This window comes from Mobula hypostoma, chromosome 13, assembly GCF_963921235.1.
Source record: "Mobula hypostoma chromosome 13, sMobHyp1.1, whole genome shotgun sequence".
In the NCBI taxonomy this organism is placed as follows: Eukaryota; Metazoa; Chordata; class Chondrichthyes; order Myliobatiformes; family Myliobatidae; genus Mobula; species Mobula hypostoma.
In genome coordinates, this window is record NC_086109.1 from 62,096,319 (window position 1) to 62,384,676 (window position 288,358).

Below are 288,358 nucleotides of genomic sequence, written 5' to 3' on the forward strand. Positions count from 1 at the left end.
AGCTGTTCAGTAATCATCAACATTCATGATTATTGCAGATAGAATGAGAAAAACAGATTTGATAAAGGGAGAGAGAAACTCTGTCAACACAAAATACTCTGCAGATGCTGGGGTCAAAGCAACACTCACAACATGCTGGAGGAACTCAGCAGGTCGGGCAGCAACGTTTTGGGCTGGAACCCTTCGTCAGGACTCAGCACCACTCACTACACACTGGAGGAACTTAGCAGATCGGGCAGTATCCGTGGAAACAATCAGTCAACGTTTCGAGCTGGAATCCTTCTCAGGACTGGATGAAGGGTTCCGGCCCGAAACGTTGACTGATCGTTTCCACGGATGCTGCCCGATCTGCTGAGTTCCTCCAGTGTGTTGTGAGTGTTGCTTTGACCCCAGCATCTGCAGAGTATTTTGTGTTTGAGAGAAACACTATGATTGGATGTCTGCATGAAGAATAAATGTCTAGTTTCTTGCAACATTGTGTATTTCCTTGCAAAACAGAAAGACACTACAACATCAAAGGTAATGAGAAACAGCTGGAGACATACAAACTGCTGTAACAGTACACAATTAGTGCTAGCAAGTCACCTCAACCTTCCTGACCCAAAATATTAAAAAAGGTCTTAATAACATGTTAAAGAATAACCCAGTAGGATTCATCACAAAATGACTGAGGTTTCTTCCCTCAAATTTGATGTTGGCGCAACTTTTTTTTGTGTGATGATATTTAGTTGATTGTAAAATAACTCTGTGAAATGAACCTGGCCATGAAGATCAAGTAGAATCATCGAGACTTACAGAACAGAAACAGGTCGTTCAATCCACACTGACCATCAGGTACCCATTTCTGCGAAACCGAAACTTGGTCTGTAACCTTCAACGCCTAGGAATTTCAAGTGCTCATCCAGCTACTTATTAAAACTTGTTAGAGTACCTGCCTCCACTACTCACTCAGACTGTGTGTCCCTAACCCTGTGTGAAAAATTCCTTCTCAGAGCCCCTCCAAGTACCTTACTTCTTATCCTGGCACTGCAGACTTCTAGTTCTAGATACCTCTGCAGTGGGGAAGTTTCCTAATACCTACCTATTATAATTTAGTATACTTCTATCAGGTTTATTTAGTTATCTCCAATCCAAGGAAAGCATACCCTGCCTATTCACAGTCTCCTCATAACTGAAATGCTCCAACATCCTGGTGAATCTCCTCTGTACCGTCTGCAGTGCAAACATGTCCTTTCAGTAATATGGTCACTGGAACCGTGCACAGTACTTGAGCAGAGGCCAAACCAATGTTCTGTAAACTTCTTGCTCTTACATTCTTTGCTCCATGTGCCTTTTTCACCATGTTAACCACCTGCGCCTTCACCTTCATGGGTTCTTGGACATGTACACTGTGGTTCCTCAGATCTTCAGGACTCCATATAACTCTCCCATTCATTGTTTATGTCCTATCCTTATTAATCCTCTCAAAGTGCATCACCTCACACTTATCAGAATCAATTCCATCTGTCCACCTTACCAATCTATGCCATCATTTAGCATGAGGCTCTCCTCATTACAAGCCATCCTCAGGTAATGAACAGTTTCTGTCTTTACTAACATCATTTAAATCAATTCTGTCTTTAAGTCGGAAAATACTCACAAAACACTCACATGGTAACTACACCTCCACAGTCCACAGTGGAGAGTGAGAGAAAGTTGGGGGGGGGGGGGGAACTAGCTCTGTCATTTGTAGGAATGAACTTATGTCGGTACGTCAGACCTTTGGATTCAATAACATTACAGGAGTTAATTTGTATGTAGGGTGGTCCATAACTTGGGTGTTCATAACTCAGGGACACTTGTGCCATTTGAAACTTACTAAGAATACTTCCTCTGTTTATACCCAAACTTTAGAGTATATAACAGGCAGTAAAGAGTCCACTGGACACAGGTTTCCAGTCACAGAAACAACACTCCCATCTATCTATATACTAGCTGAAGAAATTCTCCTAGATGCACTTTAAAAAATCCACCCCTTCTATGCCTTTCAGACTCTAAGTTCTGAGCTCTACCCATGTGGTCTCATTTGAAAAACCTTATAGGGCACCTTCCCTCACTACTGCCATTGTGGACTCCTTATCAGTATTGCAATGCCAGGAGTTGTGTCTTCCCCCTGCTGGGACTAAAGATTCTATATCCTGAAATGTTGAGTTGCCAATTCTGTTCTTCTTTCAACCATGTCTCAGTAACAGCAGCGGATGAGCGAATATACAGAAAACAGCAGATTAGAATAACAACAGAAAAGGATGTAGACACTTAAAGATAAAAATGATCAATTCAGGAAGGGCCAATAACAACGGAATAGGAATAGATCTGAAGCAACGCATGAAAAACGCTGGAGGAACTCAGCATCTATGAAAAAGAGTAAACAGTCGACGTTTCGGGCCGATGCCCTCCACTGTTTATTCTTTTCCATAGATGCTCCCTGGTCTGCTGAGCTCCTCCAGCATTTTGTGTGTTGCTTTGGATTTCCAGTATCTGCAAACTTTCTCGTGTTTATGAACAAACTTGGCCTGGATAATTGGAATTGAAACTTGGCAGGAAAAACTGCTTTTAAGTTCAAGACGTTTTAGCTGCAGTCTGGGTATGTTTCCAAGGGGTGGAAGAGAAATGAAATAAATTCAAAGGTCTCAGGATGACCAAGAAGATAGAGAGTAAAACAGAGAAGGGGAAAAAAAACAACTATGTGACAATTGAAAATAGGGCTGAGTAAGGAAAGTTCAGAGAGCAAATGATAAAGGACTGAGATTAAAAAGTGTTCACAAGAAGAAGATTAGCAACAAAAATAAATATTCTATAGGTATGTGAACAGGAAAAAGGTTTAGAGGGGAGAGATGGGGCCAACTAAAGGCCAAAAAGGATATAATTGAAGAAAGGGACTTAGCTGAGGGACTAAATAGGCCCTTGAATCTAGAGTATATTTAGGGCTTCTGTAATTTCCTCCTTTTACTCTGCATTTCATCTGGCTGGGGTGACTTATCCACTTTAGGTTTAGCTAGCCATTCTAATACCTTCTCTTTCTCATTAATTCATCTGTCCAGAATTTCAGCCACACCTTCCTTTGCTGAGATTTCATTACCTTCTTCAAAAATGAAAGAGCCTATTTAATGTTGCCCAGGGACTGGAAATGTTGTAGGATAAAAATGTTGAAAAAGGATAAACACATTAAATATAGAATCATGCATTTAGCTTCATATTGGTGAAAGTTCAAGAGACAATAATCAGGGAGAGTCTTGTTATTAACAAATGATGTCTAATGTGTCTAACAATCCTCTGATGAAGTAACAGGGAAAGCTGTTGATGGAATTGCAATATATAGACTTCCAAAAGCATTCGGCAAGACTTGTCATCAAAGTGGAATAAGAGTTATTGTAGCGGCATGGACAGAAGTTTAACAAAGGAACAGAGAACACAACAGTATTAAACATAGAAACGTAGAAAATAGGTGCAGGAGTAGGCCATTCGGCCCTTCGAGCCTGCACCGCCATTTATTATGATCATGGCTGATCATCCAACTCAGAACCCTGCCCCAGCCTTCCCTCCATACCCCCTGATCCCCATAGCCACAAGGGCCATATCTAACTCCCTCTTAAATATAGCCAATGAACTGGCCTCAACTGTTTCCTGTGGCAGAGAATTCCACAGATTCACCACTCTCTGTGTGAAGAAGTTTTTCCTAATCTCGGTCCTAAAAGGCTTCCCCTCTATTCTCAAACTGTGACCCCTCGTTCTGGACTCCCCCAACATCGGGAATAATTTTCCTGCATCTAGCCTGTCCAATCCCTTTAGGATTTTATACGTTTCAATCAGATCCCCCCTCAATCTTCTAAATTCCAACGAGTACAAGCCCAGTTCATCCAGTCTTTCTTCATATGAAAGTCCTGCCATCCCAGGAATCAATCTGGTGAACCTTCTTTGTACTCCCTCTATGGCAAGGATGTCTTTCCTCAGTTCAGGGGACCAAAACTGCACACAATACTCCAGGTGTGGTCTCACCAAGGCCTTGTACAACTGCAGTAGTACCTCCCTGCTCCTGTACTCGAATCCTCTTGCTATAAATGCCAGCATACCATTTGCCTTTTTCACCACCTGCTGTACCTGCATGCCCACTTTCAATAACTGGTGTATAATGACACCCAGGTCTCGTTGCACCTCCCCTTTTCCTAATCGGCCACCATTCAGATAATAATCTGTTTTCCTATTTTTGCCACCAAAGTGGATAACTTCACATTTATCCACATTAAATTGCATCTGCCATGAATTTGCCCACTCACCCAACCTATCCAAGTCACTCTGCATCCTCTTAGCATCCTCCTCACAGCTAACACTGCCACCCAGCTTCGTGTCATCCGCAAACTTGGAGATGCTGCATTTAATTCCCTCATCCAAGTCATTAATATATATTGTAAACAACTGGGGTCCCAGCACTGAGCCTTGCGGTACCCCACTAGTCACCGCCTGCCATTCTGAAAAGGTCCCATTTATTCCCACTCTTTGCTTCCTGTCTGCTAACCAATTCTCTATCCACATCAATACCTTACCCCCAATACCGTGTGCTTTAAGTTTGCACACTAATCTCCTGTGTAGGACCTTGTCAAAAGCATTTTGAAAATCCAAATATACCACATCCACTGGTTCTCCCCTATCCACTCTACTAGTTACATCTCAAAAAATTCTATGAGATTCGTCAGACATGATTTTCCTTTCACAAATCCATGTTCACTTTGTCCGATGATTTCACCGCTTTCCAAATGTGCTGTTATCACATCTTTGATAACTGACTCCAGCAGTTTCCCCACCACCAACGTTAGGCTAACCGGTCTATAATTCCCTGGTTTCTCTCTCCCCCCTTTTTTAAAAAGTGGGGTTACATTAGCCACCCTCCAATCCTCAGGAACTAGTCCAGAATCTAACGAGTTTTGAAAAATTATCACTAATGCATCCACTATTTCTTGGGCTACTTCCTTAAGCACTCTGGGATGCAGACCATCTGGCCCTGGGGATTTATCTGCCTTCAATCCCTTCAATTTACCTAACACCACTTCCCTACTAACATGTATTTCGCTCAGTTCCTCCATCTCACTGGACCCTCTGTCCCCTACTATTTCTGGAAGATTATTTATGTCCTCCTTAGTGAAGATAGAACCAAAGTAATTATTCAATTGGTCTGCTATGTCCTTGCTCCCCATAATCAATTCACCTGTTTCTGTCTGTAGGGGACCTACATTTGTCTTTACCAGTCTTTTCCTTTTTACATATCTATAAAAGCTTTTACAGTCATTTTTTATGTTCCCTGCCAGTTTTCTCTCATAATCTTTTTTCCCCTTCCTAATTAAGCCCTTTGTCCTCCTCTGCTGAACTCTGAATTTCTCCCAGTCCTCAGGTGAGCCAATTTTTCTGGCTAATTTGTATGCTTCTTCTTTGGAATTGATACTATCCCTAATTTCTCTTGTCAGCCACGGGTGCACCACCTTCTTTGATTTATTCTTTTGCCAAACTGGGATGAACAATTGTTGTAGTTCATCCATGCAACCTTTAAATGCTTGCCATTTCATATCCACCGTCAATCCTTTAAGTGTCATTTGCCAGTCTATCTTAGCTAATTCACGTCTCATACCTTCAAAGTTACCCCTCTTTAAGTTCAGAACCTTTGTTTCTGAATTAACTATGTCACTCTCCATGTTAATGAAGAATTCCACCATATTATGGTCACTCTTACCCAAGGGGCCTCTCACGACAAGATTGCTAATTAACCCTTCCTCATTGCTCAAAACCCAGTCCAGAATAGCCTGCTCTCTAGTTGGTTCCTCGACATGTTGGTTCAAAAAACCATCCCGCATACATTCCAAGAAATCCTCTTCCTCAGCACCTTTACCAATTTGGTTTACCCAATCCACATGTAGATTGAAGTCACCCATTATAACTGCTGTTCCTTTATTGCACACATTTCTAATTTCCTGTTTAATACCATCTCCGACCTCACTACTACTGTTAGGTGGCCTGTACACAACTCCCACCAGCGTTTTCTGCCCCTTAGTGTTACGCAGCTCTACCCATATCGATTCCACATCTTCCCGGCTTATGTCCTTCCTTACTATTGCGTTAATCTCCTCTTTAACCAGCAACACCACCCCACCTCCTTTTCTTTCATGTCTATCCCTCCTGAATATTGAATATCCCTGAACGTTGAGCTCCCATCCTTGGTCACCCTGGAGCCATGTCACTGTGATCCCAACTATATCATAATCATTAATAACAATCTGCACTTTCAATTCATCCACCTTATTACGAATGCTCCTTGCATTGACACACAAAGCTTTCAGGTGCTCTTTTACAACTCTCTTAGCCCTTATACAATTATGTTGAAAAGTGCCCTTTTTAATGCTTGCCCTGGATTTGTCGGCCTGCCACTTTTACTTTTCTCCTTAGTACTAAAGAGTCTTTAAAGAGAGTGAACACTTGCAAGGCAGAAAGTCCTGATGGAATACCTGGTAATGCTCTGAAAACCTGTGCCAACCAACTGGCGGGGGTATTCAAGGGAAGGACATTTTCAACCTCTCACTGCTACGGGTGGAAGTTCCCACTAGCTTCAAAAAGGCAACAATTATGCCAGTGCCTAAGAAGAATAATGTGAGCTGCCTTAATGACTATCGCCCGGTAACATTCACATCTACAGTGATGAAATGCTTTGAGAGGTTGATTATGACTAGACTGAACTCCTGCCTCAGCAAGGACCTGGACCCGTTGCAATTTGCCTATCACCACAATAGGTCAACGGCAGATGCAATCTCCATGGCTCTCCATGTGGCTTTAGACCACTTGGACAACACAAACACCTATGTCAGGATGCTGTTCGTTGACTATAGTTCAGCATTTAATACCATCATTCCCACAATCCTGATTGAGAAGTTGCAGAACCTGGGCCTCTGTACCTTCCTCTGCAATTGGATCCTCTGCTTCCTAACCAGAAGACCATAATCTGTGCAGATTGGTGATAACATCTCCTCCGTGCTGACGATCAATACTGTTGCACCTCAGGGGTGTGGTGCTTAGCCCACTACTCTACTCTCTATATACCCATGACTGTGTGGCTAGGCATAGATCAGGTACCATCTATAAATTTGCTGATGATACAACCATTGTTGGTAGAATATCAGGTGGTGATGTGACGGCATACAGGAGTGAGATATGCCAGCTAGTGGAGTGGTGCCACAGCAACAACCTGGCGCTCAAAATCAGTAAGACGAAAGAGTTGATTGTGGACTTCCAGAAGGGTAAAATAAAGGAACACATACCAATCCTCATAGAGGGGTCAGAAGTAGAGAGAGTGAGCAGTTTCAAGTGCCTGGGTGTCAAGATCTCTGAGGATCTAACTTGGTCCCAACGTATCGATGCAGTTATAAAGAAGGCAAGACAGCAGCTATACTAGGAGTTTGAAGAGATTTGGTATGTCAACAGATACACCCAAAAACCTCTATAGATGTACCGTGGAGAGCATTCTGACAGGCTGCATCACAGTTTGGTATGGGGGCGGGGGGGCTACTGCACAGGACTGAGAGAAGCTTCAGAGGGTTGTAAATTTAGTCAGCTCCATCGTGGGTACGAGCCTACAAAGCACCCAGGACATCTTCAAGGAGTGGTGTCTCAGAAAGGCAGTATCCATTATTAAGGACCTCCAGCACCCAGGACATGTCCTTTTCTCACTGTTACTATCAGGTAGGAGGTACAGAAGCCTGAAGACACCCACTCAGCAATTCAGGAACAGCTTCTTCCCCTCTGCCATCGAATTCCTAAATGGACATTGAACCCTTGGACACTACCTCACTCTTTTTTAATATATATCATTTCTGTTTTTTGCATGATATTTAATCTATTCAATATACACTGTATAAAGTATACTGAATAAGATTTACTTATTTTTACCATATTATGTATTGCATTGAACTGCTGTTGTTAACAAATTTCATGTCACATGCCAGCGATAATAAACCTGATTCTGATTAAGTTTGCTTCTCATACTGTAATAAAGTGTACAATGGTAATCTTTATTTAAAATATTATTAAAACACTCAGTGACCACTTCAATAGGTACCTTATCCACATAAGAAAGTGGCCACTGAGTATGCTCGTGGTTTTCTGCTGCTGTAACCCATCCGTTTCAAGATTTGACGTATTGTGTGTTCAGAGATACTCTTCTGCACACCACTGTTGTAACACGTGGTTATTTGAGTTACTGTTGTTTTCCTGTCAACTTGAACCAGTCTGGCTATTCTCCTCTGACCTCTCTCATTGGCAAAGCACTTTCACCCACAGAACTACTGCTCACTGATTGTTTTTTTTTGTTTCTCGCACCATTTTCAGTAAACTCTTGAGACTGCTGTGCGTAAAATTCCCAGGCCATCAGCAGTTTCTGAGGTACTCAAACCACCCCATCTGGCACCAGCAATCATTCCACGGTCACTTAGATCACAATTTTTTCCCCGTGGTGACATTTGTCTGAACAACAATTAAACCCCGTGACTATGTCTGTATGCTTTTATGCCTTGAGCTGCTGCCAGATGATTAGATATTTGCATTAACGAGCAGGTGCACCTAATAAAGTGGCTGCTGAATGTATATAATGACTTGGATTTAGTGCACAGGGCAAAATTTCAAAATCTAAGACAACACAATACTGCAAGGAAGAAAACAATAGGAAACAGGGACAGGTGCACTGGTCAGGTAGGTGGCAAATGAACGCAAGTGCTAAGATATGCATAATGTTGCATTTTGGCAGAAAAGGTGACACATAAACCAAGGCTACAATTCTAAAACACCAGAAGTCCTGATGAAGGGTTTTGCGCCGAGACCCTCAACTGTTTACTCTTTTCCATAGATGCTGCCTGGCCTGCTGAGTTTCTCCAGCATTTTGTTTGTGCTGCTACAATTCTAAACCTGCCGAAAGGAGATAGAAGTCTGGAACTTTGTGTGTGTGGTTGTTGGAAGTAACAGGGCAGGTTGACAAAGTATGAAACTTTGTACAACTGAGATTTATCAGTTGAGTACAAGAGCAAGGAAGTCATGATTAATCATTATAAGGACCTGTTAGGCTGTAACTTTACTTTGTATTGCCCTTACTAGAAAACACATGGTGGAAAGGTGGGAGAATAACTGGCAACCCAAGTGTCTATTGGAACTAATGCCATATGCTTTGAAATACATTTGAGATACCACTGCAGAATAAATTTAGGGAGATGGCATTAAATCCAAAAATAATTAATCAGGAAAGATAAATGCGGAAGTGGTGTGTAAAGGAAATGTTCGCAATTTTAGTGTTTAAGTAGAATTGTACAGTCATCCAGCAGAAAAACGGACCCTTCTGACATCAAGTATGCATCAACCATCAAATACCCATATACATTAATCCTACACAAATCTGGTTTTATTCTCCCCTCAAACTCTCCCCCCCCCCCCACAGACTTTACCAGTTCCTTTTGAGGTCTGAGCAATCTATAGAAGAAGAAGAAGGATGCCGTCATGATGGCGTTTTTTTTTTTGCAGGCTTTCTTATTTTTATGAGGCCGAGTTGCTAACTCGATGCTTAACCCAGCAGGGATGGAAAGTGTGCAAGGGAGCTGGCTGGATTCACTCCGAAGTCCGGTGCTGATGCCACCATGCCACCAGCCGGCAGTGGGCAATCTATAGTTGGCAATTAATCAACCGAAGTATGCCTTGAGAATGTGGGAGGTAATCAGAGCACCGGAGGAAATCCACACAGTCACAGGGAGAACATACAAAACTTCATACAGACAGTGCACTGGCCAGAATTGAACATGGGTTGCAGATGCTGCGAGTCAGCAGTTCTACTAGCTGTGCTACTGTGCCTTGTAAGAGAAATTTCTGCAAGGAAAGATTATACCCAAATTTCAGCCATTTCCTGGCCCTTAATGGAAAGCATATAAATGGTAACAACAATACTAATATGCAAAGATGTTGGTGAAGTTACGGTTTGAAACGCAATGGAGTTAATGAATCTATCAAATCAAATTAGCTAAAATGATTGAGAAAATCTTGAGGAGAAAAGGAATAAAATGAAATAAAATATCAGGGGTGGTAGTTTTGTAGCATTTAGAGGCAAAGTATATCAGTGAAACTATGGAAAATGAGTAGGGTTTGGTGTTCCAGAAACTAGAATCTGCAATGTTTCAAAACTTTCAAGACAAAACTAGAGTTTGTACCATTAATAACTAGAAGGCGGTGATAATGATGCTGGAAGGGTAATGCTTCTTGTTTTAATAGTTTTAATGGGGGATGTTTTGGACAAAAGCAGTGGAATTAATGGAAGGAATTTCATGAAACCATTTGGGGAGAGTTAAGAAATAATAATGGCATACTGCCATGTCTACATTAAGTGGAGATGTGCTGGGGTGTATATTGCAGAATGCTCAGAGAGATTTAACTAAACACAACTAATCGTGGGTGACTTTAAATACCCTACAACAGTTTAGAATAAATACATTGCATAATGCCAAAGAGAGAACATGGTTTCGAATGCTTCCAGAACTCTTTCAGGGATTCGTGTGCTTTTAGTCAAAAAGAGAACGAGGCATTGCTTAATTTTACATGTCAGGCCATATAATTGTGAAAGTAGAATAGTTGGGAAATAGTAAGGTAAGGTTCAACCTAACACTGATAACTAAGTTAAACATAAGCAAAATACAGTGGGTACTGGAAATCAAGGCTTAAAAAAAATAACCAGAAGTGGAAGTGCTAAACCAGATCTATCAGCATTTTCTGTTTTGATATGAATATAAGCAAGATTGATGTAAGTGCATTCTGCCTCGTGCTTTTACGCTCAGCCCAGGAATCACTGTGTTGCCTGTTTCAGGCCTGGAAACATCCTTGTACCTAAATTCCATCCCAGAATTTTAGACTCAACTCCACAAAGTGCCTGTGCCAGACTTGGGATTTTTTGTGTTCCCAATGTCTGTCGCAGGAATCTGTGTTCCCAGTGCCAGCTACAGAAGTTCAGTCTCGGCCCTGGAATGGCAGTGTGCCTTCATTCAGTCTCTGGAATGTCTGTGTTTTCGAGCCTCAATCTTCAGAATGTCTGTGCTCCCAGCCTGAACCTTGGTAATGTCTGTGTTCCCATTTTTTAGTTCCAGAAGCGTAGGCATTCGTAGTCTCAATAAATGAAATCCCATAATTCCAGCTTCAGCTCCAGGAATGGTACCTCCTTAGCTGGAAGGTTAGGAAGGTCTACTTCACCATCTCTGTCCCTGCCCAGTCCAAGGCTAAACTATCCTTGTTGTTCCACAAATTCTGTTGTCCAAGTGATCCAGTTGTGCCTAATATCCATAATAACCTCCAACACTAAATACTGTACAGTTTGTATAATAAAAAAGTAGAGGTTGAGATACCTGTAAACCATCTCCTATCAAAAGCAACCAACGCTGGCTGATAAAGCAGTGTATAGAAAGCCAAACCACATAGTACTCACGGTTTTCAAGGGTGCACTAACCTTTAAATGAACTACTGATACCAAGAAAACCACACAATGTTATAGTTCCTCCACTTACACTGGCTGTCTTGTTTCTGATTCTACTGCTGAATGACACTGCCTGGATGAGATGAAGTGGAACAATGGGTGGTGTGAAGGTTTAATGTGTCACACAACAGTGGAACAGGCCTTCAGCCCACCAAGTCCATACTGACTATCAGTCACCCATTTACGCTAATCCAATGTTCACTTTATTTTTCTGTCTGCTCCCCACTCTCCATCAACTCCGTACATCTTGGGTGCAATTTGCTTTGGCCAATTATCCTGTCAAGCCACACCACTCTGGGTTGTGGGAGAAAACTGGAGCACCTGGAGGAAACTCATAGGAAGAGTATGTAAACTCCACACAGATAGCTCCTGAGGTTCGGATTGAACCCAAGTCTCTGATCCAACTGTGCTGCCTGTGTTTGGCACAGGGAAGACAGGAAAGCATCAGTTTATTAAGGAAGTTGACTCTACCTGACACACTTGGCTGTTACCTGGGCTGGTGAAAAGTTGACAAGAAGTGGTGGTATTTTGGCTGTGTGAAGATGCACTGCCTTACCTTTCTCCAAAACACTCCTCACAGTGCAGTCAGCTTGCCTTAAATGTCCCTGGGACCTATCAAAGTCATTTGCTTAGGCAACCCCTCAGAATAGGTATGACTTGCCTCAACTCCAGCGGATGTGGGAATTTGAGAATGCTTAGGGTTGGAGAAAGCGCAATCCATCACAGGCAAAACCCTTCCCACCACTGAGTACGTTTACATGGAGTGCTGCCACAGGAAAGCTGCATTCATCACCAAGGACCCCCACCATCCAGGTCATGTCCTCTTCCCATTGGGCAGGAGTAACAGAAACCTTAGGTCCCACACCACCAATTTCAGGAATAGGTATTACTCTACAACTATCAGGCTCCCAAACCGGTATGGATAACTTCAATAACCATTACTTTGAACTGATCCTATGAGCTACAGAGCTGGTTCTATGAGCTATAGACTTGCTTTCAAGGACACTTTACAACTCATACTCTCAGTATATTTTTTTTAAATTTGCAGTTGTTTGTCAGTCTTAGTTTACATATACAGAAGCTTATCATAAATTCTGTTGTATTCCTTTTTCATCCTGCAAATGCCTGCAAGAAAATGAATCTCAAGGTCGTATATGGTAACACATACATATGTACTTTCATAATAACTTTTCTTTGAAATTTGCCTGATGTTTGTGTGGTGATGCACATTGAAACTTCACAGCTCCCAAATAATTTTGAAATCTTTTCAGTGGTTTTGTGTGCCTTTCCTTTCCAACTGTACTGCATCTGACTAACCAGTACCTCCATTGGGGTAGACTTACTTTACAGATTGTTTCATTAATTATTTGGTGCCAAAATGCTTGCTTTAAAAATTACATCAACTTTTCCCCAGGGTTGGAGAGTCCAAAATTGGAGGGCACAAGATGAGTGGGGAGACCCGAGATGTAACGTCTTCACACAGTGGCTGGTGAAGTACCAGCATTAAGCTGCCAGAGGAAGTGATCAAGGTGGGTAAAACTGTAACTCTTAAGAGGCATGTGGAGGGGAGAGTCTTGGAGGGTTGTGGATTGGAAACGGTCAAGTGGGGCTAGCAGGGAGAAAGCTGTGATTGCCATGGACCAGTTTGGCCAAAGGATCTTTTTCCATGTTGTATGACGGTATGACGGGGCGGTGGGTGGGTGTGTGGGCGGGGGGCGGTGGCTGGCACATTCCAAGCTGCAGGTGGGGACATACTGGATCTCGGTGTAACCAACACAAAAGCCTTGTGGAGAAGGACTGCAGTGTCAGGCTCTGCTGCCGGTAGACTCTGTTCTGTCCCGTGTAACAGCCTCTCAAACACTTGTTGGGCGACTGTTATAAGGGGCCACTGGAGTTCAATCGAAGAGGGCATAGGTTTAAAGTGAGGGGAAAGTTTAACAGAAATTTCAAAGCGAGTTGTTTTACACAACAGAGAGTGGTGAGTGTCTGTAACACAATGTAAGGGGACGTGTTGGAACCAGATAGGATGGTAACACTTATGAAGCATTTAGACAGACAAGTCAAATCAAATTGTCATATACTGTACATTTTTGATGAAGTGCAGATACAATGAAATACTTGCATCACGGCCACATAAGATTCAGACAATAGAACACAGAACACAAGTTATACATGTTATACACGACACACTAACAAGCAGGGAATGGAAAAATATAGAGAGCATGTGCAGGTATTTGGGATTAGTTAAAATTAGCATCGTGGCCAGCACAGACACTGTGGGCCGAAGGGTCTGTTGCTATTCTGTACTGTTCTGTGATCTATGAGTGGTATTGGTGCTTTGTATATAGAATATATATCAACATGACAGCATTATGAATGTATAAACTGGATGAGATCACGAATGCGGAGCAAATCGCCTATTGCTTTGTATTTTCTGCACATAGTTTATGTGAATGAAGTTTAGAATAGGGTTTAAAGTTAAAGGCAGGGTGCCTTTAAGGTATTGCGAACTGCACGCATCAGATTTGGAGCAATAGTTGTAGAAGGCGTGAACGCGAACTTCTAAGCAACCCGCCTGTTTGCTGGGCAGGACATGTGCGCAGGAGGTTCTACAAGTCCGAAGCTCCTCAGTTAAAGTCTTGTGGAAGTGAAGTCTTGATAGGTGAGCCGTGGTTTTGTTTCTGTTTTTCGCCCAGAACCGTGTCTTTATATTCAAATGTCAGTTGCAGGCTGGGTTAATGTTTGGTACTGTACGTTGCGGTAGGGTTGGGGGTGGGGTGGGGGAGGAAGCAAGGTGATCGTGGGGGTTCAGAGCTCCAGGTACAGTTCGGTCACTGGCCAAGTGTGGCGAGCGCTGGGCGTCAGGGTCAGTATCGGTATCAGGAATTGCTGATCGCCGCTGGAGGGTTTACCATCGTCCCCTGATTTCTACACCGAAGGTGAAGTCGTTTCAAGGTGCCTTTAAAGTCAGGGCGTGTGTAGGTTCTGGTCTTGCGATGTCGTAATGCTGGAGGTAGTTGGAAGTTTTCTTCCCACCCCCCACCCCGTCCGCTGAGTGCCGAGGAGCTTGCGGCTTCTGTAGCCCAGGAATGTGGCGGCAACCCGCCGAACTAGTAACGAAGCAGGGAGCGCGGCGCCGCCTTTCGGCTCGCCGGGTTTCCGTGCTCTCGGGTCGGTCAGCTGTTCCGAGATAAGCCCGGACGGCAGCGGGACCGCGGGTTTGGCAGAACACACGCCGCTCTCCTGCCCCGATCCCGATCTGCAGCGTGGGTCACTTAACAATTGGCGATCCCGGGTCGCCCCCCCCTCCTTTCTGCTCCTGTTTATTGTTGGGATCTAGCACAGCATTCGACACGACCTTCTCCCCAGGTCCTGCGGTTCTCGATCACCCTGTGCAGTCCAAGGAGTCCCCAGAGTTTGCGAAGGTGACCCCGGCAGCCCTGGCTGCTGGGACGTTTCTCACCTTTCGGTCTCTGCTTCCCATGCACGCTTGGAGAGGCCATTCTGCCCTTCGAGCCCAGACTACTAGTTGTTGGAAAACATGGTTGATCTTTGTGACTTCATGGTGTCACAAACCCTTCAGATTGTTGACGTAAGTCTAGAAAATGAGATTTTTAGTATTTCCATTATCTTCCCAGCCCCTCAGCTGTGTGGATAGAGAAATGCTTCTAGCCGTTGTCCTGGAAGGGCCTTGTTCTGAGGAAATAGTGCACCAACATTTGATTCATTTACATCTTAATTTCCTCATCTTTTATATTTTCTATATTTGCATTTGGGAGAATAAAAAATGAAATCTGACTTCATTGAACCCTTTAACCCCTGTATCATCCACTGTGTTTCGAAAGTGTGTTCCCCTGAGTGGTCTTGTTTAAATGGCAGCTTGTATATGCCCCTATTCTGATACCAGCACACTTAAAATCTGCAGGTGTTAGAATTCTGAAATTAAAAAAAAGAAAATAGCAAAACGATTATTGTTTTCGATCAATGATCTTTCATTTGACTTGATTTTTTTCCAGCAACCTTACAATTGATTCCCTTTTTACAGTTGTGGCAGGGCCTCAGACCACACTAGTTTTTTTTCTTATTTCTGGCAGGTCACTCCTTGTTTTACAATTGACTTAAAAATATTCCTCATTAGACTTCCTGCAGTCTGAGTTTTTTGTTTCATTTTTACTACCATTCATCCTTCGATTTTAAAGTCCATTCTGAATGAGCTCTATCGATAGTGTCCCCTTCATCCCCTTTCCTCATTCTCTAAATGCTCTCTTTTTCCAGTTCCAATAAACGATCCTTCATTTGAAACCTTCACTTTCTCTGATTCTGGCCAGCCTGCTGAGCATTTTACACACTTCTGGTTTGTAGCACCTCCATTATTTTGCTTGTGTTCAGCATTAAATTGCAGTTTGTTGAAGTATTTGTATATATTTGAGTTTAGGAGCTGAGAGGTAATGTTGCAGCCATACAGGACCCTGGTCAGACCCCACTTGGAGTACTGTGCTCAGTTCTGGTCGCCTCACTGCAGGAAGTATGTGGAAACTATAGAAAGGGTACAGAGGAGATTTACAAGGATGTTGCCTGGATTGGGGAGCATGCCTTATGAGAATAGGTTGAGTGAACTTGGCCTTTTATCCTTGGAGCGACGGAGGATGAGAGGTGACCTGATGGAGGTGTATAAGATGATGAGAGGCATTGATCGTGTGGATAGTCAGAGGCTTTTTCCCAGGGCTGAAATGGCTAGCACGAGAGGGCACAGTTTTAAGGTGCTTGGACGTAGGTACAGAGGAGATGTCAGGGGTAAGTTTTTTATGCAGAGAGTGGTGAGTGTGTGAATGGGCTGCCAGTGATGGTGGTGGAGGTGGATATGATAGGGTCTTTTAAGAGACTCTTGGACAGGTACATGGAGCTCAAAAAAAATAGAGGGCTATGGGTGACCCTAGGTAATTTCTAAGGTAAGAACATGTTTGGCACAGCTTTGTGGGCTGAAGGGCCTGTATTGTGCTGTAGGTTTTCTATGTTCCTGTATCCTTTCAGAATGATGTCCTGCAAACCAGGTTCTGAAGGTGGTGAGGCACTAGGGAGTATTTTTATCGAGGGTGGACAGAATGATGTCATGAGTCCTATGTTTTCTTTTATTGAGTTGAACGAGACTTCTGGGCTTTATCCAACTTCATTCTCTGATATCTGTGTGTGATGACTAATGTGTGTTACGTGGACCTTCCCTGTGGCAGAGTGTTCTTCGTTGTAGGTCCTCTTGGATTTCAGACCATCTCTGATGCTGCCTGCTGTTCCTGTTCCAGTAATGAGTAATATGGGACATAGATCAGTAAAGACCCTTTGTCCCACAATGCTGTGCCATCCTTTTAACCCACTCCAGCATCAATCCACCCCCGAACAACACACAAAATGTTGGAGGATTTCAGCAGGTCAACCAGCATCTATGGAAATGAATAAACAGTCAATGTTTTGGGTTGAGAATCGGGTCCTTTAGAGCTGGAAAGGAAGGGGGAAGATGCTAGAATAAAAAGGTAGGAGGAGAGGAAGGAGGACAAGCCACATGGTGAGAGGTGACGCCAGGTGGGTGGGAAAGGTAAAGGGCTGGAGATGAAGGATCCCCATCACCCAAGAACACATTTCTCTTATTGCTACCATCAGAGAGGAGATACAGGAGCCTCAAGACATGTTGATCTGTCATCAGATTTCTGAAGTAACAATGAAGCAACCTATGAACACTACCTCAATATTTTTGCTCTCTTTCTGCCCTACTTATTTAATGTTTATATATACTGCATATTTCTTGAGCTAATTTAGTTCTTTGTTACAGCTGCTGTAAAACAACAAATTTCACAACATAAGGAACATCAGTGATATTACACCTGATTCTGAGACTCCGAGATAGGAATATAGATGAAAGAAAAATGGAGAGCATAGTGAGTGGAAAGGGTTAGATTGAACTCTAAGCTCTAGGGCTAGGGTTCCCAACCTTTTTATGCCATGGACCCCGACCATTAAACAAAGGGTCTGTGAACCCCAGGTTGGGAACCCCTGGACTGCAGGACCTCAGAGGGCCAGGTAGCCATGGACAACTGCATGGGCCCCAGCAATGCCCACTGTTTCATTGGTGATGCGAAACAGTCCATGTTCCAAGCCTTTCCCGGTAATATTTCCCCGAATCTTTCTGTGTTGCATTGTTGACTGCACTGGTGCTGCTTCATGCACTCATGCTGAGCTCATCAATTTCTTCAACCTTCCCTCCAAATACCACACTGCTTTTAAATTCACATGGTCCATTCTGCACACAAGTTCTCCACCAACATCATGCCTTCTTTGTCCTTGCATCATTATGTTGGGCCCAAGATAGATCTTCAGAGATATTGACACCTAGGAACGTGAAACTGCTCACTCTTTCCACTGCTGATCCCTCTGAGGACTGGTGTATGTTGCCTCAACTTCCCCACCTTGAAGTCCACGATCTTACATGGGTCCTACTGATGTTGAGTGCAAGGTGGTTGTGACACCACTCAACCAACCAATCTATCTCACCGTTAGTAGGCAAATTGCAGTGGACCCATGTCCTTGTTAGGCAGGAGTTAATTCAGGCCATGACCAACCTCTCAAATCACTTCAGCTCTTCAGTGTCTCAATATATCTGCCTCTACCAGCTCCATTCCATGCATACAAACCTACTCCTAACATTCCCCCCCATACTTTCCTTCAATCACCGTAAAATTTTGCCCTCTTGTATTAGCCATTTCTGCCCTGGGAAAAAGGCGCTGGTTGTTACTATCAATGCTCCCTGTTATCTTGTACTCCTCTGTCAAGTCACCTCTCCCCCTCCTCCTTCACTTCAATGAGAAACGTTCAGCCTATTCTCATAAGATGTGCTCTCTGATCCGGGCAGCATCCCTGGTAAATTTCCTTTTCACCCTCTCTGAAGCTTCCACATCCGACAATGGGATTACCAGAATAGAACATATTACTCGACAAGTGTGATCTGACCAGAGTTTACAGAGCTGAACTCTACCTTGTGGCTCTTGAACTCTGTCCCCTGACTAATGAAGGCTAAACCATCATACACTTTAACTAGTCAATTTGCACTATAACCTTGAGGGATTTATGGATATGAACCAAGATCCCTCTGTTCCTTCACACTGCTAAGAATTCTGCCATTAACCCTGTACTCTGCTTTAAGTTTGAACTTCCAAAGTGAAGCACTTCACATCTTTTTGGATGGAACTTCATCTGCTACTTCTCAGTCCAGCTTTCCATCCTATCAGTGTCCTGTTGTAATGTGCAGAAACCTTCTACACTATCTACAACGACACCAACCTTGACGACATCTGCAAACTTGCTAACCCACCCTTCCATTTCCTCATCGACTGATTTCAGAGGACAGAATCATTTGGATGAAATGTTAAACTGAGTCTGTGCCTGCTTTTGAAAGGCATGACACTATTTAAGTAAGAGAAAGGGTGGTCTGACCAATATTTATCCTCCAAATGACTCCAGAAGAGGAAATCCATCTTGTGGGATCTTGCTCTGTGCATATTGGCTGCCACATTTTTCACATAATGAGTCCACTTCAAAAGTAGTCCAAAGATGGCTTGGAACTCGGGTAGTGATTTTATATTCACGTTAGGCCTTATATTCCATTTGTCCTCTTCTTTCCGTTCTGAAGGGAACAGCTGTCTCCCGATAAAGCAGCAGGGATTGAGATTGCTGAGCACAAAGATATGGGCACCGGAGGGGACTGGAACAGCCTCATCTTTAGATTGTTTCGTGAAGGTCAGGGAAAGAGGGAAAGGCAAGACCAGGCTCCCATTTGTTTGGATAAAGGCAGCGGACTTTAATGATGTGCAAAAGAGGTGGGTCATTCGATGCCCAAAGTGAATTGGAGGTCAGCGTCTTGGAGAAATGTGGTATTGTTCTAGCGCTTGCCCCAGATTTTTCTATACTGATCCCTCACTGGTTTCATGGAGAACCTTAGAGTAAACCCATTCTGATTGAAGATTATGAAATGACAGATTTGTATGCGCTAGACACAGACATGTTGGCTGGTGATTCAGTGTATAATGGGTTACAGAATATTAACTGGAATTCCCAACCGTTCCCTGTAAAGATCCCTTCTGGTCCAAATCCCACTAACTAGAAACTATCCTTTAGCAAGTTCCATTCATCTCTTGCCAACAACATTGAAATTTGAGTCACAACCTATTACATTCCAAGCCCTCTTTGTCACGTGAGGATGTCTCAGAGCCACACCACACAGCCTCTGAGACACCCTCACAGCCCTGTTTCCCAATTCAGGTACTTTGCCTTCCTCTTGTCTCCTCGGCACCTTGTCCCCTCCCTTTTGTCATTGGTAACACATGATTCGACATGCCTCACTCCCTGGAAGTCCTCGAATTCTTCCATTTTCACACCTTCAAGAATCTTTAGTGCAGTGTTGCTATTGGTAATTTTGCTACCACACCTGTTTTTGATTTCCTTCTGCCAAGGTGATTGTAAATTGTCCTCCAAGCACGATGGAAAGTACTTGTGTATTCAGTCACCAAACCAAAGCTGTGTCTTGGTTTGGTCATCTGATCCACCCGTTTTTGTAATATTCCCACGTATTGGAAAGTGTGATTACAAGAGGTTTTACAAATGCTAGAAATCTTGAACAACACCCACAACATGCGGAAGGAATTCGGCATTTATGGAGCACAATAAAGTCTAATTTTTAGGCCTGATGCGAAATGTTGGCTGTTTATTTTGCTCCATAGATGTTGCCTGACCTGCTGAGTTCTTTCTGGATGTTGTGTCTGATTAAGTATGTGGCTCACCACCTCCTTCACCTCCATTCAGTTTCCCTAACGGCCATTCCAGGTGAGGCAACACTTCACCTGTGAATCTGCTGGGGTCGTCTATTGTTTCCAGCGCTCCAGCTGTGGTCTCCTTGACATTGGTGGGACCCAGTCATAAATTGGGGGACCGCTTCATCAAGCATTTGGGCTTCATTCATCTAAATCGAAGCTTCCAGCTGGCCAAACATTTTAATTCAGTCCCATGTCGGTCCACGGCCTCCTCTTGTGCCACAATGAGGCCAACCTCAGGGTGGAGGAGCAACACCTTATATTCTGTTAGGGTAGCCTCCAACCTGATGGCATGAATATCAATTTCTCCTTCCAGTTTAAAAATATCCCTCTCCCTCCTTTCTTCTATTCCCCAGTCTGGCCTCTTACCTATTTTCATCTGCCTATCACTTCCTCCTGGTGCCCCTCCTCCTTTTCTTTCCCCCATGGTCCACTCTCCTCTTCTATCAGATTACTTGCTCTCCAGCCCTTTATATTTCCTACCCACCTGGCTTCACCTTCACCTTCTAGCTATCCTCCTTTCCCTCACCCCCTCCCCACCTCTTTATTCTAGCATTTACTCCCTTCCTTTTCAGTCCTGATAAGTCATAGTCATACTTTATTGATTCTGGGGGAAATTGGTTTTTGTTACAGTTGCACCATAAATAATAAATAATCATAGAACCATAAATAGTTAAATAGTAATATGTAAATTATGCCAGTAAATTATGAAATAATTCCAGGACCAGCCTATTTGCTCAAGGTGTCTGACCCTCCAAGGGAGGAGTTGTAAAGTTTGATGGCCACAGGCAGGAATGACTTCCTCTGACGCTCTGTACTGCATCTGGGTGGAATGAGTCTCTGGCTGAATGTACTCCTGTGCCCAACCAGTACATTATGTAGTGGATGGGAGACATTGTCCAAGATGGCATGCAACTTAGACAGCATCCTCTTTTCAGACACCACCGTCAGAGAGTCCAGTTCCATCCCCACAACATCACTGGCCTTACGAATGAGTTTGTTGATTCTGTTGGTGTCTGCCACCCTCAGCCTGCTGCCCCAGCACACAACAGCAAACATGATAGCACTGGCCACCACAGACTCGTAGAACATCCTCAGCATCGTTCGGCAGATGTTAAAGGACCTCAGTCTCCTCAGGAAGTAGAGACGGCTCTGACCCTTCTTGTAGACAGCCTCAGTGTTCTTTGACCAGTCCAGTTTATTGTCAATTCGTATCCCCAGGTATTTGTAATCCTCCACCATGTCCACACTGACCCCCTGGATGGAAAGGGTCTCGGCCCGACATATTGAGCGTTCATTCATTTCCCTTGATGCCTGCTGATTTCCTCCTGCATTTTGTGTGCGTGTGTTGTTTTGGATTTCTAGCATCTACACAATTTCTCATTTTCATGGTGTCCATTTGTTGGCTGCGCCATTGTGCTGTTTAGCTGTTATTTTGTGTAGTTAGCACATTACTTGCATATGCCATGGTCACAAAGGTGTGAATTCAGTGCTGACACCTAATTGTCCCAGAATCACCAACAGTGACTTCTTTTTCCATTGTTCATTCTCATGCCTTCCAAGGGTCCATCCTAGTTCTCATCTATACCCTGCCCCTTCGACATTATCATCCAAAAATCTAGTCTTAATTTGTGGTTGCTTCAGTTAGCTAGACACAGAATATAAGGGCAGGGAGATCAGGGTGCAATGTTAGAAAACATTGGCTGTATACATTTCAGGTTACCACAATATCAGAAGAATAGAGTTTGACTGGAGAGAATGCACAGGAGATTGGCTGGGATAAAGTGTTCCAGTTAAGAGAAATAATTGTGCTTGTTTTCTTTGAACTGAGAAGGTCAAAAGCTGGCCTGATTGAGCTACATAAACATGATGAATAGTAAGAAACTTTGCCTATAGCCTTTGTGTCTAAACAGAGGGTATATGTTTTGAGGTATAGGAAAAGAGAGTTAGAGAGCATCTGAGGAAGAACTTTTTTTTAATCTGGAGCTGGCTGGTACAGTATCTGGAATGAACTGTCCATGTTTCATTATGGTAGAGACTCCCCCAGTAAGAAGCATCTGGATAAGTACACGAATCACCAAGACAAAAGAGGCTGTCGACCAAATAGTGGTAGAATAGGACTGGAGTTGTGGGCAAAGCATCTGTTTCTTTTCCCTCCCCCGCACTGGTCTGAGATGTAGTGGTGTTCACAGGAATGAAACAGTCTCAACCATAATGTGTGTTGGGATCTGGTTAGCCTCCAGGAGAACAAACACAAACAGCAGTTGGGAGGACGTTGTAAGATGAGACGTGTTTGGGAACCCCAGGCACACCTGCAGGTTAGGACTGGGTTTGTTGTGCAGCTGGTTTACAATTCAGGCAGTGCTTTAGTGAGATGACTGAGGCTGTTCCCATTCATTTGTTGTCTCTTAAAGAGGCTATAGATCAGCGTTCCACCAACAACTTGAGCATAAAATCCATCAGGAATTATTGTGCTTGATTGGGATCTTGCAGTGTTAGTTATTAAAGCATCTCAGAGCATCCTTTCCTTGTAAAATTGTTATAGATGTCCTGTTCTTGTGTCCCTAAATGTACTTTGAAGAGAATTCATTGGTGGCTGATGTTCCTGCACTGAGATCAAGGATGAACTTCCCTTTGTTGTGGGGGGGTGGGGAATGGGAAGAATTCAGTATTACTATTGTTTCTCATTTGATACACAATTGTGGAGGGATTTTATGCCATTACAGGCGCACATACATATCCTCCACCATGTAAATGATCCCTATCCCTGCCAGGTACAGTGACTAGTCCAGGATCTCCCACAGTCTTCCCATCTCCCAGAATCAGCACAGGTCGGCAGTAGGTGTGCTGAATCTGACTTCAAGGAACCGCTCCTCTTTCTTGGCGGTATAGGAAGGCAGATGGCCGTGGCACGTTGATACATTCTATAAGACGTTGGTGATGCAGCAGTTGGGTCACTCTGCTCTTAGAAAAGATGTGGTTCCATTGGGAAGAGTACAGAAAAGATTTGAGGATGTTGCTATGACAAGAGGGCCTAAGTTATAGGGAGAGTTTGGGTGGAGTTCCTTGGAGCTAATGAGAATAAGGGGTGACCTCATAAGAGTGTTTAAAATTATGATGGGGTTAGATAAAGTGGATGGACCATAAATTCTTCCACAAAACAAGGCTTGGGGTGAGAGGGAAAAGATTTAAAAGTGACCTAAGAGGTAATGTTTTTTACTCAGAGACTGTGAGCTACAAAAAGAAGTGACTGAGGCAGATGTAATAGTATCATTTAAGAAACACTTGGATAGGTTACATGAAGGGGCATGATTTATGTCAGTGGCAGTAAACCTGGCAGGATTACACTACTTATACTCTTGTGACTGCCCTGTCCTTCAGTAAGATCATGGCTGCTCAAAGGGATATGCGTTTAAAGAGCTATGGGATGATTGCAGGGAATTGGGACTAACGAGGCGGGTACAATGGTCAGCATGGACTTGTTGGGCCAAAGGGCCTGTGTTCATGCTATAGTGCTGTTGAATCAAATTCCAAGCAATTGGGTTCAATTCCAACCTCCAGTGCTGCCCGTGTTGAGTTTGCACATTCTCCCTGTGACTACCTGAGGTTCCTTCCTGGGGTGGGGGCAGGGCAATGGCTTCTGTTTCTTCCCACATCCCAAGGATGAGTGGGTTGGCCACTACTGGTTATCCTCAGGCTGTGGGTAGAATCTGGTGGGAACTGATGGGATTGTGGGTGGAATGAAAGGGTATGACGGGGAGTCAGTAGATAAGGGCTGGCTGCTGTGTTCCTTGACTTTGTGCCTTCACAAAGCACCTTTCAACAAGTACAGCATGCTGTTGTGTTTAATTGTGGGGTGTGTCCTGTTATAAAATTTCCCACGTCAGGTTAACGAAAGCAAACCCTGAGCAACTCTGATAATCAGGTTGTGATCTTTGCCCAGTGATGAATAAACTTGTGGAAGTCTAGTGTCATGTGCAAATAAAAATGGTTTGTTTAGTTCCTTTACATTCCAGAAGTGCTGCACAATTGGCGCTAGTCACTAACGTCTCTGGAATGACAAAGGGTTTGGGTCAAAGACCCCTTTTTCAGAAGGGCTTAGATGCTGCCTTACATGTGGAATATTTCTGGCGCTGAACAACGTGTACGAAGTGCAGAGACCCTGTAACAAGTGAAAGCTCGGATGACTGAATTAAAAATTTAAAAAAAACTAAAGATGCTGGAAATTTGAAACAAAATGGAAAATGCTGGAACAGACGCAAGAGGTTCGGCAGATGCTGGAGGTCTTGAGCTGCAAAGACAAAATGCTGGAGGAACTCAGCAGAATCAGGAGGCGTCTATGGAAGAGAATAAACAGTGTTTCGGATAGCAATAAGGGGAGAAGATGTAATTTAAGTGTAAGCTAGCCATTAATATAAAAGAGGATGCCAACATTTTTCTCATATATAAAGAGGCAAAAAGTACATTGAACTGTTGGAAAATGATCCTGGAGAGATAGTAATGGAGAACAAAAAAATGGCAAATGAACTAAATAGTTATTTTGTATCAGTCTTCAATGAGGAAGACACCAGCAGCATGCCAGATATTCGAGAGAGTTGGGACAGAGTGAGGGTAGTTGCTATTACTAAGGAGATGGTGCTTGGGAAGATGAAAGGCCTGAAGGTCAGTCACCTGGACGAGGTGGACTATGCCCCAGTATTCTGAAACAGATAGCTGAAGAGATTGTATGGCATGAGTAATGATCTTTCTTCAATGGTTCTGGATGACAGAAAAGTTACAAATGTAACTTGACTCTTTAAGAAGGGAAGGAGACAAACGATGTGAAATTATAAGTCAATCAGCATGACTATGGTGGTTTGCGAGGTGTTACAGACGATTATTAAGGATGTGGTTTCGGGGTGCTTGGGCACACTATAAAATGGGCAGAAGTCAGTATGATTTCCTTAAAGGGAAATTCTACCGGACACATCTGTTGAAATTCTTTGAGGAAACTAAAAGGCACGATAGACAAAGGAGAGTCAGTGGATGTTGTTCACTTTGATTTTCAGAAGGTCTTTGACAAGGTGCCACACATGCGGATGCTAGACAAGATGAGAGCGCATGGTATTACAGAAAAGGTACCCACATGGGTAGCTGATTGGCTAACTGGCAGAAGGCAAAGAGTGGGAATAAAGCAGTTCTTTGGTTGACTGCCAGCGATTTGTGCCGTTCTGCAGAAGTCAATGTTGGGTCTGTTACATTAAAAATCATGTTAATAATCTGGATGACAGAATTGATGTTTTTGAGGCCAAGTTTTGGATGATATAAAGATAGGTGGAGGGGCAGGTAGTACTGAGGAATCTGCAAACAGTCTTGGATAGATTAGGATAATGGCCAAGGAAGAGGCAGATGGGATACAATAATAGTTCAATAGTTCTATTTATTATCAGAGAAATGTATGCAATATACATCGTGATATTCTTGTTCTTCACAGACATCTGCAAAAACAGAAGAGTGCCCCAAAGAATGAATGAGATTTAAAATGTCAGAACCACGAAGACCCTCGCACCCCTTCTCCCCCACACGAACAGCAGCAAAGACCCCCTACTCCTCCTCTCCCCCGCACAAACAGCAGCAAAGACCCCCAACTCCCCCTCTCCCCCGCACACAGCAGCAAAGACCCTCACTCCCCCTCTCCCCCACACAAACAGCAGCAAAGACCCCCTACTCCCCCTCTGTCCTGCACAAACAGCAGTAAAGACCCTCTACTCCCCCTCTCCCTGTACAAACAGCAGCAAAGACCCTCTACTCCCCCTCTCCCCCGCACAAACAGCAAAGACCCTCTACTCCCCCTCTGTCCCACATAAACAGCAGCAAAGACCCCCTACTCCCTCTCTCCCCACACAAACAGCAACAAAGACCCTCTACTCCCCCTCTCCCTCGCACAGACAGCAGAAAAGACCCCCACACCCCCTCTCCCCCTCACAACCAGCAGCAAATACCCCCTACTCCCCCTCTCCCCATACAAACAGCAGCAAAGACCCCCTCCTCCCCCTCTCCCCCTCACAAACAGCAAAGACCCCCTCCTCCCCCTCTCCCCCTCACAAACAGCAAAGACCCTCTACTCCCCCTCTCCCTCACACAAACAGCAGTGAAGAATCCCTACTCCCCCCTCCCCCGTACAAACAGCAGCAAAGACCCCCTCCTCCCCCTCTCCCCCAATGAACAGCAGCAAAGACCCCCTACTCCCCCTTTCCCTCGCACAAACAGCAGCAAAGACCCCCAACTCCCCCTCTCCCCCGCACACAGCAGCAAAGACCCTCACTCCCCCTCTCCCCCACACAAACAGCAGCACAGACCCCCTCCTCCCCCTCTCCCCCAATGAACAGCAGCAAAGACCCCCTACTCCCCCTTTCCCTCACACAAACAGCAGCAAAGACCCCCACCCCCCTCCCCCGCACAAACAGCAGGAAAGACCCCCTACTCCCCCTCTCCCTGCACAAACAGCAAAGCAATGACCCTCCCCCTCCTCATCTCACTTACTTCTGCAAAACAACATCAGCACCCACTACCCACCAAGCAGGCAATGGCAAAGCCCCCAAGAAAGCCCATGATCTGCAGTACAACAAAAAGTAATCCGTCACCTGACAATTTGACATACTGCAGGCTCTCTCTCCCGAGTAAAGGGGCAGAGAGGTGTTCCCTTTCACCCAGTGAGAGGGGTGACACAACAAAACTAGCTGATTTGAAAAGATAAAGTCTGTCAAGTTGCTTTTTTCCACGTTTTCCAACTCGAGAATGAGCAACAAACTCTTCCACCAACAAGAGAAAGAGAGAGTGAGATTTGCCAAGTACAGAACCTCTGATAGCTGATCTGCTGCTCCCTGTGTTCTGTTGTCCCCTGTGACATGCGAGTCGGTGGCACTGGCGCAGAATCGGCCCATCCACCGGGCCGCGAAGCTGCAGAACTCCAAATGCACGCTAATCTTCTGGGCCTTGTCTTTGGGGATTCAAAAAGTGACCGGTCGTGAGTGTGTCCCATCACCACAAAGAACAGATGTTTGAGTGTAGCTCTAGATCAGGGTCTACGACAGAACCCCATCCACCCTGAAAAAGAAAAAGAAAGACATCAAAGGTAGATTAAGCTGTTTCCGCATACGAGCTGGAAGGATTTGCTGTTAAGTGTCTTTGTAGCTCTGCCGTTCAGTGTAGGCAAGTGTATGGTCATGCACTTTGGTAGAAGAAATAAAGCATATTTCATGGAGCAAATACATAATTTGGAGATGCAAAGGGTCTTTGGAGTCCTAGTGCAAGTTTCCTAACTTAAAGCTTAACTTTCTGATTGAGTTGATGGGAAGGAAGGCAGAGTAACACATGCAAAATGCAAGAGGAACTCAGCAGGTCAAGCAGCATCTATGGAGAGGTGTGTGGGAGGAGGGGATGAAGCCTCACCTGGTTTCACATATCACCTTATAGGAGCTTATGCGTTTCTTCTCATGTCACCATATTCTGTTTTCCGCCTCCAGCTTTTCCAGTTCTGATGAAAGGTCTAAGCCCAAAACGTCAACTGTTTATTCTTCTCCATAAATGCTGCTTAGACCATAAGACATAGTAGCAGAATTAGGCCATTCAGCCCATCATGGCTGATCCCAGATCCCATTCAACTCCATACATCTGCCCTCTCACTATATCCCTTGATGTCCCAGCCAATCAGGAATCTGTCAACTTCAGCTTCGAATATACCCACAGACTTGGCCTCCACCGCAGTCTGACAGAGCATTGCACAGATTCACAGTCTGGCTAAAAAAAAAAATCCTTCTTACCTCCTAAAAGGTTGCTCCTCAATTTTGGGGCTGTGCCTTCTAGTTCTGGATACCTCCACCATAGGAAACATGCTCTCCTCATCCACCTTATCTAGTCTTTTCAGTATTCTATAGGTCTTAATGAAATCCCCACACATTCTTCTAAATTTCAGTGAGTACAGGCCCAAAGCTGCCAAATGCTCCTCATATGTTAACCCTTTCATTCCTGGGATCATCCTCCTGAACCTCCTCTGGACTCTCTCCAATGACAGTACATCCTTTCTGAGATAAGGGGTCCAAAACTGATGAAAGTACTTCAAATGCAGCCGGACTAGTGTCTTATAAAGCTCCAGCATTATTTCCTTGTTTTTATATTGTATTCCCCTTAAAATAAATGGCAACATTGCATTTGTTGTCTTTACCACAGACTCGAGCTGTGAATTAAACTTCTGGGAGTCTTGCATGAGAACTCCTAAGTCCCTTTGCACCTCTGATGTTTGAATTTTCTCCCCAGTTAGATAATAGTCTGCACTATTATTGCTTTTACCAAAATGCAATATCATACTTTTCCCAGCACTGTATTCCATCGGCCACTTTTTTGCCCATTCTTCCAACTTGTCTAAGTCCTGCTGCAATCACATTGTTTCCTCAGCACTGCCTACCCCTCCACCTATCTTTGTATCATCTGCAAACTTTGCCACAATGCAGTCAATTCCATCATCTAAATCATTGACAAACAATGTGAAAAGTAGCTGTCCCAATACTGACCCTTGAGGAACACCACTAGTCCCTGCAACCAACCTGAAAAGGCCCCCTGTATTCCCACTCACTGATTCCTGCCTGTCAGCCATTCCTCTATCCATGCCAGTATCTTTCCTGTAACACCATAGGATCTTATCTTGTTAAGCAGCCTCATGTGGGGCACCTTGTCAAATCCCTTCTGAAAATCTAAGTAAATGACATCCTCTCCTTTGTCCATCCTGCTTGTTACTTCCTTGAAGAATTCTAACAGATTTATCAGACAAGATTTCCCTTTACAGAAACCATGTGCAGTTTGACTTATTTTATCATTAGTCTCCGAGTACCCTGAAACCTCGTCCTTAATAATGGACTCCAACACTTTCCCAACCACTGAGGTTAGGCTATCTGGCTTCTAATTTCCTCTCTTTTGTCTTCACCCTTAAAGAGTGGAGTGACATTCGCAATCTTCCAGTCCTCCGTGACCATGCCAGAATCAAGTGATTCTTGAGAAATCCTGACCAATGCATCCATTATCTCTTCAGTAACCTCTTTCAGGACTCTGGAACATAGTCCATCTGGTCCAGTAACTTATCCACCTTAAGACCTTTGAGTTTGCTGAGCACTTTTTCCTTTGTAATAGCAATGACACTCACTCCTGCTCCCTGACACTCATGGACCTCTGGCACACAGCTAGTGTCTTCCACAGTAAAGACTGAAGCAAAGTACTTATTAAGTTCATCTACCATTTCTTTGTCTCCCATTACTAACTCACCAGCATCATTTTCCAGTGGTCCAATATCAACTCTCACCTCCCTTTTATTCTTTATATAACTGAAAAACTTCTGGTATCCTGCTTTATATTATTACTAGTTTGTCTTCATATTTAATCTTTTCCCTTCTTTATAGCTTTTTTAAGTGCCTTTCGTTGGATTTTAAAAACTTTCCAATCCTCCAACTTCCCACACCTTATATCCCTTTCCTTGGCCTTTATGCATTCCCTAACTTTCCTTGTCAGTCACAGTTGCCTAGCTTTGCCATTTGAGAACTACTTCTGTGGAACTATTCCCAGAAGCTGTTCTGCTGTCAACCCTGCCAGTATCCCCATCCAATCCACCTGGGCAAGCTCCTCTCTCATGCCTCTGTAATTTCCTTTATTCCATTGTGATACTGATACATGTAACTTGTGCTTCTCCCTCTCAAATTGCAGTATGAATTCAGTCATATTATGATCACTGCCTCCTAAGGGTTATAGAAACATAGAAAATAGGTGCAGGAGTAGGCCATTTGGCCCTTTGAGCCTGCACTACCATTCAGTATGATCATGGCTGATCATCCAACTTAGGACCCTGTACCTGCCCTCTCTCCATACCCCCTGATCCCTTTAGCCACAAGGGCCATACCTAACTCCCTCATAAATATAGCCAATGAACTGGCCTCAACTGTTTCCTGTGGCAGAGAATTCCACAGATTTACCATTCTCTGTGTGAAGAAGTTTTTCCTCATCTCGGTCCTAAAAGGCTTCCCCTCTATCCTCAAACTGTGACCCCTTGTTCTGGACTTCCCCAATATTGGGAACAATCTTCCTACATCTAGCCTGTCCAATCCCTTTAGAATTTTATATGTTTCAATCAGATCCCCCCTCAAGCTTCTAAATTCCAGAGAGTATAAGCCTAGTCGATCCAGTCTTTCTTCATATGAAAGTCCTGCCATCCCAGGAATCAATCTGGTGAACCTTCTTTGTACTCCCTCTATGGCAAGAATGTCTTTCCTCAGATTAGGGGTCCAAAACTGCACACAATACTCCAGGTGTGGTCTCACTAAGGCCTTGTACAACTGCAGTAGTACCTGCCTGCTCCTATACTCGAATCCTCTTGCTATGAATGTTGGCATACCATTCGCCTTTTTCACCTCTTGCTGTACCAGCATGCCCACTTTCAATGACTGGTGTACATTGACACCCAGGTCTCGTTGTACCTCCCCTTTTCCTAATCGGCCACCAGTCAGATAATAATCTGTTTTCCTGTTCTTGCCACCAAAGTGGATAACCTCACATTTATCCACATTAAATTGTATCTGCCATGAATTTGGCCACTCATCTAACTTATCCAAGTCACCCTGCATCCTCTTAGCATCCTCCTCACAGCCAACACTGCCGCCCAGCTTCGTGTCACCCGCAAACTTGGAGATGCTGCATTTAATTCCCTCGTCTAAGTCATTAATATATATTGTAAACAACTGGGGTCCCAGCACTGAGCCTTGCGGTACCCCACTGGTCACTGCCTGCCATCCTGAAAAGGTCCCGTTTATTCCCACTCTTTGCTTCCTGTCTGCCAGCCAATTCTCTATCCACATCAATACCATACCCCCAATACCGTGTGCTTTAAGTTTGCACACCAATCTCCTGTGTGGGACCTTGTCAAAAGCCTTTTGAAAATCCAAATATACCACATCCACTCGTTCTCCCCTATCCACTCTGCTAGTTACATCCTCAAAAAATTCTATGAGATTCGTCAGGCATGATTTTCCTTTCACAAATCCATGCTGACTTTGTCCGATGATTTCACAGCTTTCCAAATGTGCTGTTAACACATCTTTGATAACTGACTCTAGCATTTTCCCCACCACTGATGTCAGGCTAACCGGTCTATAATTCCCTGCTTTTTCTCTCCCTCCTTTTTTAAAAAGCGGGGTTACATTAGCCACCCTCCAATCCTCAGGAACTAATCCAGAATCTGAAGAGTTTTGAAAAATTTATCACTAAAGCATCTACTATTTCTTGGGCTACTTCCTTAAGCACTCTGGGATGCAGACCATCTGGCCCTGGGTATTTATCTGCCTTTAATCCCTTCAATTTACCTAACACCACTTCCCTACTAACATGTATTTCCTTCAGTTCCTCCATCCCACTAGACCCTTGGTCCCCTACTATTTCCGGAAGATTATTTATGTCCTCCTTCGTGAAGACAGAACCAAAGTAATTATTCAATTGGTCTGCCATGTCCTTGTTCCCCATGATCAATTCACCTGTTTCTGACTGTAAGGGACCTACATTTGTCTTAACCAATCTTTTTCTTTTCACATATCTATAAAAGCTTTTACAGTCAGTTTTTATGTTCCCTACCAGCTTTCTCTCATAATCATTTTTCCCTTTCCTAATTAAGCCCTTTGTCCTCCTCTGCTGGACTCTGAATTTCTCCCAGTCCTCAGGTGTGCCGCTTTTTCTGGCTAATTTGTATGTTTCTTCTTTGGAATGGATACTATCCCTAATTTCCCTTGTCATCCTCGGGTGCACTATCTTCCCTGGTTTAGTCTTTTGCCAAACTGGGATGAACAATTGTTGTAGTTCATCCATGCGATCTTTAAATGCTTGCCATTGCGTATCCACCGTCAACCTTTTAAGTGTCATTTGCCAGTCTATCTTAGCTAATTCACGTCTCATACCTTCAAAGTTACCCCTCTTTAAGTTCAGAACCTTTGTTACTGAATTAACTATGTCACTCTCCATCTTAAGGAAGAATTCCACCATATTATGGTCACTCTTACCCAAGGGGCCTCGCATGACAAGATTGCTAATTAACCCTTCCTCATTGCTCAAAACCCCGTCTGAAATGACCTGCTGTCTGGTTGGTTCCTCGACATGTTGGTTCAGAAAACCATCCCGCATACATTCCAAGAAATCCTCTTCCTCAGCACCTTTACCAATTTGGTTCACCCAATCTATATGTAGATTGAAGTCACCCATTATAACTGCTGTTCCTTTATTGCATGCGTTTCTAATTTCTTATTTAATGCCATCCCCAACCTCACTACTACTGTTAGGTGGCCTGTACACAACTCCCACTAACATTTTCTGCCCCTTAGTGTTGTGCAGCTCTACCCATATTGATTCCACATCCTCCCGGCTAACGTCCTTCCTTTCTATTGCGTTAATCTCCTCTCTAACCAGCAATGTCACCTCACCTCCTTTTCTTTCATGTCTATCCCTCCTGAATATTGAATATCCCTGAATGTTGAGCTCCCATCCTTGGTCACCCTGGAGCCATGTCTCTGTGATCCCAACTATATCATATTCATTAATAACTATCTGCACATTCAATTCATCCACCTTGTTCTGAATGCTCCTTGCATTGACACACAAAGCCTTCAGGCTTGCTTTTACAACACTCTTAGCCCTTATACAATTATGTTGAAAAGTGGCCCTTTTTGATTTTTGCCCTGGATTTGCCGGCCTGCCACTTTTACTTTTCACCTTACTACTTTTTGCTTCTACCCTCATTTTACACCCCTCTGTCTCTCTGTACTTGTTCCCATCCCCCTGCCACATTAGCTTAAATCCTCCTTAACAACAGTAGCAAATGCTTCCCCTAGGACATTGGTTCCAGTCCAGCCCAGGTGCAGACCGTCCTGTTTGTACCGGTCCCAGCTCCTCCAGAACTGGTTCCAATGCCCCAGAAATTTGAATCCCTCCCCCTTGCACCATTTTTCAAGCCACATATTCATCTGAAATATCCTTCTATTTCTACTCTGACTAGCACGTGGCACTGGTAGTAATCCAGAGATTATTACCTTTGTGGTCCTACTTTTTAGTTTATCTCCTAACTCCCTAAATTCACCTTGTAGGACTGCATCCCGTTTTTACCTATATCGTTGGTACCTATGTGCTCCTTTATGTTAAGCTGACTAATAAAATCTGGGTTATCACTCAACACCCAATCAGCATCTCCAAGTTTGCGGATGACACGAAGCTGGGTGGCAGTGTTAGCTGTGAGGAGGATGCTAAGAGGATGCAGGGTGACTTGGATAGGTTAGGTGAGTGGGCAAATTCATGGCAGATGCAATTTAATGTGGATAAATGTGAGGTTAACCACTTTGGTGGCAAGAACAGGAAAACAGATTATTATCTGAATGGTGGCCAATTAGAAAAAGGGGAGGTACAACGAGACCTGGGTGTCATTATACACCAGTCATTGAAAGTGGGCATGCAGGTACAGCAGGTGGTGAAAAAGGTGAATGGTATGCTGGCATTCATAGCAAGAGGATTCGAGTACAGGAACAGGGAGGTACTACTGCAGTTGTACAAGGCCTTGGTGAGACCACACCTAGAGTATTGTGTGCAGTTTTGGTCCCCTAATCTGAGGAAAGACATTCTTGCCATAGAGGGAGTACAAAGAAGGTTCACCAGATTGATTCCTGGGATGGCAGGACTTTCATATGAAGAAAGACTGGATCGACTAGCCTTATACTCTCTGGAATTTAGAAGATTGAGGGGGGATCTGATTGAAACGTATAAAATTCTAAAGGGATTGGACAGGCTAGATACAGGAAGATTGTTCCCAATGTTGGGGAAGTCCAGAACGAGGGGTCGCAGTTTGAGGATAAAGGGGAAGCCTTTTAGGACTGAGATTAGGAAAAACTTCTTCACACAGAGAGTGGTGAATCTGTGGAATTCTCTGCCACAGGAAACAGTTGAAGCCAGTTCATTGGCTAAATTTAAGAGGGAGTTAGATATGGCCCTTGTGGCTAAAGGGATCAGGGGGTACACAGTGAAGGCAGGTACACGGTTCTGAGTTGGATGATCAGCCATGATCGTTCTGAATGGCTCGAAGGGCCGAATGGCCTACTCCTGCACCCATTTTCTATGTTTCTCTGTTCTATGACCTTTCCCCGAGTAGGCTTGAGCACAAGCTGCTCTAAAAAACCATCTTGTAGCCATTCAACAAATTCCCTCTCTTGCGATCAGGCACCAACCAGATTTTCCCAATCTCCTTGCATATTGAAGTCCCCCATTACAATTGTGATATTATCCTTATTACATCCCTTTTCCAGTCCCCTTTACAATCTCAACCATACAGGCTACTATGTGGTGGCCTAAACATGATTCCCATAATGATTTTTTTTACCCTTGCTGTTACTTAACTACACCCACAAAGATTTGACATTCTCTGACCCAATATCACCTCTTTCTAAAGATGTAATTCCATCTCTTTCCAACAGAGCCACGCCACCGCCTATGCCTTCCTGCCTGTCCTTTAGATACAAAGTATATCCTTTGGTGTTAATTTCCTAACTATGACCTTCTTTCAGCCACGACTCAATGATGTCCACATCGTCATACCGACCAATATCTAATTACACCATGAGTTCATCCACCCTATTCTGAATGCTACATGCATTTACGTTTGTAAATACAGCACCTTCAGTCCTGCGTTCTTGTCCCTTGTGAATTTTGCCTCTGTGGTACAACTTTGCTCTGTCTGCATTTGTACCCAGTCATTGGCTTGTCCTTCCTTACATTCATATTACATATTATGTCATCTACTTGTAAGCCTGCTGGCTCACCCTCAGCTCGATCATACTGATTCCCATCCCCCTGTCATATTAGTTTAAGCCACTCCTTGACCTGATTTCCTCCAGCATTCTGTTTGTGTTGCTCTGGATTTCCAGCAACTGTAGATTTTCTTGTGTTTATTAGTAAGGAAGGGAAATGTAATATTATCAGAGGACTAGAATATAAAAACAAGGATATAATCCTGAGACTTTATAAGACATTGGTCAGACCACATTTGGAGTATTGTGAGCAGCTTTGGTCCCATACCTAAGAAGGGATGTGTTGCCATTGGAGAAGGTACCGGGATTTATGAGAATTATCCCAGAAGTGAAAGGGCTAACATATTGTGTTTGATGGCTGTGGGACTGTGCTCACTGCATGCTTAGGAGAATGAAGGGGGATCTGGTTAAAATCTACTGAATATTGAAAGGCCTGGATAGACTGGACGTGGAGAGGATGTTTCCAATGGTGGGAGAATCTAGAGCGAGAGAGCACAGATTCAGAATAGAAGGGTGCCCATTTAGAAACATAGAAACATAGAAACATAGAAAATAGGTGCAGGAGTAGGCCATTCGGCCCTTCGAGCCTGCACCGCCATTTATTATGATCATGGCTGATCATCCAACTCAGAACCCAGCCTTCCCTCCATACCCCCTGACCCCTGTAGCCACAAGGGCCATATCTAACTTCCTTTTAAACATAGCTAATGAACTGGCCTCAACAGTTTGCTGTGGCAGAGAATTCCACAGATTCACCACTCTCTGTGTGAAGAAGTTTTTCCTAACCTCGGTCCTAAAAGGCTTCCCCTCTATCCTCAAACTGTGACCCCTCGTTCTAGACCTCCCCAACATCGGGAACAATCTTCCTGCATCTAGCCTGTCCAATCCCTTTAGGATCTTATACGTTTCAATCAGATCCCCCCTCAATCTTCTAAATTCCAACGAGTACAAGCCCAGTTCATCCAGTCTTTCTTCATATGAAAGACCTGCCATCCCAGGAATCAATCTGGTGAACCTTCTTTGTACTCCCTCTATGGCAAAGATGTCTTTCCTCAGATTAGGGGACCAAAACTGCACACAATACTCCAGGTGTGGTCTCACCAAGGCCTTGTACAACTGCAGTAGTACCTCCCTGCTCCTGTACTCGAATCCTCTCGCTATAAATGCCAGCATACCGTTCGCCTTTTTCACCGCCTGCTGTACCTGCATGCCCACTTTCAATGACTGGTGTATAATGACACCCAGGTCTCGTTGCACCTCCCCTTTTCCTAATCGGCCACCATTCAGATAATAATCTGTTTTCCTATTTTTGCCACCAAAGTGGATAACTTCACATTTATCCACATTAAATTGCATCTGCCATGAGTTTGCCCACTCACCCAACCTATCCAAGTCACCCTGCATCCTCTTAGCATCCTCCTCACTGCTAACACTGCCACCCAGCTTCGTGTCATCCGCAAACTTGGAGATGCTGCATTTAATTCCCTCATCCAAGTCATTAATATATATTGTAAACAACTGGGGTCCCAGCACTGAGCCTTGCGGTACCCCACTAGTCACCGCCTGCCATTCTGAAAAGGTCCCGTTTATTCCCACTCTTTGCTTCCTGTCTGCTAACCAATTCTCCACCCACACCAATACCTTACCCCCAATACCGTGTGCTTTAAGTTTGCACACTAATCTCCTATGTGGGACCTTGTCAAAAGCCTTTTGAAAATCCAAATATACCACATCCACTGGTTCTCCCCTATCCACTCTACTAGTTACATCCTCAAAAAATTCTATGAGATTCGTCAGACATGATTTTCCTTTCACAAATCCATGCTGACTTTGTCCGATCATTTCACCGCTTTCCAAATGTGCTGTTATCACATCCTTGATAACTGACTCCAGCAGTTTCCCCACCACCGACGTTAGGCTAACCGGCCTATAATTCCCCGGTTTCTCTCTCCCTCCTTTTTTAAAAAGTGGGGTTACATTAGCCACCCTCCAATCCTCAGGAACTAGTCCAGAATCTAACGAGTTTTGAAAAATTATCACTAATGCATCCACTATTTCTTGGGCCACTTCCTTAAGCACTCTGGGATGCAGACCATCTGGCCCTGGGGATTTATCTGCCTTCAATCCCTTCAATTTACCTAACACCACTTCCCTACTAACATGTATTTCGCTCAGTTCCTCCATCTCACTGGACCCTCTGTCCCTTACTATTTCTGGAAGATTATTTATGTCCTCCTTAGTGAAGACAGAACCAAAGTAATTATTCAATTGGTCTGCCATGTCCTTGCTCCCCATAATCAATTCACCTGTTTCTGTTTGCAGGGGACCTACATTTGTCTTTATCAGTCTTTTCCTTTTTACATATCTATAAAAGCTTTTACAGTCCGTTTTTATGTTCTCTGCCAGTTTTCTCTCATAATCTTTTTTCCCCTTCCTAATTAAGCCCTTTGTCCTCCTCTGCTGAACTCTGAATTTCTCCCAGTCCTCAGGTGAGCCACTTTCTCTGGCTAATTTGTATGCTACTTCTTTGGAATTGATACTATCCCTAATTTCTCTTGTCAGCCACGGGTGCACTACCTTCCTTGATTTATTCTTTTGCCAAACTGGGATGAACAATTGTTGTAGTTCATCCATGCAACCTTTAAATGCCTGCCATTGCATATCCACCGTCAATCCTTGAAGTGTCATTTGCCAGTCTATCTTAGCTAATTCATGTCTCATACCTTCAAAGTTACCCCTCTTTAAGTTCAGAACCTTTGTTTCTGAATTAACTACGTCACTCTCCATGTTAATGAAGAATTCCACCATATTATGGTCACTCTTACCCAAGGGGCCTCTCACGACAAGATCGCTAATTAACCCTTCCTCATTGCTCAAAACCCAGTCCAGAATAGCCTGCTCTCTAGTCGGTTCCTCGACATGTTGGTTCAAAAAACCATCCCGCATACATTCCAAGAAATCCTCTTCCTCAGCACCTTTACCAATTTGGTTCACCCAGTCTACATGTAGATTGAAGTCACCCATTATAACTGCTGTTCCTTTATTGCACACATTTCTAATTTCCTGTTTAATACCATCTCCGACCTCACTACTACTGTTAGGTGGCCTGTACACAACTCCCACCAGCGTCTTCTGCCCCTTAGTGTTACGCAGCTCTACCCATATCGATTCCACATCTTCCCGGCTTATGTCCTTCCTTTCTATTGCGTTAATCTCTTTTTTAACCAGCAACGCCACCCCACCTCCCCTTCCTTCGTGTCTATCCCTCCTGAATATTGAATATCCCTGAACGTTGAGCTCCCATCCCTGGTCACCCTGGAGCCATGTCTCTGTGATCCCAACTATATCATAATCATTAATAACAATCTGCACTTTCAATTCATCCACCTTATTACGAATGCTCCTTGCATTGACACATAAAGCCTTCAGGCACTCTTTTACAACTCTCTTAGCCCTTTAGAAGGAAGATGAAGAATTTCTGGAGCCAGAGGGTGGTGAATCTGTGGAATTCATTGCCACAGGTGACTGTGAAGACCAAGTTATTGGGTATATTTAAAGCAGAGATTAAAGTGTACTTGATTAGTAAGGGTGTCAAAGGTGACAGGTGGATGGCAGGAGAAGGGGGTTAAGAATGGTGGAGAAGCTCGCTGCACCGAGTGGCCTGTAATTCTGCTCCTCTGTCCCACGGTCTTCACACTAAATAATAGAACCTAGGGGTCGTTGATTGGAATGTGGGTCATAGAATGGGATTAGTGTAAATTGGTGCTTGTTGGTGTGGACCAAAAGGCCAATTTCCATGCTGTATGACTGAGTTCGGCACCTCATTGGCGGCCTGGGAATGTCACAGCTAGCATAACGCTTTACAGTGACAGCAACTCGGGTTCAGTCTTGCTGTTATCCATGAGGAGTTCGTACATTCTCCCTGTGACCGCATGGGTTTCTCCCCATGCTACGGTTTCCTCCCACGTTCCAAAGACGCATGGGTTCGGAAAGGGTTAGTAAGTTGTGTGCATGCTAGGTTGGTGACACTGTGTACACCCAGCACATCCTCAGACTGTGAAGGACATTGATCCAAAAAACACATTTCACTATGTTTCAATGTACATGTTACAAGTAAAGCTAATTTTCTATCTTTGATATAACCAGATATTCAGATTTTTTTTAATAGCACATGAACAGGCCCTCCGGCCCACAATGTTGTGCTGAACCAATTAAACTAGGTAATCAGATGGCCAACTAAACTAATCCCCTATACCTACACAATGTCCATATCCTTTCATTTGTGTGCTTATCTGAACATACCTTACAAGTCTCTAATGTATCTGCTTTGACCACCACCCCAGGCAGCACATTCTAGGCATCCACCACTCTCTGTTTTTATATAAAAAAAACAAGCAAGCAAACTTGCCCCTCATATTTCCTTTGAAATTACCTCTCTCACCTTAATGCATGCCCTCTGGTATTGGACATTTCGATCCTGGGAAGAGGTACTGTCTATCTATCCCTCTCAGATCTCCCCTCAGCCTCTGCCGTCTCTGAGAAAACAACCCAAGTTTGTCAACCTCTCATTACTGCACATGAGCTCCAATCCAGGCAACATCCCGGAAAACCTCTTCCGCACCCTCTCCAAAACCTTGTCATCCTTCCTATAATGGGCAACTAGAACTACATGTAATACTCTAGATGCGGCCTAACTGGAGTTTTGTAAAGCTGCAGCATAACTTCTTTTTAACTAAGTGCCTCGACTAATAAATGCCATATGCATTCTCAACCACCCTATCAACCTGCGTATCCAATTTCAGGGAGCTATGAGCTTGGACCCCAAGGTCCCTTTGCTCATCAAAGGGTCCTGCCTTATAACAGTGTACTGTCTCCTTACGTTCGACACTATCCATAACACCACCAATCTTCGTATCGTCTGCACACTTACTAAATCACCCATCTACATTTTCATCCAGATTATTTATATGTATAAAAAACAGCAGAGGTCCCGGTATGGATCCCTGTGAAATACCACAAATAATAGACCTCCAGCGGTCACCACCCCCTATCTCCTATGGAAAAACTAGTTATGAATCCAAATGGCAAATTCACCATGGATCCCATAAATATTAATCTTCTCGATGAGGGACGTTGTCAAGTGCCACATAGACAACATCCACAGCTCTACCTTCATCAATCACCTTTGCCCCTTGTCAAAAAACTCAATCAAGTTAATAAGACATGACTTTCCCCGGCCAAAGCCTTGCTGGTGCTCCCTAATTAAGCCATGGTCTTCTAAATGCTCATAAATACTATCTCTAAGAATACTGTCCAGTAACTTCCCTACACTGATGTGAGACTCACTGGTCTATAGTTTTCAGGGTTATCCGTGGTTCACTTCCTGAATAATGGAACAAGGTTAGCTACACACCAATCCAATGTGACCTTGTCTGTGGCTAGAGAGGATGTAAAGATATTGGTCAATTCCCCAGCAATCTCTTGTCTTGCCTCTCTCAATAACCTGGAGTAAATCCCATCTGGCTCTGGAGACTTATCGACTTGAATGCTCTTTAAGTGGCCCCATACTGCGTCCATCTTTAATTCAATATGCCCTAGCATCTTCATAAGATCAACACTGATCTCCCTATCCTCCATGTCCTAGATGAATACTGGTGGAAAGTACTTACTAAAGACCTCACCTACATCCTCTGCATCCAAGCACATGTTCTCCCCTTATCCTTCTTGCTTTTGATCTGTGGATAGAAAGGTGCCTTCATGAACAAGTCCCATTTGCCTGCATTTGGCCCATATCCCTCTGAACCTTTCCTATCCATGGACCTGTCCAGATCCCATAAATGTGGTAATAGTACTCTTGACCACTTCCTCTGGCAGCCCATTCTAAATACTCTGCACCCTGTGAGGGGGGAGAAAACTGGTCCTGGAAATCCCTTTAAATCCACCTCCTCTCAACTTAAACGTATGTATCCTACTTTTAGACTCTATTTCCCTGGGGGAAAAGACTGATCGTCCACCTACATGCTTTTATAAACTTTTATCTGGTCACCCCTTGGCTCCTTAACCCCAGGGGAAACAGTTCCAGCCTCCCCTCAAGCCCTCCAGTCCTGGCAACGTCCACGTGATCCTTTTCTGCATCATCTAGCTTGATCACCTCCTTCCTGTGGCGTGGCAATTAGAACGATACAGAATGTTCCAGGAGCTGTAGCTTGTTCTGTCCAATGAAGGCAAGTATGCCATTCGCCTTCTTCAGCACCTTGCCTACCTGTCAGGGAATTCTGTGCATCTAGATCTGTTGTACAGCACTCCTAGGGCCTTGTAATTGCCTGTATTCTGTCCTTGTTCAATAATCCAAAATGCATAACTTAACGTTGTCTGCATTAAATTCTATCTGCCGTTCCATTGCCTCCTTTCCCAGTTTATTTAATTATCTATTGAGATACAGCACGGAAGAGGCCCTTCCTACTCTTTGAACCACACTGCCCACCAACTCCCGATTGATATTTTTTTTTAACCCTAGCCTAATCATGGGACAGTTTGGGTTGCCAACTTTCTCACTCCCAAATAAGAGACAAAAGTAGCAGTCTTGTGTTTACCCCAGGAAAGACTGTCATGACCATGAAGCCTTGCGTGGGCACCTGTGTGCGCATGCGTGTACGTGCCGATTTTTTTTTCTACAAATCGGTTTTGTCTTAATCTTCCCGATTGTTTTAAGTGAAACTACACTGTACATACATTATTTCTACTTTATGTAGGTTGTGTATTTATCATATCGTTCCTGCTTTTACTATATGTTAGTGTTATTTTAGGTTTTATGTGTTATTTGGTATGATTTGGTAGATTTTTTTTGGGTCTGAAAACATTCAAAAATTTTTTCCATATAAGTTAATGGTAATTGCTTCTTCAGTTTACACCATTACGGCTTACAAATGGTTTCATAGGAACGCTCTACCTTAGTGGGGGAAATACGGAACAAGGGCGGTCCCACATGAGACAAACCAATTTAGCCCAATATACGGGATGTCCTGGCAAATACGGGACAGTTGGCAACCCTAGTTTATAATGACCAATTAACCTACCAACCGGTACATCCTTGGGCTTTGGGAGTGCACCCAGAGGAAATGCTGGCGGTCACGGGGAGAACGTACAAGCTCCTCGCAGGCAGTAGCGGGAAATGAACCGGGATCACCTGTACTGTCAAGTGTTGTTATGTAATTCATATTTTGTACTGCTAAGTGTTGGAATTAATGTTTCAATAATATTTGAGTAATCTTGTATAGATATATATATTATAATCTGATTAACATTTAAGAGGTGCTTCGATAGATACATGGAAGGGTGGGGTTTGGAGTGACATGGGGTGAACACAGCCAACTGGGACTAGCAGGGAAGATGCTTTGGCCTAGATAATTTGGGCCAAAGGGCTGCTTCCATCCTCTATAAATGTATAACTCTGTTAATTGTTGCTTTGTTGCCAGCAGGATGTTGCAGACTCTGAGTGACTGGTTTTGGTGGGATGACCTGTGGCTTCCCCGAAATCTGACCTGGGATGATCTCCAGGATAGAGATGGCTTTGTTTATGCAAAGGTCTCTCATTTGTACGTCACCATCCTCTATGCTGTACTACTTATGATGGTTCGGCACTTCTTTGAAAGGTAACGTCTTTTCTTGTCTAAAGTTGTAGAGTTTGTGCAACAAGAATATCGTGAGACAAAGGGAAGTGTTATGCAGAGACATTAGAGACTTCAGATGCTGGAATCCGCAGCAAGGAACAATCTGCTAGAAGAACCTAGTGGCTCGAGGCAGCATCTGTAGGCGTAGAGTGGGATGGAATTATTGATGTTCTGGACAGACCTTTCTCATGTAGGGTTTCAAGCCAAAATGTCAACAATTCTTCCTTCCCTCCCACAGATGCCATTTGATCCACTGAGTTCCTGTTGCTGGAAATGACAGATCACTGGACAGAAGCAGTCACTACTGGGTGGTAGAGGGCAGCGGTGAGGGGACCCCTTGATTAGCAAATTTAAATTAATCTGCCCTTTGCTTGGTTTCTTTTTTAAAGCCAAATGTTAACCCAGACTGATTAAATGTGTGAGCAACATGTATAAAGACAACAGTTAATTCCTGCAAACACAGGAAGCTCATTAAATGAGCTATAAAGTGTGAAAGGAAAATTTACGAGAAGCTTGGATTGTCTAGAGCGGGGAGCTTCCACACTGCCGGCCAGCCTTGCTGCTGTTCACAAAATGAAGGCTGGGTCGGAAAAAATGGGGACGCAAGTGAGTAATGGGCCATAAGGGAGGAAGCAGAGTAGTTCGGTCACATCTGAGAAGGAGAAATACCCAGTGAATTCTGGTTAATTGGGGCACATCAGGACCAGTCCATTTTGGCCCAATTAAGTAGCTGCCTGAATTAGCCATAGTTTCATGGAAATAATTAAAAAGGTATAAAAAGAAAAATACTGTTTAACTGAGTCATAAATTATGTATTTATTTAAGTGAAAAACAGAACAAATTAGAATACCATCAATACTACTACAATACTATAAAACTGTATATTAGTTCCTAACAGTTATTGAGGGAGGATTTCATTCAGTGTATGCTACATTGTTCTTTTGACTATAAATGAGCAAAATCATTGTGGACACCATGCAGAAAATGGACTGGCTTCATACAACGCTGTTGACGATTGCTTCTTCCAAGTCGTCATTTTCACTGTAACCTTCAAATTCTTCGTTGTTCCTAACCGTTTCTGGCACCTCCAAGACTGAATACTTGAAACTGCAGTGAACAAAGCAGTTCTGAATTGCCTTGCTGCTTACTTCTTGCCAACTATCAGTGATAAGTTATCACTGCCCATCAGACCAAGAACGTGTGGACAAGGGAGGCACAGGAGTGCTACAGGACTGCTTTGGTGGACTGGACTGTATTCAGGGAATCATCTTCAAGTCTGAATGAGTGTCACAACTGCCACTGACTTCACTAAAACCCGTCTGGTTGTGTGTGTGCCTACGAGAACTTACTGTATTTACCTAAATCAAAAGTCGTGGTTGAACCAGGAGGTTCGTAGTCTGCTGGCGTTCAAGTCTGGCGACCCAGGTCCACACAAGAAAAGCAGGTACAACTTGCAGAGGGCTATCTCAAGAGCAAAGGAACAATTCTGAACGGGGTTGGAGGTGGAATCTGAACAAGGTTGGAGGTGGAATCAGATGTGTGTCAGCTCTGGCAGGGTTTGCAGGCCTTTACTTCCTACAAAGCAAAACCTAACATCATGACTGGCAGTGATGTTTCACTCCCAGATGAGCTCATTGCCTTTTGTGCACACTTTGAAAGGGAGATTAAAACTATAGCTATGAGAATCCCTGCAGCACACGGTGACCCTGTGATCTCTGTCTCAGAGACTGACGCCAGGCTGTCTTCCAAGAGGGTGGACCCTCGCAAAGCGACATGCCTGGTAAGGCTCTGAAAACCTATGCCAGCCAACTTTCAGTCTCTCATTGCTACGGTCGGAAGTTCCCACTTGCTTCAAAAGGGCAACAACTATATCAGTGCCCAAGAGCAGGGTGAGTTGCTTTAATGACAATTGTCCAGTAGCGCTCACATCTATAGTGACAAAGTGCTTTGAGAGGTAGGTTATGGCTAGAATTAACTCCTTTCTCAGCAAGAACCAGGACCTACTGCAATTTGCCTATCACCACAATAGGTCTACGGCCTTGGATCACCTGGACAATACAAATATCCATGTCAGGATGCATCTTACTGACTACAGCTCAGTATTTAACACAATCATTCCTTACAGTTCTGATCGATAAGCTACAGAACCTGGGCCTCTGTACCTCCCTCTGCAACCAGATCCTCAACTTCATAATTGGAAGACTGCAGATTGTGGGGAATGGAAATAACATCTCCACCAATCTGACTATCAACACTGGTGCACCTCAGGGGTGTGTGCTTAGCCCACTGCTTGACTCTCTCTATACCCATGACTGTGTGGCTAAGCACAGCTCAAATGGCACCGATAAATTTACTGGCAATACAACCATTGTTGGCAGAATTTCAGACTGAAATGAGAGAGCATACAGGAGCGAGATGTATCAGCTAGTCGAGTGGTGTCGCAGCAGCTACCTTGCAGTCAACGTCAGTAAGACGAAAAAGCTGGTTGTGGACTTCAGGAAGGGTAAGACGAAGGAACATACACCAATCCTCATAGAGGGATCATAAATAGAAAGAGCGAGCAATTTCAATCTTCTGTATGTCAATATCTCTGTGGACCTAACGTGGTCCCAACATATCGATGCATCTACAAAGAAGGCATGACAGTGGCTGTATTTCATTAGGAGTTTGGGAAGATTTGGTACATCACCAAAGATGTTCACAAATTTCTACAGATATACTGTGGGGAGCATTCTAACTGGTTGCATCACCGTCTGGTATTGGGGCGGGAGGTGTTCCTGCACAGGAAATGAAACCAAGCTGCAGAGAGTTGTAAAGTTAGTCAGTTCCATCATGGGCACTAACGTCTGTGGCATCCAGAACATCTTCAAAGAACAATGCCTCAAAAAGGTGGCATCCGTCATTAAGGACACCGATCACCCAAGTCATGCCTTGTTCTCATTGCTACCATCTTGAAGGAGGCATGGAAGCCTGAAGAGAGACACAACGATTCAGGAGCGGCGGCTTCCCCTGTGCCATCCAGTTTCTGAATGGACATTGAACCCATGAACACTCCCTCACAACATATGCTGGTGATATTACACCTGTTTTTGATTCTGCCTTTTGAACACAAGCACGTGCAATTAACACAATGTGAAAACTGTTTGCTCTAAGCACAGTATAATGTCTAATGACCACACAATTTACATGTGTCTGATGCTAGTTAGGACCTGTACGGCAGCAGTCTACTGCCCCAGTTAAGTGGCACAGTGTCCCAAATAAACAATGGGAATCCCAGCTATTTTCTGGATTAGTTTTTGTTCTTTAAGAGTTGTCCTAAATAAGAGACTGTTCCAATTAACCGATAGCCTAATTAACCGGCATCTACTGTGCTTTCAAAAATGCAAGATGGTGAAGAGGAAAAGAAATTTCTGATGAACTATTTCTCCTGGAAATAAGAATGAGATCATCAGAACAGATGTGGAGACAGTTACAATAGGAGTATGACTACTAAGCAGAAAGACCACTAGTTCTGCATTTTATTCCAGACCTTGTGAAATACTGTTCACTCCCAGAGCGCAGGCTTTATTTTTAATAGGAAATTTTTTATCTTTGATTTCTCAATCCCAAAGAGATGTGAAGGCCAGATAGTTGGGGTATTTAAAGAGGAAGTAGATAAATATTTGAAAGACCGAGGAATTGAGGACTGTGGCAAAGAAGAAATGATACATGGGCAGATCGGCCATGGTCATATTGTCTAGTGGGTCAGGCTTGGGCTGAGCGGTCAGCTCGCTTTCCTATTTTATTGTGGTGTTATCTGTAGATTCCACTACAATATCACATGTATTTCAGTTCCAATTTATTAATATTGAAGAGTTCTTCAAAATGGTTCCATTGTAATATCCACACAGTACTATGGCAGTAAAACTAATTTTTTCACTTCTGTCCACAAACTAGTGGTCATGCAACTTGGGCTGCTAGCATCTTTCCTTCTCTCTGACCCAAACTATGTACCCCTCCTGCACATAAAACCTAGAACTACAGCCCATATGACCTTGGCCACTCTAATTGAAGTTCCATTGTCAAACGGAAACATTCAGCCTGGTTCCAGGGAGTTTTGTCACTTTACATTTTCCTTTCTCATTGGACTCCACAGGGACTGATGTTGCTTCAGTGTACACTGTGGCTCCATCTCCATACCCTGCCCCCCCCCCGACAGTTAAATCTGTGATCAGTCCGCTGACACAAAGTTTGTTTGTCTTTAGAAGGGGTCAGTGGTGCTAACTGGTCAGAGGTGACTGCAAGTTAATTGTTTACCAGGCGCTCTCTTCAAAACAAGTCCACCAGCGCTGTGTGTGTGTGTGTGTGTGTGTGTGTGTGTGTGTGTGTGTGTGTGTGTGTGTATTACTTGCATATGGCCATTAAGCAGAGCACATGATCAAGGTCTGAAACAGGCACCTCGCATTTTCAGTGGAACTTTAACTTTTAGATAACTTCAGCACTGACCCCAAGGGTTATGTTGACTTGACTGGCTTTGGTCTTGCAGTAAGTCAGTTCGAGTTGACATACTGTTTTAAACAACCTCACTAATCTCGTGCGGCCTTTTCTCTGATGTCACATGAATGTCGAGTGTTAAATCTCAGTTATCCTCATCCTCATCAGACTTGATAGCCAAGAGGGTATCTTATTTCTCAGAGGTTTCTCACAGAAAACTCTTTGTTGGCGATTAGTATCTCGAGTGGATGATTAACTGCGAGTTTGACATATTGTACTTGGCTGCGGTAGACAGCTGGGAAATCCCCCAAATAATGTTAGAGGCTAAAGTTTTTTAAATTGAAATTTTAAACCATTCCATACCAAAGTGCTGAAAGCCCTAATACATGGCAGTGGTTTTAGGAAGTAGCCCTCTAAACCACTTTTTTTAACTGAAGACAAGTCCGTTTTGAATGCGAGCAATCTTCACACCTGTGTTCTGAATGGAAGTATAGGGGAGAAATTGCTAAGACGTCATGTACAACTCTTGTGACAAGGTCATCGGATGAGATCTCATGTGAAGTGGTGCATTTTTGTTACTAGATTGAGGGAAAAGTAGTGCGTAAGGGACTGATTTCACTGGATGTATAGGCAGTAACGGTGCAGATCTGAGTTGTTTTCACATATACATTTGTCTGAATTTGGAGTGTTATGACGCTGATGGCTTTCTCTTTTGGGTATTTAGTAGCAGATTTGAAAACAGAGTGCCTTGCTGTATCTTCCCTGTTGGAAAAGGGGATGAACTGTTTTGACAAGGCTGTTCAAATTCACATTTTGCAAAGAAGTGTAAGGGACTGATATAAAATTTTGATAAGTTGCTGGCTTCATTCTCATTGGGAGTAACGTGATTATTTCTGGGCACCAAGCTTTTGGAAGCTTTTCCTAATTCAAGAGAAGATGCGGTAATATTACCAAGGGGTGTAACGCATTGGAAGGATGTCAGTGCATTGGAAGAAAAGACTTGCCAATCTAATACCAGGACCAGCCAGATTGTTTTATGGGGGAAAGTTAGGCTGGCTCAGCTTGTACATGGTGGAGTTCAGGAGAGTGAGAAGGGGCTATTGAAACAAATTAAGATTTCAGTCAGCATTGACAGAATAGATGTGGAGAGGGTGTTTCTTGTGGGGGAATCCAGAAATAAGAGACATTGTTTAAAAATGTGAAGTTGCCCATTGAAGAGAAAGATGAGGCAAATATTTTATCAGTTGCATTGAGTCTTTGGGGCTCTTATGTTTTTAAGGTGGGGGTAAATGAATTCTTAACTTCAGAGCAATGAGATCAACCCAAGTACAGTGTCCACAATGAGGTGAAGCTGTACCGGAGTTGTGTTCTGTCCACACAGTTTTACGGGTCAGATCGCTGGTGCATGGCAGAGAGCAGCCTTGCCAAGCTGTCACCATTCTACACCATGAGCCTCCAGAAGACCTTCTGTAATCTCTGTCCAAGAAAGATCTCCAGCTCTGCCCTACTCCTTTGTTGTTATCAAGAGGACATGGCTGCAATGGTGGGAAGATGGTGGCACGACGCAGCTCGCAGCAGCCACTCCGGTGGTGATGTCTCTTATTTGTCAAGTAGGGTGCCGTGCACAATCCTGATTTGATGGAGATTGACGTGAGAGCATAGAGGAACATCTGGTGAAACTTCTGAAATGCCTGCTTCGCTGCTGCTGCTACTGTGTGGTCCAGAATCTCTGGAGGAGAAGGCCCCGAGTCCTCGGCTTTGCTTGTTGCTCGGCGGCCGGGGTGGGGTCGAAGCGCTCGGCAGAGGGTGGTGCTCGAAGAGGCCGTGTCGGAGGGACTGGTCGGAGGCTCGAAGTTTTCGGACAGACTCAGAGTCTGCTGCGGTCGGGTGCTTCCAATGGTGCTGCATCGGCGAGTTGGCGGCGCTTGGAGGTTCATGGCGGGGAGAGTTCCTCCCTTCTGCCGCCTGCGTGGGATGATGAGTCTATCAGGACTTTGAGACTTTTTTTTTTACCATGTCCATGGTCTGCTCTTTATCAAATTACGGTATTGCTTTGCACTGTTGTAACTATATGTTATAATTATGTGGTTTTGTTAGTTTTAGTCTTGGTTTGTCCTATGTTTTTCTTGTGCTATCATTCTGGAGGAATGTTGTATCATTTTTTTAATGCATGCATTTCTAAATGACAATAAACGAAGAGTGAATGTCCTCATAATCTTAAAAAAATCATCATGAGGAAGTGTTGGAGGTGGACTGGGCACGTGATGAGAAGAGAGCCCAACTTTGTCATCAAGACAGCCCTTCATTGGACCCATGAAGGGTGGACGAACTGCAGGAGGCAATTTGGCAGCGTTCCATAGAGGCAGAAATGATAATTCTAAACCATGCCTGGGGCACAATAGAAAAGATGGCCAAGGACAGAGATTGAGGACCGTCACTGCTGCCCTAAATGCTAGCGGTGTAGCGGGCAACAAGTAAATAAATGCTTAAGCAAAGGAGTGAAAGCTGGGTAGATAGAAATGTACCGTTGAGATTGCAGCCAGATCAGACACAATAGAATTTGTGGAGCAGAGATGAAGGGCTAAGATTCTCCTCCTGATTCATGTTTGATTGGAGGACATGGAGATGTGGAGAAAATGGTATTGTTCTGTAAAGCTGAGAGATGTCGTAAATTGTGAAAGTTTTTTCAGGGAGTAAGCCTGAAGGAGTTCTCTGGCAAAAGAGTCTGTGACTGGGAGGTTCACGTTAGAGCTCGTTCCAGTGGTGATTGATTTGCTATAAGCTAGAATGCACTGTCTGCAAGTGGAAGACAACTAGTGAAACGTTCAAAGGGAAACTTAACCAAGGAAGGCTTTGGGAAAAGAGACTGGGTAATTGGGTAGCTCATTCAAAATGCTGGAGCAGGTAGAGGAGGATGAAGCGTTTTTGTCTCCACCAGGACGGATTTCCAGCATCTGCAGCTTTTGTCATGTTTGGGATTGTAACCGAGTCTGAAGGTAGCTCAGTACTTTACTGTAGTGTATGTTTACACCCACAGGCTCATAGCCACGCCACTTGGAAAATTTATGGGGATTAAAGACCACGTCCGGTTAAAGGCCACCTATAATCCTGTTTTAGAACACTTTTTTGTCTCGATTTCAAAGCATCCAAATAAGGTAAGCTGCTTTATTTGAATTTCACAACAGTTTTTATTCCAAAAACAGGCCAACTGAGCTAAAGAGGATATCTCATTGCATTTATTCAGCATGTTTTCAGACAAATTAATAGTGAAGGTGAGTTGGTAATCGCTTAATATTACTTCTGAACCATGTTGCCATAGGTGTGTTGGAGACTACCTGTGCAGAACAGGAGATTTCAATATGTGTGTTGCAGTCTGGGTGTGAACCATGGAGCAATAGATGGAATGAAGAGTTGGTGTACAATATATATATATTGGGATGGTTCAAGGAGATGCTTATTGAAAACACCAAGGGATTACTATTGTGTCAGGTTATATTCTTACATTATGCAGACAAAACCAGATCATTTTAGCATTTTTGGGAGTGATAATGGGGATTTTAAGTCTGGACTTGGGGCTGGGTGAAAAATGTGGCAGAATAGAGGTCCTCCCCAGGAGACCTCGGGGTTCCATTCCTGTGAACTGTTGCCACCTGAACAGTTCCATAGTCGGGAATGAGGTCCAACATGCCAGTAGCAACCAGCAACTTCAACCTACTGATCTCCCAAATGTACGCAAGTTAGGCTTTCATAAGCTGGGGAAGACCTGAACCTCACACGCTTGCCCCAAGCAGTAGAGTGACCGACAGGTCAGATGCAAGAAGTCTATTGCAACGTAAGGAATGAGATTGAGCTTCATTGAGCTGACAGGATTGATGGTTTCCCAGACATGTTGATTTGTGTATCAACCACTGTGATGAAAGTGGGTCTTTGTATGGAAAAAGTGGGGCATCTTCATCCAGATAGTCAAATCAGTAAGTCAGATTTTCAGTTTATCCTGTCTTGCAGTTCCACCCAGCAAGTAACAATCTTTGCACATCCATATTGTTGTCTCCATGATTAACCTCATCACCAATCTGTGATTGGGCTTGTGGTGACGCTGCTCTTTTGAGAAAGGGTGCAAGTTCTGATGTTCCACGGCTCACCTTGGTTCTTCTGTAGGGTAAAGAGCTGCTTGTGCCTGACCTGGCCAGGAATGGAGCCCAGAGGTCACCTAGGGAGGACCTCTACTCTGTTATATATTTCACCCAGCCTCAAGTCCAGGTTTAATGCTTAACAGTTATCAGAGTAAAGTGATTTTCCCCTCTTCCAATACCACCACCAGCCCCCCCCCCAACAATCCCGTTGCCAGCTGGACCTTTTATAGAGGGTCATGGTCCATCTACACCTGTAGTATCAGATTTCACTTTGGCAGCAACACCGACTGACACCCAGTGAAACCAGGAGCAGTGGGTTCGAGCAGCTGACTTGAACTTATTGATTTGGTTCACAACAAGTAAAGCGAAAGAAATCTCCATAATTGCCTTGATTTGGCACAGGTTCGGGAGTCTAGTATTGAAACTTAAAGGTAAGCTTTCCCTCAGCGTGCAACCTTTGACTTCGATCCTGTCGAAGTGTCCGCTGATAATTCCTCTTGGTGAAGTTTTCGTTTGATGTGTACAGTGCCGTTTAGAAGTCTGAGGCAGATCGATGTACAGCTCGAGTGCCTAAGGCTGTTGTACGTTACTGCATTTGTCACCGTGAAGCAGAGGGCGAGTCTGACAGGTGCGAAGGATGTTAGGAGTGGTGAGGGTGGGTGCTGTTGGAGGGGTGTGGGAGAGGTGGCAGAGAAAGTGTGCCAGGGGCAGGAGGCGATGTGGGTACCAACACACCCAGCCCTGAGACACCAGGCAAGGTCATTTGATTCCAGACAGTTGGTTTATTGCTCATTACAGGATGTCTCTCTGCTTCCTGCTCCCTCCCCTTTTCCCAACTATGATTCCCCTCTCCCTGCCCCCTTCCCACTCTTAGTCCGCACAGACACCCATATCAGAATCGGGTTTATCATTACTCATGTATGTCATGAAATTTCTGTTTTTTGAAGAGCAGTACAGTGCATTATAAAATTACTATAGTACTGTGCAAAAGTTTCAGGCACACTAGCTGTAAGTAAGTGAATTCTATTATCAGAGTACATACACGTCACCACATACAACCCTGAGATTCATTTTCCTTTGGGCATACTCAGCAAATCTATAGAATAGAAACTATAACAGGATCAATGAAAGATCAACCAGAGTGCAGAAGAAAACTAACTACAAATGCAAATATAAATAAGTAGCAATAAATAACAAGAACATGAAATAACAAGATAGAGTTCTTTAAGTGAGATTATTGGTTGTGGGGTCATCTCAATGGATGGGCAAGTAGCAGTGAGAAGAGAGCGTGGCCTGGGTGGTGATGACCTCCCTGATGATAGATGCTGCTTTCCTACAACAACATTTTATATTGATGTGCTCAATGATTGGAAGGACATTAACATGGTATACTGAGCTGAATTCACTACCTTTTGTAGGATTTTCTGTTTAAAGGCATTGGTGTTTCCAAACCAGGCCACAATACCACCGGTTAATACACATTCCACTACACTTCTCTTGAAGTTTGTCAAAGTTCTGATGTCATGCCGAATCTCCACAGACTCCTAAGGAAGTAGAGGCGCTGTTGTGCTTCCTTTGCAATTGCATTTACGTGCTGGGTCCAGGACAGGTCCTCTGAAATAGGAACACCCAGGAATTTAAAGTTGCTACCCCTCTGATCTTCCGATGAGGACTGGCTCATGGACCTCTGGTTTCCCTCTTCTGAAGTCTACCATCAGTTCCTTGGTGTTGCTGACGTCGGGTGAGAAGTTGTTGTTATTAAACCACTCAGCCAAATTTTCAGTCTCCCTTCTATATGCTGTTTCATCACCACCTTTGATAGGCCCCACAACTATGTGGCTGAGACTTGTGCACCGTACTGTAAGTGTGACCATTTTAAATGTGACACATGTTAAGTGTACCTGGTTGTGCATGGTTAAAATAAAACTCATGAATGGCCCTCAGTAGGTCAGGTTACACATCTCCCTGCAAAACTAAACCAGAACTGCCTTGGAATTGAGGGATAAAGGTGAGGGGCACCATGAGAAGTAGTGGCTAGACTGCTAGAGAGATGGATAAACACTGGGGCAGGGTTTTACGCTGCAGGACCAGGTCAGTCAATGCAGCCATTCCACAGGAAGTATCTCTCATCCCTTCCTATTCTGTCTAATCAATGCTTATCCAACTTTCCTTTAACTGCTCACCTCAGCCACTCCCCGTGAGAGCATATTCTATAACCCATCAGCAGGGTTTTCCTCAATTCCTGTTGGACTTGCTGAGTTGTCAAAAGATTCCTCTCCCCCCCCCCCCCACCTGAAGTACAAACCAGCATCTTAAACCAGGTGCATGTGTGACAGGGCTAGGTCTTAACCAGTGATTTGTAAATTCTCGTTCTTCTTCATGTGGCCTCTGCGCTTGACTCAAAATCCTCCCTATTCTCACTTGCCTTTCAGTTTGCCACTAGGGGTGCAGGTGCCACAGGGTGTTTTGAAGTGACCTTTTAATGCTGCATATTGTGCTTGCATCGTGAATGAAACGAACAGAAGACCAAAAGACAACATGTACAAGGATATTTAGCAATATTCTTTTCATTTAGTAGAATGATTTTGTTCTCAAATGCTTCCATGGTCTAATCTCCACTCCTGTGCCAGAAATTCTGTTCCACCTACTCTTATTGAATCATTGAAGTATGTAGCAGGAAAGCAGGCCATTTGGCCCAACTAATCCATGCTGACCAGTAGCCACCATTTCTTGTTAGTCCCACCTCCCTGCAATAGGTCCATAGGCCTCTGGGGCCCAAGCGATGCAAGCTGTTTCTGGACACTTCTTAAATGCTGGCAGCAACCCGGCTTCCAGCACTCTCCCTAGCAATGTGTACCAGGAAATCACCACTCTTCAGGTGAAAAAGGTGGTTTCCCCATCTCTTCTGAATCTTTTCCTCCTTGCCCTAAACCTAAGTCTTATCTACCTCTTACCTACATCTGGTATGGGGAAAGATTTCCTGATGCCCATTCAGCAGTGGTGAGACACCAAAGGTGATCTCAAGGACTATTTGAAAAGAGCCACAGAGACAGAAACATCCTTTATTGCAGTTGCCATCAGGGTAAATCTGTTGGGAGTCATTTTCAGGAAGGAGATTTAACCTCTTTAGTGAAGTAGAAATGCTGGAGCCAGGAGCACATTCGAGAAGAGCAACCCTGAACTCTTGTCAAACAGCACACTCCACATTCTCATTTCTCTCTGTGACTTTTCTTGCCAGATGTTCCTCCTCATTCCTCCTCTCTAACTTCTCAGGCAATGTTATCGAGTGCACTTTATCTTCTTCCAGTCTGGACACTTCAGGGGGATTTGCTCTTGAGGAATATTTCCTCAGTCGAACGTACGTCATGCAGCTTTGGTTCCTCTGTCCTTTGCTATCTTCTCTCTGTCTGAGGAGCAGTGACCTTTGCTGTTTCTCACTCATCCTGAAGTCAGAAGGTTGTGCATTCAAAAAGATCAATCTCTAAGGCGGTTTGGTGACATTGGTGGAAGAGAAACTGAATTAGCATCTCAAGTCAAAGATCTGCCTTCAGAGCGTGGGTTCACGCCCTCTTCCCCCCCCCCCCCCAAACACTGAGGCAGGGCATAGAGTTCAGAATGTAAATTATATGACTAAAACCTTACCCCAAACTGACTACAAGTGATTTGAACCCAACCCGAGCCTGGATTTGCAGCCCAGATCTGAGCTGATGTTTAGGAGTAGTAATCTCCAACATGCTGTAACACTAATGGAATCACAGTGACCGGGGATTAAGTACTAAATCAGGTTAGCACAGTTAGACCCTGCTCATGGCGTAGCAGTATATACTCTCAAACCTGACATATGATGGGCTAGAGTCCGGTAACCAGTCTTCATTCAAGGGAATACTACAGCTGCACTGCAAGCTGATAATCATGTAGAACTGCATAATACTGTGTTAGTGTAGTCAAGACAAGTCACTTTTTATTGTCATTTCAATCATAACTGCTGGTACAGAACATAGTAAAAATGAGACAAATGTTTTGCAGGACCATGGTGCTACATGAAACAATACAAAAACTACACTGAACTACATAAGAAAAAAACACAAAAACTACACTAGACTACAGACCTATCCAGGACTGCATAAAGTGCACAAAACAGTGCCGGCACTACAATAAATAATAATAAATAATAAACAAGACAGTAGGCACAGTAGAGGGCAGTAGGTTGGTGTCAAGCCAGGCTCAGGGTATTGAGGAGTCTGATGGCTTGGGGGAAGAAACTGTTGCGTAGTCTGGCTGTGAGAGCCCGAGTGCTTCGGTGCCTTTTTCCAGATGGCAGGAGGCATCAGGAGTAGGAGCCAGAGTATGTCAGTAGGCCCCTGGAGCCTGCTTTGCCATTCAGTAAAGATGAGGCTGATAAGATCCTTGCCTCCATTCCATTTTACTGCCAGTTTGCTGTAGCACTTGATTCACAGAACACTGCTTATTGGAGGCCTGAATGTCCTCAGCCTCCACATCTACTGTGGGTGGAAAATTTCAGAATCGGGTTTAATATACTGTTTAATAGACAGGTATATGGAGGAATTTAAGGTGGGGGGTTATATGGGAGGCAGGGCTTAAGGGTCAGCACAACATTGTGGGCTGAAGGGCCTGTACTGTGCTCTACTATTCTATGTTCTAATATCACGGGCATATGTCATGAAATGTGTTGTTTTGCGACTGCGGTATATCACAGTTCATAATTGTTAGAACTATGAATTACGATAAGAAATGTGTATATAACATCTGATAGTGGAGGGGAAGAAGCTGGTCCTAAAATGTTATATGTCTTCTGGCCCCTGTACCTCCCCCCTGAAGAGAAGACGGCAAGTCCCGGACCGTGAGGATCCTCAATGATGGGTGCTTTCTCCTTGAGGTACTGCCTCGATGGTGCGGAGAGTTGTGCCTGCGATGGAGCTGTCTGCGTCGACAACCCTGTGCGGCCTCTTTTGATCGTCTGCATTAGAGGCTCTTTGCCAGGCAGTGATGCAGCCAGTCAGAATACTCTTCACCGTACATCTGTAGAAATGTGCCAGTCACACCAGTTCTCTGATGGAGTAAAGCCTCTGATGTGCCTTCTTCACGATTACCTGAATAGGCCCAGGACAGATCCTCTGTGATGTTGATGGCCCAGGAACCTGAAGCTGCTCACTCTCCCATTAGATTTTAGACCAGTTCATGAACACTACCACACTATTCCTGCTTCGCGCTGTTTATTTATTTTGATGGCTTACACAGACATCCCACCTCTCCCAGAAGTTCCGGGAAGCTCCGGCATATTAATAATGGCTCCCTGATGCCCGCAAATTATATGCAATGTCCTGGAAATAAATTTTTTTGAGAGCGAGCGAGAGAGCGCACACGAGAGAGACCACGAGAGAGAGCGTGAGAGAGAGAGCACGCGCCATGGCAGAGTGTTCCAAAAAAAAAAAATAAAACGTACGTCACCCCTGACTACTCTAAAGTGTACCCCTGCCTAATAGGGGTCAAAAATAATGACAGTGTTGCTCGCTGCACTGTTTGCAACAGTGACTTTTCTATTGCCCATGGTGGGTTAAGACTGTAAAAGACATGGTGAGGTGAGTTTAACAGGTGTCATTCGTTCATTAGCATAGCTAACATTATTTAAACTAGCTGACTAGCTGCTAAGGAGCTACTCTATTGCAGACATCCCATCTCTCCCGGAAGTTCCGGGAGTCTCCCACAAATTGATGGTGCTACCTCCCTGAAATGAGTTTTTGCAGGGTGGGATGTCTGCTTACAGCTGCCACAATCAGCATATTTCACGACAAATGTTGGTAATAATAGACCTGATTCTGATTCAGAGTCAAAGAGTGAGAAGGTGCTGCTGAGGTCAAGGTTGGATCAGTATCGATGTCACTGAATTGAGAAGCGGGCACAGGAGGCTGCCACAACACAGAACAGTAGTGTACAGGAATGGGCCCTACAGCCCACAAAGCTCTGCCAAACTAGTTAAACTAGTCATTTATATCCAATTAAACTAACCCCTTCTGCCTACATAATGTCCATATCCTTCGACACTCTGGATATCCATGTGCCTATCTAATAGTTGTATAAATACCTCTGTCACATTTGCTCACACTTGAGTGTGTTCTCCTGACTTCCCTTTCCTGAGGTTCCCAGTCAGTTTCTCAGTCTTGCCGATGTTGAGCGCAAGGCTGTTCATTGCAACATCAGTTAACCAGTCAATCTTTCTCACTCCTGTACACCTCGTCGTCGGCATCTGAGATTCTGACAACAACAGTGGCATCACCGTCGAATTTATAAATGGTGTTTGAGCTGTGGCTATCCCCACAGTAATGAGTGTAGGGAGAATGGAGAAATGCAGCCTTGAAGTGCACCTGTGTTAAATGTTAGCAAAGAGGATGTTATTTCTCAAAGTTCAAAGTAAATTTATTATCAAAGTACATGTATGCTCCATATACAGCCCTGAGATTTGTTTTCTTGTGGGCATACTCAGTCAATCCAAGAACCATGGTAGGATCAATGGAAGACGCACCCAACAGAGCAAACAACCAGTAAGCAAAAGGTAGCAAACTGCAAATACAAAAGAGAATGAATAAATACCGAGAACATGAGATGAAGAGTCCTTAAGTTCTGGGAACAGTTCAGTGATGGGCCAAGTTAAGTTGAATGAGATTCAAGAGCCTGATGGCTGAAGGGTAATAGCTGTTCCTGAACTTTGTGGTGAGCGTCCTGAGGCTCCTGTAGCTCCTTCCTGATGGCAACAGTTAGAAGAGAGCAAGACCTGGGCGATGGGGTCCCTGATCATGGATGCTGCACTCCTGCAACAATGCTTCATGTAGATGTGCTCAATGCAGGGGAGGGCTCTATGCATGATGGACTGGGCTGTATCCACTATTTTTTTTGGGATTTTTCATTCAGTGGCATTGGTGTTATGATGTAACCAGACAATATACGCTCCACCACACATCTACAGAAGTTTGTCACGGTATTAAATGTCATGCCAAACCTTCGCTAACTTGTAAGGAAGTAGAGGCACTGCTGTGCCTTTTGGAATTTAAAGTTGTTGACCAGTGTTCCCTCTCAGGCATACAAGTGTGCATACACACACATCTTTTGCCACTAGCGCACAGAGGATTTTAAGCGGCGCACAATGGGTTGTCACCCTCCACCTCATTGGCATGTTAAGTATATTTCATGATTGTACACAATCACAAACACGAGGAAATCTGCAGATGCTGGAAATTCAAGCCACACACATCAAAGTTGCTGGTGAACGCAGCAGGCCAGGCAGCATCTCTAGGAAGAGGTACAGTCGACGTTTCAGGCCGAGACCCATCGTCAGGACTAACTAAAAGAAGACCTAGTAAGAGGTTTGAGAGGGGGAGGGGGAGGGGGAAGATCCAAAATGATAGGAGAAGACAGGAGGGGGAGGGATGGGGCCAAGAGCTGGACAGTTGATTGGCAAAAGGGTTATGAGAGGATCATGGGACGGGAGGCCCAGGAAGGAAAAGGGGGAGGGGGGGGAAAACCCAGAGGATGGGCAAGGGGTATAGTGAAAGGGACAGAGGGAGAAAAAGGAGAGAGAGAAAAAGAATGTGTGTATATAAATAAATAACGGGTGGGGTATGAGGGGGAGGTGGGGCATCTGTTATTTATTTATATACACGTTCTTTTTCTCTCTCTGTCCCTCTCACTATACCCCTGTACCCCTTGCCCATCCTCTGGGTTCCCCCCCTCCCCCTTGTCTTTCTTCCCGGACCTCCTGTCCCATGATCCTCTCATATCCCTTTTGCCTATCACCTGTCCAGCTCTTGGCTCCATCCCTCCCCCTCCTGTCTTCTCCTATCTTTTTGAATCTCCCCCTCCCCCTCCCACTTTCAAATCTCTTGCTAGCTCTTCTTTCAGTTAGTCCTGACGAAGGGTCTCAGCCTGAAACGTCGACTGTACCTCTTCCTAGAGACGCTGCCTGGCCTGCTGCGTTCACCAGCAACTTTGATGTGTGTGGCTTGTACACAATCACGTTTCCTTTTCCGGTTTCTAATGTGGATGGTGTTGACAACATGGAGTTTGTGATGATTTGCCTCCAGATTTTCGAACCAATTTATTTATATTTTATTAAAGTGTGCACACGTTGTTGTCACTGGACAATAACAAAAGGAATTGCACAGCATAAGATTTTTCTGCACACTGGTCATTACAAATTAAAGGGAACATTATTGCTGACCCTCTCCACCTTTGATCCCCCAATGAGGACTGCCTCATGGGCCTTCAGTTTCCTCCTCCTGAAGTCAGTAACCAGCTCCTTGGTCTTGCTGACATTGAGTGAGAGGGTGCTGTTGTGGCACCACTCAGGCAGATTTTCAATCTCCCTCCTTTATGTTGATTAGTTACTTCCTTTAATTCGGTCAGTGACAGTGGTGTCATCAGCAAACTTAAATATGGCATTGAAGCTGTGCTTTGCCACACAGTCATAAGTGCAAAGCAAGAAGAACCGGAGGCTAAGCACACAGCCTTGCGGTGCACCTGCGCTGATGCTAATCCGAACTGACGGATGGGCTGCAAGTGAGGAAATTGAGGATCCAATTGCACAAGTAGTTACTGAGGCCAAGGTCTTGAAGTTTATTGATTAGTTTTGAGGGGATGATGAGCTGTAGTCTATAAAGAGCATCCTGATGCATGCATCTTTGCTGTCCAGATGTTCCAGGGTTGAGTGAAGAGCCGATGAATTAGTATCTGCTGTGGACCTGTTGTGCCAGTAGGCAAATTGGACCGGATCTAAGTTGCTTCTCATGCAGGAGTTGACGTGTTTCATCACCAACCTCTCAAAGCATTTCATAGCGTCGTGAAATGCTACTTAGACGATAGTCATTGAGACGCTATGGTCTCAGTGAAGTTAATCCAGTTGCAGAGGGAGGTACTAAGGCCCAGGTTTTAAAGCTTGTCGATTAATACTGCAGGAATGATTCTGTTGAACATCAAGCTGTATTTGACAACCAGCAGCCTGACATAGGCATTGCTATTGTTCAGGTGGTCAGAGTTCAACTGGAGAATCAGTAAGATTGTGTCCACTGTGGACCAGTTGTGGCGATAGGCAAATTACAACAGGTCCGTACCCTTGCTTAGGTAAGAGTTAAGTCTAGGCATGACCAACCTCTCAAAGCACTTCATCACGGTAGATGTGGGTGCTACCAGATGGTAGTCATTGAGGCAGCTTGCCCAGCTCTTCCTGGGCACTGGCAGGATTGCTGCCCTTTTGAAGCAGGTGGCGATCTCTGACTGCAGCAGGAAGAAGGTGACGATGACCTTGAACACTTGGGTAGCATTGCAGCCAGTGCCTCCACTGTCTCTGTGGTCACTTCCTTTAAAACTCTAGAATGTAGGCCATCAGCTCAGCACACTTCAGCACCATTGGATGGCCTGGTTCTTTTACTCTGCTGATAAAGACGTTATCCCTGCCTATCTGTTATACACTTTTTGGTGTCTTCTCCACAAAAACCGATCCAACATAATTATTTTGAATCTCTGCCATTTTTATTTCATATTATTGGCTCAAATGGTTCAAAAAGTACCTGACTCTGGGAATTGCTGCAACATAGAATGCTGGACTGGAGGATTTCAACCTGGATTTACTAGTTTTTCCTTATCTCCTCCCTCAGTGATTTTTTTCTTGGTCATCTTTTAATAGCTCCTTTAAAAATAAAATTCTCAAACCAATACACGGCCATTAATCTTTGTAACATTGTATTATAGCCTTTCCTTCAAATTGATGACATCCTTAATTTCTGAGTTGGCCACTCAAGTTCCAATCAGTGGCAGCCTAACCTAGTCTGTTTTACCTTGGATCTCAACCACCTCACCCCAGGAATTAATTAGGCAAACCTTCTTTAACTACTGCCTTTGCAAGTGTATCTGTGCTTGAATGAGGAAGCCAAAGTTCTCTAGTCACCAGCTTCTGCTCCTCCTTGTTTTAGTTCCATTTTTTCTCATGAGAATAAGTCACATTTCTGGGGGCCTATCTTCCCAGATCTGGTTCCTGCAGTACGTCCAGTAACAATGTCTCAGCGATGAGAGTTTCTTTATTCAACACAAACATGAGAAAATCTACAGACGCTGGAAGTAGGAAGCAACACACACAAAATGCTGGAGGAACTCAGCAGATCAGGCAGCATCTGTAGAAATGCCTTTCAGGCCAAGACCCTTCTTCAGGACTGAAAAGGAAAGGGGGGAAGATGCCAGAATAAAAAGGTGGGGTGTGGGGAAGTGGGGAATAATTCGAAGATGATAGGTGAAGCCAAGTGGGTGGGGAAAGGCAAAGGAGAGGAGAATGGACTATGGGAGAAAGGCAAGAAAGTGGGGACCCAGGGGGAGGTGATAGATGGGTAGAGGCTAGAGTGAAGACTAAAAGAAGAGGCGGGCAGGGGGATTTTTTTTTAACCAGAAGGAGAAATCAATATTCATGCTATTGAGTTGGAGACTACCTATTATAAACGTTTGTCTCTTATCAGCGCAAATATCCAATCTAAGCAACCTGCATTTTTTTTGAACAAATATTTGGAGCTGTTAATTGAGAGGGAATATTATATAGGTTGCCACTTATTCTAAAGATTTCTTTGTTCATTGTAATTGATGGTAATTTTTCATTCTATTCACAGTCACAGTTGGAAGGCTTGTCAAAGAAAAGCAGCTACTCTATACGGATGGTAGAGAGATGGTTTCGAAGAAGACGAAATCAAGACAGACCAAGCTTGATGAAGAAATTTCGAGAAGCTTGGTAAGTTTCAAATGATGTTCCTTCAGATCTTTCTTAATTTATCAGAATACCAGATTGTTTGGGAAACAATAGCTGTATTGCTGTAAAGAACAGAAGTTTTGAGTGAAAAGGAACAACCTACTTTAGAAAAAAATGTGCACGCACTAACGCCTTGAAGCACAAATTCCCAACTTTTATCCCCCCTTCCCTTTCCAGCAAGATATGAGCATTCATCTAATTTTTGTAATTTACTTGCTGTAACATGCAAATTTTCAGTGATTTGTGCATGTGAATCCCCAGATCTCTCTCTATAAATGAAGAAATGTTTCTGTTGGCTCGAGGGTCAGTGATCAGAGGTGAAAATAACCAGAGAGGATTTCTTTCTATGTGACGCTTGTTGCTGAGTGATCTGGAAGGCACCGGTGGGAAGAGTGGTGGGAGCAATTATTACTCTTATTACTTCCAAAATACCTTCCAAAAAAAAAGGTATTGGGGAATGAGTCAATGAGTGGCATTCATTGGAGAGGACTCTCAACAGGCTGCCCTGATCGCCATCCTCAGAAAGGTCCTGTCCTTGCAGTTCCCACTTTGTCTGACTCTTTAGTCTTCACGTGACTGCTTTGTGCACTCAGAGAGGCATCGCTGAAGGTGTCAGAGGGATCATTCTCAAGGAGGGTAATACTGGTAATAGATTCCTTTTCCTCTCCCTGCTTTCAGTGACCTTGCTTATGGGAGAGGAAGTGTAATTACTGATCTGAGAGCAGTGTGGGGAGAGATTAAAAGCTCCCTTTGTAGGTGGACGGGAGAGGAGAGCCAACTGCTTCGGGTAGAGAATTCCAGTCATTCTTGAGACTCTGAGAGAAGAAATCGCTCGCCCGTTTGAAATGGGAGGCTCTGTCCAGAAACCATACTCCTTAGATCTGATTATTGCCACCAGAGGAAATGTCCTGAATCAGAACTAAGTTTATTAGAACTGACAACGAAGCTTGGTGTTTAACAGCAGCAATACAGTGCAAAGTGTAGAAGAATGCTGTAACTTGCATAAATAATGCAACAGTCATCTCTTAGCAACTCTCTTGGAATCTACTGGGTTGCAGTAAGAACCTCATTCTTACAAACTCCAATGAGTACAGGCCCTTCTGCACGACTTCTCGAAGTAAAGTTTCTTACCAAAGAACATGTATGTCTCCATATACAACCCTGAGATTCATTTTCTTCAAACCTATGGAACAGTAACTATCACTAACAAGAGCAAATCTGCAGATGCTAGAAATCCAAGCAACACACACAAAATGCTGGAGGAACGGAATAGTAACTATAACAGGGTCAATGAAAGACCACCCAACTAGGGTGTTGATACATTAACACATTGTAGGAATCAACGGAACCATCCTTACTTGACAACTTCAGCACAAGCAGAATCTGAATATGGAAAGGCCAGACCTGTGTGCAGTCCTCCAGATCAGCTCACCGACACTCGGTGAAGTTGCGTTCTAACTCACTACCTCTGTGCGCCATGCCCCTTGCACTAAAATATGAAATTCATTGGCTTTCCTTATTACTGCTGCATCAGTTCACTACACTTTCCATTAGGGCCCTTGTGCTGTATTTTGTAGTCTCGCTTTATTTAAATAGTAGAATGGCATAAATAATTGTGGCAGCATGGCAGCATAGTGGTTAGCACAGCTCTTTATGGTGCGGCGAGGCGACCCTGGTTCAATTCCCGCCACTGCCTGTACGGAGTTTGTACTTTCTCCCCGTGACCGCGTGGGTTTCCTCCACAGTCCAAAGACGAACCAGATTGTAGGTTAGTAAGTCATTGTTGATTGTCCTGTGGTTAGACTAGGATTAAATCAGGGGTTGCTGTGTGGTGTGGCTCAAAAGGTCTATTCTGTAATAAATAAATAAATAAAACAAACAACCTAATTTTCCCACATTATTTTCCGTCTGCCAACTTCCTGCCCACTTATTTAATCTACTCTATCTCTCTGCATCCCCTTCATATCATCTTTGTTACTCTGTTATACATGGCTGGTGCGTATTCAATGCTTCCATCCAAATTATTGATACAGGTTGTTAATAGCTGTGATGCAAGTACTGATAACCGTGCAGTGCACGAGTTATGGTTGGCCATTCCAAAAGTGATCCAAGTATTCCAATCGTTTTCTGTCGGTCAGGCATCAACCCATCCACACCAGAGTACTGCCTCCATCGTCACATGCAGGGGTTAAGGTGGGAGAAGTCCTTGTTTGTCTTTTTTCTCGGAAGCATCTTGTCTTTCTTGTCTTTCTTGTCTTCCAGGTTCCTCATTTGCATTTTGCATAGTGGCCCTCTGAGCTGCTTCAGTCAGGATTGAGAGCTGAGGCTCCCAGCTGATTGACTGGGGTGTTTAGACCACACAGTGTGACAAGGTTGCCACCTTGATTTTAAACTCTAATCCCATTCCATTTGGATAGCGGTTTCAGCAGATCAGACACGGGACTCTTCTGAGCAGGAAGTGAAACTGCAGCCCTCGGTTGTCCTTGTTAAGATAGACAGACAGACATACTTTATTGATCCCGAGGGAAACTGGGTTTCGTTACAGTTGCACCAACCAAGAATAGAGTATAAATATAGTAATATAAAACCATAAATAATTAAATAATAATATGTAAATTATGCCAGATAGAAATAAGTCCAGGACCAGCCTATTGGCTCAGGGTGTCTGACCCTCCAAGGGAGGAGTTGTAAAGTTTGATGGCCACAGGCAGGAATGACTTCCTATGACGCTCTGTGTTGCATCTCAGGGGAATGAGTCTCTGGCTGAATGTACTCCTGTGCCCAACCAGTACATTATGTAGTGGATGGGAGACATTGTCCAAGATGGCATGCAACTTAGACAGCATCCTTTTTTCAGACACCACCGTGAGAGAGTCCAGTTTCATCCCCACAACACCACTGGCCTTACAAATGAGTTTGTTGATTCTGTTGGTGTCTGCCACCCTCAGCCCGCTGCCCCAGCACACAACAGCAAACATGATAGCACTGGCAATAATTACTGTCTGACGTAGGAAGCGGATTGGGCACTTATTTATTCTGTTTCAGAGTGTTCAGAATCCACATTTGCACCTTCAGCAGCAGGTACTACTTCTCCTTCCTTGGGCCAAAAGGCCTGTTTCTGTGCTGTAGTTGCTATGGTTCTATGGTTTCCCCAGGTCTGTTCCGGGCTCCTGCTCTCTCCACACCAACCGGTATCAGCGTGGGTCTGCAGCATGGTTGTAACTACTGTGGGGAATGGGCTGGAGACTTGGATTATTTCGCCTTCAAGAGAAATGACACAAGCCCAAAGGCCCGAACGACCAGTTAGCAGTAGACTAGCTTCTATAAATTATCTAGAGTAGAGGAGGGTGGCAGGAGGATCGAGGGGTAGTTAATAGGAATGTGTGTGAGAGAGCAGATTACAGAGACGTAACCCGGGAATGGGGCTGTTGGGAATGTGTTTAGAACCAGTATAAACTTGATGGGCTGTGTGGCTGTTGATATGTGAAGCAGTCTTTTTTTTTCTTGCTGTTGAAAAATTAACACATGTTCCTTCATTGCAGTCAGTGCAGAGAGATAACGTATGGAATAAACACTTTTGTTTTCTAGCTGGCGTTGTACATTTTATCTCCTAGCATTTATCGGAGGGATTGCTGTCCTCATTGATGTAAGTACTTCACTCTACAATTCGCTGCACTAAACCTGTCTCAGCACCTTCATGCCAGGGAGCCTTGGACAAGTTGAATTTTGATAGACCACAAGCCTTTCCATTGATTCCTGGAAATGAGGCAGGAAGTGAGTGAAAATCCAAGCAGTGCATTTACCACATCCTTCCTGCTGTGTGTGGCTGTTTGAACCCGGCTGCTAATGTGGTTGGCTGAATGTTTCCTTATCTCCAGCAGGGGTTGGTGAGAAAGGGGGTAGACACTGTGTATAGAGAATAGGGCCACTGCCTCACCATGTCAGAGCCCAGATGAAATCCTGACTTGTAACGCTGTCTGTGCGAGTTTGCACGTTCTCATTGTGGCCACGTGGGTTTCCCAGGTGTTCTGGTTTCCTCCACACCCCACAGTCTCACTGGTCGGTAGGCTGCCATAAAGTGCTTCAGGTGTGTAGACGAGTGTTGGAATCTGGGGGGAGGGGGGAATTGATGGGAATGTGGAGAGAATTTTTAAAGAAGTGGAATTTATGGATGATTATTGTGAATGGACAGTCAACATAGACTCTGGGCTGAAAAGCCTGCTTCTGTGTTGCATCCCTCTAGAATGTAAAACAGTAGAAATACAGGCCCTTCAGCTGACCAAACTTGCTGGTTAATGACACAAGTAATCCCTGCTTCCTGCACCTTGCACGTATCCTTCCAACTGCATATTAATGTACCTATCGATAGAAGCATTTAAGGTGCATCTTAAAACACATCTATTGTATCTGCACACCCCCACCTGACTCAGCAAGTAGAGTCCAATGCGGTCACTACTTTAACTGTCCAGCAAACAGGCACCCACCAAAGCCACCCAAAACAACGCAATCTTGGACAGGGCCTGCAGTGTGAGACCAGGGCAACGAAATCTATACTCTACCCCCTCATAGACTACTGCTGCTTTTCTCCCTCTGTTTCCCATGTCCCTTGGCACTGCAACCCTCAAGATTAATCTGATGATTCTATACTGGCCACACCCACAGCTGTAACAAAAAAAGTGATGGTGAAACTTGGGGTGTGGTTCCATCCTAAAACTGCTGGTTACATCAGGTGACGTCTGTGAGTCTTTACTGGCATAAATTTTAGGGTGGTACCAACACAGTCTCATTAATATGCTGAAGTCATAGACACTGAGGACCTCAATCATTTTGTAGGAAAATGAATTGATGGTTCAGTAAATGTAGAGAAAGATGTGTACCGATTGTACTTCTGGTATATGTTACTCAATTCATCTTCCTACATCATGTCAATGCCACTTATTTTGTCCTTAACCATGTCCCCATGAGGAGCTGTTACACAACACCGAGCCCCATGTTACACACAGTTTTACACAACACTGAGACGCACCTTAACTTGCTGTGTCTGATATCAGAATCAACTGATTCCACACCCACCTTTTCAAAGATAAAGCACGCCTCTTTAGACAATTTTTGGCCAGAAAGTGGCGGCAGGATCCTAGACTTTGGTCCTTCCCAACTTCAGTGTGTCCCTTGGCATGCTGGAGTGTGCCAGTCAGCTATATTCACTTCTAGACATCTCCTTGCGCTGGAAGGCCAGCAAGCTTTGGGCCGACCAAAGTTCATCTTTTACTAAGTTGACGATCTTTCAGCAACAGATGTTTTAACTCAGGGAACAGTCACAGATCATGAAAAACACTGAATGCTTCATGAATACATGTCATCCTTAGTAATCCCTGCATTGTTCCATTGTTGCTGTATGTGTTGCTGAAGGTGATTTTTAGAAATATTTCAAAAGTAGACTATTCACAATAAAAAAACTTGCAAAGGAAGCAACAGTGCAAAAACTTACACATTCATGGTCGATACAATCAGTAGTGAAAAAACAAACTATGTTACTTGTGCGGTCCCTGGGGTGATGCACTCTTTACACTGTTCCAGGGAGCTTCCCCACCCAACACCACCTCTTCATTTACACAGGAGATGGGCCCTAGACTACATTCCTTTGCATTGACCAAGTTTCAGTTCGCCCCTTGTGGATTTTTAGAAAAGAGGCAGAGCGAAGATTCGGGATCTGCTCCTCTTTGGTATTCTCCCACTGGCAGCCCTCGCCTTAACTTGCTGTTTCTGATATCAGAATCAACTGATTCCACGCCCACCTTTTCAAAGATAAAGCACGCCTCTTTAGACAATTTTTGGCCAGATAGGTTCATTAACAGAGCTTTGGCCACATTGGCCTTCAAATATCAGGGTACTGAGTACAGGAGTCGGGATGTTATGTTGAAGTTGTGAGGCTGAACTTAGTGTACTGTGTGCAGCTCTGTTCACCCACCTATAGAAGAGATACCTCGAAAGGGTGTGGAGAAAACTTACGAGAATGTTGCTGGGACTTGAGGACCGGTGTTACAGGGAAAGGTTGAATAAGTCAGGACTTTATTCACTGGACCGCAGGAGAATGGTGGGAGATCATTTAGAGTTATACAAATTTATGAGGGGTATAGATAGGGTGAATGCCTGCAGGCTTTTCCTCTGAGATTGGATGAGACTTGAACCACAGGTCATGGGTTCAGAGTGAAAGATGAAATATTTAAGGGGAAACTGAGGGGGAGCTTCAATTACTAGGTGGTGTGAGTATGGAACAAGCTCTTGGCACAAGTGGTGGACGCGGTTTCAATGCTACTTCTATGAGAAGATTGGATAGGTACGGGGATGAGAGGAAGATGGAAGGCTATGGTCCAGGTGCTTGTAGATGGGACTGGGCAGCAGAGACTAGATGGGCCAAAGGGCCTCCCTCTGTACCATAGTGCTCCATAACTCATTATTTTCCAAGCCGGTTTTCCTACATTAAGGCAATATTTAACTGTGTGTTGGAATCATTACAAAGGATGTTGTATTTTGAACCACCCAGTGTGCTGATGGTCAGATAGCGTTAACATGTTTATTTCTAAAGGATCCAACTAAACTGCACAACGGCAGAATGTGCGAAGCTTGAGAGAGCTGAATCAGTGTGTAACGCCAGCTCCTGTAAACCAGTGCCTGACGCAAGCAGTGAGAGCACAATGGCAACTAACACATTAAAGCACAAGTCGCAACTTACTTCTCAGCAAGAGCACAAGGTTTGGTGGCCTGTACCTTAGGTAGCAGTTAAAGGACCCATGCCCTTCCTGTGCAATATAAATTGGATTTGAATCTCCCGTTAGTGCCGGGACTGCCTCCAATCAGGTGACACTCTTCTCAGCCTTCCGATGCAGGGTCTTGATCTGAAATGTTGATCATCCCTTTGCCCCCAGATGCTGCCTGACCTGTTGAGTTCCTCCAGCAGATAGTTTTTATAACCTTCGGTCAAAGTGACACCTCCGCAAGGTTGTGGCCCAAGTACAGGCAAGAAGGGGCCCCATGTGTTGGGTGATGAGTAGATCACATTCCTGTGTTGCGTCACTTTGCTCCGTCTGAGACGTGCCGGAATCAGTTATAATATTTAACTAAGGCTGCTTGTGAAATCTTTTTGTGAATTTATACTCATTTTCCACGGGGAACTCGTTGTAAATGTAGGCTACTGCACAGTACTACTGCTTCAGTTTTTTTTTCATGATGAAGCAATCCTAGGGGAACTGTTACTCGTGCTCTCAACCAGACTTTACCTGAGTGAGCCGCAGGTAAGTGGTGGGTGGATGGACACCGCACGCACGCCAGTACCGTGCTGCCATTTCACCCTCCAGGCCCACAGGGGCCACAATTGGTCGGCCCAGGAGCCACGTGGGACGTCTCAAGGAACTGGAGATCATTTCTGGAAAGCAGGATCTTTCTGATGGTGCTGCAAGAGACTGCAGATACTGGAATCAGGAGCAAAAGCAGTCTTCTGGAGGGGCGAGAGCCGACAGCGTTTCAGGTCAATCCTGAAGCGGTGTTCTGATCTGACAGGCCAACCGTTCCTTTCCTCCCCAAAGATGCTGCTCGACACAGAGTTCCTCTGGCAGGTTGTTCGTCTCCTCTGAGGAGGCTTGGATTGGACCACGTCCACTTTGGTCACGATGCAGTTCTAATTTCAGTTAATTAACCTGGGCTGTACTTTTCTTTCTTTGTTACAGAAACCATGGTTTTATGACACATGGGAAGTCTGGGTGGGATATCCTAAACAGGTGAGTCTATCAGAGAGCTAGTTTGCTCCTGCACCATGTTGGCCAAGCAGGCTCTGTCCTAACAGTTGCACTTTTGCAGAGTCGGCCGGGATTTGATGCAGGAAGTTGATTAGGTTTGCACTAATAGTTGATAATAGTGAAGATTATTAAACAAGAGCAATGTTAGTGATAGGAAAATATTAATGTAACCTAATGACGCTCATGAAAACTTTGTTCGGTTTCATTCCTGTCTCCTGAGATCAAAGACAGGACTGACCCACTGCTGATGCTTTGCCAACACAGCCTCATGCCTAGAAGTATAACATCCCTGAAGTTTCATGGTCAGTGGGTCCACTTTAATAGAGGCAACTGCCCAGCATCTCAAGGTAACGCCATTACCACTGATTGGTCGCAATCGACAAAACTAGACCCCCCTGAAGCCCAACAGCAGGTCCCTAACCTTCCAGGCTTCCCCCACAAGTGAAGTGCCTGAACAATGGGCAATGCCACAGGGGACTGTACCTCATGGAAACAAGGCTGCTGATAGTGGACATATCTCCTGCGGTCAAAAGCTCAACTCATTCACTTAAATTGTTCCTCCTTGCCTCCCTCTGTGTGGTTTCTTTCTTTCCCAATCATACCACTGGACCTACCCCTTCAAGAATTTAACTGAGGACATGCTGCTGAAAGAGTACCTGTGCTTTGAGTGCCCTTTTGTCGGTAAGCTGCCTGGTGTAACCCAGTGGATGGACACAACTCACTTTCTCAGTGGTAATGGACTGAGAGACCAGTGGCCTGGAAGTGGATTGATCACCCAGCGTGCCGCGGTTTGGGGCAGGCAGTGAAGGTGCTGTCCATGTTGTCTGTAAAGTGTTCTCCTTACAAGTGCCAGGCTGTCCCTGAATCTGGACTGGTCTCCCACTGTGGTCACTGCTCCCCAGAGGTTTGTGAGGAGGATTTTGCAAGGGCTGGGAGCAAGTTTATAGGTCTGAGTTCTGCGTGAGGGTCAACAACCAGAATCATTGTAGTTTTGCTTCATTGCAATATGGTAGTCACGATACAACTCAGAGACGGCAGTGGCCTGGCTTAAAGTCTGGGGCCAGGCCAGGTAAGAATGCCAGATTTCCTCCCCCACGAAGTATTATTGAAACAGTTTCACTGCAGAGGAGGAAGTAGTGTGAAATATTAATGGCAATTCAATCATTTCCTGGTCATCATTACTAAGATCAAAAATTTTCCAATAAGATCCGAGACTAATGATCAATTCAAATTCCTCAGCTCCCAAGTTGGGATTTGAACTCACATTTCTTAATTTCTGACCCTGGCCTTTGAGTTACAAGTCTGTGATCTCTCTTCCCTGGCTGACTTCCACCTGAGCTTTTATTTTACCTGACTGGTCCAGGCAGTGCAGACGTCATGTGGTGGTAGTATAGAATCTCTTTGTCCTATACAGCTTTGGCTGGGATCCTGTTACAAACAAGATGAGCAAGATGCCTCCCTGTGTCTACTGTGCTCTGGTTACAAGCCTAAAAACACAATGTCTAATTGAACTTCCTGCTCGGATATTCCTGCAAGTTTTCTAGATGTATTCAGCCGCGGGCTGGGGAGTTAAATCCAAACAGGTGGACCGATTGTGTGCTGGCTAACTCTTTCCTGGGCATCGGCACTTTTCCTGCAGTTGTGTGATTGCCCATCATTTGAAATGTGGGATTGTGATTCCTTAAGATAAGCAACTCTCATTTTACATCGTGGTGGGTGAGCAGCATCTGCGACATCTCCTCGAAATGTGAATTAGATATTGTCAGAGCGGTACGTGGAAAAACATGTCATTTTCACTTTGTGCATCATTATTCATTGCTGTGTAAGTGTCTCAATGCATCTCGCATCCTTGTAGACGGTCAGGTCAGGAATCTGGTGCTCTGTGCCTTCCATAAGCAGGTTGGCCCATGGCGTGGTGCAGTCACGGTGTCTGCATGGACGTTGGCACCTCCGCCCACTGAATCCACACCAACCATCAAGCATCCCTATACATTAATCCTACTCTCACCCCGTTTTAACCTCCCCACATTCCCTGGAGTTCACTAATCAGCTCTACACAGCATGGGCAATTTGTAGTGATTGGTTAGCCTACCATCCTGCACTTTCTTGGATTGTGGGAGACTCGTGGGAGAAGGTGCCCAGACTCCATTGTTTGATTGAACTGGCGGTGGAGGCAAAGGCTGTACCACCGTGCCACCCTTCCTCGTCACAGGGACAGCCAAAGGTATCTCTTTCTTCAGGGTGGAGTAAGGGCAAAGGAATCGGATCAATTTTAATATGGCCAGCATATGTCGTGAAAGTTGTTAACTTTATATAAATTAAATAAGTAGTGCCAAAAAAAAAAGGAAATTAAAAAAAGTAAGTAATGAGGTGTTCATAGGTTCAATGCCCATTCAGAAATCAGGTGGCAGAGGAGAAGAAGCTGTTCCTGAATCGTTGAGTGTGTGCCTTTGGGCTCAGCAGTTGGGGTTGTATAGACACGGAGGCCAGAAGGCCAGACGGGGATGTCCAGGTGGACTGGGTACTCTGAAGATGTCAGAAAGGGTTTACAGACTGGGGTGAGTGTGCCACAGCAATAAAATGGGTCAGTCCTATGGTGAGATCACCTCAGTGCACTCTCTCTGCCATTGAATCCCTCTTGCCTTCCATCCTTTAATAGACCAGTCAGCATCTTTGTTCCCAATATCCCTGAAATTTCAAACCTGTTAGAAAGATCTAGGGAATGATTTTACTGATCGCTACAAGGGTATTATTTTTGTAGGATGGAGTTTTAAGAAAACTTTTCTGTTGCAATGCAACAGTCCACAGAAGGAGTGTGGAGAACGTGGTCAAGTGGGCTGTGGGCAGAATCTTCATTCATTCATCCGTTATGTACAGTGTCAGGTCTGTAATGATATTGCAAGCTTGCCTCATTGCTGGATGTCTCTCTGTTCTCTCCACAGACATTGTTACCATCCCAATATTGGTACTATATCATTGAACTGAGTTTCTATTGGTCACTCTTGTTTAGTATCGCATCAGATGTAAAAAGAAAGGTAAGTGTTGTATTCTGGATGTTGGTTTAGTGTAAAATAAATACAGCAATTTGGATTTCTGCTTTTATACCAATAACTTTTGAGAATAGGGTGGGAGGCCAATAGAGACTTTTTAAACTGGTATTATTGGATGGCCTGTGTAACAGAAGTGCGTAAGGATTAATTAAATCAAATTTGATAGTTGAAGTCGGGATTCATGATCTAATGGACTGATTGGTTTCCTCTTCATCTCCTGTCCTAGGAGTAATTTGCTAGTATACAAGGGTTTACCTAGGGATTGGAAAAAAAATTACACAGCAGGTTAGGCAGCATCTGTAGAGGCGAAGGAATGGTTGATGTTTTGAGTTGGTGCCCCTGAAGTCCTGATGCAAGTTCCTGACTCAAAACATCAGCTATCCCTTTGCTCCACAGATGTTGCCTGACCTAATGTGTCCCTTCAGAAGTTTGTTTTGTACCCTCTTGAATCTACATTTATCCAGAGGATGCTTCCTGGCCCAAGTTCACTTGAGATTGTGTAATATTCACACCTAGCTAAAGATGCTTCGTAATTTGAGATTATATCAGGGTGAAAAATGGAAAGAATACACTGCATCAAAGTGTAAGGAATGCTTTACTCTGACTGCCAATGTTTATAGAGGGAGGCTGTGAGATTCCACAGTTTGGAGTCAGAGGTTTAGCTATAATTGGGCCAATGAGATCTCGGACACACTAGTGGTAGATTCGTGAGATTGAATGTTCTTGTCTGTTATGCAAAATTAACTCCTTGTAGGATCTCAGGTGCTATTTGTAAATCTGTAAAAGATACTACCCTATTTAAAAAAAAAAGATGGTGATCCTTCCCAATGGGCACGCCCATTTTTTTTTAAAGTTCCATGTCAGGTTAGCAGTTTCAGTCTTTCCATTTGCTCTTCGCTGAGCCACGTGATCTGACGTGACTGAATTCCCGAGTCTTGCTGCTCAGGTTCTTTCAAGGTGTTCAGGAACTGAAGCAGTTTTGCTCCATTAACACCTGTCTGGCCAATGACAGGTAAAGTTGGGATGCACCAGCCAGTGTGTCACTGCTCAGCTTAGCCAGTAAGCTGCTGGACCTGAAGGAGGAATGCCAGAGCCTCCATCTTTCAACCGGGTTTAGTGAAGTCAAAACTGCAGGAATAAGGGAAATGGAGCTCAGTTACCAGAAGAGATTGGTAATCGGGGTATGTTATAACGTGAACAAGGTCAGTAGAGAGGCACTGAAGCTAGCGGATACAGAAATGATTCATTTAACAAAACCTTGGAGGAAGAGGCTTGCTCGACCCAATATTACATGACATTTTATATGCTAAAGATCAAGGGTAACTGCAGGACAATTCTATAGTTACAGTGCCTCCTTTGAATTGCATATATTTTTTACAGACTTCCTTCTTGGCACCCACACTCCTGACACCCAAAGTGGATGTTAATCAGCATTGTCTGATTTTCAATCAACTAGTGTCCACGGCTCCAGGAAAACTCTTGTTTAGGGCTGCATTTTAAATTTAATTTACAATCCCTATTCATGTCTGAAGAATGCCTGCTGTTGAACTTAATATTTGTTATATACCCTAACTCCAGAGTACCCCCTAATAGGGTACGTGACATTCTTGACAAGTGCTCGCTAATCAATAAGCTGGTTAATTTGATGTTGTCCTGGTCATTCTGAGGTGCCAGTCTCTTGCTGAGCTTTTAATGATCAGTCACCTGGCATTAAAAATACAAAACACTGACAGCCTGCAATCCTTTGGCAGGGGCTGTGTGCTCTGTGACACAAGGCTGTTCAACTTCACCCTTGGGTGGAATGACCACAGTTAAGAACGTTCCTGATGTGAACACTGGCTCTAGGAGACAATCTGTAATAACACCTCCCTAAAACTCGAGTCCTCCAGTCTGACAACAGCTTGAGTTAGAAGGAGAGGCTGGGACTATTTTATCCCCTGGTGTGTAGGAGTCCGAGGGCTGACTTACAGAGGTTTATAAAATCATAGGGGTTGTATGGAGGTGGATGGTCACAGTCTGGGGAGTCTAAAGAGCATAGAGTTAAGGTGAGAAGGGGAAAAGTTTAAAAAGGGACAGTTTTTCACACAGAGGGTGGTGGTTATATGGAGCAAGCTGCCAGGGGAAGGGGTCATAGGTGAGTAAGGTTTTAAGGTTTAAAGGACATTCAGACAGATACGCAAATAGAAAAGGTTTGCAGGGGTTCCTGCCCTGGGGTCCACAGACACCTTGATTACTGGTAGGGGGTCCATGGCATAGAGGAAGGTTGGGAACCCTTGGTTTAGAGGGATGCAGATAAATGAGGCTCACTTTGATAGACATCTTGGTCAGCAAGGACAAGTTGGGCTGAAGGACTTGTTTCCATGCTGTATTCACTATGAACGGGTTTCCTCTGTGACTGCTGAGACACGGGGAGGAGACGTTACCTTTTGTTTGACTGCTCTCTGTATCCGCCATAGCTGGATAGTGTGTAGGTGATGCTGGAGATGGCTACTCCACACTGTTGCTACTGCTGCAACCTGGGCTTTGCCAGAAAGGTGCATGGCTGTTGGCATTCCTGCATCGAGAGGCAGGCGTCCTGAAGAAGTATGTACCCAGGGTGCCACTAGTGAGTCAGATCGCCAGTTCCCCGAACTGATACCACCATTAACTTAACTTCTCAGGTAGCACAGGCAGCAGAGCCACTGCTCCAGCGACCTGGGTTCAATCCTGAACTCGGGTACTAGCTGTGTGAAGTTTGTGCATTCTCCCCGACTCCCTGACGTCGTTTCCCCGGATTCTCCCATTTCTTCCCACATCCTAAAGACGTGCAGTTCAGTAGAATAATTGACCGCTGTGAATTGCCCCTAATTTATAGGGAGTGGTAGAGTCTGAGGGAAGTTCATGGGAAAGTGGTGAGAAAAGAAAAATGAGTTTGGGCTCAGACGGTCATGGGGCCTGTTTCAGTCGTGTGTGTGTGTGTGTGTGTGTGTGTGTGTGTGTGTAAATCAGTCACCCCAGTCCTGATTTCACAGTCACTGCAGTCCTGTACTCTAACCTCAGGCTGAGACAGAGCGGCTGTGCAAAGGATGCTCTTTACAGTGACAGAGGTTAGAATGGAAGGATGTCCCTTCAGAACAGAAGTGAGGTTTTTTTTTAGCTCAAGAGTACTGAATCTGTAGAATTCATTGCCACAGACGTCTGTGAAAGCCAAGTCACTGGGTATACCTAAAGCCGGTTCTTGACTAGTAAGGGTGTCAGAGGTTACATGGAGAAGGCAAGACAATGAAATTGATAGAGGAAATAAATCAGCCATGATTAACTGGCAGAGCTGATTAGATGGGCTGAATGGCCTAATTCCGGTCCTGTTTCTTATAGTCTTGTAGTCTCAAAATTCTGGAAGGATTTTTGAATGGTTCTAACTTCAGTGGTCTCATGGGGAGAAGTTACTATCTCATTGGCTGGAATGTTTACTGGGGATGAGATGTTCTGTAACGTTCTGTTCTGAAAGTATACCCAGACGTTGAAGTTTCTCATTCAAGCAAAGTAACTCTTAATTTACCAGGATTTTAAAGAACAAATAATTCATCACTTAGCGACTATCATCCTGCTGAGTTTCTCCTGGTGTGCGAACTACATCCGTGTGGGAACCCTCGTCATGGCAGTGCACGACTCGTCTGACATCCTGTTGGAGGTAGAGTGGAGCTGGAATCTTCGATTTACCTCCCATTTATTTATCTCTGTCGATATGTTAGAGGGTAAAGTGCTAGGGGAAAGGTTCCCTTGATATAGGTGAACAATTTTAAAGTCAACCACTGGCCTTAGAATAGTTCAAAGTTCAAATTAAATTTTATTATCAAATTACATTATTTATCACCATATATAACCGAGTTTTCATTTTCTTATGGGCATACTCAATGAATCTGTAGAATAATAACGATATTAGAATCACTGAAAGACCACACAACTAGAATGTTCCGCCAGAGTGCTAAAGACACCACACTGGGCAACTGCAAAACCATAGAAACCATAGAAACTACAGCACAGAAACAGGCCTTTTTGGCTGTGCCGAACCATTTTCTGCCTAGTCCCACTGACCTGCACACGGACCATATCCCTCCATACACCTCCCATCCATGTATCTGTCCAATTTATTCTTAAATGTTAAAAAAGAACCCGCATTTACCACCTCGTCTGGCAGTTCATTCCATATTCCCACCACTCTCTGTGTGAAGAAGCCCCCCCCAATGTTCCCTTTAAACTTTTCCTCCCTCACCCTTAACCCATGACCTCTGGTTTTTTTCTCCCCTTGCCTCAGTGGAAAAAGCCTGCTTGCATTCACTCTATCTATACCCATCATAATTTTATATACCTCTATCAAATCTCCCCTCATTCTTCTACGCTCCAGGGAATAAAGTCCTAATCTATTCAACCTTTCTCTGTAACTGAGTTTCTCAAGTCCCGGCAACATCTTTGTAAACCTTCTCTGCACTCTTTCAACCTTATTTATGTCCTTCCTGTAATTTGGTGACCAAAACTAGACACAATACTCCAGATTCGGCCTCACCAATGCCTTATACAACCTCATCATAACATTCCAGCTCTTATACTCAATACTTTGATTAATAAAGGCCAATGTACCAAAAGCTCTCTTTACGACCCTATCTACCTGTGACGCCACTTTTAGGGAATTTTGTATCTGTATTCCCAGATCCCTCTGTTCCACTGCACTCCTCAGTGCCTTACCATTAACCGTGTATGTTCTACGTTAGTTTGTCCTTCCAACGTGCAATACCTCACACTTGTCAGTATTAAACTCCATCTGCCATTTTTCAGCCCATTTTTCCAGCTGGTCCAAGTCCCTCTGCAGGCTCTGAAAACCTTCCTCACTGTCTACTACACCTCCAATCTTTGTATCATCAGCAAACTTGCTGATCCAATTTACCACATTATCATCCAGATCATTGATATAGATGACAAATAACAATGGACCCAGCACTGACCCCTGTGGCACATCACTAGTCACAGGCCTCCACTCAGAGAAGCAATTCTATACCACCACTCTCTGGCTTCTTCCATCGAGCCAATGTCTAATCCAATTTACCACTTCTCCATGTATACCTAGCGACTGAATTTTCCTAACTAACCTCCCATGCGGGACCTTGTCAAAGGCCTTACTGCAGTCCATGTAGACAATATCCACTGCCTTCCCTTCATCCACTTTCCTGATAACCTCTTCGAAAAACTCCAATAGATTGGTCAAACATGACCTACCACGCACAAAGCCATGTTGACTCTCCCTAATAATTCCCTGTCTATCCAATTGTTTGTAGATTCTGTCTCTTAGTACTCCCTCCAATAATTTACCTACTACCGACGTTAAATTCACTGGCCTATAATTTCCCAGATTACTTTTCGATCCTTTTTTAAACAACGGAACAACATGAGCCACTCTCCAATCCTCCGGCACTTCACCTGTAGACAGCGACATTTTAAATATTTCAGCCAGGGCCCCTGCAATTTCAACACTAGTCTCCTTCAGGGTCCGAGGGAACACCCTGTCAGGTCCCAGGGATTTATCCACTTTAATTTTCCTCAAGACAGCAAGGACCTCCTCCTTTTCGATCTGTACAGTTTCCATGATCTCACTACTTGTTTCCCTTAATTCCATAGACTTCATGCCAGTTTCCTTAGTAAATACAGATGCAAAAAACCAATTTAGATCTCCCCCATTTCCTTTGGTTCCGCACATAGCCGACCACTCTGATCTTCAAGAGGACCAATTTTATCCCTTACAATCCTTTTGCTCTTACTATACCTGTAAAAGCTCTTTGGATTATCCTTCACTTTGACTGCCAAGGCAACCTCATGTCTTCTTTTAGCCCTCCTGATTTCTTTCTTAAGTATTTTCTTGCACTTCTTATACTCCTCAGGCACCTGATTTACTCCCTGTTTCCTATACATGTCATACAACTCCCTCTTCTTCTTTATCAGAGTTGCAATATCCCTTGAGAACCAAGGTTCCTTATTCCTATTTACCTTGCCTTTAATCCTGACAGGAACATACAAATTCTGCACTCTCAAAATCTCTGCTTTGAAGGCTTCCCACCTACCGATCACATCCATGCCAGAGAACAACCTGTCCCAATCCACGCTTTTTAGATCCTTTCTCATTTCTTCAAATTTGGCCTTCTTCCAGTTAAGAACCTCAACCCTAGGACCAGATCTATCCTTGTCCATGATCAAGTTGAAACTAATGGTGTTATGATCACTGGAACCAAAGTGCTCCCCTACACAGACTTCTGTCACTTGTCCTAACTCATTTCCTAACAGGAGATCCAATATTGCATCCCCTCTAGTTGGTCCCTCTATATATTGATTTAGAAAACTTTCCTGAACACATTTTACAAACTCTAAACCATCTAGACCCCTAACAGTATGGGAGACCCAATCAATATATGGAAAATTAAAATCCCCTACCACCACAACTTTATGTTTCCTGCAGTTGCCTGCTATCTCTCTGCAGATTTGCACTTCCAATTCTCTTTGACTATTGGGTGGTCTGGAATACATTCCCACTAATGTGGCCATACCTTTCCTGTTTCTCAGCTCCACCCACAAGGACTCAGTAGACAAGCCCTCTAATCTGTCCTACCTGAGCACTGCTGTAATATTTTCCCTAACAAGCAATGCCACTCCCCCACCTTTCATTCCTCTGCCTCGATCACATCTGAAACATCGGAACCCTGGAATATTAAGCTGCCAGTCCCGCCCCTCCTGTAGCCAAGTTTCACTAATTGCTACAACGTCATAATTCCACGTGTCAATCCACGCCCTCAACTCATCCGCCTTCCCCGCAATACTCCTAGCATTGAAATATATACACCTCAGAAGATTTTTACCACCACTCACAACCTTTCTATTAGCGGATCTGCTTGAACTTGTAACATCATTTATTTTCACCCCAGCCACACTGTCAGCTCTGGCACTTTGGTTCCCATCCCCTTGCAAATCAAAAAAGAAGAAACAATAATATAATAAATAAGCAGTAAATATTTTGTACATGGGAGTTAATTGGTTGTGGGAACAGTTTAGTGATGGGATGATTTAGTCATCCCCTTGGGTTGAGGAAAAGACAAAATGGCGCTGGTGATTATCGGCAGTGTTTTGTGGGCTGCAATTGTTCCAAGTATTCTGTTAATAGAAGGCAAATGTGCCCACTGGAATGAGCTGGCTTTCAGTGATGGGTTTCTCTTCATTATCATTTTATTCTGTGTGTTCAGTGAAATGTGAACACCTGGATGTTTTTTTTTGTATCAAGCTGATATATACTTACAATATAAAGCTGATTTATACGCAGTAACGCAGCCAAAATGTCAAAGACTCCATCGATCCTGGCCATTCTCTCTTCTCCCCTCATTTGTCAGGCAGGAGATGCAAAAGCCTTCAAGTACAGTATGTACCACCAGGCTCAAGGACAGCTTCTATCTTCCTGTGATAAGACTATTAAATAGTTCCCTAATATGATAAGACAGATTCTTGTGATCTACCGTGTTATGATCTTGCATCTTATTGTTTACCTGCACTGCACTTTCTCTGTATCTCTTACATTCTATTCTGCATTCTTATTATTTTATCTTGTTCCACGTACTTCAGTGCCCCGTGTAATGATCTGACCTGTATGGAGAGTGTGGAAGGCAAGCTTTTCAATAAACCAGGTACCATTGCCATTAATTTCTCATCCCTCCTTTGTTGCAGTTGGCCAAGATGCTCCATTATGCTGGGTGGAAATCCGTCTGTAACTCCCTCTTCGTGGTGTTTGCTGCCATTTTTATAATTACTAGGCTTATCATCTTCCCTTTCTGGTGAGTAAATACAGAGCTGAACAGCTCTGGCATTTCGTCACCCATAAGAAAATGGATTTAAGGTGTTGTTATTCCTGATGCACCGAGACCAGTCAGCAAGAGCAACTTCCCTTTAAAGAACGGAACAGTTGAAGTTCAGCAGAGGTATTATTGGCATCAGTTCTAGGAGACATTATAACCCTTCACCAAGAGAGGCACCGGTTAGTCAGGAACAGTCACCATGAGTAACAGTCATGTCTCACTTAAAAGAATTTTTGAAGAGGTAACTGAGAGGGTTGATGAGGAAAGTGTGCTTGATAGCTTTTGGAAAAGGAAGTCTGATCACATACAGTAAAAGCCCATGAAACCCAAAGGATTTTTCTCTAACATTGGCTCAGAAAATGAAAAGCAAAGTTTAATATATGTTCTGTTACCAGCTGGAACATACAAACGTTTTGTGACGTATGTTAGCAATTGGACTTGAATTAAGGCGATAAAGGGAGATATTTGCACTTGATACAAAGCTACCATCTTTGTCAGCAGAAGAACTTAATGACAACAAGAAAATTAGTGTGGTTTGGTTAGTGGAATTTAATGGAGAGGTCTGGCAGGTGCAGCATTTTGGGGGGATTCAGCTCATCGAGAGCTGATATGTGGTAAAAGTGGGATGTTGTTGAGGACTGAATGAGCAGATGAGAATATGTAGTCCATCCACAGGTAGTTAAAAGGTCGTAGACAGGTCAGTAAGGTGGCTTAAAAAAAAGCCACCTGGAATGTTTCTCCTGTTGAAGGGTGTCGGCCTGAACGTGGACTATTTATTCATTTCCGTAGATGTTGCCTCAAATGCTGAGCTCCTCCAGCATTGAGCGTGTGTGTTGATATGGAATGCTTTGCTTTCCCACTGAGACATGGAATGTAACGGCAATGTGGATGTGCTACAACTCTACACAATCCTTAGAATGCAGTTTGAGTACATTTGAACACTTTTGATTGTCTCCGGGCTGAAATATTTTTTATCCAGGAGGAAAGTTTGGATCGGCTAGGGTTGTTCCCTTTGGAATAGAGAAAGCTAATGGAAGGAAGGTTTAAATGAAGGGCATAAAACTTTGAGGGGCAAAGGTAGATGGGAAGGAATTGTGTCCCTAGGAGGGGTCAAAAACCAGAGGGAAGAGATTTAAGGTAATTTGGTAGGAGGATGATGGAAGCGATTTTGGCCAGGGGGCGGGGGGGGGGTTGCGATTTCAGCCAGAGTGCGGGGGGGGGGGTGCAATTTTGGCCAGGTGCGGGGGAGGGGGGCGATTTCGGCCAGGGTACGGGGGGGGGGTTGCAATTTTGGCCAGGGTGCGGGGGGGGGGCGATTTCGGCCAGGGTGCGGGGGGGGGGAAGTGATTCACCTCCTTTGAGGATGGTTGGGGAGGAATCCTTCATCATATTTAAACAATAGTTTGGTGTGGGGCTGCAAACTCGGTGGTGGGAGGTGAGTTGAGGCTTTCTTTTGGCTGAATGGATGGAGGGGGCTGAAAGGCTTTCTCCTTTGTTGGCAAATTTCCCGTTAATATACTTAGTACTTTGGGCACCACAGTTAGCGTGACACATTCCAGAATTCGGAGTTCAATCCTGGCATCTTTCTGTAAGGAGTCTCTATGTTCTCGCCATGGAATGCATGGGTTTTCCCCAGGTGCTCTGGTTTCCTCCCAAAGTCCAAAGACCTACTGGGAAGGTTAATTGGTCATTGTAAATTGTCCTGTGACTAGGTTAGGGTTAATCGGGTTTGTAGAGGCAGTGCGGCTCAAAGGGGCAGATGGGCTTATGAGCTGTATTGCTAAATTAATCAATCACATGCGAAGCATGAAGATACAAAACCCATAAGTTAGGAGTGGAACATTGCACAGGAATGGGGCAATGGATAGAGGGGAGAGATGTTGCAGTGAGGGAGGTGTAGGGCCTCCCTACCCCTCTTGCTTTAGGTGAAATATCAAATATTTCAAAATTCAGAGTAAAATTTAATATCAGAGTACATACATGTCACCACGTACAACCCTGAGATTCTTTTCCATGCGGACATACTTAGCAAATCTATAGAAAAGTAACTGTAAACAGGATCTGTAAACTGTAAAAAGAAACTGTAAACAAACTTTGCAAGTGCAGATATTAAACCAATAGCAATAACCAGCATGATGTAACAAAGAGTTAAGTGAGTGTAGTTATCCTTTTTTATTCAAGAGCCTGACGGTTGAGGGGTAGTAACTGTTCTTGAACCAGGTGGAGGGAGTCCTGAGGCTCTTGTATCTTTTACCTGATGGCAGCAGTGAGAAAAGAGCATGGTCTAGGCGGTGAGGATCTTTGATGTTGGATGCTGCTTTTCTATGGCAATGCTTCATGTAGATGTGCTCAATGGTTGGGAAGGTTTTACCCGTGAATTATTTGGCCAAATCTGATTCAGGGTAACTCGCCCGACAGGGCTGGTCAAGTGGTGAGCATGTTTCCTGTCTGATGGGGTGAGCAAATCATATCTAAGTTTCATCGGACCCAATCTGTGTAACTTCATGCTCCATCCCTCCGTCCACAGCTCTGCCTTCCCCCACCTCCTTCCATGTCCCCTATGCCCGACAGCCAGGTCCAAAATACTGATACAGATCTCCACGGCAACCAGTAGCAGGAGTGTTGGTGGACTTTCTACAGCTTTCTAATTTCTACAGTTCATTTTTTAACAGGTCTTTTGCTTTTTCCCTCCCCAACTGTTTTTTTTTAAATACAGTAGTATCTAAGATTGTGACAGTGTTCAGAGATTTGTTACCAGGATGTGATATGTCCTGGTTTTAATTTTCTCTGGGCACATCTAGGACATGACAGGATTTATTGGAATTCTTTCAGGGAAGCTTAACTTGCCCACCAGCCTCCATGTTCAATCCTGTCTGTGTGTAGCCTCCTGCACAGTGAGGCTCAATAAAATCTGAAACTTCAACCTGGGCACATTACAGACTTCTGGTCTTGACAACTTCAGGTAACTGGATTTCTCATGGTAGTCATACATCTGAAATGTTAGCTAAGATTGGCTTATTTACAGTTGTCCCTTTTTGTTCTCTCTGGGAGGGGAGAACATGCCAGCCTGATGTGCTGGTCACAATCCTACATCCTTCTCTGCACGAGCTCACCCTCCAGCATCTCCCGTTCACTCAAGGATAAGAGTTTGTATCCCCATTCTCGACCCAGTGTTTCCCTATCCCCACTTCCCCACACTCCCTGCAGTTTAATCGACCTGTTGAGATGCATCGCAGACTAGGCCCTTTGCACCACGCCACCAGCAACCCCGCAATTTAATCTGAGCTAACTGTAGGACAATGTACCTACCAACCAGTACATCTTTAGACGGTGCGAGAAAACCGAAGCCCCCAGAGGAATCTCATGCAGTCACTGGGAGAACGTACCAACTCCTTACAGACAGCGGTGGGAATTGAACCTGGGTTACCTGTGCTAACCACTACACTACTGTTCTTTTGTCTCCTATTCAACCCTGACCAAGTGTCCTTTGACCTGAGGCGTTGACTCTGTTTCTCTTCCCGCAGTTGAATGCTGAGTGATTCCACTATCCTCAATTGTTTTGGCTTAACCCACTCTTGTTCTTGATAGGATCATCCACTGTACCTGGGTCTATCCAATTTACCACTACCCTGCATTCTTTGGATATTATTTCTTCAATGTCATGCTGGTTGTCCTTCAGTTGCTTCACATTTTCTGGGCTTACCTCATTCTACGGATGCTGGCAAAGTTTCTCTACAGCAAGGTAAGTCACTTGGTGTCTCTTTCAGGATGGGGAGTCTTTGGTAAGGTTCGTCAGTAGATTACCTGGATTTGAGGGCTTCAGCTACGCTGAGAATTTGGACAAACTGGGGTTTTCTCTGGAGCATTGGAGGCTGAGGGGAGACTTAATAGAAGCTCATAAAACTATGAGAGAGGTGGATAAGCTGCTATCTTTTCTCCAGGGTAGAAACTGGAGAGCATGTAATTAAGGGGTGAGAGAGAGAAAGTTTAGAGCAGATGTAGAGCTGGGGCACGTTTTTGTCTAATGGGCTGCCAAGGGTAGTGGTGGAAGAAATACAATTGTGGCTTTTAGACAGACAGATGGATATGCAAAGCCTGCAGAACTATAGACAGAAGAGATTTAGTTTAACTTTTTGTTATGTTCAGCACATAAGCAGAAGGTGTTTCTGTGCCATATTCTGTGTAGTGGTAGCAGGTGCAGAAATCAACTGTGCAGTATGTTAATGCTCAAACGCACCCTATCTCGCTCGCATTCAAACACACGTTAATGCTGACCAATATTCATATCTGTACGTGTATAACTTTCACTTTTCTGCAGGTTGACTTTCCTGCACACTAGTGAATTTCATCCTAGTATCACAGGACATACGTGCTCTTTGTAAGGCACTGCATACCCTTTGTAATACTGACACTGCACAGCAACGTGAGATGAAGCCCCCGCCAGGACCAGTGGGCAAATCGAGTGCAAGCATTCAGAAGTGGGATCATTGTTGACTTTGGAAACTTGTCCGTCTTTAGAGATGATCTTGCTCAGGCAGATAACGGCATGGTGGGGGTGGGGGGTGGTCTGCATGGCAGCTCTTTATTCACCATTTCACCCAGGACTAGAACATTCACTTTGGGGTTTGTGTGCAATAGTACGGACCACCAGATGAGAATGTTTCTCAGTCGTAGGGCCTCGCCTTTTGAATCAGAATCATGTTTACTGTCACTGACATACGTTGTGAAATTTGTTCTTTTGTAGCAACAGTAAAGTGTGAGACATGAAAAGGAAATTACTGTAAGTTACAACAAAAATAAAGTTCAAACGGCAAATAACAGTAGGGCAGAGAAATACAATAAAACCAAAAACAAAAGCGGACAAATTGTGCAAATCAAAAATTCGAATGTGCTCAGACCCTGCTTAACGCTGAGGATGCGTTTCTTGGAGGTGCAGTGCTGGGTAGGTCAGCGCTCTGCAGGCTCATTATAGCATTACATAGATGGACACGTGTGCCTGATTTTTAGAAAAAAAACAATCAAACTTGAGATATGACATATTATTTTACGTACACACAGTAACCCATGGAGTAATGAACACTCAAATACATCAGTGGAGCAGCGACACCTCGCAGCAGCAGTGGAGGGAAGCGGGTGGTGGTTACATCTTAGAGGAGGGACCAGTGTGTGGGTTCTCCTCTAACTTTGGCTCCTCTTCAAGTAGGCGTTGAGATTTGACTGCCTTTTCTTAAGTTTCCTGGCACGAAGCAGCTCTTGGTGGTGGGAAATCCTGCCGAGAACACCTCTCTCTACCTTTTGCTTCGCTCCCAGTCAGAGTCATTATTGATGAACTGGTCCGTGACTTGTGTGATCGTGGTGATGCTGGTGCTGGGGAATTTTGTGGTGAGGTTTCTTGCAGGTGTTTCCTCTTCTCCGTCCGAGTCCTCAGGTTCACCCAGGTTGCATGGCTCGGCCAATTCTTGAAGCTCTTCATTACTAAGGCTTTCTCCATGAGAATGCAGTAACTCTTCAAAATCGGCATCATTAACATCCTCACGCCATATCACTTGCAATTTCACATCCATGCTCATGCTTTTCCTGCACATCTCAGATGTACTCCCCTCACTGGAGGTTGCCGGCCGTTTTCCAGATATTATGGGTGGGGAAAAAATGGAATAAATTGGCGAGGGAGCGAGATCGTTTACACGCGGGGAAGGCGGAGCGTAAAGTAACACGTGATTGACTGTGAGTAGCTCAGAGTGTATGTAAAGCACTCTCACTGGTTAATTGAATATTTACTGTAATGGCAGCCACTCTTGAGAAGTTTTAAGTGTCATCTTTTAAAATTTCAATAAAGAATTGAATAAACGTGTTGTAACAAATTAGCGCTATGCGGAGTAACGTTATTCAGCGTCTGAGTGTAAATAAATAATACTGAGAAGGTGAGATGTAGAGTCCCTGAAAGTGAGTTCATACGGTGAGGAATCAGTTCACTGTTGAGGTGAGTGAAGTTGTCTGCGCTAGTTCAAGAACCTAATAGTTGAGGGTAACAACTTTCCTGAAGCTGGTGGTGTGGGACCTCAGGCTCCTGTCGTATTGGGGCTGTACTTGGCCAAGCAATCGTAAATATAAAGTGAGTAGAGCAGGGGGATAAGCACACAGCCTTGTGGAGTGCCTGTGCTGATGGAGATTGTGGAGGAGATGTTGTTACCAATCTGAACTGACTGGGGTCTAGAAGTGAGGAAATCGAGGATCCATTGCACAAGGAGACATTGAAGCCTAGGTCTTGATTTCAGTGATTAGTTTTGCAGGGATTATAGTGTTTGAATGCTGGCTGTAGTCTGAGGAGCATCCTGATGTATACATCTTCATTGTCCAGGTGTTCCAGAGCTGAGTGAAGAGCCAGTGAAATGGTATCTGCTGTTAATGTTTTTGAACCAGATCCAAGTCACTCCTCAGACAGGAGTTAATATATTCATGACCAACCTTTCAAAGCGCTTAATCACCGTGGACGTAAGTGCTCCTGGATGACTGTCGTTGAGGCAGTTTACCATGTTCTTCCGGTGTTTTTCCAGCTGATGCAAATTCCTCTGCAGGCCATGATAGCCTTCCTCACTGTCCACTGCTCCCCTAATCTTGGTGTCATCCACAAATTTGCTGATTCAGTTAACCACATTATCGTTCAGATTGTTGATATAGATGACAACAACGGACCCAGCACCAATCCCTGCGTGCCACTAGTCACAGGCCTCCAGTCAGAGAGGGAAACATCTACTACCTCTCTCTGGCTTCTTCCACAAAACCAATGTCTAATCCAATTTAATAACTCACCTTGAATTCTTAGTGACTGAATCTTTGTGACTAATCTCCCATGCGGGACCTTATCAAATGCCTTACTAAAAGACCATGTAGATAACATCCACTGCCTTGCCTTCATTCGCTTTCCTGGTAACTTACTCGAAAAACTCTAAAAGATTAGATAGACATGACCTACCATGCACAAAGCCTTACTGACTATCCTTAATCAGTCCATGTCTATCCAAGTACTTGCATATCTGATCCCTTAGAGTACTTTACAATAACTTTCCCACAATTTATGTCAGACTCATCGGCCTATAATTTCCGATTTCTATTTAGAGCCTTTTTTTAAACAGTGGAGCAACATTGGCTATCCCCCAATCCTCTGGTACCTCTCCTGTCACCAAGGATGATTTAAATATCTCTGCTAGGGCCCCAGCAATTTCTGCACTTGCCTCCTGTAGTGTTTGAGAGAACACCCTGTCAGACCCTGAGGATTTATCCACCGATTTGCTTCAGGGTAACAATCACCTCTTCCTCTGTAATCTGTACAGGGTCCATGAAGTTGATGCCACTTTGCCTCACTTCAATAGAATCAACGTCCATCTCCTGAGCAAATGCAGATGCAAAAAATTCATTCAAGATATTTCCGATCTGTTTTGGCTCCACACAGAAATTACCATTCTGGTCTTCCAGAGGACCAATTTTGTCCCTTGCAATCTTTTTGCTTTACATACCTTCAGAACGTTCTCCTTCACCTTGTCTGCTAGAGCAAACTCATTCCTCCTTTTAGCCTTCCTGATTTCTTTGTGTTCTCCTTCATTCCTTATACTCCATAAGTACCTCATTTGTTCCTGCTTGACTATATCTGCTATGCTGTACCTTTTTCTCTTAACCAGGGTCTCAATATCTCTTGAAAACGAAGGATCCATGCACTTGTTATCTTTACTTTTTATTCCGTCAGGCACTCTCAACATTTCATTTTTGAAAGCTTCCCACTTTCCAAGTGCACCTTTGCCAGAAAACAGCCTATCCCAAACCACACTTGCCAGATCCTTTCTGATACCATCAAAATTGGCCTTTCTCCAATGCAGAATCTCAGCCCGTGGGCCAGACCTATCGTTTTGTATATTTACTTTGAAACTAATGGCATTGTGGTCACTGGATGCAAAGTGGTCCCCTACACAAACTTCTGTCACCTGCCCTGTCTCTTTACCTAATGGCAGATCCAGTATCGCACACTCTCGTTAGGATTTCTACGCACTGATGAAGGAAACTTTCCTGAACACATTTGACAAACTCTATCCCATCTAGTCCCAGTCAATATGTGGGAAGTTAAAATCACCTACTACAACAACCTTATGTTTCTTGCAACAGTCTACAATCACTTTACAAAGTTGTTCCTCTAAATCCCTAGGACTGTTGGGTGGTCTGTAATATAGCCCACTAATATTGTCACGCCTTTCCACCCATAATGCCTCACTAGACGAGTTCTCCAGTCTGTCCTGACGGAGCACTGCTGTGACATTTTCCCTGTCTAGTTATGCCACCACTCCCCCATAATCCCTCTTGCTCTGTCACATCTAAAACAATGGAACCACGGAATATTCATCTGCCAGTCCTGCCCATCCCGCAGCTAAGTCTCACTAATGGCTACAACATCGTAATTCCAGGTGCTGATCCATGCCCCGAGCTCATCCACTTTTCCTTTCATACTTCTTGCATTGAAATATACGCAGCTCAGGACGCTAATCACACGATGCTCAACCTCTTGATTCCTGACTTTGTCTGAGGTCTTACCAACATCTCTCCACTATTTGTTCTGGCATTCTTGTCCCACCCCCTTGCAACTCCACCATGCAGCATTAACAAACCTTCCACTACGATATTACTCCCCCTCCAGTTCAGATGCAAGCAGCCTGTCTGTACAGTCCCCACCTTCCCTGGAGGACAGCCCAATGATTGAAAAGTTGTAGGCCCTCCCTTCTGCACCAGCTCCTTAGACAGATATTAAGCTGTATAATCTTCCTATTTCTGGCCTCACTAGCATGTGGCACAGGTAGCAATCCTGAGATCACAACCCTCGAGGTCCTGCCCTTTAACTTAGCATCTAACTCCCTGAATTCCCTGTGTAGAACCCCATCACTCATCCTATCCATGTCATTAGAACCTACATGGATCATGATCTCTTGCTATTCACCCTCCCACTTTCAAGAATGCTGAATATTCGATCCAAGATATCCCAGACCCTGGCACCCGGGAGGTGACATACCATCCGGGAATCTTGTTCTCACCCACAAAACCTCCTGTCCATTCCCCTAACTAACAAATCCCTTATCAGCCCAGCACTCCTCTGCTGCCCCTGCCTTCCCCTGAGTCACAGAGGCAGACTCGGGGCCAGAGACCCGGCCACTGTGACTTTTCCCTGTTAGGTCAAACCACCCCCCGCCCAACAGTATCCGAAGCAATACACCTGTTGTTGAGGAGGATGGCAACAGGGGTACTCTGCACTGGCTCCTTAACCCCTTTCTCCTTCCTGACTGTCACTCAGTCTCCTGTGTCCTGCACCTTGGGTGTAACTACTCTCTACATGTCCTATCTATCACCCCTTCAGTCTCCTGAATGATCCAGAGTTCATCCAGTTCCAGCTCCAACTCCTTAACGTGGATTGTTAGAAGCTGCAGCTGGATGCACTTCTCGCAGTTGTAGTCGTCATGGATACTGGAGGTCTCCCTGCCTTCCCATATCCCGCAAGAGGAGCATTCCACTATCCTGCCTGGCGTTTCTACTATCCGAGCTCAGCAGATATAAAGAAGGGAAGGGGAAAGAAAAAAACTTAACCTAGAGCTTTACTTTGCTTTCTCTGACTAAAGCGTTCTTCGCTGAAGCCTTGAAGAACTAAAGCCTCAAGATCACCACTCTGACTCTGCCCACTCAGATGACGGCTGCTGCGCTTGCCCCGGCTTTCTTTAATTTGCTCTTGCTAATCAATCACAAACACGGACTGGTCGCTAGTCAAAGTTCTATAACGCTGCCATTGCTTTTTTCTACTCGGGCAGTGGACCTGAGTGAAATCCCCTCCTCTCAAACTCCCGATGACCAGATTGGTTGCTGGATTTCCTTCTGACTAACCGAGGAAACAGAGAAAAGACCCTGGTGCTCTTTATGTCTTCAGGATGTGTGAACATCAGCAGAAATATTCCGTATATTCCTAGTCCATTCCTAGTTATCCTGAGCTGAGGGGAGAGGAAAGAGCCAACCACTTGGACTCCCCTATAGGACAGCAGATTTCCTTCTGTGAAGGACATTCATGAACCACATGAGCTCTTACACTTCTGAGGTTTGTTCTGCACAATTTCACCTTGTGTCTAGTTACTCAAACTTAAATTCCCAGCTGCAGTGGGGAGTCTGAACTCGTGTCTTTTGGATCAATAGCCTAGGCGTCAGACTGCTAGTCCAGGAACTTCACCATGATCTCTGCAATCAATATCCTGCTATATAAGCTGGTTCCCATTCGTGACTTGAATGGATCACAGAAGTCAGACAGTACCTGTTGTCCATACCTTTCACTTTCAGCTTGCCAGTGCAGCAGGCACCTTGTTGTGCACTGTCTTTGTATCAGAATAAGGGGACTTCGACTGGCAAAGTCAAACATCTGTGTCAATCTTACTGTGGCCTTGTATATTTTGATGATAGTGTTTTCACTGCTAGTTCAGGATATCTGCCAGGCAGATAAACAGGCAGGTGTTGGCTGAGTGCCGGCAGTAAAGAGGTAAAATTTCACAGTAAGGGCATCATTACACAAGAAGGACTTGCACAGCGTTTCCCACTCCTGAGCTGTACATGGATCGGGACCAGTCCATATCTAGAATAAAACTCTCCTGATTTTCCTTCACTCTTCCCAGCCGATATCATTCGGGTACATTAGGGTACCCTAATGGGTAAATAACATTAACTTATTCGGCATGTTATTGGTCTCATAGTGTAAAATTTCATCAAAGCTGATTAATAAAAGGCTTGTACCATTGAGAGTAACACAGCCATGGGCAGTCCCAAGACCAGTTATGGAAAGAGGAGAGTTGGTCAACTAGCAACAGAAACACCAACAGAAGCTCATCCCTGGGAGAGGAAGGATGTTTGCCTAGAAGTTGTCCAAAGTTGTGTGATGGAAGTCACGGGGCTGGTCAACCTTCAATCATCCAGGACCAGCATTAGACCGGCCCAGGAGAGAGCACTATTAACGAGCTGCTCTTGGCAGCCTATGCTGCCAAGGGGTGACAGGTTTAACTAACAAACTAGTCAACCACTGAGAGTGGCTGTGATGCTGTTAGATTTTTGTAAAAGGTTATTTTGTTCAATAATAGGTTTTTTTTTTACAAATAACATTTTGCAAGCAAACCTTTGACCCTTAGCAGATCTGGTCTTCACACGATCTCCATCGTGCACTGGGCTGTTGACTCATATTCTTGAAATAGCCCAATTGTACCAAGCGTCAAACCTATATCCCAGGAATGAGCTTAACAAAATCTCCCCACTTTGTTCATTCCAATTCTAAGCATGAGCCTCATTGTTAAAAGAATCAACAAATATCCCAAACTGACGGCTGCTCCCACTAAATCTCAGAGAACTGCTGAGAATTTGATTCATCCTTTAACATTCAGTATGAGACCTTTACATCTCCTGCATGTTATTTGTTGCGCACCCATCTTGGGAATGTGATAATTCCATTTAGGAATAATTTCCATGTAAGCTCTCCTGTGAATGTCCTTGTGGTAATGAAGGTACAATTTCAAGGACATAAGGTCGTGAACCTTCACCCAATCTGATACTGGACAATGAAAGCAAAAGCTTACAGATCCCAGGAGTGTGATTATAGAATAGGAAATACTCACAGCTAACAGCAGAGGGAGAAATTCTAGAAAGAAAATCACAGGAAGGTACTGCAAGAAGTTGATCCCTTTGACATTTAGAGTGCACCAAGCACCCAGCACCTTAAATTTACATTAAATCAATCCTAAAGGAAATTCAAGAGTCTGCAGACGCCGGAGTCTGGGATAACATGCAAAACACTGGAGGAACTCAGCAGGTCAGGCAGCATTTATGGAGGGAAGCAGACAATCCACATTTTAGATTGAGACCGTTCATCAGGGACTGAAAGGTAGTGAGGAGACAGCCAACATAAAAAGAATGGAGGAAAAGCTGGCAGGTGATGGGTGGATCCAGGGTGGCGGCGGGGGGTTGAGTGAGAATGGTGTCAGATACTAGAAGGTAATAGGTGGAAGTGTCAAAGCAACGATGGAATCTGATCGGAAGGTGGAGCATGGAATAAACAGGGTCAGAAGGTATGTGTGTTCGGGGAAGAGGGTAAGATGAACTTCATTCTCTCCCCCAGCCCATTCCCATCAACTGCCCCAAAGTCCTACCACCCATCCACACACGATGGTCAATGTACACTGTTGAATAACTTTCCACCTCACATATCTTTGGATGTGGAGAGAAGCTGGAGCTTCCCATGGAGACCTAGGAAGAACATATACATTGCATACAGAGCACCGGAGGTTGGGATTGAACCAGGGTTGCTAGACCTGTCGGTCCGTGACTCAACTTGTACCGGTGTACTCCCTGGGGTTCAAATTCTCGAGAACAAGGCAAAAGATTCTGACAGGAATTATGGACTGTGTTCTCACAGGCCGTTTCAATGGAGTGTAGATTCTGGAACCTTGTTCCACCATCTCAGGATAAGGAGTTGTCAGACTGAGGTGAAAAAACGCTTCTTAATGCAGAGTTGGATTTCTTTCAGAGTGCTTAAGGTGCTGAGTTGTTGAGTATAAATTTAGCCTGATTTATTTGCTTTAAACTTTGAGTTCCTTGTAGTGATTGAGTTTTAGTATTCTTCATCTGATTGTGAAGGGTCTTGATTGGAAAAGTTGACTGTCAACTTCCCTCCACAATTACAATCTGACCCACGAAGTTCTTCCAGCATCTTGGTGGTTGCTCCTCTTTACCACATCAATTCTGTCAAGGTCTCTGAGGATCTGTGTAGAATTTACAGTGTTGAAAATAGGTGGTTGATGGTTCTAGCCTGTTTCTATACTGTACCACTGTTTGACACTATAAGTGACTCTTGCTCTACATAAATAATTCCAGACTCACTGGGTTTCTGGATTGCATGTTTTACACAGTAGTTTAAATCCCAGCCATCTCAAGCCAATGAAATTAGGGCTCCTGAGGGGTTAACGTGGAGTTTTGCAGGGATGTGTGTTTCAAGATGCAGTAGATGTTGTTATTTGGAGATATGCTGTCTTGTGACTGATCCATTAAGCAGAGCACCATTGTCTTTCAGCTGGATGGGGATGATCGCAGTGATAAGGAGGAGTGTGAAGACAGCGATGAAGACGAGGGCATGAAGAATGGTACCGGTGTCAGAGGCAGTCTGTCAGTTAACAGCCACCATGCTCACTGAGGCCGGGAAGGCTCTGCTCTGGCCCAATGGTGTGGACATGTTCAGTGCTGGGAGTGGTACCTCTGGAGCAGACTATAGCGATGAGTCTCACACTGTCAATGGACCTGAGGAAAATCCAGTGTTACCGCCTGTCAATTTTTTGAGGACCACCAGCCTCAGAGCTGCATGAGGAGATGCTCTGTAAGGAAGATCTACAAGTATTGATTTTTAATACTATTGTCAAGAGGCAATGTCGGTAGGCAGAATCCACTAGTACCTACCTGTTACCAATTGATAAAGAGCCTGGCTCACGGAAGAGTTGAATCCATTCATAAAATTGGCCCTCCTATCAAATTTCTTTCTGAAATAGTCATAAGGCGTAGAAACAGGACCTTCAGCTGGCTGAATCTATACAGATCATCAATCACCCGATTACACTAAACCTAGCCAAATTCCATTTAATATTGCCTACATTCCCATCGACTTCCACCCCTGGATTCACTAATATTGTGCTCATTAGATGCTCGGGACAATATTCCGGAGTAATCGATTTCATCTTCTTTCGCTCAGAGATCAGTGAGTCCTTTCGAGACCACAGCCTCAAGCTTCTAACCTACCAATGTGGGGTAATGCATTTACCAGCCTTTCAAAGTGTTTAGTCCTTTTGTATTCCAAATCGTTACTTGCACCACTTTTGTTCTCCCAATAACCAGTCTCAGCTTCTCGTCATGACCGAAAGCCCATGCATTTCCATCCACTCATTATAGTGTAAATGGTCTTGTGCAATATTTATGCTAACATTTCAAATAGGAGCCAGATTCTGAGACAATTGACCATTCCAAGTGCAAAAATATTAAAGGCTTCTCACCTTGTTAGGTAGCATTTCTGATTTAACTCTTGCATTTATGTAGCCCCTTTTACAACTCAGGGCATCCCAAAGAGTATTACAGTCAATGACATACTTTTAAAATGTACTTGCTATTGTAATCTGGGGAAGAATGCACAGCAATCTGAGTTTGGCAAAATCCCATAAAACTGTAATTTAGTAATGGTGAGCCTTTCTGTACTTGTTGATTGAATTGAAAAGGGGTTCATAATTAGATAGTATAATTATTCTATTAAACTTAAACAATTCCTTAGGGAATTAGAATTTTCTTCATTAAGCCAATGAACACGTAATTTTAGACCTCTTAAGGGAGATTTTAATTTGTGATTTAAAGCTTATTTAGATACATTTGACTGTTATAGCATTTACTATCTTTCTAAATTATTTCTCCAACTATAGATAGTCTTAATAAGAAGTGTGGGAGGAGGAAAACATTCAGCTCTTTATCCCTGTGCTACCATTCAATTCGATCACGGCTAATCTTTTACCTCAGTGTCACCTTTTTCTACTAAGTCCAGGTCCTTTGATTTCCTAATATAAATCTACTGAGCTTTTTGTTTTCTTGAATATACTCTGCAACTGAGCCTCCACAGCTGTCCAAGAAGATTTCCAAATGTTTAAGTGAAGATATTTCTCTCACCTCCGTCCTGAATGTTTGAACTCTTATTTTAGGGCTGTAACCCGTGCTTCAACATTCCCTGGTCCATTGAAACATTGTCACTACTTCTACCAAGTAAAACTCTGTAGGAGTTACATATGTTTTAATGAGATCACCTCTCATTCTTCTAAACTCGAGATTAGGGACTTATTCTAGTTAATTCTTTCCTCACAATTCTAAGGAGTTTATCAGATTGGCCTTTGTTTCACTTCTTTTATTACCTTGAATAGAAAGGTCAAAAGTTCACACATGGTATCACCATGAACCAATATGATTGCGTCAAAATGTGTTTTTTCTTGTTCCCAAATTCTCTTGCAACGAAGGCCACAGGCTGTTTGTGTCGATACTTGCTGTATCTGCATGATAGTTTTCAACAATTCATGTTCCAGGACACCCAGGTCCTTCTGAGCACTAGCACCGTGTAAACACTCACTGCAGAAAGAATAGCCTGCCTTTCTATTTTGTCAAGTGGATGACCTCATTTTTTCCCCACATATTCCATCTGTTATGTCTTCATCGTTTCACTTAACCGATCTATATTCTCTGAAGTTCTTCTGCCAATCCACACTGCCACAAAGCCTTAATATCATGGCAACCTTGGATATGTTACACTTGATCCTTTTGAGTTGATTATTGCTGAAGAACAGACACCCAGCTCCGATCCCTGTGGGACGACTCTAAGCACAGCCTCCCGATTCAAAAATGGCACATTTCTTCCTATTCTCTCTGCATTAGCCAATCCTCAACCCAAGTCAGTTTCTTCCCATCATCCCATATGCCTCAATTTTGTTTAGTAATCTTTTGTTGGGTGCAGTATTGATATTCTGAAAATCCAGTAAACCATGTGCATTAATTTCCCTTTTCTATTCTGCTAGCCACTGCTTCATATAACTGCCCCCATCCAAGCTGCATATCTTTTCCCTCCCCTATAATGAAAAGCCCTCAGTTATGCTGAAACCCACAGTGCTCTGGTCAGCCTGCTTGTCTTCCCCGCATTCTCTAGTTTCTGTCCACACAGATCGCATAAATGTCATATCTGTCAGAGTTGAGCAAGCTCCTCCAACATTACTGTTCTGAATCATCATGTCTGCCTTACTGTGTCTTGACTAATTATGTAAACCCATCTAAGGAGTGTGACTGCCTCCTGGGACTAAAGTGCCCACTCTGATGTAGTGTAGTTCCCAAATCTCAGACTCTAGCATGTTAACTCTGAGCCAAAATTTATCAAGATATAGAACAGGTTGGCATCACGTTCCTTTCCATCAGCTCCCAACAGCAGTCTCAATGTATCACCGACTGTGCCGTACTGTAAAGATTTAATTATATAATACAAGTTATGCCATTGCCTTTAGCTTGTTGAACTCCCTCTTTCATCAGAATCAGTTGTGGACTCTACTAAACCAGTGACTTAAAAAAAACATAGGAAATCCCAAAAAAAGTAGATTCTTGTGTATAATTAGAAATGTGAACCCTGCATTCCCATTGTTCTTCCAACACATCCATTAAAGATGTTGACTCCCACTCCTAGCACAGCTTAGGATATAAAGTGCTAGGCTTGAGGTGAAGCTCAGAATAAGCCCCCAGAGGGAATAGGAAAGAAAGTATGATAATTCACAGAGAGACGCATTATATGGAAGTAGACTGTTCTCTCAACCAGCTGACTGATTCCCAGTAGTTAAGCTGCTCAGTGTAACCTGTTGATTATCAGACATTTTTCTGAAATACTTTTGGTATCTGGTTCTCTGTGCAAAGTGAAATTCTGTCACATTTTATTGCTTTGAGCAATCCCATCGTATTTATGCTTGTATTTTGGCTGTCTTCACATCTGCTCCCTGTTTTGTCCTGCATCAGCCAATAGTAACGACACCTGCAGCTGGAGCTGGAAGACCCTGTATCTCCACGTCCTGATCTGGAATCTTGGCAGAGCCCGGTCTCCCAAAACCCAGAGCAACTAGTTCTGTATTTTTATTGTTTTTCAAACTTGAAACAGTTGGCTACAATGAAACTCTGAGCAGGTTTCAATCAGAATAATCTGGACAGACAATAACTATAATATAAATTCTCACCGGAATGGACATTGATCTGAAATGCTGACTGTGGTTTTCAGTTCATTGATGCTTTCTGATCTGCCACACAATTCCAGCATTTTCTGTTTTGATGACTCATGCATTGCTTTTTTATTTCTTGAGGGTCATTAAGTGTTGTAATAGGGTACATCCTGCATACAGATGTTGGGTCTGCACTGCTGAGTGCTAAGGCACATCTGGCTAACACTAACATCAGAGACATTACTGCTCCAGTTGGTTAATTACCATTACTTGAAATTATGTTCTGGCTTCTGACTCAGATTGATACACTCATGATTGAATAGGACATCAAATATTAATTTAAAAGGAAACCATAATGAAGTGGAAATTAAGAGCTATCAAGTTGCGACTGAGAAACCATGATCTGACAGGAAGAGATGCTTCGAACGACTGCCTCTCACTCTATTGCCACTCGGTTTCGATCCACAGCACTGCTATGCAACACATGCATCTCATCTCACAATCTGTTCCCGGTATCAACAGTATGTACACTTTGAGTTGTCAGATACGGTGAGCCAGTGAGTTCAACAGATGAATGATGGCCACCTTCGCTGGACTGATCCGATCCTTGTCCATTGTATACAGCTAAAGGATGGCCAAGCTGTAGCTGGATAAGGAATGAGGTTCTGACCATTGGCTTTTTCACCAGCCATTGCCCCTGCACTTAGCACACAAAACTGTGAGGGAATTTAAATTGTTTAAGTTTTGGAGGAGATGTAAGTGTTATACAGTGACAGCTTCTATATTTCATTCTTTGTTACATGACTACCTGGGGGGGGGGGGTGTGAACTACTTGGCTCCACCTCCTCTTGTACATGGCCCTTTGCTGGTATGTACTGTGGGTGAGTGAAGCCCTTCTGCTGCATATGTGAAATGTCTGTGTATCACCCATTGGGTTAACCTATTAAACAGTAAAACACCACTAATAGCTTCATATTTTACTGCCTGTGCACTTTTTTTGCATTACCAGTAATGACAAGGTAATGCTCAGTTGAATATATGCTAAGGTCAATCAATTCTGCATTCAGGAATGTGAAACTAAAATGACTTGTGAATCATGTTTACAATAAAAATATTTGATTGTTGAAAAACTTAAAAAAAAAACTGGAAATCTGAAATAAAAATGGAATAGGCTGGAAACACTCAGCATGTCAGGCAGCATCTGTAGAGAGAGCAGTTTCTTTCAGGTCAATTGCCCTAAAACAAGTTGAATCAAATTGTCATTGATGAGAGTGTGTATGTTAGTGAGTGTTAGACTGCTTGTGAAAATGTGTAGTACACAAGTATTTCAGTGTCTTGAAAGTAGGTGTGTGTATGTATGTGTATATGTATATGAAAGTAGGAGTATGTGAGTGAACATGTGGTATTTGTGACTTGGTGTGAATGCGATTGTGTGTCTGCACAATGTATGGTCGTGTGGGAGAGGCTGAGATTAGATGGTATGCTACTATTTTACTCTAATGTAATGGTTCTTGTTTGGTTGCAAATCTATTATGTTGGGGGTGGTAGATTTTACCTACCCACTGTTTGCTGCTGGACTCCAAGGTGTTCATTATCATCTTGTAAACTCCCTTCATATTTGTCTCAACCTTCCATGCCTCTCACTGCCAATTTTCTCAGACTATACCCTCCAATCTTCACCACTGATCTTAGTCATTTCTTCACCTGGTCCTCATTCTGCCTTCCAAGGCTGTTGTCCATCAGGTCATTCTCCTATTCCACACCCACCCTAACTTTAGCCCAATCCCACCTACCTAACCAATCCCATCTCTGACTCCATCCTCAGAAGCCTCAGACCCTCCACCTGCACTCCAATGCCTTGCGTCCTGGTTAATTTCCTTCTGGTAGTTTCCTTCAATCATTTCTAGTTTCTTTCACTCCATATTGATCACTTTTCCTCCCACAGTTTCTCCATTTCTCACCTTTTTCAACTCTCTTGGATTCATTCTGCTTTCTTTCCCTACTGGTCTGTAGGCAGCCAGCAATAACTCAGTGGCCCAACTCACGGCAGGGGTACTACAGTAAGACTCCAATCATCTAGCACCCTCAGAACTTTTGCGGTGACAGACTGGCTGATTTTCCACACTACTGGATGTTACTCCTATTAATATGTCAACCCTTTTAGGTATTACATTGTACACTCAGTGGCCACTCAATAACCTACTCGTTAATGCAACTATCTGATCAGCCAATCATATGGCAACAACTCAATGCATAAAAGCATGCAGACATGGGCAAGGGGTGCAATTGTTCAGACCAAACATCAGATTTAAGTGACTTAAGACTATGAAATGATTCTGCTGGATAGGGTGGTTTGATCATCTTAGAAATTGCCAATCTTGTGGGATTTTCACTCACAACTGTCTCTAGAGTTTACAGAGAAAAGTGAAAAACAAAAAAACATTCAGTGAATGGTAGTTCTGTAGACTGGTTCAAGCAGACAGGAAAAGTGACAATAACTCATAGCCACACACTACAACAGTGGTGTGCAGAAGAGCGCAACATGTCGAACTTTGAAGTGGATGGGCTACAGCAGAAGATGGTGAACATAGTGAGTACATGATTATTATTCCAGTGAAGTAGGTGAATTGACAAGGAGTATGGGAAAACAAGATGCCAGTGATTTTAAAGGAAGCATTGGGAATAGAATCAAGTGAGCTTGAAGGAAACAAGGACTCAGTCATTTTAAGGGGGGGGGGTGGTGGTAAGAATTTAAAGGGTTATGTTCCACAGAACATAAACAGAACCAGATGAGCCAAATACCACAGTATTTGGACTTCCATAGTATATAGCAGATTATCAAAGATCCCAGCAAACAGACCCACCCTCATTACACAGATTTATTAGAGTTATCAAGTGGTATCCAGAGTACAGAAAGCAGTATATGGTATTTAGTAAGTTAGAAAGACAGTGAGCAAACACAACTGTGGAATGTACAAGCATAAAATTCACCCAGTTCATATTTTCACTGTTGTCTTGATTTTACACCTAAATTTCCATCTTTATTTCAAGCATGATAGGCATCAGTTAGTCTTGTGAGACCATGGATTTGCGCCTTGGAAGATTTCACCTAAATTTCCATCTTTATTTCAAGCATGAATTGTTTTTTAATCAGATGTATTAGCATTAAGACTCTTGGGTCTTTCCTGCACCCCTTTCAAAATGCCCCATTTAGTTTATACATGTAAAAACCATATTATAAACACAAATGTACTGTTTACCAGCATGTAAGAATTCAGATATGTCTAAAGTTGGTTTAATACAAAAGCCTTCAATTACTAGTGCAGTTAATATATAATTCTTTGTTTCATTTAATTGTTTTGTAGAAAGTACAATATATGAAGATCAAATGCAGACACACTTTCTCCCAGGACGTCATCTGAAGCCATGGCTTCCTCGCAGAATTGTATTACAAAGACCATCTTTAATCCGTGTAGAAACTAGGGCACAGTAAAAATCACAGAGGGTGGGTCAGCTATGTTTGCTGGGATCTTAGATTATAAGAATTTCATAGGTGACAGCAAAAAGATGGCAATTCCACCTTTCCCTTCCACAAAAGATCAGTCAAAAAATCAAGACTATATTTGGAAAGCCAAAACAAATAATGTATTTTATTCAGAATACTGCTGGATTTGTATTAAGAGAGTACTGTTACTGCTCTTTCTGGCTAAAGTTTACAGAATAAAAACAAAGCAGAGGTTTCTAATTTTATTGCACATATTCCTGCTGTACAATAAACTTCAAATTGCTGAAAGCAGTTCTAAATGTACAAATTAAAGAGTTTCCTCAGGAAACTAGAAGACAAAAAAAAATCCTATTAATCCCTTAATACATTAAGATGAAAATCTGGAATATAAACACTTCAATATTATTTCCTTGGAATTAATCTATTCAGCATAGTAGTAAATCTCATTTCTCGTCATTTCATAAAATTACAGAGTCATAATTTACAACAAAACCTATCTTTACAAGTTAATACTTGATCAAAAGTTCCAACCGTCACAGAGCCAGGCTATAGAGCAAGCAATTAATACTTACTTTGGCTTCAAGGTTCAGTTTACTAGATTATCATTTAAACTATCTTATTTTGGCTACCATGGTAGCTACAATGTGAACAAAGACCTGACTGAATTCCAAATGTCTCAGACTGCTGAAGAGAGAAGTTAAAAAATAGTCCCCAGACTTTCCAGGTTATTTGTCAAAAGCTAAAGTTTTTGGAAAGTTAACCCAATCCGAATTACATTCAAGTTCACAGTGAACTCCTGGTAACAAACCAGCAATGAATCCAACTCTTGTACATTCTTCTTAAACTGTCAGAATTCAGAGTGGCACCTTCCATCTTGGGCAAAGGCTCTCAAAGGTTCTCATTGGGCAATGGCTGAGCTTGGCCACATTCGGTAATGCCAGGCTCAAACCCACATTTCAATTTCTAGCTGATGGTCTAAGAACAGTGATGAGTTTCCTGATGCTATGATAAGGTGCCTTTGATGGACCAGAAGACAAGGAGGAATTTCAATGTTGCTCCTGAGAAGGTAACTATTGCTAGAGAGGCATTGAGGACATGGACTTAATTTGTCAATGACCAAGTAAAAATAAAGCACAAGTTCTGAGAGCAATGACCTAATAATAGGCCACCTTCATGGAAAAATAACAGGATCCTACAACAATCCCATGGATAACAAGCTGACTTCTAGAATAGCTTGGACAGTTCACCTAATGCCACAAAAGTTCTAAGATAATGGGGGAAAATGTATTTGGCACTAAGAATTTCAAATGAATAAATGGAAGCCAAACATAGATGAGCCAAAGTTGAATTATTTTTGAACCTGATTGTACTTTTAACATAAGAATGTTGGTAAAAGGAATGGTGCCAATGTTGACTACAATGATTTTCAGAAACTGATTGCAAAGTTATAAAAATAATTTTGATCTGTCTCTGTTGGGTCATAAATTCAGTCTGATGTTTGAATCATCTAGTTTCGCTGGCACTGCATCTGCCACCAAAGAAATGACAAGATACAAGTCTGTTTAACAAAACATTCATAGGGAGTACAAGGTAAAAGATTCATCAGTCTCCATTAGCAAGCTTGATGCCCCTGATATAAAGGATCAACCTCAGTTCCTGGAACACTCTGCCAAGGATGGTGGTGAATGCAGACACAATCGTGTAGTGCTGAAGAGCTATTTAGACAGGCACCTCAATATTCAGTAACTGGGAGGAATATAAACCATGGCAGGTAGTTTATTTTGGCATCAGGGTCAGCACAGACATTTTGGGCCTAAGGACCTGTTCTTGTGCTGTACTATGTCTTCAATAAAATATAGGTTAAACCATTATGTTGTTGCAAATAACTCTAGTCATGTACTTTAGCAAGGATGTGAAGGGCTGAGAAAAGACACAGTAAAGAGTGAGGGACTCAGTTATACTGTTATATTGAAGACACTGGATCTTGTACTGTAAGATTAATAAATCCTAGTTTATTACTCGGCACCAAATCCTGCAATGCAGGAAAGAGGAAGCTGGCGATGAAGAACTTATGTTGGATAGAAAGCAGTACAGCTTCTTTAAGATCATTTAACTTAAAAAGAAATTCATCAAGTTGGACTGAAGTGCAGCGATGGAGAGGGAAATAAATCAGGTGTCAAATTATATTTGGCTCTGAACAGTTATCAAAACAAAAGCAATTCGTTAACTATCACAATATATTAATGCAAAGTCACCATTGAGAGAGCTCAGTAATGAATGACAGTCTTAAAAGTAGCTTTGGACATTATCTATTTGTGTCTGAAGTTTACAAAATGCAGCAAACATGATGGCATTAACATCACTGAATTGTTTTTTCCCAACAGAAGTAATTAGAGCGAAACAAGTTTAATTATACGACTGTTTACAACATAAACAATTACTTTATAAATACTAAAAGTTACACACTTAAGCTTTCAAATCCCAGCTTTATATTTGGAACCGTAAACAGAACCAGTAGCAAATCAAACATTAGTAAGTACACAAAGTAATGTGCATATTTAATTGTTTTGCAATAACTTCAAAACAAATTGTGGCAACCTTTTAAATAAATGATTTAAAATATTTTCATTTTAGATATCAAATCAAGTACAAAAAAGGCCCTATAGAATAATTTTACATACTTTAGTAAAATACAAGCCTAGTATCAAGAACCAGCATGTATGTGGACCACAGACAAGTAGTATATGACACACTGAACTGATCCAATGCTATTTCAAAGGGAAGCTGAAATAAAATCGATTTAAGCTACACAAAGGATACTTGCACTCTCAGTTGGTTATTTATACGTAGCTTGGAGAGTACATCATTTATTGGCTTGAAGATTGTCCAACAAACCACAGCTGTTAAGGACATATGTTTTGGGGATTAAATTCATTAAGTAATAAACAAAAATAAACTGACATCTCTCAACATGTTATAAAGAAAAACTCTAAAAAGGCACCACTGACTTCTTGTATACAGTATATAAAAAAAATCAGTTTGCAGCAGAATGCCTTTATGTACTTTTCTTCAAGGACAGCTGTTACAACTCTTCTTCATTCATATTATCAACTCTGGCTCTGTGTACTTCAAGTTCCTCAGCACTCACCATGGCAGGGTCAATTGCAGCATAACGCGTACCATGGAACTGCCGAAGATGGATCTGAAAAGAAAACCCGAGGCCAAACTTTACAGGAGCTGAAGTTAAATCCTGAATAAATTCTGGCTTTACCGGTTGAAATTATTGTATTATTTGACATACAATAAGCTAATGTTTTTAGAATATTAAGTGAATTACATTAAATCCAAATTCAATACAAATAAGTGCACTGCTGTTCCTGAATTTAGGAGGAGGGAGTATTAAAAAAGCACCAAGACTTCTTGCCAATAGTAGATACTGTGACATATTGTGATGGTGGTGGTAAAGTTGCTACTGATCAATTAGGCTGCTTTGAAGTGACTGCAAAATGCTCGAGGAACTAACTCAGCAAGTCAGGCAGCATCTATGGAGGGGAATAAACAGCCATTGTTTCAGAATGGCAGTACCACTTAAGAAGTTATGATACTGCAAAGTAGAGGGAATGTCATTAGACATCAATGTAGAATTGTTTGGTCAGAATTAAGAAGTGAGAGAACTAGTGTGTATATAGTATATTGAAAGGAAAAGTGACAAGGAAAAATTGACAAACTAAGAGGGTATAAAAAGGATTGTTCTTAAAGAGAGGTGAAGCAAATTTGACACACTCTCCGGATTTGATGATGCTGGTTGGGCTTCTTAAAAAAAAAATCATACAATTGGATACTACTCCCATTAATACTTTTTAAAATTGCAGACTCAATGGCATGACTTAGTGAATAAGGAGTGCAAAAGCAATGCTTCTGCTGGGGAAACAAGATAGCTTTGGATAGAAACTTCTTTTGCTAACATAACATTAATGTAACTTCTCCCAACATAAATCTCTGGCCAATGTGCTTATCTACTTACTACTTCCTGGCTGCGCAGGACGTGACCTAACACATTAAACGGCCCATTAAAATGAAAGCTGAATGTGCTTAATCAAGTAGAAACTCATAAATGAATTACCCGAAGGGTAGAACAAGATGCATCCTAGGTTGCCAAGGGAAGTGGAGTGGAGGTTAAGGAAGTCTTACCAATCTCAAACTACAAAACCCTTCCTGCAGTTTTGAAATTGACACATATGCAATTTCTTTGCTACAGAAAACTTGCAATTAAGCTCTTTAAAATGCATTCACTGTTTTTGCTCCTTCGTCTCCTTGCATTTCTAGCAACCACATGTCAAAAATTCTAAACTTCCTTGCTTCTTAAATCTCAAGTTTAAGCTCTTAGTTCAAGGTCACACTTTTAAAACAAGATAACTTTTAACACTTTACCTGAATATAAAGGTTAACTTCAGCACTGCGACACAAATAAGGAAAATTACCACCAGTTTTAAGATGTGCTCGCCTCGCATTTGGATATAATTTGTACATGTCTTCTTTGGCTTCTTGAGAAAGTGCACTGTGGTCAAAGACCTAAAATAGGTGATAGAACACACACTTGAATGACCCACATAAAGTATTCCTCAACAAAAATATTCATTAAGCAAATGAAAGGCATGACTATTGATGAAAAGTGGGAATATTCTGGAATATGTGAATATAGCAGATATTAATTCAAGCAGGAACCAGTCTTCAGTTCTTAATATAAATTGTAAATTGCAAGCAGTAAAGTGAAGTTAAAAGCCCACCTTGGCAAATAAATAATACTGTCTGTGTAGCACCAAGAGATATAGTTTGCAAAGTGGTGACCATGAGAGATTTGGATTTGCATCAGCCAAACATATAGACAATGGGATTATGTTAATTGTCCTGCATCAATCTAGGGTTTGAGTAATGGTATTAAGTAATCTGCAATATTGTAAACAAGTTTGTGATTAGTATTTGAACATTCAGAAACATCTCCCACTGTAGATATGCAATTCAAAGGAAGCACTGGCAACCCAAAGCCAACAATGTCATTGTAACTAATGAAATTGTATTGAATCACCTACTGTTACCTTTGATCTTAAGAGTATAAGAATGTGATGTACTTGGACTTTGTGGGAGTCTACCGAGAGAATCTCTAAGAGAATGCCTGTCTGTCATGATGAACAATGACTTTCATATCCACATCTCCAGTCTCTCCAGTATACATAGCTAGGTTGCCCAGGACTTTTGCACAGTACTGTGCTCACTGCTCAGCTTCATTTCTCCAGTCCTGCCGAAGGGTTTTGACCCAAAACATCAACTGTACTTTTTTCCATAGATGCTGCCTGGCCTGCTGAATTCCTCCAGCATTTTGTGTGTTGCTCGGATTTCCAGCATTTGCAGATATCCTATTTGTAAATAAAATGTCTTTTTAAAAAATTCCTTTTCCAAGATAATAGCAACGGAGATACGGTAATGGGGGTGCAAAGATGTGATGTTGAGATATATCCTAGGAGGCACTGGGACATATCACCAGTGACGTATCCTGGTGCCATCGGGTGGTTTGGCTCTTTCATCATGAGACACCCTCGCCCAGGTAACCCAGCCCAGGGTCGATCAGACTCAGCTAATGTCCCAGCAGCACTGGCCCATGGTCACACCTCTCCATCCATAGCCATCTGAAGGCTCACTCAGTAGCCTCTGTGACGGCTCTTCTCTGTGCAGCTCCGGTAACGACAGAGAGAGTAGGTTTGACGAGTGAGCAGCCAGCAAAACCTCTGCTCCCCACCTCTATAGGCTGCCTTCGTGCCCTTCACCCCTATCTTTGACACTGTCTCCCAGCTCCTGGTATTTGGCCTTCTTGTGTTCGAACTCTTGCTCAATCGACTTCCCAAGGCACTGTCAGTTCTACCATCACCACCTGCTTCAAGTCTTCTGACAGAATGACCACGTGAGGCCTCAGCAATGAAGTCAGGATCGATTTTTAGTTGCCAGTCAGATGCCGTGACAAGCAAGCCTGCTGGTGACTTGAGACGAGGCTGTGATTGGTCTCCAGCTTTGACAAAGGCTATGGGTTTTCTGGGTTGGCAGAGGCGCTACTACTGTTAATGGCCAAGAAAATATTTTCTGCCACTACCTTCAGCAGCTGGTTATGATACCAGAGGTGACATTATTACTTCCTGAGAAGACAGGTTTTTTGGAGTATGCAGGCCTCTCCTTCACATGTTCTATCAGTCTGTTGTCACCAGTACAATGCTTTGCCCAGGGCTTTTAGGCAGCTGCTGAGGATGTGACAAATGTCCCACACAAAAATTCTGGCAGGCATTCAACTGTACACATTAAGAACACAATTAAGCATGCCAGCTTGCTTTCCCATTTAGTATGATCACTGCAAACATAACATCATATTCTCCATCTAACTGCAGCAATCTTGCATGCCTACCAATTAAGAATTGATCTACCTCCGCCGTAAAAAAATCCAAAGACTGTGCTTCCAAAGTTCAACATTTTGAAGAGTTCCAAGATCACAAGTTCTTGAGAGAAATATGTGGATCTGTGTCTTAAATGGTCAACCCCTTATTTTCAAGATATTAAGATTCTTCCATTATAGGAAATGGCATCTCCACATCTTTAGGATCTTTGTACTGTATGCTTCATTGAAATAACCTCTCACTTGTCAAAGTATCAGCCAATGTAAGCCTAGCCAGATCAACCATCTGCCCGTTCCAGGTATTAGTCTGGTAAAACTTGTCTGATCTGCTTTCATCAGAACAAAACACTTCCTTAAAAATAGGAGTCAAGTATTGTACATGAGGCACTGATAAGATCATATCTGGAGTACAATGTACCTGAAGCAAATTCCCCCCCATGTGCAATAAATGATAATAGATAAATACTTTATTGATCCCAAATGAAATCAGTATCACAGTAGCATTACAAGTGCACAGGTATGCAAATATTACAAGAATTAAAAAACAAGTTAGCTTAAAAATAAGATGTACAATATTAACAAGTCAAAGTTTACAAGATTTATAAGATTTTCAAGTTCACACTTGCTAAGATGGTAGTGCAAGAATTACCGTAATATTATACAGTAATGGGTGCACATTCAAACTGTCCAGATGGTAGTAGTGATGGTAGTATTGCACAGGATGTGGTAAACAGAACTAAACAGAGGTTAATAACAGTCTAATAGGAAGGTCATCACTTCTTCAGCAATAGGTTTGACATTATAGAGCCTAAAGGTCGAGGGCTAGAATAATCTCATAGAGCTCTTCGGAACAGCAGCTGTCCTAGTCCATTACTGAAAGTGCTCCTCTATTCAGCCAAGGTGGCATGCAGAGGGTGAGAAACATCGCCACAACTTTCCAAAGGATCCTTTGTTCTATCACAGCCTCCAGTGTGTCCAGTTTGACTACTACAACAGAGCCCCCTTTCTAATCAGTTTATTGAGCCTGTTGGCATCATCCATGTTGATGCCATTGCCCCAGCACACCGCTCCATGGAAGATTGTACTGGTGACAACAGACTGGTAGAACATGTGAAGGAGAGGCCTGCATACTCCAAAAAACCTGTCTTCTCAGGAAGTAATAATGTCAGCTTTTCTGAATACTTGCTGAACCTGCATACAAACAAGAAATGGCAAATGGATTTAAAGCAGATAGGTGCAAGGTGCTGCATTTTGGGAGGTCAAATTGAGACAACAGGACGCTCACATTAACATTGGAGTGTATATCACAGCAGTTAGCATGACGGTACCACAGCTCAGGGCGCCGGATTCAGAATTCAATTCTAGTGTCCTCTGTGAGAAAATCTGTATATTCTTGCCACGTGTGCATGGGCTTTCTCCCACGGTCCAAAAACATACCAGTTCGTAGGTTAATTAGTCATTATAAATTGTCCTGTGATTGGGGCATAAGGGCCTGTTTTGTGCTTTATCTCTAAATGTTTTTTTATATAATCAAAACAGTAGAGCCAAGAGAAGTTTTATAAAACAAGGGAGCTTGGAACTTAAGAGGGCTTTGTACAGTGCATACAACTTTTTCCCAATTTATTTTTCCTAACTACCAAAGTTAACATCCATACTTTGTCTTTATTCAGAAGATTTACTGCAGATCAGTTGTTGCAACACAATTCCACGTGGCACCTGACTTGTTGCATCTTGCTAACCAGAAAAGGGCCCAATTATGCTTATTTTGTTTCCTGTTAGCCAGTAAACCTAGATTCCACAACATCTTACTTCCCACACCATGAAATAAACTTTGACATGGCACGTAATCAAAAGCTTCTGAAAATCTAGCTATCAATTACTCTGAACTTCTCTGAAGCATTCTAATAAATTGTTCAAGTGATTTCTCTTTCACAAACCAAATGCTGATAATTGCCTGATTACTTTCAATTTTCTAAGTGCCTGATCATAAATGACCTTAGCTTCTAGCATTCCCCCACTCCAGCAAATGTAATGTTAACTAGCTTGCAGTTCCCTGTTCCCTTTTTGAATAAACAGCTTACTTCTACTTATTTCCAATTTAATGAAATCTTCCCCAAATCTAAATTAAACCTTATGTATAAACCATCTCACTGGCTACTTCTTTTAGGAACCTAGGATGAAGTCCATCAGAGCAGCCAGTCCACAGCTCCAACAGTTTGCCATGTACCACTACCCAGTTGATTATAACTAGGTTTTTCTTTACTTTCCTATTCTTTTTTTCCCTGGGATGTTACTTGTATCTTCTGATGGAAAACGCCTGAATAAATTCATTTGCCATCTACTAATTTTCCATTAACAATTCTCCATAATGTCTTTTTTAAGTTCAATTCTATCTTTTTTTTATTTAATCACAGATCCTCCCCTTGGAATTTTTCTTTCTTCTTGGAATAGTCTACTCTGTGAATTCGGAAGGCTCTTTCTAAAAGCCTGACAGCATCTCAACTGACTAATTCCTGATTCGATTTACCAGTTCTGCTTTGAGCAAAACTGGATTCCATGACTTAAATTAAACTGGCAGCCTGGATAGAAAAGAGGCTGAGGGGCAAAATAGGAGACTAGAATAGACTGCTTGTTGTTCACATGGATGGAAGCATATAATAGCGTTTGTATCAGAGCATTAATCCTTTAGGTTAATTAATGACCTAACTTTATATACACAGGTCACAATTCCAAAATGAAATCTGTAATTATGATAACAGTAGCAAACTTCAAAAGTACAGAGAGACTGCCGAAATTGCAGAAAATATTTAATGATACAATTATAGTGCCTATGAAGGCCAAAACATAATTTTTTTTATCCCTGTCTATAGTTTGAGAAGTTTTATCCCTTCAGATGTTCACCAAGGTACTGTTTAAATGTGATGAAGGTTTCTGTCACATCTCCCTTTCATGCATCAAATTCCATTCATTGTTACTGACCTCTATGCTAAGGAAACAGGTCATTTTTGTTTATCCTGTCAAGGCTTCTCACAATCTTTATTTTTAACACACATTTCAACCTCCCTAATCTCCTCATAACTAACTCTCCAGCCCTGACAATTTACTATTAAAGCTACTCTGCGCCCTTCCTGCGGTGTGGTGGCTAGAAAGGTACACAATCTCCAGGCTGCAGTCCAGCTCCTGTTGCTGATATTTCTAGCAGCCTCCCTGGTCTTATGTTCTATGCTTCATTAGAAGCAGGTCTGCTGTAAGGCTGAAGAATCTTTTGACACCTTCAGAGATATAAAGCACAAGTTCTAAAGTCCTTCCATCCCTCTAACCTCAGTATTCTATTATTAATTGTATTTTCCCTTGCTCTCCTTAAATATATGACCTCATTTCAAGTGTAATTATCATTTAATCATAATTAATATAGCCAAATGAAACAGCATTCCTCTGCGGCCTAGGTGCAACACATATTAGCAACAGCACAAACAACAAGAAAGACCATAGCTGCGATTTCAGAAAAACAGTCACAAAGGAAAAAATAATGTAGTCCAAGTCCCTGAGTGGCATGACGGCAGTCCTGATCCACTGAAGAGCAACACTGAGTGAACACCAGAGCACAGCACTGACAGCAGGGCCTGGCCCCAACCCAGTACAGATTCCAGCCTGTCACACAGACCAGTGGCTCTCCCACACGGCCTTGACACCTCCTCTACTGAACGGCTGCAATAGGTGAGCCTGGTCCTCGCCACAATCACAGCAACACAGTCCCTCCCCACCCCCATCTCACAAATCAACATTCTAATTTTTTTTTTAAAAACAGCTGCATTCACCAACAAATACTCTGAGCAGGATTTATTTTTAAAACACGGCCTGAAAATTGCATGGTACTTTAAATGTCTTTTGTGTAAAATGCATACTATGATTTAGAACAAAAATTGAAAAACCACATACTTTAGACTTTATTTATTAATTGAAAGGTATAATGAAGTACAGTACAACAAAAAATCTTCCATGTTTTCTCAACTTTTTCTTGTCTGGCTTTATTATAAATTTATTGTCTATAAACACTGTCCAGATTAATTTTGAATCCGGATGAAAAATGTGTCTTAATCCTCTTTAGATCATCCAAATGTTCCACCTCCAGTCTGTTTCTGGATTTACATTTGATTGAATTCATAAGACTGAATCCACGTTTGAAGTCAGCTTTAGAAGCTTGAAATATTCCAACAATGTAAACAAGAATTGACAGTTTTTCAAATTATTTGTTTCTTTTTAGCATGTAGGGTGCCTATAAAAAGTATTTACCCCTACCCCCCAACCCCCCGCCGCAAGTTTTCATGTTTTGTTTTACAACATTGAATCATAGAGGATTTAATGTGGCTTTTTTTGACACTGATCATCAGAAAAATGCTTTCACGTCAAAGTGAAAACAGATCTCTACAAAGCGTTCTGTAGCATGTTGTGATTTCCTCTCTTTTTATATTAAAGTGATTTACTCAATCATACAGCATGGAAAAATATCTTCAGCTGTCATATCACTCTCTTCTTACCCGTCACCCTGCAAATTTTCTCTTTCAGGTGTTTACCATGTTCCTCTTTAGAAACAGATTTACATAATTAAATCAGATGGAGTAGATTAGTTGGGGGTGATGTTTCTATCATTCTGTCAGATAGTGCATTCCAACTTAACTATGTAAGTTTTGCCATCAACTTCTTGTCAATCAACATCCTATTGGATGGCACAAAACTTCCTACAGCTGAATGAAGGCAATTCTGAAGTTGACCTATTTGGGCCCCCTGACTCCATCAAAGTGATTACCAACAGTCTTGGTAACTTGTCCACCCTTGTCAAACCCCATGTTAAATCCCTTGGTGTAATATTTGATTCCACCTTTAAGTTAGACAAGCAAGTTAATACAGTAGTAAAAGCCAGATTTTTCCAGCTTCGTACTATTGCCAAAATCAAGCAGTTTCTCTCTTTTAAAGATCTCGAGAAAGTCATCCATGCCCTTATATCCTCCCACTTGGACTACTCCAAATCCCTGTATACTGGGATTAATCAGTTGTCCCTGTCCCACCTGCAACTGATCCAGAATACTGCAGCCAGGCTCCTGACAGGTGCCCGGAAGAGGGACCATATTACTCCTGTCCTGGCCTCCCTGCACCGGCTGCCAGTACGGTTCAGAATTGATTTTAAGATTCTCTTGTTTGTTTATACAGCCCAAAATGGGCTGGCCCCCACTTATATCACAGACCTTCTAACCCCTTACTCTACTTCCAGGTCCCTCAGGTCGGCTGACTTGGAGCTCCTGGCTGTCCCATGATCTAAACTTAAGCTCAGGGGTGACAACGCCTTTGCTACTGTAGCCCCTAGACTGTGGAACAGCATTCCCTTCCCCATCAGATCAGCCTCCTCCATCGACTTTTTAAAATCCAGGCTCAAAACTTACTTCTATTCACTAGCGTTTGAATCCTCCTGATGTGGCTGATTTTTGGCTTGTGCATAGGCCCTTGTGTTGTTTTTTTTTGTGCCTATAAGCTGTTTGCCTTGTTGGTTATGTCTGTGTTTCTTGTATTTGTGATTGCTCTAATCTGTACAGCACTTTGGTCAACGTATGTTGTTTTTAAATATGCTATATAAATAAATTTGACTTGACTATATCCTTCTGCAAATAACCGCAGTATTTACCTTTCTGGATGATCAAAGATGCTTGAAATTAAAAAAAACAAATTTCTGGTTAACTGTAATGAAAACAAGCCCAACTTTTCTACAAAAGACACTCATCTGTGCAAACATTATGACCTTGAATCCCTTGACTTTCCAGAGTAGGATAAAATATTCTGATGTTTAAAATAGCTTCCTTCTTTGCCTCTATTTACAAAAGCCTGAGTCAAGTGTTTTAATAATTTGCCCTGCCAATTTTAGATATGTGTAATCAAATTTCTTATTGTTCTCTTTATACTTTAAAATTACTTTTTTAAAAAAAATTTGTATTTCCTGACTCATTTCCCTAAGATGTCACATGCCAACCATCAATAGCCAGAAAATAGAAGTCCTTGAGATCTAAGGGAAAATTCCGGGTTAAATATGACTCGGTATCAGAAAGCAAAGGGTAATAGTTGATTGGATTTTTGGGGCTGTATGCAGTGGTGTTCTGTAGGACTCATTACTAGAGTCCTTATACTTTAAGCTTAAATGCAGGAGATTTTTTAAAACAATTGCTAATAACAAAATTAGTATCGTTGGTAGTGAGGAGCTTGTATACAGAAAGATACCACTGGACAGATTATGGAGGTACTAAAAGGGGCAAGCGAAGTTTACTCTAGAGAAGTGAGATGAGATGCGGCACACTTGGACACAGCAGCCACTCTGGGTCCAATCAAAGTTATATTTGTTCATTGTGTATATCTTTTTTACGATCGCAAATCACTGCTGGATACTAAGAACATTGGGGGTAAGGTATTGGTGTGGGTGGAGAATTGGTTAGCAGACAGGAAGCAAAGAGTGGGAATAAACGGGACCTTTTCAGAATGGCAGGCAGTGACTAATGGGGTACCGCAAGGCTCAGTGCTGGGACCCCAGTTGTTTACAATATATATTAATGACTTGGATGAGGGAATTAAATGCAGCATCTCCAAGTCTGCGGATGACACGAAGCTGGGTGGCAGTGTTAGCAGTGAGGAGGATGCTAAGAGGATGCAGGGTGACTTGGATAGGTTGGGTGAGTGGGCAAACTCATGGCAGATGCAATTTAATGTGGATAAATGTGAAGTTATCCACTTTGGTGGCAAAAATAGGAAAACAGATTATTATCTGAATGGTGGCCGATTAGGAAAAGGGGAGGTGCAACGGGACCTGGGTGTCATTATACACCAGTCATTGAAAGTGGGCATGCAGGTACAGCAGGCGGTGAAAAAGGCGAACGGTATGCTGGCATTTATAGCGAGAGGATTCGAGTACAGGAGCAGGGAGGTACTACTGCAGTTGTACAAGGCCTTGGTGAGACCACACCTGGAGTATTGTGTGCAGTTTTGGTCCCCTAATCTGAGGAAAGACATCTTTGCCATAGAGGGAGTACAAAGAAGGTTCACCAGATTGATTCCTGGGATGGCAGGTCTTTCATATGAAGAAAGACTGGATGAACTGGGCTTGTACTCGTTGGAATTTAGAAGATTGAGGGGGGATCTGATTGAAACGTATAAGATCCTAAAGGGATTGGACAGGCTAGATGCGGGAAGATTGTTCCCGATGTTGGGGAGGTCCAGAACAAGGGGTCACAGTTTGAGGATAGAGGGGAAGCCTTTTAGGACCGAGATTAGGAAAAACTTCTTCACACAGAGGGTGGTGAATCTGTGGAATTCTCTGCCACAGCAAACTGTTGAGGCCAGTTCATTGGCTATGTTTAAGAGGGAGTTAGATATGGCCCTTGTGGCTACAGGGGTCAGGGGGTATGGAGGGAAGGCTGGGTTCTGAGTTGGATGATCAGCCATGATCATAATAAATGGCGGTGCAGGCTCGAAGGGCCGAATGGCCTACTCCTGCACCTATTTTCTATGTTTCTAACATGAAGTACTGCAGGGCTATCCCATCAGCGGGTTACTCAATAGAGACAGAGCTGGGCTGACTGTGTACTGTTGTGTTGTCGCTTGGACCTGTAGCAGACTGTTGTGCTGTGACAGTGCACTGTGTGAGTGATGGTTTTGGATATTTTTCATTGGGATCGCAAGACCCTACTGGACATTGGTAATGTAGTATACTGCAAGTCTGGTTCACTGGTTCATTGGTGACACTGTCCCCTCTAAGTTGCATGGGTGGGTGGCCACGCAATAACTGAAATGCTCCCTCACACATAGCCTTTGTTGCTGTGTGGATGGAATTTTCTTTTTTATAATTTTGAAACAATGTTAATATCTTGAAATTTGTTAATGTTATATCATGCCCTGTAATTAGTGTTCATGAATATAATCCATAAATTTTCCAAATAATAAGCATATCACATTTGAAACATTTTATTTAGAACTACTGTATATTCAGTGTCTTAAGTTACAAATTGTAACTATAAACTCAAGATTAAAATGTTCACAATAGGTACTCCTGTTTGAGTACTGTTGCGGGAGACAGCTTACCCGGGGGAAGCGACAGTGGCCGTGCCTCCGGCACAGAGTCCGGCCCTGTAGCTCAGAAGGGTAGAGCAAGGAAGAGGAGGGCAGTTGTGATAGGGGACTCGATAGTAAGGGGGTCAGACATGCGATTCTGTGGACGCAGTCCAGAGACCCAGATGGTAGTTTGCCTCCCTGGTGCCAGGGTCCGGGATATTTCTGATTGTGTCCAAGATATCCTGAAGTGGGAGGGTGAGGAGCCAGAGGTTGTGGTACATATAGGTACCAATGACATAGGTAGGAAAAGGGAAGAAGTCCTGAAAGGAGAATATAGGGAGCTAGGAAGGGAGTTGAGAAAAAGGACCGCAAAGGTAGTAATCTCGGGATTACTGCCTGTGCCACGCGACAGTGACAGTAGGAATGCGATGAGGTGGAGGATAAATGCGTGGCTGAGGGATTGGAGCAGGGGGCAGGGATTCCAGCAGGGGGCAGGGATTCAAGTTTTTGGATCATTGGGACCTCTTTTGGTGCAGGCGTGACCTGTACAAAAAGGACGGGTTACACTTGCATCCTAGGGGGACCAATATCCTGGCAGGGAGATTAGCGAGGGCTACTGAGGTGACTTTAAACTAGACTGGTTGGGGGGTGGGAATCAAATTAAAGAGGCTAGGCGTGAGGAGGTTAGTTCACAACAGGGGGATGGGAACCAGTGCAGAGAGACAGAGGGGTGTAAAGTGAGGGTAGAAGCAAAAAGTAGTAAGGAGAAAAGTAAAAGTGGCAGGCTGACAAATCCAGGGCAAGCATCAAAAAGGGCCACTTTTCAACATAATTGTATAAGGGCTAAGAGAGTTGTAAAAGAGCGCCTGAAGGCTTTGTGTGTCAATGCAAGGAGCATTTGTAACAAGGTGGATGAATTGAAAGTGCAGATTGTTATTAATGATTATGATATAGTTGGGATCACAGAGACATGGCTCCAGGGTGACCAAGGATGGGAGCTCAATGTTCAGGGATATTCAATATTCAGGAGGGATAGGCATGAAAGAAAAGGAGGTGGGGTGGCGTTGCTGGTTAAAGATGAGATTAACGCAATAGAAAGGAAGGACATAAGCCGGGAAGATGTGGAATTGATATGGGTAGAGCTGCGTAACACTAAGGGGCAGAAAACGCTGGTGGGAGTTGTGTACAGGCCACCTAACAGTAGTAGTGAGGTCGGAGATGGTATTAAACAGGAAATTAGAAATGCGTGCAATAAAGGAACAGCAGTTATAATGGGTGACTTCAATCTACATGTAGATTGGGTGAACCAAATTAGTAAAGTTGCTGAGGAAGAGGATTTCTTGGAATGTATGCGGGATGGTTTTTTGAACCAACATGTCGAGGAACCGACTAGAGAGCAGGCTATTCTAGACTGGGTTTTGAGCAATGAGGAAGGGTTGATTAGCAATCTTGTCGTGAGAGGCCCCTTGGGTAAGAGTGACCATAATATGGTGGAAGTCTTCATTAAGATGGAGAGTGACATAGTTAATTCAGAAACAAAGCTTCTGAATTTAAAGAGGGGTAACTTTGAAGGTATGAGATGTGAATTAGCTAATTGGAATTAGCTAATTAGAATTGCATGGATGAACTACAACAATTGTTCATCCCAGTTTGGCAAAAGAATAAATCAAGGAAGGTAGTGCACCCGTGGCTGACAAGAGAAATTAGGGATAGTATCAATTCCAAAGAAGAAGCATGCAAATTAGCCAGAAAAAGTGGCTCACCTGAGGACTGGGAGAAATTCAGAGTTCAGCAAAGGAGGGCAAAGGGCTTAATTAGGAAGGGGAAAAAAGATTACGAGAGAAAACTGGCAGGGAACATAAAAAATGACTGTAAAAGCTTTTATAGATATGTAAAAAGGAAAAGACTGGTAAAGACAAATGTAGGTCCCCTACAGACAGAAACAGGTGAGTTGATTATGGGGAGCAAGGACATGGCAGACCAATTGAATAATTACTTTGGTTCTGTCTTCACTAAGGAGGACATAAATAATCTTCCAGAAATAGTAGGGGACAGAGGGTCCAGTGAGATGGAGGAACTGAGTGAAATACATGTTAGTAGGGAAGTAGTGTTGGGTAAATTGAAGGGATTAAAGGCAGATAAATCCCCAGGGCCAGATGGTCTGCATCCCAGAGTGCTTAAGGAAGTAGCCCAAGAAATAGTGGATGCATTAGTGATAATTTTTCAAAACTCGTTAGACGCTGGACTAGTTCCTGAGGATTGGAGGGTGGCTAATATAACCCCACTTTTTAAAAAAGGAGGAAGAGAGAAACCGGGGAATTATAGACCGGTTAGCCTAACGTCGGTGGTGGGGAAACTGCTGGAGTCAGTTATCAAAGATGTGATAACAACACATTTGGAAAGCGGTGAAATCATCGGACAAAGTCAGCATGGATTTGTGAAAGGAAAATCATGTCTGACGAATCTCATAGAACTTTTTGAGGATGTAACTAGTAGAGTGGATAGGGGAGAACCAGTGGATGTGGTATATTTGGATTTTCAAAAGGCTTTTGACAAGGTCCCACACAGGAGATTAGTGTGCAAACTTAAAGCACGCGGTATTGGGGGTAAGGTATTGATGTGGATAGGGAATTGGTTAGCAGATAGGAAGCAAAGAGTGGGAATAAACGGGACCTTTTCAGAATGGCAGGCAGTGACTAGTGGGGTACCGCAAGGCTCAGTGCTGGGACCCCAGTTGTTTACAATATATATTAATGACTTGGATGAGGGAATTAAATGCAGCATCTCCAAGTTTGCGGATGACACGAAGCTGGGCGGCAGTGTTAGCTGTGAGGAGGATGCTAAGAGGATGCAGGGTGACTTGGATAGGTTGGGTGAGTGGGCAAATTCATGGCAGATGCAATTTAATGTGGATAAATGTGAAGTTATGCACTTTGGTGGCAAAAATAGGAAAACAGATTATTATCTGAATGGTGGCCGATTAGGAAAAGGGGAGGTGCAACGAGACCTGGGTGTCATTATACACCAGTCATTGAAAGTGGGCATGCAGGTACAGCAGGTGGTGAAATAGGCGAATGGTATGCTGGCATTTATAGCGATAGGATTAGAGTACAGGAGCAGGGAGGTACTACTGCAGTTGTACAAGGCCTTGGTGAGACCACACCTGGAGTATTGTGTGCAGTTTTGGTCCCCTAAACTGAGGAAAGACATCCTTGCAATAGAGGGAGTACAAAGAAGGTTCACCAGATTAATTCCTGGGATGGCAGGACTTTCATATGAAGAAAGACTGGATGAACTGGGCTTGTACTCGTTGGAATTTAGAAGATTGAGGGGGGATCTGATTGAAACGTATAAAATCCTAAAGGGATTGCACAGGCTAGATGCAGGAAGATTGTTCCTGATGTTGGGGAAGTCCAGAACGAGGGGTCACAGTTTGAGGATAAAGGGGAAGCCTTTTAGGACCGAGATTAGGAAAAACTTCTTCACACAGACAGTGGTGAATCTGTGGAATTCTCTGCCACAGGAAACAGTTGTGGCCAGTTCATTGGCTATATTTAAGAGGGAGTTAGATATGGCCCTTGTGGCTACGGGGATCAGGGGGTATGGAGGGAAGGCTGGTGCAGGGTTCTGAGTTGGATGATCAGCCATGATCATAATAAATGGCGGTGCAGGCTCGAAGGGCCGAATGGCCTACTCCTGCACCTACTTTTTTATGTTTCTATGTTTCACTGATGTTGAATTACAGTGCCTATAAAAAATCTCTCCCCGCCCCCGCCCCCCGCAGGAAGTTTCCATGTTTTTTTGTTTTACAACATTAAATCATAGTGGATTTAATCTGGCTTTTTTTGACACTGATCACGGTCACAATGTTTACAAGGATAAGAGCCCTATGTAAAAAACTTGGGCTTGTTTTCATTACAGTTAAGCAAAAATTTGTTTTTTTTAAATTTCAAGCATCTTTGATCATCCTGAAAGATAAATACTGCAGTATTTGCAGAAGGACATAGGATGTTGATTGACAAGAAGCTGATGGCAAAATGATCTTTCATTACATAGTTAAGTTGGAATGCACTATCTGACAGAATGATAGAAACATCACCCCCAACCAATCTACTTCATCTGATTTAATTATGTAAATCTGATTCTAAAGAGTAACATGGTAAACACCTGAAAGAGAAAATTTGCAGGGTGACAGGTAAGAAGAGAGTGATAAGACAGCTGAAGATATTGTTCCATGCAGTGTGATTGAGTAAATCACTTCAATATAAAACAAAAGGAAATCACAACATTCTACAAATATCTAGTGAGTTTAGAAAAGTTTGAAATAAAAATAAGAAACACAGAAACTACTCAGCAAATTAGGCAATACATGTAGAAATAAATCAATTGAACATTTCAGTTTGATGACCTTTCAGCAAAACTAGAAATAAAACATCTTTTCAGTTCAAAAAATAATAATAGTGTAAAAGATCAAGGTAACGTATTTGGTGCTTGGGACATGGTCTCTGCTACCTTTGAGAAAGAAAATGCAAACAAAACACCTTCACTTGTTTGTTGCCTTAAGTTTTCATTTCCAAAACTGGTCAGTAATGATAACTCATCGCTACACATAAGTTTCCTGATGTGCTGTTTTATTTTGGAGGTCCAGCATCTGCAAAGTTTCAGCATTTTTTTCCTCCCTTCTCTTTTCGCACCCATCTCATCTCCTCAGAACATACCCTTTGATCTTTAACACATTTTAATTTAAAATAATTTCAAACATTTCCTTGTTCCACTGAAAGGATTTCATCTAATTACTTAATTACTGTTTTATTAAGATGCTGCCTGACTTGATAAAAACTATCTAGCATTTTCTGTTCCAGTTCAGATTTTCATCATCTGCAGTATTTTTGTATATTTTTTAAATAAGTATGAAGCATATTTATGACCGGAGGAAAAGAAATCCATGAAACTAGTAAAATTTAACAGAAAATCTTCAACCAATGAACCAGTAAATCCACCAATTGTGTGATTGGAAACATCTGTGAGATAATTCAAACACTAGAAACATTGGAAACCAAACATACTTACATCCATTATTGTAACAGGAACATCTTTAATCTTGTGAGGTTCTACGTAGGAATTCTGGCAATTAAGAGTGAGACGAGAGGCCAGCTCACCCTGTCCCAAACTTTCCAACTGTTTTGAATAAAAGGGAGGAAAGAAATTTTCATTGAATAAACATCCAGAAGTAAGGCTAGAGCAACTCAAGTTAAACATTTTGATTCAGTAAGTTAAAATCCTTCTACTAACTAATTTTGTTTGTTGATACTGTAGCTTTTATCCATCACGTGTGTGGCTGGCAGTGTAGCTGGTTGAAAGCAGCGGAAAGTGACAATGCCAGATGGAAGGAAGGGAAAGAGCAACAAGAAAGGAGAGCAAGGGAGGACAGACAGGCAACAATGAGGATAGCGTTGCAGTTGTCTACCTTCCCACATAACTGATTTAAACACCCAACCTACAAGGATGTAGTCACATGCAAATCCAGATTGGAATGATTCCAGGACATAATATTTCTCCATGTTGCCACCTTGCACAGGAGTCCATAATTTTATAAGCCCCAGCAGACACTAAATGATTCATACATATTTGGAATGACCCCTTCCTTATATTTGAAATACAGCACTGGCAACCCTTTCAACAACTGCTTGGTTGCTGCGCAAAGTTCAAGTCCTGTTGAATGCAGTAACTGAACCTGAATTGCTGAATGAAATTACTTGGGCATCATCTTCCACAGTGATAAGATACATTCATGGTACCACCTTATTACTTTTGGCCTTTTCTCTGTTTCTTGCAGGCTGCTAAGTTTTAAAAGATGTCTCTCAGAAATCTCTGCACCTATCGAGTAAAGCTTCATTGAATAGAGTGCAGTAGTCTTGTAATTATGATACTCTAGCAGCAACTGTATCACTGGATACAGAGACTCAAGTCAAATCCCATCATGTACTAATAAGTAACAAAATCCTGCTTACCCGATCAACCATGAAATCTATTGCATCTGCCATTTTTGAATCCACAGGACCAGATGTAAAGTTTCCAAGAACAATCTTTTTCAGCATAAATCCAGGCATCAGCCAAAAACTGGAGAAAAGTTTGAGAGTAAAATTGATATTCGTTGACAAGAGAAAACAAAAGAAAATAAGCAAAATTAACCAACAAATCTTTATGGGGAAAATGATTAAAATTCTTTTACAGATAACCTAATGATGAGAAATACATGAAGAAAAATCCAAAGTGAGCCATTTGATAAGATAAAGATTTGATGAAACAAAAAGAAAATATTGAAGATGCTGACGATCTAAAATGAAAATAGAAAGTCCTATAAAAACATGGCAGGTCACCAGGTATCCATGAAGAGAGGCGTTAATGTCTTTACTCAAAACAATATAAAGGCACCAACTTCAATCGTTAGCTCTCCACATATGCACTCTGTTGAGTTATGGCATTTTAAGTTTTGTTAAAAACATTAAATTGTAATATAACAATAAGTCACAAAAATGTATGATTTATTAGGCAAAAAATTAACATTCTATTGAATTGTGTGGACAGTAAGCAAAAAATCAGATGGGTTAAATTGGATAGTCATGAATTCAATTCCCACAAGACCATAAACCAGAGAAACAGAATTAGGCCATTCAGCCCATCAAGTCTGCTCTGCATTCCATCATGGCTGATTGTAGATCTACTTAACCCCACACCCCTACCTTCTCACCAAATCCTTTGACACCCTGACCGATAAGGAAAAGATCAACTCCCGTCTTAAATATACCCATGGACTTGGCCTCCACCGCAGTCTGTGGCAGAGCGTTCCACAGATTTATTACTCTGGCTAAAAAAATTCCTTACCTCTGTTCTAAAAGGTCGACCCTTAATTTTGAGGCTGTGCCCTCTAGTTCTGGATACCCCCACCAAAAGAAACAGCTTTTCCACATCCACCCCATCTAGGCCTTTCAACATTCGTTAGATTTCAATGAGATTCCCCCTCCACATTCTTCTAAGTTCCAGTGAGTACAGGCCCAAAGCTGCCAAATGCTCCTCATACGCTAACCCCTTCATTCCTGGAATCATCCTTGTGAACATCCTCTGGACTCCCTCCAATGACAACACATCCCTTCTGAGATATGGTGCCCAAAACTGCCTGACTAATGTTTTATAAAAGGCTCAGAGTTATCTCCTTGCTTTTATATTCTATTCCCTTGAAATAAATGCCAATATTGCATTTGCCTTCGCCTTCTTTACCACAGACTCGACCTATACAGTAACCTTCTGGGAGTTTTGCATGAGGACCCCCGTTCCTCTGCACCTCTGATATTTGAACCTTCTCCCCTTGAGATAATAGTCTGCACTATTGTTCCTTTTACCAAAATGCATTATCATACATCTCCCAACACTGTATTCCATCTGACACTTTTTTGCCCATTCTTCCAATCTGTCCAAGTCCTGCGGCAATCGCATTGCTTCCTCAGCACTACCTACCCCTCCACCTATCCTCATAACATCTGCAAACTTTGCCACAAAGCCGCCAATTCCATTACCTAAGTCAATGGCAAACAATGTGAAAAGCAGTGGTCCGAATGCTGACCCCTGAGGAACATCACTAGTCGTCGGCAGCCAACCAGAAAAGGCCCCTTTTATTCCCACTCGCTGCCTCCTGCCTGTCAGCATTCTGCTAATTCTGTGCTGGAATATTGGTTTCTCAAGTTAAAGACACTCACAAAATAAACATTAAGAGCCAAATATGATATAATGCTTTGCCTGTATATTGATCTTTTACTGTTGTTCACAAAATTTAGCTTCAACATCCTTCAGCTGACTTTCCTTATAAAAATCCCTAGTGGAAACAATTTTCAGAACTACAAAAACATTCCATATCCTGACAACCAAATAAAACAAAAATTCATTAGCCCTCTAAATTGCAATGATTTTAAATTAATTACCTTAGTCATTGGTTCTCTTGATTAAAAAAACAATTCTGTATCAAACCAAAAGCTTGAATTATCTCTGCATACGCCTCTGCCTCTCTTCATAAACCAAGTGGCTCATCCCTAGCAACATTCCGGCAACATCCTGTTATCTGATGTCTTTAATTATCCAGATATGGTACTTAGAATAGAAGCCAAGTCCCAAAGTTAAAGCATGACTTCTTTGTCTTTACACTCTATTCATCTACTTAGTAAAGAAAATATCTTTCAAATCACCTCTAACTTATAATATGTAACTGGTTACAGAGGAACTTCTGCTCCGTACACTCCATTAATTCAGGGAATACTATTCTTCTGCAAAATGTAGATACTTCTCTAATGCCCGCAAGACTTATGCCCAGGTCTGAAGACCACCCACTTTGCTATTTTGCATAACATCCAAATTCTATCATGTTATTTCCTAAGGCTCATACAAGTTGTTCAATAACAGCTTGTGCATGTAATTGACAATCAGCAACACTCCTAATACTGCCCAGTCTGGGAAACAGGCATGCTAACCAATCATTTGAATTCTCTCACTGAGACAATTCCACACATGGACCACCACTTTTCTCCACCAAACTTCACAGATTCAATCTGCAAAATACCATACCTTCCAGAAAACACTTATTACTTCCTTGATCAATCTCCATTATTACCCCAAGGAACTTAAACATCACAAACTATTTATTTTAGAGAAATATGTCGACTGTCCTCAGTGTTTTCCTGTATATTTTGTCCCTAATGATTGCTACAGACTTCCTGTTACTATGTTGGCCTAACTGACCTTCAGTTTCCCAGTTTTACACTGACCCTTCACTTATTTAACACCACCAATTTTTGACTATTTCACACACAAAGGACTGAAGATGATTGCAGTCAGTTCCAATGTTATTTATACGAGTCTTTTAAAGGTTGTGAAGGTGGATTATGCTTCATGATTAACTCATCGTGGTGCACAGACGTAGCGGTTCCGTCTCAGTCCTGCTCACCCGACCTGGAACATATTGCAGTCAAGTGTGGTCCATTTTATTTACTGAGGGCGTTTTCCACCATCATCCTGATAGCAGTGTACATTCCACCCCTGGCCAACATCAATTGCTGAGCATCATGATCACCAATCACGAAACAGCACACCTTGATGCCTTCCCTATCACTGAGGAAGATTTCAGCCAGGCCAGGTTGAAGTCTCTGACCAACTACCACCAATTTATCAGCAGTGGAAGCAGAGAAGCCAGCCTTGACCACTTTTACACCACCATCAAGAATGCTTACCATGCTATTCCACGCATGGCCTTCGGAAAGTCCAATCACCTGGGTGTACTTCTGCTCCTGGAGTATAGGCAGAGGAGTGCTTACAGAACTGCTCTAAGTCGATGGATTGCACAATATTCAGGGAGTCATCTTCAAATCTGAATGAATATGCCACAGTTGTCACCGACTTCAACAAGACCTAAGAATATGCCATATATACATATTTCTGTTCACCAAAAGCCATCGATGAACCAGGAGATTCGTAGTCTGCTGAGGGCTAAATCTGAGGCACTCAAGTCCAGTGATTCAGAACTGTACAAGAAGTCTAGATATGACCTACGGAGCACCATATTAAGAGCGAAATATTGAAGCAATTCTGATTGAAATTAGAGATGGAATCGAACGCACATCAGGTCTGGGAGGGTTTACAGGCTATTACTTCTTACAAGACAAAACCTAACGTTGTGAATGACTGTGACATTTCACTCCCAGATGAGTTCAAAGCCTTTTATAGCACACTTTGAAAGAGTTTAAAACTACACCTGTGTGAATCCCTGCAGCATCTGGTAACCCTGTGATCTCTGTCTTTGACTGACTTCAGAACATCTTTCAAGAGAGTGAACCTTTGCAAGCCATCAGGCCCTGATGGTGTACCTGGTAGGGCACCGAAAACATGTGCCATCCAACTGGCGGGTGTGTTCGAGGACATCTTCAATCTCTCACTGCTATAGTCGGTGGTTCCCACCTGTTTCAAAAGGGCGACAATCATACCAGTGCCCAAGAGCAAGGTGAGCTGCCTCAATGACTACTGCCCACTTGCTCCCACATCTACTGTGCTGAGTGCTTTGGGAGGTTGGTGATGGCCAGAATCAACTCCTGCCTAAGCAAAGACCAGGACTACTGCAATTTCCCTATTGCCACAATAGATCAAAAGCGGATGCAATCTCACTGGCTCTCCATTTGGCCTTGAATCATGTGGAAGTTAGCAATACCGACAACAGGCTGCTGTTTATTGCTTATAGCTCAGCGTTCAGCACCATCATACCCTCAGTACTAATGAACAAGTTCAAAAACCTGGGCCTCTGCAGCTGGATCCTTGACATTGCCATCGGGAAGCCACAGTCAGCGTGGATCAGAAATAACATCTCCTCCTTGCTGACAATCAACTCTAGCACACCTCAAGAATGCAGGCTTAGCTCACTGTTCTACTCTCTTTACACCTGCAACAGAGTGGCTAAAGACAGCTCAAATGCTACTTATAAATTTGTGGATGCCACAACTATTGTTGGCTGAATTTCAGATGGTGACAAGGAGGCATACAAGAGTGAGATCGAGCAGCTGGTTGGTCTATCAACCACCTTGCACTCAATGTCAATAAGACCAGAAAACTGATTGTGAACTTCAGGAGGGGAAGTCGAACGAGCACACACTAGTCCTTCTTGAGGGATCACAATGGAATAGGTGAGCAGTTTCCAAGTTACTGGGTGTCAACATCTCTGAGGATTTATCCTGTGCCTGACATATTTATGCAATTACAAAGAAAGCACGACAGTGGCCTTTTTTCCAAAAGAGGTTTGAGGGGACTTAGTATGTCATCAAGTTTATACAGATGAACCATGAAGAGCATTCTAACAGGTTACATCATCGTCTGGTATCGAGGGGCCCCTAAACAGGGTAAAAAGCTGCAGAAAGTTCTGAACTCGATCAGCTCCATCATGGACACTAGCCTCTCCAGTTTGAAGAACATTTTCAAAAAGTGATGCCTCAAAAAGGCTGCATTCATCCTTAAGGATCTCCATAACCCAGGACATAACCTCTTCTCATTGCTACCATCAAGGGAGTGTTACAGGAGCCTGAAAACAACATTTTAGGAACAGCTTCTACCCATATATCTCTGCTTCTTTTGTATCTTTGCATTCAAGGTAAACTATCAACTTCCATTAACACAAATCCAATTAGTTTCTTGTTATCTGTTAGTTTAACTGGTATGCTATTTTTAGTGTAACCTTAAGATAACGCTGCATTTCAAAATACATACAGAAAACTTTAGTCATCTCCTCTACCACCCTGGAATGAAACAAGGTACATGACTCAAAAACTTTCCACCAAAAAGCCAATAGTCTTAAAATTTAACACTATATTTTTACTATACAGATTTAGTCAAATCTACCCAGTGTATCATCATTTAGTTTTTTAACAGAATTCGAGGAAACAAATCTTAAAGAAAGACTACATTGCATCTGATTACAAAAGATGGAGAGAAGGATAAAAGATCAATACTTTCTTCTAGTGCTATACTCCCTAGCTAGTACCCTTAGAAACAGTACACTTAACCCTCAGTTCTATTCACCCAATAGTGATGCCATAAGTACTCCTATCAGTTTCATACATCATGTGGATTTGTTATAAGGAAGACAGTATGAATATTTTGATTTTGCAGTACATGTTGTTTTGAATCTTCTGATATTCAGGTCATCTGATTCTTTTTCCAGTTTGCATCAATTTTTAATTCCCACTGGGATATCTTAGATTAAATCTGGATTTCCACAAGAGATCAATGAGATAAAAAAAAACTGAATTCACACAGCAGCCTATTACATACTGCTGCATTTCAAGGGACAATGGCAAACAGAGTGGAAACAAAACATTGTTAATAAACCTGTTAGCAAAGTACGTTGAACTTTCAATAAAAGTAGAATACAAAGCCAGGAAGCTGGGCTCAATCTATACAAAATAATAGTTCAGATTGTGACCACCATATTTTAGCATGGAGATGAATGCTCTTGAGAACAAGTTCATCATATCGTGTTAACGCCAAAGGTGGCCATTTAGCCCATCAGGTTCATCCCAGGTGAGCAATTCGTGAGACTCATTCTGTCCATTTCCTTGATTCTCTGTGACTTTGATTTTTAGTGTCATTAATGTACACTAGAGGATAATTTACAGTGGACTATTAACTTACCACCACGTAACAGAGAACATACAACCTCTGCGCAGACAGCACCCAAGTTAAGGATTGAGCCTAGGTCTCTGGAATTGTGAGGCAGCAGCTCCAACTGCTGTACAACCATTTAGGAATGAGAGATTAGAGGAAAGATGGTTCAAAAACTAGGGATGCATCTATATAACTTTTTTTAAACCAAAACATAACCTCATTTTATTGAAGAATTGGCAATAATTTGGAATGCACTGGCCTGAACAGTGGTGAAATTAAGATCAGTTTTACTAAAAGAAAACTGTATGAACACAAGAGAATAACTTGCAGAGCTACAGGGAAGGAACAGGGGAATGGGATTGATAGGATGCTGTATTAGGATTGGCAAATTTCCTTTTAGTCAAACTGACCTGTAGTTTCCTAGCTTCACTTCCCTTTATCCTCTTTCCTCCACTTGATTAACATCACCAGTTCTTTACTATTTTGCAACCAAAGGGTTGAACAAATGGATGGAATGGTCTATTCATACAAATAACAACTCCCTGATTCTTAACTGAGGTCATTCTTGTTACAGCAGAGAAAGAAGGAAAAGGATTTCATAGAAGTACTTAAAATAATGAAGTGAGGGAAGGGGAATGCTGGCTGATGGGTCAACAATCACATGTCAGACATTTAAGATTGGTAAGATAACTAGAGGGAAAAATACTTGAGGTTGGTAAAGTTTGGCATAGTCACCTTTAATTCTGCTGGATAAATATAAAGTAATAACCTTCAAAAGGAACTGGTATATTGATTGGCATCCCCTCCTCCACTAGCTCACATTGGCAGCACATAATACACCAATAGCACCTCCTAAACTGTGACATTTACCATTCAGGACAGGACAGCAGATGAATGAAACACCACCCCCTGCTGGTTTCTCTCTAAACTGCACACAACCCAACATTCCACTATAGACATTAGGCTGGTCTTTAGCCCGATGGCCGCCTTCTCCTTTTATTATGAGTCTCTGTCAGGAACGATCCCATAATACATAGAATTTAAGAATTTTGTTTTGCTGGTGGGGGGAGGAAGGGAGGGATCGGTGCTTGTTGCCACTTATGCGTGGGGGGGAGCGGGGGGGGCTTTGGGGTTCTAACATTTAACTGTTATTCATTCTTTGGGGCCACTCCTCTGTTTTTGTGGATGGTAGCGAAGATAGAGCATTTCAGGATGTATATTGTATACATTTCTCTGACATCAAATGTACCTTTGAAACCCTTGTAAAACCAATACATCACAATTTCCAAGACAACCTCACTCACTGCCCTGGGATACGGATGATCAGGTTCTGGGAATTTATCAGCTTTCAGCCCTATTAATGTTTTCAGCACTTTATTTTACTATTACTATTTTCCTTTAACTCTTACATTTCATTAGATTCATGCATCCCTAACTGATTTCTTATTTGTGATATTTTTCAGCAAAGGAATAACTAGAGAGTATGGTTAATTGCTCTACAATTTTTGCACTGCATTATAAATTCTCCTATTTCTAGTCTCAAATTATATTTTCATTTTTACCTACTTGTGGCAGTTTCTGAAGTCCAATTTTTAGTTCATTGCATGTTATAAATTTAATTAAATCTCTGTCCTTTCTTGCGGAATTCCAAAATACTCCTAATCTTCAAGCTTGCTACATTCTGACAACTATAACTGACTCCTCTTTAGATCTAATCCTATTCTTGACCTATTTGTTGACCATGGATTGATTTTCAGTCTTCAATTATTACATTAAGTAGGAACACTTAACTGTCAGTTACTGCACTCACTCCTTAATGTTAATTATTGTCTGTCCACTGCCATGCCCAATCTATAAAAGCCATCTTATGCCTCATACCTTCATAGTTTCCATTGTTTAGATCTAGGACCGTAGTTGCAAACTGAAGTACTTCACTTTCCAGCCATCATGAATCATTCATCTCTGAAGTACTCGCACAAGATCATCAATTTAACCCTTTCTCACTGCCCAACAGGACTTCTAACTTTCCTTTATAGATTGTTCTATAAACCATCACATATACCTTCTATAAATTGATACTCCATCTATTCAATGCAAAACTGACTTGCCCAGAAAGTTGCCAAGGTTACTGTATTACGCCATGTCAGGCCTAATATTAACCAGATAACCATATAACAATTACAGCACGGAAACAGGCCATCTCAGCCCTTCTAGTCTGTGCCGAACTCTTACCCTATCCTATTCCCACCGACCTGCACTCAGCCCATAACCCTCCATTCCTTTCCTGTCCATATATCTATCCAATTTAACTTTAAATGACAACACAGAACCTGCCTCAACCACTTCTGCTGGAAGCTCGTTCCACACAGCTACCACTGTCTGAGTAAAGAAGTTCCCCCTCATGTTACCCCTAAACTTTTGTCCTCTAATTCTCAACCCATGCCGTCTTGTTTGAATCTTCCCCACTCTCAATGGAAAAAGTCTAACCACGTCAACTCTATCAATCCCCCACATAATCTTAAACACCTCTATCAAGTCTCCCCTCAACCTTCTATGCTCCAAAGAATAAAGACCTTACTTGTTCAACCTTTCTCTGTAACTTAGGAGATGAAACTCAGGCAACATTTTAGTAAACCTCCTCTGTACTCTCTCAATTTTATTGACATTCTTCCTATAATTCGGTGACCAGAACCGTACACAATACTCCAGATTTGGCCTTACCAAAGCCTCATAGAAATTCAACATTACATCCCAACTCCTATACTCTATGCTCTGATTAATAAATGCCAGCAAACCAAATGCTTTCTTCAACACCCTATCCACATGAGATTCCATCTTCAGTGAACTATGCACCATTATTCCTAGATCCCTCTGTTCTAAAGCATTCTTTAATGCCCTACCATTTACCATGCATGTCCTATTTTGATTAGTTCTACCAAAATGTAGCACCTCACATTTTTCAGCATTAAACTCCATCTGCCATCTTTCAGCCCACTCTTCTAGCTCTGCAAGTTTTGAAAACCTACCTCATCATCCACAACACCACCTATCTTAGTATCATCTGCATACTTACTAATCCAATTTACCACCCCATCATCCAGATCATTAATATATATTACAAATAACATTGGACCCAGTACAGATCCTTGAGCACACCGCTACACACCATCCTCCAATCTGACACACAGTTATCCACTACTACTCTCTGGCGTCTCCCATCTAGCCACTGCTGAATCCATTTTACTACTTCCATATTAATACCTAACGATTGAACCTTCCTAACTAACCTTCCGTGTGGAACCTTGTCAAAGGCCTTACTGAAGTCCATATAGACAACATCCACCGTTTTACCCTCGTCAACTTTCTTAGTAACCTCATCAAAAAATTCAATAAGATTTGTCAAACATGACCTTCCACGCACATGTTGACTGTTCCTAATCAGACCCTGTCTATCCAGAAAATTATATATACCATCTCTAAGAATACCTTCCATCAATTTACCCACCACTGACGTCAAACTCACAGGCCGATAATTGCCAGGTTTACTCTTAGAACCCTTTTTAAACAATGGAACCACATGAGCAATATGCCAGTCCTCTGGCACCATCCCCGTTTCTAATGACATTTGAAATATTTCTGTCAGAGCCCCTGCTATTTCTACACTAACTTCCCTCAAAGTCCTTGGGAATATCTTGTCCGGACCCGGAGACTTATCCACTTTTATATCCCTTAAAAGTGTCAGTTCTTCCTCTTCTTTAATTGTCATACTTTCCATAACTACCCTACTTGTTTTCTTTACCTTACACAATTCAATATGCTTCTCCTTAGTGAATACCAAAGAAAAGAAATTGTTCAAAATCTCCCCCATCTCTTTTGGCTCCGCACATAGCCGTCCACTCTGATTCTCCAAGGGCCAATTTTATCCCTCACTATCCTTTTGCCACTAACATAACTATAGAAACCCTTTGGATTTATTTTCACCTTACTCGTATCTTCTTTTAGCTTTTCTAATTTCTTTCTTAAGATTCTTTTTACATTCTTTATATTCCTCGAGTACCTCATTAACTCCAAGCTGCCTATATTTATTGAAGACCTCTCTCTTTTTCTGAACCAAGTTTCTAATATCTCTTGAAAACCATGGCTCTCTCAAACTTTTAACCTTTCCTTTCAACCTAACAGGAACATAAAGATTCTGAACCCTCAAAATTTCACCTTTAAATTACCTCCATTTCTCTGTTAATATTAATAATATTACAACTATTATTTGGTGATCTATGATTTTTCCACTTGGCTTTATTTTAGCTCAATGCAAATTGATTCTAGTTCTACATTGTGATCTTTCAAGCCAAGATCATGTCCTGCTACTGCACAAATCTGTTACTAATTGCATTAAGACATCTCCTATTCTTCTTGCCAAGCCTTCCTAATGCCAAATATTTTTGCATATTCAACTGTCAGCATTGCTGATTGTAAATATACTAATGATTTAGTAATAAGATCATACCCATGTGTCATTAATTTATTCATCTTGTGTGAATGTGATTTACCAACTTCAATTTGCCACTTTAAAGTATTTTTCCATACTGGGGTTCTATTTACTGATAGCCTTTGTTTGTGTCATTTATTTATGCTCTTTAATTTTCATCTCTTTAGCGGAGCTAAGGATGTCGCCAGAGGGCGACTTCTCCCAGCTCATCAGCAAAACAGTTAAAATCTTCTTATTCTAATGTCTCTATTTTCCTTTTCAAGGTTGCTGAGGGTCCTATCGGGACCTTTGATCTACAGCAGCATTCAAAGACTGTGGTTCTGCACGACAGCATGAAGTTCGAGTTCGCTGATCGATTATGCTTCAGCATGTCCAGGTTCGGCCTTAAGTCAAGCGCCTCCAAATTCTCACCGGGGTCGCATACTGAACGCCAGTGGGACCCAGAACATCAAAGACAATGAGAGTGGCTTTCGGAGGGCTCTGCACTTGATAATCAATTTGCTGAGTCTTGAGTCAGGGAACTCAAAATAAAAAAAGCAACGCTTCAGACCGACTGTAACATCGAAATAGCGACTGTTGTCTCTCCTCTCACTGTGGAAGGAGCGATATCTGTCTCTCCCCTGTTAGTGAGAGAGAGCCTGTGGGATGTTGAAAGGTTGGAGTGAACAGCTAGTTGTGTATTGCAGACCATCGTCTCTCTTTGGGAGCTTTGCTTTTGCTTGCATGGTGGGTGGTGGGAATATTGATGCTTTATGCTAGAAAAAATGGGGGGGGTGAGGGGGGAGGGTTGAAGCTGCTTGTGCATGGGAGGGGACCAAGAGGCTTTGGCGCTCTTACACATTTTCTGTCATTCAGTCTTTAGGGGTTTTTGTTCTACTTTGAGGATGTCTGCAGTAAGTAAGAATTTCAGATTGCATATTGTATATATTCTCAGATACTAAATGGAACAATTGAACTATTTTGTTTTCCTTCTTCTGGAATTGATTTCAAGGTTTCCACGCTCTGCCAAGCTTGTTAAAATCTTCCCAATGGTAACAGCAACTCCCCTCAACTACCCATATGGATTTATTCCAGGCCCGAAAGTACAAGTTGTCCAATTTGTATTGTCCTATGCCTACTGCCCCAGAAATGGTCGCAATGCCTTGCAAAACTAAATCCTTCCTTCCTGCACCAACGCTCCAGCCACATATTTATAGGCTTTACACTAATTTTTATACTTGTTAGAACTTGGCACAGAACAATCCTTTGAGGTCCTACTTTTTAACCTTTTTCCTAATGCCATAACTTTTGCCCACAGAACCTCATCCCTTTTTCTACCTTCGTCATCTACTTTAACTTGGAAAGAATCAGTGCAAGGCGAGATATGTCAGCCTCAATTTATTTGCATGCTGAATTGTTGAAATAACATTTCAAAAACAGAAGAGGCTTACAAATTGATCAAGACAAAAATATTAGAGGGCTTAGAATGAACATATTAGGCTTAGAAAGAGCTCAATTTTAAGTGGTCAGATACAAGATGAAAGTAAAATGGTAAGACCTTTAGGAACATCAAAGTACAGAAGGATCTTGGGTGCAAGTCTATTGCATCAATACAGTGGCAATGCAAATGGATAGGGTGATAAAAGACATGTACTTCAATGGTCAGGTTACCAGGTATAGAAGTTGGCAAGTTATGTTGCAGCAGTATAAAAATTTGGATAGGCTGCATGTGGATTACTGTGTGCAGTTCTGATCACATTATAGGAAGGATGTGGAGCCCTTTGGTGAAGGTGCAGAAGTTCACCAGGATGTCACTTGTATTAGAGGGTATTAATTATAAGACAACATTAGACAAATAGGAATGGTTTCCTCTGGAGCATCAGATGCTGAGGGGCAATCTGATACAAGTATATAACATTACGAGAGGCATCAATAGGGTAGATGGTTTGAGTATTTTTCAACAGGGCAGAAATGTCAAACACCAGAAGGCATAGGTTTAAAGTGAGAGGGGAAAAGATGTATAAGATGTACTTTGTTTACATACAGAAAGTGTTAGGTGCCTGGGAGATGGTAGAAGTAATACTCGAGGTATTTAGACAGACACGTGAACAAGCAAGGAGAGAGCGATATGCACCAAATGTAGGCAGATGGGATCGGTTATATTGGCATTATGGACAGTGCAGCCAGTGGGCCAAATGGCCCGTTCCTTTGCTGGAACTCTTCAATGTTCAACCAAAATGAAAATCAAAAAGCTACAAATGCTGGAAATTTAAAAACTAGTCACAAGATGTTAGAAATACTCAGTAGAATGGGAAACGTCTGTGGAGAACAGGAATTGACATGTTATAAGTTCTAATGAAGGGACTTGGACCTGAAACATCACCTTTCTTTCTCCCGTGCTGTCTGACCTAGTATGCAGTGATAATGAATGATTCCAGAGTTATGTGTACTTTGCATTTACTACCAGATATCTCAAAAGGTGTAGTGACTTTAGAGGAAAGCTCATCGCAGAATCAGATTTAAAATTCATATTGGAAAAAATAACAACTGTGTCACTGCCCAACTACTCAACTGCCAGCATGTAAATATCCAGATTTCAACAAGGTGATAGACTACCAACACAGTTAAATGCAATCCAAGTAGCTCTATCTTTTCAGAAGTTGGACAGTAACAGTGGTTATGTGTACGTATGGACGTGCCTAAACAAAAAAAAACAACTTGGGGGTGATCTTCGAAATACAAGCTCGGTGGATGGTGACAGTAGGATTGGCAGTCAAAAAGATTCCCAGTGTTTGTCAATGTTCAAAGTTCAGAGTAAATTTATTATCAAAGTACATATGTCATCATATATAACCCTGAGATTCAATCTCTTCTGGGCACTCACAGTAAATAGTAGAAACACAATAGAATAAATGAGACTGCCCCCAAAAGGATGGATAAACAACCAATGTGCAAAAGACAACAAATTGCAAATAATGGAAGAAAAGAAATAATAATAATAAATAAGCAATAAATATCGAGAAAGTGGGATGAAGAGTGAATCCACAGGTTGTGGGAACAGTTCAGTGACGGGGCAAGTAGAGTGAAATCAATGGAAAACCTCGTTGATTTAAGAGCCTGATGACTGAGGGGTAATAACTGTTCTTGAACTTGGTGGTGTGGGTCCTGAGGCTCCTGTACCTTCTTCCTGATGGCAGCAGTGAGAGACAGCAAGACCCGGGTGGGGGAGGTTCTCAATCAATGTAGATGTGCTCAACTTGGGGAGGGCTTTACCCGTGATAGACCAAGCCATATCCACTACTTTTTGTAGGCTTTTCCATTCAAGCGCATTAGTTTTTCCATACCAGGCCATGATGTAACCAATCAATGTACTCTTCACTACACATCTATAGAAGTTTGCTAAAGTTTAGATAACATGCCGAATTATGTCAAACTTCTAAGAGAAGAGGTGCTGCTGTGCTTTCTTTGTAATGACACTTAGGTGCTGAGCCCAGAAGAAATCTTCTGAAATTATAATATCAAGGAATTTAAAGATGCTGCCCCTCTCCATCTCTGATTCCCCGATAAAAACTGGCTCACGGACCACCAGCTTCCTCCACCAGAAGTTAATATCAGCCCCTGGTCTTGCTGACATTGAGTAAGAGGCTGTTATGACACCATTCAACCAGATTTACAAACCCCCTCCTATATGCTGATTTGCCACCACCTTTGATTCGGCCAATGACAGTGCTGTCATCAGCAAACTTGAATATGGCACTGGTGCAGTGCTTAGCTTCACAGTCATATGCATAAAGCGAGCAGTAGAGGGCTAACGACACAGTCTGGTGGTGCACCTGTGCTAATGGACATTATGGAGACGTTGCTGCCAATCCGAACTGATTAGTGCCTTCAAGTGAGGAAATTGAGGATCTAGTTGCAAAAGGAGGTGTTGACGACAAGTTTTTGAAGCTTACTGATTAATCTGGAAGGGATGATTGTATTGAATACCAAACTGTAGTCCTGCTAATGCATCTTTGCTGTTCAGATTTTCCAGATTTGAGTGAAGAGCCAATGAAATGGCATCTGAAGCCACTTCTCAGGCATGAGTTGATATGTTTCATCGCCAACCTCTCAAAGCACTTCATCACAGTGGATGGAAATGCTACTGGACAACAATCATTGCGGCAGGCTACCACGCTCCTCTTAGGCACCAGTATGAAACCTGCTTGAAGCAGGTGGGTACATTACACTGCCAACGCGAGAGGTTCAAGATACTGGTGAACACTTCAGCTAGTTGATCAGCATTGGTAATTAGTACTCAGCCAGGTATCCCATCTGGGCTGACACTTTCTGTGTGTTCACTCTTATGAAGGATGCTCTCATGTCAGCCTCAGACTGAAATCACAGGGTCATTGGGACTGTGGGAGTTTGAGGGTATCCTCATGTTTTGATGATCAAAGTGAGCATAAAAGCATTGACCTCATCTAGAAGCTCAATGCCTCAACTATGCCTCACCTCTCTCACCCATGTCGCTTGGTCTCACTTTGTAAACTAAGCCCTACCACAGCTATCAAGTATCCTTCAGTGATTCAAATTCAGTTCAGAATTGCCACTTAGCACGAGATGGTTTTCTGGAGATCGTACCTGGACCTCTTGTATTTGACTTGGTCGCCAAATCTGAATGTAACTGATCCTGCCCTCAGTAGATTGTGGATCTCTTGGTTCATCCAAGGCTTCTGGCTGGGGAAGACTGAATGATATTGTGGGAACACACTGGTCTACAACTGTTTTGTTTTATAAAGTCTGCAACAACCATGGTGTATTGGTTCAGATCCTCTGATGAGTCCTTGAATAGAGTCCAGTCCATCAATTTGAAGCTGTCCTGTGGTCACTTCTCTGCCTCCCATGACCATCTCTTTGTTGTCCTTATCTATCAAGCCTTTCTCTATAGTCTCTGCCTGTATGCAAGTAGGAGGACAGCCAAGTGATCAGATTTCCCAAAATGCACTCTAAGCATAGAATGGTAGGCATTCCTAATCATTGTATAGCAGTGATCAAGTGTGTTTGGATCCCTGTTGTTGATAATCGGACAGAGATTTCTTTAAACAAGCCTGACTGAAGTCCCTAAAAATGATTCGAAAGGCACTGGGATAGGCAGTTTCTTGTTTGCTGATGGCGGAACTCAATACATCAAGCGCCTGCTTAACATCAGCTTTTGGTGGTATGTAAACTACAGACAAGGTCATGGGGGGGGGGAGGAGGAGGGAGGTGGTGTGGAGAACTCCCTTGGTAAGTAGAGTGGTTAGCATTTAATCATTAGATGATCCAAGTCAGGTGAACAAAAGTGAGACAAGACCTCTGTGTCTCAGCACCACAAAGTTGATCATGAAACATATCCCACCTTTTGCTTTCTTCGAATCAGCAGTTTGGTTCATTCTGTGAATCGAGAAGCTCTCGGGCCTCACTGATGTACCTGGCATGTCTGGAGTGTGCAATATCTCCGTGAAACAGAGAACGCAGCAATTCCTCATTTCCCAAGCAATCTTGCTCAGTCTCGTTCTCCAGTGACTGTAAATTTGCCAACATGATGCTGTGAAGAGGAAGATTCATTACTCTTCGTATTAGCCGGGCTTGCAGTCCTCCCCTACTCCTCCTCTTTCGGTGGTGATGATGTACCCTCATCTACTTAAAGCAGGCCTGAGAATCACGTCTGCAGAGTCCTTCAGAAGATCGTAAAATCGCTAGCTTGTTGAACAGTTCAAATGTATGTTACTTAAAGGGAAATTACAGGCTGCAGATTGCAGTGAGAGTAGTTCAAAAGAAGTATATTTAGAAGTTTTGCAAGCTGCCATCTTGCTTTGGTCTATCCAATCCAAGCACCTTTGGAGAAACTTTGATTTTGCATTACTTTGAGTGAAAAATCATTGCAATGTGCAATATACTCCAATAAGATATACTGACAACTATTCCTTGACATTAGTGAGACCAAACAAGGCACCCAAAGACATGACAATATCCATAACAATAACCTGTGGGGCAAGGAGTACATCCAGAGTGGGCACTTCATTACAGCTGCACCAACCAGACTGACTGGTCACTTCCATCGACAATGAAACCTCCCACACAACCTCCACATTACTCAGGTAATACATATGCACCCCAAAAAGGGAACATTCTAACTATGCAAAACAAAAATTTGATTTTGTTCTGAATGCTAGCTCCAAAATCATTAAAGGCAAATGAATTTCACCAGCTTATCTACCCTTGCTAAAGTAATACCACCACACTTCTAGAGATGGAAACTGTAAATACATGGCAGTTAGATATCCATTACACTAGTTCAGACCAGCTCCCGACAACCGTAGCAGACTTTGGCTATGGAGTCAGCAATGGTATTAAGAGTATTTCTTAAAAGATAACAGTGCAAGTGGAATGTCCTAAACTAACTTCGTACTCAAATCAGCTGCTAGAGAGCCAAAACAGTGAAATTGGGCTTCACTACAGACAAAGCTACAAGCAGACCACACAATGTCTTTGGTCTACGAACTGATCCAGACAGGAAACATACAATTCAAGACCTTAACAAGGTCAACATAAGTTTGGTATATACCTGCTAATAGAAAGACCTATGATTTAGGTGCATGGACATGAGGAGTTTTAATACATGACTGACTTTTAATCATTTAACAACTTCTCGTAAATTAATTACAATTACACATTTGCTTTCTTTTGGGTTGTAACATTTACTAAAATGTGTTGACTCAGAGGGTATGTTGGAGTAAGAGGGAAAAATAACAAAAATTCAAGATTCTACAATCCCATCAAATTCAAATGGGTTCCTTTAGATGATTAAGAATAAACAATTGTACATTAATAATGAAACATCGTTCTTTCAACATCTTACCTATTGGCAGTCCAAGACTGATTGAAGATAGATGTGTCACTGAATGAATTACACAAGATAAGGGAATGAACTCTGGGTGATTTGTGGGCATATTCTGCAAATTTCTGTGCCAAAAATCCTCCCAAGGAAGCACCAAAAATGTGAACCTACGTAAGTGAGATTTGACTAGTGTTAGTTTATCCAGGAGTTCTGGCTATTATGCAATTGAAAATCTCTGGTAAATTCAAAAACCTGTCATTTCAAAAGAATTTCATTTTATTAAATAGATTTTATGTCATGGCCATTAACTCATCAGGTCTGTTCTGGTGTTCATCTGTTCTACTGATGTTATAAGTGCTTTCTCCTACCATTCTTCTCTAAAACAATTAGCAAACTCTTCAACTTCTTTCGAGTTATCTAGCTTCCTCTTTTATGCATATTAATTCTATTCATTGATTCATGTCATGGTTGAACATTTCTTCTTCTTGAATCCATAATGGATTTTATTTTTATAGTTCCATTTCTCCATGAGTGGAAATACTTTTTTCATGTCATCAAAATTTCTCTAGTTTAAAAATCTATCAAATTACTTCTCAGGAAAAAGTCAGCTTTTCTGGATTCGTATAACATTTCAGTTGTGATATCAAATGGCAAATCTTTTTCACACCCTCTTCATAGCTAGCACATCCATTTATTAGACCAGAGTTGTGCACAGTGCACTAAGTATGATCAAACAAGTCTCTGAAGGTTCAAATGACATCTCTAAGAATATATCCAAGAGGTGCATTCACATTTTTACCTGCGTTACTGATCGGCACTATAATGTTTAATGACTTGTTCGCTTGTTTCCTAACTTCTTTGTTTTTCTATCCTATTTTGTTGCTTTTTTTCCCTACCAAATTTATTTTCCCCACCTGCATTCCTTTAGCAACTAAAACCCTGTACTTTTTCATTGTAAAATAGTCCTCTTAAAGTGAGCCACAACTTTTAGTGACGTTAAGAAATTTACACCATTGTAAATGTGTAAATTCAAGCCGTCACATTGAAACTGAGCTATCCAGCCTGATCCCAACTTAGTGCACAATCCATAATCTTATAGGTCATGGTCACTCAATTATGCATTCAAGCTTTTATAAACGCTATCAGGCTTCTGCGTCCACTGCTGTTAAGTCAGTGACTTGCAGATCAAAAACATTAATTTGTTTCTGCCTCTTCAAATGCTGCCTGACTTACTGAACATTTGTTTTAACTTTACTCAGTGAGTTCTAAATGCCTATCCTGAGAGTACTTTCATTCTACTTCTAATCCCTCTATCAGTTACACCATTGCCAGACTTCTGACTTCACTAGGAGTAAATTTAATGTAATCCTGCCACGGTCTTTATAGGCTAATGAAGTAGCACCTTTGTTCACAAAGAAAATGCTCCCAACATTTCCTCAGTGTCAAAGTTTACCAAATTATACCAACATTCTCATAAACCTCCTTTGAACATGGTCTAGTGCAATCACACCTTCCCTTAACATGGTGACCAAAACTGTACACAACATGCAAGCTGTGGTCTAACAAGAGTTACAAACAATTCTACAATAAATTCCCTACTCTCATTTTCTGTTCCTCAGCTACATATATTTTTATTAAACCACCTATATTTACCTATCTCGCTGTCATTAAAGATCTTTGGGCATGCACTGTAAGAACCTCCATTCCTATACATTTTGAATACTCATCCATTTATAATACATGTCCTTGCCTTGCTCCACTGTCCAAATATCATACCTGATACTTCCCTGAACTATTTTATTTGCTGCTTTTGCTCATCTGACTTTCTGTATCCTCCTTCAGTCGGAATCTATCCTCCTTCCTACCAGCAAAAAGCTCAACATTTGCATCATCTCCAAACTGTTTTTAATCATGCCTTCCACTTCCAAGTCTGAATCATTAGCATATACAGCAAAAGAGGCCTGATTCTTGTGAAATTCTACTGGAAACAGTTTTGCAAAGGGAAGACTATTTGTCCATCATCACCTCTGCTTCCTGCCACTGAGCTAGTTTTTAAACCAATTTGCCACTCTCCATTGAATTCTTTACTCTGTACAAATCCACTCAATTGCACAGATTAAAGTAAATTAGATTTTAATCATTATTCTTACACTCTGCAATATCCCTGTACTCTGAAAATATATACACTGCAACTCAATTGTCAGCTATTTACCTACTTGCTAATTGTTCAAATATATTGTACTGTCTCACATTCTTCCTTTGTATAAACAACTGCTACAATTTGGTGTCAAATTGTTTTCAATGCACTGCAATTTCCTAGTTCGAACCATCAATATTTCCATCAAATATAAAACTATATGTTGTGACAGATCCTGGTAGTCATACACTGACCTTATCCAGCTGCAGGTGATCTAAAAGTTTCCTGAATCCATCGCAAAATTCAAGGAGGTCCCAATAAACAGGATACTGTAACTACAATAAATTTGAAAACAGGAAAAAATAAAACATGTAATTAAAGTGCATATAACAAAACATTAAAGTGCAAAAGACTGCCATGCTCTTCCCTTCCCAAGCCGCCAAAGATGCATTCTTTTCCTCTTATTTCTCTGCATTCTATCTTTTAAACACTATTTTGAATGCAGGAATATCAGGGACACCCAAGCTATAGCAACATCAGATTTGGCTGATTAAGTATTGGTTTAGGCAACTAAGGAAAGGACTCTTGAAGGGAAGGCCAATATTCCTTTGTACCGGCGTATGCAATAGCCTTTCCCCTGAATTCTCCTGTTGATGCAAAGAGGAAGAATTACAGAGGAAGAGGGCTGGGAAGAGGACAAAAAGCTGGGGGGGGGGGCAGTAGTGTGAAGTGGATCAATAGTGAGAGGTTCAGGGTGTGGCGATGATTGGAGAGTTGGGTTGAGGACATCAAGGGGATGTCAGCATCATTAACAATGGAAATTAAAGACAACTCTACTCAGTCACCTTGAATTCTCCGACATTGGCCCAGGTTGGATGGAGTCATTAAATGCCAAAGCAGGCCTCAATCCTCTGGTTAAGAACTGTTTCAGTATTTTTATGGACCTCTTGGGCACAGTAGAACATTTCATAACATCAAATTAGCTTTATGGATCACTTGACATTTCTTTTATTTCATGGGTATGGAAATACCAGCAATAGTTTTAGCCTGCAATCTTCTGCTCTGATTTGAAAATCACAGAAGACCAAGAGTTCGGTATTTCTTTGTACTTCATGTTCAAAGAACAATAGAAATTAAAAAACGGAGTCCAGAAACCAATGTTACTTGCTCTGTGCAAAGATTCAGGTTATCTGCTCAGGTCTGGTGAGGAGCTTACAACAGAAAGGAAGCTCCTCCCGTTGTAGAACTTTAGATATCAATTTAGACAGATAAGAGATGCCCTGATGGCTAGTATGAGGTGGAAATCCTCAAAGGTTATAAATGGGGGCATATTACCTGCTCAAAGGCTAGTGTGACAGAAGTAAGCTCAGGTTCTCAGAACAATGGTACAAGTACTGTAAAAAGTTGCAGCTATTTCAATGGAACAGACTACACTCAAACAGTGATGGAACTGATTCTACAGCAAGCAGCATAACTAGGGGATTAGGAGGGACCTTAAATAAAGAATGAGGGCAAGGGATCAAAATTAGAGAGATGTGGTTAAAAGTGTACAAGAAAGAATGTAATCTAGGAAAATGAAAAACTAATTCTAGCTGAAAGGTATATTAGAGTAAATCAGCAGATAAGTCTACAAAGTTATGAAAATAATGAAAATGGCAAAATTAAAAGCTCTGCATCTAAATGTATATAAAATCTGAAACTGAACAAATGAACTGAGTGAAAATAGAAATGAATGGATGTGATCTGATAGCCATTACTGAAACTTCCTTGCCAGCTGGCACAGGGCAAGACCTCAAGAGTGAATGGTATACAGGTGGCCCTCTGTATCCACGAGGGACTGGTTCCGGGACCCCCCACGGATACCAAAATTCATGGGTGCTCAAGTCCGTTATATAAAGTGGCGTAGTATTTGCATATAACCTATCCACATCCTCCCATATACTTTAAATCATCTCTAGATTACTTATAATACCTTATACAATGTAAATGCTATGTAAGTAGTTGTTATATTATTAGTTAGTATAGAAGAGCCAGTTAGAGTGGGCTGAAAGATGGCAGATGGAGTTTAATGCTGAAAAATGTGAGGTGCTACATTTTGGTAGGACTAATCAAAATAGGACATACATGGTAAATGGTAGGGCATTGAAGAATGCTGCAGAACGGAGGGATCTAGGAATAATGGTGCATAGTTCCCTGAAGGTGTAATCTCATGTGGATAGAGTGGTGAAGAAAGCTTTTGGTATGCTGACCTTTATTAATCAGAGCATTGAGTATAGGAGTTGGGATGTAATGTTGAAATTGTATAAGGCATTGGTAAGGCCAAATTTGGAGTATTGTGTACAGTTCTGGTCACCAAATTATAGGTAAGATGCAAATAAAATTGAGAGAGTACAGAGGAGATTTACAAAAATGTTGCCTGGGTTTCATCTCGTTACAGAGAGAGGTTGAACAAGTTAGGTCTTTATTCTTTGGACCGTAGAAGGTTGAGGGGGGACTTGATAGAGGTGTTTAAAATTATGAGGGGGATTGATAGAGTTGGAGTGGATAGGCTTTTTCCATTGAGAATGGGGGAGATTCAAACAAGAGGACATGAGTTGAGAGTTAAAGGGTAAAAAGTTTAGGGGTAACATGAGGAGGAACTTCTTTACTCAGAGAGTGGTAGCTGTGTGGAACGAGCTGACAGCAGAAGTGGTTGAGGCAGGTTCTATATTGTCGTTTAAAGTTAAATTGGATAGATATATGGACAGGAAAGGAATGGAGGGTTATGGGCTGAGTGCAGGTCGGTGGGACTAGGTGAGAGTAAGAGTTCGGCACGGACTAGAAGGGCCGAGATGGCCTGTTTCCGTGCTGTAATTGTTACATGGTTATACTGTATTGTTTAGGGAATAATGACGAGGATAAAAAGTCTGTACATGTTCAGTACAGACACAACCATCGCAGCTCTTCTGAGAATGCTGATACTGCCTCAGTGAAAATAGCGTTCAACATTTGTTTTGCAGCGAGCCGTTATAGAGGCAGCACGCACGCCATAGCTTTGAATTGCGTGAGATTTTCACTATGATTGACAGTGCTGCAATGATTGCAGAAAAGTATGACTTTATTTTTGAAAGGTTACGTAGGTTTAGGGCAGGTTTGCAGGATGTTTTGAGTACTTACAAAGAACTGTATGATAGAAAAATGTGTGAATCTTCCAGTGTGCTCGCTGTCTTCCCGATTCTGGTAACTGAAACTGCACTGTAGTACATACATTATTTCTACTTTATATAGGCTGTGTAGTTATCATATCATTCTTGCTTTTACTATATATTAGTGTTATTTTAGGTTTTATGTGTTATTTGGTATGATTTATAACCATATAACCATGTAACAATTACAGCACAGAAAGAGGCCATCTCGGCCCTACTAGTCCATGCCAAACTCTTACTCTCACCTAGTCCCACCGACCTGCACTCAGCCCATAACCCTCCATTCCTTTCCTGTCCATACAGCTATCCAATTTAACTTTAAACGACAACATCGAACCTGCCTCAACCACTTCTGCTGGAAGCTCGTTCCACACAGCTACCACTCTCTGAGTAAAGAAGTTCCCCCTCATGTTACCCCTAAACTTTTTGCCCTTTAACTCTCAACTCATGTCCTCTTGTTTGAATGTCCCCCACTCTCAATGGAAAAAGCCTATCCATGTCAACTCTATCAATCCCCCTCATAATTTTAAACACCTCTATCAAGTCCCCCCTCAACCTTCTACGCTCCAAGGAATAAAGACCTAACTTGTTCAACCTTTCTCTGTAACTTAGGAGATGAAACTCAGGCAACATTTTAGTAAACCTCCTCTGTACTCTCTCAATTTTATTGATATCCTTCCTATAATTTGGTAGGTTATTTTTTGGGTCTGGGAATGCTCAAAAATTTTTCCCATATAAATTAATGGCATTTGTTCCTTCGCTTTACGCCATTTGCGCTCTACTTTCGGATAGCGGGGGAAACCTGTACAGTAGTTTCGATCTGCGATTGGTTGAATCTGCGGACACAGAGTGCCGACTGTACAACATTTGAGGACCAGAAGTTAAGGTGAAGGGGTGGCTCTGTTAATTAATAATGGTCTTGGTATAATAGGGCATGATACCCTAAATTGAATGCAAGCAGTTTGGCTACAGATGAGACTTAATAAGGGAATATGTGCAAAGGTGCATAGGCTCAACAATTACAACATGGTACATAAAGGAAAGAAATAATGGAAGCTTGGAGAAAGGTAGTGATAATTATTGGAGATTTTAAACTAAACATGTCTGGAACAAAAATCAAATGGGCAAGAGTAGTTTAATTAAGATGTATTTTCCCTGGAGGGAACCAGAAAGCAGGTTATACCAAACCTAGTATTGCACAAAAAGATAGGATTAATTAACTGTCTCAAAGTGAAGTCACTCCTAACCAGCAACAATCATAATACAATTTAATTTCATATTCAGTTGAGAGAAATAACAGTGGTCCAAGAATGATTTTTAATTCTTGAGATATTAAAAACAGAAATAGTTTAACTGGAATAGAAATAACTGGAAACTTAATTTAAGGAATTGGCCAAACAAGGTGCACAGAATACCCAGAATAGATAAAAAGGTAAAGATAGTATGAAATGTTAATAAAACAAAATAATCGCACAAAGATAATTGGTAGGTCAACATATTAGGTACATTAAAAAAGCAAGGAGGGTCTAAGTTGATAAAGAGGCAAAATTGGAGTTTTAAGACAAAACCAAGACGTGTAAAAAGGCAAACATGAGGAACTCCGCAGATGCTGGAAATTCAAGCAACACACATAAAAGTTGCTGGTGAACGCAGCAGGCCAGGCAGCATCTCTAGGAAGAGGTACAGTCGACGTTTCGGGCCGAGACCCTTCGTCAGGACTAACTGAAAGAAGAGCTAGTAAGAGATTTGAAAGTGGGAGAGGGAGGGGGAGATCTGAAATGATAGGAGAAGACAGGAAGGGGAGGGATGGAGCCAACAGCTGGAGAGGTGATTGGCAACGGGGATATGAGAGGATCATGGGACAGGGGGCCCAGGGAGAAAGAAAAGGGGAGGGGGGGAAGCCCAGAGGATGGGCAAGACGTATAGTGAGAGGAACAGAGGCAGAAAAAGGAGAGAGAGAAAAAGAATATGTGTATATAAATAAATAACGGATGGGGTACGAGGGGGAGGTGGGGCATTAGCGGAAGTTTGAGAAGTCGATGTTCATGCCATCATGTAGGAGGCTACTCAGACGGAATATAAGGTGTTGTTCCTCCAGCCTGACTGTGGCTTCATCTTGACAGTAGAGGAGGCCGTGGATAGACATATCAGAATGGAAATGGGACGTGGAATTAAAATGTGTAGCCACTGGGAGATCCTGCTCTCTCTGGCGGACGGAGCGTAGGCGTTCAGCGAAATGATCTCCCAGTCTGCGTCAGGTCTCGCCAATATATAGAAAGCCACATCGGAAGTACCGGACGCAGTATATCACCCCAGCCGATTCACAGGTGAAGTGTCGCCTCACCTGGAAGGACTGTCTGGGGCCCTGAATGGTGGTGAGGGAGGAAGCGTAAGGGCATGTGTAGCACTTGTTCCGCTTACAAGGATAAGTGCCAGGAGGGAGATCAGTGGGGAGGGATGGGGGGACGAATGGACAAGAGAGTCGCGTAGGGAGCGATCCCTGTGGAAGACGGGGGGGTGGGGAGGGAAAGATGTGCTTAGTGATGGGATCCCGTTGGAGGTGGCGGAAGTTACCCAGAATAATATGTTGGACCTGGAGGCTGGTGGGGTGGTAGGTGAGAACAAGAGGAACCCTATTCCTAGTGGGGTGGCAGGAGGATGGAGTGAAAGCAGATGTGCGTGAAATGGGGGAGATGCGTTTGAGAGCAGAGTTGATGGTGGAGGAAGGGAAGCTCTTTCTTTAAAAAAGTAAGGCACCTCCCTCATCCTGGAATGAAAAGCCTCATCCTGAGAGCAGATGCGGCGGATGTGTAAAAAGAGTTCTATAGATATTTTTAAAGAGTGTTGGTCTTACACAAAGTAAGCAATGGCAACTGGCCTGCAACACACAGATGAAGCTAACTGTTAGTCTTCTGCAGAACTGTCAGCTAGAAAGCTGCATATACCAGCCTACATGTATAGCACAAAAATAAAGCATTCATCCTTAAATTCCAGTGCACTGGTCTTTCCCTCTATCCTGCAATTCTTCTCTTCGAAGTGTTTCCTTTTGCCTTAAGTCTGATTCTACTACCGCCAACAGGTAATTCCATTAAATCCTAATCACAATGAATTAAAGCAATTTCTGGGAAATCTCAGTACTTGAAGCTGAAAACCCTTGTATTTGACTCTGTGCCACAGGAGAAGGGGGTAGGGGTTCGTGCCTGTTAATTCTATAGAACACGGCCTCCCATAACATCGTGATCCACAGTTAGGACAAAGTGATAATGGAGAGAAAATGAACAGTTACTGATAGTATAACCACTGTAATACTGAAACTGTTTCATAAATATGAACTAGGTTCAGGGGTAACACAAAAACCAAAAGGTAAGCATGTGAGCAATTTTAATCACAAAGGTAAAATTATTACATTAGTTCAACTATTATTGCTTTAACAAGGCAGAATATAAAGACAAGTATATTAAACTGTGCCAAAATGATCTAGATTTCTAATGTGATTATACTTTAAAGAATGATATAGCACAGCAGCCTGCCACTTGGCCATACTTACAGAGATAACTCTATAACCCCATCCAGTTAGTGCTAAAATCTGCTGGAAAAACACATCTGCAGTTCCACTGACCGGGGGAAGAAATATAATTGGGCACCTTATGTTTCTGGGTCCAGCATCATAAAGGGACCACACTTTACTGTCATCATCATCCACTATTATCTGTAACAAGTAGCAAAGTTAAAACCAAGTTAATAAAAACAGCAGCTCCAGCAGCCAGCACACGAGAACACCATCAACATTAGTCATTTTTCAAGTTATATCACATCATTACCATTCCTTCAGACATCCTGATTCAGATCTTTTGATTGAAATCTGAGTCATACCATCATTTGTCACCTGGTCTTCAGCCACTGATTTAGGGTAGCCTCAGGCAATTGCCCTGGCACTAGTAAGCCATTATACTGTGTTTATTTCCACTTGGATCTGGGTCAAATCTGGTGTTCATTTACATCATGTGGTTCATCTTAGCCACTTAATAACCAAAACCCAGAGAAGGGAACCAGTGATTTGCAGTTATTCCTGGCAGGATTTGACCAACCTACCTAGGCACCATGATCTTTCCCCTTCAAGAACTCATCCAGAAAATCTCTTCTTAGCAGTGAGTTTAACCAATCTATCACAAAGAACTCACCAACAGCTTGGAGAAGAACCCTGGAGGATATGCACGTCATTGAAAGTGGAAAAGCTGATCCAAGGACTATACTACGGAAAGCTTATCAAGGCAAACCCAGTTCTAAATTATAATGAGTTTTAAATTATATCGTTAGAGGTTATAAATGCCAAATATTTTCCCTAATTGAAGAATATGAGCAGATAACTATTACTTTATAGTGCAAAGTATGCTTTAATCAAGCTGTTAACTATTTTAATTTCTCACAATAGCCCTAAAAAAGTAGACTTCCGGTGAAATTGTTGAACGCTAAAAGGCCACTGACCTCTGCTAAAAATTGACAGATTGTGTAGTCATTTTATGTAAATTCAATCCAAATGTTGAGGTGCAAGTTTATGACTGAAGCTTATATCTACCTCTGCACACAAAAAGTGGCAGGATGTTAGATAATGAGACCTTCAATTAACAGGATCTCCTGATGAATTGCTTTGATTGTTGAAAATGTTGTGTTCAGTTCCTCACTTCACTTTTCCACACATTGGGCAGCAACGTTGCCAGTTCTTTAGCATTTGTCTGGTTTTACAGGGCCGAGTTGCTAGCTTGATGTTCAATCTAGCACAGATGTAAATTGTGCAAGAAGCAATTGTCAAAAAGAGTTTTAGCCAGAATTCCCAATGTTTCCTCACTCTAACTGCAATACAAGGCGAAAAGGATGGACATGTATCTTAAAGTATTTCAACATAAAGACAAGGGAATGATGCACAAGACTGATTCCCAGAGGAACTGGCCTTATCATGATACGAGCAGAGTTAGTCTTTAACACTTGAAAACAGATTGAGAGCAAGTGTTTCAAGGCTGACATCAATGGATTTTCAGGGATTCAAGGAATAAGAGAGTCAGTAGATGCCAGTCCTTATATTTGCACAGATCTCTGACGTGTTTTCATTCAAACTTTTCAGAATAAGCTTAAAAAAAACTCTAACAACTTCACCTAAATTTCAGTGTTGTATGTCCACTGCTCTCTGCTCCACTCTACAAAGAATTTCAGACTGAATGCTTCTGCTATTTCTTGTTCTTATCTCACTTTTTTCTGAATTAAATATCATTTGTCATTCATCTGCTCTTTCTCTGAGCCTGTTTATAAAATTCTACTCATCTGCTTTTTTGGGATCCTTAAAAAGTTTTCATTGGCATCCGATGTTCACTTAACAATGAGTGAATGTGACACCGGCATTCACTTCTAAGCATACCAATTAATACCTCTCATTCTGATCTGAGTGAACCAATAAGTACTGGTGGGGGGGGGGGGGGAAGAGAAAGGGTCCATGACATGCTTCTGCAAGCTACAGCACCGAGGTCTACCCTTATCAAACTCAGATTTCGATCATGGGAATAATCTTGAGCGAACAACCCAGAGCACTTTAGGACACTCCAAAATACATACACCCTCTAAACAGCGACATTGGAGTTAATTCAGTGCATAGACAGCACTCCCAAACTGTACCCCTGGTAATCTCGCTATCTCATTTCCAATCTCCACCCCGCATATGCGCCGATTACATCACTGACACACATCATGCATCCAACGACTCTATTAAGACCCAACTCTACCCTCATTTACTTCCTCCCTCCATCACCACACATTCTCACTAATGCCCATGTCTCCCTCACTTCTACAACTATACTCCACCAATTTCTACAATAATTATTTGAATAGATTAGATTTAAAACATACAGAGAAATGCTTTAAAAATTCTCTTGAATCCCACATACTGAAAAGAAGAAAACAGTACTTGCCTTTTTCAGCGGAACTGTACTCCGGAACCAATTATAATCAGGGGAGACTTTTATCTCACCCATTGCGAATGGAACATCTAACGCTGTAATCCGTCTGTCTAAAGCAAACACACACATTATTGAGGTACCTAGAAATATTGTTTGACTTAACATTTTTTCTGCAAAATCTTTTAGGAATAGCAAATCACTTTATTCCATGCAAAAGTCATTACCTGGTCATAAGTTGAGGGATATAAAGGTGAGATAGGACAAGTTTATAAGGCAATTCCTGAAGAATGAGGAATTTTTCGTAGGTGAATATGATAGATTTCAGCTGAGGGTACTGTATGTGTTCTGTGCAAAAGACTTTAGGATAGAATAAGAACAGAAAAAATAGGAGATAGCCATTTAGCCCCTTATGTCAGCTCCACCATTCAGTAAAATCTACTGAACTCTGTCTTAAATACATTTTAATAACTGAACCTTCATGGGCCTCTTGGGTACAGAATTCTAGAAGATATATTTTCTTGAAGTGAAGAAATTCGTTTACATTCCTATCTGAAGGAAAACACTTAATTTTGAGACTGAGACTCCAAGTTCTAGACACTACAGTATGTGCCTATACTGCCAGGCAAGCTTTGTCAGTTTCAGTGAAATAACCTCTCAATTTTCTGAACTCTAACTTGAATATACTTGATTTCTCCTCAAGAGAGTACATCCATTAGTGCCACTCCCCACTTCCCAGTTCCTGCAATGTCAAAGTCTTGGAGGAATTCCATGAGGTTTATCAGAATGATATCAAAGAAGGGAAATGTTGGTTTATGCAGCGGGTGGAAAAGTTGCAATTGCCAGCCCAAGAGGTTAATGATAGATCGAAGAGGTACACAAAATTACGGGGTTGGTTAATTGAAGTTTTTCCACTGAAAAACCTGGACACATTTCACTGGAATGTGTTGTCAGGAATTATGTTGACTGATGAACATTGATGGTCATTCAGCATCATCAGGACAAATAGAATGAACGAATGGGATAATCGAACAACAACTAAGTATCACAAAGAGGGCACACCAGTGCCTTTAGCTTTTTCTTAAGCAGCATCAGAGCAAAACCAAATAAAAAGGTGGGAAGGATCTCATCAAGTTCTGTTGATTACCAACTCATCAGTAAAAGTCGGAAGCAAAAGTAAATGGATACACACTAGCCACTGCAAGTGAGCTAAGGTGGTACCTGACAAAAACAAGCTACATTAAGCAAATTAATCAGCTGTTAACTACTGAACATGGCTTACTTTAATGTTGCTTGTGTTGTTTTATTACCAATTTTTTTCTAATTAAAAATGTTGCTGCAGCTTTAGAAAGAGTAAGCAATGCTTAATTGTTCAGAGAATTTTTCAGTAATAGTACAGCTGATTTTGTATCTTCTAGAAGCTTCTCTGTAGCAGGTGTCAGACCACTGGCTATTTTATAGGTTATTTGTATCACTGGAATGTCTTGTGTTTTGTCTAGTCTGAGCTAGTTCTTGGTATAGGATAACCACAACTTCTTTATTCTTCCTCTTTTTTCTTTGTTCGTTCTTTGCTCTTATAACACCTAATAAACAGCAGTAACCAACAATTTTTATGTCTCATTGTTGTCTTCCAAAGAGCCTCCAGGTCATAAAATCAGCTGATCCAATAAAGTCATGAGAAACTGTTGTCATTGGGAAGTGAATTGGTATAAAATAATTGGTAAAATACAGTAATGAAAAATAAATCACTTCACTGGCCACTTGGATCCAGGATTCACTGTTCCTTCAAGCAGTGTAATCAGATTTCAGTGGACCTTCAAAAGGTCATCAAGCATTGACTTTGAGAACAAATTTGCAGTTCAAGAAAAGTGCATCACCAAATTGAAGAGTTCCTACAAAGAGCCAATACAGACATGACAGATCAAAGAGTCTCTTGTAATACTGATTCTGTAAGCACAAGAGATAGGAAGAGTAAGCAATACAACCCCATGAGTCTGTTCCACAATTCAATAACATCATAGCTAACCTGATTATTGACTCCATCTTGATCCCAATTCAGTATCCATAACACTCTGAAGCTGAGAAATCCAAATTCACAACCCTGCTTATTTCAATTTTAAATAGTTGCCTCTTTTTCCTGGGACTTTAACACCGTTTATATTTGCCAAACAGAGGAGCATCTACCCTCAGGATCTGAAATGGAACATTGGTAGAGGTGCAAAAAAGCCCCAAAGCAGTTAACAAACTGCATTCCACCCAGGTTTGACTTTCTTTCATTTCGTTCAACTCCGGAGTAGTCTGTTCATTACCTGCCTATTGCATAAGGGAGTAGAGTGTTTTGCAGAGGCTGACAAACAAACTTGCTTAAGATAATTTGATAAGTGTCTGTAAGGAATAGAAAATAATTTTCTACTTGAACTCCCATTCCACTGTTGTTCTTTCTGTCTAATGTCTTATCTAAGTGAACGTTCTTCAAACACAAGCAGACATAGGGTCATAATTAACTGTAGTCTTTTCTACTCCCATCCTGTTCAGTGTATTAACTATGTCATGAACTTGAAAAGCCTCCTTCAGTGTTCAATACCAGCTACAGTACAATTAAACCAGTGGACTCCTGCACCAACCAGCTATCTTCCTCATCTATCGTGAAGTTACCTATTCCCTCTCTGCCTGAACATACTGAGGGACGAGCATCTCTTGGATCATGTCATTCATATAAAATGGATTGCACTATAGCCTAAGGTCTCAAAACCAGATCATAAAGAATTTCCAGTTAACAATGCTTCCTGTGTACGTGATTTTCCAAATGCAGGCTGTATCCTGTTTGTGGTAAGTGGCTAGATGGCACTGCCAACTACACCTCCCAAAATCCTGTTGAAGGTTAACACTGACGGGATGGAAATTCTTCTTGGCGAGGATGAGAGGTGACCTGATAGAGGTGTATAAGATGATGAGAGGCATTGATCGTGTGGATAGTCAGAGGCTTTTACCCAGGGCTGAAATGGCCAACATGAGAGGGCACGGTTTTAAGATGCTTGGAAGTAGGTACAGAGCAGACGTCAGAGGTAAGTTTTTTTTTAAAAAAACGCAAAGAGTGATGAGTGTGTGGAATGGACTGCCGGCGACAGTGGTGAAGGCGGATATGATAGGGTCTTTCAAGAAACTCCTGGATAGGTACATGGAGCTTAGAGAAATAGAGGGCTATGGGTAACCCTAGGTAATTTCTAAGGTAAGGACATGTTTGTCACAGCTTTGTGGGCCGAAGGGCCTGTACTGTGCTGTAGGTTTTCTATGTTTCTATTTAGCTGGAAATGGATAAAGTTTGGAATCTAGGAATGTTTCCTTCTCCCATCACTTTATCTACCTATCTTCATTTGGGCACGACAAGGCGAGGCTATGGTCTGGAAGAAGCACACGATCTATTGGCTGAGAGATTATTAAGCTCCATTACATACTGTTTTTGCTGTTTCATGTGCACAAATCTTGTGCAGCACCTTTGTACTTCTGCACTCCACTGAGCTGAAGTTAGTTCCCTTCCTTGATTGTAATGATAAAGTGGTTGAGTTGCAAAGTCATGACATTACAGATTGATAATTCTACTGCTGCTGCTGTTGGCCCACCACACCTTATGAACACACAGATAGCTACTCAGAGGCCCTTGTTGGTAAAGGTCATAGATGTTGCATCCAGCTGTCTTCATGATATACAAACCAGTACGCAAATCAGGGCAGCACAATATGGAGAGCAAGCTGTTGCCCATGTAACAGGCTCCTCCTCTCCACGGAGCTGATGAATGCAAAGGGATGGCAGAGACTGATACAGTTTGGCACCATCAGCATCATAGAGTTGCCAGTCAGCGTTTAACTCAATGAAGAACGCCTTAAGAACTTCAATTCTGGATTTTCCTTAGGGTTTACGCCCAAAGCTTTCCCCATGAGTGGGTACAGCTACAAGGCAGCCGAGCTTTGAGACCAGTTTTCCTTCTCCTAGATGAGTTGCCAACCACGGCAGATAAACCCCATCTGCCTGAAGTGACTAGCTTGTACGTACCAGTGACCCGCCTTTACCTCTTCTGTCAGTAGAAACAGTTCCACCGGGTTTAGTAGCTAAACCACATGTGAAGGCCAGAAGCTGGATGGCTGCCAGAGGCTATACGAGATGTACACCACACACCGCTGGGAGCACTTAGTAGGTAGTGGGAGCTTATCCCCACTACAACCCCCATTTCCACCCCCCTCAACTATAACAATGTAAGAAACCTGCATCTACACAAACACATCAAAATCCACTGGACTTCCCTTCATTGTTGGTATTGAACTTCTTTATTCAATTTCCACTCACTGACTCTCACAGTTAAACCACATTATCATTAACAGAGATCTGATGCTGATAGCCCTAAAGCAGTACTGATGCTAAAATGTCACACAAACCATTTCTATGCATAGCAAATAACTAATGACTGAAATAACAAATAGCTATTAAACAATAATTGCAAAAGAGCTACATCAATTTTTCACTAATGAAAAGGCTATTCAAAAACCAATACACACAGTTAAAGTTAACTTTTTGAACAACTTTTTCATTGTTCAAAGTTAAATACCAAGGAAGAATTTTTTTTAACAGCAATTAGCACGCATTCTTGGAAGGATAGAAATAATCTTGTCACCACTGGAAAGCTGTTACTGCTGTGTCACATGAAGAACAAACCATTTTTAAAAAAGGTACATAAAAATTATACAAAATACCGAATTTTCTGAAGTACGGCCAGAATCAGTTCCAATACACTGGAAAGAATCTGTATACATCGAAGTCATCTGAAAGTAGTATTGTAATAAGGATTACTATTATAGTGCACAACCCTATAAAACATCACAGAGATGCAGAACACCAGCTAGGTACAATTCTATTCTGATGAACATTGAATTTATTTTTTACTGGGGCTCTTTTGCACAACACATACTCAAACATTGCTATCCATAGAGGGAGAGTTACTCTCACCTAAATCTGAGGCAGGTTGGTCATTGATGATTTTACTGGCCATGCTTAGTGATGGACCTTAAAATCCTGACTCTGCCCATGCTACCTCTCCCAAGCAGTATGCAACATGGAAGGACACATACATCAGCTGAGCAAAGTCAGAAGGCTTCTTTACTACACTTGACCTGAAGCCAGCTTTTATAGATTGTCAAAATACTGTATTACACTCCGTAAGAAATCAAACTTGGATTTAAATTAATTGACAATATTTTGCTTTTGGTGAGGCTATTCCATCAATAATTACTTACTCACTGAAATAATAACTACAGATTGATTTGAATTTACTCTCCAAGTTATATGGCAAAACACTTAACCATGAACACCAAAAGAAACAGAAAACACAACTGTCATAATTGAACCAGAAAAGACCCAGGTTCAGATAGACTACACCTGCAGATAACTAAATGAAATTATGATAATAGATGATTACTTCCCATTCATAAAAAATATTTTTTCCCACCAGAGGGTTGTCAAATGCAGTTACTTAAAAAAAAGTTGAAAGAATACCAGTCAAAGTCTCCATATATGATAGATGCCAGTAATCTTGGTGATCACGCAAGATAGAACAATTAGCCAGAATTGACTCACAAGGCATAATTAAACAAGGTTATTGTATTCCTTGTAGTAGTAACTGAAAGAGTACACAAGAGTATTGCAGTGAATGAGATTCCAGTATACTTTCACAATACTTTTGAGTAGGTGCTATACAGAGATTGTTGACAAAGAAACAGTGTTGATGAGCTCGGGGATCTTGGGGTCAAAGCTCACACTGGTAGATAGGGTGATAAAGGTACAGGGCATGTTTAGCTTTATTAGTTGAGGAACTGAGTTGAGCCAGGTTTATAAAATCTAGTTAGGCCTCGTCTGGAGTATTGCATTTAGTTGTGATCGCCCCATTATAGGAAGGATGTCGAGGCTTTGAAGAGAGTGTAGAAGAGGCTTACCAGGATTAGTGGGCATGTGCTATCAGGAGAGTTTGGACAAACTTGGGTTATTTTCTCTACAGCAGCAGAGGCCGAAAGGAGATCTGTTAAAGGTTTATAAGATTATAAGACTATAGATAGAGCAGGCAGACAGTATCTTTTCCCCAGGCTTGAAATGTCTAAAAGCAGAGAGTGACAGGAGGGCAAGTTCAAAGGAGATGTGCAAGGCAAGATCATTGCACCACCCACAGAGTGAAAGATGTCAGGAATGCTTTGTCTGGTCTGCTGGCGGAGGCAAATACAATAGAGGCTTTCAAGAGGCTCTTAGGTAGGCACATGAACGTGGCAAAAAACAGGAGCATATGGACATTGTGAAAGTAGAAGGAATTATTTAGCTTAGCATTTAATTACTAATATAATTATTTCTGTATTACAAGATGTGCTGAAGAGCTTGTTCCCGTGCTGCTCTTTTCTATGTTCTAAAATCAGGGGTGCAATGTTCCATCTTCAGGGAGCTTTGGCTAAACCACATTTAGGAGTGCTGGGCTGAACTTTAGTCTGGATAATAGATCAGGTGGAGGCACTGGAGAATATAGGCAGAACCGAGAATGCATTCATTTAGAACTACAGAACACGGACCGGCTGGTGGCACAATGACATCAGCGCCAGACTCTGGAACGGAGGTTCCCGGGCTCGAACCCAGCCGGGTCCGCTCCCGAGTACGCTTTCCATCCGTGCCAGGTTGAGTGTCAAGATCACAACTCGACCTCGTAAAATAAAGGGAAAAATACTGCGAAATGTCTGTGTGAGGAGTGGCTCGCCACACAGTCTCTCTCTCTCTCACTCCGTGCCTTGTAAAGGCATGAAAAAGACATCGTCCGGCAAATGTCGCACACGCACGCGCCAAAAAACCATAGAACACTATAGCACAGAAAACAGGGTATTCGGCCCTTCTAGCCTGTGCCAAAACTGCACCCAGTCCATAACCCTCCAGACCGCTTCCAGTTTTTGGACAAATATGCTCAAAAAACAAAAAAAATACTGCAGTTGCTATAAATCTGAGATTAAAAATATTGATATTATAAGTTATTAAAAATATATAACTTTCAAATCTCTTACTATCTCTTCTTTCAGTTAGTCTTGACAAAGGGTCTCGGCCTGAAACGTTGACTCTACCTCTTCCTATAGATGCTACCTGGCCTGCTGCGTTTACCAGCAATTTTTATGTGTGTTGCTTAAAAATATTGCCCCCCGGTTTCCTCCCAGTCCAAAGGCGAACCGGTTGGGAGGTTAATTGGTCATTGCACATTGTCCCATGATTAAAAAGAAAGGTACGTCACATCGAGAGTTTCTCTGCTTAGCGGACGATTCCCCTCCACGCCTCTCTGACTTAGTGGGGAACCGCGTACAAGGCAAGTTACAGCAGTGGTTTGCCATTGCCTTCTGCCTGGTGAGTTTCCAAAGAGGTCACCAGCCTGTAACCCAGCACGGATGGAAAGCCTGCAGGGGAGCCAGACGGCAAGGATTAAATCAGGGATTGCTGGGTGGTGTGGCTCGAAGGGCCAGAGGGGCCTATTCCACATTGTATCCCAATAAATAAATAAATGCAAGTCACATGGTATCAATGGAGAACCAGAGTTAAATAAAAAGTCATTGATGGCCCTTCATGGATGCTGCCTACCTTATTGGCATCTCCAAGATTTTCACTTTCTATTTATATAAATATTATTAATCACCAAGATCAATTTTAAGGCTAGACGATACATACAGTGATGTGTAGTTTATGTGCAGTATGGGCATCAGTCAGCGTCAGTATCATTTAAACAGAATAATGTACATTATTGCCTTTAAAATTGTAAGATAGCCCAATTTTTTTTTTAGAAAAAATACAAACTCTGATACAGGGCCAAACGAAGAAGCATTTTAATGGGAATCAAACACTCAGCCCGCATCACGTTCTGAAATTCATTTTCAAAGTGAAAGGGCTTCATGCAATGACTTTCACAGTTTAAAGCCTGGCAGCTGAGTGATACAGTGCGATAGGCAATTAGGACATCTTTCCAAAGCGCTATCTGAGACAACTTCACCACACCTTTCAATGCTGTCTATTCCCAGTTTCCTCTTACCATCTGTTAACTGTCCCCTTCACCATTTTCCTATCCCCTTTTTAATTTACTCTCTCTCATCCACCTCCTTAATTCCTCACAAAACCCTTTCACCTCTCTACCTTAATCACTCCCCTAACTTTTCACATCATTTTTATCACAAGATTCTAACTTACTCTTCTTGGCTCACATGTTTATAGTTGCCTATATCCCAGCACTAACCAATCATCCCTACACACTTCGATCTAAAATCCTTCCCCAACATATCATCTTTCATTATCCACCTTTCCACTCCTCCGTTAATTCTCCTTAACATCCGCTACTTTTTCTAACCCCATGTCAAAACCCTAAAGCCCACCTCCACTCCTCAATATTACTCGCCCTACCTTCAGTTAAACGCAAATCCCCCTCCCTCACGTTACTATCCCAACACACCTCCCTTTCCACATACCTTTACCCCATCAACTTGGTACCCCTTTTCCGAACATTCCCCCTCACTCCAACTAAATTCACTTACATCGCTGCATCACAGCGTCGTCTATTTCACCACCCAGCACTCCGTTCTAACTTCACCCCCACACCGTTCCCCCCTCATGGCCTTTTACCCTCCGCAAGCCCCAGCTCGGTTTGGCCTCACTCATACTTGCTGTCCCCACGTCGCGGCTTCAGCCCCGCTCTGCGCGCCCAGCCGACCCAGACGCAGAGCTTGAACTCACCTCCAGCGCCACCATCTCCGACCGGAAACAGCCGGCTCGTGACCAATCAACGCTCGGCCCATCCGGGTAGTCCAGGGGGCGGTCCTTCCGGCGGGGAGGCGGTTCATAAATAAATTGACAAGACGAGGGAGAGAGGGTGAAAGCGGGGCGGGTGGGGGAGAGTGGGTGAAGGGGGTGGGTGAAGGGGGTGGGTGAAGGGGGTGGGGGAGAGTGGGTGAAGGGGGTGGAGGAGAGTGGGGAAAGGGGGTGGGGGAGAGTGGGGGAGAGTGGGGGAAGGGGGTGGGGGAGGGTGGGGGAAGGGGGTGGGGGAGGGTGGGTGAAGGGGGGAAGGGGAGGGTGGGTGAAGGGGGGAAGGGGAGGGTGGGTGAAGGGGGGAAGGGGGAGGGTGGGTGAAGGGGTGAAGGGGGGAAGGGGGAGGGTGGGTGAAGGGGGGAAGGGGGGAAGGGGGAGGGTGGGTGAAGGGGGGAAGGGGGAGGGTGGGTGAAGGGGGGAAGGGGGAGGGTGGGTGAAGGGGGGAAGGGGGAGGGTGGGTGAAGGGGGAGGGTGGGTGAAGGGGGGAAGGGGGAGGGTGGGTGAAGGGGGGAAGGGGGAGGGTGGGTGAAGGGGGTGGAGGAGTGTGCGTGAAGGGGGTTGGGGAGCGTGGGTGAAGGGGAGGAGGAGTGTGGGTGAAAAGGGAGGGGGAGTGTGGGTGAAGGGGTTTGGGGAGAGTGGGTGAAGGGGGAGGGGGAGAGTGGGTGAAGGGGGTGGGGGGAAGGGGTGAAGGGGGTTGGGGGAAGGGGTGAAGGGGGTTGGGGGAAGGGGTGGAGGGGGTTGGGGGAAGGGGTGGAGGGGGTTGGGGGAAGGGGTGGAGGGGGTTGGGGGAAGGGGTGGAGGAGAGTGGGGGAAGGGGAGGGGAGAGTGGGTGAAGGGGGAGGATGGGTGGGGTGAAGGGGGAGGATGGGTGGGGGGAAGGGGAGAGTGGGTGAAGGGGGTGGAGGAGAGTGGGTGAAGGGGGTGGAGGAGAGTGGGTGAAGGGGGTTGGGGAGCGTGGGTGAAGGGTGAAGGGGTGGGGGAGAGTGGGTGAAGGGGGTTGGGGAGAGTGAGTGAAGGGGGTTGGGGAGCGTGGGTGAAGGGTGGGGGAGAGTGGGTGAAAGCAGGGCAGGCGGGGGGATAGTTGGAAACTTTGAGGGAAGCAAAACAATGGAGAGAGATCGGGGAGAGGGGTAGGAGGATGATGGAGTAAGGGGGGAGTTGGGGAAAGACGGGGATGGGGAAGAGTGAGGGTCGGGTGAAGAGACGAGGATGGTGGAGGAGAGGGGACGGTGAGGGGGAGAGAGTGGTAGAGATGGAGACAGTGAGGGGGCGGAGGGATGGTGAGGGAGAGAGTGGTGGAGATGTGGATGGTGAGGGGGAGAGGGATGATGGGGCAAACGGGGGGAAAGAAAAAGTGGGGCTGGAGCCGGTCGGGAAAGGGTGCTGATAGGGGTGACCAATAGAAAGCGAAGAGATAAAGAAGGCTGTGAAAAATAAGAAACTGGGATAAAAAGTGGTGTAGACAAATGGGAATGGAGAGGGGAGTGAGGGAAAGGTGGGGGCAGAATAGGAGAGCATGGAGGGGTTTTACGTGGAGAGGAGAAGTGGGAGATAAGCACAAAAAGGGGGAACTTAATTACACATCTGGACCCCAAAATTCCAGCCTGTGTGCATGTAAATGAGTGACTATAACAGAATTCAGAAGGTGTGTTCAGTCATACTTGGGAAATACATCTCTGCACCCTGAGGCCAACTGCAACACAGTCCTCACCAACTCTCCAGCAGTTTTACTGTCAGATTCCAGAATGTAATGGTAAAGACCAAAATCTTGGTGCATTTAATAATAAATAATCAAGTTGATTATAATTGCAATTTAGAATTTTTCATGCTTTGAACTCAAAGAAATTAGTTGTACCTGCAAAGCAATAAAACGGTGATCAGCATTAGACATAATCGAGCAGAATTTACACTAAACACTGAAGCAAAGATTAAAAAAGCAAAAAGCTGTAATGAGTGCAGAAGTTGCTGGAAATCTTTAGCATTTTCGATGACTATCTGAAATGTTAATTGTTTCCCTCTTCTGCCTGACCCACTGACAATTTTTTTGATTTGATAAGAAAATATTATCTTCTGTTTATTCATTTTTTTGGAATATATACTTCAATATTCAATTTTCCCACCAAAAATGCTCTGGAGAAGATGATGTTTTGCGTCGCTGAAGACGGTGGTGAGCCTCTTTCTTGAACCTTGGCAGACCTCCTGGCAAAGATGATTCTTCACCAGGAGGTCTGCCAAGTTCTGCTATGTAGGTAATTCTCGGATTTGGATTCAGACACACAATAGCATACTGGAAATGTATTTCCAAGTCAGGATGGTGTATGACTGGGAGGGTTCGGTGTTCTCTTGTGTGTGTTTTCCTTGACAAGTCAGGAGGGTGTCATCAGAAAAGCCTAGGTGAGTACTGTACCAGCAGTACATTTATTGATGATACGTACTGCATCATTGTTGTGCAAGTGGCCAATGGGTTGTTAATAAAGTAGGCTGCTTTGTTCTAGATCATGGCAAGCTTGAATGTTGCTGGAACTCAAGTTTTCAGTACCCTAGCTGCAATGTTGTCTTAGCCAAAGTGCTCAGCCATTTCTTTGTATCATGTGGGGATATACTGAACGGGCTGAAGACTGGTTTCTGTGACACTTCTGACTGAATGTGAATGCAAGTACTTCAGCCTTGGAGCATACTCTTAGTTTTTTGGATCTCTATCTCCATCTCAGGAGGTAAGTTAGTGGCAAACATCCATTACATCTCTTCAACTCTCATAGCCATCTTGACTCAATTTCAATTTAACCTGCCTCAGCTGGGCCTTCAATCCATTCTCCCAATTCCTCTGTCCCACTGTACTTGCTTCAAAGGAGAATTTTTCCACTCAAGTGTCTCTGAGGTATTTACTTTCACCCTGACCCATGGTTTCCACTCTATTATTGTTGACAGAGTCCTTTACCCACATCTCATGTATTTCCTGTACATCTGCTTTGACCCCAACCTTATACAGAGCAAGGATAGGTTTCGATATTTAGAGACTAACAGATTTGGAACGTGGGAGGAGACCAGAGCACCAGGAGGAAACTCACGTAGTCACAGAATGTATAAACTCCTTGCACTGAAGGGCTCACACCCTTTGCAACCCCCTAGTCCACTCTTCCATCTAACCATCAACTCCACTTCTTGCTATGCATTTTCATGCAACCACAGGATTTGTAATACTTTTTTTCTCTTCTTCCCTCCTCACTATTTGGGGAGCAGGATTTAACTTGATAGGATGTTTATTCCCCTCCATCGCTGCTCCCCAACTTGCTAAGTTCCTCCAGCATTTAGTGTGTGTTGCCTACTGATCACATCTACATGAAACACTGTCATAGCATCCATCTTCAGGGATCCCCATCACCCGGGTCATGGTCTCTTCTCACTGCTGCCATCAGGTAGAAGGTACAAGAGCCTCAGGACTTGCACCACCAGGATCAAGAACAGTTACTACCCCTCAAACATCAAGCTCTTGAACAAAAGGGGATAACTACACTCAACTTCACTTGCCCCATCATTGAAATGTTTCCCCAACCAATGAACTCACTTTCAAGGACTCTTCATCTCACATTCTTGGTACTTACCGCTATTTCTTAATATTTGCATTTACACAGTGTTGTCTGCTGCATTGTAGTTGATCTTTCAATGGTCCTGTTGGAGTTACTTTTCTATAGATGTGCTATGTATGCCCACAAGAAAATGAATCTCTGGGTTGTATATGGTGACATATATGTACTTTGATAATAAATTTACTTTGAACTTTGAAACTTATAAACTTATAATAGCATGCATGTGAGGGGTTGAACAGTGGTCTCTACAATGTTTGATATGTGCATGTGAGAAGCACCTGAATCACAGAGATAAAGGAAGGAAGCAAGCTCATTCATTTAACTCAAAGTCTCTGGAACAACTTAGATGAATGAAGGACGGGTTAGTGTCTGGAAGGATGGAAGTTTTGTTTGCAAGTGTAGAGCTCTCCTATGGCAGCCACTGGGGACAGAATCAGACACATTACTTGAACATATCAGCCCCCAGAAGGCCCATGGCACCATCTTATCTTATCCCCTATCACTGGTTCTAGTATGGCTGTTGTAGCAACCCCCAATTGGAATGATTCACATTCGCAGCTCTCAGTTGAATGGCTTTGTAAATTGGAATGGGATTTGATTTAGCACTTATTTTAGGTCGCCCCTCAATTTTGAGGCTGTGCCCTCTAGTTCTGGATACCCCCACCAAAGGGAACATCCTCTCCGCATCCACCTTACCTAGTCCTTTTCACATTCGGTAGGTTTCAATGAGATCCCCACCCATTCTTCTAAATTCCAGTGTGCACAGGCCCAAAGCTGCCAAACGCTCCTCCTATGTTAACCACTTCATTCCCGGAATCATCCTTGTGAACCTCCTCTGGACTCTCTCCAATAATTGTACTTTTATTTATTGATTTATTGAGATAGTGTAGAAGAGGGCTTCCTGGCCCTTCGAGCCACACCGGCCAGCGATCCCCGATTTAATCTTCGCCTAATCATGGGACAATCTACAATGACCAATCAACCTACTCGCTGGTACGTCTTTGGACAGTGAGAAGGGAACTGGAGCACCTGGAGGAAACCCACGCGGTCACAGGGAGAATGTAAAAATTCCTTACATACAGCTGCAGGAATTGAACCCCGGTTGCCTGTACTGTAAAGTATTGTGCTAACCTCCCAGTTCACAGCATTAGAGTAATTCTGAGGTTATTGTCTTTGAGGTCCTGCTTTTCAACCTCTTTATCTGTTATTTTTACTGATAGAGACAATAACTGTGCAGAAAGTGAGGTGGGAGCTATGTTACTGTGTCTTATGGAAACCTGGAGCTCCAGAATGGTTTTAACTCAGAATGAAGGCGTAGAACGCTGTGTCACACCATCAGAAAATACTAAGTAGTTTTTCTAGCCATCACGGAGTGGAATAGAAACCTAATGCTGCTTTTCAAACTTGGGAAGTTCTGTTTTATATAATCCTGTATGGCTGTCCTGATAAGAAGAACAGAGAAAACATTTTTATTTAAGCATCTGAGGAAACAAGGTTTTTTTCTTTTTCAGTGAATTGTTGCACGTGGTGAGACTAATTGGCCTCATGTCGTGCATATGCAGGAAGGATTTATACTGTGACTGGATTATGGTCAGAACAGAAGAAGTGACTGTAAATATGGAAACACGACAGCTTATTAAGCAATTTCTACTACTCACAAGCGCAAGTATGGTCAAATCCTAGAGGATGTGTTCATTAAGGACCAAGCCAGTTCTCCTAAACGCAGTATGGATTTTACAAGCAGACAGAAGTAGAGGGCCAGCAGGTGACTGAAAGTCTCTTACAGTGATGGGTGCTAGGACCTGCAACTTCCAGTAACCATCATCACTCCCTCCACTTCTCCCCCAAATGGCATGTCCAAAGATCTGACGTCTCCTGGAGACTGACTATGGATAACCAGAATTAAATAAACGGACTCCCATAACTGTGTCAAATACTCTCAAAATAACAAAGAGAAAGCTTCCCCGGGCCAAGTGGTTTGTGGTATTCCATGTTAGCAATGGATTTTGGTTGATGCTGTTAACTCAGGAAACCGAGAGACAGTGGTGTGGCCTTTCACCAATTGTCAGAGGAATGTCTCAAATATAAGTGTGAACTTGGCATAACACCAAGTCCTCATCTTCTGACTGGGTCGTTTGAAGCCATGTGCACTTAATATAAACAATTGGATATCTTGCTTTTACTTTGTGTATCTGCGCTGATCAATTATACTATGGGCCATCTTTCTCCCTCCTTTCAAGGAGCAATGCCTCACAAAGTCACGTGCCAGTGATATTAAACCTGATTCTGACATCTTTTCCATTCTATGGTGGTTGTTTCAGTCTCTTGCTGACCTGAGACAAGAGACCTCATTTTCAGTATGCCCTTCTACACCCATTTAACCAGGGTCGAGCCTCCAGGCTTGATAGAGTGGTGGTCTGAGGGATAAGCTAAGTCATGATGTTACAGATTCTGGTGGTGTGGTGGACTGCTGATGGCTCATAGGGCCTTGAAGGCTCAGACTAATCAATATGAAGGGGCTTGGCCTGAAATGTTTACTGTTTATTCCTGCTGAGCACCTGTTACTCTGGATTTTCAGCACCGTAGAAAGCATTCTTCTAGGGTGCATCACAACCTGGTATGGAAGTTGTCCTGTCCAAGACCGGAAGAAGCTGCAGAAGATCGTGAACACTGCGCAGCACATCACACAAACTAATCTTCCGTCCTTGGACTCACTTTACACCGCACGCTGTCGGAACAGTGCTGCCAGGATAATCAAGGACACAACCCACCCAGCCAATACACTTTTCGTCCCTCTTCCCTCCGGGAGAAGGCTCAGGAGCTTGAAGACTCGTACGGCCAGATTTGGGAACAGCTTCTTTCCAACTGTGATAAGACTGCTGAACGATCCTGACCCGGATCTGGGCCGTACCCTCCAAATATCCAGACCTGCTTCTTGGTTTGTTTTGCACTACCTTACTTCCCAATTTTCTATTTTCTATTTATGATTTATAATTTAAATTTTTAATATTTACTATTTTAAACTATTTTTAATATTTGTAATCCAGGGAGTGTGAAGCACAGAATCAAATATCGCTGTGATGATTTACAATCTAGTACCTATTGTTTGGTGACAATAAAGTATAAACTATCTCTTGTGTTTACGTATGCAATGGGGCGTCACAGTGCCGTAGTGGTTAGGACAACACTTTGCAGTACAGGTGTCCCCCGCTTTTCGAACGTTTGCTTTACGGAACCTCACTGTTATGAACGACCTACATTAGTCACCCGTTTTTTGCTAACAGCAGGTGTTTTCACTGTTACGAAAAAAGGCAGCGCGTGCCCCGAGCAGCCAAGCTCCTCCTCCGGAACTGCATTCTAGCCAGCATTGTTTAAACACGTGCCTGTGTGCATCTGTGCTTTATCTCAATTTATTTTGAGCATCCATTAGTAAGATGAGTTCTAAGGTATCGGAAAAGCCTAAAAGAGCTCGTAAGGGTGTTACACTTAGTGTAAAACTAGACATAGTTAAGCATTTTGATCGTGGTGAACGAAGTAAGGACAAAGTGAGTTTGGCTTGTGGAAGTTAATGAAGATGATATTGAAGAGATTTTGGCATCCCATGACCAAGAATTGATAGATGAAGAGCTGATGCAATTGGAAGAGGAAAGGATAACAATTGAAACCGAATGCAGTAGTGAACGGACTGAAAGTGAAGTCATCCAGGAACTAAACGTGAAGCAACTGCGTGAGATTTTCGCTGCAATGATTGCAGAAAAGTACAACTTTAATTTTGAAAGGATACGTAGGTTTAGGGCATATTTGCAGGATGGTTTGAGTGCTTACAAAGAACTGTATGATAGAAAAATGCGCAAGGCTAAGCAGTCAAGCATACTGTCGTTTTTCAAGCCTGCCACATCAACCACATCAGACGATGAACCTCGACCTTCGACATTGAGGCAGGCAGAGATAGAAGAAGATGACCTGCCTGCCCTGATGGAAACAGACGACGATCAGATGACACCTCAGTGTCCCACCACCCCAGTGGTCCCAACCTCCGGGCCGCGGACCGATACATCAAGAACCCCTCACTCAGACCCAGAATGTTAACCGTCCATTTCCCTCTACAGATGTTGACTAACCCACTGAGTTCCTCCAGTAGTTTGTTTTTTTTGCTTCAAATTCCACCATATCTAGTCTCTTGTGTTTGTACTGAATCTCAATTGGATTCAATATGAACAGCCAGGTTCAAATTTAAAAATTTGATGTTGGCAGAAAAGGGAATCATAGAAACATACAGCTAAGAAACGTTTGGCTCACCTTGACTATACAAACTGTAATGCCTGTCTACTCTAATCCTGCATGTCTGCATTAGGCCCGTATTCCCCTACTCCCTTCCTATCCAAATGCCAGTTAAATGCTGTAATTGTCGCAGTGGCGGGGCATTGGGAGCAAGGGTGGACCCAAATGCAAGACACATCTTGTGAGGTTACTTAGATTTAGTTTATTGTTCGATACCATGAGAGCTAGGCAGGGGCAGGAGTAGCGAACTGGACAAGGACTGAGGACTACGACCAGGCTGGGACCAAGGGTCTGGGCTGGGACTCGGAATCGGCTCCCAGAACTAGAGGAGACATGAAGAGGCTAGGGTATGGACTCCGAGCCAGAGACTGGGCAAGGACCCAGTACCTGGGTCTTGCCTCGCGCTCGGACCCCAGAACCAGGCAAGGACATGACATGGGCTAGGGAGAGGAGGAACATGGGAACACAGAGCCTCGGTCTCGGGGAGCAGGTACATGGAACCATGGACACATACACAGAGCACAGAGCCGGGACCCCTCCTTGGGTACAGGACATAGGGCCGGGACTCATGACCCTCTGCGGGGCAATGGCAAGATGGCCTGACTTACCCCACGGAGGCGAGGACAAGACAAGACAAGACCAACACGAATGAACACCAGACAGTACCTATCTAGCTCCGGTGATGGAACTAGACCGAAGTGCAGGCAGGGGCTGCAGATGAGGGCTAGAGGCGAGAGGGGCAGAGAAGGGACTCAGACAGGGGGGTAGGACAGGAATCACAGACTGCCAGGGCCAGGACTTGACTCAGAACTGGGAAGCCGCCAGGGCCAGGACTTGACATGGTACTAGAATGCCGCCAGGGCCAGGACTTGGACGTGGTACTTGGATGCCGCCGGGGCCAGGACTTGGACGTGGTACTTGGATGCTGCCGGGGCCAGGACTCGGACGTGGTACTTGGATGCTGCTGGGGCCAGGACTTGGACGTGGTACTTGGATGCCGCCAGAGCCAGGACGTGGTGCTTGGGACCTCTGGGTAGTGGCGAGCTCTCGACTCGGCCCGGGAACAGTAGACAGCGGCTCTTGATTCTCTCCGGCAAGTTAACTGATGGGCCCACTTTGAAGAGGAAACTTTGCAGGCTCGCTTCGGCGGGGTAACTGGACAGGGTTGCTCCGGTGAGGAAAGGCGAATTACCGGCACTCACTTCGGGTGGAGACAAGGCTTGCTCCGGCCAGATGACATTGGCACGCCGTGACTTTGCAGATGCTCCCGCACCGAACGGCTGAAAGCCGGAGACTATAAACTACCGGTTCAACTGAGTGTTAATTGCCTCTAATCACCAAAGTTGAGGAACACGGGAAAACAGGGAATCAACGGTCCGGATCGTAACATAAACAAGCTAAATTTAAAGGGACCCCGATCCGGACCATGACAGTAATTGTGTCTGCTGCTACCTCCTCCTCTGGCAGCTTTGCCAGATAACCACCACCCTTTGTGTAGAAAATCTTAGCACTCAGATCTCCTTTAGAATTCTCCCTTCTCACCTTAAACCTGTGCCCACTAACCTTAGATTTCCCTATCCTGGGAAAATATTCTGATTTCCTAACCTATCCATCACACTGATCACGGGGCCCCCCAGGGCTGTGTGATCAGTCCACTGATGTTCACGCTGCTGACCCACGACTGTGCTGCAACACACAGCTCGAATCACATCATCAAGTTCGCCGATGACAGGACCGTGGTGGGTCTCATCAGCAAGAATGATAAGTCAGCATACAGAGAGGAGGTGCAGCAGCTAATGGACTGGTACAGAGCCAACAACCCGTCTCTGAATGTGTACAAAACAAAAGAGATGGTTGTTGACTTCAGGAGGACACAGAGCGACCACTCTCCGCTCAACATCGACGACTCCCCCATAGAGATCGTTAAGAGCACCGAATTTCTTGGTGTTCACCTGGCGGAGAATCTCACCTGGTCCCTCAACATAGCAAAGAAAGCCCAGCAGCATCTCTACTTTCTGCGAAGGCTGAGAAAAGTCCATCTCCCACCCCCCCCCACCATCCTCAGCACATTCTACAGAGGATGTATCGAGAGCATCCTGAGCAGCAGCATCACTGCCTGGTTCAGAAATTGCACCATCTCGGATCGCAAGACCCTGCAGCAGATAGTGAGGTCAGCTGAGAAGACCATCGGGGTCTCTCTTCCCTCCATTACAGATATTTACACCACACACTGCATCCGTATTATGAAGGACCCTACACACCCCTCATACAAACTCTTCTCTTTCCTCCCATCTGGCAAAAGGCACCGAAGAATTGGGCTCTGACAACCAGACTATGTAACAGTTTCTTCCCGCAAGCCATCAGACTCCTCGATACCCAGAGCCCGGACTGACACCAACCTACTGCCCTCTACTATGCCTATTGTCTTGTTTATTATTTATTGTAATACCTGCACTGCTTTGTGCACTTTATGCAGTCCTGGGTAGGTCTGTAGTCTAGTGTAGTTTTTGTACTGTTTCACGTAGCACCACGGTCCTGGAAAATGTTGTCTCATTTGTATTGTATACTGTACCAGCAGTTATGGTCGAAATGACAATAAAAGGTGACTTGAGTTGACTTGACTAATAAACCTCAATAATGTTCGAAGTTCAAAGTAAATTTTAAATCAAAGTACATATATGTCACTGTACACAATTCTGGGATTCATTTTCTTGTGAGCATTCACAATAAATACAAAGAAACACAATGGTGTCAATGAAAGACTGCCCCCAACAGGATGGACAAACAATTGATGAGCGAACGACAACAGAATGTGCAAATACAGAAAGAATAAATAAATCAATAGCCAATAATATAGGGAACAGTCAGTGGTGCAGTTATACCTTATAGTTCAGAGCCTGAAGGTTGAGGAGTAATAACTGATCCTGAAGCTAGTGGGGTGGGTCCTGAGGCTCCTGCAGCTTCTTCCTGACAGTAGCAGTGAGAAGAGAGCATGTCAGCCTTTTCGACCTTACTGGCTAGGAGAGCCATTTTATTGAAGCGGAAGGATTCTAATCCACCTACGATCTTTTAGTGGCTCTCCTCCATCATGTCCTGTTTAAGTTTAGAGAAAATAAGAAGTTGGACATTTGATACATCCTTTAAATTTGAACAAATATGGTGACCTTTTATCCAATATTTTGATTTAATTTGATTTATTACTCTTTCAAGTTTTTTTTTTGAGGTTTTAGATTTGATCAGAAAGTTTTTCTCTCCTCTTTTTTTGGTTGTATCCTCAAAATGGACTGCCCAGTCCTTGTTTTGTGTTTTGTTTGTTCTGTTTTTTTATAGCGTAGTGGGTTTTTTTTCTCTCTATTTAAAACCCAATGTTTTTTTTCCTTTCTTCTTTTAACCGGTAAGAGGAGAATTGTTATTTTTTTTATTATATCTTTTATAGTAGTTTAACAATATCTATGATTTTGACAGTGTCTATTTCAATCTTGGTTACTGATATACATACTTGAACTAATTCCCCTCTTGATTGTATTTGATTGTATCCATGTTCTTTTTAAATCTATAAGAAGATTAAGAAAGAAAGAAAGAAAGAAGAGAGCATGTCCTGGATGGTGGGGGTCCTTGATGACGGATGCTGCTTTCCTGCAACAGTGCCCTATATAAATGTAGTCAAAGGTGTGGAGGGTTTTACTTATGATAGACTGGGCTGTATTCACTACTTTTTGTAAGCTTTTCTATTCAAGGGCATTGGTGTTTCCATAGCAGGCTGTGATGCAATCAGTCAATATACTCTCCACCACACAGCTAAAGAAGTTTGTCAAAGTTTTAGATGACATGCCGAATCCTTGCAAACTTCTAAGAATGTAGTGGCACTATTGTGCTTTCTTTGTAAAGGCATTTATGTGCTGGACCCAGGACAGATTCTCTGAAATGATAACACTAAGGAATTTAAAGGTGCTGATCTTCTCCACCTCTGATTCCCCAATTAGGACTGCCTCATGGACCTCAGGTTGCCTCCTGAAGTCAATAATCAACACCTTGGGCTTGCTGACATTGAGCAAGAGGTTGTTATTGTGGCACCACTCAGACAAATTCCGATCTCGCTCCAATATGCTGGTTCACCACTACCTTTGATTTGGCCAACGACAGTGGTGTCATCAACAAACTTGAATATGGCACTGGTGCAGCGCTTAGCTTCACAGTTATGTGTGTAAAGCGAGTAGAGCAGGGGACTAACCACGCAGTCTTGCGGTGCACCTGTGCTGATGTAGATTGCGGAGGAGATATTGTTGCCAATCCAAACTGACTGGGGTCTGCAAGTGAGGAAATTGAAGATCCAGAAATGGGCAGCCGGCATTTCAGGTTGTGTCCCTTTATCCAAATCCTCCACCACATTAGCTGCCTTCCACCTCCAAGCTAATTTTGGATCCGGTTTGTCAACACATTGGATTGCATTAACCTTTTGGACAGTCAAAATGTCTTATACCTTAAAATCCATGCAAACCACATCTGTTGTTGTTGTTTGTTGTTCGTCCTTCGTAGTTGAAGATGACCATGGCTTCAAAGTTAAATGGGAGATTGGTGGCTGTGGGTCCGGAGGTGACTGATGAGGCCAATCCGGGCCCTGAAGGCTCGCCCACATGTGGGACACAAATGGGTGGGTGCTGTCGTGGCAGTGGATGCTGCTTGGGCCTTGCGCACAGTACGCTTTCGTTGCGCCTCGATGATGCGCCTGACTTCAGCTGCACAGACTCCTGTGGTGATCTTGCTCCACCAAGCTGGACGGTCGAGGGCAAGCGTCTCCCACGTGTTGATGTCGACACCCAGGCCTTTGAGGGACGCTTTGAGGCAGTCTTTGTAACGTTTCTTCTGCCCCCCGACTGAGCGCTTGCCCTGACACAGTTCTCCGTACAGCAGCTGCTTAGGCAATCGGCTGTCTGGCATTCTGACCACATGTCCAGCCCACCTGGCTTGGGCTTTCAGCAGGAGGGTGTAGACGCTGCAGAGCCCAGCTCGTTCCAGGATTTCCGTGTCAGGGACTTTGTCCTGCCACCTGATGTGGAGGAGTCTGCGGAGACAGCTCAGGTGAAAGTGGTTGAGCTGTTTGGCGTGTCTGCTGTAGACAGTCCAGGTCTCGCTGGCGTAAAGGAGGGTGGTAAGGACCACTGCACAGTAGACCTTCAGCTTGGTGGTAAGGCTGAGTCCTCTCCGCTCCCAGACGTTCTCACGGAGTCTCCCAAAGGCGGCGCTGGCTTTGGCAATCCTGTTGTTGACCTCAGCGTCTATGTTCACTGCGCAAGAGAGTATGCTGCCCAGGTAGGTGAAGTTGTCGACTGCCTGGAGGTTCTGGCCCTTCACCGTGATGCGCGGCTCCTGGTATGGCTTTCCTGGGGCAGGCTGGTACATAACTTCGGTCTTTTTGGTGCTGATAGTGAGACCGAAGTTGTTGCAGGCTTGTGAGAAGCAGTCCATTTCACGCTGCATCTCCTGCTCTGTGCTGGCGTTGAGTGCGCAGTCATCAGCAAACAAGAAGTCCCTGATGACAGTCTCTTGCACCTTTGTAACTGCCTGCAGGCGCCTAAGGTTGAACAACCTGCCGTCAGTCCTGTACCTGACGTGGATTCCTTCTTCGTAGTTACGGAAGGCATCTGTCAGCATGGCAGAGAATACCATACTGAACAGAGTCGGGGCAAGAACGCAGCCTTGTTTGACGCCATTTGTCACTGGGAAGGCCTCCGACTCGTTGCCGTCATCCAGAACTTTCACCATCATACCGTCGTGGAACTGCTGGACGATTGTGATGAACTTGCTGGGGCAGCCAAACTTCTCCATGATCTTCCACAAGCCTTCTCTGCTGACTGTATCGAAAGCCTTGGTTAGATCGACAAAGGTCACAAAGAGGTCGTTGTGTTGCTCCTGGCATTTTTCCTGGAGTTGGCGCGCAGCAAAAATCATGTCCGCGGTCCCACGTTCAGCATGGAAGCCGCACTGGCTTTCTGGGAGCAGACCTTGCTCAAGATGTTGGAGAAGGCGGTTGAGCAGGACGCGGGCCAGAATCTTCCCCGCAATGGACAAGAGGGAGATGCCTCGGTGGTTGTCGCAAGACTGGCGGTTGCCTTTCCTCTTGTAGGTGTGGACTATGCTGGCATCTTTCAGCTGTTGCGGGACGTGTCCCTTTTTCCACATGGACTGGAAGAGAACAGTCAGCTTTTGCATCATGACAGGGCCTCCTGCTTTGTATACCTCAGCAGGGATTGCTTCGGGTCCTGGCGCTTTGCCACAGGAGAGTTGCTTCACGGCCTTCCTGACTTCATCTACTGTGGGGAGGGTGTCGAGGTTCTTGTTGATCTCTATCTGGGGCAGGCGGGCAATGGCCTCGTCGTTGATGTCGGCAGGGCGGTTAAGGATGTTGTTAAAGTGCTCAGCCCACCAATCCAGAATCTGCTTCTTCTCTGTCAGCAGCTGCGTCTCATCTGCGTTGAGGAGATGTGAGGAGCCGGAGGACTGGGGTCCATATACAGCCTTAAGCACGTCGTAGAAGCGCTTTATGTCGTGGCTGTCTGCATAGCCCTGGATTTCATCAGCCTTCTTGCTGAACCAGCTGTCCTGCATCTCGCAAAGTTTTTTCTGCACCTTTCTTCTTGCGTTGGTAAAGGCATCTTTCTTGGCTAGCGACGTGGGGTCGTTCTGATGCACTCTGTAATGTTGATGTTTCTCCATTAGTAGTACCTGTATTTCTTCATCATTCTCATCGAACCAGTCTTGGTTTCTTCGGATTGCTGGTCTGAGATGTTTGAGGGCGGTAGTGTAGACAGCGTCTCTGAAGGCCGTCCACTGTTCCTCAAACGCTGGTCCCGTCATCCTGTGGTGTGTCTGGCAGTCTGCCTTCAAGGTCACTGACGAGTTCTTCTGCAACCCTGCTGCTTTTCAGCTTGGAGACATTCAGCCTTTTTGCAGTCCTCTGCCCTTGGGGTCTTCTCATGGGCAGAATGCGAAGCCTGAACTTGGACACAATGAGGCGGTGGTCGGTCCAGCAGTCGGCACCACACATGGCTCTCGTCACTCTGACATCCATCCTGTCCCTCTTCCTGGTGATGATGTAGTTCAATCAGATGCCAGTGCTTCGAGCGTGGGTGCATGCATGACGTCTTCTTACGGGTGGGTAGGCGGAACAGGGTGTTGGTGATGACAAGGTTGTGTGTGGCACATGTCTTGAGGAGCAGAAGGCCGTTGTTGTTACACTTGCCAGTGCCGTGTCTTCCAATGATCCCTTCCCAGGTTTGGTAGTCTGTCCCTACTCTGGCATTGAAGTCCCCGAGAATGATGAGCTTCTCTGACTGTGGGATTGCTGAGATGAGGGCGTCGAGTTCTTCATAGAACTTGTCTTTAATGTCATCTGGGTTGGTCATGGTGGGAGCGTAGGCACTAATCAGCGTAGCACTCTTCTTGTTTGCAAGTGGGAGCTGAAGTGTCATCAGGTGGTCGTTGATGCTCTCTGGGTGCTTGGTCAGTTTACGGGCAAGGTTAGAATTGATGGCAAATCCCACGCCTGCTTCTCGTCGTTCAGCGCTGCTGCGACCGCTCCAGAAGAACGTGTATCCACCACTACGTTCTGTCAGCTGGCCCTTGTCTGCTAGGCGTGTTTCGCTGAGAGCTGCTATGTCCACGTTGTAGTGAGCTAGCTCTTTTACAACCAGTGCAGTTCTTCTCTCTGGTCTGTCTGCCTTGATGTTATCTCGCAGAGTTCTCATGTTCCATGTGCCATGGTTGAGCACCATCACTTTCTTCCGCGTTGGGTTCGAAGTCATGACTTGCACTTGACTTGGATTAAAGTGAGGGAGAGTTGCGCAGGTCGTCAGCCTCACTCTCTCGTCCTGGACTATCTGGACCCAGTGGCAAGACATAGTCGAGACGGCTGGAGATAGGTCAGGATGCAGTGGATGGCCAGCAGTGTTCTGTGTGTCTCACTGTGCCCTCTTAGTGCTCCACGACGCATTGCTGAGAATCGCCTTTCTGCCCGTTGAACCAGTGATGGTTTCTTCCGCGCAGTCTGCTGAATCCAGGCTTTACACGCTAGGTAGACAAGCACTGAGTGTTGTGGGCCTACGGCAGTTCTTGCGGCGTGCTCGCAAGCCTCCCTGCCCATTGTTGGACATCCTCATCCGCCTTTGCAGCCATTGGGAGATGTCTCCTCTTCCGCTTGCTCCGCCGTTGGGATGATCACCTAGTGGTGTGGTAATGACACCACCTCCTCACTTGTTTTCACCCGCTAGCTGCTCCACCTTGGCCAGGTCCTGCAGCTGCTCCCGACCGTACCAGGCGGCGGGGGCGGGCGGAGGTGGGTGGCGGCGGTCGCGACGAGCGGCAGGCCAGCTCCAGGCCTCGGACCTTGCCCCCTCCGCCCGCTGCCGCCTCGCCTTATACCTGTATAATAGGTCCAGTGTCAGTTCGGCGGCCTCGGACGGGAGTCTCAGCACTCACGACCTGGTGTCGGCTCGACCTCGGCCGGGTGTCTCAACGCTCACGGCCCGGTGTCGACTCGTCCTTGGCCGGGTGTCTCGGAAAGTGTGATTCAATTAAACCACATCTAACACACTGCCTTCATCAATTTTCTTAGATGCCTCCTTAAAACATTCAGTCAAGTTTGTGAGACATGATCTCCCCTGCACAAAACCATGCCAACTTCTTCTAATCTGTCTCTGCCTTTCCAACTGAACTGTACTTTGTCCCCTGACAACTTCCCCAAAACTACCTGGTCTGTAGTTTTTAAATCCTTTTTGGAAGAAAATTAGATCTTCCTTTCCTCTGTAGTGCCCAACTTGAACATGTGATTTTAGACGCATAACTTAACATGTAAAGGAGTAATTCTATAACACTAACCTGGGCCTGAGCTCATAAGTGCAACCATGCCAGCATCTCTATGTCATGGTCCGGTCCATGAAGTCTGCATTCCGGTTCATGGACCGGTCCATCGATCCTTATTCCAGGTTTTCTGGTTTACCCTTGTTCTGTTGTTGCCTTAATTGAGGCACAAGATTCTCATTTTGGGCTGGCTACATAAACAGCTCCTGGGTTCAGTTTCAGTTGCTGGACTGTTCCCTTCCCTTCCGTTTCCTTCTGTAGCCCCCGCCTGAAGCCTTGCCTGCTACCTTTTGCCTGAAACCTCACCTGCGTCCTCACCTATTCTTGCTGTCAAGTTCTACCACTGGAGCAAGATCAGAGCCTTGCTGTGTCTACATAAGGAACTGTCTTTCATTGTTTGGGACTGTCTCTTTGTGTCCTCGCCTTTGCTAGGTAGGTCCGGCTGTTTGCCGTTACCTTGAGTGGAGAACTGTCTCTCAGCATTCTGTGTATGAGTCCCAGCCCTACGTCCTGTTCCCAAGGAGAGGTCCCGGCTCTGTGTTCTGCGTTCCTGTCTCCCAAGACCAAAGCTCTGTGTTCTGCGTTTCTGTCTCCCAAGACCAAGTCTGAGCTTCGTGTCCTCATCCAGTTCTGATGCCTCGTCCTGCTGCCACATCCAGTCCTGTTGCCTTGCCACGTCTTGTCCTCACCTAGATCTGGAGACCAAGCCCAAGTCAAGACCCAGGTTCCGGGTCCCTGTCCAGTCTCTGGCTCGGAGTCCTTGTCCAGGTTCCAAGCTCCTTGATCCTCGTCCAGGTCTCGCTTTCCTTGTCTAGTCTGAGCCTAGGCCCTGTATCCTAGTCTTGTCCAGGGCCTGTGTCTTGTCCAGCGTCATTTCTTCCCCACTTCCCTTGCTTTCTTAACACACCCAGTCCTGTTCCTAGTGCTTCAGTGTCAATGTCTTGTATTTGAGTCCACTCACCAGCACCCCCCTCTATGACACTCTACTTTCTTAAAAGTTCAAGGAGATTCAACATGACATTGACTGGCTGCATCACAGCCTGGTATGAAAACTCCAATGCACAGTAACGCCCGAGGCTGCAGAAAATGGTGGGAACATCCATTCCCATCTTGGGTACAACACTCCCCATGATTGAGGACAAAGATCAAGCTGTGGTGTCTGTTTCCTGAGTTAACAGTACAGATGATAAAGCACAGCAGATTTTCTTCTTTGAAGGACATGAATGAGCTAGAAGGAATAGTGGCCACTTGTGAAATTACCAGACTATTGTAAAGATCTCTTCCCAGCTTTTAATTTCAAATGTATTCATTATTTTAATTTAAGTTCTCCAGTACCTAACTAAATTCTCAGGATCAATAGCCAGCTTATCCAATATGCTAAAATATCCCTAAACCATGTTAGCAATGAATGTCTTTGCACTGCAATTTAAAGCAAAATATAAATGATTGCTGTCGGGGGGAAGTAACTGATATGGCTTGTGCTTGGATGGAGATGTTGGTCTTGTTGGTATTCAGTATCAGAATCAGGTTTATTATCACCGGCATGTGTCGTTAAATTTGTGAATTTAGCAGCAGTAGTTCAATGCAATGCATAATATAGAAGGTGAAGAAAATCAATCAATCAATCAATTGCATCATATGTATATTGAATAGATTAGAAATCATGCAAAAATGGAAATAATATATATTTAAAAAGTGAGGTAGTGTTCAAGGGTTCAATGTCCATTTAGGAATCAGATGGCAGAGGAGAAGAAGCTGTTCCTGAATCACTGGGTATGTGCCTTCAGGCTTCTGTACCTCCTACCTGATGGTAACAGTGAGAAAAGGGCATGCCCAGGGTGCTGGATAATGGATGCTGCCTTTCTGAGACACCACTCCTTGAAGATGTCCTGAGTACTTTGTAGGCTAGTACCCAAGATGGAGCCGTCTAAATTTACAACCCTCTGCAGCTTCTTTTGGTCCTGTGCAGTAGCCCCCCCACCACCACACCAAACAGTGATGCAGCCTGTCAGAATACTCTCCAAGCTACATCTATAGAAGTTGCTGAGTGTATTTGTTGACATACCAAATCTCTTCAAACTCCTAATAAAGTGTAGTCGCTGCCTTGCCTTCTTTATAACTGCATCAATATGTTGGGACCAGGTTAGATCCTCAGAGATCTTGACACCCAGGAACTTGAAACTGCTCACTCTCTCCACTTCTGATCCTGCTATGAGGATTGGTATGTGTTCCTTCTTACCCTTCCTGAAGTCCACAATAAGCTTGTTCATCTTACTGATGTTGAGCGCCAGGTTGTTGCTGCGGCACCACTCCACTAGTCGGTATATCGCACTCCTGTACACCCTCTCATCACCACCTGAGATTCTACCAACAATGGTTGTATCATCGGCAAATTTATAGATGGTATCTGAGCTATACCAAGCCACACAGTCATGGGTATAGAGAGAGTAGAACAGTGGGCTAAGCACCACACCCCTGAGGTGTTACAGGCTATTCAGCCTGTTACAGGCAAATCAAATCTTTGTGAAATCAGGTAGTTGACACTTGCCAAATATTAAAAGATCTCTATTGTGGATATGTTATAATTGACTTCACTTTTTCATGAACTGTAATATAGGTGTGTATCTTAAAGGCCTTTCATAACATGAGGACATTTCTATCCAATAAGTGTCGATTTAATTAAATGTGGTTTTATTGTTGCAATTTTGGAAATGTAATGACTAAATTTCACACAGCAAGATCCCACAAACAACAGTGAGAATGTGGGCCTGTAATCTGTTTCAGTGATATTTGTCATGTGATAAACAATGCCCGAGAATCCAAAAAGATTTCACATACTATTCTTTAAACAGTGAACAGATGATCTTTTACCAGGGAGGGCAAACTGAGGCTTGTTTTTAACATGCGTTCTGACAGACTGCACTTTCATCGGTGCAGATCTCCCACTGTAATTCACTGCACATTCAGTCACTGTGACACCTGAGGTCAAGGAGATGAATTGCGGTGAAGTCAAAGTTTGAAGGAAAATACTCTGCTGTCAGAATGCAATATGCTAGGAAAGTACTTTTAATCAGATGTTTAAAAGGGTTACAATGTCAAGTTTGCATATTTCATTAAGGAAAATTTCAATGAGAAATATACCAATTGGCCTTTCCAACTGTGATTCACTTCCTTCTAAGAAATGAAGGTAGAGGGTTGACATTTCCCAGCAAAGATAGGTTGTCAATCACGTGGCAGGAAAAATCAGCATCAATTAATAGAATGTCTTTATCAATATTATTCATGCCAAAAGAGATGCCTTTTTATAATGCCATGAGAATTGAGATGACTCAATGACATATTTACCGAGAACCAAATGGAGCCATGCCATGGAAGCCCTCTATTTTATTTGCGCCAACTGCCAATCAGGATAACCTTCTCTCTATAAAGAAAAGTGATCTGGCTTTTCTGAGTTCAAATGCAATGTTGACTCACTAAGTTAGTTTACTGCAATATGAACATGAATGATGTATTGTGCAGACAGCAATATATATTCTCAATCAGCGTCACTGTACAAATCCACCCAAAAGTGCACAAGCTTTATACAATGGATGCAAGGAGAATATATTCTGGTATTATATTGCTCTTCTCATTTCATTCAAATTTCAAAGTGAATTTTATTATCAAAGTACATATATGTCACCATACACAATCCTGAGATTATTTTCTTGTGGACAGACTTAACAAATCTATAAGATAGTAACCATAGCAGAATCAATGAAAGACTGCCCAATGAGGGTTTTCAACTGGAGTGCAGAAGACTGTGCAATTGCAAAAGAAGAAACATTACTAATAAGCAATAACTATCAAGAACATGAGATGAAAAGTCTTTGAAAGTAAGTCCATTGGTTGTGGGTACATTTCAGTAATGAGGCAAGTGAAGTTAAGTCAAGTTATCCCCTTTGGTTCGAGGGCCTGATGGTTGTGGATAGTAACTGTTCTTGAACCTGGTGGTGTGAGTCCTGAACCTTCTTCCTGATGGCAGCAGCGAGAAGACAGCATGTCCTGGGTAGTGGGGGTCCCTGATGATGGATGCTGCTTTCCTGTGACAGTGTTTCATGTAGATGTTGGGAAGGCTTTACCTGTGATGGAATGGGCTGTATCTATTACTTTTTGTAGGGTTTTCTGTTCAAGGACATTGGTGCTTCCATACCAGACTGTAGTTCAGCCAATCAATATACTCTCCCCTACACATTTATAGAAGTTTGTCAAAGTTTTAGATGTCATGCTGAATCTTCCCAAACTCCTAAGGAGGAAGAGGCACTGTGTTGTGTTAGGAGCCAGAAAGGGCCAGGTGCATTCCCTTTAACTCTTCCCTGGTGAATCACGGCTGATCTGCAGAAATGCCGATATCACAGCTATTAGTGGGAATTATAATAAAATGGATTTAGATACTCCACTGCATTCATTTATTTGGATACAGCACAGAATAGGCCCTTCCAGCCCTTTGAGCCGTGTCACCCAACAATCCCCTGATTCAACCGTAGCCTAACCACAGCACAATTTACAATGACCAATTAACATACCAACTGACACATCTTTGGATTGTGGGAGGAAACCAGAGCACCAGAAAAGAAAACCCATGCGGTCACGGGGAAAATGTACAAATTCCTTACAGACAGCGGCGGGAAGAGCAGGCCGCATTGTCAGCACCAAATGCAATATACTCCTGTGCATGCTGCTTGGCCTAATGAGGGATTCCAGCTTCTTCTGAATTTGTTTTGGTTGCTTTTTGCTTCATTTCCGATACTGAGATTATGCGAATAACAAAGTAACTGCAACTGAATCTTGAGATAACAAGATTAGAAAAGCAGAGTATTTTTTAAAAATGCATAAGGTTTTCATTTGTTAGGTTTCAAAGGTATGAGTGCTTTAATCACCAGAAGTTAATAGGCAAGTACAACAAACAACTAGGAAAGTAAATGGTATGTTGACCTTTATTATGGAGGACTTGAGTACAAGAGTAAAGGCATTTTACTGCCTTGGAGACATCTGAAAAATTGTGTGTAAAGCTGTCTTCCTGATCTCAGTCAGTATACAGTATACTTGGATCAGATGACATGGTTCCCCAGATTGATAGCTGAATTTGGCCCATGAAGAAAGATTATGTAGATACTCTGCAGAGTTTATCATAGCTAGATATAATTTAATTGATACTTACAGAATTCTTGTGGAGTTTGTCAGGATAGATATAGTGGAGACACAAGAGAGACTATGGACGTCAACCTGAAATGTTGACTGTCCATTTCCCTCCGCAGACGCTGCTTAACCTGCTGAGATCTCCCAGTGCCTTTGACTGTAGATAGAGCGAGGTATCCTCAGCTTGAACACAACCCAGTTTTAGTCTCTGCTCACATCATCAGGCAAGCCATAAAACAGAATGTAGACTCATTGCTGTCTATTTTGTACTGCAGCTTCAGACCATCTCTTAAGCTAGAAAGCCCTTGCAAAAGAAATGAGTAAATGCATACATAGCCATAACAGTGGACTAAAGTGTCAATGTCTTGTGATGTGGGTGTTCAGAAAGTCGGTCTCAATGAGACAAATACTTCTGATACTACCTGAATTCCATTTGCTTGGATCACTACAGCTCAAAAATTTCAACACCATCATTAGAACCCTATGCATTTACTCTCTGCAACTCCAACAGATTAGGTGGCTGTCAGTGCCACTTACAAAATGTTTGACCTTAGGCTAGTCTGACTGCACTTCTCAAGCCATGATCTTTACTGCTCAGAAGGACAAGGGAAGCTTTGAAATGCCTCAGAGTTACACTGTTCTTTCATCAAAAGTAAGTCTGAATCCTGGAACGCGCTACTCAGTCACACTATGGGAGAACCAGAGGACTTCAGAGGTTCAAAAAGTGGTTCCACACTACCTTCCCCTAAGCAGTAGGATTGAACAATTAATGCTGGTTATGCCAGTGAGAGCCAGATCTGTAAATCAATAAACTATTAGTCGTTAAGAAAAGCAGAGAATTCTGTAAACACTCTAAGGTCAGAAAAACTGTGTGGAAAGTAAGAAAGAGAGGCTATGGTCAGGTCAAAGATCTGCTGAGTGTTTCTGTCATTTTCTAATTAATTTCATATTTCCAGCTTCTGCAGCCTTTTGGTTTTCACTTGCAAATAACATTTGTACTTAGATACTACACTCCGTGCTCACTTAATGAGGTACTACCTGTACCTCCTGTACCTAGTAAAGTGGCCACTGAGTGTATGTTTGTGTCTTCCACTGCTGTAGCCCAGCAATTTTAAGATTCAACGTGTTGTGCATTCAGTGATGCTCTTCTGCACACCACTGTTGTGACACATGGTTATTTGAGTTACTGTTGCCTTCCTGCCAGATTGAACCAGTCTGGACATTCTCCTCTGATCTCTGTCATTAACAAGGCATTTTCACCCACACAACTGCAGTTCACTGGATGTTTTTTTTCTGTTTTTTTTTGCACCAATCTCTGTAAATTCTAGAGACTATTGTATGTGAAAATTCCAGGAGATCAGCAGTCTCTGAGAAGTTCAAACAACCCTGTTCGGCACCAACAATCATTCCATGGTCAAAATCACTTAGCTAGCATTTCTCCCCAATTCTAAAGTTTGGCCTGAAGAAGAACTGAACCTCTAGAGCATGTCTGAATGTTTTTATGCACTGAGTTGCTGCCACATGATTGGCTGATTAGATATTTGCATTAATGAGCAGTATACCTAATAAAGTGGCCACTGAGTGTACATATACAGAATACCAGGGCATGTCGGTCAGGGTGTTTCCCTACTTCTCATACTGTACTTCCAACTGTAATTATTAAATTAAGTCTGTCCGATTGAGGCATCGAGCAAGGTTGAGGTTGACGAGGACAGGACTGGAGGATGGTGGGTGTTCAGCATTTTCTGCCTGCATTTGACCGATCTTGCTTTTTAAAGCGATGGTATGAGAGGGAGGTAGTTTGGATTTCATCCAGGGCTAAGATAAGAGAGTGTCTTTTAGGCCTGGTACAAGACAATCAGAGAAATAATGTGTAGTAATTCACTTAGACTGGTATAGAAACATAGAGAGAATTGGTCAGTGGGGTCACTTTTTTATTTAATTAGACAAGGCATTGTGAGACTGCAGTGGAGTGTGGTGCACAGTTTTGGTGTCCTTGTTATAGGAAAGATTTCATTAAACTTGAAAAAGTGCAGAGAAAACCTGCAAATACGTTGCCAAGTCTTGAGGGAGTGAGTAAAAGGGAGACGTTCGACAGACTAGAACCTTATTCCTTGGGACATTGGCAATTATGAGGTGACCACAAAGAGGTGTATAAAATTGCGAGGGTTATAGATATATGGTGCATACACACAGTCATTTTTTCCCCCCAGGGAAAGAGAACTAAAAACTAGAGGTCATAAGTTTAAGGTGAGAGATGAAAGATTCAAAAGGAAGCTGAGGAGCAAGTTCTTCCCACAGAGTCTGGTTGGTATGTGGAATGAGCTGCCAGAGAAAGTGGTTGAAGAACGTACAATAACATTTAAAAGACATTTCAATAGGAGAGATTTAGAGGAATATTAGCCACGTGCAGGCAAATGGAACCAGCTGCTGTAGATGGGCACCATGGACAGCATTGACGCATTGGGTGGAAGAGCTGATTTATATGCCATATTACTCCATGACTCTTATTCATGACTACATTGAGAGAGTTGTGTTGAGAGTGGGAATATAGATTCCTGCTTGGGGGCTGATATAGGTCAACAAGGAGTACAAACCGGTATGATTAGCTCAGTTTGGAGTAGGTTCATAACAAAAGGAATGACCTACAGGGTTAATTTTAGTGCAAACTAAGGGGATAGAGCAACAATGTAGCTTGATTGATAAGCCATAAGTGAAGATATAATGGGTGATTAATTCTGGATTACTCAAGGAATGGATTGAAACGGACAGAATGGAATGGAATGCTGTAGAACTGTGTGATATCATTGGAAGCAAATCCAAAGCCAGATGTACAAAGGCTTTCAGTTTGCTCCAGACAATGAGAGAGACAGGCGCAAGAGCAAAGTGCTTAAGTTAACAGACACAATGTCCAAATGACCCGTATGTTTTTATTGGATTTCACTGGTTGTCGGCATTGGAATTGTCGTTTCTAGAGTACCACAATACCTAAATAATGTGACAACAAATAATTTGGTAAATATCCATAACCAGAGACACATGGATGTGAAATGTTACCAAATATACATCGCATTCTTGAGACTTCAGAAAATACTCCAGGGAAATGAAGATGAAAGAATTTAGTTACTGACAAATACACCTATCAGAAATCTTCTCTCAGAGGCACCAACCTTAAAAAGCTTTACCAAAATAGGCAGAACAGTAAAATTAGAAGAACACCCAGTCTAAGACTCACCCAAGAGCTTGGAGTCAGCAAAGTATCAGCAATAACTCTCCCAGGGGTCGCTCAGCATTGGGCCCAGGCTGTCTTCTACTTGGTGAGTTACAGGTCGTTGCTGCATCTTGCCCATTTTGACAAACAACTTTTAGCTACTTATCCTTCAAGCACCAGTTCTCAGTTACATCTGGAGAGTGGGGCACTGGAAGGGAGTGCGTGGGTTGCCTTGTGTGATAGCAGTTGCCCCAGAAGCGTTCCATAGCCTTGTAATAATTAGCATGATACTCAGCTTTAATTTTTTAAAAAAACTTACTCTTTTAGTGGCCTGGTTTACACTCACACCCGATAAATAAATTTTCATGGATTACCTACTGTGCTTGGAATTTTTCCAAGGGCACCTAAAGCAGGTTCTAGATCCCTTGTTAGCAAAGGCAGGGAGCCTAACTCTTGGTTTAGGAGCTTGTAATGAGTACCTGGAACTTGTCCAAGGACTAAGCAGTAGCAGACATGGCTCAGCATCCTTAACTATGGGGCAACATCTGCACTGTTGGTCGCTTATAACTTTATTTCCCTTTGGAAAATGATTGCAACAATATTAATTTAAACGTATTAAGCTGGTACCAGATGGTGTAATTTAAGGGCTTAAAAGGTTTCACATCATTAACCTCCCTTATTAAACTAGTCTCAATGGGTGACTGCAAAAGACGTAACACTGCAGCAAAACCCTTTAGCTTTTCAGTTGACTCCCAATGATCACAATGAAACCCTTAGAAAGAATTTCTGGATATTGGCCAAAGGTTTTCGGTGTTTAAGAGTCAGGAATAATATTTGGTCCAGAATGCCAAAACTGTGAGGAATCTTCAAAAAAAAAACATTCAATGTTAATAGATACACAAGTCAGAATATATTAAAAAAGACTTGCTGTATTATGCTGTAAGTTTGTAACAGTGCTTGAAGTGAATGAAACAACTCATAGAGTTATAGAGAGATACAGCTTAGCAACAGACCTCTGGCCCATAGAGTCTTTGCCAACTATCAACCAGTACTCACCTCTGTGGCATCCGGGACATCTTCAAGGAGCAATGCCCCAAAAAGTTGGCATCCCATCTTCCAGGGCATGGCCTCTTCTCATTGCTTCCACCAGGAAGGAGGCACAGGCGACTGAAGGCACTCACTCTATGATTCAAGAACAGTTTCTTCCCCTCTGCCACCTGATTTCTGAATGGACATTGAACCCATGAACACTATTCCACTACTTTTTTGCACTATGTATGTATGTTCCATAGTAATTTAGTCTATCAGGTCAGGATAATCTTAGCGTTTGGATATTCCCTGTTAACATCATAACATTAATCAGACCAACCATGCTGACATAATGTTACATCATTTTAAAGCTAAATTTCAGAAAATAAGTTTTGACTACTTGCTCTTCAGCTTTGCTGGGCAAAGTCTGGAGATGTTTGGGAAAGCAGATTGCTGGTTTGGCACAGATAGAGGATCTCCATGTGGTTAGGCGTCCAAGGTGTTTTACATCTTGGTAATGACACATGATTTGTTTTTTTAGAAAGCTCTTAATGGCTAAAACCCTGATCAAAGTGGTTGATTTGAGGGATAGAAAAGGAAAGGGAAAGAGTGAGATAAAGAGAGTGAGAGAAGGAGGTGAAGGTTCAAACAAGGGCTTCCATTGCTTTGAGTTGAGGTATCGGGAATGGATTAGCAACCTGTTTTATTTATTTATTGATACAGCGTGGAGTATGTCCTTCTGGCTATTCGAGCCATGCTGCCCCAGCGGCCCTACAACCCCGATTAACCCTAACCTAATCACAGGACAATTTACAATGACCAGTTAGCCTATCTGGCACATCTTTGGAGTGTGGGAGATAACTAGAGCACCAGGGGATAACCCACACATTTCAAAGGGGGGACATACAGAAACTCCTTACAGCAGGATGCCCGGAATTGAACTCTGAACACTGGACGCTCCAGCTGTGATAGCGTCACACTAACCGCTACACTATCTGTGAGTAACCTCTCGAAGTATTTCAGCAGAGTAGATGTGAGTGCTACTGGGTGATAGTCATTGGGGCAGCTCTCCCTGCTCTTCTTGGGCACAGGCATATTGATGGCTTTTTAATGCAGATGCTGCACTAACAGTGTCTGTGTGATATCTAAGGACATTCCAGGACCAAAACCTAGTACTAATCGTCTCCATTTTGCACTGTGGGAAGCAGCTGATTGTGTTATATTTTTATCAGAGAATTCTTGTTGTCTACACAAAGTAGCTTTGCCATAAAATATGCATACACTGAATTTGTTCTCTTTCTAATGTTATATCCCTTAGTGATAATTTTTAATCACTAAAATGCAATCCAAGTTACATCATTATTTTTAAAATGCAATCTTTCCAGGGTAAATGTCATAGACCCACTCTCTTCTGACTGAAGGGGGTAGCCATTCACCCTGTATTCTGCCTTCAAGTTTGACCTTCCAAAGTATATCACTTCACACTTCTCCAGATCATGGGTCATGGGTTAGGGGTGAAAGGTGAAGAGTTTAAGGGGAACATGGGGGGAAACTTCTTCACTCAGAGGGTTGTGAGAGTGTGGAATGAGCTGCCAGTGCAAGTGATGCACGCGAGCTGGATTTCAATGTTTAAGAGAAGTTTGGATAAATACATGAATGGTAGGGGTATGGAGGGCTATGATCCCAGTGCAGGTTGTTGGGAATAGGCACCTTAAATAGCTTGGCAAGGACTAGATGGGCCAAAAGGCCTGTTTCTGTACTGTACTTTTCTATGACTCTATTAAACTCCATCTGCCAGTTCTCAGACAAGCTCTGTCAAAAATTAATGTGCAACAGGTGTTCACAGTAATGGTTTTCTATGTAACATACTGATCCTTTATTCTCCACCACCTCTTAAACCCAACATATATGTGGTTGTTTGTTGGATCATTAGAGTTATTCCCTCCACTTTTGGCACTTGAGTCCAGTCAGGAACCTGTGCTCACTATTTCAAACACAGTATGTTACAACCCTACCAAAGCAAATAGATCTCTTGGCAAGCAGATCACTGAGAGTTTTATGTATAGATTTCATTGCATGGACAAGTGTTTGGATATGGTCCTGTACAACACACAAAGGACTTCATCTACCAATGGGCCCTGTGCATGGAGATCGCAATGAAGGAGAGCTTGCAGCATTGGAGAAGAAACAGAAATCTCCAACACGGTCCTGTACCTGGAGCTCTGCGGTGGGGAATTTCAGCTGAACAAATCCTGCTCCTTGCACTCGCAGCTCATCCAACATTCGTCCCCATCCTTTGCTCCTCCAGCCACCTGGTATGGAAATACCAGTGTCCAACTGCAGAAAGTGATGAATACAGCCCGGTCCATCACAGGAAAAGTCCTCCCCACCATTGAGTAAAATTACATGGAACATTGCCACAAGAAAGCAACTTCTACCATTAAGGACTCTCACCATCCAGGCCATGCTCAATTCCTGCTACCACCATCAGGCACAGGCCTTAGTTCCCACATCACCAGGTTCAGAAACAGTTACTGATGATGGCTGGTTCTTTGCTTGTGAAGATCAGGATGGAAAACTCCATGGCCGTAGGACTTTTCTTCCTGCCTGCACTGCGTAGGTTTATAGTGAGGATTGGTGTGCGCGGACCAATTCCACTTTTAGGTCAGGGTCGTTCCTCAATGGCACAGTGAGCTGTGAAGACTGCAGCGACTGCAAGGCTGTAGGTTGAGTATCGGAGTTTTCCTTCTCCTAGACAGACTGCCTGGCAAGGCTAACGAGTCCCATCTACCCGGGTTTGGAATCAGAGTTGTCCTTTTCCTAGGCTGGCTGCCTGCCAAAGCAAATGAGCCCAGCCTGCCCTTTGTTACCCTTCAACCATCAGGTCCCTGTACCAACATGGATAACTTCACTCACCACAACACTGAACTGGTTCTACCAGCTGTAGGCTCACTTTCAAGGACTCTTTACAACTCATGTTCACTATATATTTTTTCATTTTCACAATGTCTTCTTTTGTGCATTGGTTATTTGTCAATCTTTGTTCATAGAGTCACAGAGTAATAGAGCACTACAGTACAGAAACAAACCCTTTGGCACATCTACTCTGTGCCAAACTATGCATCATTCTGCCTAGTTCCATCGACCTGCATCTGGACCATGGCCCTACGTACCACTCCCATCCATGTTACTTGTCCAAGACTTTTCCTAAACGTTGAAATCAAACCCACGTCCACCACTTCTGCTGGCAGCTCATTCCACACACTCACCACTCTCTGAGTGAAGAAGTTCACTCTGGGTATTGAGAGAAGGCTGGTACAGGGTTCTGAGTTGGATGATCAGCCATGATCATACTGAATGGCGGTGCAGGCTCGAAGGGCCGAATGGCCTACTCCTGCACCTGTTTTCTATGTTTCTATGTTTCCCACTTATGTTGCCTTAAACATTTCACCTTTCACCCTTAACCCATGACCTCTAATTCTATTCTCTGAATCCCAGTGGAAAATGCTTGCATTTATCCTGTCTAAACCTCTTATAATTTTATATACCTCTATCATATCTTCCTTCATTCTCCTATGTTCCAAGGAATAAAGTTCTAACCTGTTCAACCTTTCCCTAGAACTTAGTTCCTTAAGTCCAAGCAACAGCCTTACAAATTTTCTCTGTATTTTTTCAATCTTCTTTACATCTTTCCTGTAGGTAGGTGACCAAAACTGCACACAGTGCTCCATATTAGGCCTTACCAATGTCTTATACAACTTCAACATAACATCCCAACTCCTGTACTCAATACTTTGATTTATGAAGGACTTTGTGCCAAAAGTCTTCTTTGCAACCCTATCTACTGTACCAGCGATGCCAGTGGCAGTGCATTACGGATCTGTATTCCCTGATCCCTCTGATCTACCACACTCCTCAATGCCCTACTGTTCACTGTGTAAGTGCTACCCTGGATTATCCTCTCAAGGTGCAACACCTCACACTTGTCTGCATTAAATTCCACCTGCCATTGTTCAGCCTATGATGCATAGCCCACGATTAATATGTAATTTTTTAAAAATAAATTTTATTGTATTTGTTTATTTTCCAGTGAATGCTTGCAAGTAAATGAATCAAAGGTAGTACATGTATGGACTCATTGTAATAAATTTGACACTGATGACTTAATCAGTCCGAAGGTGTGGTCAGCCAATGATGCAGTCACTAGCTACTATCAGAAACCTCTAAACATTCACATTCATCTAAACAAATATGGTTTTGTACTAAGTGATAACACCAGAGATTTACCTGTGTCAATAGCCTACCCCTATCCTGCTAACAAAGTGAGCCCACAGTGACTGCATCATGGGAAGTGAACGGTTGCAGTGTTTCTAATGAGGCCCTGACAGAGGGTCATTATCCATGAGCTCAGGGATGGAACGGTTCAGGCTGCAGATCCTTCTGGCATCAGGGTGGATATAGGCAAGGAAGCAAGGTCGGGGGGCAGGGGAGAGGTTCATTCTCATTCTGTTTGTAAGTGTGAGAGTTAGGCACGGTATTATCATTAGCCAATGGTAGAAAGGACAGCCAATATCCATGATCAAATTCCACTCAATGCTAGCTAGAGATTCAGTGGAAACAAGTTGCAGTCGATGTTCCCTCTGTAGTCTGTGCGGGTGCACGTGCACACATCTTTTGTTACTAGTGCACAAAGGAATTTAAACTGTGCACAAAAGGTTGTCACCCTCTACTTCATGGCATGTTAAGTATATTTCACAATCATACACAATCACATCTCCTTTTCGGGTTTTTGATGCGGACGTTGTTGGCAACGTGGAGTTTGCGATGATTTGTCTGCAAATTTTAGAACTGGCTTATTTATACTGTTTCTATTGAAGAAATTATTCAGTGTGCACATGTTGTTATGGGCAAAAAATTGTGCAGCATAAGGTTTTTGTGCACATTGGTCATTACTAATTAGAGGGAACATTGGTTGCAGTGGGTTTAGATGGATTAAGCAACCAGAGTTCAATGTAAGAAAACGCGGAATTGTCCAGTTTGGTACCAAGAAAGCCTGGAGGTCTGAGTGAGCCGAGATGTTCAGGACTCAGGAGTTAATATTTTATTGTGTTTAAAAGGCTCTGGAATGATGAAGCTGTTTTGGAATAGTTGTCTCTTTTGAACCATGATGAGAGATTTCTGATAGTAGAATGTATAGTGTATTTAATATTTCAAAGATTCACAGTACATTTATTATCAAAGTACGTTTGCAGAATTCAACTCTGAGATTTGTCTTCTCGCAGACAGCCACAAAACAAAGAAACACCATGGAACCCGTTCAAAAAAACCATCAAATACCCGTCGCGCAAAAAAAAAAGAACAAATTGCACAAATGGCGACAAGCGAGCGGACAACACATAGCATATCAAACTTCGAACCAGGAGTTCAGTTCAGTGCCGCACTGCTAGCCTGCTGCAGGGTGGAAGGGAAAGCAACCTCTGCTGACGCACCCCAGACTGCAATGATTGCTTCAATCAACCCGCTCATAAACAGCAAGAGCAAAGAATAAGCAGAATTCAGGAACACATGCGATATGAATGGCATATGTCATTATGTCACTTTACGAAAGGGTTCATTTTAAAACTTCCTTGTCATCGCTGTTATGTTTTGTAGAGCTGCTGCCGTGCTTCCTTCATAATTGTACTTGCATGGTGGGCCCGAGACTGGCCCTCTGAAACAATAACACTGAGGAAAGTAAAGTTGCTGACCGTCTCCACTTCTGAACCCTCGATGAGGACTGGCTCATGGACCCCTGGATTCCTCCTGTTAATCAGCTCCTTGGTCTTGTTGACATTAAATAAGAGGTTGTTGTTATGCCACCACTCAGGCAGGCTTTCAATCTCCCTCCTATGTGCTGATGCGTTACCATCTTTTATTTGGCCTACGACAGGAGTATTGTCAGCAAACTTGAATATGGCATTGAAGCTGTGCAATCATAAGTAGATCAGGGGGCTAAGCACACAGCCTTGTGGTCCACTTGCGCTGATGGAGGTTGTGGAGGAGATGTTGCTGCCAATCCAAACTGAGTGGGGTCTGCAAGTGGGGAAATCGAGGATCAAATTGCACAAGGAGGTATTGAGGCCAAGTTCTTGAAGCTTACTGGTTAGTTTTGAGGGGATTATAGTGGTGAATGCTGAGCTGTAGTCGATGTGAACATCCTGAATAACTCATCTTTGCTGTCCAGATGATCCAAGGTTGAGTGGAGAGCCAGTGAGATCTGCCGTGGACCTGTTACTCTGGTAGGCAAATTGGAACCAATCCAAGTCGCTTCTCAGGAAGGAGTTGATATGTTTCATAATCACCCTCTCAAAATACTTCATCACTGTGGATGTAGGTGCTGTTAGATGATACTCATTGAGGCAGGTCACCATCTTCTCTGGCGGCAGTACTATTCCAAAAATTCTATTCAAAAGGTTCAAAGGAACATCTAAACAAGCCTGATGCATTTTGGAAACAAGTCCTGTGAACTGATGAAGATAAAATAGAACTTTTTGGCCGCAATGAGCAAAAGTATGTTTGGAGAAAAAAGGGTGCAGAATTTCATGGAAAAAACCCTCTCCAACTGTTAAGCAGGGGGGTGGATCGATCATGCTTTGAGCTTGTGTTGCAGCCAGTGGCACAGGGAACATTTACTGGTAGAGGGAAGAATGAATTCAATTAAGTACCAGCAAATTCTGGAAGCAAACATCACACCGTCTGTAAAAAAGCCAAAGATGGAAAGAGGATGGCTTCTACAACAGGATAATGAACCTAAACACACCTCAAAATCCACAATAGACTACCTCATGAGGTGCAAGCTGAAAGTTTTGCTATGACCCTCATAGTCTCCTGACCTAAACATCATCGAGAATCCGTGGATAGACCTCAAAAGAGCAGTGCATGCAAGACGTCCCAAGAATCTCACAGAACTGGAAGCTGTTTGCAAGGAAGAATGGGTAAAAATCCCCCAAACAAGAATTGAAAGACTCTTAGCTGGCTACAGAAAGCATTTACAAGATGTAATACTTGCCAAAGGGGGCGTTACTAAGTACTGTCATACAGGGTGCCCAAACTTTAGCTTCGGGCCCTTTTCCTTTTTTGTTATTTTGAAACTGTAAAAGATGGAAATAAAAAAGCTTTCTTGCCTAAAGTATTAAAGAAATGTGTCATCTTTAACTTTATGCCTTTTGGAAATCAGTTCATCTTTTACTCGCTTAGCTATTCACAGTAACAGAAATTTTTGACCAGAGGTGCCCAAACTTTTGCATGCCACTGTAGTCCAGTGGTCGTGGAGCATATGGATCTTGGACCTCCAGAAAGTGCCCATAGCAGGGGCGATTGATAAGATCGTGGTCCATGGTAGAAGGAGATGAGTTATACAGCTCTCATTACGTGCACATGCAGTTGAACTCTTTCAGTGATTATGCAGAAAGTTTGAAGTCAATAACTCATCTCCTTCTACCTTAGGCCACAAACTTATCAATCACCCCTTGTAGAAAGTCTGTGACAACCATGGTGTATTAACCCAGGTCCGTAGATGAGTCCGTGAATATGGCCCAGCCTACTGACGAAGCGATCCTGTATCCACCCCTCCACCTCCCTCGACCACCTTGCCGTTGTCCTGATCTCTGGAGCCTTGCTCTTTAGTCCCTGCCTGTATGTAGGTAGGAGAGGGTCAGCCAACCGATTAGATTTCCTGAAATGCCGTCTGGGTATACCTTATCTTAATATAATAATGGTCTAGTGTGGTGGAGCCTCTGGTGCTACAGGTTATATGCTGATGGTAATTGGGCAAGGATTTCTTCAGACGAGCCTGGTTAAAGCCCCTGGCTATGATACGGGATGCATCAGGATGGACTTCCCTGTTCGGTGATGGCATCATGCAGTATCTCAAATGCTTGATTATAGTCATCGCTGGTGGCATGTAAACAGCGGCCAGGATCAGCAATGGTAACTCCCTGGGTAAACAGAATGGATGGAATTTGATTGTTCAAGGTCAGGTGAATACGAGTTTGACAAATCCGCCACAGCGGAGCAGCACAGAGTTTATCATGAAACACACATGCACCTTTTGCCTCTTCCGAATCAGCAGTACAGTCCATCCTTTGTGTTGAGAAGCCTTTGTGTCTGATCGCCATTTCTGGTGTGCTGAGAGTAAGCCATGTCTCGGTAAAACACAGAACGCTTCAACTTCTCGTTTCCCTTCGGTACCACAATCTTGCCCTCAGGTCCTCAATTCCTTTCTCCAGTGACTTGCACATTTGCTAATAAGATGCTGGGTGGTGGGGGGGGGGGTCCTAATTCCTTTCTGTTTCTGCCTGGCTTGGAGTCCCTTCCTCTTGCCTCACTTCTGGCCATGGCGTTGAACCTTCTTCCACTTCAAGGTGTTGTACCTGCTTGCTTGAGAGTTTAGTTCGCTGAGTCCTTCAGAAGATCATGAAATCTGTAGATCATTAAAATTGCTTAAAGTGAAATTATATGCTGCAGTTTGCAGTGAGAGCAATTCAAAAGAGGTATGTTGCCAGGTATTGAATGTTGCCCACAGAACGTTGCCATGGTTCACCAGCGCCATCTTGCTGATAACTCAAGCTCAAATTTCAGTCATTTCTGAAAATGAATGGACTAAGACGTATTACTTCTGCACGGTACCACCAGCTACAAATGGGTTTGTCCAGAGTCTAAAGAAGACTCTGTGAGCAACATCAGCAGAACACACTACTCTAACACTGAATCAGAAGCTCACCAATTTCCTTCTTCAATAGGTTTCAATAGGTACATTTAATGTCAGAGAAAGGTATACAATACACATCCTGAAATTCTTTTTCTTCGCAAACATCCACGAAAACAGAGGAGTGCCCCAAAGAATAAATGACAGTTAAATGTTAGAATCCCAAAGCCCCCAACAGCTCCCCCCAACGCATAAGCAGCAGCAAAGCAACAACCCCCCCCACCTCCACCAGCAAAAAAGCATCAGCACCCTCCACTGAGCACTCAAGCATGCAGCAAAGCATCAATAAAGACACAAATAAAGTACCCCAAAGACTACTCATTCACCTGGTATTCAACACACCACAGGCTCTCCCTCTCTCCCTAATAAGGGAAAAAGAGATGTCCCCATTTCATTGCGAGAGGGGAGACGTAACAAAACAATTCACCGACTTATGGTGTTAAAAGTCAGTTGCGTCCTTTTTTCCAAGGTCTGTGCCTAAAGAGCTCGGGTCTCTGGCTACACAGCCGCAGCCAGCTCGCTGCGTATGATCTTCCGTTTACTCCCATGACACAGCAGGCGGTAGTATCGACCTTGAATCCGCCTGCCTCCAGAGTCACGAAAATCCGACACATCGAAGGCGCTCTAGTCTTCCAGGCCGCGTCCTTGGCATATCGAGAAGCAGCTGGGCATGAGGCCCTGAGAGCGGGTCCCATTTCCACAAAGAACCAAAGTCAGCATGTAACTCCAGGTCAGGGTCGTCAAAAGAACTCTAAAAAGGAAAAAAAAGAGATATTAAAGATAGAAATAGAGATATTTCTGAAGATACAAGCAAAGGAGTCACTGTTAGGTGCCATCATCTTGAGCTCTGCCCTCCGTCCTTGCATATCATAATGCAACACACTCACAACCAACAACTCACCAGCTGTGCTGTTCCTGGGTTCCCCTTTGCGCTCACGCTTGGATCTTCTCAAACCCAATCTCAGAAGGAGAAAGCAAGACAAACAAACAGCTGAAGCAAATTGGGGGGTCCTCAAACAAGGAGTTTTAACGTTTCACTCCGGGACAAGCAGTCCTGGTGAGGGACTACACAGGTGATCGAAAGTGGGTACTTGGAAAGATTGAGGACAGAACTCGCCTACGTGGCAGAGATTGCATCTGATATCATCTGGATTCAACACATTGATCCGTTGGAGAGAGCAGAGTCAGTTGTTGGAGAAGAAAGGTGTACAGAGCTGTCAAAACCACCTTCTGCAGTTCCAGAGTCAACTCCTACAACCACCACGGAGGAGGCCCAGAACCCGAGATTGTTTCACAGCCACAAGTCTCACCTGCCAAGCAGAGTAATCCCCTTTATCAGGAAAGACGTTGGCCCACAGGAGTAAGAAATCTTTCACAGCGATTAAATCTTTAGGCCTAATTGGGACAATTTGAATTTTACTATGCTGTAGATGTCTGTATAGTAGTTGTATTATATAATATACTGTGCATATCAAATGACTAGAGAGCAATATTTTACATATTTGAGTTAAGATGCATTCTGTTTATAGCTAAGCAAGGAGGAGTGTTGTGTATTTAATATTTCATTACTATTTGACTAATTTTGTAACTATATTGTTTGATTAAGCACTGTTGTTTACATAATTTATTATGGGTTATCTGTAAGAAGCACGTAAAGTACATCATACATGAGCATCTTACTAAAGAGGAAACTAAGTAGACACATTTTCCCAGCTCCTGTGATTTTCTTTCAATTAGTTTCTGGAATTCCAAAACATAACAGAAGGGTTAGCAATTATAATTAGTAACAGTTATCACAGTCACAGAATCATACAACATGAAAGCCAACCAGTCACGCCTGCACCGGCCACCAAGTAATATTTGCACTAATCCTACACAAATCCCATTTTGTTCTCCCCACATTCTGCCCCTCACCAACACAACTTACGGCCATCAATGAAGCTCCTAACCCACACATGGAATGAGGGAGGAAACCAGAGTAACCCAAAGAATCCTACATAGTCCACATAGACAACACTGAAGGGCAGGATCGACTCCAGATCACTGAAGCTATGAGGCAGCTGCTTTGCTAACTGTGCCACTGAGTTTCCCAAAGGCAGCATTATCCATCACCAGGTCCTTTTGCAGATTACATGAGTGTTAAGTAAGTATAAAGAAAGAAAGAGGGAAAGACAACAAGCATCTTGCTGACTTCAATACTGCTTGACTTTGCTACCAGAGATTTAAATGCCATTATCCTTTGGATTTAGAACTCTGGACCAGTGCCTGGCCATGTGATCTCCCTCTTGTTTTGTGCCAACTTGTCCTGCAAGAAGAATGGGAGTGGGTTAGTGAATGCCAGTGAAGGACCCAGAAGACGTGTGAGAAAGCTGAGCATTGTGGTATCTATTCTTTTCTAGAATAAGAGCATCATTGGCCTGGAAAGTGTTTGTTTCGGATTGTTGTTGTGTAGCTGGAGGTGAGCCACCTTCTTTAGTAATTGCAGTCCATTCAAAACAGCAGTTCTGATACAACTGAATGATTTTCTGGGCCTATTTTGAAGGGAGTTGGCCTTGAATCACAGATAGGCCAGATCGGATAAGGACAGCAGATTTCCTTCCATGAAATGCATTAGGGAACCAGATAAAGTTCTCTCAGCTTTTCTTAATGTTGGTTCGCAAGTACTGATAGAGTCCGAAACTGATTTGCTGCACTTTCTGACACAGAAGTTACTTGACTCCCATGCCCCGGCTTTTCTCAGTGTAGACCATGTTCTTTGAGTGCAGATTTCCCTAAAATGCTCCCTTTTTAATAGCTTTAAATTTGTCTGATGTGTTAACCAACTTCAGTGAATGAAAATATCAAAGGTTCATTTATTATCAAAGCATGTGTCTATATACAACTCTAAAACCTGTATTTCTCCAGATAGCCACGAAACAAAGAACATGAAAGTCATTTAGAGAGCTACATCAGCCCCACCTCCACCACGTACAAAAAAAGAACAGCATCCCAATCATCAGCCCCACCCCCAAAACCCCCTCCCCGGCACAAAACAGAACAGGACCATCGACCCCCCCAAAAATAACTCCTCCCCTGCACAAGAAACTAACAGGGCACTAACTGAACATCAACCTCCAAACACTCTCCATTTAGAAATAAAAACAGAAAATGATGGAAAGTGTGGAAAGACAAACAGAAAATACAGCCTGACTTGACTGAGTCAGCCTGGAATGCACTGCCAGGGTAGTGTTAGAGGCAGCTACATTACAGACTCTTAGATAGACACATAAATAAAGGAAAATGGAGGGCTGTGCATTTAATATTTCAATAATATGTGAGTAATAGTGTACGTGTATTGGTTGATTAAGCTTTCTTGTTCATTTAAATAATATATTACAGGTTATAGATAGATAGATAGATACTTCATTGATCCCAAAGGAAATTACAGTGTCACGGTAGCATTACAAGAGCACAGATATAAATATTAGAAGAGAAGTAAGAAAGAATAAAAAAATTAGTTACCATAAACAGTCTAACAGGAGGGGGGTCATCACTTTCCTGGCCATGGGTTAACTCATTATAGAGCCTAATGGCCGAGGGCAAGAATGACCTCATATAGCGCTCTTTGGAGTAGTGCAGTTGTTCTAGTCTATTACTAAAAGTGCTCCTCTGTCCAGCCAAGGTGGCATGCAGAGGGTGAGAGGTATTGTCCAGAATTGCCAGGATTTTCTGTAGGGTCCTTTGTTATATGTATAAATACATGGACTGCATACGTCATCACACTTACCATGTGATTTGTGTGTGCCTCACTTAAAGTAAACTCGAAGTTAGACCCACATTTTGGACTCATGTGTCTTCCTTTGGATTACTCTGATGATTTGCAGCTACAAAACGTAACAGTTATGGGCTATGAGGAAGGGAAGGATTAATTTGATTATGGAGGGGGTTAAAAGGTTGGCACAACGTTATGGGCTGAAGGGCCTGTACTCTGTTGTACTGTTCCATGTTCTGCTTTTGCTCAGTGTTTCCAGCATTTTCTGTTTTATTTTCAATTTCCAAGATCTTCAGGTATGTTTGCTTAATTTTCACTATTGTTCAGAAATTCCATCCTGATTTTTCCTGCGGATCAAATGCAAAAGTAGATATTTTCACTCACCTGCCACTGCATGGATTCCACCAGGAAGTTAAGAACAATGCTGTGAGTTTTTTTAATTAAAACTGTTTCCTTCTCAGGTACTCAGAGTATCTGAGAAGGAAACAGTTACAAATGGTTTCGGCTGGCATCCATGCAGTGTCAGGGAAGTTAAAATAGAGTGGGCTCATGTGGGAAATACCCTCTCCTTTCTCATCCCAATTTGGCAGCTACGTTTTATAATGCACCAACCTGGGAGATTCAGAATGGAACTTAAGGTTCTTAAGAGGTAGATGCAGAGATAATGCATCTGGAGAGTCTAGAACTAGGGGTCACAATCTCAGAATAATGGGTCCAATATTCATAACTGAAATGAGAAAGGCCTGCTGAGAACATCATCGGGGTCTCTCTCTTTCTCCTCCCACCCCCATTCAAGACATATATCAGAAGTGCTGGGTCCAACATTGTCAAAGACCTCTCCCATCCTTCCCAAAATCTTCTTCACCTCCTGCCGTCAGACAGACGCTCCTCCCCCCCAGGCTGTTAGAATTCTTAACCGCCTGCTGTACACCCTAACCCAAGGGTTCCCAGCTTGAGTCCACATACTCCTCGGTTAACAGCAGTCCGTGGCATGTGGAAACCCCTGCCCTGGCTGAATGCCTAGCCGTGCCTCCCCCACCCCAACTCCTCTACTCACAGACACTCTCTCATCCTGCACCGGTCATTTTTCATCTTTTATTGCCGCTGTTTCGCATATTTATATGTCTGCTTCTTTTATAATAATCTTGCTAGTAACATTATACTGTCTTACATAAACATGCACCTTGCACTTTACGTCAACCCGTCAGTTTTCAGGCTACGTCATTCAAGGGCTTGACCTAATGTTATTTAGTGACTGTCTGTGCTGCATCGTAACTGTTATGTGCTGTGTGTTGCAAACTGGCCCCAGAGGAATTGTAAACATGAGGAAATCTGCAGATGCTGGAATTTCAAGCAACACACATCAAACGCATCTCTCCCATTTCACGTACATCTGCTCTCACTCCATCCTCCCGCCACCCCACTAGGAATAGGGTTCCCCTGGTCCTCACCTACCACCCCACCAGACTCCGGGTCCAACATATAATTCTCCGTAACTTCTACCACCTCTAACAGGATCCCACCACTAAGCACATCTTTCCCTTCCCCCCCCCCACCTTCCGCAGGGATCGCTCCCTACGTGACTCCCTTGTCCATTCGTCCCCCCCATCCCTCCCCACCGATCTCCCTCCTGGCACAAAGTGGAACAAGTGCTACACATGCCCTTACACTTCCTCCCTCACCACCATGCAGGGCCCCAGACAGTCCTTCCAGGTGAGGCGACACTTCACCTGTGAATCGGCTGGGATGATATACTGCGTCCGGTGCTCCCAATGTGGCCTTCTATATATTGGCGAGACCCGACGCAGACTGGGAGACTGTTTTGCTGAACACCTATGCTCTGTCCGCCAGAGAAAGCAGGATCTCCCAGTGGCCACACATTTTAATTCCATGTCCCATTCCCATTCTGATATGTCTATCCACGGCCTCCTCTACTGTCAAGATGAAGCCACACTCAGGTTGGAGGAACAACACCTTATATTCCATCTGGGTAGCCTCCAACCTGATGGCATGAACATCAACTTCTCTAACTTCTGCTAATGCCCCACCTCCCCCTCGTACCCCATCCATTATTTATTTATATACACACATTCTTTCTCTCTCTCTCCTTTTTCTCCCTCTGTCCCTCTCACTATACCCCTTGCCCATCCTCTGGGTTTCCCCCCTCCCCCTTTTCCTTCTCTCTGGGCCTCCTGTCCCATGATCCTCTTGTATCCCTTTTGCCAATCAACTGTCCAGCTCTTGGCTCCATCCGTCCCCCTCCTGTCTTCTCCTATCATTTGGGATCTCCCCTCCCCCTCCCACTTTCAAATCTCTTACTATCTCTTCTTTCAGTTAGTCCTGATGAAGGGCCTCGGCCCGAAACGTCGACTGTACCTCTTCCTATAGACGCTGTCTGGCCTGCTGCGTTCACCAGCAACTTTGATGTGTGTTGCCAGAAGAATTGTGTTTCTTTTGGCTCTCTATGTAGATGTATATGGCTGGATGACAACAAACTTGAACTTGAACTTGTTCTTGATTTCTTCTCCCAGAGAGTGGGAAATCTTTGGAAGTCTCTACCCAAGAGGGCTGTGAAATATATTCAAAACAGCGATTAACATGCTTTTGGATTTTAAGGAAGGGAAGTGATCTGTGGTTAGTCCAGCAAAGTAGCACTGAGAAAAAGGGTGACTGTAATAGTATTGAATTCTTTGATCAGCTGAATGGTCTATTTCTTATACCCTATTCTACATTCAGATCAGGCCCCAATGATGCAGTAACTAATTCTTTGATGATTGCCCTGAGCAGGTGATCAGTGATGAATTTCCACCAGCCTGCACTTGCTGGAACGGCCTTGGTGGCTAATTAAAATAAAGCCCCAATAATCTGCTGTCTGCTGAATGGTACATCATCTGGCACAATCAGTGATGATACACTCCCTGGGGCTCCAGTCCCATATTGCGATTTAACTCACCTTGGTTCAGCTTCCTTTGCTCCTTTTTCAACTCTTACAGGCTCGTGGAAGTGTTACCTGTGTAACATCCTAAATAAAGTGAATTAAATGTTGCTGACATATCAATAAAACAACACCTGATAGTGCAAACAATCTGTTAATCCTGAGGTGTGCCAGGTTAATGGAGTTTGACTTTTACATCTGCTTGTGAGCCATGATATGTTCTTCAGTGGCCCACAAGGAAATCTGAGCCGCTCCTTTCCCAGGCAAATTTCCCTTCACCCAGACAGGAATACCCTAATCATTTTCCAGGAAAATTCCCTTCCTCAACAGACTCATTGGCAGTTTCCTCCCACCGGCCACCTTGAACTGCTGATCACTCGACTATCTTTACGCTGTTTGATGACAACTTGACAAGTGATATGCTGACAAGGTTCAGCCGGTACAATTGGCCAAAAACAATGATCAGACAAACACTGAAACCAGGTATTGTTGGACTGTGGCATTGTAGCCTGGCAACCACACTGGTGGTGGCCCAAGTTGGAAATCAGGAACTTGGGCTTTGGATATGCTGAAACTTAGGAGGATACAAAGTGGGAGGCTGGAATGGTTTGAATAATTTAGATGTGCCAGTAGGAATTGGGGTTTCATCAGGACATTAGCTGTGATGGAATGAAAATCAGGAACACTGGAAATTCTTGGCTACTTTTGAGCTGAAACATTAATGGTAGTTGTATGCACCCTTGCTCAAAAGGGGATCCTGGAAAGCAGCCTCCGTGCACCATCATATAAAATGCTGCGATAATAAACTGTTAAATTTATTTCTGCCGGCAAACAAAAAGGATGGAATTATTGGCTTTAAAGTCCAAACAATGCTTTCGGTCTACCCAATATTTAATTAAAGAAAATGTCTCCTTATTTAAGATTGCATGTTGGTTCGGGTTCCGGCCCGAAACGTTGACTGATCATTTCCACGGATGCTGCCCGACCTGCTGAGTTCCCCCAGCGTGCTGTGAGTGTTCCTTTGACCCCAGCATCTGCAGAGTATTTTGTGTTTTAGATTGCATGTTAGGGGAGCAGACAGATCAATTAGAGGCACAGGAAGAGTTTAGAGGTTGGTGGGGAGTTGGAGTTTGTCTACTGACAACATAGTTCAGATCTAAGGGTAAATGTTGGCTAATTCCTGTGGGACTCCACTGAATGGAAAAGGGAACCAAATGCAGGCAACTCTCTGGCTTTGTAACGGAACCGGGTACGGACATCATCAATATAAACAAGTATCCCGAAAGGACAATGCTATGGTCATCATGTGAAAGGCTGTAGCAAGGTCAAGGAAAATAACTGAAATTACTATGATAACAATAACCTAAAACATAATTTGTGACTGTGCTAAGTAATGATTAGGGACCAAATCACGGGAGTAAACTGATTGAAGGTGTTCAAACAAGGAGTTTCACAAAAGAGAGACATGATCCAAACCAGAATTAGGTTTATTATCATTGATACACATTGTGAAATTTGTTGTTTTCCTGCAGCACCACAGGCAAGACATAAGAATGTCTATAACATACAAAAATAAATAATTAAACAATGCGAAAGAGGAATAGTGAGGTCGTGTTTATGGAACATTCAGAAATCTGATGGCAGAGAGGAAGAAGTGGCTCCTGTACCTTCTCCCCAATGGCAGTAATGAGAAGGGGGCAAATCTCAGATGGTGAAGGTCCTTAATGATGGACACTGCCTTTTGAAGATGTCCTCAGTGGTGGGGAGGGTTGTGCCTGTGTTGGGACTGGCTGAGACTACAACCCTCTGCAGCTTCTTTTCATCTGCAGATTGGAGCCCCCTTACCGGGCAGTGATGCAACCAGTCAGAATGCTCTCCTTGTTACATGTGTAGAAATTTGCCACAGTCTTCAGCAACATACCAGATCTCCTCAAATTCCTAATGAACCATAGCTGCTGCCTTCTTCATGATTGCATCATCGTGCTGGTCCTGGGATAGACCCTCTGAGATGCTGACCCTCAGGAACTTGAAACTGTTTACTCTTTGTACCACTGACCTCTGAATGAGGATTTGTGTGTGTTCCCCTAACTTCTCCTTCCTGAAGTTCACAATCAGTTCTTTGGTCTCAGTAACACTGAGTGCAAGGTTGTTGCTGTGACACCACTCAACTAGCTGTCTTATTCCTGTCTATGTCTTCATCACCAGCAAGTGTTGCCATTGGCAAATTTATAGATGCCATTTAAGCTGTGGCTACCCACATATCCACGAGTGTAGAGGGAGTAGAGCAGTGGGCTAAGTGTACATCCCTGACGTGCACCAGTGCTAATTGTCTGCAATGAGGAGATGTTACTACTTGATTACAAAGTCAAGGATACAGTTGCAGAGGGAGGTACAGAGGCCCAGGTTTTGAAGCTTGCTTTTCCGATCATTGAAATTAGAGGATGTGTTTGTAAATTGCAAGGGCAAAGATAGATTTTAAAGTTTTGAACGCTGAATTGATAGCTGAGGGTAAGGGAAATGTGGGGTCAAGGTGGAATCCATCAGCCATATCAACTCATACAAGGCCAAGAAGGGACATCAGGCATTTGTTGAAGAAAATTGACCCACTCAGATTTGTCTGTATGCTTAATGTTCTGTAACTGGACTTTTGTAATTAATGCCAATGATCCTGGAAAATGATTGATGTTATTGGCTCATTGGGAGGCAGCCAATGGAGAAAGGGGTTGTATCTGCTCTCAGCACACGAAGCTGTGCAGCATGAGTCTAATTTACAAATACATCTTATTAATTATTGAAGTATTTAGATTTTAAAAATAACAAAATAACCCATGATTTGCAACAGATTTATGGCTTTAATTCTTATTTATAAATCCTAACCTATATGCACTAACCTATAAACCTATCTATTGAAAACATTATTTTTGCTCCTTTGATTTATTTTTCTCTCTGCCACATAAAACTTGGTAATTGGACACCACCAGTTGCTAGCCGGAAGCTAGCATGGTCATTTTCATATTGCACATCATATTTTTAAAGAATGTCCATTTCTCGGGAAGTAAATGCTGACTTCAATGGCACAAAACTACTGTGCCACACCGATGGCCTTTTGGGACTGCCTGGTAAAGGAAGCCATTGAAATAAAACCGGAGGAAAATAATTTTAACAAAGACAAAGATCTCACTCCAAGTAAAACTGGGATTCAATTGTAAACATGGTGGGAGAGCAGAAACCTGATTGGATGAGGACTAACCAATCAAGAGGGGCGGTCTACGGGGGTATAAATACCACCAGACTCGACATGCCCTAGACATCGTTCCTGATGAAGATGGAGGAGTTTGTCATCGAAACATCAGTAATAATCGATATCTGTACCCGGCCGGGAGCCCAAAAAGAGTTTATTCATCATTTACACTGGGAAAGTTTCTCTGGAAGTGTTCAAAAATCATTTAAAAGAATAACTGAACAGTTCCTTATTAAATCAATCTTAAACTAGTATCCATATCCTTTACTTTCAATGTTGCTTGGAAAGCAGGGCAGCTTCAGAATTTTTGAGAGTGGGAAAGGATAGCTCAACTGAACAGTGGTGCAATGTTTTAAAGAGTGACATGAAGTTACTGACCGGCTCTCCTCTTCCATTCAACACCGATAAGGTTTAAACATTGTATTTATTAAATTGCTAAAATTGATTGTCAAAGTACATTTATTATCAAAGTATGCAGTATACAACCCTAAGATTTGTCTTCCCCACAGACAGCCATGAAGCAAAGAAAAACCATGGCACCCATTCAAAAAAACATCACCACCCCACGTGCAAAAAAAAAAACAAATCATGCAAACTGCAACAAAAAACAAGCAAAAAAATAGAGGACACAAAATCAAAAGGCATATTTCAGTTCAGCTCAGTGCTTGTCATCTGCAGGCTGCCCTGATTCAAAAATCACCCAATAAAAACAGGAGCAACCGGAACTAGAACACATCATAAAGACGGTTTAGAGACCACAATCCACATTGATTACACTTTCCTCTGGCTATCATCCTCCAACAGCATCGAGGGAGAGAAAGATCACTCATCACAAGGACCTTCCTCCGCGGCAGGGAGCGAGAGGCTGGTAGACGGCACTGGAGACAACCAAGTGCCAGATCACCCGATCAGCCCAAAAACACACTGCCAGAATGTAGATAACAGATTGTTATATGCACAAGTTTTGCACAGCTGCAATGAAAAACTTTTATCAGTTACATCAACAGTGTCAAAAGCACACAACACTAGATACACATCATTCACAAGTAAAACATCAATTGTCCACATTTTTCACGAGAGAACACAAATAGATCAATAACTATAAAGTTGATTGTAGTGCAAAGAGATTAGTGTTAATATACAGTAGTGAGGTAGTGATTAGAGTTGTGCAGCTTGATTCAGACCCAAATAGTTGAAGGGAAGCAGCTGTTCTTGAAGGAGTGATTTGTGAATGTAAGGAGCTAGGCTCAATTACCCAAACAAGTGGAAACACAATCGTCAAAGACATTATGAACATAAAATTCAGCTTGCTGCACCTCGTAACAATATAAGATACAGACTAAAAGCAGATAGTATTAGGTTAATCTTTCACTAAACAGTCCAACTATGATATACAGAACTGCTGCAAAGTATAGATCATAGTGTTTTTTAGTTTAGTATATATAATTCTTCAAGCTGGCGTCAGGCTGCGGTCTGCAATGAGATAGCTACTTTGTAGAAAGCATGTGAGGGCTTTGCAAAGAATGAAAAAGTGTTTCGTCAGGACATTGCCTGAATTGGAGAGAATTAGCTACAAGAAGAGGTTTGACAGTTTTGGCTTCTTTTCTCTGGAGCACTATATAATACTGAGAACCACAGGTTGGGCAGATACTCCCCAGCATGGACATGTCAAATACTAGAGGGTATAGTTTTAATTTGAGAGGAGGAGAGTTTAAAGGAGATATACAAGGGAAGTTTTTTTCCCCCACAGTAGGTGCCTCGAATGTGTAACCTAGGAGATGTAGTAGATGCAGATATGATAATGTTTAAAACATGTAAAAGTGAGGTAGTAGACAGATGTGGACATTATACAGGCAAAAAGAATTAAATTAGATGACATTGGCATCATGGTTCCTGAAAACATAGGGTGTGTTGCTGTGCTACTCTTCCCTACAGTCTATACCACCAGAGAGTAGCAAAGTGGATTGAAAATTCACAAAGGATAATGTTTGGCAGGTGTTTTTGTGATTGGAGGAGAGTAGTTACTGAACACTTTACAGGGCTTAGTACTTGGTTCCAAATTTTTTGTGTAACACACTGTACATTGTTTTAGTCCTAGATCTAACAGGCAATAAATTTGTAGATACCACAACTGGCCATGACAGTGAGGAGGAAAGTAGGGAGGTACAGATGGCCTGATCTGCTGAGCAAGAAAATGGTAAATGTAATATAACACAAGAAGAGTGAGATAAGGCATCTGGGTGGTGCAATTTTGAGTGGCAAAACAACACTTGAATACGCTTCCAGATTCTTAAAAAGCAGTAGAACAAGTCAAGAGGGTAGTAAAGAAGGTATCTAGGATGCTTTCCTGTAAGAGTAGAGGGACGAATACCAGGAGAAAGAAAGCCTCTCAATTTTGTTTTCAATAATTTTTCAATGTCTTTTTCATAACTACACGTTTATGGTCGTTCCCCGCCCCTGCAAGTCTCGAAGCCCGTTTTACTGTTACATTTTGCGCTAGATTCTGTTTTTATCATTGTTTGGGGGAGGAGGGTGAAAATTGTCACATGATCAATGACACATTGCAATCTATTCACCAATCGTTTAACTACACACACGGATTTAAAAATAACTGCAAATGGTGAAACCGAAAACAACAGAAAATGCTTAGTGTAGGCCTGTAGCTTCTTTGAGGTTACCATTTATTTTCGAACTTCGCTGGCTGCTAATTGTTAACCAGGAAAAAAAGCAGATTTTATTACAATTTTGCGCGAACCGGCACTGAGATACGCCTTTAAATTTGGGTTACAAAGAAAACCAGCTTTGTAACTCGAACGAATTCATGCAAAACCTCAGTTAACAGATTTCCTGCGACTTCACGCTTTCTCTGTCTGCCTTTCCGATTTCCTTTGCCCGAACTGCTTCCACCTTATTGCCCCCACGGCATAAAAACCATAGCCCGCCGTTTAAGTGACAGCAATGAATGAACTGCTCCAGCGTCCCACCCACACGCCACCCCCCAGCCCAATGTAACTTTTTAACGGAAATACCGCCCCTGTGCTCGTCTCCAATTGGCTGCGTACTCGAGTATCGACATTCCATTTGGAAAGTCTTCGGCGACTGTCTCGCCTCTGATTGGTCCGGCGTGGCGTCACAGTGTTGCTTATGCCATTTCTGTAATTGACGTTTTATTTCATGAAGGACTTCGGGGGAAGTCCGTGCAGCGAGAGATCGGGGCAACTTCCATCCTTTTATTCATAGCGGGAAACTCGCAGCAACCAAACTTTGAGCTGGAGGATGGTTCCGAATGGATTATCATGAGCCGATGGTGGCAGCGGTTTAATTTCATCCCTGGACCGACAGCTGAAAGCGCCCACGTTGGGGCCTCAGGAAGGATTGATAGATTCGCAGATCAAGGCGCGTTAATGCCGAATTCTCACTAGGGAAAGCGAGGCATTTTTTTCCTCTGCTGGTGGAGAGAAGGTGGCTGATGTACCAGATTCTTCTGATGGGCGCGTCCTGGTCGTTCGCAGTGGTTTAATTGTGACTCTGGAATTGTAAACTTGTCTCTCAAACTACCGTTGGCTCTTTCGGTGTTTAACAAGCGGCCAGTCCGAGTGCAGCCACACCCTCCCTGTGCTTCCTGATAGGAGATGCAGACTCCTGGGTAACTTTGTCATTCCAACACAACAGGACCCACTGGAATTAGAGTGCTGGTGCTTGATTTTTATTTTTGCAACTGACAGTAACTTGAGTTATTTTTAAAAAGCAATCCTTTTCCCCACTAAACGCTGAATGATCGGAAGAGGAAAAGCTCAAGATAAAAAGGAACAGGTTTTGTGTTGCGGGAGTTTAATTCTCCCAGAAGTGTGGATCAGTAGCGGATAAGCCCAGCAAGAAGTGAAAAGTGAAGCGATGGACTGTGTGAAAGGTTACTTTTAACCCCTTCCGTTTCGATCTATACAATTAAAGACCGCGAAGAGGATTCCCGACGTGAGATACAGTATCCGACAGCAAAGGATCATCATGTACAGAGCCAGGAGATTGTGGGCTCTCAGACGGAGAACATGCGCGTCTAGCTGTGCGGACGAGAGGAATTGAAGGGTCCGTCCGATACTTGTTTACAAAGCATCCCGGTTTTCCTCAACTCCTGGAGGGAGGAAGAAAGGCTTCTGTTGTACTTCTGTTGTTATTTTTCCCCCTTCCTGCTCCATTGATGGAACGATGATGCGGGCAGAGAGGGATACTGGGCTGAATCGGAACTGCGCTGGTCACACAAGCGGCATGCAAGGGGCCGCTCGGCACCATGGCTAACAGCGGCTCGGCCAAGTCGACGAGCAGCAGCGGCATCAGCTCCCAGCAGAGGAGGAGACTCGTCTTCATATGCGACATGTGCAAGAGCAAGATGCAACTGGTGGCCGACCTGCTCCTGCTGTCCAGCGACAACCGGCCGGTCAACACGGACAGCCTTTCGCCGGCCTCGGTGGAGTCCTTCGACAAGAGCCGGGACGCCGTCATCGCCCGCACCAAGGGTCTCTCCATCCTCACCCACGACGTGCAGAGCCAGCTCAACATGGGCAAGTACGCCGAGGTGGGCGACAGCCTGGCCGAGATGTGCGAGTTGGTGGTGGCGCTGGTCGAGTCGTCGGCCCACGCCGCCTACCTGGCGGCGGCCGAGGCGCCCGGCTCGCAGGCGGCCGTGGCCGGCCTGGTGGATCGCTACCGGATGAGCCGGGCCCGCCACGAAGTGGAGCACAGCTGCAGCCTGCTGCGCACGGCGCCCGTCTCCGAGCTGAGCCCGCAGCTGCTGCTCGAGCTCTCCCGCAACATCTCCCGAGGCCTCAAGAGCCTGACGGACGCCTGCGTGCTGGCCTCGGAGAGCAGCCGCGACCGCTTCGCCAAGGAGCAGTTCAAGCTCAGCGTCAAGTGCATGAGCTCCAGCGCCACGGCGCTGCTGGCCTGCGTGCGGGAGCTCAAGTCGCGGCCTTGCGAGGCCACCCGCGCCCGCTGCGTGCTCTTCGGCGGGCCGCTGGTGCAGTCCGTCCACGCCCTGGTGGGCTTCGCCACCGAGCCGCAGTTCCTGGGCAAGGCGGCCTCCGTCAGCCCCGAGGGCCGCGCCGTCCAGACGGCCGTGCTGGGCGGCGCCATGAGCGTGGTGTCGGCCTGCGTGCTGCTCACCCAGTGCCTCCGCGACATCGCGCTCCATTCGGACAGCAGCAAGGCGCCCGACTACCGGCAGCGCCTCCAGAACTCCGCCCTGGCCGTGTCGGACGGCTGCAACCTGCTGTCGCAGGCGCTGCGGGACAGGACCTCGCCCAGGACTTTACCGTCACTCAATTGCCATTCTGTGAATTAACCTCCCTCCTCCCCGTCCTGATTAACACGAGAGACGTTGTTCCCTCCTAATGCCAAAGAATCCTCGGGCACTGGTGTGTTGTGTGTGTGTCTGAGGGGCGGAGGTGGGTGGGGGGGAAATTGAAAGCCCCCCTCCCCTCCAGTTCACAGAGACTGATGCAGAGCGAGAGCGGCCACTCAGCCCATTGTGCCTGTGACAGCTCTTTGAAAGAGCTCTCCAGTTCATCCCACTGCCCTCGCCGACAGAACAGGGACCGACAAGTGTTCTAAGTTTAGAAGTTTTAAGTAATTAGGACAGACAAAACAAAGAATTACAAAAGGCTTAATCGTGCTGGGTGCGGTTCAAAGTCAGTGTCTTCCGGTTATCCCACCATCATTATAAGACTCATGATAAATCATATCAACTCAATGGCCATTATGGTTGAGAAGGGTTTTTACCTCAATTTACAATAAATACACACACACACACACACACACACACATTGACAGCGGGATGGAATGTAGCTCCTTTGGGTATGTGTGTTCTGTGGAATCAAGTGGTAAGAGAGAAGTGAATCTGGTGTTAGTGAAAGGGAGTGTGCATTTGTGATCGTGATCTTTTCACGTCTCGATTCTAAAAGTTGGGATAAAGCTGCTGTGAGTGTTTTTTTCAGTTTTACACTATTTGCCAGACGTGGAAGTCTGTGTCAAGTTTTCTTGCATGTACTGGAGTATTTATTTCAACATTAAAATTGTTATGTTTCTCATGAGCCTTTTGTTTTGTTAAAAGAGCTTAGTGAGAGTTTTCTGTTCTATTGTGTAAGTTCCATTATATTTTGGGGAAAATATTGTGAAGTAAATATCAGCAGGTGCAAAGAACTCATGAATAGATGCTGTTGTGGGTGCCTCACCAGAGTCTATAAGAGCATGTTGTATTCCAGATATGTACAAATATTATCTATGGCATAACCCATCCTTTGATCATAACTGGCAAGGTGGAGGGCGTGTTTCTTAATACTGTGCTGTATTTAACAATTTAATTGGTTTTTGCAAACAGCCACACCAAAATCTAAAGGACTGGAGTGTTTATATAAACAATATTCTTTAACTTTCTTTTGCTGTAGTGTCACTGGTTTTGTGGAAGGCATCTTAGCGAAGTTTAGACTACCTCACCTGAAGTGTAGGTCAAAGCACAGTTCTCTATGATGTCTCCCACATGCAGTTTAAATCACTGAGAGAGTTAACTCATTGATATCGCTTTATTCTAACAGAAGGTGTAAGTGTCACTGTTGAGACTGGCAGTTGTGGACCATTCCTAATTTCCTACGGGCGAGCTTCCTTTTTGCTTGTCTATAGTGCGATGAAAGGTTTGCTGGGCTAATTCGAGAGAGCAGTTAGCAATCATGGATGTGAGGCTGAGATGTGTAAAGTCTGGGTAATAACCTGTCCTTTAGGGAAGGACAACACATAGATAATGCCACAATCACCTAATGAAGATTAGGCTTTTATTTCCAGAATTTGAAAAACTGAATTGAAATCTGACATTACCGAGTGAGCATGGAATGCACACCCAAGCTCAGCCACCTCTGCTGAATCGCACTCCTTTCCCACTGCTAGACTTCACTCTCCAAAGGCTCCCTTTCCCTCTGTAAAACTCTCCTGTCTGTGTTGTGCCCTGTGCTTAGCGAGCTGCATTCTATTCTGGTTCTTTCCAAAGCCCTGCTTTTCCCCACACTCTGCACCTTCCAATTTTGATTTCGTGAAAATCCTGGAATTTAACCTAACTTTTAGAATTTTCTTTCCTAAACCTCTGAGCTTTCCAATGTCCATTTAATTGTTTGTGGCTTTCCTGGGGGGGTGGGGAAGATCTGCCCCTGATCAAACTGTGGTTTCTCTGGGTGTGAAATCAGGCTCCTCAGCCCATTATTTTGGTTACCAATTATTCATCCACACTGATCCTACACCAATTTTAATTTTCTTCTTGCCTATTGGTCAGATTTTCAGTCTGCGGCTTTCCAGGTGAAATTTAATTGTATCCAATATGCTGTGACTTTTAATACAATAACATGTTATGCCATGGTCAGGAATTTGCTGCAATTCCGATGATAAATGGGGTTATGTAATAAAGCTTTACCATTCTGTCCCTGTCCCTTAAAATTGAGAGGCATAATTAAGAAATTTTGAAGCTTAGCTATAGACAAGGCTTTACACAATCATTTTTTTTTCTCGATAATAACTTTAAAGACTACCCTTCAGCACAGTACTGTATTTGCCAACGTGGATCGGAGAACAAGTTTGTAAATCCGGTGGGAGCAAATGATCTTGGGAGTGGTGAGGGTAGAGCCACATGGGAGTGGCGTGGGACGGCGGGCAGAGGAGGAATGCCAGAGGCGCAGGGTGACATGGGTGCAGACACGTCCAGCCCCAAGACACCAGGCAAGGTCATTTGATTTCCAAACAATTGGTTAATTGATCGTGGCAGAATGTCTCTGGTGCTTCCTGCTCCCTTCCCCTTTTCCTGAACATGATTCTCTTCCCTGCCCCCTTCCCACTCTCAGGCCACAATACAGCCCCATATCAGAATTAGATTTATCATCACTCGCACGTCATGAATTCTGTGTTTTTTTTGTTTGCGACTGCAGCACAGCGCAATACACAAAATTTACTAGAGTATAGTGCAAAAAAGTCTTAGGCAGCCAACTCTATACATAATGACTAAGATTCTTGCACAGTACTGTATTTGTTGCTTGTACATTAAAACATACAGAGAAATGCATCATTTCAACTATCCATAGATGCTTGATACAGCTGCTTATTATGGAGAAGCAATTTAAATTTCTGGCAGAAGTATATTTGTCTCCAGCATAATGGGATTGCAAAGTACAGTATCTGTGCATTCCCCCGAACCTCTTGCAGCCAAAGTTGTCCTAATGGTTTTGGGTTCTGAAAGCATTTCACTCATAAATAGCACTGAAGTCATCATAATAATTGTTAATCACAAACTTGTACTTCGGACATTCATTCTAGTATTTGAATTTTCCCGGTGGAATTCCTGATAGGATGAGGTGGGCACCTATTATAGTTCAATTTGTTCTGTATGTCTGACTTGAAAAGGATAAAAAGCCACTGTTGCAATTAATTCTCTGGTTTTCCAATAAAGTGTAGTTAGGTTAAAATAGTTCTCAAGTTTCTTTTTGCCCTTCATTAATTATCCTTAAAGGGGTAGATTGCATCTTTTGAGCGACTGCATAAATTGGCGTTTGCCAGGATTTGGACTCTGGTTTTGATTGGCTACCCAAGTCCAAGCAGGAAAGCCACTCGATTACTAGCCCATAGTCAGTTGCGTTTTCCTCCGACCCACTAGCTGGAGCAAATATGAATCAGGTCACTAGAGACAGTTGCCAAATTGACAGTAGTACTGTCATACTGTGCCTCTGGAGGTTTTGATGGGGAAAGTGTTGATTACCTCGGTTCACTACGGCTTTTGTATCACTGTGCCACTGCTGTAATTTAAACCTGTTATTTAATGGTGCATGTTCTGGAGAGCCATGCTCTTAATTTACAGTGGGTCATTAGGATCTAAAATTGTCAAAGGTATTATGTTTATCATTGACATTTTTACCATGTTAATCTGCGGTGAAAATGAAGGTTGTTAGTTAGTGTACAGAGGTGAATTTATTTAATAACATTCTAGGAAAGGATTTAATTTTTTTAAATGACATTGTTTATGTACAAGAGACAGTAATGAACTATCCTGTTTAAGAAAATATAAAAGATCTTGAAGTTAGACTTACTAGAATTATTTTGTATATATTATATCAGGTGTGTTTATTCTACCATTTTCCAACTTGGACTCATAGAAAACACGACAGCTTGTTCCCTAATCTTCAGTCTGTTCACCCATCAACCCTGTATTCAGTATGCTGTACGGATTTCCTGTTCCATAGTACATTGCCTCAATAAGTGCTAACCTTACCAGTGACGCAGACATCTCAAAACCCTGCCTCAACTTCTTGCCCCTGGCCTCGAACTTCCCCCAGCCCCATCTTCAAAATCTTACCATCTGAGATGCTCAATTGGTAGTTGCTGCCATATTGCTGGCTGTGCTCTCACCTACCTAGTCCTGAGCTCTGGAATTTCCCCTCTGGCCCTTGCCAGTTCACCTTCTATAAGATATTCCTCTTTTTTAAAAAAAAACTTTTACTAGGCTTTGATCACTTGCCTTAAAATTTCATGTTAACTTTGTCAAATTGTGCTTGATGACACCCCTCTATTGCCTTAAAGGTTCATCATAAATGCAAGCACAATTCCAAACAAAAGGATAAACCAGTGATTGATCTTTGATCGCATCAGTATTTGTTTTTATACTAGTGCGTTCTTCAGTGAACAGCTGCAGGTCACATCCAATGGCAGAATTGCTTTTCTCAGTCTATCAGTGCATTCTCTCAAGTGTTCGCTTAGACAGCAGCTCGAAAGCCTAAACCTAGTGGGGGAGATGATCAGGGACTGCATTCGAGTTCTCTTGGCCTTTGTGTTTATGTATTGTTTCTTTTAAGAACAGACTTGCACTGATAAAGTATTGTTCCATGACATCTCACAGTTCTTTTCAGAACCTCCTGTTGATCACTGTTGTCATGTTGGGAACATGGTGCTTAATGTGATCCAATCTGCAACAGAAAAAAAATGATTGGATAAGTTGGTTGAGGATTGTTGACTCTAGCCCACCTGATGGGGGACACCTTGTTTAACGTCTCTGAAAGATGGCACTGCTGTCACTTCTCCTCTGTAGTACTAATGAGAGGTCTGGCTGAATTTAGTGTTTGATCCTATCCTGTATTCTGTTCTGGTTGCTTTGAGTCCATCAAGTTTTGATCAGGAAGCCTTGTATGTAACTTGTTTTCGGATACTGACTGTGTAAATTTATCTTGCCCCAAGGATCCCCAACTCTAATACCTCTTACTTTTGAATAAAATTGTTGGGAGATCTGGGCTGCTTCTCTTTTGCTGCATTCTTCATTAATTTTCGAGCTGTTTGAATTGCTGATAAGATTAACATTTATCTGTAGTGATCCTGCTGAATGCAATCATAGTGTTTATGCCAATCACGGTTCTGTAGGTTGTTAGTATTGGAAATTTAAATCAGTTGCAGTAAATACACAAAGGAACCGTTACCATACATTAGATTATTTAGCTTATTTTTTAATGATTATTGTAGGAAGAGGAGCTTATCTTGCAAAATTAAAAATGCTGGAAACTGAGCATTTGTGAAAATCTGAGTCTTGGGTTGGTCAGAACTGGGAAAGTGAGCAAAAGTTAAATTTCAGTGGTTGAGAAGGTGGACCGGTGATGACTGGAACAACAGCAAGATCTCTTAGAGGGCTCATTACAGTGGGAATAAGTAGAGGTCGTTTGGTCAATGACAGGATAAGGAGCTATGAGATAATATTTTCCAGATTTTTTTTATCAGTTTGATTTTATTAATGATGTAATTGCAACGTGTATTTAATGTCTGGGTGGCTCTTGGGGTGAGTGACAGACAAGTGCAGAAAGGCCTATTGTAGTTGTTTCCACATACCAGTGTAAGTAACTGACCCTTGAACCTGGTGAGACAGTCATGCAATCAAAAGGTTGGCCATGGGTATCCACTGTGGTTCAACCGAGGCACAATGTCCCTCACAGCTCGCCTGCAGTACAGAGGGAGTGCCGCATTGTTGGTGATATTTGAAACCACTACTCTGCCTGTATTTAAGGGTTGATAAATGATATTCTAGCTCACTGAATTGAGTTCTCCTTGATATCTTCAATAACATTCCTCTATCAACGTCCTCTTAATGAATATCCTGGTAATCAGTGATACTTTGCTCTGTAAAACTCAAAGCCAACAGAAAAGGCTGGAAGTACTCAGCAGATCGGGCTGCACCTGAGGGAGTTAAAGCAGACTCAGTGTTTCAGGTCACAGACCTATTGAAAAGCAGCATTTTCTGTTTTTGCTTCAGATTTCCAGCATCAGCATTATTCAGATTTTTAGTTTGCTAATTGGCTGTTACGTTTTATGTTAATACAAGACTGTAAAACTATTAGCAGCCAGAATGTGACTTGAAATGTCCTGAAGTTGAAGATGGTCCTATAATTTGTCTTCATAAGTTTGAATATTAGACTACTTTTCAATCATCTGCATGTATGATAGGAAGAGATTTGTCATAAAGATCATTACTGAAAAACTACCATATGGAGAAGGCCGTTTGGTCCACAGTGCTCACTGGGAGGTGGGACTCCTTCACCTAACCCCAGCTTCCAGTACAGGGTTTTGTAACCCTGCAGATCAGGGTTCTTCAATTACACAACCAAGGGCTATTTAAATATGCTGAGTATTTCTGCCCCCTCTATAAAGCCAGGCAGTGAATTGCAAACTCCAACCGTCCTCATTAAGTTTATTCACCTTATACGTTTACATGCATTAGGATTTGCTGTAGTGTGTGGACACAACATGCAACAAAAACAACATTCAATAATCATAAAGAATTTTACAAAATAACAGTAGTATGGATATGTGTATAACTGTATAAATTCCAGCATGCTTTTACAATGGAAGCAGCATAATAAAAATTGGGTTAAAATGTTTACAGTGCAATACAGTGACGGGAGTAATAGAGGTGGGAAGTAACTAGAATGACTGTTGAGATTGGCTGCCTGAGAGAAGAATATGGCCTGATTTATTCATTTATTTACTTAAAATAGCCCAGTAGTGCTTTCCAGAAAGGAGCTTTTGGAAAAGGCAGTTTTTGGGGGGAAGAGTGTCCGCAATGATTTTTGCACGTACAAGTTGCGCAGTGATGATAGTGAAGTTTTCTGCTCACCTGAATGTCGGCTGTAGCTTTCATATATTGTGAGAAGATGCTGCTTCAAGTCAGACAGTATTGGTTGATGTGAGGATGTTCTCCAAGATGGCAGTGTAGAATTGCACCAGTGTTTGCCAATGTCCCTTCTAATTCTTCCAACCACTGTTCTTGCACCTCTTTTAAGGCAAGTAAATTCTTCCTTGTAATTTTCTGCTCAATGAAGTCACCTTTCAGACTCTGTTCCACTTCCAGCTTAGCCGACCTGTTGCTACAACTTTTGCATTCTGGCTGCACCTTTGTAAGTCGCGACAATCCACTGCAGTTGCATCTGCCTGTGATGTGATGACCAGAACTGCATTCAGGTTGTGGTATAACTAGTGCTGTGTGCAGTTAGAACACAACATCAGAATCTGGTTTGTTTATCACTAACATATATCGTGACTTTTGTTGTTTTGCAGCAGCAGTACAGTGCAATATATATTTCTTAAAAAAAAAATCACTGTTACCATAGAGTCATGGAAAAGTACAGCAGAGAAACAGGCCAATTGGCCCATCCAGTCTGTGCTGAACTATTTCCTCCCATTGACCTGTACCGGGACCAGAACCTTCCATACCCCGACTATCCGTTTACCTGTCCAAAAGTCTCTTCAACATTTAAATTGAACTCGCGTGCACCACTTGCGCTGGCAACTCTTTCCACACTCATGACCATCTGAGTGAAGAAGTTTCCCCTCATGTTCACCTTTCACCCTTAACCCATGAATAGCATAAGAAAGATATTTTAAAAATAAAGAGTGCAAAATAGTGAAATCTATGCTGTTAATTAAGGAAAGTAGCCCCTGGAAAAAAAACTACAGATACTGGAAATCTAGAATTAAAAGTAGAAAATGTCAGAAGGACACAACAGGTCAGCCAGCATCTGAAGGAAGAGTAACAAGCTAATCTTTAGATTGTGTGTCTTCAACCTTCCCCCTTCTCAGCCCAAGATGTCGACTTATCTATTCATTTCCACAGATGCTGCCTGCCCTGAGTTCTAGCATTTTGTGTGTGTTGCTTTGGATTTCCAGCATCTGCAGACTTTCTCATGTTTATGTCTTCAACCTGAAGTGTTAACTTTGTTTCTTTTACCAAAGATGTTGCCTGATATTTCCATCATTTTCTGTTTTTATTTTAAAATATCCAGACTAGCCGAATCATTTTTAATCGGCTTTTGGGAATCTGGGCACACATCGAAGATACCATTTTAAAAAAAAAATTCAAGCTGCTCAGTATATTCCCCTTTTATGTTCTGTGCCCCCTTGCCTAACTACATTTCACCAAACACACTTCCTTGCCCAAGTTCCATTCACTATTTCCTCAACTGGTCAGAGGCAGCTTTATCATCTTATTGATCCTTCTCACTGTCCACAAGACTGCCGATCTTCGTAGCATCTGTTTACTTTCGTAATACGCCCTTAAAATTTTGGTCTAGTTCATTAATCAACATCTGTGCTACCAGCACAGGAATGTAGTTCATTGTTTTGCCAATTCCCATCATTTATCATGCACGCTTGCCTTTGAAAGTTTGTATTGATTGTTAGGATATCCTCACCACCCTTGATGCAATTCAACAAAAGCTAAAGTGGAATCAAATTTTCCCTTGATTACAATCATTGCCGAGGAGGACAAGTCAAATCTGTACGTTCATCAAACTTCAATAACTTCTTTGCCACAAGTTTACTTTGAATAGATAATGAAATCCATGATAAAGATGTTGAACTTCGGCTTGTTCATCACCTTTTGTTCAGCAGGGTTTAGATTGCTGGGTGAGGGTAACTGTTCCAAATGGAACATTATTTTTTTCCCCGCAACATTCATTCAAAGCTACTTAGAATATTAGCCAGTATTTCACTGGGTGTTTGAGAATTGACTTTGATTTTCCATATTGGTTAAGAAGGAATCCTTTGTGTTGTGTTTAGTTTCTAATAAGGTGCTTCTGTGTGTGTTGGTGTTTGATATGAGATTGTACAGCTTGTGTCTTGCAAATCACGGTAAATAGACATAATTCAGGAAAATATAAACTGAGAGCAGGCTCCGGTTATCCCTGGGGGTGGGGAGGAGGAACACCAGCATCTCTAACTTTGCTCCACCCCAAATTCCTTAAACCTGAGAAACATGGAAGGTGCTTTATCTTGTAATGACAAGTCAACGAAAGGCCACACCCCAATGCCATTTATTATTTCAAAGAGGCTGACCTTGCTTAACCAGCAATGAACTTTTAGCACTTCCTGTTTCAGAAAAATAATGCACTGGAACTACTCTTTCAGAGCAGCCACCCAGTTTTAGGATATGGGAAATAATATTGTTACTGGAAAACAGGCAATGAGAGTTTCCTGAGAGCCCTCAGCCTCTTGGGAGACCTGGAAATTGATGACAACAGAAATGCGATTGCAGATCTCGCAACACACATATGAGTTGTAATGTTCCAGTGTCAATGACTGCCTTTCATTTGCTGGATATAAATCTCCATCTGCCCCCTCACTTTTTTTTCCCCCCAAGTTTGTATCTCAATACTTCTTTTGAAGCAGAAGTTGTGAGAGGCCACTTTCTCTGGATTGTTACCAAACTTGTGTCTTTTTTTTTCATCTGAAGCAGTAGTTGGTGCAGTCTGCTGCTGGAGTGGTTTATTTGATGTACTGCAACTTCCCGAACATCCAAAGTTGTGTAATTGGAAAGTTAATCTTTCAGCCAGTTGCTGACGAGTGGGCAAAAACGAGAGCCTAGGAATTATGAGCAGGAAAGGACTATTTGGCCTTGAGCCTGTTTGACCACTCATGATCATAGTTTATCATCCCTGGTATCATGTTCATGTACTAAACCCACGAACCTAGTTTCCTTTAATGTTTTCGACATAATGAGTGAGCCTCCACAGCCCCTGGATTGGACAATTCCAAATATTCCTCATGCACTCTGAGTGAAAATATTCTCCCTTGTTTCTGTGCTAAGTATCCTTCTGTTTGGAGACTGTAGCCCTAGTTCTAGATTCCTTGGTGGTAACGTTCTCCCTGCTTCTATCCTGAGGAGTTTGTTTCAATGTCGCCCCTCATTCTTCTACATGCTATGGAATAAAGGCTGAGCCTGCTTGTTCTTCCCTCATAATGATCTTCTATCCCAGGGACCAGTCTGGTGAATCTTCACTGTACTACTGTGATAAACCTTTCTGCAGATGAGACCAGAATTGCAATTCTTTAGGTGTGATCTTACTTTTTTTTTGTCTGTATCTTGTTTTACAGCGGTTGGCATCCAGCTTAATGGTGCATTACCACCACCCTCTGCTCCAGAATGTGCACTAGACATGCATTCTAAATCCCTTCACCCAATCACACACACAAACCTACACTGCACCCTCCCATCTTTGACCATCCTAGTATCCTATTCCTGTTTGTTCATCATATTCTATAAAAAACCCCCGTACCCCTTAAAAACGCTAAAAATACCTGGACTTGTGCTCTTTCACCCATGCCCAGCAACCCTTTTAATGTGAATTCCTGCATCCCCAACTCCCTTAGTTTATTTCTCATCATCTCTCTCTGTCTCCCATACTTCCTGCAACTCAGAACTACATGTTCTACTGACTCCTCTTCCTGACGTTCCTCACACAATCCTGTCTGGTGTTTCCCTATCATTTTCAATGTTTTGTTTAATGCACAATGCCCCAGCCTTAACCTAGTCCACACAATTTCCTCTCTTCTGTTTCCATTACCTACCCTAGTAACTGCAACACTCTTTTGTATTTGATACAAATGCCTCCCTTTCCCCTCCCTGTCCCATCTTTCTTGCCACATTCGGTTGACTTTTTCCCAGATTACACACTTAACCTCTGCTTTACTTATACTAATGTGCATTTCCACATTTTCTTTCTTTAACACCCTCTTTGCCAACTCATCCACCCTCTCATTCCCCTTCACCCCTACATGTGCTGGAACCCATAGAAATTTTACCTGACCTCCCTGATTTGCAATTCTTGTAACTAACTGAAGGACTTCATAAAGTACATCTTGCCGGCGGTTTGTGTGAAAAGACCTTAAACTTGCTAGAACTGAGGATGAATCTGAACATATCAATGCTTTGGCTTGTCTGGCTTTCTGCACCCATTGCAACGCAACCAACACTGCCAGCATCTCCACTGTAAACACCCCTAACTTATTAGATGTTCTTCTGCTGATTCCAATTTCTTTTGCTGGTATTACCACCCCAAACCCTGTCACTCCTGTTTCAGGTTCCTTCGCACCATCCGTATAAATGTGAGTAATCACTATACTTTTCCATCACATGACAGTTAAATGATATTTACCAAATCTGTTTTATATCTTTCTTTCCTTTTTACCTCTAACAAATGCCAGTCTATGTCAGGCCATACAAGCTTCCATGGAGCTACAACCGGATAAACTACTGAAGGACTTGTCCTCAGATCAAATACTCCACATTCTTTCGCGATATCATTCCCTACCCGACTAAAGGTATCCCTCTGAACTCCCATTTTCCCAGCACTCCTGCAACATTTTTTTTGTCTTCCAAAGTGGAAGACTTTGTATAGCAACCCACCAGTGAGATTCTTGCCCACCCACTCGACCCCTTTACACCCTCATCATTATTCACATTCCCAATTAGTTTTGCCCCACCCTGGTAGGTTGTGAAAATTGTGTGTGGGTTGGAGCGCCACAGTAGGTTGGTTAGTACAAAGCTGTTACAGCTCAGGGCGTCGGAATTCAATTCCCGCTTCGTCTGTGAGGAGTTTGTGCTTTCTCCTCATGAACGCATTGGTTTCATCCGGGTGCTCCAGTTCTTTCCTGCTTTCCAAAGGTGTGCCGGTTAGTCAATTAATCTAATTATAAATAGTCCTGTGATTAGTCTAGAGTTAAGTAGGTGGTCTGCTGGGTGGTGCAGCTAGTTGGGCCAGGCCAAAGGGCTGCTCTGCCTTGTATCTCTAAATCCACAAATAAAATTGACTATCCCTGCCCACCTCTTTATTTCTACTTGTTCTCTTTTAACCAAATCTCAATTTGGCAACGATTAATTATCTCCAATTCCATGTGTTGTATCCTTAAGTGATCACCTCTTTGGGACTTTATTGTAAGCTTTGTGAATATCCAAATGTACATCCATTGATTTTCCCCTCATCTTGTCTACTAGATGTAGCCTTTAAACCGTGATCTCTCCTTTTCATAAGTCCACTTTGACCCTGTCTTGATAGAATACCCTTTTTATAGATTCCAACATTTTCCCAGCTACTTGTGTCAGGCTACCAGAATGGTTCACTTTTTTTTTTAAACTTTCACCCTTTTCTTAAATAGTGGGATCCCATTTGTTGTCTTCCAGTGGGAAATATCTGAATCAACAGAATAGGGAAAAATTGATAACCAAGTGACTTCTATAAAAACTTTAGGATGAAAGTCATTAGGTCCTGGGGATTTATTAGTTTGAAGGTTTATTAGCTTACCTAGTAACATTAATATTAATCTCTGTCAGTTTCCCATTTGCAATAGGCTCTTTATTCTCCTGGGAGTTCTAGTTTTGTATTTTTTTTAAAGAAGATATAAACTAGGTAGGTTAATTAGTCATTGTAAATTGTCCCATGATTTGGCCCAGATTAAATCGGGGGATTGCTGGGCAGCTCAGCTCAAGGGCTAGAAGGACCTATTTTGCATTGTCTCAATAAATAAGTTATTTTAAAATTTGTTAAATTACTCTTTTTTTCTGTCCAATTATATTCTCTCATCTACACTTGCAAGGCTCTTGCGTTAGTCCTTGGTAGATTTTTTTTCATTTTTACATGTAACCTTTTATTGACTTATATTTCATGTAGGCCATCTTTTATTCATTGATCATTTATCACCGACTCCAAAGATGCTTCTAATCTTTACTGCTTTTTTGGCAACTTTCTGACTCTTATCCTTGGATTTAATATTACCCCTACTTCCTCTTGCACTATAGGACTTTGCCACTTTTCCTGTTGAGTCTTAGTGATTTAAAGGGATCTATTTTTGCTGCAATTAATATATTAGTATTTAAACACAAACTATGCCTGTCCACTGTCATACTCTTTAATATACCTTCCTAATCTAATAGTTTCTTTGGCATTTAGCATGTGTTATTTCCAATCTTGTATCTATCCCGGTCAGCTGCCTCCTCCCTTGTCCATTCCTTCATGGTTCCCCTGGTTTGGAATGAAAACTCCTGTTTTAAATTGAGTTCAATATTAAATCCTATCATATGATGCGTCTCTTTCCCAGGGGCTTTTTTTTAAACAAGATAATGAATTAAACTTTTGTCATTGTGCAGTGCTAGTTCTACAATAGCTTGTTCCCTTGTCAACATGCACAAAATCCTAGAGGACCTCAGCAGGTCAGGTGGCGTTGATGGAGGGAAAGGAACAGTAGACTCTTTGGGCTGTGGCCCTCAACAGGATTGGAAAGAAAGAAGGCAGAATCCATCTTAAAAAGGTAGGGGAGAGGGAGGAGCACAGATTGGATGGGAATAGATGAGTCCAGGTGATGGGGGTGGGGGGAATGGAAGGGAATGTTCTGAGAAGCTGGGAGATAACAGCTGGAAGAGGCCAAAGTCTGAAGTGGGAACTTGATAGCAGAGGACGGTAGACTATGGAATAAAAGGGAACGAGAGGGAAATGATGGACAGGTTGTGAGAGTGGGGCATGAGAAGAAAAGGGGTGAGAGGGCCACCAAAATGAGGAAAAACAAAGTGTGAGACAGGGGAGGGGTTATCAGAAGTTAGAGAAACCCTCGTCAGTCCTCCAACATGCTGATTTGGGATTCCACCGTATACATTCTGGGAATTCTCTATAAGTCGATGGCAATAATTTAAATTTCCCCAGTCAAAATTCAAAGGATCATTATCAAAGTATGTATATGTTCCCTTGAGATTCATCGTGAGTTTGTGTATAGATTAAAGTCCCCCATAATTATTCTGTAATTCTTGTTGCTTTCACATCTGATCTCTTCATGTGTACCACGCCCTTTGTCCTCCCACATGTCCATGACCTGGCTGGTATAAATCACTCCCAGTGTAAGTGGTTGATGGAGAATCATGGGATAGTTAGTGGGTACTGAAGTGGAAAATTTGTAGTTAAGTATGTGGGGGAACAGGATGCATCTGAGAGCCAGTACAAACTCATTGGGCCAAATGGTCTCAGTTCCAAAGAAATGAGGAACTCCCAAGTTTTATCAGCAACTCCCACTAATGTTTTCAGCCACTTGTTGCTACGTAGCTTCATTCAAACACATTCTAATTATCTGATATGATCTACCGTCAAGATTTTCCTAACTTCTGTCTTGTTATTCATCACTAAGAACGTTACCTCATCACCCTCTCTTCCTTGCCTGTTCTGAAATGTCAAATACCCTGGGATGTCACTGCTTTCAAAGATGTAAGCAGTTTTCAATAGATCTAATATTGGTTAAATGGGTTCAGAATGACCTACTGTGGATTGTGTACTGAAGACAGAAATGTAACTAATTTGTAAGAATCTGTTGAAAATAGTCTAACCTCCTTCCATTGAATTGTTAGGGAATTGCCCATCATTCCGAGATGATGAATATTAAGATTTTTTTATGCAAACACCCAAGAAAAATGCAATGTGCTAATCAAAAACAAAAGATGTCCAAAATACACAACAAATTAACCATTGTCTATAGTGAGAAATAAGCACAATGATGTGGAAAATTTCTCCAAAACATCACCATGACATTTTCTGGAAATTAGATTTCATCTCCTTTTGGTGTACTTGTACATCAGAATCAGAATCCTTTATTATCACCAAGTATGTGGACACATACAGGGAATTTGATGCCGGTTTCCCTGAGCTCTCGCTGTACAGAATCAAAAAGACAAAATAGTGCAAGTAATCGTGAACTATATACAATGAGGTATACCTGTGTATGTACAGGTGGACTTGGTTTATAATAGACTAAAATTCAAGTGTTCATAAGACTGATGGCATATGGAAAGAACCTGTTCTTGTATCTATTTGTCCTGGCATACAGTGATCTAAAGCGCCTACCAGAAGGAAGGAGTTGGAACAGGTGATGTCCAGGGTATGATGGGTCTACAATGATGCTGCTTGCTCGCTTCCTGACTCTAGATGCATATAAACCCTGGATCGAGGGCAGCTTCACACCAATAATCACACCGCAGCCCTGACAGTTCTTTGGAGTCTATTCTTGTTTTGTATGTGACTGTAACCCAGTTGGGATGTTCCACAAAATCCCAATGCATTGATCGAAAACATTGAATGAGATTAGTGTAATTGCAGTTGTAATGACTTCAAATGCAAATCAAGGTTACGGGGGATAATTCTCTTGCATTCTGTTTAGATTCAATTAGTTAAAATCTGTTAAATCCCATTTCTATCAAGTGGGTCCTGTGGGATTCCTGATGGAGGCTGCATGAAAGCACGTTGACCAAAAATGATCCCTGATGCAATCTAACTTGGGTTAGAATTATTAAACTATACACCATAGAAACAGGCTGTTTGGCCCAATTCATGCATGCTGACCAAGTTATCTACCTGAGTTGTTCTACGTTTGGCCCATGTCCTAAATATTTCCTGTTTATGTATCTGTACGAGTGCCTTTTAAATATAGCTTCTTCAGCCACTTCATCTGCTGGGTATATGGAGTGAACTTTCCAATCCCCACCACCTCAGTGTGGAAAACGTCCCTCAGATCTCTTAAATCTTTCCCTTCCCACTTTAAACCTATGTCCTCTGGTTTTGGACCCCCCACCCCACTGTGGACTGTGGCTATTCACCTTATCTACATCCCTCAGGATTTTGTAAACCTCTGTAAAGTCATCCTTTAGGCTCCATATTCCAGGGGAAAGAAGTTCTCGCTTGTCTAAACTCTCCTTATAATCGAGCCCTCCCATTCTAGTTATGTTGTTGCAAATCCTTCTACATAATTACATAAGAAATAGAAGCAGGAGTAGGCCATCCAGCCCATCGAGCCTGCTCTGCTATTCAATAAAATCATGGCTGATCTGACCATGAATTCATCTCCACCTACCTGCCAGATCCCCAGAACCCTTAATTCCCGTACCATGCAAAAATCTATCCAACCTTGTCTTAAATATATTTACTGAGGTAGCCTCAGAGAATTCCACCAATTCACCAGTCTTTGGGAAGATGGTTCCTCCTCATCTCCCTCATTTCTGCACAGTTTAATGACATCTCTCCTACAGGGTGACAGGAACTACAGACAACTCCAAATGTGAACTTACCACCATCTTGTACAGCTGAAACATGACTTCTCAACTCCTGTACTCAATGTGCTGATTGATGAAGGCAGGTGTGCTAAACACTTTCCCCACCCTGTCTACCTGAGTTGCCACTTAAAATAAACTATGTACCTGCTCCTCTGGGTTTCTCTGTTCAACGGCACTCACCAGGGTCCTACAATTTACTGTGCAAGTCCTGCTCTGGATAGTCGTACCAAAATGCAACATCTTGCATTGATCTGAATTAAACTCAATTAAATCACTTTGTGTACCCCTCAAAAGAATACAGATGCTGCTAGATCAACCTCCTAGGCTAGTGTACTTCTGTGTTGAACATCTACCAGAATGATTAATTTTGCAAGCTACTTGTATCCTGGGCTGAATTATCTTCAGAGGAATGCAAGTGGGATGAGTTGAAGCTGACTGAAAGCCAAACTCAAGAGCTGTTGGGTGTTAAAATATGTGCAAAGGGAAAAAAAAGTGGAATGGTGAAATTGATGCCTGTAACAGAATCCATCTGAAAATGTTACCATGTGTTTTTTTTCTCTCTTCAACACGCAGAGCTAAGTGGGGAATGCTTGCCCTGGGATTTTGATAAGTCCATAGGTCAGTTCCAAGGATTTCACCCCAAAACTTTTGATACTGGAATTCAAATTTCACGAGTGAGTTAATTTAGCAATAGAATCCCTTCCAATAAGCTCATGTTGCTGTTGAAGATCTTGACATTCACAGTTGCTTTAATCTCAGTCAATGTTTTAAGACGAGTTAATGTGTTGGAAGATTAGGCAGTGATTGTTTCCAAATACAAATGTAGTGGATGTGGAAAAATTACCTACAAAGACTAAATCTGCTGAGTGGTGATGAAGGTCCTGATGAAGGGTCTCGGCCTGAAACGTCGACTGTACCTCTTCCTAGAGATGCTGCCTGGCCTGCTGTGTTCACCAGCAACTTTGATGTGTATTGCTTGAATTTCCAGTATCTGCAGAATTCCTGTTGTTTGAGTGGTGATTATGTATGTTTTAATATATATAATGGAGCTAGGGAAATGTGTGTCTATCTTGACATTGTCTTTTATTCTACTTTCCTGCTTTGGTAACGGTTTCTCCTGCGTCTCTATGGTTGCGCTGTAGTGAAACAAAGCAGGTGATGGATACCACTAGACTGTTGGTTTATTCAGGAAACATCTGTAAGTTAAACAGTTGCCAAGCCATCTGCTTGCATGGGGTACAGATATTCTCACAACATTCCATAGTGCTTTAAAATCGGCTGAGATGTAGTCAATCTATAACGTAGGAAGCTTATTGCTGATCAACTGATCTGCTCCTTCACTGAAACAAATATTAACCCATATACTAAAAAGAATGCCTTCAAATGCCACTTTAACATCCACAAGATGTAAGCCAGGCAGGAATTTGTTTAACATTTGGTTTGGAAGATGCATCTCCCCTAAGAGGGTAACATTGCTACCCTATAGCAGTGTAATTAACAGTCAAGATTTTGTCTCTAATTTAGACCTACAATCAACTACCCAATGAGTCAGTACCCACTTAAAACTGTGAATCCCATTAACATGATCTTAAATCAGTAAGGGCTAGAAATTTGGATTGTCTCTCAGCCACTATATTAGAATAATTAGTGATACCTCTGCAAAAACCTCTAGCAGCCAAACATTTCCAGCTAAGTTGTACTTAGCAAAAGGGGATAAGTATTTGTTTCTTGTCCAGGAAGGAGACGTTGGGAAGAGATGTGAAACTAGTAGGAGTGTAGGATCATGACATTCTTTAATTGTAATTACATAGTAATGCTGCTTCATTCCTCTTAGTTTCTTTGTATAGTTTTATTTCCTATATGCTGATTTTTGAATAATCACAATGATGAAGGTGAGGAGAGGACCATTATTTGTATTTCCAATTGTGTGCTGCACCTACAACTCAGTGGCCACTTTATTAGGTACCCCTGTACACCTTGTTAATGCAAATCTCTCATCAACCAATCATGTGGCAGCAACTCAGTGCATTTTGTGGTCAAGAGATTCAATTGTTGTTCTGACCAAACATCAGAATAAGGAAGAAATGTGATCGGTGTGCTTTTGACCATGGAATGATTGATGATGTCAGATGAGGTGGTTTGAGTATCTCAGAAATGACTGATCTAGAATTTTCATGCATGGCAGTCTCTAGAATTTACAGGGAATGGTCCAAAAAAAAAGCGCACAAAAAAAAAATCCAATGAGTGGCAGTTCTGTGGGCAAAACTGACTTACTAATGAAAGAGGTCAGAGAAGAGTGCCCAGACTGGTTCAACCTGACAAGAAGGCAACAGTAGCTCAAATAACCACACATTACAACAGTGGTGAATGCAAAACATGTTGAGCCTTGAAGTGAATGGGTTAAAGCAGCAGAATACAATGAATGTACACACAGTGCCCATTATGTTTAGGTATAGGAGTTACCTAATATAGAGGCTACAGAGTGTATATCCTCTACTGGAAATACTTTGAATGGAAAACCTTGACAATAGTTCACTGATACCATTTTCTCCTTGCACTGAAATCCAATAACATGCATCATGTAACCAATTTACATAGTGATCAGCTATGACTCACTTCATTTAAGGCAGGTGTTTAAATACCAAAGGTCGTAACACACCTGACTACAGATCCATGTAATCTGAGTTCCTGCTACACATTTTTTTTTATTTCAAGTGACAATTCTCTGAAGTTGGGAGCAATTTTATGGAAAGTTTGCCAGATAATTCATTCTCACTGAGTTTACTTAGCTGTGTTTTTTTTTGTTGCTTGGATCGACAAACTCTGAATATCCCATTTGTATAGTAGGTAACCTAGATGTGAATGCATGTTTTTGCACACCAATGGAGAGCTTTTTGTTATGGTTATAATCTACATTGTTGACAGCACACTTTATATTAAATAGCCTACACAAGTGTAAAGGTATTGCTGAATAGCTGATGTCACCAATACAGAAGCAGCCTTGGTTGAGGAAAGGTGGAAATAATGATTGATGGTTCATATAATGCATTTATGGTTGATCTGAAACACAGAATGTCAGCTGGAGTGCAAGTGCCCAAGTTACCCCTGCACACTCTCCAGAGTGTTTACCTTACATAAAAGTCACACTCTACAAAATTGAATAGATTTAAAACAAACTTAGACTTGGACAGGTGCCCATTTTACCCCAACACACTGCTGTCCAATTGTTTTATAAAACGTGTATATAGTGTAACAACCATCATACTTTGTGAAACTGTGGAAAATAAGGGAAATGCATTTTATTAAAAATGCTGTCTCTCTGGGGTTCCAAGAATATTTTTTAATGGTAGTGCATTAACTTTTTGTTTTGTTTTATTTATTTGAGATTTTAAGTTCTGGGCATATCTGGCAAATTCAGTATTTATTACCCAATTCAGATTGCACTTGAGAAGAAATCAGCGAACCACCTTCTGGAACTTCCTGCAGATATTACATTCCCCTTTACGTGTGTGCACTGGAAATCACATTGAACAGTCTTGACATTTCCACAGTGCTGTTGGGGAAGGGAGTTCCAGAAAGTAGACCAGCAGCAATGCAGGAATAATTGTTTCCAATTTAGAATGGTATGTAACTTGGAGAGTGTCCCCATCTACCTTGAAAACCTGTCATCCTTGGTGTAGGAGATGATGGACTTTGGAGGTGCTGTCAAGGTAGCCTAGGTGAGTAACAACAGGACATTTTGTCAATGCAAATATAACAGCCACAAAGTGACTGTGGTGGAAGGAGCAAGTGCTGAAGAGGGTGGAGGGGACACTAACTGAGCAGTTTGCTTTATCCCAGATGATGTTGAACATCTTGTTTGCTGTTGTCATTGAGCTCATTTATGAAAATCCATACATTCCATCAAATTCCTGTAGGTCCGGGGTTCCCATCATGGGGTCCATGGGCCCCTTTGATAATGGTAGGGGTCCATGGCATAAAAAAGCTTGGGAACCCCTGCTGTAGATGGTGGTCTAGTAGGAAAAAAGTCAATTGCTGCAAAATTCCCAGCTTCTCACCTCTCTTCAACCAAACCAAAATATTAGACTGGTTCTGATCAATAGTGACCCTTGGGATTGTGATGATGGGGGACTCAGTGATTGCAATGTCACTGTATGTCAATTATAGGTGATTAGACACTCTCCTCTTGGTGATGGTTATTGTCTGGCACTGTAGCTTTGCAATTGTTACTTAGATCATAAGAGAGAGGAGCAGAGTTAGGGCCATTTAGTCCACTGAGTCTGCTCCATGGTTGATCTATTATTCCTCCAAATCCCATTCTCCTGCCTTCTCCCTGGAACCTTTGACGCCCTTACTAATCAAGAACCTATCAACGTCCGCTTTAAATATATCCAATCACTTGGCCTCCACAGCTGTCTGTAGCAATGAATTCCACAGATTCACCACCCTCTGGCTAAAGAAATTCTTCAGTTTTGTTCTCAGGGATGCTCTTGTGTTCTGAGGCTGTGCTCTCTGGAACTAGACTCCCCCACTATGGGAAACATCTTCTCAGTGTCCACTCTATTTCAATATTCGATAGATTTCGATGAGATTCCCACCACCCCACCTCATTTTTCTAACTTCCAGTGAGTACAGGCCCAGAACTATCAAATGGTCCTCCTATATTAACTCTTTCATTCCCGGGATCATTCTTGTGAACCTCTTCTGGGCCCTCTCGATGCCAGCACAAGGGCCCAAAGCTGCTCACAATTCTCCTAGTGCGGTCTGACCCATGCCTTATAAAGCCTCAGCATTTTTTACTTGCTTTCGTACGCTAGTCCTTTCAAAATGAATGCTATCATTGCATTTGTTTTCCTTTGTTTTCCTTACTACCAACTCAACCTACAAGTTAACCATTAGGGAATCCTGCACTAGGAGTCATAAATCCCTTTGCCCCTCTGATACTTACTACTTATGAGGTTGAATGATAACTGGACCTTGGAAATAATTCGGAAGGTGTGTAGCTCGGGTGGTTGATGGTTGGGTTGAGTTGTTCTCCGATCTTGACAATTCAGCCCTTGAGCTTGCTCAACAGGCTCTGAGATTGTTGCTGCCTTGAGGATGAGTGTGGGGCCTTTCAGAAGGATGAGCAACCAGACTGTGGCACTGTGGTTCAGGGAACCATTCAAGAAAGGGGAGAGAAGAGAAATGTAGTTGAAATAGGGGATAGTATGGCCAGGAGATGGACACAATTCTCTGTTGCAAGGGTCCTGGAGGCTGAGTTGCCTGGTTTCAGGAGATCTCGTCTGAGTTGCAGAGGAATTTGGAGTGGTAGGGGAAAAGTCTGGTTGTCACAGTCCATGTTAGTATCAACAGCATAGGAAGAACAAGGAAAGAGGTTCTGCTGCAGTAATCTGAGCAGATAGGATTAAATTAAAACACAGAATCAAAAAGATGATATAGAACATAGAAATTGACAGCACATTACAGGCCCTTTGGCCCACAATGTTTCACCGACCATGTAACCTACTCTAGAAACTGCCTAGAATTACCCTACTACATAGCCCTCTATTTTTCTAAGCTCCATGTACCTATCTAAGAATCTCTTAATAGACCCTATTGTATTCGCCTCTACCACCATCGCAGGCAGTGCATTCCACGCACCCACCACTTTCTGTATGAAAAACATCCCCCTGAACCTACTACAAAGCACCATAAAACTATGCCCCCTCGTGTTAGCCATTTCAGGCCTGGAAAAACGCCTCTGGCTATCCACACAAGCAATGCCTCTCATCATCTTGTACACCTCTATCAGGTCACCTCTCATCCTCAGTCGCTCCAAGAAGAAAAGGCCAAGTTCACTCAACCTATTCTCATAAGGCACACTCTCCAATCCAGGCAACATCCTTGTAAATCTCCTCTGCACCCCTTCTATAGTATCCACATCCTTCCTGTGTAGTGAGGTGACCAGAACTGAACACAGTACAAGTACACAGTACACACATAGTATAACATAATAATCTCTGCAAATTGGCACAGGATTAATAAAATCAGAGTTAAATGCGTGGCTCAAAGATAGTTGTGGTAGAAGTGGATTTGAATTCATAGGACATGGGCAGCAGTACTGGGGAAGGAGGGAGCTGTTCAGATGCGACGAGCTCCACCTGGACTATGCTGGGACCAGGGTCCTGGTGAATCACACTGCCAGGGCTTTAAAATAAATAGTAGCGGTGTGTGTTCAACGTGCTGGAAAAGCATCAATGCATCTGGGGTTGAGAGGGTAAGCAGCTTTAAGTTCCTCAGCATCCACATCACCGAGGATCTCACGTGGTCTGTACACACCAGCTGTGTGGTGAAAAAGGCACAACAGCGCCTCTTTCACCTCAGATGGTTGAGGAAGTTTGGTGTGGACCCCCAAATCCTAAGAACTTTCTACAGAGGCACAATTGGGAGCATCCTGACTGGCTGCATCACTGCCTGGTACGGGAACTGTACCTCCCTCAATCACAGGGCCCTGCAAAGAGTGGTACGGACAGCCCAGCGCGTCTGTAGTTGTGAACTTCCCATGATTCAGGACATTTACAAGGACAGATGTGTAAAAAGGGCCTGATGGATCACTGGGGACCCAAGTCACCCCAACCACCATCTATTCCAGCTGCTACCATCTGGGAAACGGTACCACAGCATAAAAGCCAGGACCAACAGGCTCCAGGACAGCTTCTTCTACCAGGCCATCAGACTGATGAACTCACGCTGATTTGAGTGTACTCTATATTACACTGTCTGTTCTATTTATTATAAATTACTATGATTGCACATTGAACAGAGAGGGAGACGTAATGTAAAGATTTTTACTCTTCATGTATGTGAAGGATGTAAGAAATAAAATCAATTCGATTCAAGTAGGAAAAAAGGGAAGGAGAGTGCAGAAGAGTTTACTGAAGTCTCTAGATACTAAGGGAAAATTTAGGAAGAGATAAGAATTTATCTTCAGGCAACATGGAGACAAGATTGAAAAGAAGGGTGTACAAGACTGAAGGTGTTATGTTTGAATGCACACAGTATATGAAATGAGGTGGATGAGCTTGTAGCACAGTTATAAAGTGGCGGGGATGATATTGTGACATCACTGAGCTGTGGTTGAAAGAAGATCACAGCCGGGGGCTAAGCATCCAAGGAAACACTTCATATCAAAAGGACGGGCAGGTGGCCAGAGGGACTGGGGTGGGGGCTTTGTTTTTAAAAAATTGAAATCAAAGCCATATAAATAAATGACATGGGATCAGAAGATGTAGAAAGTGGTGAAGAGTTATTAAATTGCAATGGAGAAAAGACCCTGATGGGAGATGCTGTATATATAGGCCTTCAAAAAGTAATCAGGATGTGGGGTACAAATTACAACACGAGATAGAAAAGGCTAGTAAAAAGGACAATCTTACAATGGTCATGGGATACTTCAATATGCAGGTAGGTTGGGAAAATCAGGTTGGTGCTGGATCCCAAGAGAAGGAATTTGTGGAATGGCTGTTTAACGCAGTTTGTGGTCAAGCCCACTTGGGGATGGGGCAATTCTGGATTGTGTGTTGTGTAATGAACCAGATTTGATTAGGGAGTTAAAGGTAAAGAAATGCTTAGGAGGCAGTGATCATAACTCACTGCCTCCTAAGGTTTCCTTTTTTTAAATATAATTTTTATTGAATTTTCAAAAAGAATACATGAAAAGATAAAATCTACCCTCCCCCCCCAATGTATATAGTCCTACCTAAAAGAAAAAAAGAGAAAAAAAAAGAGCCACCTGGGTATTGGAAGGTTTTCACACGCTCCATGGGATTCAAAATAAATTTGGTATAATTATTCGTTATTTTCCCAAAGTAACCAAATTCTTTGTCGGAGCACTTAAATATGACATCCTATCTTTTGTAAATAAGGGCGCCAAATATTCAAGAATGTTAGATAATTATCTCTTAATTATAAGTAATTTTTTCAAGTGGAATAGAACTAGCCATTTCATTATTCCAATGATCCATACTTAAATACGAATCAGATTTCCAAGTAACTGCTATAGTCTTCTTAGCTACTGCCAATGCAATTTTTATAAATTCTTTCTGATATTTATTCAATTTAAGTTTCGGTTTTATCCCTTCAATATCACCTAATAGAAATAATACAGGGTTATGTGGAAGTTGAATTCCAGTAATTTGTTCCAATAAGACTCTTAAATTTATCCAAAAGGGTTGAATTTTAAAACAAGACCAAGTAGAATGTAAAAAAGTACCAATTTCTTGATTACACCAAAAACATTTATCAGATAGATTTGAATTTAATCTATTTATTTTTTGTGGTGTAATATATAATTGGTGTAAAAATTATATTGTACTAATCTAAGTCGAACATTTATTGTATTTGTCATACTGTCCAGACAAAGTCTTGACCAATTTATTTCATCAATATTAATATTCAGATCTGTTTCCCATTTTTGCTTTGACTTATGGGTTCCTTGTTCAATTGTCTGTTCTTGAATCAAATTATACATACAAGAAATAATTTTTTTAATTTTCCCTTTTTGAATTAAAATTTCAATTTCATTAGCTTTTGGCAAAAACATTGTTTGACCCAGCTTACCTATTAAATAAGCCCTTAACTGAAAGTAGCAAAAGAAAGTATTATTAGATATTTTATATTTATCCTTTAATTGTTCAAATGACATCAATATACCTCGCTCAAAACAATCTCCTATAAATTTAATCCCTTTTTGGTACCAATTATATAAAAGTTGATTGTCCATTGTAAAAGGAATAAGTCTGTTTTGAAACAAAGGTCTCCTTGCTAATAGAGATTTCTGTGTTTCCTTATCAACATTTATCTTATTCCATAAATCAATCAAATGTGTTAATATAGGAGATTCTTTCTTTTCCCGTATCCATTTAGATCCCCATTTATATATAAAATCTTCAGGTTTATTTTCTCCTATCTTGTCTAGTTCTATTCTAATCCATGCTGGTTTTTGATCATCGAAAAAAGATGCAATAAATCTAAGTTGATTTGCTTTATAGTAATTTTTAAAGTTTGGAAGTTGTAACCCTCCTAACCTAAATTTACATGTCAGTTTTTCCAATGATATTCTTGACATTTTACGTTTCCAAAGAAATTTTCTCACAGATTTATTTAACTCTTGAAAAAATTTCTGTGGCAATTGTATTGGTAACGTTTGAAACAAATACTGTAATCTCGGAAATATATTCATTTTTACAACATTAACTCTACTAAGGTTTCCTTGATCTTTAGGATTCACTCTGTATTTTGAGAAGGAGAAACTAAACTGGGATGTGTCAGTACTGCAGTAGAATAAAAGAAACTACAGAGTATGATAGAGGAGCTGGCCCAAGTTGATTGAAAGGGGACACTAGTAGGGATGACGGAAGAGCAGCAATGGCTGAAGTTTCTGAGAGTGATTGGGAGAGGCAGGATCAGTTCACCCCAAAGAAGAAGAAACGTTCTAAAGGGAGGATGAAACAACCATGGCCGACAAAGGGAAGTCAAAGACAGCGCAAACGCAAAAGAGAGTGCGTGCAATATAGCAAAAAGTAGTGTGAAGCTAAAGGATTGGGATGTTATTGGGAACAAAAAACGAATTGTAACTAAAAAAAGGCAATAAGGAGAGAAAAGATGAAATATGAAGGTAAGCTCACCAATAAGAGAGGATCCCAAAAGTATTTGCAGATATTTGTAGAGTAAAATAGAGGCAAGAATGGACATCAGTGTACTGAATAATAATGCTGGGAAAATAATAACGTGGAACAAAGAAATGGCTGTTGAACTGAATTAGCATTTTGAATTAGTGGTCTGCCTTCACTGTCGAAGATGCAAGCAATATGACAGATATTCAAGAGTGTCAGGGGCAGAGGTGAGTGTTGACACTATTACTAAGGAGAAGGTGCTTGGAAAGCTGAAAGGTCTGAAGGTAGATAAGTTACCTAGACTAGATGGGCAACACCTTAGGTACCTGAAAGAATTAGCTGAAGAGTTTGTGGAGGCATTAATAGTGATCCTTCAAGAGTTACTAGTTTCTAGAATGGTTACAGAGGACAGGAAAATTGTAAACGTCACTCCACTCTTTAAGAAGGAAGGGAGGTAAAAGAGGAAATTATAGGCCACTTAGCTTGACCAGTGATAGGAGAATGGAGTCCATCATTATGTATGAGGTTTCAGGTACTTAGAGGCACATGATACAATAAACCAACGTCATCATGCTTTATATAAGGGGAAATCTTGTCTGACAAGTGTTTTGGAAGCCTTGAGGAAATAACAGACAGGATAGACAAAGGAGAGTCAGTGGATGTCGTTTACTTGAATTTTCAGAAGGCCTTTGACAAGGTGCCACACATGAGGCTGCCAAACAAGATAAGAGCCCATGGTATTACCGGAAAGATACTTGCATGGCTAGAAGATTATCTGACTGGCATAAGAAAGAGTGGGAATAAAGGGGAGCAACAAATGCAAAATGGTGGAGGAACTCAGCAGGACAGGCAGCAACTATGGAAAAAAGTAGTCAATGTTTTGGCCCAAAATGTCGACTGTACTTTTTTTTCCCCCATAGATGCTACCTGGCCTGCCGAGTTCCTCCAGCATTTTGTGTGTGTCACTTGGATTTCCAGCATCTGCAGATTTTCTCTTGTTTGGCAATAAAGGGGGCCTTTTTTTTTTGGTGGACTGCTATTACTAGAGGTTTTCCTTACGGATCAATGTTGGCTCTGCTACTTTTCACATTATACGTCAATGATCTGGCTGACAGAATTGATGGCTTTGTGGCCAAAATACAAAGATAGCTGAAGGGGCAGGTAGTGCTGAGGAAGCAGGGAGACTGCAGAAGGATTTGAACAAGTTAGGAGAAGGGGCAAAGAAGTGGCAGATGGAATACAGTGTAGGAAAATTTATGGTCATGCAGTTTGGTAGATTGAATAAAGGCATAGATTGTTTTCTAAATGGGGGCCACATTCAGAAAGCGACTTTGCAGTTTAAGTCTGTGGTAAGGAAGGTAAAAGCAATGTTAGCAATCATTTCTGGAGTACTTGAATATAAAAGCAGGGATGCAAGGCTGAGGCAAGTGCGAGGAAATCTGCAGATGCTAGAATTTCAAGCAACACACGTAAAAATTGCTGGTGACCACAACAGTTTTGCTGCTGCGTTCACCAGCAATTTTTATGCAAGGCTGAGACTTTTTTTTTAAGGCATTGATCAACCTTTGCTTGGGGTATTGTGAGCAATTATGAGCCCCATATCACAGAAAGGATGTGCTGGCGTTGGAAAGGGTGCAGAGGAGGTTCATAGGAATGATCCCAGGACTGAAAGGGTTAATGCATGAAGAATGTGTGATGGCTCTTGCCCTGTACTCACTGGAGTTTAGAAGAATGAGGGGGAATCTCATTGAAACCTACTGAGTATTGAAAGGTCTATATAGAGTGGACCTGGGGAATATGTTTCCAATAGTTGGAGAGTCTCGGACCAGAGGGAACAGCCTCAGAATAGAAGGACATCCCTTTATTATAGAGTTGACATGTAATTTCTTTAGCTAGAGGGTGGTGAACATGTAGAATTCATACCCTCAAATGGCAGTGGAGGCCAAATCACTGGGTAGTTTTGAAGTAGAGTTTGATAGGTTCTTGATAGTAGATGTGTCAAAGTTTACAGGGAGGAGAATGTGACTAAGGTAAATAAATCAGCCATGGTCAAATTGCAGAGCAGATCTGATGGGCTGAATGGCCTAATTTAGCTCTTATGTCTTATGATCATCACTAAATGTGCCCACTTCTGACCTTATGACAGAAGGAAGGTCAATCGTGGAGCAGGTATAGACTACTGGCCTTAGAATATTGCTCTGAGAGATTCCTACCATGGCATGCCGGGTCTGGGATGATCAATCACCCTTCTCTGTGTGAGGTGTGGCTCCAAGCACTGGCCTTCAGCTTTCGTGCTGTGCTCTTTCATCCGGCATGTATGTCACAACTCAAGAGCAGGCAAGCAATGGTTTTCAATATCAGACTGAAATAATTCTTCTATAATCTACTTGTCCTTAACATATTTTTGATCTCAATAAACTGTCAGTGTTACAATTTGTCAAATTTAAAAATCTCATCCTTTCATTAAAATCCTTTTTTTTGGGCTTCTCTTAGTGCTGTTCGGTAAATCCTACCTTCCTAAGAACTCACTCTCCTCCACTTCCGGGCCTCATTCCTTCAGTGAATTTCTTGCCATTAGATGTATCTACCCCTGGCTCTAGAATTTACCACAACTTCCCTCTCCCTTTTTTCTTTTAATATAATCAAATGCCAGCCAAGCTATTAATCACCCAATTGGTGCCAATTTTCACCTAAATTACATTGGAGTGCAGATTTGCAGTATAAGTGCTTGTTGGTGGAAATTAAAAAAATCTGAGAACATTTTTATATGAATATAATTTCATTAAACTCCTGCGTGTTACTATTTCTTATTCTGTTGGTGATAATTCTCTGTTTCTCACTGCTCCATCAGCTGTTAAACTATATCTACTGCTTTTTATTTAAAAAAAAAATTCTAGCCTGTAAGTTCCAGTATCCTTGTCCCTAGTGAGTTGAGCTCATGTAGTCACCTTGCATGCTTGCATTGAACAGGTTGAGGAATGCTAATCTCCACTTTTGAGAGGAAGACATCATATACAAAGATAAATCCATATTTTGAATAAACCTTTTTTCCCACTGCATTGTTTTTGTTTATTTAACTTGGCAGCAGTGAGTGGTTTTATTATTAAAAGGGCGAATTTTGTCTTAAGTGATATTACATGCAACCTGAGAATTAGATCACCTGAAATACCCACACGTTTGGGTTTTTACTCCAGAATCGAAGTAAAGTTCTTCTTTATAATAAATTTATTTTACAGTCAGGGAGATACAGGAAGATTTGCAGTCAGAATTATTTTATTTTGTGGGGGGGATGAGGATTGGGGTCATAAATTTATTGAATGGAGAAAAAGTCAAACTCAATCTCAGAATAATGAGCTATAGGGATTTTCAATTTTCCACCCAAGTGATCTCCCTCTCAATACTCCGCAAAAGATTTTGAAATGGAAACGACAAATCTTGCTGTTGACTTTATGACGTTAACTACATTGTCTGCTTGTTATATAGTCAATGGAACACATTACTGAGCAGGTAGTCAATTCAATATCACCGGGTCTGTGTTGCCTCCCAAGATTAATTTTGGCCTCATGATCTCCAAACATTTCTTTGTACAATATTTTAGCCAGCAGTGAAAGAAGACCTAATTGTCCCCCTTCTGCTTCCAGTAATGCAGAAAAAAAGCTCCTTCAGTCTCTCTGGATAATACTTTCACTAACAACCCTTTGCAATTTAAATTTCAGAAATGATATGATTGCTTTGCTCCATATTTAATTTTAAAGAAAAATAAATGTTTAAAATGTCCTATTGTATTTTTCAGCACAGCATTCTGCAGTACAGTACCATAACTTGAAAACACAGCTTTTACATTGCACTGTAACATAATGAAGATTCTACATAAAAGCTTAATCTAATTTGTTTAGGAATTTGCTTCTTTAATGTTTTGTATCTTCAAAACATTAAATTAGTTCAAAGAAAACACAGGATTCCGAAGAATATGGGTGTAACTTTGAGTTTACTTTAAGTAAGGCGTGCACATGTCACATAGCAAGATGATGTTTTCAACTAATGTATTTATCCATATAACCTGTAATTATTTATTTAAACAAACAAGAAGGCTTAATCAGATAATATATCTAAGATTACTCAAATATTATTGAAATATCAAATGTACAACAGCTTCTATTTACCTACCGTATTCAGTGACCATGTCGCGTTTCCAGGTACTGAAGATGAGCGTCTGTTGTCAATGTTGAAAAACTATTACCAACAACTAGGTCAAGGTCCCTCAAACTGGCACATGGATGATCAATTGACAGCAGAGTTTGCTGGGAGAGAGCTATTGACAGAAATGCTGGGACAACTCTTTCCCAGAGAGTGATCTGAGACTTTTTATACCAACTTGAAGAGGCAGACATGGGCTCAGGAACTAAACAGGATTCAAACACAGCTATTTAGTTACTAAATTGAAGTTATTTCCTAAAAATGTTTTGAATGAAAGTACCTTTGCTTGTTTGGCACTACTTAAAAGATCAATCTATGCTACATTCTGGGACTTGAATGTGCAATCTGCTGAGTTTGAAGGAAGATTGCTTCCACTTAAATATCTTCTGGATTTGCACGGTGCTTTTTGAGTGACCACAGAACCTAGTCTCCAATGGTCTTGGATTGCCATTAGAACAAGAGGTAGCTGTATAAAATTTGTGTGATGAATGGTGTGTATCAGTTAAATATATAGGCAGTGTTCTCTCTCTGGGACAGATCATCCCTGACCCAAAGGGATTGCTTTAAAAGGCAGTACTTCAGAAAGGTGGCTTCCATTATGAAGCACCCCACTGCCCGGGACATGCAGTCTTTTCAGTACTGCCATCAGGAGGAGATACAGGAGCCTGAAGGCACACACTCAGTGTTTTAGGAATGGTCTGCCCCTCAGCTATCAGTTTTCTGAGTGATGCATGGACATTAGTCACTGTTTTACTCTCTTTATGCACTACTTGTTTTTTAATTCAGGCCAGGCAGGCAGCATCTATGGAAAAAAAAGTATAGTTGATGTTTCAGGCCGAGACCCTTACTTGGAGATCTTGAACCCGATTCTGATTAAGAAAATTGTTAGTGTGCTGGCTAACAATTTGACCACTCGGCTTACTAGATCCAGCACCTCTCGTAGTCCCGGAACAATCGAGAAAGCACACCAACACCTCTGCTTCCTGAGGAGACTGAAGAGAGCTGGACTATAAGGCTACGCACATCAATCATCATGACCGTCTACAGATGCACAGTAAAGATCGATCCTAACATTGGGTGGGGTTGGAGAATGTCTCTAACAAGGTGGGTGTAAGATGCTCCCTCCCTCCACTAGCCTGCAGGTCACCCTTGGGCAAGGTGAATTACCTACGTTGTACTCTCTTCCCACCCCCCAACCCCGCGTCACGTGAAGCCATGGGAGCAGGTGGTGCGTATCACGAGTCCTGGTTGTGCAACCACTGATGCCAGGCAGACGATCTCTGAAGGGCACTGATAATGGCAGGGGTCACCCACCTCGTAAAGCCACGACCCAGAATAAGGTAATGGCAAACCACTTTTTTTTAACAAAAAAATTGCCAAGAGCAATCATAGTCATGAGACCCTGCTCCCTTGTGTCACACAACAAGGCGCATAATGATGGTAATGAATATGCTGCATCACTGAACGACTGGGAAACTGGCCTGCAGTGGACAGGAAGGCTCTACAGCGGGTTGTCAAAACTGCCCAACGTTTCACTGGCACCAGCCAACCTGCCATCAAGGACGCATACAGAAAAATGTCAGAAAAAGGCCAGCAATATCATAACAGATCTCATCCACCCTGCTCAAGGACTGTTTACCCCACTCCCGTTGGGGAGGAGGCTACATAACACCCACACCAGGACCACCAGACTCAAAAACAATTGCCTTCCCCAAGAAGTAAGGCTGATCAACACCTCCACCCTACCACCACAACTTTATCATTTCCTGATAGAGTCATCTTATGTACAGACGCACTGGTGTCTAATATCACTCTATGTACATATAATCTATCAATTTGTATAAATATTATGTATTTATATTTTTGTGTTTTTAATCACTATTATTGTGTTCTTTATCTTCTTGTGTTTTTTATATGCTGCGTCTGAACCAGAGCAACAATTAATCATTCTCTTTTACACTTGCGTACTGGAAATGACACTAAACAGTCTTGAATCCTGTCCCACCTGCGGCGGATTCTGTATTGGACTCACCAGTCCCCTCAAAACCGGCACTACTGGAGTTGAAAGCAAGTCATTCTTGAACCAAAGGATCATGTCTCATCAGCAATTAATGAATTCCTGTAGAACAATAGGAAAGGAGGAACAATATGTCTTTTCTGACTCACTTGAAAATGATGCAGATGATCAGATATCCAGGATATACGGGTAGAACTAGTTTTTCAGGTGACATGGCACAGCAGTCCTGCAAATCCAGACAGATACAGATGCACAACTTAATTCTGCTGGCTAAGCAGTCCGTTTTAGTTTTGTCAGGATCTTGCACCAGTAAACACAAAATACTCTGCAGATACTGGGGTCAAAGCAACACTCACAACACGCTGGAGGAACTCAGCAGGTCGGGCAGCATCCGTGGAAACGATCAGTCAATGTTTCGGGCCAGAACCCTTCATCAGGACTGTAGAGGGAAGGGGCAGAGGCCCTATAAAGAAGGTGGGGGGAGGGTGGGAAGGAGAAGGTTGGTAGATTCCAGGTGAAAAACCAGTAAGGGGAAAGATAAAGGGGTGAGGGAAAGGAAGCAGGGAGGTGATAGGCAGGATAGGTGAAGAAGGAATAGGGGAAAGCACAATAGGTAGTAGAAGGAGGCAGACCATGAGGGAGGTAGTAGGCAGCTGGGGGAGGGGGCAGAGTGAAATAGGGAAGGGGGAAGGGAGGGGGAGGGAATTACCAGAAGTTGGAGAATTCGATGTTCATACCAAGAGGCTGGAGAATACCCAGACGGTATATGAGTTTAGCCTCATCACAGCAGTAGAGGAGGCCATGTATGGACATGTCCGAATGGGAGTGTGAAGCAGAGTTGAAGTGAGTGGCAACCAGGAGATCCTGTCTCTTGTGACCCGACACATTGGGGGACCGTTTCGTCGAGCACCTCCGCTCCTTCCGCCATAACAGACAGGATCTCCCGGTTGCCACCGACTTCAACTCTGCTTCACACTTCCATTCGGATATGTCCATACATGGCCTCCACTACTACCAGGATGAGGCTAAACTCATGCTGGAGGAGCAACACCTCATATACCGTCTGGGTAGTCTCCAGCCTCTTGGTATGAACATCGAATTCTCCAACTTCCAGTAATTCCCTCCCCCTCCCTTCCCCTATCCCTATTTCACTCTGCTCCCTCCCCCAGCTGCCTATTACCGCCCTCATGGTTCTGCCTCCTTCTACTATCCATTGTGCTTTCCCCTATTCCTTCTTCACCTTTTCTGCCTATCACCTCCCTGCTTCCCTTCCCCCACCCCTTTATCTTTCCCCTTACTGGTTTTTCACCTGATACCTACCAGCCTTCTCCTTCCCACACTCCCCCACCTTCTTTATAGGGCCTCTGCCCCTTCCCCCTACAGTCCTGACGAAGGGTTCCGGCCCGAAACATTGACTGATCGTTTCCACGGATGCTGCCCGACCTGCTGAGTTCCTCCAGCGTCTTGCACCAGTAGATTCGTCCAGAATAGTTTCACCTCTGACACATGAAGTACTTTCTCTGTCTTGAGCATTTAAATACATTGAGAATTGAAAAGTTTATTTCATAAATTCAACGCTAAATCCAAGTTTGTCAAATAGAACAGGATTTTTATCTTGCACTTGAAACAGATAACGACATTTTATATTGCGGTGTTAGCCTCCTGACTCACTTGAAGCCAAATTCTCTGACCGATGATATGAATGTGCTACGAAAAACAGCACATTATTCCTCATCACCATATAGAATTGTGGAAAGGATGAGGATTTTGAGTACAACTGTACATATTTTTCCAAATTGATTAATCAAGGTCATTAATTTCCCACACATCTAATGCCTGAAAATTAAGTAAACATGCATGTGAAATACACTTGCTTTGAACTTTGAACGTTGGTTTCCAATCTGCCCTTCCTGCCCCATTCTGGCCATGCCAAAATTGTTAGTGCACAACAGGAAATCAATAGCTTGTGATACCAGGAGACATTTCCTCAAGTACAAAACGTCTGAGTAATAATTTCAAGCACGGGTTTGCCCATTTCCTGGAAAAGGAGGAAAGATTGCTTATCTGAGTCATTTGACCATTTGTTCTCCTTTCATAATGGGTTGAGGTAGGTTAATGTCTAATGGAAACGGAGAGAGAGAGGAGGGGTTACTGGCCCCTCTTCATCCTCTCTCGGCTAATTCTTGTATCCTAAACTAATGTCCTACAGTGTTTTCAACTTCAGCTGATTATGATATATGACAGCAAAATCAAAATCTGAATGTTATTTTACATAATGCTGTACCAGTTACAAATGGCTAGTTAGGAGGTCAGGTTTGATTGATGTTTCTCACTAATTACAAATTGGTGCTCCCCACCCCCACTCCACTCCTGAAAAAGGGAAGGTTCAAACTGATTTAACAGCATAACTTTCCAATTAACTTCCTGAACATTTGCTATGATATAATTACTAATTCATTCTGTAATCTGCAGGTATGTGTATCCAGTGTTAGTGTTTATTGTTCTTGTCTATTGGAGCCTGATTTTTAGCCTGTTACGGTGTAGTGGTACTGGTAGTGTTTTAATTTGTTCTGTATTTCATTTAAATACATAATTTGCTATTCAGTTAAATGGTAATTTATCTTTTTTATACCTTTTTAACTATTTCCATGAAACTTTGGCTAATTGGGGCAGCTGGTTAATTGGGCCAAATTGTACTGGTCCCGATATGCCCCAATTAACTGGAATCCACTGCATTTACATTTAATTTAATAATACAGCCAGCTAGCGGCATGATATTCCAGTAAATTACATTTCCATAAGTTTGGCAATCCAGTACCAGCAAATAATACCCAGAGTGTGTTTGCTTACGAGCTCAGGGTCTTATAAAGTTCTGCCCCCAGTTCTAATAAGTTAGTTACAGTCTGTTACACCGCTGACATTTAGGGCAGCAATGAAGGTCCTACACCTCTGTCTGTCCTTGGCCATCTTGTCTGTGGCTCAGGGTCCTCATTTCTCCTTCTACTGCATGGCACCAAGTTGTCTTTGGTCTCCTGCGTTTCCTCCATCCTTCAGGGGTCCAGTGAATTGCTGTCTTGATGACTGAGTTGGCCTCTCTTCTCATCACGTGCCCAATCCATCTCCAACATCTCCCCATGATGATTGTGGCCATGTCCTCTTGGTGGCACTGAAGGAGAAGGGCATGGTTGGAGATCTTTCTGGACCAGAAAATACAGAGGATCTGCCGAAGGCTTACGGTATGGAATGACGACAGCTTGGCATGGTCATTCTCCGTCATGTGTAGCATTCTGACCCGTACAAGAGTGTGGACAACTTGGAGTGGACGCTGTACTTGGTTAATTTCCATATGTTGCTCCTTGACCTGAAGATGTTTCTAGCTTTGCTGAATCTGAACTGGATGTTGTCCTTGACCCCACTATCTTGCCGGGTAATGCTGCCTGGGTAGGTGAATCTGTCGGTGCTGTGTAAGTCGACACCATATGCCTTAACAGGAGGAAGAGAGTCTACATTGAGGGTCATGGTGTCAGTCTTCCTCAGGCTGACTCTAAGTCTCACCTGTCCACCAGAGGTACCCAGGTGCTGAGCTTTCTCTTACAGTTCTAATACAAGAGGAGGAAATTCTTTCAGGCCCACTATCTGGTCGCCCATCTTCATTGCCTAAAATTAGCTCATACGGTTTCGCTTCACCTCCCCCTCCCTTTAATTGGCTAACTTAGAAGTATAATACTGAAGACAAATGAAAGATTTTTTTTTAAAAAGCTGACTACTCAATAACCTCATACAGCTGATGAAGAGTAGAGTAACCATGGCTCAGTGAGTAATATTCTTATCTCAGTTAAAATGTTGTGGGGTCGATCACATGCACGACCCTTCAGAACAAGAATGCATTTTATTCATTGAGATACAGTGTGGAATGGGCCCTTCCGGCCCTTTGAGTGCACCACACAGCAACTCCGATTTAACCCTAGCCTAACCACTGGACAATTTACAATGACCAATTAACCTACCAATTGGCACACCTTTGGACTGTGGGAGGAAACCCGAGCACCTGGAGACTGCCCACGCGGTCACGGAGAGGATGTACAAACTCCTTACAGGCAGTGGCGGGAATTGAACCCGGGTTTCTGGTACTGTAAAGCGTTGTGCTAACCACTGCACTACCGTGCCGAATGTAGACAATGACTCCAGCACAGTACTGAGGAAATGTGGCCTCGTTATAAGCGCTATTGTTTTGAATGAGATTCTACGCACTCCTGTTGCTTCATGCTGCATCTAGGACATTCTCATGTTGGAAAGGTGATGGAGGAACCATAACGTCAAGCAACACAGAAAATGGCCATTTGGCCCACTGTTGTCATGCCAATCATCATGTTCCTATTTACACTTAATCTCACTTATCACCACTGTAGCTTTCTGTTCCTTGGCAATTCAAACACTTGTCTAGACTTAAATGTTATGAGGGTTTGTTTTTCTACCAACCTCAATGTGTTCAGATTCCAGCCACTCTCTGGGGAAAAGAAAAAGCTTCTTCCTCAGATTTCCTCTGAACATCTTATCTCCTTTCCTAAAATTGTGGCCTCCAGTGTTAGATACCTCTGTAGGGAAAAGCTTCCTACGATCTAGTCCATCTATGTACCTTATAATGTCGTATGCCTCCCTTGAATCCCCCGCAACCTTCTCCACTTCAAGGGAAACAAACTCAACCTATTCTGTCTTCCTTATAACTGATACGTTTCAGCCCAGGTAACGTCTTGTTGGATCTAATCTGTACCCTCCCAGTGCAATCCCATCCTTCCTAGAGTGCTGACCAGATCTGCCATAACCTCCCTGCTCTTTGGCCAATGAAAGCAAGTATCCTGTGGCCTCTTCACCATCTCATTTGTGTTGTCATTTTTGGGAATCTCTGGATTTGTACACTGAGGTCCCTCTGTCCCTCAGAACTCTCCAGGCCCCCATCATTGTGTCTGTCCTGTCTTTATTAGTCCTTCCAAAGTACACTAAAATATAAATACTAATCAGGATTAAATTCCATCCACCGGTACTCTGTTATCCTGCCAATGATTGACACTACTACCTGCAACTTAACCTCTTGAGTGTGTGGAAGTTGCAGTAAGGCAAGGGTTAAAGACAACATCCAGGCAAGGATTTGCCTGGGGCAGTTATGGTCAAGTGAAACTGCTGGAGACACGTCTGCTTACGGCAGACGAGATACGCAGGGGTGACTGTGGCAGTGTGTGCTCAAGCCAGGTGAGTAAGTTCAAAGTAAATTTATTATCAAGGTACATATTGTATATGTCACTATATACAACCCTGAGATTTGTTTTCCTGTGGGAATGCCAGGAAACATAATGGAATCAATGAATGTATCCAACAGGATGGGCAAACAACCAATGTGCAAAAGACAACAAGCTGTGCAAATACGAAAGAAATAATAATAATAAATAAATAAAGAATAAATATCAAGAACGTGAGATAGGGAGTCCCTGAAAGTGAGTCCATAGGTTATGGGGACAGTTCAGTAATGGGACAAGTGAAGATATCCCCAGCGGTTCAAGAACTTGATGGTGGATAAGTAATAACTGTTCCTAAACTTGGTGGTGTGGGTCCTGAGGTTCCTGTACCTCCATCCTGATGGCAGCAGTGAGAAGACAGCATGGCCTGGTTCGTTGGGTGTCCTTGATGATGGATGCTGCTTTCCTGTGATGGTATTCCATGTAGATGTGCTCAGAAGTGCAGAAGGCTTTACCCATTATGGACTGGGCTGTAAAACACTACATTTTGTAGGATTTTCCATTCAAGGGCATTGGTGTTTCCATACCAAGCTATGATGCAGACAGTCAATATATTCTCCACCACAGTGGTCCCCAACCACCAGGCCACAAAGCATGTGCTACTGGGCCACGAGAAAACGATATGATTTGGCGATATGAAACGATATGAGTCAACTGCACCTTTCCTCATTCCCTGTCACGCACTGTTGAACTTGAACATAGGGTTGCCAACTGTCCCGCTTTAGCCGGGATATCCCGTATATTGGGCTAAGTTGGTTTGTTCAATATGGGACTGCCCTTGTCCCATATTTCCCCCACTAAGGTAGAGCGTTCCTATGAAACCATTCGTAAGCTGAAATAGCATAAAGTGAAGAAGCAATTATCATTAATTTATATGGGAAAAGTTTTTGAGCGTTCCCAGGCTCAAAAAATAACCTAACAAATTATACCAAATAACACATAAAACCTAAAATAACACTAACATATGGTAAAAGCAGGAATGATGTGATAAATACACAGCCTCTATAAAGTTGAAATAATGTATGTACAGTGTAGTTTCACTTAACAGTATCAGGAAGATTAAGCTGAAACCGATATGTAGAAAAAATTCGGCACGTGCACGCATGCGCACATCACGTATGCACACGTCACGCATGCACACGTCACGCATACGCACACAAGTGCCCGCGCAGGGCTTCATGGTCATGGCAGTCTTCCTCCGGGTAAACACAAGTGTCCCGTATTTGACTGCTACTTTTGTCCCTTATTTGCGAGTGAGAAAGTTGGCAACCCTACTTGAACACCTCCCCACCACCCCCCCGCCCCCCGGTCAGCCAGTCCGCAAGAATATTGTCATTATTAGACCGCTCCACGGTGCAAAAAAGGTTGGGGACCCCTGCTCCACCACACATCTATAGAAGTTTGTCAAAATTTTAGATGCCATGCCGCATCTTCACAAATGTCAAAGGAAGTAGAGAGTTAGGGTTAGATTCATCCTGACGTATGCATCTTTGCTGTCCAGATGTTCCAGGGTGAGTGAAGAGCCAAAGAAATGACAGCTGCTGTGGACCTGTTGTGCTAGTGGGCAAATTGGAGCGGATTCAGGCAGGAGTTGATATGTTTCATCACCAACTTCACAAAGCACTTCATCACAGTGGATGTAAGTGCTACTGGATGATATTCATTGAGGCTGGTTACCATATTCTTCTTAGGCAACGGTATAGTTGAAACCTGCTTGAAGCTGGTGGGTACCTCAGACGGCCAAAGGGAGAAGTTAAAGATCTCAGTAAACCCTCCAGCCAGTCCATCAGCACAGGCCTTTAGTGGCCTGCCTGGACCAATGCTTTCTGTGGGTTCATCCTCATGAAGGATGCTCTTACGTTGACCTCAGAGACTGACATCGCAGGGCCATCAGGTACAGTGTGAAGTTCGTGAAGTTTCCTCCATGCTTTGACGGTCAAAGCCAGCAGTGAAGACATTGAGCTCTTCTTTTTGTCACCTATGTTGCTTGGTTTCCCTTTGTAAGAGATAATAGCATTCAAACCCTACCACAACTGTCGAGCACCCTTCAGTGATTCAAGGTTAGTCCAGAACTGCCGCTTCGCACGTGAGATGGCTTTCCAGAGATTGTACCTGGACCTCTTGTATCTTACTTGGTCGCCAGACCGGAATGCAACTGATCCCGTTTAAGTAGCATGCAACACATCACTGGTAGTTCAAGAGCAAAGGAAATGCTATTACTAATAGCACTTCTTTTCAGGCAGATTGTGGTAATCTATCACTGCAAACAACAAAGCAGTGAGCGATGGTAAAGTGAATTTGATAGATGTGCCCTGTTGGTGCGCTACAAACTCAACGCGCTTGGAGCTGGGGCTGTGCTGGCTGGAGTGAGCGGTTTGGAGGGTAGAAGATGGGACAGAGGAGTTCTGATGTCCGTCCAACTAACCCTGGCTATGAGGGGGGGATTGCCCTAAACGCTGAGCCAAATTGAAGAGGCAAGAACAGCTTTTTTGGCAGCAAAATGCAGGTCCAAAGCAAATTGCTGGGTGGCATGTTCTAGGCTTGTAGTAATTGGCCATGGAGGAGCCTGGGTCCTAATGCAAGGTATGATCTGCTGTTTGGACAATTCAATCAGCAGCCCATGTAGACTGGGGGCCTCTTGTCTCCATGACACTAAGGCTGTGAGACCGCCCCAGGCGTCTGCAAACTTTGCGGTGATTATATGTTAATATGATTAACTGAATTCTTTAGCCAGAGGGTGGTGAATTTGTGGAATTTGTTAGCCCAGGCAGCTGTGGAGGCCACGTTGTTGGGTTTATTTAAGGTGGAGATTGGTATGTTCATGACTGGCCACAGCATGAAAGGTTACCGGGAGAAGGCCGGGGAGTGGGGTGAGAAGGGAAAAAGGAAGGATCAGCCATGATTGAATGGCGGAGCAGACTCGATGGGCCAAATGGCCTGATTCTGCTCCTATAACTTATGGTCTGAAATCAAAGCTTTGGGCCTACTCTGGGCTGCTCCAGGGATTTGGATCTAAGGACTCAATTTGGTTCGAAATGCTGCTGTTGTTGCTTGCCTCTATTGTTTGCATGATTTGTTTTTCTCTTCTCCTCTCTTTCTCTGTGCGCATTGGGGGTTAGTTTTTATTTTTTTAAATTGGGTCCTTTCGGGTTTCTTGTTTTGTGGCTGCCTGTAAGCAGACAAATCTCATGGTTGTATAATTTATACATTCTTTGATGATAAGTGTACTTTGATTTGAATTGAATTGATCTGGCCCTCAGCAGATTGCAGATCTCATGGTTCATCCAGGGTTTTGGTTGGCGAAGACGCTGAATGATTTTGTGGGGGTACACTCAGCTACGACTGTTTTTATAAAGTTCGTGGTAACTGTGGTGTATTCACTCAGATCCTCTGATGAGTCCTTGAACGCGGCCCAGTCCACCAACTTGAAGCAAACCCGTAGCTGCTCCTCTGCCTCCTGTGATCAATTTGCGGCCCCTCTGTCTGACCTTTTTGGCATCCCTATCTCTGGCACCTTGCTCTTTGTATAGGTTCCCACCTGGGGTCCACGGACCTCTTGCGTATTGGTATTGGCCATGGCATAAAAATAGTTGGGAACACCTACTTTTTACCTGTATGCAGGTAGGAGAGGGGCAGCCAAGGGCTGGGCATGGAACAGTAGGCATTCCTTACTGTAGCAGAGCAGTGCTCCAGTGTGTGGGGACCACTGGTGCTGAAGGTTAAATACTGATGGTAATTGGGCCGAGATTTCTTCAAACAAGCCTGATTGAATTCCCTGACTATGATTTGAATGGTTGGGGTGGACTGCTTCTTTCTTGGTGATGGCAGTATTCATTTCCAGAGGTTTAGAATGCAAGAGCAAGGATGTGATGCGGAGGCTTTATAAGGCACTGGGGAGGCCTCACCTTGAGTATTCTGCTCCAAGGTCTTATGGTCTAATATCTCGCGTGACTGATTACAGTCGGCTTTTGGTGGTATGTAACCTGTGGTCGGGGTCATGGAGCAGAACTCTCTTGGTAAGCAGAACTAACTGCATTTAATTGTTAGATGTTCCAGGTGAAGAGCATGGTTTGCGTGGAGATATTTCTGCAGAGAGCTGAAATTCTGCACGAGGCTGAACAACCCTTCTCAATGTACAAAGTCAAATTCTTTTGTGAGGTCAACAAATATCAGGTCACAGATGTATAATGTTTGCAGATTTATTTGCTGCATTAATGATTAAGAGGCATCAATAATAGAATATATTGAAAGACGAGCGTAAGTGCAAAGCGTACAAGGCAGTTTGTATTTCAAATTAGCTGTCATAGAGCTATAGCTATGACAGTGACGTATGGTGATATAGTGCGGGCCAGGCTCTTTTGGGCCTGTGGTCTGTGCTGCCCCTGAGTGAAGAGATGCTCTGCCTTCAGAGAATTGTTTATTGCTTATGCAATACAACTCAGCGAGGATATTTTTCACCAAGAGAAGTTTGACAGCTAAGCATGAAAGGAGCTCTAACCAAAAGGATGACACCACTTCAAATAAGGCCATAAGGAACTCAGCAATTGTTTGTATAGTGTGGCGCAAGGATTCCAAGTGACCTCGTAAAAAACTTCAGGGGATGATCTCGGATATCCCCATGCAGTGTAAGATCACAAAGGCGCCGTGCTTGTAAGTGTAGGTTTAACTTTCTGTCGAAAGTTAACATTTCATAAGACCACAAGACATAGGAGCAGAATTAGGCCATCTGGCCCATCGAGTCTGCTCCACCATTCAATCATGGCTGATCCTTTTTTCTCTCTCTTCCTCAATCCCAGTTCCCGGCCTTCTCCCCATAACCTTTGATGCCACGTCCAATCAAGAACCTATCAATCTCTGCCTTAAATACACCCAAAGACCTGGCCTCCACAGCTACATGTGGGAACAAATTCCACAGATTCACCACCCTTTGTCTAAAGAAATTTCTCTGCATCTCTGTTTTGAAAGGGCGTCCCTCCATCCTGAGGCTGTGCCCTTTTGTCCTAGACTCTCCCACCATGGGAAACATCCTTTCCACATCTACCCTGTCTAGGCCTTTCAACATTCGAAAGGTTTCAATGAGATCCCCCCCTCATCCTTCTAAATTCCAGCGAGTACAGACCCAGAGCCATCAAATGTTCCTCGTATGAGAACCCTTTCATTCCTGGAATCATCCTTGTGAACCTCCTCTGGACCCTCTCCAATGCCAGCACATCTTTTCTAAGATGAGGGACCCAAAACTGTTCACAATACTCAAGGTGAGGCCTCACCAGTGCCTTATAAAGCCTCAGCATCACATCCTTGCTCTTGTACTCTAGACCTCTTGAAATGAATGCTAACATGGCATTTGCCAACTCAACCTGCAAGTTAACCTTCGGAGTGTTCTGCACAAGGACTCCCAAGATCCTCTGCATCCCATATTCCTGGACTTTCTCCACATTTAGAAGATAGTCTGCACATTTATTTCTACCACCAAAGTGCATGACCACTTGAGGTGAGTTGCATTTGGAGACGTTTGCTAAGGAAAGACATACGGTAATGGAAGTGTGTTTTGGTTCACACCGTACTGAAAGGGAAGTGAAACCTATTATCACAAACAAGGCAAAAGGCGTAAACAGAAGTCCCGGTAGAGCAGAGGAGAAGCGGAAACCAGAAAAACAGATCAAGCAGCATCCGTGTTAGGAGAAAAAGAGTTAATGCTTTGGGTCTGGGACCCTGTCTCGGCCAAAGAGGCAAGTCTGCCGTTGTTGTAAATTAAGTAACATTTAATTACCATTTCCCTGACCAAAGGACTTTGAAAAATGCCAGTCCATGTATCTCAAGTTTACGGATGTCTTTTCATGAAAATATTAATCTGCTATGGTTCACCATAATCAGAGCCTCATGCAAAGGCAATTGATCCTACGTGTCCTTGTAAGATTTGAGTTCCTGTTTCCTGTGGAGCTGTTTTAACAACTGGATAACTACTTCCAGCTAACTCCCCATTCTTCCTGGATTACCGTAACCTCTTTGGGACAGATTTCTAGTTGTGTCTAACCTCCAAGCTTATCCACTGATCAAACTGTTGTTACTAATTCGGGGTTGTGGTGATTTATGTCTAATATTAAGTTTATGTTAAGTTATCTAACCTCTCCCCTAATCTGCAGTAAATAATAATCTTGTAACATTTAAAAGATATCGCGCGAGTGGTGTTTGAACTGTTACCTCTCTCGGCAACACACACAAGAAACAAAGGTTTTGACTTTATTTCGCACTTTATATCCTTAGGGTACATATTATGAATTACTTATTTAAATGGAGACACAAGCGACTGCTGAGGAAGAGCACAGAAGCCAGAGCTAGAAGGTGGGGGTGGGAGGGGAAAGAGCACATGCTGGCAGGTGATAGGTGAAACCAGGTGAGGGGGAAGGTGAGTGGGAGGGAGGTGAAGTAAGAAGCTAAGAGGGGATAGGTGGAAGAGGTAAAGTGCTGAAGAAAAAGAAATCTGATAGGAGAGTGTTAAATTTTGTAGCTTCAAAGTATTAAACTAATTCAAAGGAAAACAGAGTCCAAGAATGCAAGTGTAATTTCGTCTTTACTTTTAAGCGAGGTGTGCATGTATGCAATTATAATGACATATGCAATTATCACATTTTCATAAAAAAAACAAATATTTAAATGAACATGAATGCTTAAGTTTTTTATAATATAAAAAACATTTTAAACTCAAGTATTATTGAAATATTGAATACATGATAGAGAGAACTGGGCCACGGAAGAAAGGGAAGGAGGGGAGCCAGTGGGAGGTGATGGGCAGGAGAGGGTGAGGGGGCACACAGAATGGAGAATGGAAAAAGAGAGGAGGAAGGAAGGGGGAGAAATTACCTGAATTTACAATGATTTCTCTAAATTTGTCTATCAGGTTGGAGGCTACCCAGACGGCAAAAGAGGTGTTGATCCTCCAATCTGTGTGTGGCCTCATCATGGCCACTCTACTGTTAGTGGAATTCAGTGTGTCAGGAGAGAAATGGATAGCTGAAATTTGGACAATGAATGTGGGCTTCAACCCAAATTGTTGACAATTCTTGACCCGCTGAGTTCCTCCAATTCAGATTCCAGTGTCTGCAGTCTCTTCTGTCTCCAGTCAATGTTTCAGGTTGAGGTCCTTCAGCTGCAATCTTTAATGTCTGTCACTGTTTCCGTGTGTGCACAACTAACTTTCGATGTGGCATCCTCGACATTGGTGAGACCTGTCATAAACTAGGGGACTACTTCATTGAGCACTTCCACTCCATCCCGTGAACTTCCCCGTGACCAAACATTTTAATTCAGATTCCCATTCCCATTCCATTGTGTTGGCCTCCTCTTGTGCCAAGATGAGGCCACCCTCAGGGCGGAGGAGCAACACCTTATATTCCATTTGGGTAGCCTCCAACCCGATGGCATGAATATTGATTTCTCCTTCTGGTGAACAAAAATTTTCCCTCTCCCTCCCCCCTTCCCCTATTCCACGTTCTGGCCTTTTACACTTCTCACCTGCCTATCACTTCCCCCTCAGTCCCCTTTCTCCTATGGTCCACTCTCCTCTCCTTTCAGAGTCCTTCTTCTCCAGCCCTTGACCTCTCCCACTCACCTGGCTTCACCTAGCACCTTCCAGCTAGCCTCCTTCCCCTTCCCCTCCCCCCACCTTTTTATTCTGACACCTTCCCCCTCCCATTCCAGTCCTGAAGAAGAGTCCCACCACAAAATGTCAACTGTTAATTCATTTCCACAGAAGTTGCCTGATCTGCTGAGTTCCTTCAGCATTTTGTGTGTGTTGCTTTGAATTTACAGCACCTGCAGATTTTCTCGCATTCTTAACCCGTTTAACTACCTGTGACAAATACACAAATAACCAAATAATGTGTTTCTCCAAGTACTAGTTTAGGTAGAGTTAAGAATTCCCTTGCCCTTCCTTGTAAAACCTGTTGTACCAGGAAGAAATTCACCCACAGGATGACAGTATCAGTGCATTGTACTCAGCCTCTGAAACTTAGATGATTTTCTATGATTCAAAGCTCCAGGTACATTAATTATCACAGTATGTATGTGGTACACAATCCTGAGATTTGTCTTTCCACAGACAGCCACGAAACAAAGAAAACCATGGAATGCATCCAAGAAAAACATCGAACACCCCCCGCCACAAAGAAAATAGTGCAAACGCAAAAAAATAGTGGAAAACACAGAATAAAAAACACAAAATCGAAAGAGCCCAGACATATTCAGTTCAGCTCTGTTCAGTTCAACCTAGTGCTGTGTCTTTTGTTATCCACAGGATGCCCCGGTCAAAATCACCCAAAATAACAATGAAAAGAAGCAGCAACCAGAACCCAAGTACTTGATAAGAATTTCTAACCATGTTTGCTTTTGAATCTTTTAAGATCCAAATCCCTAAATTTGAAATACTCTTGCAATTGAGACAGAAAAACAACATTGGTGATGTGCACAGGTAAATAAACAATGCATTTTCCTTTTGAGAAATGCCAGTTAGATTTCAATACTCCGCTGTAGTTTCGCTGTACTGTAATTTGCATAAAGGCTGCCTGTGAATAAACTGAGTGGCCAAGGCACTAAAAATATAAGCATCAATATAAATAAAGTCTAATATCTGCAGAGTTGCTCATGCCTACAGGAATTCACAGTCAGCTTTAAAAACTCTTTCAATGCGCTGGAGGAACTCAGTAGGTCGGGCAGCATCCGTGGAAACGTTGACTGATCATTTCCATGGATGCTGCTTGACCTGCTGAGTTCCTCCAGCGTGTTGTGCGTGTTGCGTTGACCCCAGCATCTGCAGAGTATTTTGTGTTTAAAAACTCTTTAACTCCTTGTTCAATTGGACCCTCATTTACAAACCCCAGTCAGTATGGATTGGCAACAAAATCTCCTGCATGATCTCCATCAGCACTGCTGCACCACAAGGCTGTGTGCTTAGCCTCCAATCTACTGGCTTTATACATATGACTGTGTGGCTAAGCACAGCTCCAATGCCATATTCAAGTTTGTTGATGGCACCATTGTCATAAGCAGAACCAAAGGTGGTGATGAATCAGCATATAGGAGGAAGGCTGAGGATCTAGCTGAGAGGTGCCAGAAAAACGACATCTCACTCAATGTCAACAAGACCAAGGAGCTGATTGTTGACTTCAGAGGTCCATAAGCCAGTCCTCATCGGAGGATCAGAGGAGGAGCGGGTCAGCAACTATAAATTCTTCCGTGTTATTATTTTGGGGGACCTGTCCTGGGTGTAGCTATGAAGAAAGCATAGCAGAACCTCTAGTTAAGAGCTTGGAAAGATTCAATATGACATCTAAAACATTGACAAACTTCTATAGATGTGTGGTGGAGAGCATATTGACTGGCTGCATCACATCCTGGTATGGAAACACCAATGCCCTTGAATGGAAATTCCTACAAAGGGTAGTGGAGCAGCCCAGTCCATCATGGGTAAAGCCCTCCCCACCATTGAGCACATCCACATGAAGCGTCGTTGCAGGAAAGCAGCATCCATCATTGGGGACCCCATCACCCAGGTCTTGCTCTCTTCTCGCTGCTCCCATCAGAAAGAAAGTACGGGAGCCTCAGGGCTCTCACCAGCAGATTCAGGAACAGTTATTACCCCTCAACTATCAGACTTTGAACCAAAGAGGATGACTTCACTTGCCCCGTCATTGAAATGTTCCCACAAACTATGGACTCCTTTTCAAGGACTCTTCATCTCTTGTCCTCGATTGTTTATTGCATTATCCATCATCAGGGACCCCCACCACCCAGGAGATGCTTTCTTCTTTTGAAAATGACTTTTCCAATGCTGCAGCATTTCCTTGGTATCAGGGCGGTGTGCCAGACCAAATGTTGTGCTCGAGGGAACCTACAGCATTTTGACTCGGAGGTACAAGTGTAACGAGTTTGATGTGAAGGCTGTATTCTTTATGATGGTTGGGCTCATAGTGCTTTACTGGGATTCACTCCATCCAGAACTTCATGCAGTTGCATTCTCTCACATACTTGGGATTGGTCATATAGAAATAAGATGGGTAGTGGGACTTAAGGGTGTGAGAAATATGGGAATGTGAAAAACCCTGTTAGCATGAGTCATGTTTTACCACTACTACTGTTCTCAGTCACAAAATGATTATGAAAATTGCAAAGGCTGAAATATCCAGCAGGTGCCTGCAGCCTTTGAACAGCAGAATGCCAATATCTTTTGGGTTTGTTGGAAGTCCATTTCTATTGGTAGCTAATAATAAAAAAAAGACCATTGACCCAAAGTTCAAAGTAAAGTGTATTATTAAAGTACTTATTGTCACCATATGCAACCCTGAGATTTATTTTCTTGTGGATGTATTCAATAGTAACTATAATGGGATCAATGAAAGGTCAACCAGAGTGCAGAAGACAACAAACTGTGCAAATGCAAATATAACTAACTAGCAATACATAATGAGAGCGTGAGATAAAAGAGTTCTTAAAGTGAGATCACTAGTTGTGGGAACATATCAATGTTGGGGCAAGAAAAGTTGAGTATAGTGATCCTATTTTATTAAAGAGCCTGATGGTTGATGGGTAGTAAGCTGTGGTGCAAGTTCTGAGGCTTTTGTACCTTCTACCTGATGACAGCAGCAAGAAGAGCGCATGACCTGGGTGGTGGCAATCTCTAATGATGGATGTCGCTTTCCTATGTCCGCGTTTCATGTAGATGGGTGGGAGGGCTTTACTCATGATGTACTGGGCTGAATCCACAACTTTCCAATGAACAATGTAGAATAGTCTCCCTGTAAGTGACAAAAGTGACAGTTCTTTATAATTTGTTGTTAGAAATAACCCCATTAAATGATCAAAGTAATCACAAATCTTACGCTTAGGTAAGTTGAGTTTCTCATCGTACGCACAAGTATGGTGAGGTAGAGGTACAATGAAAATCTTGCTTGTGGTAGCATCACGGGCACATAGATGCAGACAATGTACTGAATATAACTTGTAGATGACAGTGAAATCAGAGAGTAAAGAAAAACAAGACATTAGTGCAAGAGATGGGCTGTAGTGCTCCATTACCCACTTAGAGTTAGGGTTGTACAGCTCTGTTCAAGGACGGGATGGTTGTAGGAAAGTAGCTGTTATTGAATCTGGTGGTGTGGGACTTCAGATATCTGTGCCTCTAGCCTAATGGTAATAGTGAAAAGACAACATGATCCAGATGGTGGAGACCCTTGATAAGACCATAAGATATAAGAACAGAAATAGGACATTTGGCCCATTGAGTCTGCTCCACCATTTCATCATGGCTGATCCAATTTTCCTTTCTGCCCCATATCCCCATATCACTTCATGTCCTGACCAATCAAGAATCTATAAGAGACTTCCTTAAATATACCCAATGACTTGACCCTCACAAATTCTACAGATTCACCAATCTCTAGCTAAAGAAATTTCTCCTCATCTCCGTTCTAGATGGAGAGTAGGGCACATTATATTCATGTTCATGCACTTTAAAGCTTGAATCTTCAGCCAGAAACACTGCTGTAATAAGTGGGCTTTTAAGCCATTGAAATGCATTAGTTATGAAAAGTACTGGCTGGGCCCCATTTTGAATAACTCTGTGATTCATTCTGAGCATCATGTCTCAGGCAGGGTCCATTAACCTCATATGGAAATCACATTAACTAGAATGACACTGGAGCTTAAAGTGCTAACTTATAAACATAAGTTGCAAGGTTTAAGCTACATTGCCCAACCTGATGTTTCAAAGATATTTTAAGGAAGAGATTGACGGGTTAAAGAATCAAGAAATGGACATAGAGTTAACAAGCACATCATCCCAAATCTAACTGAATGGTGGAACATATTTGGGGAGCTGAATTATCGAAGCATAGACCATTACTGCATACGGCGGTCAGTCAGAACGCATCATTAAAAAATTACTAGGAGGATATTGAGTCTTTTGCTAATGGAAATGTTCCCCTCAGGGTTGTAGGGAAATATGACATGGAAACAGACCCTTCAGTGCAACTGGCCCATGGCAATCACAATAACCCTCCATGCCCTTCCTTTCCGTGTACCTATCCAAAAGCCTCTTATATGTTGAAATTTTACCCACCTCGACTACCTCCTCTAGCAAATCATTTCCAGTTACTCGCTACCCTCTGTATAGGGAAGTTATCTCTGAGGTCTCTTTTAAATTGCTCCCCTCTTATCTTGTATCTGGGCTCTCTAGCTTTGGACTCACCAACCCTGGGGAAAAAGCTATGACCTTTCACCCTATCCATAACCACTATGGCTTTATAAACTTCAATGAAGTGATTTCTTCTTTAGGAATAAAAATCCAGTGTGGCCAAATTCTCCTTTAACTGCAGGTAGCATCCTTGTAAATCTTATCTCCTATTTTCAAACCAATAATTATTGGAATAGCTTGAATTGTTCTATCAAATTTCCCTTAAATTTTGTTGTTCAGAAGAGGGAAACCCCTGCCCCTGTTATTGCTTCCACATTCCTGGCAGAATTACTGTAAATCTCATTTTTACCCTCTCTTGACAACCTTTCCAAATGTGGAAGCAGTTTTCTTGCTGTGGTGTAATCAGAGACCTATAAATATTTACCATTAATTTCTTTATTCCTTGCCTCTGGTTATAAATCTACAAACCACATGTGCTTTATAATGACCTTGTTAACCAGTCATTACTTTCAAAGCTTTGACTGCATACACCCCTCTTTCTGTTCCTACAGACCCTCTCAAATCTGTATTATTTTGTCTTCCTTGCCTAATTCTTGCTACTAAATTGTACTGTTTCATGCACCTCTACTTTATCTGCTAGGTATCTTCTCATTCCATCAATTTGTGTATCTGTTGAAATTCGTTGTGGCCCTCTATACTATTAAGTAGATTTCCAGGTTTTTCTGTGATCCAGAAATGTTTAAAAAGTAAAACAGATACACAGAACATAGAACAGTACAGGCCCTTCAGCCCAGAATGTTATACTGACCCTTTAACATACTCTAAGATCAATCTAACTCTTCGCTCCTACATAGCCCTCCATTTTTCTCCCTTCCACATGTCTATCTAAGCCTTTTAGATGTCCCTAATGTATCTGCTTCTACCACAACATCTGGCAGTGGGTTCCACACACCCACCACTCTAGTCTAGAGCAGTACACCACAGTACAGGCCCTTTGGCCCACAATGTTGTGCCGACCTTTTAACCTTCCCTAAGACCAATCTAATGCTTCCCTCCCATTATGAATGCATAATAAAACTCATTGTCCCTTGTACCAATCCCAGATAACATTTTTTTGTACCTTCTTTCGTTCTGAAAAGTGACTACTTTTATTCTGGTTCCTATGTTCCTGATACAGTTTTTATTACTGGATAGAACTTAATAGAGTGAATATGGATTCAAAGTACATTTATTATCAAAGTATATGCATGCAGTTTACAACCCTGAGTTTCGCCTTCCCACAGGCAGCTATGAAACAAAGAAAACCCTGGAACCTGTTCAAAGAAAATGTCAAGAACACTCCCTCCATGTGTAGACAAATAAACAAAATAAAATCACACTAATGGCAAAAAAAGGGAAAAAAACAAGTAAAAAACACAGAAAATAAAACACAAAATCAAAGGAGTCCAGGCATCTTCAGTTCAGTTCAATCTAGCGCTGTGTTGTTCGTTATCTGCAGGCTGCCCTGATCAAAATTGCTCAAAATAGCAAGAAGAACAGAGTGACCAGAAGCCAGAAACACATAATAATGTGAACTACAGAGTTTAATCCACAAACTGCGTCAATTAAATGTTGCCCAAGACGCAGGACTCCGGCACACTCCGGCAGCATCGAGCGAGAGGGAGAGAGGGACTGTCACATGCAGGCATCTTCCTCTGGCAGCAACGAGTGAGAGGCTGGCAGACAGCGATGGCCACGCGCTCACCTTACCTTCTCGCCTAGGTGATTTCAGTCTTTCTTGATGCTTTAATTGGTGAGATTGGTGAGAAATGGAGTCAATCATGGACTCGTGTCCTGCCTCTAGGCTTCTTGGTCTTGAGGCCACACGCTTTACTTGAAACCTCATCAAACTCTCTCGGATTGAGTGCCCTATCCCTCAATCGATATAGCTTGGCCTCCTGCACCCACATTTAAACCATTCACATATATTGCAAACAGCAAAAGTTCCAACACTAAACTGTCTCTAAGGAGTTTGTACATTTTCCCCATGGATGGCATGGGTTTCCTACCATACTCCAAAGACACACTGATTAGTAGATTTTAGTAGTCATTGTAAATGGTCCGGTGCTTCCATCAGCACTGCCTCCGCTCCATCACAGGTATCAGCTGGCAGGATCGTGTCTCAAACAACAAGGTCATGGAGAAGGCTCAACTTCCAAGCATTGAAACTACTTTGCTGCTCGAGCAGCTCCTCTGGTCAGGCCACGTGTCTCACATGGACAGCTCCAGGTTACTGAAAGCTGTACTCTACGGAGAACTCTCTCAGGACAAGAGAGGTTGTGGTGCTGCACTGAGTTACTAATTTCACTCAGAAGGTGCATGTAATCCACTTTGTATTTATATTAATGTATTAATTAGTTTCATGATAAGCGATGTGGCTGATTGGGTCGGAAGAGCCTGCGCACATTATATTTCTGAATGAAGAAATAAATATGAAACACCACTAATCAAGGCATCCATTCACAAAAACCCTCTGCCATCAGCCTCTATCTCCTATTGCCAATCCAGTGTTAACTACACTCACTACATCCCCAAATCCTAAGAACTTTCTGCAGGGGCACAATTGAGAGCATCCTGACTGGCTGCATCACTGCCTGGTATGGAAACTGTACTTCCCTCAATCGCAGGACTCTGCAGAGAGTGGTGGGGACAGCCCAGCGCATCTGTAGATGTGAACTTCCCATGATTCAGGACATTTACAAGGACAGGTGTGTAAAAAGGGCCCTAAGGATCATTGGGGACCCAAGTCGCCCCAACCACAATCTATTCCAGCTGATACCATCTGGGAAGCGGTACCGCAGCATAAAAGCCAGGAGCAACAGGACAAGAGGACATGACTTCAGGATTGAAGGACGTCCATTTAGAACAGAAATGTGCAGAAATTACTTCAGTCAGAGTGTGGTAAATCTGTGGAATTTGTTGCCACGAGAGGCTGTGGAGGTCAAATCATTGGGTGTATTTAAGGCAGAGATAGAGAGGTTTTTAATTAGCCAGGGAATTAAGGGTTATGGGGAGAAGGCAGGGGATTGGGGATGAATGGAAGAATTGGATCAGTCCATGATTGAATGGCAGAGCAGACTCGATGGGCTGAATGGCCTACTTCTGCTCCTATATCTTATGGTCTTATGGTAATATCTTGGCTATATTTGTTAAATTTAACCAGTGTTTGAAACAAAAGTATAAACAAACTTTACAGGAAGTTGGGAAGTCAAACGAAGTTTCAAATGGGAGATAACCACAACTGGAAATGGAAGGCAGGAAGTCAGTGAGGGATTGGAAACTGGAGAAAATAAAAGTTATGAAATAGGAAATAAAGGAGTCTAGTGGTGCTTCCTGGTATGTATCTACTATAAATGGAGGGAGTTTAGAGTATGAGATAGATGAGCTGAAGTGAATATAAGACATGGAAGCATGACGTTTGAAGTTAAGTTTCATTAACAGGTAAAGAAGGGCATCACAGGCAGCTCAAGGTTTCTGTTTTCAGTGTCTGCAGATTAGAGGGATTAAAGAAGGGTGTTAATATTAATGAATTAGACAATGAGGGTTTTGGGAACAGATGACATGTTAGAAGGAAAACCGAATGATGCCCTTTAAATTAAATTAATGAAAAAAAAGGCAATCACGTTGTTGGGATCGGGAGGAGTAAACCCTTAGATATCCAATAATCACCGAGTGAAAGTTTCTAATTATCCACAGCATTAACTGGAATATGCTCAGTGTAGTGAACATGTCAATCTAAACTGCATTCAAGAGAATATTTTAGTTAGCATGTTCAAAAGCTCCATCCCAATATTTTTATTAGTTTCTACATAGAAGAATAAAGTACAAGAAAGTATATATAAAAGGTCAAAAAAGATTTTAAAAACTGCCAATTACATTATATCTATTCATGATAACAATCTCATTAACCCGTATTCATGTAAGTTAATCAAAAGTTATATTGAAAAATACTAATTTATTACAAAAAAAGTCTAACCCCTACTAAATCCGAAGCTGTTTATTAAGGAGAAAAACAGGTAAAATACCCTCTCATATAATAAAAATTAATAATAGCCAACATCTGAATTTAAACAACGAATTAAAAGTTTTGAAAGTTTTGAAAATAATTTAGAAAAGGTCCCCAAAATGTTTGAACGTCTTGACGAGATTCAGAAACTGAACTACGAGTCTTCTCTAGATCTAAGCATGACATAACGTCGCATAACCATTGAGCATGAGTAGGAGGAAAAACATCTTTAAACAAAAGCGCCCTCCTAGCTATAAGAGAGCTAAAGGCCAGAATATATAAATCAGATGTCTTCAGCTTGATATCTTGTCCTGCAACAATACTGAATAGTGCCGTCAGAGGATTAGGCTTAAAATTGTCTTTGAAAAGTAAAGAGAAAGTTTGAAAAACTTCCTTCCAATATTTTTCAAGACTCGGACAAGTCCAAAACGTATAAATTAATGAAGCTTCTCCATTATTACATCTGTCACAGTATAGCTGAATTAAAACGAGAAAGCTTATTTTCAGTCATATGGACTCTATGTACCACCTTAAATTGTTTGAGGGAATGGTGAGCACATAGCGATGAAGTATTAACCAGTTTAAAAATTTCATTCCAAGTTTCCTCAAATATTGATGTCTGTAAATCTTGTTCACAGAGATTCTTAATTTGGTCTAAAGGAACATTTTTCGTCTCCAGTAACATACCATAAATATTAGATATTGATCCATTATGAAAAGGTGTCAAATTAAAAATTACGTCTAGTAAGTTCTTATCTGAGCTTATAGGAAATGTGCATAATTGCGATCTTAGAAAGTCTCTGATTTGCAGATATCTGAAAAAGTGAGTCAGAAATCTAAAATGTCTGGAGGTTTAGCCTTACCAAATTTTAGGTTTTATTACTGGGCAGTTAATGTACGATATCTTACGTTTTGGCTATATTATATTAATCATGTAGACTGTCTGGTATGGGTTTCTTTAGAAGCTAACTCTGTTAGTAAATTTTCTATTATTTCTCTTCTTGGATCCTCACTTCCTTTATTTGTAATTAAACTAACTGATAATTTAATAGTTAAACATACTCTGAGGATCTGGATACAATTTAGAAAATATTTTGGTTTATTGAGATTTTCCCTTTTAAGTCCCACTTATTCTATGTTTTTTAAACCCTCCATGACTGATTTAGTTTTTAAAGAATGGGACAGGTTGGGTATTAAATGTTTTTGGGATCTGTTTGTCGGAGGAAATCTTTTTTCATTTGAGCAATTGTCAGCTAAATATAGCATGTTCAAAAGCTCAAAGTAAACTTTTTTATCAAAGTACATATATGTCACCTGAGATTCATTTTCTTGCGGGCACTCGCAGTAAGTACAAAGAAACACAATAGAATTCATGTGAAACTGCACACAGCAAAGACAGACAAAACAGCCAATGGGCAGAAGACAACAATTTGTGCAAATACAAAATAAGAGAATAAAATATAAGTAATAAATATTGAGATCACTGGTTGTAGAGTCATGTTAAACAAAAGTGGGACAATTCCAGATTTAGTTTTAAGGAATAAGGCTGAGTAGCTGGAAAGGCAATTAGCGGAGAGCTTTTTTTGTGGCAGTAATCACAATTCTATTAGATTTTGCACAGTATCATAAAAGAACTAGGATGAACAGGGGTAGAGACTCTAAGTTATGCTAAAACCAGCTTTACTGCACTGAGACATAATTTAACAGAAGTGGATTGGAAGGTAAATTAGTCTCAGAGCAAGAGGAAGCGTTCAAGAAAGATATAGGTTTTGAGATAAATGTGCTCCCCAAATAAAAAGGGTTGGTGCAGTCAAACCTAGAGTTTCCTGAATAATGAGCTGCAGGGAGAGCAAGATAAGGCAAAACAAAAGGAAACTTCTGTCAGGCATTGGGAATTTAATCCATCAGAAAGCCTGGAGGACCATTGAGCCATCTGCCCTGTTGTGTAGCTCCTGGCACCAATGTGTCACTCCCTATGATAGGTATGTATCGCTATGGTTTAGAGGGCAGAACTCAGCTTTCCTTTCTCATTCTCACCCCTGCACCCAACACAGCAGCATCATGAGTGATGTTCACAAGCAGGTCACATTGGGCAAGATATCCTTTCCTGCAACAGAAATCAAGTGCAGAATTCCTTTGGCTGTTTTAGGGAGTTGTCGTACCAGTAGCCACTGTCTTCACAGTGGGCTTCTCAAACCTGGAGAATTGGCAGCTGTGTTTTTCCTGGCAGAAGTCCCTTCCAGATGGCATGTCTTTGTTAGAAATACGTCAAAGCACTGAGAAACAGCCTGAATGTTAAATCAGCTCAGATGTAATCAATGAAAGCAGAGCATGTGCTAAGAGCACACTGTCGGCTCTGTCATCAGACTGGCCTGTCCTAATTGGAAGGGGACTTTTTTATTTAGTCTTATACCATGTAAGTAAACCATCACTGAGTTTCTGAAAGGATAAGTTATACAAATGAAATCTTGAAACAGCCAATTGAAGAATGAGCTCGAGCTGGCTATGTTCCAAGGGGTGTGTCAGCCTTGCGTCTTTTTTCTCTTCTCAAGCTCTGATGTGGGTACAGTTTACTGTTCATTCATTATCTCTTTTCACAGACTTCCTTTACTTGGAATTTCTCAACTTGTTGAGTGGATCTGCTCAAGTTCAAGAGGGTACTGGCTCTTTTTGTGGTGATAGTGAAGGAATATTTCTCACTTTAATCTGGCAAATACTTTTTTCAAATTCATTCTCAAAACTTGGGTATTGTTGACACAGGCAGCTTCTGATTGCCCAGAAATGGGGGACGAGGTGGGGCAGGGAGCATTCTGTGGAGATGTTTCTGCTTGAATTGTGGTAGTTCATAAGTTTGCTTATTTTTTTTCAGTGTGTATAATTGGACCAAAGTTATGCCAAGATCAAGCCAAATAAAGATGGATTCATTTAGAAAGAAAATTAATTTGCCATCCAAAGCCTAACGATCCTGTTTTTTTCTCAGAAATAAAATTCAGATAATCAGGCTGTTATTGTGGAACTTGAACTCGCATTCTCTGGATTCTTCTGTTTCTTGCCTCTTGCCTCCTCTTTCAGGACTTTCTCATACCTTTCTATAATCACTTGTTAGTTTTCACTATATTATTTAATCTACCAAATTCTAGGATTATCCAGATAGGATAAATGATGTCCATATTTTGGCTCAAGTATATTTTATATTTAGAAGTTATTTTTTGGTGATTGGAACCTTCTCAGTAAAATCTTGATTTAATTTGAAATATATCCTGCAGACAAGAAAAAGCTTGATTGAATTGAATTGAATTGATTATTTCTTGCATCCTTCACAAACATGAGGAGTAAAAATCTTTATGCTACGTCTCCGTCTAAATGTGCAATGTGAAATCATAGTAACTTATAATAATTAATAATAAATAGAACAGTCAATGTAATATAGAAATACACTCAAGTCAGCATGAGTTAATCAGTCTGATGGCCTGGCGGAAGATGCTCTCCCGGAGCCTGTTGGTCCTGACTTTTATGCTGCAGTAACGTTTTCAATGTTTCCTGGATGGTAGCAGCTGAGATAGATTGTGGTTGGGGTGACTTGGTCCCCAATGATCCTTCGGGCTCTTTTTACACACCTGTCTTTGTAAATGTCCTGAATAGTGGGAAGTTCACAACCACAGATGCGCTGGGCTGTCCGCACCACTCTCTGCAGAATCCTGCGATTGAGGGAAGTACAGTTCCCATATCAGGCAGTGATTCAGCCAGTCAGAACGTTCTCAATTGTGCCCCTGTAGAAAGTTCTTAGGATCTGGGGGCCTATACCAAACTTCCTCAACCGTCTGAGGTGAAAGAGGCGCTGTTGTGACTTTTTCACCACACTGCTGGTGTGCACAGACCATGTGAGGTCCTCGGTGATGTGGATGCCGAGGAATTTAAAGCTATTTACCCTCTCAACCCCAGATCTATTGATGGCAATAGGGGTTAGCTAGTCTCCATTCCTCCTGTAATCCACAACCAGCTCCTTTGTTTTTGTGACATTGAGGGAGAGGTTGTTTTTTTGACACCACTGTGTCAGAGAGATGACTTCTTCTCTGTAGGCCATCTCGTTATTGTTTGAGATTGGGCCAATCAACGTAGTGTCATCAGTGATTTTAATTAGCAGATTAGAGCTGTGGGTGGGGTATGAGTATACAGGGAGTAAAAGAGGGGACTTAGTACACAGCCCTGAGGAGCTCCCGTGCTGAGAGTCAGAGGGGTGGAAGTGAGTACATCAATAACACATCTGAACAGAGGCAACAGCTAGCTTTAACTGTCTGAGTAAAGTGAAAGAAGTCTGCTGGGTGTGTTTTAAATCCCAGGAGTATATTTGGAATTGGAAATATAATAACATGGGGAGAGAATGTAATCATGGTTTGGAAGTTCAAAGTCCTTCACCAGAAATGGATCAGTACTAGCACCACTGACCAAGCCAGCTGAACATACATACCAGACTGGGACTGTAGCAGCGGTGAGGGAGTAAATCTATCCTCACCCATCTAACTATTGCAGCCCACTTGTCCAAGATGGCGGTCTTTCAACCCACCTTCCATTTTACCTGGAGATCTTAAAAGTTCAGGTGGGGAGTGAACGCAGCCAGTGCCTTGATGGCCACCTTTGAGTGTGACTGCATCAAATTGTGCGTAGAGCCTCAGTCTCACTAATTATCACTACCTGTTCAGGTTCTACCTGTCCACGGTGCTGTGATGGTTGGGCCTGCCCTCGTTGCTATGCATAATTCCATTCATTTGGACAGTGCCCCATCGAAATATTTTGTGGAAATGGTGGTGTGCTTGGAATACTCTGAAGACCCTGCAGACAGTGAATTGTTTTGAATGTTTCCCCAAGAAGACTGACAATGTCACGAGGCAGAATTCCTCATCAGAACTCTCAAGCAAGCACTGAGGTTCCATTTGGCTGGAAGTGCCAAAAAGCCTCCCCATCAGACCCCTCGTGTTCCCCATCAGGACCGTGGTAGCATATTCTCCATTTGATTGAAAGATCACTTCGGCACTAGCTGAGCACTATCTAGCATATTTTATATAGGCATCTGTTAGTCTCATGAGATCATGAATTTGCACCTTGGAAGGTTTCCAGGGCGCAGGCCTGGGCAAGGTTGTATGGAAGACCAGCAGTTGCCCATGCTGCAAGTCTCCCTCTCCACGCCTCTGATGTTGTCCAAGGGAAGGGCACTAGGGCCGATACAACTTGGCACCGGTGTCGTCGCAGAGCAATGTGTGGTTAAGTGCCTTGCTCAAGGACACAACACACTGCCTCAGCTGAGGCTCGAACTAGCGACCTTCAAATCACTAGACCGACACCTTAACCACTTGGTCATGCGCCAACACTATCTGGCATAAAGCGACTCATTCCACTGAGATGTGATCCACCACCTGAACATTCACTCATTCTAACACTGGTGCCATGGCTGGACTGTTTGACATCCCCAAAATGCCCAGTGACTATTGCCAAAATTTCTTCAGAAGCACCTCCCAAATTACCACTTAGAAGGACAAGGACAGCTACCACTCGCAAATTATATAAAATAAAATTGTCACGGCTCAAAGATAGACTTTTGGCCCATTAAGTTTGTTCATGCTCTTCGTAGATTTGCTCAGTGAGTCCCCCTTTCCTGCATTTGTTTCCCATGGCCTTCCAACTTCCTGTTTCATTTTGAAAGCCACAATTGAATCTGTATCCATCACAATTCCAGGCATTGTGTTCCAGATAATAACTACCTACTGCAAAATAAATTACTTCATCTCCCTCATTGATCCATTGTCAATCTGCTGGAGGAACTCGGCCCGCCAGGCAGCATCTACAGAGGGATATAAGCAGTCAATGTTTCAGCCTGAGACCCTCCATCAAGGCTGGAAGGGAAGGGGACAGAAGCCAGAACAATAAGATGGGAGGAGAACAATTTGGAGCGGGAGGAGGGATAAAGGGGAGTGATGTTAGAAGCTAGGAGGTGATAGGTGGAATAGGTAAAGAGCTGAAGAAGAAGAAATAATTTATCATGGAGGCCGCATCCACAAAATTTATGTTTTGTGTATCTATTTAAAAAATTGTTTTATATCTGAAAGCTGATGGTGATGCAACACATGATGATGATGCAACACAGATTAATATTCTGTCAACTGTTCCTTTCCTACTTCGATAAATGTCTGTAAGCATCTTTTAAATTTGCAAATCAAGTTGAGATAAAATCAATAACTTTGTTGGCACTTTATGTCCTTGGGAAATCTGATAATTATCTTGTTTCAAGCAGCACCTTTATATTAATGCAACACACACAAAGTGCTGGAAGAACTCAGCAGGCCAGGCAGCATCTATGAAAAAGAGTACGGTCACTATTTTGGGCCAAAACCCTTCAGCAAGTTTTCTCCAGTCCTGCTGAAGGGTTTTGGCCCGAAACATCGACTGTACTCTTTTTCATAAATCCTGCCTAGTCTACTGAGTTCCTCCAGCATTTTGTGTGTGTGTTGCTTGGATTTCCAGCATCTGCAGATTTTCTCTTGTTTGTGACCTTTATATTAATATCTGTCTCATTCCTTGTCTCTGGCTCTGTATCTCTGTCCCCTTTTCTTTCACTCCCCCCCCCATCCTTCCCTCTTCCTCACCTACAAACCTCTCTCTCCCACTCCAAATCTCTATCACCTTCCTAGTCTTCCTCTACTCCTTCCTTGTCTTCCTGCTTTTTCTTTATTTCTTACCATCTCTCTGTTCTCTTCTTTCCATTTTTCATCCCTTCCTATTCCCATCCTTTCCTTTCCCAACATCTCTCCATTCCTCATTCCCCTTTTCTCTACCTCTTTCTATTTCTCTACCTCTTTCTGTCTCCCCTCTTGCCCCTCACCCCTCCCTCTTCCCCCTTATCTTCCCAAGATTCAAGGTTCAATATAGTTTATTGTTATTCTTCAGTACACAAGTGTAAAGAAGATCAAAATGAATCTTTCTCCAGATCTCTTTCCCCCTCTTTCCTTATCTGTCACCCCTTCCTTCTCTCATCACCCCTGCCTCTTATCACTTTCTCTACCACCCTTCTTTTTCTCTCGATCACCAGCTCTTGCTGCCCAGGAAGACATAAAGCGTTAAAAGCAAGGCCTTTCCCTGCAGTCACTGGATGTTTGCAGGCCAGGAAAGGCCAGGTTGGTGCTGCCTTATCTCCCATGTCCTGCCATTAAAATGGGACATTCAAAGCAGTGGCTGTAGAGAAGGTCTGGAATCCACCAGCATGGTGGATTTGATTGGGCAGTGTTGAGGTTGTCTGAAGCATGTGGGAGAGCGGTGAGTGGTCACCCTGACAGCTGGATTGTATGGAAACGGAAGGAACAGGGGTAAGTTTACTGCAGAGTACTGATTTCCATTCAAGTCTCCAAGAAGCTTGACTTGGAAACACATTGAAGTCCAAGGTTTAAAGTAAATTTATTATCAAAGTACATATATGAAACCCCCTGGTTTCCTTGTCAGTGTAAGTCTAGAGAAGACAACCTCTGGCTCCATGAAAATTGTGAGATTGAAGCACTCTACCACCCCAAACCCCTGTCTGTGTGGCTGCTGTGTAATCTGCTATCCTGTTACAAATTAGTGCCATGAACTGACAGAAAGTACACTGCATACAATTAAAGGAATTATATTTATGAATCTTAACTTAATTAAAGGTTAGTAAAGAATAATAAAAAGAAAAGTGCCCATTCTAATTAAACAGTCAAATGTGCACAACTTGGAGCTCATCTTGAACTTCTCTATCACTCACACGCTGGGCCCTCGGTCAACGTGAAAGCACGCACCACCTTCCGAACGTCGCTCACAATCCATCTCAAACAAACGGGTCTCCCACTGTTATGACCAACCTCCCCAGCGTCTTCTCTCTTCATCTCCCGCCGAACAAAAAACCAAGACCGACCTTACTGTCCCTCACCAAGGAAACCCCCTGCTAATTGGATGGCACACATTCCACATCATCCCTTATCTTCAACAATAACCCAAACAGGCTGAAAGCAGAACAAACAGCTCTCACAGAGCTGCCAAATGAAACACCCACCGCATCACAGTAAAGGTGTGAACCGGGGCATTACACATGTATCACCACTGAGATTCATTTTCTTGCAGGCATACTCAATAAATCCATACTCGAACAATAGAGTCAATCAAAGACCGTAACAACTTGGGCAAAAAGACAACAAACTGCAAATACGAAAGAAAAGAAATAAATAATAATAATAAATAAATAAATAAATAAATAAGCAATAAATATTGAAAACATGAGATGAAGAGTCCTTGAAAGAGAGTCCATAGATTGTGGGAGCATTTCAATGATGGGGTAAGTGAAGTTGAGTGAAGTTATCCCCTTTGGTTCAAAGCCTGATGGTTGAGGGGTAATAACTGTTCCTGAACCTGGTCATGTGAGTCCTGAGGCTCCTGTACCTTTTTCCTGGTGGAAGCAGCAAAAAGGGAGTATGACCTGGGTGATAGGGGTCCCTGATGATGGATGCTGCTTTCCTGCATCAACGCCTCATGTAGATGAGCTGATCGGTGGGGTGGGCTTTACTAAAGATGGTTGGGCTGTATCCATTACATTTGTAAAATTTTCCATTCAGGGGCATTGGTGTTTCCATACCAGGCTGTGATGCGGCCAGTCTATATACTCTTCACTACACACCTATAGAAGTTTGTCACAGTTTTAGATGTCATGCTGAATCTTCTCAAACTTCTAAGGAAGTAGAGGAGCTGCTGTGCCTTCTCCATAAATGCCCTTACATGCTGGGCTCAGTAAAGATCCTCCAAAATGATAACACTGAGGAATTTAAAGTTGCTGATCCTCTCCATCTCTGACCCCCAATGAGGACTGGCTCATGGACCTCTGATTTCCTCCTCCTGAAGTCAATAATCAGCTCCTTGGTCTTGCTGATGTTGAGTAAGAGGTTGTTGTTATGGCAATGCTCAGTCAGATGTTCAATCTCTCTCCTAGATGCTAATTCATTACCTCCTTTGATTCGGCCTATGACAGTGAGGTCATCAGCAAACTTGTATATGACATCAAGCTGTGCTTAGCCACACAGCCATAAGTGTAAAGCGAGTAGAGCAGGGGGCTAAGCACATGGCCTTGTGGTGCACCTGTACTGATGGAAATTGTGGAGGAGATGTTGTTGCCAATCCAAACTGACTGGGGTCTGTAAGTGAGGAAATCAATAATCCAATTGCACAAGGAGGTACTGAGGCCAAGGACTTGAAGGTTATTGCTTAGTTTTGAGGGATGATGGGATTGAATGCCGAACTGTAGTCGATAAGGAGCCTCCTGATGTATGCATCTTTACTGTCCAGATGTTCCAGGGTTGAGTGAAGAGCTAATGAGATGGCATCTGCTGTGGACCTGTTGCTCCAGTAGGCAAAGTGCAGCAGATCCAAGTCACTTCTCAGGCAGGAGTTGATATGTTTCATCACTGTGGATGTAAGTGCTACTGGACGAGAGTCATTAGGTTCTTCTTGGGCACCGGTATAATTGAAGCCTGCTGGAAACAGAATGAGAGGTTAAAGGTATCAGTGAACACTCCAGCCCGTTGACCAGCATGGGTCTTTAGTACTCGGCTGGGTTCCCTGTCTGGGCCGGATGCATTTCAGGGGTTCACCCTCCCGAAGGCTGTATGAATGTCGGCCTCAGAGACTGACATCACATGATCATCTGGAGTTCATGAAGACTTCTCCATGTTTTGATGGTCACAGTGAACATAGAGAGCATTGAGCTCAATTGGAAGTTAAGCCCTGTTTTCACCTATATCACTTGATTTAACTTTATAAGAGGTGATAGCATTCAAGCCCTGCCACAGCTGTTGAGCATCTTTCATTGATTCAAGTTTAGTCTGGAATTTCCACTTGGCCCGTGAGATAACTTTCCGGAGGTCAGACCTGGATCTCTTGTATCTTTCTTGGTCACCAGACTTGAAAGCCTCTGAGCTGGCCCTCAGCAGATTGCGGACCTCATGGTTCAGCCAGGGCTTCTGGCTGGGGAAGACTCTGAATGATTTTGTGGGGACACACTCACCTACAACTGTTTTAATAAAGTCCATGACAACCATGGTGTACTCATTCAGATCCGTTGAGGAGTCCTTGAACCAGACTCAGTCCACCAACTAAAGCAATCCTATAGCCACCCCTCTGCCTCCTGCAACCACCTCTTTGTTGCCTTATCTCTGGTGTCTTGCTCTTTAGCTTCTACCTGTAGGAGATGAACAGCCAAATGATCAGATTTACCAGAATGCTGTCTGGGCCTGGAATGGTAGGCACTCATTATCTTAGTATAACAGTGGTCTAGTGTGTTGGGACCTCCGGTGCTACAGACTATATGCTGATGCAATTGGGCAAAGCTTTAAATAAGCCTGTTTGAAGTCCCCAACTTTGATCTGAAATGCGTTGGGATGGGCTGTTTCTTGTGCGCAGATGGCATCATGCACCATCTCAAGCTGCAGGAGGTATATAAACTGTGGTCAGGATTATGGAGGAGAACTCCCTAGGTAAATAGAATAGACAGCATTTAACCGTTAGGTGTTCAAGGTCGGGGAAACACAGGTTTGACAAAACCACCAAGCGTTTATCATGAAACACGCACCTTCAACTTTTGCCGTTTTGGAGTCAGCAGTTCAGTCCATCCTGTGAATCAAGAAGTCTTCGGGTCTGATCGCTGTAACTTTCATTTCCCTCTGACACAGCAATCTTGCCCTCAGGGTCTTCAATTTTGTTCTCCAGCGACTGCACATTTGCCAACAAAATGCTGGGTAGAGAGGGTCTCATTCCTCCATTTTTCAGTCTGGCTTGGAGTCCCCCCCCCCCCCCCGCTGTGGCAATGAACCATCTACTTAAAGGTGATGTACCTGCTTGCTTGAGAGTTAAGACCGCTGAATCCTTCATAACATCGTGAAATCTGTAGATCATTAAGTCGATTTAAAATTACATTGCTTATGCAGATTGCAGTGAGTGTAATTCAAGAGGTATATTTAGAAGTATTGTACAGAGCCTGCAGGACGTCACCATGGTTTACCAGCACCATCTTGCTTTTAGTAATAAGTAATTATTTATTACTAATTAATAAGTAATTACTATTACATCATTGCCACAGTGTCAAAATTCTTCTTCTAACACCATTTTGAGAGTGGCTTCACAAGAAGATTTGCAATGATTCAAGAAGCTGACTCACTATCAGCTTAGAAATGAAAAGTAAGAGATAGCTTTACCAGTTACACCAATATACATGGAATAATAAGAGATTAACTCAGTAACACCGGGTCTATAAACATTCCCAATAAAACAAAGATTTTAAGATTATCAGCCTTTCCAAAGTCAGTTTATTTAATGCTTGGTGAGACTGTTGTCAAAAGCTACATATTTAAATTGGTCATAACCATTACCTCTTATCACTGCTTCTAGAGATATATTGTGAATTTGCTTCTAAAACTGCTACACAGCAGTAAAGGATATGCATCCTGTTGCCTTTGGAAATGAGGTAGAGCTGTAGGGCTTATTCAGAAAATGATTATATGGTTTATACAATTACTGTGTACCCAAGTGAAACGCATCAGCTTATTGCCAAGATATTTGTACCGAAGCAGAATTGGCCTATTTTAATTCTGCGTGATTACAAGAATACAGAAGAGCATAGCACAGTACAGTCCCTTCAGCCCACAATGTTGTGCTGATCTATATAGATGTACTCCATCAGCAATCTAACCCTTCCCTCCGACACAGTACACAACCCCTCATTGTTCTTACAACTGGGTGCCTACGTAAGTGTTCCTGAAATGTTCCTGTTGCATTAGCCTCTACCACTATCCCCAGCAGTGTGTTTCAGCTACCTGTCACCTTCTGTGTTGAAAAAACCCTACCTTTGACGTAAAAGTATTTGGTCTTCTCAAACAAATCACATACTTGATGTTATGTGTCTCTTAAGCAGCCTTTAATGATAAAAATAAATACCAGATTTCATATTAGAATAGGAATTGTACTGAGAGACCTGTGTGTACTTGACATTCATTATCCAATCCCCAAAGGCTTTGTTTATTGGTGACAACAAATGCATGGGTTTTCTCCTGGTGCTCGGGTTTCCTCACGCAGTCCTAAGACATACCAGTTAGTAGGTTAACTGGTCATGATAGATTGTCCCGTAGTTAGGCTCGGGTTAAATTGGGGGATTGCTGGGCGGCACAGCTTGAAGGACTGGAAGGGGCATTCCACGCTGTATCTCAGTCAATAAACGATAAACAAACCAACCTTATTGGCTGTGGAGAGCTGGAACTCAATAATATTCTCTAATATAAGATGCTTTAAGATCCAGAAGTCGGTACGGTTTTGCTTGGAGGAACTCAGCAGGTCAGGCAGCATTGTGGAGGAGAAACGGATAGTCGACATTTCAGGTCGAGACCCTTTATCTAAACTGCTTGACTTGAGGAAGGATTGGTATCATAAACTAACATTATTTTGTGAAACAAGATATTTGATCCTGCATTCATTCAAAGTCTGTGGTTAAATTGGCTGTTACATCTTCACATATAAGCACATTGTCTCTAAAGCACGGAGGTATCCTGGTCTGTGAAGTGAATGGATGATATGGTTTCTTGTGTAGTGTCTATTTTATTTTCCTTTCTATCAAATAATCCAATCAGTTCACTACAATTTTCATTTTAATACCTCCTATTTTCAATAGTTTTATTTTCAAGTAAAACATCTACAGTTTGACACATAACATGGTGAGCAATTCCATGGGTTGAAAGTTATTAGGGGAAAAAAATCAGCTAGCTTCACACTGAGGCAATATGCACAAAATGCTGGAGGAACTCAGCAGGCCAGGCGGCATCTATGGAAAAGAGTAAATAGTCAACTTTTCGGGCTGAGGCCCTTCATCAGGACCGGGAAAACAGGTGAGAAGTTAGAGCAAGAGGGTAGGGAAGGGGAGAAAGGTGGTAGGTGATAGGTGAAACCGGGAGATGGGGAGGGCCGAAGTAAAGAGCTGGGGAGTTGATTGGTGGAAGAGATAAAGAGCTGGGGAGTTGATTGGTGGAAGAGATAAAGAGCTGGGGAGTTGATTGGTGCAAGAGATAAAGAGCTGGGGAGTTGATTGGTGGAAGAGATAAAGAGCTGGGGAGTTGATTGGTGGAAGAGATAAAGAGCTGGGGAGTTGATTGGTGGAAGAGATGAAGAGCTGGGGAGTTGATTGGTGAAGAGATAAAGGGCTGGAGAAGGGGGAATCTGATAGAAGATGGTAGAACACCATGGGAGAAAGGGAAGAATGGGACCATAGAGGAGACAGTAGAGGAGACCATGGGACAGTAGAGGAGACCATGGACAGACATGACGGAATGGGAATGAGAAGTAGAATTGAAATGGGTGGCCACTGGGAGATTCCGCTTTTTTCTGCTGCAGGTTCAGTGAAGTGGTCTCCCAATCTATGTCGGGTCTCACCGATACACGGGAGGCCACACCGGGAGTACTGGACACAGTATATGACCCCCAACAGACTCACAGATGAAGTGTCAACTCACCTGGAAGGACTGTTTGGGGCCCTGTGTAGTATTGAGGGAGGAGGTGAAAGGGCAGGTGTGGCACCTGTTGCACTGGCAACAATATGTACCAGGAGGGAGAACAGTCGGTGGGATGAATAGACAAGGGAGTTGCATAGGGATGGGGGATTATGTTTGATGGGGAGGATTCTGTTAGAGATCATGGAGGTTCTGGAGGATATGTCCTGGATGCGGAGGCTACTGGGGTGGCAGCTGTGGACAATCGGAAACCTATCCCTGGTGGGGTGGCGGAAGGATGGGGCGAGGGCAGATGCACCTGAAATGGAAGAGATGTGGGTGAGGGCAGCATTGATGGTAGAGGAAGGAAAGCGCTTTTCTTTGAAGAAAGTGGGTATCTCATTAGTCCTGGAATGAAAAGCCTCCAAAGATGCTGCCTGGCCTGCTGAGTTCCTCCAGCATTTTGTGTGTGTCGCTTGGACTTCCAGCATCTGCCGACTTTCTCCTCTTTCAGCTTTGCACTCTGTGGTTTGTCTATAAATCTTAAATTTATTTGTGACTCAAAACCCTCTCTCCAGATCCAGTAACATTTGAACTCTGAGTCAAAATGGCACTGTTTGATGTACTGATTCAAAACTATTTCCTTTCTGTTGAAAAAAGCAAGCCTTTATTAACACAAGGGATTCTACAAATGCCAGAAATTTTGTGCAACACACACAAAATGATGAAGGGACTTAGCAAGTCCTGATGAAGTTTCTTGGCCTGAAATATTGACAGTTTATTTCCCTCCATAGATGCTGCCTGACTTGTTGAGTTCCTCCAGCATTTAATCTGTTGCTCAAACCCTTATTAAATCGTTCTTAAGGGTAAATCCAATTAAATATCTCAAATGCTTACAATATTTGGGAATGCTCTAACAGAACATCAGTTGGTTCTACATAATGTTTTTAACATTATAGCTTAGCCAGTTGTTTTGCACTTCAGCTGCATGAGTTTCTGCTGCTAGATAAATCCTCTGTAATGTCTCATTTGAGCTGCTCAGCCCATGTGTGAAGACAACTACTCCATCTCCAGCTTCTTTTACCTTTTAAAGTCCTTGAATGTGTTGTTCCTCTCAAATCTGGACACATCTTTCCAACAAATCAATCCTTTAATCTTTCCAGTCAGGTTCTACACCTCTCAAAACAAAACTACAATTCCATGCAATACATCCATGTCTGATAATCTAACCCTTCTCAACCTGTTTGTAGATATTGACCAAAACAATGTCGAAGTTATATATATATAAGAAAAGGAGTTTGTCATTCAGTGATTCAGTGTTTCACAACCAAGTATGTGGGCCCTAAGAGAGTGGTTGTCCACCACTGAACAAGATCATGGGCAATCTTTTATCTCAGCTATACTTCCCGGTACTTTATTATCCAAAAATATATCAAGTTTATCTGAACCTCTGGCAGAGCCTCCCCTGCTCTCTGGGTAGAAAGTTTCAGAGTTTTACTACCACCTGGGTGAATAAGTTTCTTCTCATTTCGGTTCTGATTGGAGAACTCCCAGTAGAACAGTTGTCAATCATTTCCATTTCTCCAACCGTGGCTTGGGAGTTGATTATAATCACCTCTTTTCCCACTTCTGCACGGGCACTTCTATAAATCTTCAGGGACTTATTCTTGTCTTCTTCATAGTTCCTATGTATTTGCTGTCACCCTAAAAATAGCTGAATGAATTGCTTTATATGATTTTGTGATCTATATGGTAAAATTTCAATGTGAATTTAATTGTAAAGTAAACTTGTGAATTTACTTGGCGTTCCGTGTAGTTTATAAATTCTCCCTTCACTCCCACCCTATGCTCCTGCTTCTGGGTTCTCTGCCTCATGCATGAAAAAGCCTGGACATATACAGTGACATGCAAAGATGTACAGACCTGACTACCAGGGGTGGTGCAGACCATAAAGATTGAAGCAAGCTTTCACAAATCTGCTTTTTCATTTCTTTAAAGGGACTTATCTGAGAGGTCTCACACTGTGGCTTTGAACATTAGTGACCCATTCGGATTTAGTCCTCCATAATTACCATCATAGTGGCTCTTTCAGGGCCCCACCCTTCCCCCTGAGTCTTGATAATCGCAACAATCTCCAGCCTGCTGCTTTTCCACCCATCATTCTACTGGTTGACAGTGCCACCAATCTGCAATGCTGTCCCTCGCCAATTTCAGAAGACAATGAAATTTGCCTCTTTGATAGCTCCTTGTGGTTCCAATTCTTCACGACTGGCATCCTAACTATTGCAGGAACAGGGCCTCTCCCCCTCATGACCACTCTCCCCTTTGTCATCCTGATCTGGACCTGCCCCTCAAGGAAGTTAGTTTCACAGCTTTACAGCGTTAATGATAGGTAGCTGAAGAACTATGTCTCCAAAATGCTTTCAGAGCATTTGTGTTGAAAGGACATCTGAGGAAATAACATGCTTGTGTGAAGTCACTCAAGTGGTAATAAATGTAGAGACAGTTCAGACCTAATGGGAATGGCTGAAGAACATCAAGAAGAATGATAGAAGATGGGGTGAATAGAATCCAACCCTTTGGCTTCAGTTTCTGTGACAGATGACTTATCTTTTTAGTTTATAGGAATTGTACTTATGTTCTGGAAATCCTTTGAGTTTAAGAAAAGCTTTGTGACTTAGAAATGGTTTGTAATTGGGAAATAAATGGTTAAGATAGAAATCCTCTGTAAGTTTTAAATGTGTTTTAAGAATGTGTGTAAATGAATGAACAATGTTTTTAAGATACTTTGTTAGCTGGAAGTATCTTCTCCTTGTTAGAAAGGAAGGACCAACTGCTCAAATAGTGAGTATTGGCAGCTAAGTTCATTGTGGAGAATAAGCAGGGATATAAACTAGTCTTTCAAGATTGGGTAGTTACAGTATAATCTCCCTTTAGTGAGAGTATCCATGGCTATTTATATCTAATACTGCTTAAGATCGTTGAGTTTGGAACCTTCATGGTCAGCAAACCCAATACCACCACATAGAAACAATATTTCAATATCCCCACCACCCCCCCCCCAACCACGGCCAGTGTTGTGTCTTGCATTATCTGACTATCTGTAAGTGAATTCATTTGAAATTATGGTGGCTGTACTCAAACTTGCACCATTTCCCATTCAACAGTTGTCTCCACATTTTTTGATTTACTTTGACTCCTTGTCAAGCAACACATTGATTTTAAAGACCTCAGACTTTTCAAAGCCCACTCTGGTCTAGTCCCACTCTCTACCTGCAATTTACTCTGTTCCTACAGCCTTCCATAATCTTTGCACTCCACCTCCTTTACTTTGTTGACCAATGACAGTTATACCTTTAGCTGCCTAAACCTTAAACTCCAAGATTTTCTGCATAAACCTTTCTTCCTATCAGTCATCCTTTAAATGTGTTCCACCTGACTTCTTGTCTCCTGAGCTGTCTTCTTGTCCAATTTTGTTTGACAGTACTTCTAAGAAGTGGTTGGGGAAGTTGTTTTCCCAAAGGCACTACGTAATTGGAAGTTGTTGATGTGAAAGTTGAGTATCTCTGTCTGTTGCCAGTTAGAACACCTCCAGTGGGGAAAGACCAACCTTGTTTACGGTGTTCACAGGTGTAGAGCTGCCTCTGGGATCTACCTCCCATGACAACGAGAACCCTGGGGTGAAGCCTGTTTACTTCAGCTTGCTGCTTCTAGACACAGTTGCAATAGTGAACAGACAATAGAATTCCACAACTCCAACTCTGAGAAGATGTGTGTTCACACAGAATGCTTCTAGATAAGCAAAGGGTGGCCTCTGCATCAATGATGCAAAACTAGAAACAGAAGATTATTACAGCTCCCTTCACAGCATCAAAATGTCCAAAGCATTTTACACATCAATCAAGTCCCTCTTCACTCTTCTAAATTCCAGCACGTCCAAATATACCTCAGAAAACCATCTACCCATTCTAGGTACTAGTCCAGCCAATTTTTCTCTGAACTCTTTTCAATACAGTACTGTGCAAAAGTCTTGAGCACACATATATATATACATAAATAGCTAGGGTGCTTAAGACATTTGCACAGTACTGTAGTCATTTTATGTAAAGCACTGTACTGCTGCCGCAAAAAAAAGACAAATTTCATTTCATATGTGAGTCAAATTTCATTTCATACCTGATTCTGATATGGGTCTCTATTGTGGACTGAGATTGGGAAGGGGGCAGGGAGAGGGGAATCATGGTTGGGAAAGGGGGATGGGAGAGTGGGGGGAGCAGGAAGCACCAGAGAGACGTTCTGTAATGATCAATAAACCAATTGACCTTACCGGATGTCTCAGGACTGGGTGTGTCCACGACAACCCCCATCACTGGCACTCCTTCGCTGTTACCTGTCCCACATCCCTCCTGCAGCACCCCACTCTCACCATTCCCAACAACCTTTGCTCCCACCAGATTTACAGACTTGCTCTCCGCTCCACGTTGGCAAATACAGTACCATGCAAAAGCCTTAGACACCCTAGCAGTTGTACAAGGCCTTGGTGAGACCACACCTGGAGTATTGTGTGCAGTTTTGGTCCCCTAATCTGAGGAAAGACATCTTTGCCATAGAGGGAGTACAAAGAAGGTTCACCAGATTGATTCCTGGGATGGCAGGTCTTTCATATGAAGAAAGACTGGATGAACTGGGCTTGTACTCGTTGGAATTTAGAAGATTGAGGGGGGATCTGATTGAAACGTATAAGATCCTAAAGGGATTGGACAGGCTAGATGCGGGAAGATTGTTCCCGATGTTGGGGAGGTCCAGAACGAGGGGTCACAGTTTGAGGATAGAGGGGAAGCCTTTTAGGACCGAGATTAGGAAAAACTTCTTCACACAGAGAGTGGTGAATCTGTGGAATTCTCTGCCACAGCAAACTGTTGAGGCCAGTTCATTAGCTATGTTTAAAAGGAAGTTAGATATGGCCCTTGTGGCTACAGGGGTCAGGGGGTATGGAGGGAAGGCTGGGTTCTGAGTTGGATGATCAGCCATGATCATAATAAATGGCGGTGCAGGCTCGAAGGGCCGAATGGCCTACTCCTGCACCTATTTTCTATGTTTCTATGTTTCTATATATCGCCACAATAGGTCCACAACAGCTGCAATCTCAATGGCTCTCCAGCCTTGGAACATCTGGACGATGCAAATTCCTATGTCAGGATACTGTTCATTGACTATACAGTAGTTCAGCATTTAATACCATCATTCCCACAGCCCTGATTAAAAAGCTACAGAACCTAGACCTCTGTACCTCCCTCTGCATCTGGATCCCCGACTTCCTAACCAGCAGACTACAATCTCTGTAGGTAGGAAGCAACATCTTCACCTCGCTGACAATCAACACTGGTGCACCTCACCACAGTCTGTGAGGACTGGAAATAACATCTCCACCTTACTGATACTTATCACCGGCGCTCCACAAGGATGTGAGTTTCGCCCACTGCTCTACTCTCTCTACACCCATAACTGTGTGGTGAGGCTGATAATACACCAGCAAAACCAAAGAGCTGATTGTGGACTTGAGGAAGGGTAAGACGATGGAACACAAACCAATCCTCATAGAGGGATCAGAATTGGAGAGAGTGAGCAATTTCAAGTTCCTGGGTGTCAGTATCTCTGAGGGCATAATCTGGATACAACATATTGATGCAGCTATAAAGAAGGCAAGACAGCAGCTACATTTCCTTAGGAGTTTGAGGAGATTTGGTTTGTCAACTAAAACACTTAAAAACTTCTATGAATGAATCATGGAGAGCATTCTAACTGGCTGCATCATTGTTTGGTGTGGGGCAGGGAGGTGGGCTACTGCGCAAGATCGAAATAAGTTGCAGAAACTTGTAAAATTAGTCAGCTCCATCACAGGTACTAGCCTCCACAGTATCCAAGACATCTTCAAAGAGTGATGCCTTTGGAAGATGGTGTCCATCATTAAGACCCTCACCACCCTGGACATGCCCTCTTCACAGTGTTACCATCAGGAAGGAGGTACAGAAGCCTGAAGGCACACACTCAGCGATTCAGGAACAGCTTCTTCCCCTCTGCCATCTGATTTCTAAATGGACATTGAACCCATGAACACCACCTTGCTAGTTTTTTATTTCTGTTATTTTTGCACTACTTATTTCAACATAACTATTTAATAGACATTATATATACTTACTGTACCTCAGATTTTTTCTCTTTATTTATTATGTATTTCATTGTGCTGCGTCATAAAGTTAATAAATGTCACGACATATGCTGGTGATACGAAATCTGATCTTATTCTGATTCTGATCTATGTGTCTACGACTTTTGCACAGTACGGTACATTAACATCCATCATTAATGCATCCATCCATCAGACTAATAAGGTACAAGTTTTCTAGTTGTAGTCAAAGTTCTATGTAATTGAAGCAAAATACCTATTTCTTCATTCCATTCTCCTCACCAATAAATAATAAAGTCACATTAACTTTCTAAACCTGCAACTAACCTACTGCAGCCTCCTGGAAAAAGGGAAAATATTCAATGTTTAACACTCAATGGATAATGCAAAATAAATTAATTCATATTGCAGATCACAGTAAAACAGGTGGAATCATTGACACTGAAGATGGTCATCAGGATTTACAGAAGGGTCTTGATATGTGTGCTGAGGAATGGCAAATGGCGTTCAATTCAGATAAGAGTGAAGTGTTGCATTCTGGAAGACAGATGCGGGTAGGAATTTCACAGTGAACGGCTGGTCCTGGGGAGTGTTGTGCAACAAAGACACCTCAGAGTATAAGCATATGGTTCCCCAAAAGTGGTGTCACAAGTAGAAAGGGTGGTGAATAGGGATTTTGGCATGTTGGCTTTATTAGTCAGGGTAGGAATTGGGATGTCATGTTGCAGTCATTGGCAAGGCTGTATCTGGAATATTGTGTTCAGTTTTGGTCATTCTGCAGTAAAAAAAATCTGCTATTATGCCCGGAAGAGTGCAGAAGAGATTTATGAGGATGTGAGGGACTAAGTTATGGAGAGAGGTTGAGTAGGCTGGGATTTTTCTCATTGGAGTGTAGAAGAATGAGTGATGATATTTAATATTACGAGGTGCATAAGCAGAAGTGGAAAGAGTGAACAATTTCAAGTTTTTGGGTGTCAACATCTCTAAGAATCTGTCCCTGGGTCCAATATGTTCACCTTTTTCTCTAGTTATTTATTTGTGCAGCAAACTCCATTTTTCCGGTTCTGGGGCACCACCAAGAAGGCAACTCGCGAGAACATCTCCAGTGGAAACCACCAAATACTCCCATTTTGGTCTGCTACAGCTGAGAACCACAACTACATCAAAGGTCTCAACAGTTAGTAACCTTGTTTTAATGCGATTTAAAAATCTATCGCTATGTAAAATGGACGGAACTCAAATGGACTCTGGTCGCTGGCGTGGTCCCCTTTAAGACTGTGGAAGTCACTGTGGTTGAAAACTTCATCTAAGGAAGTGTGGATTTCAACTCCCAATGCCCACCATGTTGCTAGCAAACGTACAGCCTCTGGTAAATAAAACTGAAGAGCTCCGAGCTAGAGTGCTGTGTCAGAGGGACATTAGGGCCGATTGTGTTTTTTGTTTCACGGAATCTTGGTTAACCTCCGTCATCCCAGACACAGTGATTCAAATTGATGGGTTCACAATACACCGCCAAGATAGAGGACTGCTGAGTCTTTCAAAGGCAGAGGAGGTGGAGTGTGCTTCATGATCCTCTCCTTGTGGAGTACGAATGTTGTAGTGCTGTCCCAGCCCACCTCACCCAACCTGGAACACCTCACAATCAAGAGTCCTCCATTTTATCTGGTAGCACAGTATGTACCACCTCAGGCCAGTGTAAAACAGGCTCAAAACAAACTGAGCAGTGTAATCTACAGGCACGAAACAGCACATCCTGATGACTTCCCCACCATTTTGGGGGATTTTAACCAGGCCAGCTTGGAAAAACCTCCAAATAATTATTACCAACAAATCATTTGTAGTGCCAGAGGAACCAACTCATTGGGCCACTGTTTCACCACCATCAAGTGCGGGCTATCCCACGTCCACCCTTTGGAAAAGTCTGATCACCTGACCGTACTTCTACTCCCTGATTATAGGCAGAGACTGAAGGCTATAGCACCAGTAGTAAGGATCAAGAAGGCATGGACAAGGAAGGCACAGGAATGCTTACAGGACTGTTTTGAATAGGAATACTGGACTGTACTCAGGGATTCATCTTCGAGTCTGAATGATAATGCCACAGCTGTCACGGACTTCATTAAAAACCAATGTGAGTCTGTGCCTACGAGAACTTACTGTATAAACCCAAATCAAAAGCCATGGATGAACCTGGTTCATAGTCTGCTCAGGGCTAGATCTGTGTTATTCAAGACTGGCGACCCAGGTCTATACAAGGAAACCATGCACAATTTGCAGAGAGCTATCTCAAGAGCTGAAGAACAACTCCAAACAAGGTTAGAGGCGAAACCAGATTCACGTTAACTCTGGCAGGGTCTGAAGTCCACTACTTCCTACAAAGCGAAACCTAACAACATGAGTGGCTGTGTTGCGTCACTCCCATCTGAGCTCAGTGCCTTTCCTGTTCACTTTAAAAGGGAGAATAAAACTATAGCTATGTGGATCCCTGCAGCACCCGCTGACCCTGTCTCAGAGGCCGACGTCAGTCTGTCTGTTAGGAGGGTGAACCCTCACAAGTTGACAGGCCCTGATGGAGTATCTGGTAGGGATCAAAAACCCTTGTGCCAACCTCTGGCGGGAGTATTCAAATACATTTTCAATCTTTCCTTGCTACAGTCAGAAGTTCCCACTTGCTTCAAAAAGGCAACAATTATACCAGTACGGAGAAGAGAAGGATGAACTGCGTTAATGACTATCGTCCAGTTGCACTCACATCTACAGTGCTGAAGTGCTTTGAGAGGTTGGTCTTTACTAGAATTAACTCCTGTCTCAGCAAGTGCCTGGATCGACTGCAATTTGCCTATTGCTACAATAGGTCTGTGGAGGGCATGATCTCATTGGCTCTTCACACGGCCTTGGATCACCTGGACAATACAAATACCTGTGTCAGGCTGCTGTTTATTGACAACAGCTCAACATTTAACACAATCATTCCTACAGTTCTGATTGAAAAGCTACAGAACCTGGGCCTCTGTACCTCCCTCTGCAACAAGATCCTCAATTTCCTAAGTGGAAGACCCTAATCTGTGTGGATTGGAGACTACATCTCCACCTCGTTGACAGTAAACAGTGGTGCATCTCAGGGATGTGAGCTTAGCCCAGTGCTCTACACCTTCCACACACTTGACTGTGTGGCTAGGAACAGCTCAAATACCATTAATAAATTTGCTGATGATGCAACCCTTGTGGGCAGAGTTTCAGATGGTGATGTGAGATCGTACAGAAGCGAAATATATCAGCTAGTTGAGTGGTGTCGCAGCAACAACCTTGCATTCAGTGTCAGTAAGACCAAAGAACTGATTGTGGACTTCAGAAAGGGTGTCAACAACCGCGAGGCAGCGGGGCTGGATGGCATCCCAGGGCGTGTCCTCAAAGTGTGTGTGGAACAGTTGGTCGGTGTGCTCATGGACATTTTTAATCTCTCCCTCTCCCTGTGGGTAGTGCCCTCCTGTTTCAAATCGTCCATCATTGTCCACGTATCTAAGAAAGCCAAGGTAACATGCCTGAATGATTGGCACCCTGTCACAGTCGCACTCACCTCAGTTATAGGCAAGTGTTTTGAGAGGCTGGTTAAAGACTAAATCTGCAGCATGCTACCACCCACGCCGGACCCCCTACAATTTGCCTACCAAAGGAACTGGTCGATTAATGATGCCATAGTTACAGCACTACACACCGTCCTCACTCACCTGGAGAAGAGGCATGCATACATTAGAATGCTGTTCCTGGACTACAGTTCAGCATTCAACTCCATAATTCCCTACAGACTTGACAGGAAGCTCAGAGACCTTGGCCTGCACCCCACCTTGTGCAGCTGAATCCTAGACTTCACCCCACCTTGAGCAGGTGGTAAGAGTGGGCTCCCTCATCTCTTCCTCTAACCCTCAACACAGGTGCCCCCCAGCGTTGTGTCCTGAGTCCCCTCCTCTATGCCCTTTACACCCACGATTGTGCTGCCACACACAGCTCCAAACTGCTGATCAAATTCACAGATGACATGACTTTGAATGGCCTTATTTCTAGTGGTAATGAGACAGCCTGGAGGAGAGGTTGACACCCTGACACAGTGGTGCCAAGGTAACAGCCTCTCCCGCAATGTCCAAAAAACAAAAGTGTGGATTACGGGAGAAACGGAGACAGGCTCGGCAGATCAACATCAATGGTTCTGCAGTTGAGAGGGTGAGTAGTTTCAAGTTCCTCAGTATACACATCACCGCAGATCTCACCTGGACTGTACACACTGGCTGTGTGGCAAAGAAAGCACAACAGCATCTCTTCCACCTCAGGCGATTAAAGAAGTTTGGCATGAGCTCCGAAATCCACGAGACCTTCTACAGGGGCACTACTGAGAGCATCCTGACAGGCTGTACCACTGCCTGGTACGGGAGCTGCACCAACCTTGATCGCTGGGCACTGCAAGGAGTGTATGGACAGCCCAGTGCATCCGTGGATGTGAACTTCCCTCCACTGAGGACACTTAAAGCAGCTGATGCATAAAGAAGGTCACCCCAATCATGAACTGTTTCAGCTGCTTCTGTCTGGCAAACACTGTCACAGCACTAAAGCCACGACCAGCAGGCTATGGGCAGTTTCTTTCTACAAACCATTAGACTTTTAAATTCACGTGTCTGTGCATTGCAACAGAGTCATAACACAAAGACTTTTACTCCCTCACGTTGTGGGATGGATGTAAGATTTAAATAAGTTCAAATTCAAGAGGAAACACACCGGTCCCCACAGAGGGACCAGAAGTGGAAAGACTGAGCAATTTCCAGGGTGTTAATATCTCTGAGAATCTAACCTGGATCCAACATGTTGATGCAGCTACGCAGAAGGCATAGCAGTGTTTACATTTCATTGGGAGTTTGAGGAGATTTGGTATGTCACCTAAAACACTCGTTGCAATTTTCTACAGATGTACTGTGGAGGGCATTCTGACTGGCTGCATCACTGACTGGTATGGGTGGATGTGGGGTGGATTGCTACTGCACAGGATCAAAGTAAGCTGCAGAGAGTTGTAAACTTAGCTCCATCATGGGCCTTAGCGTCTGTAGTATCCAGAACATCTTCAAGGAGCAATTCCTCAAAAAGGCGGTGTCCATCATTAACGAACCCCCCTCGCTCCCGTCACCCAGGACATGCCCTCTTCTCATTACTACCATCATAAAGGAGGTACAGGCCTCTGAAGGTACACACTCAACGGTCCAGGAACAACTTCTTCCCCTTTGCCATCTAATTTCTGAACAGATATTGAACCCATGAAAACTACCTCACTATTTTTTAAACTTGTATTTTTGCACTATTGATTTAATTTAACTATTATATGAATATATTTACTGTAATTCACAGTTTTTTCTCTATTATTATGTATTGCATTGTACTGCTGCTGCAAAGACAACAAATTTCACTACAAATGCTGGTGATATTAAACTTGATCCTCCTTCTGACATCAAAGAGTGCATATCACCAAGGAGAG

At 42.9% G+C, this 288,358-nt stretch overlaps 3 protein-coding genes across 7 annotated transcripts; 2 read left to right on the plus strand and 1 right to left on the minus strand.

Moving 5' to 3' along the window:
- Positions 1–14,105: 14,105 nt before the first annotated feature.
- Positions 14,106–99,045, plus strand: LOC134355634 (ceramide synthase 2-like). Of its 3 annotated transcripts, none has more exons than XM_063065817.1 (11): positions 14,106–14,228; positions 42,746–42,919; positions 50,448–50,565; positions 62,205–62,323; positions 65,930–65,987; positions 70,066–70,116; positions 73,077–73,169; positions 76,726–76,854; positions 80,919–81,025; positions 84,635–84,788; positions 94,167–99,045. In XM_063065817.1, the coding sequence occupies exons 2-11, from the start codon at positions 42,747–42,749 to the stop codon at positions 94,284–94,286; spliced, it is 1,122 nt and encodes a 373-aa protein (XP_062921887.1). In that variant the 5' UTR covers positions 14,106–14,228; position 42,746; the 3' UTR covers positions 94,287–99,045. The 3 variants fall into 3 exon arrangements, with proteins under 3 accessions (XP_062921887.1, XP_062921889.1, XP_062921888.1); XM_063065819.1 differs by having other exon boundaries at positions 14,130–14,228; positions 42,743–42,919; XM_063065818.1 differs by lacking the exon at positions 14,106–14,228 and adding an exon at positions 14,370–14,505.
- Positions 99,046–101,237: 2,192 nt separating this feature from the next.
- Positions 101,238–159,489, minus strand: spg21 (SPG21 abhydrolase domain containing, maspardin). Of its 3 annotated transcripts, none has more exons than XM_063065820.1 (9): positions 159,445–159,489; positions 150,679–150,776; positions 148,269–148,430; positions 141,791–141,871; positions 139,421–139,566; positions 121,895–122,003; positions 120,954–121,061; positions 105,794–105,934; positions 101,238–104,564 (listed from the first exon to the last, which is right to left on the minus strand). In XM_063065820.1, exons 2-9 carry the CDS (start codon positions 150,739–150,741, stop codon positions 104,445–104,447), a joined length of 930 nt encoding a protein of 309 aa, XP_062921890.1. In that variant the 5' UTR covers positions 150,742–150,776; positions 159,445–159,489; the 3' UTR covers positions 101,238–104,444. The 3 variants fall into 3 exon arrangements, with proteins under 3 accessions (XP_062921890.1, XP_062921891.1, XP_062921892.1); XM_063065821.1 differs by having other exon boundaries at positions 150,679–150,772; positions 159,445–159,468; XM_063065822.1 differs by lacking the exon at positions 159,445–159,489 and adding an exon at positions 159,372–159,390.
- Positions 159,490–207,415: 47,926 nt separating this feature from the next.
- On the plus strand, positions 207,416–214,582 carry tlnrd1 (talin rod domain containing 1). The gene has a single exon (XM_063065824.1). The coding sequence runs from the start codon at positions 208,617–208,619 to the stop codon at positions 209,664–209,666; it is 1,050 nt and encodes a 349-aa protein (XP_062921894.1). The 5' UTR covers positions 207,416–208,616; the 3' UTR covers positions 209,667–214,582.
- Positions 214,583–288,358: the final 73,776 nt, after the last annotated feature.

Bases quoted from the DNA above. Each gene is read 5' to 3' on its own strand.
- LOC134355634 (XM_063065817.1), top strand. From the start codon at position 42,747: ATGTTGCAGACTCTGAGTGACTGGTTTTGGTGGGATGACCTGTGGCTT. The intron at 42,920-50,447 runs GTAACGTCTTTT...TTACACCCACAG, and splicing joins GTTCGGCACTTCTTTGAAAG to GCTCATAGCCACGCCACTTG. The intron at 76,855-80,918 runs GTAGAGTGGAGC...CCTTTGTTGCAG, and splicing joins CGTCTGACATCCTGTTGGAG to TTGGCCAAGATGCTCCATTA.
- spg21 (XM_063065820.1), bottom strand. From the start codon at position 150,741: ATGGGTGAGATAAAAGTCTCCCCTGATTATAATTGGTTCCGGAGTACA. The intron at 105,935-120,953 runs GTAAGTATGTTT...CACCTATTTTAG, and splicing joins TTCCTGTTACAATAATGGAT to GTCTTTGACCACAGTGCACT. The intron at 104,565-105,793 runs GTAAAGTGTTAA...TTTTCTTTTCAG, and splicing joins AAGTTAACCTTTATATTCAG to ATCCATCTTCGGCAGTTCCA.
- tlnrd1 (XM_063065824.1), top strand. From the start codon at position 208,617: ATGGCTAACAGCGGCTCGGCCAAGTCGACGAGCAGCAGCGGCATCAGC.